Consider the following 278,132-nt stretch of genomic DNA (forward strand, 5'->3'; position numbering starts at 1 on the left):
GGACATGCCTGCCTCTGGGCCTTTGCACTGGCCATTCCCTCTGCCTGGAATACTCTTCCCCATGTGGATCACTCGTAATTGACGTCAGATCTCACGCACAACCTGGGAGAGGCCTTTCCTGACCATCCTCTCTAAAATGGGACCCACCCCTTACCATCCCCTCCCCTGCTTTCTTTTCCTTCACTGGCCATCTTGCATCTTGATAAACGTCTATGTGATTGTTGTTTCTCTTTCCCTTACAGTGGGAGCTCCACGAGGACACGGACACGTTTTGCTCACCCCGAAGCCCCTAGCCCTTTATGCAGGGAACATTTGATCCACCTGTGGCAAGCACATAGCAGGTGCTTAGCAAACAGTGCTTTTTTCTTTTTTTTTTTTTTGAGACAGGGTCTTGCTCTGTCACCCAGACTAGAGTGCAGCGGCGTCATCATAGTTCACTGCAACCTCCAACACCTGTGCTCAAGTGATCCTCCTGCCTTAGCCTCTTGAGTAGCTGGGACTACAGGTACGTGCTGCCATGCCGGGCTAATTTTTCTATTTTTTGTAGAGACAGGAGGTCTAGTTCTTGCTCGGGGTGGTCTCAAACTCCTGGCCTCAAGCAATCCTCCTGCCTTGGCCTCCCAAAGTGCTGGGATTACACGCATGAGCCACCATACCCATCCAGCAAATAGTTCTTTTTTTTTTTTTTTTAAATAATTTTAATATATAAAAAATTTTTTAACCTTTCTTTTTAATTATTTTAATTTCTTCCAGACTTTGATTTTAGGGTATAGCAAATAGTTCTTGAGTGACTGCATTTGCAGGTTCGAGTTGGCCGTGCGTCCAGCTGGGTCCATGGAGCCCTAGGTGGGTAGGGACCCCCAATGTACCCAAATAAGTGGCTAGAACATTCGACATTATTTGCACCCCTCAAAAATGCCACAACTATTAATTGTCCCCTTTTACAGGGTGGTGAGGGTGCAGCAGTGACCAAGATATTCCCAGTCCCTTCCCCCACAGAGCCCAGGGACCCGTGGGAGGAGACAGACATGAGACACATAATCATGCCAATAAATATATAATGACAACCCATGCGAAGCGTTGCCAAAGAAAAGGACAGGGAGTTGGGAGTGAACAACATGGGGACTAGATTAGACTAGCAGGGGACAGGAAGTGATGCCATGGAGACGGACGACAGAGACGGGCAGAGGGGTGTAGGAGTCGGGCACAAAGCACTCGGGAGGACGCTCCAGGGCCTGCGAGGAGGTTCTTTTGGGGAGAAAGCGAGAGGAGCCCGAGGAGGGACAAAGAAGAGCCACCTGAACCAGGAGGGGGTCCTTGTAGGCCTCTGTAAAGAGTTTCGGGTTTTGTCTGAAAAGTTTGGGACGAGGAGAAGGGAAGGGTTGGGGATGGGAGACATTCTGCTGGCTGCCAGCTGTTGGGGAGGCAGGTTGGAGGAGCAAGAGCAGAGGCCGCAGCCCAGGGAGGAGGCCGGAGCTGGGGCCCAGGCAGGAGGGGACAGGGCTCACCCGGGGAGGCTGTGGGGAGAGACGGCAACGGGAGGTGGGAGAGGGAATCCTCCCTGGAGCTTGGTAGCTGCCTGCAGGGTACGGGGTGTCCAAGAGGACCCCAAGGCTCAGGCTTGGGTGACAGCGTGGATGGGGCTGTCGCTGAAATGGGACAGGAATGAAACAGCCCAGGGAGGCTACTGCTGAAAGGCCCTGAGCAGCGGCGGGGGGAGCCTCAGTGAAGCAGGGAGGCACAGGGACAGGCCCGAGTTGTGATGGGGGAGACGCACTGCAGGGAGGGGGGAGGGAGGGAGGCAGGGAGGAGGACCAGCGGGGCTGGGGGCGTAGAGAAGGGGGCAGGTGGGGGAGACATCAGGAGGCCAAACAGATAGGACTCGGGGATGAGCTGCAGGGATACCAAGGCCCAGACAGAAATGGCCAAGAGCAGAGGGATGGCCGCCTGGCCGGCCGCCTCCTGCACAGACACCCAGGAACATAGAGCTCCCCCCGCCCGTGTGCCAAACACATGGGGCCCAGAAACCAATGTGCAGCAGAACCAGCACACAGGCACCCGACCTGGATCTGCACAGATCAGCCCCGCCAAGGGAGGGAGCAGCACCAGTGCACACAGGGACAGGGACAACGAGATGCAAAAACTCCCTGGCACCTTGTCACACGTGGTCACCACATGCAAGGAACTGCGCGTGCTTAGACCTAGAACAAGCTCTCATTCGCTGGCTAAACAAATTCCACTCTTATCCCCATCTGACAGATGAACAAACTGAGGCTCACCTGCCCCTGATCACACTGTGAGTGGAAGAGCGGGGATTCTAACTCGGGTCTCTGGGGGCCGCTGTGTGTGCTGGCATGCTGTGGTCCCGTTTGTGTGTCCCTCTGGGCTTCGGTGTGTTGGAAGAGCCACGTGTCCCCGAGCAAGTGTCCCCCAGGGATGCCGACCAGAGGTGTCCAGTGTCCCCCCACCCGGCGGTGGAGCTCCTGACTCGGCTTGTCTGAGTGTGGCTGTGGGCCGCAGCGTCTCTGCCTGTCCCAGCCTGTGTGTGTGTGTGTGTCCCGACCCGCGGGACCTTTTGTTACTCGCGGGGGGCGAGGGGGACCGTGCCTGAAAGAGATGGGCGAGAGAAAGGAGCGAGACCAAGCAAATGGTTGTCAAGGTCTACTTTACTTGGATTTTTAGTAGGTTTTATATACAGAAAACAAGGAAGTAGAAACAGAAAAATAGAGTGGGGGGATGATGAGGCTTGTGTGTGGGCCAATCAGCCCCAATCAGCATCCCAATGGCACCGAAAGCTGTTTGTGATTGATCACTCAACCCCAACCTGGCAGGGGGTCGGGAACAATTGCAGGTAGCATGCCCTCAACCCCAACCTGGCAGGGGGTCGGGAACAATTGCAGGTAGCATGCCCTCAACCCCAACCTGGCAGGGGGTCGGGAACAATTGCAGGTAGCATGCCCTCAACCCCAACCTGGCAGGGGGTCGGGAACAATTGCAGGTAGCATGCCCTGGAGCAAGCACGTCATGGAATGCATTCTTCTCGGAACTATAGCTGGGTGCTATTTTCGTCATAGGCTATTTTCTGGGGCAAGGCATGAGGCCCATGCGTAGGACAAGTCGTTGGAATGTGGAGGGTCTTAGTCTCCAACATCTCCCCCTATCTTTATTAATATGAGGGAGATTTACACAGGTTGGTGGAGAGCCTGTCTTAGGCTACTCGATGGGCTTCTGCAACCAGCACCCCAAATATAAGATCGGGCGATCGAAATGACGGTGAGGCCTCTGTCTTAGGCTATGTAGGTGGCATCCAGCTCCGGCACTTCTGATTATGAAGTGTGCCCCCGGGCATGGACCCACAATATTCCCGTCATGGAGTCACCTCACTGCTGGCGGGGTGTGCACCTGGTACGCGGCATCGCGATAATCCCGTCATGGGCGTCTCCACAGCTTTTGGAACCAACTGCGTTCCATGTCTGTGGCAAGGTCTGAGAAATTCAGACCTTCAGTGGGTGTGTTGGGAGACTCTTCATGGAGGTCTTCTCTGGAGCCTCTTAGTTCTAGCCGTGGGTAAAACACAGAGACCGATTTTTGTGTGGCTGCGTCTACCTGCGACTTGACAAAGTTGGTTAGTTTTTTGACTGCCCAAGGCCCAAAAGTGAGAAGCAACAAGAAACCTACAAACGGCCCCAAGACACTGGGAAGCAATGTGGATAGCCAGGGGGATGTGGAAAACCAATTTTGATACCATGCCTCACTTTGTTCCCTCTGTTTCTTTCTATTTTCAAGGCTTTGTCTAACTCTCTCAATGCTATCTTCTACCAGGCCTGTTTTGTCTGCGTAAAAGCAACATTCTTCTTTGAGTGTTGTGCACAAGCCTCCCTCTTGGAGGAACACTAAGTCTAGGCCTCTTCTATTTTGCAACGCTATCTCAGAAAGTGAAGTGAGTGATTCTTTGAGATATTTTAGGCCCTGCTGTAGCTCTCGGAGATTATTATCGATGGCAGCAGAGAGCTGCAGGTACTGCTGGTTGGAGGTGACTAGAGAGGCTATGCCTGTTCCAGCCCCTGTGGCACCAAGGCCTAGAACAACTGCGAGTGTTATGGCCGTGATGGGCTCTCTCTTTTCTCGGGGCATTGTGGTGCCGCGCTCCCAAAATTTAAGCAATTCGTCAGCAGGATGTACAGTGAGTCTGGGGAAAAGCATGACTAACACACAATATTCTCTATGCTCCAGAAACGTTGCAGTGACTACATACGGGGTAAGGCCAGAAGAACAAGCAAAATAGGAGGTGTTAGATGCCTGAATATACTGAAAGGTGGAGTTAACAGTAATTGACTGATTACATATTTTCTCTAAGGGTGCGGGAGGGAGCATTCTTGGGCTAAGAAGGCAAAGGCCTAGGCCTGTGACCTGGCTGAGTGTCAGGCCACCATGGGTCTCAGGACCCCATCTGAGTCTGCTGGTGTCATTAGTAAATAATGGCTCACCAAATGTAGTGACGCCCTCATAGAAGGGAGGCCGGGGGGAGTAGCATACCCAACACTCTTGATATTCTGAATTATTGGCCTCTCGGATGGTCCTGACAGAGGCGTTGACTAAAATTTAGTTCTGCCGAGGAAGGGGGCCCCTCGGGTAGGGTAGGTCGGTATAGGGAGGTGCTGAATAGAGAAGGGGACACAGTTGGGGAGGAGGGTAGGCCCCTGGAGGGATCCCGAGGCCGTGGTAGGTGTAGGTTGTTATTAGGGCCTAATGCGACTGTAGGACCTCTGGGGAGGCTTTTAATTAACTTGATTTTAAATGTGAGACCAATATCTCTTCCTGATATGTAAAGTCTGAGCCCCCATTAGAATCCCCTGGACTGGTCCCAAGGGACCTTTTTTCCAGCTTCGGTGAAGGAAATCAACAGGGGGTTGCACCACTGGTTGCTACACTCCTTCTTAAAGGGGACCGGACCGCTGTTGAGGTGGTATGGGGAAGGGGATTTTCTTTTAACTCTTATATAGTCCCAGGAGGAGGAGGGGCTCCAGTAGGTATCGCCCGTAGTCTCACAGCCCCAGGAGGCACAAAAGAAGTCAGGGGCATAGCCACACGCTTCAGCAAGAGAGCGGTCTCGATGAGCCCCAGGGCAAACATATATAGGGGCCATGGTTAGATAAGTCCTTCGAACCCCAGGGCTGCAGCCTGGCCGAGAACTGGTGTCTCGTCCTCCTGTGTTAATGGGTTTTAGCTGTGGTGCAAAATGTGAGGGCGTGCCCCAATAGTCATGGGCTCCAAGGGCCAACACGCATAGGTCGACTTCTAGTAGACCCCATGGTGTGGTGGCGGAGAGGTGTGAGGAGGAATTGGCAACGTCTCCTGCCTCATTAATTATTTGCCATGTATAGTTGTAGACCTGGTGGATGTTGGCTGCGGCGGTGTTCTTGACCGTGGCCAGAACTAGGCACAGGAGGGTCAGCGTCTTCTCTCGGGGAGTCATTTTTCTGGAAGAGAACAGAATTAAGAATTCTTCTCAGGGGGTTCCCTGGGTGGATTATATAACTTAATCATTCTCTCAGGTAGCCATCTGGCGTTTTCTGCCTGGGTATCATAGATACAGGCATGTCCTTTTCCCCATATGAGGACGGGGTCAGGCCCCAACCATTTGCCAGTAAGCGGATCTTTCCATAAGGCCTGTGCATAAGTATCCGTGGTGGATGGGTGCCAAAGGCGGTCAGCGGCCGTTTTACCGGCAGTGTCAAAGGTGAGAAAATTTAGAATGAACAGGGCATGATTAAGCAGGGTTTTGGAATTACCTGTCAAGGGATATAAAATTCCTCCTCCCGATTGCAGTTTGGAGAGCGTATTTTTTAACGTCTGATGAGCTCTCTATACAATACCTTGGCCCTGAGGGTTGTAAGGAATGCCTGTGACATGTTTAATGCCTAACTGAGCACAAAAACTTTTGAAATTGGAGCTGATATATCTCGGGCCATTGTCAGTCTTAATAACTTTAGGCTGAGGGAGGGAGGTGAGAAAAAGCAGTCTTTCAGGTCAATGACTATCTTATAGTAGCCTCTGGGGATAGCTACCAGCGAAGGCAAACCATGCTGGAGTGCCCCCATGGGAACCATTGTTTGATTAACAGCCGCCACTTGCCAGTCCTTTTTTGAATGACAAAAATGGGGGTGTTCTATGGTGAAGTAGAGGGCTCTATGTGTCCGGCAGCTAATTGTTCCTGCACCAACGCTGTAGCTGCAGCTAGCTTGTTAGATGGGAGGGGCCACTGATCGATCCAGACAGATGAGTCACTTTTCCAAGTGATTTTATCTGCCTGAAGTGCAGGGGGATCAATGGCCCTTACAAAAAATGTTCTTTGAACCCTAGTCCTGATCTGTCTGACTTAGGGAGGGTGGTCAGGGGTGCTCTTAGTCCCTGACCCTCCTTGCCTAAGCCCTGCCCTGGGAGGAATCCCTGCTTAAGCATTTGGCTGGCTACAACTTCATTGGGGCTGCACATAATGACATTCATTTGTGCAAGGATATCACGCCCCCATAAGTTAACAGGCAGGTTTGGGACTACAAAGGGTTGAGTGGTGCCTTTGTTTCCCTCAGGGTCTTCCCATGTTAAAATTTTTGAGCTCTGGAGAGTATTATTAGACTGCCCTATACCTTGGAAGTGCGTAAGGGAAGGCTGCAGTGGCCATGATTGGGGCCAGGCGTCCTGGGCAATAACTGTGGAATCGGCGCCAGAATCAAGAAGGCCTTCAAAAAGTTTACCATCTAACTTTAACCGCAGGGTGGGTCGTTTTTTGGTGATAGCTTGGACCCAATAAAGATCAGAAGAGCCAGGGCAGGAAGCACCTCGGTTAGAGGCGATGGCTGGGAAGGATGTATTAAGGGGCAAGGGCAACGCCTGAGCTAAGCGCTGTCCCTTAGAGACACACACAGGGCTGGTAAGCGCGCTGGCTGGCTAAGATGTTAATCTCCCCGGTAAAGTCACTATCTACTATGGAGGGGTGGACTATGAGCCCCGCAAGAGTGGAGGAGGCTCGGCCCAGAATAAAAAAGAACATATTAGCGGGGGGGGGGGGGGGGAGGGGGGGGAGTTCCAAAGGAGCCAGTGGGCAAAATTTGAACACCATCCTCAGGTCTCAATATTGTGTCGGAGGAGGCACACAAGTCCACTCTTGTGCTCCCTGTGGTTGCTCGGAGGAGTCTAGGGGCTGGGGATCCTCTTGTCGGCTGTTCCCCGAGGCCGACTGAAATTGAATAGGGCGGGGGGCCGGGCTGGCCCCTCAGGCCGTTTCCCGAAAGGGGGGGCAAGGGATTTCCAAGGGCATCGGTCTTAGAACGGCACTCATTAGCCCAATGGTATCCCCTCTTGCAGCGAGGACAGAGGGAGGGGGGGCCGAGTTGGCCTGCCTGGTGGTCCACTGAGGTTAGGGGCAGCAGAGGAGGTGGCTAAGGGGCATTGCCTCGCAAAGTGCCCTGGCCGACCGCACTTAAAACAGCCTCTCTGTGCCGCAGTGCCTTGAATGGCAGCCCCGACCGCAAGCTGCACAGCCTGCGACACCTTATGGGCGAAGGGGTCAGCATCATTACACATCCTAATCATGTCATTAAGGTCTTTGTTTTTAAGTTTGCCCCTGAGGATGGCCCTGCAAGCGCTGTTGGCATTTTCATAGGCCAATTGTTTAATGAGTTTATTATCCACATCCTCCTGTCCGAGGGTCCTCTCAGCAGATTCTAAAAGCCTACCTACAAATTCACTAAAGCCCTCTTGAGCTCCCTGGGTGATTTTTGTCAGGGGAGTGAGAACAGATCCCGTAGAGGGAAGTGTTCGCCAGGCGCCGAAGGCGGCTGAGGCGGTCTGAGACAAAAGCCGGAGTCCCCTTTGGCGCTGTTCAGTGGCAAACTTCCCTTGTCCGCTAAGTTTTTCAAGGGTCCAAGAGGCAGAATTGGGGTTTTTTTTTTTTTTTTTTGAGACAGAGTTTCGCTTTGTTGCCCAGGCTAGATAGAGTGAGTGCCGTGGCGTCAGCCTAGCTCACAGCAACCTCAAACTCCTGGGCTCAAGCAATCCTCCTGGCTCAGCCTCCCGAGTAGCTGGGACTACAGGCATGCGCCACCATGCTCGGCTAATTTTTTCTATATATATTAGTTGGCCAATTAATTTCTTTCTATTTTATAGTAGAGACGGGGTCTCGCTCTTGCTCAGGCTGGTTTCGAACTCCTGACCTCAAGCAATCCGCCCACCTCGGCCTCCCAGAGAGCTAGGATTACAGGCGTGAGCCACCGCGCCCGGCAGAATTGGGGTTTTTTAAATTATTATCACTTTCAAAGAGTGACCAAGGTTCTAAAAAAAAAAAAAAAAAAATTATTAGCACTCTTTTTGAAGTTGTAAAACATCTCTTAATTGTGTAACCCTTTGACTTAAGTCTTTTTTGGTACGCAAAAGCAAGGGCATTGCAAGGGGAGGCATTAACAAAGGTGCGTAAATCTGGGGCGCGTAAGGAGGCGGCCATTCGGGATCGTGATATTGGGCCGCTTTCTCTCTGAGGGTTGCCTCTTCTGCGGGGTCGAGGGACTCTCGGAGGGGTTGTTTCTTGAACACCGGGTAATTAAATGCATGAGGGGCTGTACCCTCGGGTAAGGGAGGATAGAGGGTCTTGGTGTCTGGCCTACTAATCGGGGGCTCGTCCCTAGATGTCTGGAGCTCAGCCGAGGGGTCCTGAGGGGGCATATTAATACAAACTGAGGGGCAAGGGGAAGGACATGTTGGTCTCTTGAAATTATTAGAAGCTGGCCCTTCGGCCATCTTTAAAGACGTTCTCGAAGCGGACTGCGACACAGGTCGGAGGCAGAATTCTGCTACTGAGAGCAGCTGCTTTTTATTGGGGTCTGAATCTGCCCCTTCAACAATATCTCTGATTAGTCCCCAGTACGAAAAAACAGATACAGGGACGGCATCTGGGCCCTGATTCAGAAGTAAATCATTTAAATCTCTACCTACTTTTTGCCATTTGTGTGGGTGAATCTCAGGTCCACCAATAATAAACCAAGGACTCTCTGAGTGAGGCCTTAAGATCTTTGATAAAAAGGGCCTCTTTACTGTGGCTCACGCCTGTAATCCTAGCTCTTGGGAGGCCGAGGCGGGCGGATTGCTCAAGGTCAGGAGTTCAAAACCAGCCTGAGCAAGAGCGAGACCCCGTCTCTACTATAAATAGAAATCAATTGGCCAACTGATATATATATAAAAAATTAGCCGGGCATGGTGGCACATGCCTGTAGTCCCAGCTACCAGGGAGGCTGAGGCAGAAGGATCGCTCGAGCCCAGGAGTTTGAGGTTGCTGTGAGCTAGGCTGACGCCACGGCACTCACTCTAGCCTGGGCAACAAAGCGAGACTCTGTTTCAAAAAAAAAAAAAAAAAAAAGGGCCTCTTTAGACAATGAATGGCCCATCTCAATGGGATGACAATGTAAAAAATCTACTCACCAGACCGTCGATTCTGTGAGCAGCAGAACGGAGGTCTCTCTAGGGGTTTCTCGGCCGAGGAGCTTGCTGCGGCATCATCATCCGACAAAGGTCCGTACCTCGAGCCCCACATTGGGCACCACTTGTCCCGACCTGACCTGCGGGACCTTTTGTTACTCGCGGGGGGCGAGGGGGACCGTGCCTGAAAGAGATGGGCGAGAGAAAGGAACGAGACCAAGCAAATGGTTGTCAAGGTCTACTTTACTTGGATTTTTAGGTTTTATATACAGAAAACAAGGAAGTAGAAACAGAAAAATAGAGTGGGGGGATGAGGAGGCTTGTGTGTGGGCCAATCAGCCCCAATCAGCATCCCAATGGCACCGGAAGCTGTTTGTGATTGATCACTCAACCCCAACCTGGCAGGGGGTCGGGAACAATTGCAGGTAGCATGCCCTCAACCCCAACCTGGCAGGGGGTCGGGAACAATTGCAGGTAGCATGCCCTGGAGCAAGCACATCATGGAATGCATTCTTCTCGGAACTATAGCTGGAGGACTGGGTGGTATTTTCGTCATAGGCTATTTTCTGGGGTGAGGCCCATGCCGTAGGACAAGTCGTTGGAATGTGGAGGGTCTTAGTCTCCAACGTGTGTGTGTGTGTGTGTGTGTGTGTGTGTGTGTCCTTCTCCAAGGAGCCCTGAGTGAGGGGGAGTGAAGGGCCGAGGAGGCCTGGCTGGGGCTGGGCTAGGGGTGGAGGCAGGGAGAGGGGCGTCGCGGCTGAGTGGGAGTGGAGTTCTGGAGGAATATTTACGAGACACAGACAGCCCAGAGGGACAGCGCCCGCCCGAGTCCAGATAGAGAGACGCACAGCCTCCCGCCTCGCCGGCCCAGGATTGGGGGCGCAGCCAACAGGGTCCCCCTTCCTGGTGTCCTCAGCCTCCCTCCTGGGCCCCTTTAAGACAGGGCTGGTCTTGTCCTCTCGGGGTTAACCCCTCACGGTCCAAGTGGCCCCTGGGTTTCGGCCTGGTGGGCGGAGTCAGGGGGGGAGCCAGGGGCGGGGAAAGGGTTGCCCAAAGTCTGGGAGGGACAGGAGGAGGCCGGGGAGCTTGGGGAAGGCGGCTGCCGCTGCCGCGGAGCAGAGCCGGCCCAGGGGCCCCCGCTGTGCCAGGCAGGCAGTGCCAAATCTGGGGAGCCCGGAGCTGGGGGGAGGGCCGGGGACAGCCCGGCCCTGCCCCCTTCCCCGCGGGGTGCCCAGCAACTTCTGAGGAAAGTTTGGCATGATGGCGTGGTGCTGCCCCGGGATGGGCAGGACCTGGCTGGCCTGGTGCTGGGCGCTGTGCTGCTGGGGCTGCGTGGCCCCCAGGGGTGAGCGATGGGGCTCGTGGGGCAGGAAGGGGAGGAGGTCGGGTGGGTGGCAGGTGTTGGGGGCCTGGGCGGCTGAGGGAGTTTCCCTGGGACAACAGAACGGGACTTGGCGAGAGGGAGACCGGGAGCCACAGAGACTGCGAGATGCACCGAGGCAGGCGGAGGGACAGAGGGAGACGGGGAGAGGAACAGAAGGGCCAGAAACAGAAACCGGGAGGGCCAGAGACGGAAGATGGACACGGAGAGGGGCTGGGGAAGGGGCGGCCACGGGGAGAGGGAGGAATCTCCCCAAGGAGCACTTCGTCAGGCACCGGGATGAGCCTTGGAGAAAAACCCTTGTCCCTGTCAAAACCCCCAACTTGTCCTGCCCCACCGCAGTCTGCTCCCCCTCTTAGGAGGGTCTCTGTCTTCGTCTCTGTCTCTGCCTCTGCCTCCAGCTCTGCCATCCCTGTGGGTCCACTTCTCCGTCCCCCCTCTCTCCCTCTCTCTCTGTCTTCCCCCTCCCTTCTCCCTCCTCAGCCCCTTCCTTTCCCCTCCAAGGTCCCTGTTAAGTCTCCAGGGACCCCAAGGGCGGCCAGAACGGGCAGGGGCTGGCCCTGTCGCAGCCCGGGGCATGGGAGGCTGCCAGATCCTGGGCCTCCTTCCCAGCGGGATGGATGCTGGATCCCAGTCCCCTGGGAAGTCTCCGCCCTCCACCCCCCCTGAGGTCACACTACAACTATGTGGGCCTAAGGGCCTGGCGGGGTCCTGGCAGCCGGTGGGCAGGCAGGGACAGGGTGGAACAGGGAGTTCCCAAGCTAACTCCTCCCCGTCTCCTCCGCAGGTGCACGGGCTGAAGCCGACCCCTGGGCTGAAGCCGACCCTTTCGAGCGGAGCCCAGGGAACATCACAGGGGCCCGAGGACTCGTGGGCACCCTTCGGTGTGAGCTCCAGGTTCAGGAGGAGCCCCCCGAGGTGACCTGGCTTCGAGATGGTGAGGTCCTAGAGCTGGCGGACATCACCCAGACCCAGGTGCCCCTGGGCGAAGATGGGGAGGAAGACTGGAAAGTGATCAGCCAACTCAGGTGTCCAGCCCCAGCCCCACGTCCTGCCCCCCTCCATCGCAGGAGCCCCACCTGGGTTGGAAGCCCAGCTTGACCACTTGCTCGCCGAGTGGCCTTGAACATGTGATGCAGCCTCTGAGTTTCGCTTTCCTCTTCTGTAAAATGAGTTAATAATAGTTCTTATAAGAACTCCATCGTTCTTAGGAGTTTCTAGTCCAGACTCCCTCTTTCAGTTCTGACCATCCCCTCCCAGTGCCCAGCTCTGACCCCGAATCTCTCTGTCCCTCTCTTTCCCCTTGTCAGAATCTCGTCCCTGCAGCTTTCGGATACGGGACGGTACCAGTGTCTGGTGGTCCTGGGAGGACAGACCTTCGTGTCCCAGCCTGGCTATGTAGGGCTGGAGGGTGAGCTCTGGGGTCAGAGGTCCCGAGGAGTCAGAGGACACGGGGAGCTCTTTGTGGGAGGTCAGGAATCTCGTGCTGGAGGATTCAGGGTGACGGGGGGTGGGGGTGGGGGTGGGGGTGGGGGGGCGAGGACCTATAGTCTAGAAATGTCAGCGATCTTGGGGGAGCAGGAAGCTGGGAGTCCTTAAGTTATGGGGAGGTGAGCCCTGGGTGATTATATGTCCTGGGGGAAAAGAGATCTTAAGGGTTGTCAGATGTCCTAGGATACCCTAGGCCTCAGCCATCAGCCGGTTGGGGTAGGACATTCTGGGGCTCAGATAAGGGATAAGGTGTATGAGATTGTCCCCTCTCCCCCAGCCGCCAGGGGCCTCATTTTCCAGTAAAATGAGATGAGGAGTTGGACAGTCTAGAAAAGAGACATAAGGGCGCAGATGTCTTGGGGGTCTGGCATGAGGGGAATCGGGCACTGGGATCACGTGTTTTGGGGACAGAGGCCTGCAGAGCAGACAGCTGAAGGAAGCTCAGGCGTCCTGGGGGAGCAAAGACCCCGTGCTGCGGGTCTGGTATCCAAAGCCTCCAGCATCCTAGGGGTGGGTCAGACACCCTGGGGGCCCAGGGGACCCCCAGCTTCTACCACTGCCCCCCTGCAGGCCTGCCTTACTTCCTGGAGGAGCCTGAGGACAGGACTGTGGCGGCCAACACCCCCTTCAACCTGAGCTGCCGAGCCCAGGGCCCCCCGGAACCCGTGGACCTGCTCTGGCTCCAGGACGATGTCCCCCTGGCCCCAGCACCGGGTCGTGGCCCCCAGCACAGCCTGCAAGTTCCAGGTGAGCCTGGGAATGTGGGGCAGCTCAGGGTAGAGGGTCACAGAGGGCTGGGCAGGGTGGAAGTGGGAAGTAAGGGAGCCCTCGCTGCCCTGTCCCGTCCTGTCCTTCTCTGACTGTCTCTGTGTTGTCTCTGAGTCTCTGTCTCTGCCTCACTCTCCCTCCGTTCACCCCAGCCTCTCTCTGAATAGCATGCTTTGTCCCGGATTTCCTCTGAGCTGTGCCACGGCCCCAGTGTGTGTGGGCCTGGTGCCCCTTTGTCAGCCCTTGACCCAAGCAGGGCACCGGAATCAGCCACGCCCCCTCTCCCCCACCTCCCTGCATAAGCTGCCCCCCTCCGCTGTGAAGGGCCCTGCTGGCCTTGGTCAAAGGGACGATGTCCGGCCTGGCCCCCTTGAGGGGACAGATCCCAAAGAAGAGAGGGGGAGAGAGTAGGAGAGAGAGACAGTTATCGAGAGAGAGAACGAGAGACATCAGAAGGGATGGGCCACAGAGGTGACCCAGGACGGAGAGAGACAGCACAGGGAAGTCTGAGGGACAGAAACCCTCTCCTTCCCGGGACCATTCCTTTCCCCACCGCACAGACGGGCCAGGACCTGGCGTGAGGTCACACAGTGGCCAAAGGCAGAGCTGGGAAGACCCTGGACTCAGGGGGTTCCCCCTTATTGAGGGAGGAGAGACAGAGAAGGCTCAGTCAGGGCAGGAGGCTGGACCCGCACCCCCCCCACCTGCTGCCTCCTGCTGTGGGGACAGGGACAGGGACAGGGAGGGGCCTCCTGGCTGGGGGCTCTCCTGGCTGGAGGGAGGTGCCCACATTCCCAGCATTCCGGGGACCCTGAGTTGCAAGGAAGTGGTGATGTGCATGCTGGCCCCCAGAGGGGTGACTCAGGCCCATGGCTCAAGTGGCCTTGTAGGGACTAGGGCCTGGGACGGGGCCTGAGTCAGCCAGGCAGGACCCAGGAGGAGCAGGGGGAGGGGGAGGGGGAAAAATGTGTATGTGTGTGTGTGTGTGTGTGTGTATGAGAGAGAGAGAGGGTCTCTGTGGGTCTCGGTGTGGGCGGGGTGTCTGGGTACACGTGTCCGTGTCCCGCAGGATCTGCGTGTCATAGATCCGCCAGCATCAGCCTCTTGGCACGAAGGCCTGGCCCGGCGACCGCTGGCTTCTGTGGGCGTCTCAGTGCGTGTGTGAGACCGAGTGCGCCAGAGGCAGCCTGGGCGGCTGTCCCTCTCCGTGTTGGTGTGAGAGTGGTGCATGTCCATGGGGGCAGGCAGTGTGTTTTACGGCCACTTTGCACACTTCTCTGTCTGGAAGTGTCAGCGTCAGCTCACAGCTGCGCGTGTAAGGGTGACGTGTCCTGGTGTGTCCTGGCGTGGGCTTCTGCTTCCTTAGAGAACCGGGGTGTGCGCAGTGGCTGACCCCGGTGTCTCTCTTACTGGCTGTCTGTGTGCACACGTCACAGGGTCAGCATGTTGGCACGCGTGACTCTGTCACCGTGGGCCCCGATGTCCGTGTGTGTGCACGTGCGTGTCTGTGTGGCCCTGACCGCAGGGCGGTACCACACCTTCTGCCTCCGTCTGGTCTCCCCGAGTGTGCATCGGGCCCCTGCGATGGACCTGGGGTGCTGAGCAGCCGGCGTGCGTGTGTGCGTCTGTGCCAGCCGCGTGTGCACGGCGGCGTCTCCATCCGTGCGTGTCTGCCGCAGGCCTGAGTGTCCATGCAGCTGCGCTTTTGTGTGAGTCCGCTTCCCCGGGAACGTGAAGCCACCTGCGCACACCCAGCTGTGTTTTGGCGCAGGTGAGGCCTGGCTGTGTCTGCTTGTGTCGATGTGTTTGTGAGTGAGCAACGCGACGTGAACCTTCCCTGTGTCTTGGTGTGTCCCTGTCCCCTTGGGTGTCTCTAACCCACAGCCTCAGTGTACGTTTTGCTTGGTGTGTGCATCTCAGTACACAGGGAGGCTTGGGTTCATGTGTGTGTCAGAAGCAGCCTAGATGGACGTATATTGCGTTGCTGCGTGTTTGTAATCAACGTGTACACGTGTGATTGTGTGTTTACGTGGTGGTCTCAACATGGCTTATGTGCATATGTGTGTGTCTCTATGTCTGTGCATCAGTGTCAGCCCCTGTGTTTATACGTGTAAGTCACTGTGCATTTGTGTCACTGTGCTTGTGACGGCACCAGCCCTTGTGACAGCAAGTGCTGCATTATCTGTGCATGTGTACCAATAACGGTCTTTGTGTGTCTAAGCGTGATTCATTGTGTGTGGGGGGTGTGTGTGAAGGAATTTTGTCCGTTTGTGTGTGTCTGTCTTTCTGACTCAGGCCATACCCTCCTCCTTCCATCCCTCCCATTCCCTCGGAAAAGCAAGGGGGGAGCGGAGGGGGTGGGGGTGGGGCAGTACATCTGGAAAGCACATCTGGAGTCGGCCTGCTCCTGTCTTGTAGCAAAAGCCTGCTCCTGTCTTGTAGCAAAAGCCGGCTGGAGGGAAGGGGTCCCAGGCCATCTCTCCCGTCCCCCTCCCTCAAGGTGCAGCCGCTAGGGCCTGGGAAGGGGGATCCCCGCTCCGCACCCCCAGGCCAGCCGGAAGTGCTGGGGTGGGCAGGCGCCCGGTGACTCACGCCGGGGCAGGAATGCTGCGGTCGGAACAGGACCCGGCTCCAGCATCCCGCTCCCGCCGCCCGCCCGGGGCTGCTCGCTGGTGGCGCCAGCTCCCGCGCGGTGACCCTGGCGGGGCCCCACGTGCCAGGTGGCTGGACGGACTCAGGCTCCCCGCCCCCTCTCCGGCCAGGCCAGCCGCCAGGGGCTGTCCCGTCCCTCCCCGTCCTGTCCCTCCCCCGGGCCGGGCCGCGGGGGCTGCGGGAGCGCGCGGGCACCTGACCTTGGCTGGGAACGGCCCCCACGCCAGGCGCAGCTGAGGAGCTCCCTGCCCACCCCCTTCCGGCCTGCGCTTCCACTCCCTCCGCTGGCTGGCGGAGAGAAGGAAACTTTGTGTCTGCGGATGGCGCGCCTGCCATCCCGATCGTGGTGGTGGGGGGGGGGGGACACAGGCGACACACACACAACATGCACACATCCGCGCCTTAACGCAGGCACACGTGCACGAGCGCCGCGTAAACAACACACTTAAGTGCAGTTGCACCGGCAGACTTCAGACTTGGTCCTTCCTACGTCCTGTCACTGTGTGTGTGTGTGTGTACAGCAGTCCCCCTTATCCCTGGGAGGTAAGTTCCAACACCCCCAGTGGATGCCTGGAACTGCAGACAGTGCCGAATTCTACATAAAATACGCACAGGTTTTTTTCTCTTCGCAATTTCGTAGACAGCAGATTTGTTCTTACTGTAGATCTTAGCGACCACAGGATGAGATTTTTCCTCTTCCCTTAATAAGCTGAGAACTTTCCCCTTTTCGCTTAAAGAAAGCACTTTACGGCTTCCCTTTAGCTATCTGAATGGCCGGCATTACTAGGCTTGCGGTTTGGGGCCATTACTAAGTAAACTACGGGTTCCTTGAATACAAGCCCCTTGATAACAAATCCATCTGATAACCCAGAGGGCAACTAAGTGACTAATGGGCCAGTAGCAGATAGGCATGGAGATGCTGGACAAGGGGATGATTCATGTCCCCCTCGACTGAGCAGGACAGCGTGAGATCTCATCACACTACTCGCAACGGGGAGCGATTTAAAACTTATGAATTGTTTATTTCCAGAATTTTCCATTGCATATTTTCAGACCGTGGTGGAATGAGGGTAGCAAGCCCATGGATAAGGGGGACTGCCCCATGTTGCATGGCTGTGTGTGTCCGTGTGTTTGTGTGTCCGTGTCTCTTCTGTTGGCTGATGCTGGGCGACAAGAAGAGTCACAGAGAAGAAGGAAAGCAGGGAAAGGCCAGATACGGGACGAGGCTCCGATTTCAAACCGGGGTGGTCACTCTAGTGGCAAACATGAAGGAGGGAGGGCGCGCCCTGGGACATCTGTGGGAAGGCTGTTCCAAGCAGAGGGAACAGAAGGTCCCAGGGTGGGAACATGCTCAATGACATGTACTTTCCAGAAACACCAGGAGCCTGGGGAGTGGGGGGGGGGGAGAAGGAGAGGCGTTGGTGGGAGGTAAGCGAATAAGCGAACCAACACTTCTCCATTTACACACGCCACGAGGGCCTGTTTCCTGAAGTTCACGTCTTCAGGTGCATTAGGTGCATGCGCCTCTGTGTGTCTGCATGGGTTAATATGAGCGTTTGCGCATGTATGTGAGTGTGTGCAATTCTGTGTGTGTGCATGTATGTGTGTGTGTGGTTGTGCCTGTGTGTGTCTGTGTGTGTGTGGCTATGTGGCGGGGGGTTAGGGCCGAGGCTATGTGACTGTCCTTGTGTCGGCATGGCGGCTGCATTCCTCACGCATGGCCCTCCCCTCCCCACTGACCCGGGTCAGGCTGGGTGTGGAGGGGTGGCCCGGCATGGCCCGGGAGCCCCTTCTTCCCCTCTCTGACACTGGGCCCCTCCCTCGTATGACTCCCCAGGCCTGAATCAGACGTCTTCTTTCTCCTGCGAAGCCCACAACGCCAAGGGGGTCACCACATCCCGCACAGCCACCATCAAAGGTGATAGAAAAGGGAACTGGGTGTCAGAGGGTGGGGCTTGGGTCTGGGTCAGAGGGGAGGCAGAGTGCAGGGTGGGGACCTTTGGGCAAAGCCCCCCAGCGTCACTCTCTCTCTCATCTGTCCACAGTGCTTCCCCAGCGGCCCCGCGACCTCCACCTGGTTTCCCGCCAGCCCACGGAGCTGGAGGTGGCTTGGACCCCAGGCCTGAGCGGCATCTACCCCCTCACCCACTGCACCCTGCAGGTGAGCCCCCAGGCCTGGCTGTCCTCAGCCTCAGTGGCCCTCCCACACACACTCTCCCTGGGAGGCCAGGCTTTCCCAGCCACTGGTGTGCTGAGAGACAGTGGAGCCTGGCGTCAAGCCAGATGTCCTTGGTTCGAATCTTGGCTCCACCACCTGTTGGCTGCATGAGCTTGGGCAGGTGGCTTACCCTCTCTGGGCCTCAGTTCTCTCATCTACAAGATGGGCATAATGGCCATGCCTACCTGATAGGCTTGTTGTGAGAATTCAATGCGTGAATGCAAGTAACCAACTTAGATACCAATAGTATCTGAAATAGCAATTAGTCAAAAACTATGAGCTGTTTTAATTATTTTTAGTATTAATGATGTTTACTCGAGCCAGAGTGGGGGTCCTGAGATAGCAGGGCCTGGAGCCGCCTTTGTCACCACGGGGTACCCACAACCCTGTGCTGCTCCCATCCCATCCCTGGCCACCCTGGTGGGCACTGTCTGAAGGTAGGTCTGTCAGCCACTGGACTGTGAGCTCTGTGAGGGCTGGAGCTGTCCCAGTCACCACCGGCTCCTCATTACTGTTCAGCACAGGGTCAGACATAGAGTAGGAAATATTTGCTAGAATATATCACAGGCTGGGCGCGGTGGCTCACGCCTGTAATCCCAGCACTCTGGGAGCCCAAGGCAGGAGGATCGCTTGAGCTCAGGAGTTCCAGATCAGCCTGAGCAAGAGCGAGACCCCGTCTCTACTAAAAATAGAAAAATTAGCCGGGCATGGTGGCATGTGCCTGGAATCCCAGCTGCTCAGGAGGCTGAGGCAGGAGGATCACTTGAGCCCAGGAGTTTGAGGTTGCTGTGAGCTATGATGATGCCACTGCATTCTAGCTTGGACGACAGAGAGAGACTCTGTCTCCAAAAAAAAAAAAAAACAAAAAAACATTACAACTGAGATGAGCTAGATCCAGCCTCTACCCTGAAGTTGCTCCTACTCTAGAGCAAGGAAAACAAAAACAAAACATATAGATCTTTAAGCAAAAGGCCCAATTCTTCTCTGAAGTCCTCTGAGATTTGAAAGCTGGAGATGAGGGTGGGACAGTGCCCGTGATAGGAGATGACAGTAATGACTAGTGACCAACTTCTATGGAGTGTCAACTGTGTGCCGAGCCTTGTGTTAAAGCTTTGCGAAGGAGGGTCTATGGATCCACCCATTTTCCGGATGAAGAAACCAAGGCTCAGAGTGGTTAAGCAACTTGCCCAAGGTCATAGCCAGGAAGTGGCAGAGTGAGGCTTCAAAACCTCATCTCACCAAAGCCACACCATGCTCCTAACCTCCTCGGAGACCACTTAGAGCCAGCGCTCTGTTAAACAGGAGATTTCTTATACTTACGTACCCTGGGCACAACAGCCTCTGCTTGTCATATTTTAACAGTGGCTGTTCATCTTCCCATTTTCAAGGTAAGGAACTTAGGCGCAGGGGCGGGAAGTGCCCCCCCACCCCCACCCCCACCATGGCTAGAGGGGTGAAGCTGAGATTCGAGCTCAGAGGCTGGCCAGATTGGGGAGACCTCAAATGCCAGGTCAGGCATCAGCTGCACCCCCACCGACTTCCATCAAGTGTCCCCAGGAAAGCAGAAGTGTGTCCTCTTCCCTCTCCAGGTCTCACTTCCTGCTGCTCATGGGCTGGGGGCCAAAGGGTTCCAGTGGGAGGGTCACAGCTGTCCCAGGGAAAAGAGAAGTGGGAGTGGGAACAGGGAGGCCGGCTGTCTGCACCCATCTCCCCTCTGTCCAGGCAGAGGTTCCTCTTCCCGTCTGTCGCTGCGGGTCAGAGAGCAGGCACGGGGACAGCCTCACCCGCTCCTGCCACCCACCATCTGCCACCCTCCTCCCCAGGTCTCATGGTGGTGTCATCTTCCCCTGTGGGGGCTGTGTGATTTTGGGCAAGCCGTTGAACCTCTCTGGGCCTCCACTTCCTCATCTGTAAAATGGGGATGAGAAAAGAAATTGTCCAGTAAGAAGTCGATGAGTTCCTCCAGGAATGTGCTTACCAGGGAGCTTGACACATACTTGGCACTCAGGAAATGTTAGCTACTGATATTGTAATGTGTAAGCCGGTTTATATATGCATCGTGTTCTTAAACCTCACATCCTGAAAAGTAGGGATTGTGATGCCCATTTCCGACCGACAAAAACTGAGACTCAGAGAAGTTAAGACACTCGCCCTAGGTCACACAGCAAATAACGTCCAAACTAGGACTTAGGCTACGGAATCTGGCTTCAGAACCCACACTCTTAAGTAGTAAACTCCTTCCTGACATGCCGTGTGGCCGTGCGGTCGGGGGCTTTAGGGCAAAGGCCAGGTGCTGTGTGCTCTAGCTGTGGCCCCCTCCATCCTGATCATGCCCTTCCTGGGGACCAGGGAGGTGTGCCCGTGAGCTTGTGCCACTGTGCAGGGGTGTACAGGGTTGGGCACTGGTTGCCAGGCAACCTCACACAGACGTAAAATAATAACGACAAACTCTCAATGTGCACAGGCAGCCTTCTAAACGCGTACACACCCCAACCCAGTCAAGCCTGCAGAGTAGGGAGCCACCATTGTTATCTCATTTTGCAGATGAGGAAACTGAGAAATAGAGGTAGGGAATGGTACAGGCTGGATTTGAACCTGGTGTCCAGCCTCCATGCTGGTCAGCACGGGGCTACCCTGCCTCTCTGGGCAGACAAGAGGTATTGCTATTGTCAATGATGCTACTGTAAGTAGAGCAAAGGCTTTTGGAGACAGGGTGGGATTCAGGTCCCAGCCTCATCAGTGACAAACCGGTGACCTTGGACAAGTGATTCCATCTCCTCTGGGCCTCGGTGTTCTCATCTGTATAATGGGGATAGACAGAGTACCTACCACAGTACAACAGGGTTGATGTGAAGGTCAAACGAATTCAATTTGTAAAGGGCTTAGAATGGTATTCAGTAAATACATGTTTTTCTCTTTTTGTTATGACAATACATAACATGCATAATCTTCAGTGTCCCCCTAGATTTTTTTTTTTTTTTTGAGACAGAGTCTCACTTTGTTGCCCAGGCTAGAGTGAGTGCCGTGGCGTCAGCCTAGCTCACAGCAACCTCAATCTCCTGGGCTCAAGCAATCCTGCTGCCTCAGCCTTCCAAGTAGCTGGGACTACAGGCATGCGCCACCATGCCCGGCTAATTTTTTGTATATATATTTTTAGTTGGTCAGTTAATTTCTTTCTATTTTTGGTAGAGACGGGGTCTCGCTCAGGCTGGTTTCGAACTCCTGACCTCGAGCAATCCGCCCGCCTCGGCCTCCCAGAGTGCTAGGATTACAGGCGTGAGCCACCGTGCCCAGCCTCCCTAGATTTTTTTACATGCATCTTCAGCAATGTCACCACCCTCCAAAACAAGACACAGGGTGGGCGCAGTAGCTCACACCTGTAATCCTAGCACCCTGGGAGGCCGAGGCGGGAAGATCGTTTGAGCTCAGGAGTTTGAAACCAGCCTGAGCAAGAGCGAGAATCTGTCTCGACTAAAAAAAAAAAAAAAAAAAAAAAATAGAAAGCAATTAGCCGGATAACTAAAAAAAAAAAAAAAAGAACAAAACAAGACACAGACCCTTCCAGCCACCAAGAAGGCCCCCTCAGCCCCCAGAGACGACCGCTTTTCTGGCTTCTATTGTAGGACGTTGCCTTTGCCTGTGGTAGAATATCATATAAACGGGATCTCCCAGTATCGTACTTTCATTTATGAGTGTCATTACTGTCCTCACACTAGCTGTCACCATTGTTATCGATGCTGACCACGTGCCGTGCGCTGTGGCATCCTTTAGGCATAACGACATTTGATCTTTAAATAATCCCGTAAGGCATTTGATCCTCTAAGCCCCCGTTTTCCTGAAGAGGAAACTGAGTCTCAGAGAGGGAAGAGTCTTGCCAGAGGTGGCTTTTGTAAGCCGTGACAGAGCTGCACCATGCAGCTTCTAGGGCCTCTTTGCTTTGCAAATCTGGGTGCCCGCGTTGTCCTATAGCATGGAGCCGAGACACATGCAGCACGCATCCTTGCCAAGCTGTGTAGTCACTCCAGGGCCACTGCAGTGGGGAGTTGTGTGGCCACTCCCGTGAGGGTGCCGCCGTCCTGTCCTCACGCCCTTCGCTGTCCGCAGGCGGTGCTGTCAGACGACGGGGTGGGCAGCTGGCCGGGAGAGCCAGACCCCCCGGAAGAGCCCCTCACCTTGCAAGCATCCGTGCCCCCTCACCGACTCCGGCTGGGCAGCCTCCATGCCCACACCGCTTATCACCTGCGCGTGGCGTGTGCCAGCAGCCAGGGCCCCTCCGCCTGGACCCACTGGCTTCCCGTGGAGACGCCCGAGGGCGGTAAGAAGGGCCGAAGAGGGGGACGTCGCCACTGCCCCGCTGGACCCCGCCTACATCAGCACGGTCCCCAGCGTCTCCTCTCACCCCCATTCCCCACGTGGCCTCAGTGTCCTTCCCCTCCAGTCCCTGACCCCTCCATGCTGCCCCCTGGCATCTCTCCCAGCCCTCCTCTCCCCTGGGCTTCCGCTCACGGGAGGCCTGCACGAGCTGCCCACGCGCATGCCCTTTGCACCCCACCCCCACTTCCTGGGAACAGGGGAGGGGGGTCAGGAAGAGGCGGGGGTACCAGCTTCCCCTCTTCCCTGTCCTCCAGTGCCCCTGGGCCCCCCTGAGAACGTTAGTGCCATGCGGAATGGGAGCCAGGCCTTCGTGCATTGGCAGGAGCCAAGGGCGCCCCTGCAGGGCACCCTGTTAGGGTACCGGCTGGCGTATCGAGGCCAGGACACCCCTGAGGTGGGTGCTGTTGGCTGGGTTGGGGCAGAGTCGCTGGGGGAGGAGGGGCTGGGGAGGGAAGGTGGCAGGGCAGACATGGACAGTTGCGCAGGTTGGGTAGTGCACAATTGCACTACTCCTAGGGGACCATATTCTGGGGGGTTAAGGTGGGGTCCAGAGGAGGGGAGAGGAAATGGCTATTTATGAACCACAGCAAAAGCATTCAAGCAGATGTATGTATTTGCTCTAACAGTTTCACAGCAGATGGTTGGTTGTGTAGCACCTTGAGGAAAGAGTACCTTTCCTTAATTTGCACGGGGCCACTGTCTGGGCTAGCGACACTGGAGGTGGAGAGCTTGGATGGGAAGGGAAGTTAGAAGGGGATATAGGGATGAAGATGAAAAGGCGGGGATGCGAGATGAAGGGGAGGTAGAGGAGGGGCATGGGGGACTAGAGGAGGAGGAGAGGGCTTTGAGAAAGAGATGGGCTGTGGGTGAAGGCTGAAGAGTTGGGGGCCTGGGGCTCTACCCTGATGCCACTTCTGGACCTCCTAGGTGCTACTGGACATAGGGCTAAAGCGAGAGGTGACCCTGGAGCTGCGGGGGGACGAGCCTGTGCCCAATCTGACGGTGTGCGTGGCAGCCTACACTGCTGCCGGGGACGGGCCCTGGAGCCTCCCTGTGCCCCTGGAGCCCTGGCGCCCAGGTAAGTCCAAAGCTGTGCTCAACCTGCCTCTCCCTGTCTTTCCCTGACACCAACTTGCTCCCTGTACCTTTCAGTTTTCCCCCAATCCAGGCTCTATTCCTGCCCCGAGCCTTACGGTGGCCTCACTCCCTCACCCATGTCACGCCAGTCTTGCCCTCTCTGAGCTTGTCTCCCTTCTGTCCTTTCTCCTCACAGGACAAGGACAGCCAGTCCACCAGCTGGGTAAGGTCTTTTGCACCTTCTCTCCTCCCTCCCTCCCTCCCTCCCCTCATCACCCAGTGAGCGCCTCATCGCCACATGCACTCTTTCAACGTCCCTTACGTGTTTCTCAAACTCATCACTCTAATCTACTTCTTGGGTTTGTGTGGTCCTTGATGGGGGGGCCTAGAATGGCCCAGCACTTTGTGGTACTCAGTGAATGGTAGATGGGTGGATGGATGAATGGATGGATAGATGGATGGGTATATGGAAGGTGGATGGATGGATGGATGGATGGATGGGTGAGTGGATGGATGGAAGGGTATATGGAAAATGGATGGGTGGATGGAGGGATAGATAGATTATTGGATGGGTAAGTGGATGGATGGGTGAATACATTGGTGGATGGATGGACAGATGGATGAGTGGATGGGTGTGTGGATGGATGGATGAAGGGATGGAGGGATGAGTGGATGGGTGAGTGGATGGATGGATGGATGGATGGATGAATGCATGATGGATGGACAGATGAGTAGATGGGTGGATGGATGGATGGATGAGTGGATGGGTGGGTGAATGGATGGATGGATGGATGGAGGGAGGGATGAGTGGATGGGTGAGTGGATGGATGGATGGATGAATGCATGATGGATGGATGGATGAGTAGATGGGTGGGTGGATGGATGGATGAGTGGATGGGTGGGTGAATGGATGGGTGGATGGAGGGATGGATGGATGGAGGGATGAGTAGATGGGCGAGTGGATGGATGGATGGATGGATGGATGAATGCATGATGGATGGATGGATGAGTAGATGGGTGGGTGGATGGATGGATGAGTGGATGGGTGAGTGGATAGATGGGTGGGTGAATGGATGGGTGGATGGATGGATGAGTGGATGGGTGAGTGGATAGATGGGTGGGTGAATGGATGGGTGGATGGAGGGATGAGTGGATGGGTGAGTGGATGGATGGATGGATGAATGCATGATGGATGGATGGATGAGTAGATGGGTGGGTGGATGGATGGATGAGTGGATAGATGGGTGGATGAATGGATGGGTGGGTAAATATCCATCCCACTCTTAGCTCACCCATCCTACACATTTCACACTCCTTCTGTTGATACGTCAATGCACACGCACAGCACATCCACTGCACGCCCTGTCCGGCCCGGCCCAGGCTGCTGGGGTACGGGAATGCACTCAGCACACACCTCATCAAGTATGTCCACATCTCTTTCCATGCCTCCTGCCTCACTCCCTTGGGTCCCAGGGAGCTGGATCCAGGGCCTTAGCCATGACCTGTCCCCCACGCCCCCCGACAGTGAGTAAGCCCCCAGCTCCTGCCTTCTCGTGGCCCTGGTGGTACGTACTGCTGGGAGCAGTTGTGGCCGCTGCCTGCATCCTCATCTTGGCCCTGTTCCTTGTCTACCGGCGGAAGAAGGAGACCCGCTATGGGTGAGTTGAAAGAACATGGGGAGGCTTCTGTGGAATGGGATGGAGAGGCTGGAGGCAGGGAGACCAGTGAGAAGGCTGGTGCTAGAGGAAAGATGACCGAGAATCGCACTGAGGGCAAGGGGCTGGGGAATGAATGGAAGACAGAAGGGAGCCGTCCGAGACATGCTCAGCAAATGCTAGAGGACAGGACAGTCAGGGGTTGGGGCTGGGATGGCAACGGCTTAGCTGCTAGTGGAAGGAAGGGGTTCCATGTGGTTTTTCGCTGCCCTCACCTTCTTTCCATCCCCCCCCCCCAGAGAAGTGTTTGAGCCAATAGTGGAAAGAGGTGAACTAGTGGTCAGGTACCGCGTCCGCAAGTCCTACAGTCGCCGGACCACTGAAGCCACCTGTAAGTGAATACTGTACCTCACCACCCTGGTCTGGGGCTACAGAGCATAGAGAATCCGGCCTGCGAGGCTCTGTAGATGCATGAGCCATGAGGAAGCCTTGCAATGCTAGAGTGTTAGAACCACAGACCCTAGAAACAACAGAATTGTGCAACCAGACAGGACCTTAGAATAACAGGCTCTTAGACACAGTGAATCTTAGAAACACCAAACCTCAAATCATGGGACCTTAGAACATGTAATAGTGATGGTAATGTTGAAGATGATGATGATGATGAAGAAAATGATGATGAGGGGCCGGGCGTGGGGGCTCATGCCTGTGATCCTAGCACTCTGGGAGGCCGAGGTGGGAGGATTGCTTGAGTTCAGGAGTTCAAGACCAGCCTGAGCAAGAGCGAGACCCCATCTCCACTAAACATAGAAAAAATTATCCAGGCAACTAAAAAAAGAGAAAATGATGATGATGATGAGACAATGTTGAGGTTAGATGCCGGTGATGATGATGACAATGATGACAGCACTGCCTACATGACAGGTGCTATTCTAAGTAGTCTACACATATTGCCTCATTTCATCCTTACAACAACCCAAGGAGGTGGTGCTTGTTATCCCCACTTCACAGACGAAGAAGCTGTGGCACAGAGTGGTTAAGTAACTTGCTGAAAGCCACACAGCTTTTAAGTTGGAAGACTGGGATTTGAACCCAGGCAGTTTTGCTCTGAAGTCCGTACTCTTTTTTTTATTATTATTTCAGCATATTATGGGAGTACAAATGTTAAGGTTACATATATTGCCCATGCCCCCCTTGATTCAGAGCTTCAAGCATGACTATTCCCCAAACATTGCACATCTCACTCATCATATTTGTATATACCCATCCCCTCCTCCCCCCTCCCCCCTGCCTGACACCCGATAAATGTTACTCCTATATGTCCACTTAGAGTTGATCCATTAATACCAATTTGCTGGTGAGTACATGTGGTGCTTGTTTTTCCATTCTTGAGATATGAAGTCCCTCCTCTTAACTGCCACACTCTACTGCCTCTTGGAATTATAGTAATAGAATGATAGAGAGAGAGCATCAATCTTGGTTAAAAGGAAAAAATAAAAAAGAATAGAAAAAAAAAGAACCAATCTTGGCCTGAAATATGATAGTCTCAGTACGGTAAACGTATAATTTTGAAAAATCATAAATTTAAGAACTGTATCGCCGGGCGCGGTGGCTCACACCTGTAATCCTAGCACTCTGGGAGGCTGAGGTGGGCGGATTGCTCAAGGTCAGGAGTTCGAAACCAGCCTGAGCAAGAGCAAGACCCCGTTCCTACCATAAATAGAAAGAAATGAAGTGGCCAACTAAAAACATAGAAAAAATTAGCCAGGCATGGTGGAGCATGCCTGTAGTCCCAGCTACTTGGGAGGCTGAGGCAGGAGGATCGCTTGAGCCTAGGAATTGGAGGTTGCTGTGAGCTAGGCTGACACCACGGCACTCTAGCCCGGGCAATGGAGTGAGACTCTGTCTCGACAACAACAAAAAAACAACTGTAGACTATAGGATCGTAGAGTGGGGTGGAAGGTCCCAGCTAAGGAGGGACTTTGGAGGCCCAGTCAAATCTCCTCATCTTGCCAGTTGGGGAAACTGAACTGCAGGAAAAAACGGGACGGAGCTGGGTCTCTTCCTAGCGTACAGAGAGACGACTGCCAGGGCCCCAGGGGGGTGTTTGGAAAGGGCTGGGAAAGACATTGACTTCAGAGGAGAAGGAAGCAGCGCAAGGTCACAGAGATTTCACAGAATAACAGACAGCAGCAGTTCTCCAAGTGTCAGCCGGGTCCCCTGAGGTCCCGGAGACCTTTGCAGGGTGTCCATGAGGTCAAAGCTAATACCACGACGTTACTTGCCCTTTTGCACTCACGTTCTCGCTCCCGTGTTCAGTCAGTGGGGTTTTCCAGAGCCCGACGTGAGATGATGTCATCTGTCACTCCGACAGTTGGTGGAACACGTGCTTGTGTGTTTTAAAATTTTTTCTGTTTTCAGAGAAGACTATTTATACAAAAAGAAGAACAGCTGCAGCAGATTCTAAGAAGGAAGAATAAGCAGGCTTTTTTAGATGAACTGGAGAGTTCTGATCTCCCTGTTGCACTGCTTTTGGCTCAGCATAAAGATAGATCTACTCAGTTAGAAATGCAAATTGAGAAACCCAAACCTATAAAACCAGTGACGTTTTCCACAGGCATCAAAATGGGCCAACATATATCGTTAGCACCTATTCACAAACTTGAAGAAGCTCTCTATGAATACCAACCACTGCAGATAGAGACATGTGGACCCAAAGTTCCTGAGTTTGAGATGCTAGGAAGACTTGGATATTTAAACCATGTCAGAGCTGCCTCTCCACAGGACCTTGCTGGAGGGCTACACTTCCTCACTTGCTTGTCACAGAGCACTACAGGATGCATTCAGTGGGCTTTTCTGGCAGCCCAGTTAACCTTTACTTCTGTTTATAAGATTTGGACCTTGGAGCTGAACCAGGGAGCTAGCAAAAGTAAAGCAGACTTGTAAAATTATAGCCATATGCAGCTGCACAGAACAGAACTACCAATAGTAGCTGTGTTAAAGTATTTATATAAAGCCACATGTCGGTGGCTCACGCCTGTAATCCTAGCACTCTGGGAGGCCAAGGCGGGCGGATTGCTCGAGGTCAGGAGTTCAAAACCAGCCTGAGCGAGACCCCGTCTCTACCAAAATATAGAAATAAATTAATTGACCAACTAAAAATATATATACAAAAAAAAAATTAGCCGGGCATGGTGGCGCATGCCTGTAGTCCCAGCTACTCGGGAGGCTGAGGCAGGAGGATCGCTTGAGCCCAGGAGATTGAGGTTGCTGTGAGCCAGGCTGACGCCACGGCACTCACTCTAGCCTGCGCAAGAAAGTGAGACTCTGTCTCAAAAAAAAAAAAAAAAAAAAAAAAAAAAAAAAAAGCCACATGTCCAGCAAAAAATAAAAAATTAAAAAAAAATTAAAAAAAAATTAAAAAAAAATTAAAAAAAAATAAAGTATTTATAAAGAGAAATTTCAGAACTAAACTGAGTAATATGGGGGATACATGTTTGTGAAAAATATTTTTTACTTATATTTTTCTGAGAGAGATTGATGCAATAAGCCTCATCTGATGGAAGAGAGGAATAAATAATTCACCTATTTATGTTTAAGGTTGACAGACTTGTAAAATCTTTTTAAAAATATTCCATGTCAATGTCTTCCTCAAAAAAATAAAAAAAATAAAAAAAAATAAAGCTAGACTTTATATTAAAAAAATTTTTTTTCTGTTTTAATTTTGAATACAGCAAATATCGACACATATATAACCCACATAAACAAGTGCTCTTTGTAGTCCTCAATAATTTTAACAATGTAAAGGGCTCCTGAGATCAATTCGTTTAAGAGCAATGAAAATGAATACATCGAAAATATAAGTGAACAAATGAAATGAAAATGAATAGGTTATCACTACACCCAACAACTAAATTACAACTGTCTCATACACGTAATGTTGAATGAAAAGAAGCCAGACACAAAAGAGAACATACTACGTGATTCCATTTTTATAACATTTCAAAACAGAGAAAAATAATCTATTGTAAGAGAAGTCCACAAAGTGGCTACCTCTAGGAGAGCAAGTCATGACCTGGGTGCTAGTTACACAGTTGTGTTTGGTTTGTGAAAATCCACTGAGCTGCTTACTTAGGATTTGTGCAGATTATACTTCACCAAAAAGAAATTTCTTTTTTGGAGACAGAGTCACTCACTTTGTTGCCCGGCATGAGGGCAGTGGTCATAGCTCACAGCAACCTCAAACTCCTGGACTCAAGTGATCCTCCTGCCTCAGCCTCCCGAGTAGCTGGGGCTACAGGCATGAGCCACCAAGCCTGGCCAATTTTTCTATTTTTTTTTTTTTTTTTTTTGTAGAGATGGGGTCTCACTATGTTGCTCAGGCTGGTCTTGAACTCTTGGCCTCAAGCAATCCTCCCATCTCAGCCTCCCAAAGTGCTAGGATTACAGGTGTGAGCCACCTCACCCAGCCAAAAAGAAGAAATATTTTTAACAACTGACACAGCAGGGCGCTCACACATCAGGGTGCCTATTGGCTCAAGATTGTGGCCAAGCCTTAACCCTTTAGTTGCTGTTTTGAGGGAAGGTTTTGGGGGACCAAAGGAGTAGCTGGGGTGGAGGTGGTAGGTGCTCAGGGCAGTAGCTAATTGTGAACCAATGCAGAAGTGTGTCAGTATTTCAACAATGGGTCTATCCCTACTGGTGACTGTCGCCTGAATGCCGGCCCTGCTCTATGGCTCTGACCATGCCCCCTGCATGCAGTGAACAGCCTGGGCATCAGTGAGGAGCTGAAGGAGAAACTGAGGGATGTCATGGTGGACAGGCACAAAGTGGCCCTGGGGAAGACCCTGGGAGAAGGTGAGTCCCCCCACCATGCACTCACCCTTCTGAACCCTGACATCCTTCACTTCCCCACCCTCACCCAACTACAGGAAATACAGTCCCCACAGGTCCCACCCAAGGTCAATGTCTCCCTTGCCCTCCACAGGAGAGTTCGGTGCCGTGATGGAGGGCCAGCTCAACCAGGAGGACTCCGTCCTCAAGGTGGCTGTGAAGACGATGAAGAGTGAGTCTGTGCACGCATGTGCACACGGGTGGGACCCCCAGCCCCTTCCCTGTGCCCCTGAGGAGGCAGTAAAGCACAAAGGTAATGGCAAATTAGCCACAGCATAGAAGCCCGGTGCTTCCAGATGGGAAACGGAGACCACACCAGGTATTTCAACAGAAGGAATTGAAAGTAGGGAGATTACTACAAAGGTGGTGGAAAGATTCAAGGGCCGATTCAAGGGAAGAAGTGGTGTTACCAGAGCCCGTGGTCAGGGACGCCTGGCGGGAGTTGGGCCCAGGGAGTTAGGGGCTGCTTTGTGGGGGCTAAAAATACAAGGGAGACACAGCTACTACCGGAGGCAGAAAGAGGAAGGGTGAAAGGGTGACTTCTCCCCTCTTCCTTATCACCTGACAGTCTCCCATCAGTGCCTACCATTGGCAAATCCCAACAGGAAGCAAGTAGGAAAGGGAGGCTGGGAAATGTAGTTTTCAGGGGTGAGCGCCTGAGACACACAGCAGAGCAGCAGAAGGTGCGGAGTGAGGCACACCTGGCTGCGTGATCTCAGGCTAGCGCCTCTCGCTCTCTTGAGTCTCCTGGCCTTTATCTGGAAAAAAGGATCAGAGCTGTTGTAAAGCACTGAACGCCGGGGCTAGCATGGAGTGCGTGCTGTTGACGTGGACGCCAGCTACATCATTCACATCATCAGAGAGGGCAGGAGCCAGTTCCAGGGTCACAAAGCACAGGGAGTCCTGGGGCAAGTGAGTCCCTTCCTCACAGGGAAGGAGGAGCATGGCAGGTTCAGGCTGGAGCTGGAGGTGAAGGAGGCATGATCCTTGCAGAATGACAGCAGTCAAAAGCTCAAGTTACAGAGTCGCCACTCATTCTTCCATTCCTGAGCACCTGCTGTGTACCAGGCTATGTTCTCAGCCTGAGTCTGAATCCCAGCTGTGCAACCTTGGGCAAGTCGGTTTGCCCCTATGAGCCACAGTGTCCTGAACTGTAAAATGGGATAATAATGATAAGGGGTCCCCAGAGCTGGCAGGAAAGTGCTGGGAAGCAGCCTAGTGTGGCAGTGAGCACGGGGACCCCGGAGCCAGACTGCCCGGGTTTCAGTTCTGCCCACTCCACTTCCAAGCTGTGTGTGCTCTTAGGCGGGTTCCTAAACCTTTTTATGCCTTGGTTTCATCATCTTTAAAATGGGGATAAGAATAGTAGCATCTCAGAGGATTAAATGAGATAATATATGTAAAGCACTGAGTGCAGCGTCAAAGTAATCAGGTTTGATGAAGATGAGATACTGATGATGATGACAGACAGGAGGAGGAGGGAAAGGGTCCTCCCTCCCCTCCTCCTCATCTGTCGTCCTCTCTTCCCCAAGTTGCCATCTGCACGAGGTCGGAGCTGGAGGATTTCCTGAGTGAAGCCGTCTGCATGAAGGAATTTGACCACCCCAATGTCATGAGGCTCATCGGTGAGGGAGGGACAGAGTCGAGGGGTCTACAGGACCCATAGGGGCCACCCCGGAGGGAACACCCTTCCCTCTGGACTGGGAAGATCAAACCTCCAGGCTCTCTGTAACCCCCTCCTTCGGGGGTCAGCGGGCTCCTCCCTCCTACTCTCCCTGAGCTCGGAATGTGACCTCTGACCATTCCCAGAAATAGCTGAGTTCCCCAGGAGGGCTCCGGAAACATCCCTGGGAACTGTGCTGGACATGGCTTCTCTGAAGCTCAGTCCCTGCCATCCCCCACCCCCCAAAACAATGCGGAGGCCTGATTTGAGCGGGAGGGAGGAGGGGCTGGAGTCTGGCTGGGAGGGCAGCTTGGCTTCCCCCAGCAGGAGTGACGGGGCCACCTGGGGGGGGGGGCTCAGGTGTCTGTTTCCAGGGTTCCGAACGAGAGGGCTTCCCTGCACCTGTGGTCATCTTACCTTTCATGAAACACGGAGACCTACACAGTTTCCTCCTCTATTCCCGGCTTGGGGACCAGTCAGTGGTGAGAGGCCTTTAATCACCCAGTCCACAAGTATTAACTGGGCACCTACCAGGTCCCCAGCGCCACTCGGACACCGGGAGGCCAGGGTAACCGAGAGCTTGCTCTCAGGGAGCTTGTCATACAGTGAGGGCAGCAGGCAATAGACAAGCTCACAGAGACACAAGCAAGATCATGTAAGGGATAGGAAGGATGTCTACAGTGGGATAAATGGTAAGGAGGCCAAGCGGTTAGTTCGGGTGGACAGGGAAGGCCTCACCAAGGAGGTGACCTTGAAGGAGGATGGGCTGGGAGGATGTCTGGAGTCCTGGGCAGGAAGCAGCCCCAGCACAGGCAAAGCCTTGGAAGTGGGAACACGCATGGCTTGTCTGAAGACCAGATAGGAGGCCCCTGGCGGGAGCGTCTGTCAAAAGCAAGAACGTAGGAGATCAAATCAGAAATCAAGGCAGGGGGAGATTATACAGGGCCTTGCAGGCCACTCAGAGAGGTTGGATTGAATTCTCAGAGCCATGGGAAACCACTGCAGGCAGAGCTAGGCAAGAAGGGAAGGAGGAAGTGAGGAGAGATGGACCTCGGGACCTCTGTTGACCTCTGTTCCCCCCAACCCTGGCCCCCCAGTTCCTGCCCACTCAGATGCTGGTGAAGTTCATGGCAGACATCGCCAGTGGCATGGAGTATCTGAGCACCAAGAGATTCATACACCGGGACCTGGCTGCCAGGAACTGCATGTGAGTGTCCCGCCTTTCGGGGACACCCCCCCTTCCCCCACCTCCCAGGGGGCTCCCTCCCTTCTTCCCCGGATGGAAAGAGGACTAGACTTTCAGAGCAGATCAAAACTAGGAACTGGGATAGAAAAGTCAGCAAACGGGTCTGGGAAGGCTTCCTGGAGGAGGCAGGCTATGAACTGAGTTCTTGAAGGAGTATTTGGATGTGGAGAGAGGAGAGAGGACAGGCTCAGCGCACATAGCATGAGGCGAGCAAAGGGGCAGAGGTGACTGATGCAGATGGTGACATGTGAGCCTCATCTGTGTCCCTCTCCGTGCTGAGTGCCTTGCCTGGCGCTGCCCTTGGGGAGGGCCACATTGGACAAGGAGACCAGACTCCCCACCACTAGCCAAGCAGGATACAAGCCGTGCACAGCCAGGCCATATCCAAATTCTCCCAGTTGGCCACCAAAATGTCTTTTATATTAGATCCTGACCCAGGATCTAATCAAGATTCTTTTTTTTTTTTTTTTTTTGAGACAGTGTCTCGCTTTGTTGCCTAGGCTAGAGTGAGTGCCGTGGCGTCAGGCTAGCTCACAGCAACCTCAAACTCCTGGGATCAAACAATCCTTCTGCCTCAGCCTCCCAAGTAGCTGGGACTACAGGCATGTGCCACCATGCCCGGCTAATTTTTTCTATATATATTAGTTGGCCAATTAATTTCTTTCTATTTATAGTAGAGACGGGGTCTCGCTCTTGCTCAGGCTGGTTTCGAACTCCTGACCTCGAGCAATCCGCCGGCCTCGGCCTCCCAGAGAGCTAGGATTACAGGCGTGAGCCACCGCGCCCGGCTAATTAAGATTCTTGATGCATAGAATTCCAGGTCAGATGCAAGAATCAGGGAATCTCCTATTTATATAAAGCACAAAATCAAGCAAAAGCAATCTGTGCTGTTAGAAATGAAGACAGTGGTTACCCTTGGAGGGTATTTGCTGGAAGGGCGCACTGGAGATTGGTAATGTGGGTTTTTTCCCTTTCTTTTTTTTCTTTAATGCTTAAAAAAAATGATGTATATTTTACACACACTAAAATACACACATTGGATATATGCAGCTTGATGAACTTTTCTATGTGTATAGATTCACAGAGCCACCACTAGATCAAGGTAAGGGACACTTCTTAGGCTCCCTCGTGCCCCGTCTCAGTCGCCACCCACAAACGGTGATCACTATTCTAACGTCTGTCACCAGCATAAATTTCATCTGTTCTTTAGTGTCATGCAAGTGGGCTCGTGGAGTTTGTACTCCTTGGCGTCTGGCTTCTTTGGCACAGTGTGGCATTTTTAATATTAATCCATGTTGTTGTGCTTATCAGTGGTTTGTCTTTTTCTTAGCTGTGTGGTGTTGTATGGGTATCTTGTGGATATTCTGTTCCTTAATCTGTGTTCTGATTACACAGGTGTGTTTGTAAAAAATTCAGTGAGCTAAATTACTTATCACTTATCACCGGATTACTTATTGCTTAGGATTTGTGTATCTTTCTGTGTGTGCAGTATACTTCAAGAAATATTTTTTTTTTCTTTATTTTTAAATCAGAGAATCAAACCCAAGGAGCCTTAGGAAGGACTTTTAAAAAGCCAAAGCCAGGGAGGCTTTAGAAGTTCTTTGTTCCATGGTAATTTTACAGAGGAAACAAGGAGTCAAGCAGTTCCTTCCCGGACCGGGGCGAGGGTGTGGGCGACAGAGCCCCATCCCCAGGCAGGACAGTGAGGGCAGGAGGTCGACTGTGTCTGACAGCCAGGGCAGACGTCCTGGTGGAGGTGGCCAGCGTCCTGACCGTTTTCTCTCCCCAATGCGGGCAGGCTGAATGAGAACATGTCCGTGTGTGTGGCGGACTTTGGGCTCTCCAAGAAAATCTACAATGGGGACTACTACCGCCAGGGACGCATCGCCAAGATGCCAGTCAAGTGGATTGCCATCGAGAGCCTGGCGGACCGTGTCTACACCAGCAAGAGCGATGTGGTACTCGTGCCCCTGCCAGGAGTGGGGAACCGTGGGAGGGCATGGCCCGACCGTCTCATGCTGAGCCTCGGCAGCTATGGGTGCCGGGCTCAATGGAACTCGCGGGCTTCCCTGCACGAGGGCCTGTCCACGTGGGCCGGGCATGTCTGGGGCGTGGTGGGTGTCCATGAACAGCGGTGTGCAAATGCCCGGGGTATATATAGACTCCTGTGTGCATGGTGGCAGCGTGGAAAGTTTAGATTAGGAAAAGCAGTGGTGACTGGGCATGCATGTGCCCAAACTCACACAATATGTACAGCCAGGGTGTGCAGGGTGACACGTGAGATCACGTGTCCATGTGTGTTAATGTGTGCGAGGGTGAGCATGTCTATGCATCCACAGAAGTCACTTATATGTGTGTTCATACCTGTGCCAACATTAGCAAATTTCTGTGACTACTTGGGATGCACCCATAGGGATAGCTGTGAACAGGTGCACATAAGTGTGGGCGAAACCATGGACCTGTGTGTTGGGGGTGACTTTGTGCAGGAGAGACCTTCTAATTCTCTCCCCTCTTCCCCTCACAGTGGTCCTTTGGGGTAACAATGTGGGAGATTGCCACACGGGGCCAGACCCCATACCCAGGAGTGGAGAACAGTGAGATTTACGACTACCTGCGCCAGGGAAATCGCCTGAAGCAGCCTGTGGACTGTCTGGATGGACTGTGAGGACCCTTAGGACCCTCTCCTTCAATCTCAGAATTCACTCCAAGCCCCAGAGCACCCCCATGTGGCCCTAACATATCCAGTGCTAACGTTACCAATGCTCTGAGGAGGGCTACTACTAGCCAACTGGGTGCAAATTAGCTAAAGGTGCCCTTTCTGCCTTTGCTTTGTGCATGGGGTGCAGGCTAGATCAGCCCCCACCCCAGCCAGGTATCCCTGCATAGTGAGGTATAACTGCACAACCTTACCTGGTAGCCCTGCCTCTGGGACCCCTACTCCCAGACTCCTGAGCACCCCACACTTCCCTCAGATGCTCAATATCCAGGCCTCTCTACAGAACCCTCCAGTTTGCAGACTCATAGGTCTCCTCTGAGAGGGTCACAGCATCATTCAGGACATGCTTATCAACCTTTGCAGCATCAGGGTGTGTGAAGAAAGGCATGACATTTAGCCAGCACTTGGAGGGAAAAGAGAGGATGCTGCTTGGGTCAGTAAGAGACAGCCGGGGCCTCAGAGTCCCCCAGTCATCCTTGGGTACTCCAAGAGTCGAGGGCAGTAACAATAACAGCTAAGATTTTTATAGAACTTACTAGAAGGGTCTATGGCCATACCACTTTGAATGCACCTGATCTCGGAAGCTAAGCAGGGTCAGGCCTGGTTAGTACTTGGGTGGGAGAACTTACTAGAAGGCACTGTTTTCGGAGCGCTGCATGTGTCAACTCATTTGATCTTCACCACAGCCCCACGAGGAAGATAGATATCGTTAAGGGTGAGTCATTTGGCAGAGGTTGCACAGCTGGTGTATTAGTAATCTATACACCAAAATCTAGTGGCTTAAAACAACAAACATGTATTACATCACACAGTTTCTGAAAGTCAGGAGTCTGGGAACAGCTTAGCAGGGTGATTCTGGCTCAGGGTCTCTAAGGAGGTTACAGTTGCAGTACCAGCTGGGGCCACAGTCATCTGAAGGTTGGGACTGGACAATCACATTCATGGTGGCTCACTCACGTGGCTGAGGCAGGAGGCCTCTGTTCCTTGCCATGTGGACCCTTCGATAGCACTGCTTGAGCTTCCTCACGACATGGTGATCCAAAAGAAAGTGCAGAGTGGAAGCTGCAATGCCTTTTATGACCTAGTCTCAGAACTCACACACACTGTTACTTCTGCCAAGTCAGAAGCAAATCACTAAGTCCTGCCCACACTCAAGGGGAGGGGATTTAATCTCCATCTTTTGCAGGGAGGAAGGTCAAAGAATTTATGGACATATTTTAAACCAGGACAACTTTTAAGGCTTTGATGCTGGAGTCTGTTCTGGGGAGCCACACGGGGACACTCTGCTCTAGTAAACCCTCACTAAAACACCACCCCATACCCAGACAGGTTTCCCAAGACCCTGCCCTGTTCTTGAGTCTCCCAGGAACCCCCTGAGAAACTCCTAAGAATTCCCAAATCCCCATAGATGGCCCCAAACTGCTCAGGTTCCCTCCAGACCCCTGAAATGCCCCCAGTCCCGAGTGTCCTAAAATATCCCCAAACTTCCAGAATGCTTCCTCTCTGAGCCTCTGCTCAATCTCTCACTCTTCACTTTGCTGCCCTAGGTATGCCCTGATGTCTCGGTGCTGGGAGCTAAATCCCCAGGACCGGCCAAGTTTTACAGAGCTGCGAGAAGACCTGGAGAACACGCTGAAAGCCCTGCCCCCTGCCCAGGAGCCTGACGAAATCCTCTATGTCAACATGGATGAGGGTGGAGGTCATCCTGAACCGCCTGGAGCTGCTGGTGGAGCTGACCCCCCAACCCAGCCTGACCCTAAGGATTCCTGTAGTTGTCTCACTGCAGCTGAGGTCCATCCTGCCGGACGTTATGTCCTCTGCCCTTCCACAGCCCCTGGTCCCCCTCTGCCTGCTGACAGGAGCTCCCCAGCACCCCCAGGGCAGGAGGATGGCGCCTGAGACAACCCTCCACCTGGGATTCCCTCTCAGGACCCAAGCTAGGCACTGCCACTGGGGGAAACCCCACCCCCCTTTCCCATCCCAGGCCTCATCCCCATCTGCAGCCCTACCCTCCTCCCCATACCACCTCCATCCCAGACAAATCCTCCCCCTTCTATGTGCCACAGCGTCACCACCTGTAAAAGAAAGGGGTTGGACTACAATCTCTAAGGGTCCTCCCAGGTCTAACATTCCAAGATTCTAGATTCTAAGGTTTAAAGAGTCTAGATTCAAAGGTTCTATGTTTCAAACATGCCACGAGTCTTTGGTTCTAAGGACCTGAAATTCCAAAGTCTCTAATTCTAAATCGCTAAGGTTCTAGACATGAAAATTCTAAGACCTACTATTCGAAGGCTCTGAGATTCTGTGGCTCTAGATTTTCTGGTTCTAAGATTCTTGATAAGACCCTAAGATGTATGTTCTAAAGCTCTAAGATCCTAGTTCTAGGATCTAAGGCTCTATAATTCTAGATTTTGGTTTTTTTAGAGTTCTGAGTCCTTACAGTGTAAGATGCTAGATTCTACAATTCTAAAGATTCTATAATTCTAGACATGGAAGTTCTAAGGTGTACTGTTCTAAAATTTGATGTTCTAAGGCTCTGAGAGCCTAGATCCTCTGGCTATAATAAGACCCTAGATCATAAAGCTTCAAAATTTTATCTTCTCAAGTTCTAAGATTCTAATGATTGTCAGTTATAGTTTCTGAGGCTTTAAGATCATATCTCTTGAATGAGATCCTGGATCCCAAGGATCTAAGATTCTAAAATTTGAAAGTTCTAAGAGTCTAAAGATGGACGTTCTAAGGTCTGATGTTCCAAGATGTGATATTCTAAGATTTAGTCTAAGAACCTAGCTTTTCTGTGTCTAAGATTCTAGATCAGATGCTCCAAGATTCTAAATTATTAAATTCTAAGATTCTAATGCTGGTCTGTTCTATGTTTCAAGGCACTGTAGATTCTGTTGGTCCAAGATTCTGGATCCCAAGCAGCTAAGTCATAAGACTCTCACGCTCAGTTGTGACTAACTAGACGCCAAAGTTCTAATCATTTCTATTGTTGGACACCTTTAGGCTCTGCGCTGCATTCTACCTTTCTAGGATCATAGTTAAGGGCCCACAAATCCACATTTCTAAAATTTTAAAGTTCTAGGCACGTAGTTCTAAGACTCAAATGTTCTAAGTTTCTAAGATGCTAAAGGTCCACAGGTGTAGAATATTTGGTACGATTCCAAGGTTCTAACCTTACACTGTAGTATTCTTTTGTGTGCCCCTCTCCTTCTTAGCCACCTTTGCTTCCTCCTCCCCTCAACTAGGGGTGTGCCCCCCTCAAGCCTGTGCAATGCAATTAGGGATGCCTCCTTTCCCCCAGGGGATGGACCATCTCCCTCCTTTTGGGCCATGCTGCCCCCCTGAGCCAGTCCCTCACCCCCTGAGTACAGAGAGTGGACTCTGGTGCCTCTGGAGGGGCTCAGGTCTCATAAAACGTTGTAATCACAATTCTGTCTCCTCTTGTCTCCATTCAGCTGTGATGTGGCCCCTCTCCCTGGCAATTCAGTTTCCTTATCAGCAAAAACGGGGGGGGGGGGGGGGGGCTTGGTGGGGTCTCAGAATTCTCCCCTCATTGGCGAGGGCAGAAATAGACATACACATAGACAAAAATTAAAAAAATAAAAGCACACAAGCAAAGAAATGCAGGCTATCAGAAACTCCTGGTGGGCAACAGGCATACAGATATGCACAGGGTCTCTCACACACACACGTGCGCAAAGAAATAGACACATGAATTAGTGGACATACTCAGGCATACCTGTCACAAATACAAAGACACTGAAATTCAGACACATAGAGTAACAGAGACACACAAAACTACACAGATACAAAGATATTTACAAACATGCACAGGCAGATACCCAGCAAGCACGGGAAGGAACTTGAATAACACACATAAACCCAGAGTAAAATGACACAAACACTCAAGAGATATATAGAGTCCAACAGGTACTCACACACCCAAACGTCACACTCACATAGCAACACAGGCACAGAACGCCTGCTATAATCCCGGACGCACAAAGGGACTCCTGCCGGACGAGCCCACAGCGTCTTGCCCGCACTCGCGGGCTCGCGTTCCTGGGTGTGGCCGGCAGCAGAGGGAGGAACCCTTGGCAGCGCCCGGACGCCCCCCGGTGGCAGCTCCTGAGAACTGGGGGACAGTTCAATCCGGGCCACAAACTTTTTGAGAACAAATCATTGTGGGAAGCTGGGAGGAGAGAGGAAGTCGGACGTGGGCGAGGGGCGGGGTGTCTGGATTGGAACCTCCGGGCCCACGTGAGTGTCTGTCCCGCTTCTGAGTGGGTGCTGTGTGTCTCGGTTGCTGTAGTGTGGACTTGTAGCCTAACTGTCCTGTGTGTCTTTAGCATTCGATGTCGCCTACTTATGCGGACCTTAGTGGGCACATCTACACCGCAGTTTGGTGTATTATTACCCCGGTCTGATGCATCTGCTCTGACTCACGAGTATTTGTTTATCTGTGCGGCGTGTCCCTTTGTCTAAGTAGAGACTGCGTGTGGCTTTTGTGGGCTTAAGCTAGGACTTAGTAGGCAGCGGGCGTCTGCATTGTGCATCTCGACTGTGTCTCTTGCGGAAGTTTTGTCTTTAGAGGCGACACAGGTGGTGCAGCCTTAGACATCGTGAAACTGTGGCGTTTGTGTTTGTTAGCGTGAGGCTTAATGACGGATCCGTGTTCGAGCTTGTCCGTATAGACGCCAAACAGCCAGATTTCCTGGACAGCCGATTAAGAGATTCAGGATAGCGGTCCGCGAATTTCCGGAGGTCTTTCTGGAGGGGGAGGCTCTGTGGTCGCGTGCAGGGCGCGTTCCACGTCGGGTAGCAACCCCGGGGAGAGGCGCCTGTGTACAGCCACCGGGGACGAGGGGGGCAATTTCCTTTACAGCTTTTCTCTCGTTGTTAGCCTAGCCTGTATTTTCAAACCGTTAGCACTCTCTGAAGTAAAAAAAAAAAAAAAAAAAGTAGTATGTCTACTTAATCTCTACTCCGCATATCTCCTTGTACAGCGAATTTTGTGAGGCAAGCCTCTGAAGAATGGCCAATCTGGTTAACTTTTCCTAAAAACGATCCGTCTATACTAGTTTTAGTGAGATAAGACAATAACTACGATTGGTGGACAGATTGTTTTGAAACCGCCCTAACGGCAAGGGGTGGGCCCTTCGTGAATTCATCTCTTTCCGGTTTCCTAAAGGCAACAGGAAGGAGGGGTTTCTGCCGACCCTCCATTTGATTGGTTCTTGTGATTTTGCCCGCTCGGACTCTTCAAGGGGCGGGAGATCTAGACCAATCAGAGTGTGTTTAACAGAGACACTTAGTTTGATGAAAGAACTGCGCAGGTAAGGTGGTGGGGGGGGAGCGCTCATTCTGAGATCTCATCGCTGATTGGCCCAAGTCGTTACTCCCTTTTCCTCATTTGACCTTACGGCAGCTGGCGCGCGGGCGCTACCCAACCAGCGCGTGCTCCGCCTCCTGCCTTTTCCCGCCCTCCGCTCCGGCCGCCGCTTAGACGTAGACCAACGCTTCCTCCCTGGCAGCTCTTGGGCCCTCTCATTGCTGTTCTTTTGCAAACCACGCTCTGATTGGCTGAGGCTCCGGGCCCGCGCCCGTTGCCCCCGCGCGCTAGCCAATTGGAGCACGTGTTGCATCGCATGGGGCACGGGTGAGGGGGAGGCGGCGGCGGCGGCCATTTTGAGCCGCCGCCGCCATTGGAGTGGGGGGGCCCCCCCTTTCCCCCTTCGCCTCCTGACAGGAAAGGTTTAAGGGGAACAGAGCCCTGGGAGGCCGGGCCGGGCTCGGGGGCCACCCCGGGGGCCCGGGCCATGGATGTGCGCCGTCTGAAGGTGAACGAACTTCGCGAGGAGCTGCAGCGCCGCGGCCTGGACACTCGCGGCCTCAAGGCCGAGCTTGCTGAGCGGCTGCAGACGGCGCTGGAGGCCGAGGAGCCTGACGACGAGCGGGAGCTCGAGGCCGACGACGAACCGGGGCCACCTGGGCACAATAACGAGGAGGTCGAGACCGAGGGGGGCTCCGAGCTGGAGGGGACCGCACAGCCACCGCCGCCCGGGCTGCAGCCGCACGCGGAGCCCGGCGGCTACTCGGGGCCGGACGGACATTGTGAGAGTGCGCGGGGCGGGGGCCGGGGAGCCCGGAGTCTGGGCCAAGGAAGGGCTGTGGGACACGGGAGTCCGGCTCCTGAGGTCGGGGAGACGGTCTGAGGATCGGGGGATCCCACTGCCCGCTGCTGAAAAGGATCTGGGGACTAGGGCCTCCGGAAGACCGGAGGGTGGATCCTGACATTCGGTGCAGGGGAGATACCGGGGGTCTTGGGGTGTCGGTTTCGGAGATGAGGGTCGGGGTGGGTTGGGCAGGATTCCCGACCTTAAGGCTCGGAGACCGGAAACTGGCTTCTGAAGCCGAACAGAGTCGGAAGAACAAGAGATTTTTTTGTACTTGGGGTTTGGGGAGGGTCTTGGTAATGGTATCGTAGGATTTGGAGCCAGGTGGGCTTGGTGGCCGTGCTAGCCCAGAGTTAGGAGCCGTGTGGGCTGGGAGTTAGGAGCCGTGTTTCCAGGGCTGGGGAAGGTACGGCCAGGTGTTTGGGGCTGGGAGAGTTTTGAGGAAGGAGGATCCTGGAGTTTGGCTGGATGGGATAATGGGAGTTTTCGTATTTGTTTGGGGTGGATTGGTGAGGTGGAGGCGCAGGTGTCTGCTTTGGGGAGAGTCTGACGGACTGAGTGCTCTGATGTTTGGCTGGTGACCATATAGGGGATGTGGTCGGCCAACGTGTAATTGGACTATGGGGGACCCACCACCTCCCCCAAGACTGGGAGTCCACCCTTGAGCCAAGTGCAACTTGGACGTTTGGTGCTGGAAGATCGGAGGACTTCCTGGTTGGCTTCTAGAAGCAGCATAAGGAACCCTGGTGTCCAGAGGCTGGTGGGGGAGTGCTTCACTGGACAAAGGACCTGAGGGTTTAGAGCTGGGAAGACTCTTGTGTGTCCAGGGAGTGGGAGCCTTAGCAGGGAACCTCTGCATCAGCCAGAACGTATGACTCTGGGAATAAAGGGGTTAGGGTCTATTTGCAGTTGTCTGGGAAGAGGAGATCCTGGTATGGGAAGAAGTGAATCTAGAGTAGAAAAGGGTAGTTTTCTAGCAGGACTGGAAAATGGGGGGACAGGAGAGTTTAAAGAGTAAGTAGAAAGGACTCTTACATCTAAAGTTTATGGTGTTTCTCTGAAAAAAGGGCTTGGGGCTAAGGGAATGAAAAGAGATGAGATTTGAGATTGGCATCTGATACTCATTCTTGAGAGATAGGGTCCTGGGGAGGGCAGCAGTCTGAGTGCAGACTTGCGGTAGACAGCAGCCTAGGGATTATCCAGGATCCGGTTGCTGGGAAGAGGACTTCCTAATGCAGAGACCTGTGAAGAAAGGAGTGGCCCTGTGTGCATGTCTAGAGCAGGAGGGAATGTGACGAATGCCTAGGAAGAAGCAATGGGATAATCCTGACCTGGTGTCTCCAAGAGGAAGCGAGTTCCCTGTTTCAGAGCATAGATTGTAGACTCAGACTTTGTTTCAAATCTGGCTTAGTGACATTAGCAAGTCACTTCATCTGTGGTGAGCCTGGTTTCTTTACATGTAAAATGGGGTTAATAACAGTGTCTCCCTGCCCCCCTTGGGGGGGGTAAGAATGAGATCACACAGGTCCAGAGTTTAGCAGTTTAGCACTGGGCCTGCCTGTTATTAGGAGGAGGGTGTTTTAGAGAGTGGCGCTAGAATCATGGCTTCTTCAGGCAAGGCTGCCTCTGGGCACAGGAAAGATGCTTGAGAAGAGACACACTGGGGTTTGTGGGGAGAAGAGCACTGTGCCTGGAGCCTGGAAAAAGAGTAGTCTGAAAGGTCCTCTTGTTCCAGTTAAGGAGATAATTCTACTTCTTCCTTTCTCCTCTACCTACTACAACAAAATCCTTTGATTCCCCCTTTATTCCCCACTGCAATCCTTCATTCAGCCTTGGTAAACAGACCTGTAGCAGATCATGTGACCTGTGACTTTCCTCCCTTTGGGCTGCACCTGGTTTGTGCCCAGATGTATTTGTCCTCTGAGAAAGAATCTGATCAGTTAGCAAGTGGCAGAACCCTTTGGTTCTGCCTCTTGGCTCCTGGCACAGCTACTGGCAGGGCCCTGGGGGTCCAGAGAGCTTGCCCCTGGGGTGGAGAGCATGTGTGTTGCCCATCCTACCTTTCTATAAAGTTCTCTTCCTTGATGGAGTTTCTGGTTTGGTACTCAGGTTTTAGTCCTTTAAGCTTAAGTTTCTGGTTTGGTACTCAGGTTTTAGTGCCTTTAAGCTTTCACAAGTGTTATCCTAACCCCAGGAATGTTCTTAATTCTCATCACTGAGTCATCACCTATGTATCCTTTCAGTCAAGGCTTATCTGTTATTTTCCAAGTCCCTTTCTTAGCTCCTGGTGGTACTTTGTAGCCCCTAAGACAATCATACTTAAATTTTTGTGTATTTGTTTAATAAGTGTCTGTGTCACTAAACTGAAGGCTTCAGTGGGGCAAGCTTATCTTCAGCTATATCCCAGTGTCTGGAGTATAGTATACACTCCGTGAATAGTTACTATTATTATTCTTACCACTCTTCAGTTGAGCTCCTGGACCCACAGGACACCTTCCAGAAACCCTTCCAACTTAACTCCAGATATTTCAGAACCTATCCTTAATGAGCCTGAAGGTCACTATTATGATTCTTGTTTTCTTAACAGCTCCTTTCTTTCCTTTCCCATTTTCCCTTCAGCCAATATCATTACCCTTTACCTTTGCAGCTATCGTGGGGTAGAAGAGATTCTTAAAAAGGGTTGGCTGTGCAGGTGGGAATAGTGACTGGGCAGAGGGCTGGTTTTTGCTCTGAACCATTTTTGGGGGTGGGGGGCTTAGAAACAAGGTCTCACTCTGTTGCCCTGGCTAGAGGGCAGTGGCATTGTAGCTCACTGCAACCTCAAACTTCTAGGCTCAAGCGATCATCCTGCTTCAGCCTCCCGAGTAGCTGTGACTACAGGCACATGCTACCATGCCTGGCTAATTTTTCTATTTTTTGTAGAGACGGGGTCTCGCTCTTGCTCAGGCTGGTCTCGAACTCCTGACCTCAAGCAATCCTCCCACCTCGGCCTCCCAAAGTGCTAGGATTACAGGCGTGAGTCACCGCGCCCGGCCTGAACCGTTTTTAAGGTTGTGCCCTGAAAGTGACTGCCTAAGTATTATACCATCTTAGAAAACAGCTAGGCTGGTGTTTTTTTAACTGTGCTACACAAAGTCCCAGTTGTCTGTGGAGATGCCCCACTCCCTGGACTAGGGACTTAGTTGGGGAGGTCAAGCTGGACACCTTCTCTGACCTTCCCTTCTTGCTTCAACCAGAGCAGTTCTGCTTCAATTGGTTTTCTTTATTGGGTTTCTGTAGAACCTTGTCACAGGTAGATACGCAACTTTCTCACGGACAAGAGGGCGTGTCCTCAGGCATCTGGGGCCAATGACTGCCCAGATAGATTTCCATCTGAAGGTGTTGTCACACTTTAGCCTTTGTCAGACTAACTGACCCCAGTGGGGATGGTGTCATGTGGCAAGAAAGAAGCGACCTGTGGGTCAAGGTCCTCCACGAAGCACCTTTTTAACTGTCTGGGATTTTTTGTTTTAAGATGCCATGGACAATATTACCAGGCAGAACCAATTCTATGAGACCCAAGTCATCAAGCAAGAAGAGTCAGGCTATGAGAGGAGACCACTGGAAATGGAGCAGCAACAACAGGCCTATCGCCCAGGTAGGAAGACACGTATGGTTTATCTCTTGATGGAAACAGAATCTCCCTGGGCCCTTACCCTCTGCTGAGAGCTTGTCTTCCCATAGAAGTTTTGCATCTTTTTTTCTTGGGTAATTTATCTGTACTTTGTCACTTTGGCAGAGTTTTTTGAAGAAAAAAATTCAGTCCCACTCCCAAGTGTTGATGTTTTTAGATGTTAGTGTCAACACCCTGGAGAGTTTATACCTGGAGTTTAATACTTAAGTCTATTTAGAATCTTAGAATGTAGAAGCCAGAAAGAGCCTTCTAAGTCTAGTTTGGTATTTCCATGTTCTAAAGAGTATTCTTCCAGGAGCTGTTATTAGGAGCTCCTCAGAAAAAGCTTCCTTAGCTAGATGCGACTAGAAAGTGTAGCATAGGCATCTCTTGAAGATACACTATGCTCATCAAAGCATTAAAGGTTCTAAAAAGTCCTGGATATTGAAACAAAAAATCCCTGTATCTTGTTATTTAAACTCAGGATTTCCAAACATGTGAATCTATTTTTGCTTAACAAAGTTCCCCATAATGCTGTTTTGGGAAACAGATACGTAATCCAACTCTCTCCACTCCATTTTACAGATTGGGGAGTTGGCTTATCTAATGGCAGAGCTGGGGCTAGAACCTGGGAAACTGGCTCCCAGGCTAGTTCTCTTGCTTAATAAGCAGCATTCCTCACCATTTATGTCTTACTATTTGGAAAGCAGGGTCCCACTGCCGGGAAATGGTGGAGCCAGGACTGATTCCCACTCTTTTGCTCCTTTCACTGTATTGTGTTCCCAGTGCCTTTTCTTAGCATCTAGTTGATTTTAGAGTCTAGTTGATTTTATCTAATTCCATTCTGGTTCATCCACAAAGTGAAATCCCCAGACATTTCTTGTGGGTGGCTGAGGACTTGAATTAATGTAGGTTAAACTGCAGATTTATGTCAGGCTCTGTGAGACTTGTAGGATCATTTGGCCCAAGGAGAATATTTTCTGTGCCATTATCCACAGACATTCACCTGGGGCCTTGTGTGAACCCAGCCCTGTGCTGGGAACCGTGGAGACTCTCTTCAAGATGACTAAGCATCATCCTTACCCTAGAGAACCAACAGCCTTCTTTGTGAGATTTGGTTCATATGTCAAAGCTAGGAGTGATCCAAGGTAGTCTTAGATTGAATGCTGAAATGAGTAGATGTGAGTGAGCCACAACATCAAGGATAAATACTATGGGAGAAATGAGGCTAGGCTGAATGCACGGTTTGCTTTAGGTTGGGCGCTAATTCTTGGAGTCTACCTGACAACTGGGACTTTCCTATGATCCACAGCATATTATCCCATCTTGACTACTGTTTGTGGTACGACTTAATGAGGTTTTCACACTTATAGGATGGCTTAACTGCAGATCCTCCCTTCTTGGAGTGATTCTGGGCTTTATGGTGTGGTGACTGGAGCCAGTAGAGTTAGCTATAGGATCACAGTACTCTGTTGAATTTGCCCTCTCCTCCGCTCCTTTGCCAGACTGAAGAATCTTTGTAAGAACTGAGGTGGAGAGGTTCTTTGGGAGGAGAAATTGGAGAAGGTAGGGTCACGACATTTTAGCTCTGTTGTCTATCTAGTACAGCCTTCTTGGCTGGCTCAGCAGACTTCTGTTGAACCCAGCAAGCTGCCTGTGCCCAGCCTTTCACCACTGTAGTCAGAATCCTGCTGGCATCTCCTGAGGTAAAAGGGACTGGAAAAGTGATAGCTTGGGAGCTTCCGACTGTCTTGACCATCTGGATTTGTCCTGACACTAGAAGTGAAAACAGAGATGAAGCAAGAAGCACCCACCAGCTTCCTCCCACCTGAAGCTTCTCAATTCAAGCAAGACAGACAGCAATTTCAGAGTCGCAAGAGGCCTTATGAAGAAAACCGGGGACGGGGATACTTTGAGCACCGAGAGGATAGGAGGTGGGTGTATGAGGCAACAGTCACCCTTACTCCATTAAGTCTCTATGTCTGTAGCCCCATTCCTGCTGGGGACCTTTGTACTAATCTAGAAGAGCTGAATAGAGTTCCCCCTGCCCTCACACTCTCTCCCTATTCCTTCCTGCACTCACTGTCAGACTCAGTTTCCCTAAAGCTTTGGTCCTTTCCTAGTTCCTTCTTATTACCTGTGGGGTAAATTCTAAATACCTTAGGCTTTCATGTGTGAGATGGCAGCCTGCCTGTTTAGTCCTTTGTCTTATTGCCCCTACAGTCCTCCATGGTGTCCTGTTCTTATCAGCTGCTGGGGTGAAAGAAATATCTATTTCCCAACCCTACTCATAAACACACATCCTCCTTCCAGCGATTCACTCATTCAGTTAGCACTCACAGTGCTTTCATGAGGTGCCTACCCTTGGGCTGGACACTGGGGACACACATGTTTTGAACAGTGGGTTCTACCCTTCATTGTCCCAATGTGAGGACTGAGACAGACACAATGAGAAGTAAGCCACAACCTTGGCGGTGAGTAGTTAGGATGTAGGTGACTTTCAGGAGCTCATAAGAGAGAGTGGCCTCTGCTCTGGTCGGTTCCCTTTTCCCTCTTCTGACAAGCCCTCTCCCTCTCCAGGCCTAGTCCTAGCCTCCTCCTTCCCTCCTTCATGTCCTCTCTGAAGCCTTTTCTAATCATGGAAACTAGGCATGACCACTCTTATACTCATCTGGACTGGTCTTCTGCCACATTTTATTTCTTACCTGGTGGAGTTCACCTTATAAACCAACTTGTTAAAGGCTGGGTCTCACAGGCTGTGACTAAAATTATTAGGACATAGAACCCATCCTATATGGGTTTCTTCCACTGCCTCCCAAAAGAACAGAGGCCTAGAAGCTGGTTGCTAGTAGAGAACAGAGGAGGAATACTTGCTCTGGTCCCAGGCTGGCAGGTAAAGCTTCCTAGGATAGGCTTAACATGTGATGAGCTGCTGCTTTGTACCAGGCTCTGTGCTAGCCCTGGATGGGCAAGGCCAGAAGGGCACTCCACCAGAGGGAAGCCTGCTGCTGGGGGAGTGCCAGCAGCCAGGTGGGCATGGGCTTACCTGATCAGTGCATGTGGTAGACCAGGGCCATCCTACTGTCCAAGCAGGACCCTTGGCATTAGACCCCACTTTTCTACCCTATACTCTCCCTTATTCCTATACAGCAGAAGCCAGTAGCATTTTAACAAAATCCCTTTTTTAGTGTTTTGGTAGGAAGATGAATCTTGTTCATAATTTAGGGCACTTTTGAAGGAGAGAAAGAAACTGAAAAAAATGGGTCATTTCAAACCCTTTCAGATACAGGATTTTAAGAAGGCTGATACATGGACAGACTGTAATTACTGGAGTTTATCTAGGCTCTGGCACATTCCCCTTTCTGGCCAGCACCCTTGGGATACCACAGCTTCTAATCAGTAACAGAGTTCAGTGTGGAGGCAGTTCTCAGCATGCAGAGGGCATGGATCAGCATCTTGGGGTGTGAGAAAAGAATGTTTGGGAAAGCTCCCTAAATAATTCTGATGCCCCCTGTAGGACATCTTGCCCTCTCCAGTCCCTGTCTCCATCCTAGGAGTTAACAGTCATTGCTCTCACTACGAGTATATAGGGTTGCAGAGCTCTTTTGCTAACCTCTGTGGGAAGAAATTGAGATCCAGGAAGCAGTCTGGAGGACACTTGTAAATTCCAGCAGAACCTTCATTTCCCTTCGTTTGTGTTCGTCCAGCTGTTCTCTTGTGACTGAACCCCTCTTTCCTATACAGGGGCCGTTCTCCTCAGCCTCCTGCTGAAGAAGATGAAGATGATTTTGATGACACCCTTGTTGCCATTGACACATGTGAGTCCTTGGATTGCCCATCTGATTCTACCTTCCAGTCAGTATCGGGAAATTGTTCCTTGACCTTCACCAAAATCCCAGCCTGGCACCATCCAGAGCCATTGTTAGTCCAGATGTGAGACAGAGCATAGCTCTGGAGCAAGAGCGCTGGTTTGGAGACAGAGATCTCCCAACTCTAGCTATGGGACCCTGGGCAAGTCATTCTACTTCTCTGAGCTTCTCTCTGGGAGAAATAATCCTGCTCTAATGCCTCAGAGGATTTTCAGTGAGACTCCTCAGAAAGTGGATACAAGAGTAATTTGGGAAACCCTGAACCACCCTGTACAGGCTGGGGGTTGTCATCTAATCAGGAAGGGAATCTGAGTGCTGCTGGGGAAACTTAACTCTTTGACAACCAGTTCCCCAGTTTCCATCAGCTGCTCACGTTCCTAGTGAAACCAATGCCACTTTGTCCTCTGAGGCACTAACCTGGCCTGCTCTGCTGTCTGTCCTCCAGTTTAGTTTTCTTTCTACTGGATATGTGGCTTTTACCTTGGCTGTGCATCTAAACACTTGGAGGATTGATTATAGAGGTCCTGTTCTTCCTCAGACCTCCTAAGTCAGAATCTAAGTAATAACTAGCCTGTGAATCTAAATTTTGACATGCACCCAGAAGTTCAGTCGGGTCTGGGAACACTGCATTTCTCAACAGAGCAGAGCAGAATGTTAGCAGCAATTCATTCATGGTTTTTTTGTTTTTAGAGATAGTCTTTCTCTGTCACCCTGGCTGTTAGGAGTGCAGTGGCATTATCATAGCCTACTGCACCCTAGAACTCCTGGGCTCAAGTGATCCTCCTGCCTCAGCCTCCCAAGTAGCTAGGACTTAAGGCATGGACCACCACACCTGTAATTTTCTCTGTTTTTGGTAGAGACAAGGTCTCTTTCTTAGGCTGATCTTGAACTCCTGGCCTCAAGCAGTCCTTCCGCCTCAGCCTCCCAGAGTGCTTGGATTCCAGGCATGAGTCACTGCCCGGCCCTCATTCATGTATTTCTTTATGTAGCTTACGTTTATAGAGCACTGGCTATGTATTTTACAAGACATAAAGACATTTTATACATGGTTTTTTCCTTCACAAGCTCTCAAAGACAAATTTACCTGGAGTAAAACTGAACAATTTTTTAAAGTATTTAATGCCATTGGTCCATGAGGCAGCACCTGATCAAATGCCAAATGTATGGACCTTGGTGCTCAGCCTTTAAAGACAGGAGAGCGCCTTGTGGGTGGAATGGTCAGGAAAGGCTTTCTTTGACTGGGTCTTGGGAGAGTGGGAAGAGCCAAGAGTAACAACAGGAGAGTCCTAGACCCCCAAGAGGAGTCAGGAGTTTGTGGTGTGCACCTAGGCATTGGTGCCTGGGTGGCAGGTGTGGGTCAGGTTCAGGTGCTCATATAGTTGTTGGCAACAGAAGTCTGGGTCCCAAGCTGATAGAGTTAGCATGGGGAAGTGATTAGAGTGTAAGGTGGTGGGGATTAGCTTTTTCTATTCTAAAATCTAAATTTGAAACTAGTAAGGATGTGGACCCTCTCCCTAGCAAGTATACAATCTTATCAAAAACATTTGTGTACAATTTCCTTTACAGATAACTGCGACCTCCACTTTAAGGTAGCCCGAGATCGGAGTAGTGGCTATCCACTCACAATCGAGGGCTTTGCATACCTGTGGTCAGGAGCCCGTGCCAGCTATGGGGTTAGAAGGGGCCGTGTGTGCTTTGAAATGAAGGTAAGTAGGAGCAACAGAATGGATAGGGACAGAAAGCAGGTCTGTCCATTGGAATAGCCTGTCGCCAGTTGCCTTGGTCAGAGGTACAACTGCAGAAGAGATTGGATTGAGCATGGACTGCGTCCAAGCAAACAGAACTATGATGAACTCAAGAGAACTACCGTGTTTCCCTGAAAATAAGAAGTACCCATAATATATGCCCTTAGCAGGATTTCTAAGCATTTGAACAATACAAACCCCACTCCGAAAATAAGACCTAGTGATAGGTGTGGTTATGCAGCATATCTGCACAACCCGTGCATTATGTCATGAAGCGGTAAAGACAGCAGTCCCTCACATCTGCTCCATTTTGACATCTACTATCCCAGGGGTGACTGGAAAGGTGCGGGCAGCCCCACCAACAAGGTCGGCTCCCCCTGTCAGGTCCCAGTTATCCTGTGCATGCTGTAGGCTGAGGCTTTGAGAGGAAAATAATACATCCCCTGAAAATAAGCCCTAGGGTGACTTCTTGAAAAATAAATATAAGATCCTGTCTTATCTTCGAGGAAACACAGTATATAATATACCATTGCTAAATAGCATATCAGAAAAGCAGGCCAGCCATACATTGCTTCATCGAACAGATTTGTCATTGGTGGAATTTGACTTGGGTATTACATAGCATAACAAAAGGAGTAGAAGAATATAGGATGAAAAAGAAGTTACTCTCATGTCCTCTGAGTCCCTATCCTACCCCCCCCCCCCCAGGTAACTTCTGTGTTAACAATTTCTTGTGTATTTTTGCATATCCAAGTATCCTTTGTATGTTTATGATAGTTAACATCTGTAGAGCATTTTGCATGCACAAGGTAAGTGCCAAGCTCTTTATGTGGATTATCTCCATTAATCCTCACAGTACTATCATGAAATGGGTACTATTATCCCCAGTTTTTAGAAGTGGAAGTTGAGGCAGAGGGTCATATTTTATTGACTAAGACACCATCAGTGTAAGTTGCACATTATTTTATGCGCTACTGACAGGGAAACACTGCCAAATAAACTACACAATGCTTTCTTATCCCGTCCATTATAAGATGGATTGTAATTTCAGAGATGTTAAAATGTGGAAAGTGTATATATGAAAAGCCGAAATACGGTAACTTTCCAAAGGCCACAGATAGATATGGGTATTAGACAATCTAGTCTCTAACTTAATTAGAGGTTAAGTCAATAGGTGCTTTTTTCTCCTGCTGCTTTTTACTTAATATTGTATCTTGGACATATTTTGATACCTATACATTATCCCTGCCTCATTCTTTTTAACTGCTGCACTGCATTTTATGGCATGGATATACCATAATATAACCAGTGCTTTATTGGTATTTTTTCTGATTTTTAAAAAATATATATATTAAAACAGTGCTGCACTGAATATTGCATGCACAAACACATTCACACATATCTTACTCGTACACATATTAGTGTATTTGTAGGATAAACTAGAAGGGGAATTGCTGAGTTATAAATCATGTGCATTTGCAGTTTTGATAGAGACTGTTAGATTGCCCTCCAAAGACATTGTACTAATTTATCCTTCTACCATATATTATGAGACTCCCTCAAACTAAAAAATACTGTATTTTGTAATGCCTGTCTCTGTAGCTCTGCACTCTCCTGATCTTTTGGAGGCCCTGGTTTCACTACAACAGCTTCTTCAGAGCTGCTTAAATGCCTGTTCCCCAGCAGTAAAAACCATTGCTACTTTTTAATGCCTGATATGCTTCCTTCTTGTATTGCCTCATAACCCACCAGCCTCCAGAGAATTAGTCTTGAGCATTTTGTCCTCTCCTCAGATCAATGAGGAAATCTCTGTGAAGCATCTTCCATCTACAGAGCCTGACCCCCATGTTGTCCGTGTCGGCTGGTCCCTGGATTCCTGCAGCACGCAGCTAGGTAAGAGGAGGTCAGCTAAGCAGTCCAGAGAATAAGTAATTTGCCCTACTCCTGGATTCTCAAGGCTTCTAAGTTTCCCTTCCCAATATCAGACTTAGAACTAGCCTGGGGTGGAATAGGCACAAGGATTAGGCATATGCCACTGCTTGTCTTCAGGCATACTAAATTCAATTGGGAGGACCCCAGCCATGTAATAACTTTTCTATGAAGAGTTCAATTCTTTTTTTTTTTTTTTAAGACAGAGTCTCGCTTTGTTGCCCAGGCTAGAGTGAGTGCTGTGGCGTCAGCCTAGTTCACAGGAACCTCAAACTCCTGGGCTCAAGAAATCCTCCTGCCTCAGCCTCCCGAGTAGCTGGGACTACAGGCATGTACCACCATGCCCGGCTAATTTTTTCTATATATATTAGTTGGCCAATTAATTTCTTTCTATTTATAGTAGAAATAGGGTCTCATTCTTGCTCAGGCTGGTTTCAAACTCCTCACCTTGAGCAACCCCCCCACCTCAGCCTCCTAGAGTGCTAGGATTACAGGTGTGAGCCACCACGCCTAGCCGAAGAGTCAATTCTTATCCTTAATCTTTTAGGAGAGGGCTCGAAGTTCTCTTTAGGACACCGTTCATTTTGTTTAAAAAAGATTAGCGTCTTCTGTCCTCAAACCACACTGAAAATAAGTTCCCAGGTCCCATTAAGTTCTGTCTGGATTTTCTGTTCAGAGCCTAAGCTAGAGTAAAAGAGGAAGCAGAGACCAGGGCTCGGCTGGTTGGCACAGAGAGGGAGGGCTGCCTGCCCAAGGAAAGGTTTTGAATTTTTGCAAGTCCTCAGGCCTCAGTGACCTTCTGGCCCCAAGTGAGTGATTATGATGACCAGTGCTGAGATTTTCTGTTTTGGTCATATAAAAATTCTGATTAGGAAAGTAATATGTGTTCCTTGTAAATATTAAGGCCATACAGAAAGAGAAAAATGAAAATCCTCCCTAAACTTGAAAGATAACAACTAATGTTAATATTTTAATCTATAGTCTTCTGGACTTTTTTGTTTGTTTTTTGTACAATTTCAAACTGAGTCATGCTATGAATACTTTATATAGCTTGATCTCTTGTAATGTATGATGGGAATAATTTTATAGATAAATGCAGCTTTTTGACCACTGCATACTTTTCCAATTTTTAGTTGTATTAATTATTTAACAAGATTCCTTTTGTAGCTCATTTAATTTTATTGCAAATTTTTGCTGATAAGCACTTGAGCTAATTGTCCTTGTGTGTAATTGCCTGACCACTTAAGACTAATTTTTAGGTCAAAAGGAGTATATGGTTTTCATCTCCATATGTGTAAACATATCTTATTTAAGACTCATAGGTCATCTCATTTTACATTTTCTCAGTTTTGAGATGTAGGTGGTGGGCAGTTGATAGAGATGAGGAAACAGAGCCCAGGTCAAACACCATGTCCAGGGTCACACAGCTGGTTCATAACGGAACCAACCAGCCCTAGAATTCATGCTTGTCAGTCCCTGCTTTTCCAGAGAGATACTCTTTGGGTTCTGCCGGAGGATCTCTGTGTCATCCAGGTACCAGTCAGGGCCCTTACGATCTCAGTCAGGTCACTTCACAACCCAGTTCTGTAGCCTGAGAAAAACCAGTATCTTTCCCATGGGTCTGTCCTCATCATCTCCAGAAGCAAAACCCAGCCCCTTCACTAGTTTCTGTCAAAAACACATTGGTACCATACATTGATGACATTAGTAGGCTTGACTGAATGTTGAGTGTCACGGGAAAGGGTTACATCTCAGCATAATAGCCATCCTTCTCCATCACAGCTCCTCTCTTCCTTTCTTCCCAAATTCTCCCTTCTGTGCAGAGCAATCCAGTTCATATCCTACTCCCAGACTTAACAACCAGACTCATCGAGCCCTCTAGAATTCTATGTAATAAAGGGCTTCCATTCATCCTTGACCACCCCTCCAAAAAAAAAGGCATCTAAAACTAGCAAAGAAAATTATTACTTTTTTCTTCAAAAGTAAAAGTATGTGGCAGCCATGGAAGCTGTTTTGACCATTGGAGGTTTAACCTGCCTTTGCCTATTTCTTCCGTAAGGTGAAGAGCCTTTCTCCTACGGCTATGGAGGCACTGGGAAGAAATCCACCAATAGCCGGTTTGAAAACTACGGAGACAAGTTTGCAGAGAACGATGTGATTGGCTGCTTTGCGGTGAGTGCTAGCAGCCTGTAAGAGTTGGCAGAATCAGATGATGGGTTACAGAGTTCTTTCTCAGGATACATCTATCCATTGTCTGCCACTCTTGCCATACTTCTTTGTCTCTGCTTAACAGATTGGAATGTTTACTGTCATTTGTGCAAAATTCTGCCATCCCACCCCCTCTGGTCTTGTTACAAAGCTGTCAGATGACGCCCTGAAGAGGTTTGAGAACTTCAGATATGCACAACCTTCCTCCATTCCTAGATACCAGAGTGATGTTTTCTAAATAAACCCAGGAGTTTCTTATAATTCATTGCTAGGAAATAGCTTAACTGCTCTTAAAGGCAGTGGCATTGGCTCTCACCCCACATTGGCGTTGTCTTATCCCAAAACTCGTCCTTCTTCACCTCATAATGGTTGAGCCAGGCTTTCTACAGGAAGAGCAGAGGCAGGTGCAAAACAGAACAGGATAGAGGGTGTCTGAGTTGCTGCCATTCTTTGGTCCTGTAAAGCAGTGACTGATAGTAACTGTGCTATGGGATGTGGCTGTAGGCTTCCGGGCTAGACTCCCTGGACCCAATCCCTGCTCTTCCACTCACAGCCCCGGGCAACTTAACCTTGCTGTCTTTCAGTGTCCTTCTAAAGGAGAATCTTTGCACCTAATGAGAATTTTGTGTAGAGTCGTTAAGTTAATCTCTTAAAAGCACTTACAACAATGCTTGGCACATAGTAAGTATTCAGTAATTACCACTTAATACTATTATTAGGGGTTATAAGAGATATTGGTAAAATGTACCGGAGGCCCCAGAGGCAGTAACCACCCTGATGGAGCCTTACTCTGGGGCTTGTTCTGTTACGGAGGCCTTGAATCTTCCAATTTTCTTTCTTTCTTTCTTTTTTAATTTATTGAAATATGGAATGCTTCATGAATTTGTATGTCATCCTTGTGCGGGGCTGTGCTAATCTCTATATTGCTTTGATTTTAGCATATGTGTAGCAGATGCGAGCCCCTCCTAATTTTCTGATAACAGCTCAAGATCATTCTTGAGCTCTCCCTACTCTTTGCTGCTAGTTTTTCTCCCAAGCTAGCAGGCAACCTGCTAGGACTCTGTTTTCACGAATACAGAGTCTTGGCTTTCCAAAAAGCCAAAAGAAAGGAAATGTAAATTTTTCTCTTTATGTTCACTGGCACCTACTAGCCTTTGCATCCTAATAGTTCTCTTTCCTTCCTTTATATTTGTACACATATACTCTTCTTTTCCTTCTCTTTGAAGAAGTAAAATTATTTCAATTACTTTGAAATAATTTCAAACTTAGAGAAAAGTTTAAGAATAAATAATTCTCACAGGGCCTTATCCAGATTCTAACATTTGCTACATTTGCTTTGCCATTTTCATGTGTATGTATATGTGCACACACACAGAGTTGTCCCTTGAATGACACAGGTCTGAACTGCTTGGATTCACTTATATGTGGAATTTTTTTCCAATATATTGGAACAGTTTTTGGAGATTTGCAACAATTTGAAAAACTACATACAAACCATGTAGTCTAGAAATGTTGAACAAATTAAGAAAAGGTTAGGTATGTCCTGAATGCATAAAATATATGTAGATACTAGTCTCATTTATTACCGTAAAATATACACAAATATTTTAAAAAGTTAAAATTTATCAAAACTTATACAGACACTTGTATGGACCTGTGAGTCATCTGCAGTCAAGAGAATGTAAACAAACATAAAGATGCAGTATTAAATCATAACTGCATAAAATTAACTACAGTACATATTGTAATAATTTCATAACCACCTCTTGTTGCTATTGTGGTAAGCTCAAGTTTTGAGAGTATTAAAAAATGATGATATTACAAGAAAAAGTTGAATTGTTTGATATGCACTGTAGGTTGAGGGCTATAGCTATGGTTGCCTACCATTTCCAGATAAATGAATCCAGTCTAAGGGCCATTAAGAAAGAAGAGGAAATTCCTGAAGCCATTGCTGTAGCTATGCCAGCGGGCGTGAAAACCTTATATTTTTTTGTTAAATATCTTTATCTCATATTGAAAAGGTAGCTTTTATGTGGATACAGGATCACTATGAGAAAGGCATACCTGTATACTCTAATAAGATTTAAGAAAAAGTGAAGTCATTATATGACAGTTTAAGAAAAGCATCATAGCTCACTGCAACTTCAAACTCCTGGGCTCAAGTGAGCTGGGCTCACTTGCTGGGACTACAGGTGTACGCCACAACACCTGGCTGATTTTTCTGTTTTTAGTAGAGATAGGGTCTTGCTCTTGATCAAGCTGATCTCAAACTTCTGAGCTCAAGCGCTCCTCCTGCCAGAATGCTAGGATTACAGGCGTGAGCCACCATGCCCGGCCTAAAACATGTTTTTTAAAACAAAATTTAAGCATGGTTATACTCTGCAAACTGTTTTTTTCTCATTTAATGGTAAATCTTGGCCATCTTCCCTGTCCACACAGATAATATAGATCTAGCTCAATAAAACATACTTTTTGAATAGTTAATCAATTTACATGTTTTCCAAAATAAATCTAGGAATATAAAAAGGTATATAGTGTGAAGTCTTCAGACCTCCCTCTACACATTTTTCATATATACGTTCCCCACTTGTGAACCCACTTGTACTCAGGGTTTCTTTATCAAGAAAGATGACTGTTACTTTTCTTCCTTCATACAGAAGGTAGCATATTATAAACATGTTATTCCTCTTTTTTTGCTTACTTGTATATCTTAGAGATCTTTTTATAGCACTACCAAGAGGACTTCTTTGTTCTTTTATATTACCTGTAGCTATTGTGTGGCTCCACCATAATTGATGTAACTTAGCCTCCCCCCCCCCCTTAGTGGACATTCGGTTAGTTTTGCACTTTTATATTTAGTGACCATCTAGTATTCTGATGCAGGAGTCTGGGTATCCTAGTTTAATTTAGCCAGTCTTCCTGTGTGTGGCTCTGAAAGTTGTTTGCTGGAACAGAGGATGCTGCAGTGACATTGTCTTTTTACCACTACCAGAGTAACTTGGAGATCTTTTTTTGTCCCCACACAGGATATCCTTTGTGATTTAGCCACTCCTACTTCCCATTGGGGCACTTTTCACTATGCTGGCATGAGCATTTTGCACATTTATCTTTGCATTCTTAAGGGTATATAGTTGTATTTCTCTTGAAAGTTAGCTTCTGAGTCAAAGGTGTATTTTTAAATTTTGATAACCACCAAGACTACACTCTAAAGAGATTGCAGCAATTTAAGTTGTCAGTATGTGGCAGTGTTTCCTAAAGTCTATTCTGTCAGAACATGAGGTCCTGTGGGTTTGCGGCAGTATGGAACTCCAGGCTTTGACGCTTGCTTCAACCATATCATCTCTACTTCTAGTTTTAAGTTTCCAGATGCAGTTTCCTTTGTTCAGAAGATGCCTCGACTTTAAAAAGGCAGGGTTGGAGGTTGAAGGAAGTGTGAAAATCAGTGGCCTCGAGATGAGAGGGGAGGACAGAACAGCCCTCCAAGTGAAGAAGACAGGAAAAATCATCTCAGCAAACCATAGAGAGTACAATACTTAGAGCCTAGGGGACAACACAAAGAGGTGCAAGAGATAAGGCTACAAACATGGCACACTCTGAATAATGCCAGATTTCGGGGGTAGGTCTATAGGTTCTAGACAGGCACAGGAGTGTTTTATAGAAACAACAACTCCTAACAGTTGCCTCTTGTACAGATGGCTCTGGTGGTGGTGGATTTGTTGGTTGAGGGTGCCTTTTTCTTTTTCTTTCTCTTTTCTTTTTACTTTTCTTCTCCTTTCCCTTTCTCTTTTTCCTTTCCTTTTCCTTTTCCTTTTCCTTTCCCTTTTCCTTTTTCTTTTCCTTTCCTTTTCCATTTCTTTTTCTTTTTCCTTTTCCTTTTCCTTTCCTTCCCCTTCCCTTTCCAACATAGGGTCTCACTCTGTCACCCAGGCTACAGTGCAGTGGCACATTCAGCTCACTGCAATCTTGCATTCCCGGACTCAAGCCATCCTCCAGCCTTAGCCTGCAAAGTAGCTGGGACTATATAGGCACACCACCACACCTGGCTAATTTATTATTATTTTTTTGTAGAGATGAATTCTCACTAGATCAATTTCCCAGGCTAGTCTTGAACTTCTGGCCTCAAGTGACGCTCACACCTTGGCCTCCCAAAATGGGAGGGATTACAGGCATAAGCCACCATGTCCGGCCAAGGGTACCAGTTTCTGTGCATTATGGGATGTTCCTGTAGTGAACCCGGCAGCCACAAGGAAGGCTAACACCACAGTGTTCTTTTCCAGTCAGAGCAGAAATGACCAGGACCACTTTTGCTGAAGTGGGAAGACACAGCAGGGACCACATTGCAGGAACTGGAGCAGGATTCAGTCCAGCAAATGTTTGTATTTTAGCCCTCCATAGTCTTAACCTATGCATGTACTTAGAGATGAACAGACATGATACAGGGCTGTGCCCTGTGAGCACTGAGGGTGGTAAGGAAGCTCCTCGGGAGGATGCTTCCGCCTCTTCTTGAAGGGTGAGTTAAGGTGGTCTTCTGATTTGAGAGAGAAAGAATACCACATCTTGTACTTTTTTTTTGAGACAGAGTTTCACTTTGTTGCCCAGGCTAGACTGAGTGCCGTGGCATCAGCCTAGTTCACAGCAGTCTCAAACTCCTGGGCTCAAGCTATCCTGCTGCCTCAGCCTCCCGAGTAGCTGGGATTACAGGCATGTGCCACCATGCCCGGCTAATTTTTTCTATATATATTTTTAGTTGGTCAATTTCTTTCTATTTTTAGTAAAGACGGGGTCTCGCTCAGGCTGGTTTCGAACTCCTGACCTCGAGCGATCCGCCCGCCTCGGCTTCCCAGAGTGCTAGGATTACAGGCGTGAGCCACCATGCCAAGCCCACATCTTGTACTTTTATGTCCGAAACTGAACCTTGTACTTTGCTTCAATCTGCTGTCTGATGTCAAGTTTTAAACCCCGGCCATGCATGGTGGCTCACGCCTGTAATCCTAGCACTCTGGGATGCCGAGGCGGGCGGATTGCTTGAGCTCCGGAGTTTGAGACCAGCCTGAGCAAGAGCGAGATCCCATCTCTACTATAAATAGAAAGAAATTAGCCAAACAACTAAAAATCGAAAAATTAGCAAATTAGGCAGGCGAGGTGGCACATGCCTGTAGTCCCAGCTACTTGGGAGGCTGAGGCAGGAGGATTGCTTGAGCCCAGGAGTTTGAGGTTGCTATGAGGTAGGCTGACAGTAAGGCACTCACTCTAGCAACAAAGTGAAACTCTGTCTCCAAAAAAAAAAAGTTTTGAACTCCCTTAACTGTATCATTCCCCCCCGCAGCCAAAGTGATCTTTCTGAAACAGTTTTGAGCAGGCCATTCCCCTATTCAAAACAAGTCAGAGTGTCTGCTCTGCCTTAACCATCAAGTCCACACTCCCAAGGTGACTTAGATGCTCACACAGCCCCTAACACCTAGCACGTTGCCTGGCATCTTGTAGTGATAGCTCATGTGTGTCATGTGCTCCCTGTGAATTAAATGTGCTAACCCACTTAATCCTTAGAACAAGTCTATATAGTATAAAATATTATTAACCCCCTTTTTGATAAGGATATAAGATGAAATAATTTACCCATGGCTACAAGTTAGTAAATGATAGAGCTGAAGCTGTCCACCTTCACAACAGCATCTTAATCACTAAACTTAAGCAACTCAATAAATACTTGTTACTGAATGAATGAATGAATGTGGTCATTGCATGGCTCTCCAGCTGCACCTGAAATTACTTCCTCCTTATCCTTCATGCTTCAGCCAGTCTGATTCTATGTTGTCTCACCATCATGCTTATGTACAGGTAACACTTCTCTTTATATGAAATACTCTCCTCCCAACCCCAAACTTGGCTCATTTCTGGACTTAGCTCATGGGTCCCCTTCTCAGAGATACTTGCTCTGGGTATGTCCCCTTACTGATTTATGATTGTGTCTGATTCCCTACTGGTCCCTGAGCTCTGTCAAGCCCAGATTACCACAGACATGTATGAGAAAGAGTGGGAACTCAGGGCATGTGTTGAACGTACAAAGCATGACGGTGAGACAGCATAGAGTCAGACTTGCTGAAGCATAAAGGATAAGGAAGCATAAGGATAAGGAAGAAGTAATTTCAGGTGCAGCTGGAGAGCCATGCGATGACCACATTCATTCATTCATTCAGTAACAAGTATTTATTGAGTTGCTTAAGTTTAGTGATTAAGATGCTGTTGGGAAGGTGGACAGCTTCAGCTCTATCATTTACTAACTTGTAGCCATGGGTAAATTATTTCATCTTATATTTGTGGAGTTAGACTCAGCTTAAGAAATCCTTGCTGTGGCTTTCCTTCATCTGTTGCCTTCGTAGATTGCCCTTGTCAGTTTTGAGAACAGGGCAGGATTGCCTTTTCCTTTGTCTTCATCTCAGGCCAGGCACAAGACTCAAATACTTCAAATACTTAATAATTTCTTAAAATTATTTGTTTCACATTCATCAGCTTCCAGATCTTGGTCAAGGAGGGCTTTGGGCTGGACGTTCTCTGAGATGTTCCTTGATGCTGCCCAGTTTACCTATATGTTGGGGAGGAATGCACTGAAGTCTGGAAAGCCGGCTATATTTCCACTCCCCGCATCTACTCTCTCCCACTTGTGGTTCCTAGTGCTGTAAGCTGAGAGTTGGCAGTTATATTCCTTTGTTTTTTTTTTTTTTTTTCTCCTAGGACTTTGAATGTGGAAATGATGTGGAACTTTCTTTTACCAAGAATGGGAAGTGGATGGGCATTGCCTTCCGAATCCAGAAGGAAGCCTTGGCGGGTCAGGCTCTCTACCCTCATGTCCTGGTGAAGAACTGCGCAGTGGAGTTCAACTTCGGGCAGAGGGCAGAGCCCTACTGTTCTGTCCTCCCAGGGTTTACCTTCATCCAGCACCTTCCACTTAATGAGCGGATCCGGGGCACTGTCGGACCAAAGAGCAAAGCAGAATGTGAGGTGAGTAGGATCAGAAGACTGAACTGGTGGCCAGCTCTTCAGACCCACCTTGTTACCAAGGCAAAGGGGAGACTCTTCAGTCTCTCTCCTTTGGGTGTGGTGCAACAAGCACAAACTCACTATGTGAGTACCTTGGGGCGTAGCTACTTCCTTTCAGCTCCTCACATTGGATTCAGAGTTGAAAAGCTGCTCTGAGTGTGAGGGGAGAGGTGTCAGTGTGAGTTAGGCCAGAGAGGGAGGGGCTAAGGTAGTCTACCCAAATCTTAGGTTCCAAAAAGAAGTAGCCACACTGCTTCTTAGATGAGGCCAGAACATGGGAAAAGAAGGCACTTCTTACAGCAGGAAAGGACAAGAAATGACAGGTTGCCTTTGGGATGATTTGGTTTCAGGAGCTATATTGGTGATCCTTGTTCTTAAAACAGTGTTTTTCTTGTATGTATAAGTTATTTATGTTTGTTCTAGAAAATTAAAAAATACGAAGAAAAATTTTCCGTCATTCCACCATCTGCAAATAAGTTTACATCCAGTGGTTTGGAGTTTATCTTATTCTTTTTGATGTGCTAGGTAAATGTTTTATGCACACATGTGTTTATAATTGAGATCTTATAAGCATTTTGATATCCTGCCCTTTTCACTTAACATTATTTTATGAGCTTTATCTCATCACATGAAAACCTCTGAACATTATTTTTAATGGCTTCACAAACTAACCCTTTCCTTCTTTGGGGCATTTCGGTTGCGTCTAGTATTTACCAGATTCTCAATGTACTGATTAGATATGATTTTTATCCTTGTGTGTATAGCTGTGTTCCATTTCAGACTCCAAGAAAATTGTACCACTTTTTGTGTCCACTCCATGGGCCAATTTCAGTACATGGCCTTCTCTGGGCTTTTCAGAGGCCCCTTCCTTAATCCCATCTGAACAGAAATATAAATGCTAATGATGACAGCGCTTGATTTAGTATTCACCCCATGCCAGGACCTCTGCAGAGAGTCTGACAAGCCTCATGCTGTTATTGCTTCCATTTTCCAGAGGCAGCCATGTTGTTCAGAGTCTCCCTCACGGTCACCAGCAAGCCAGGGTGGTGCCACACCACCATGCCACAACACTCCTTCCCCATCTTACTCTTGTAGATTCTGATGATGGTGGGCCTGCCTGCTGCTGGCAAGACCACATGGGCCATCAAACATGCAGCCTCCAACCCTTCCAAGAAGTACAACATCCTGGGTACCAATGCCATCATGGATAAGATGCGGGTAAGGACAGCCCCTGGACTCTCCTTATCCACCTCCCACCCTCTGAGTGCTGCCCTGCAACGAGGACCACTCATTCCTCACCACCTCCTGTCCACAGGTGATGGGCCTACGCCGGCAGCGGAACTATGCTGGCCGTTGGGATGTCCTGATCCAGCAGGCCACCCAGTGCCTCAACCGCCTCATCCAGATCGCTGCCCGCAAGAAACGCAACTACATCCTAGATCAGGTACTTGCTGATGACCATCATGTTCTCAGAAGAGAGGAGGAGACCAGTTTGGGGGCTTGGGAATTTCCCTCTGGTCCTATTCTTTCTGCATAAATGGTGTTTGATTGCAGTACTGGTCAGGGGGTCAGCCATATAAGATGACACAGTCCCAGTCCCTGTCCCTTAGCATAGATCTTTGAGCCCAGTCTGTGGTTGGGGTCTGGAGCTGTGATCCAAGTCTACTAGCTTAGGCTCATCAGCAGTCCCAAATAGCACATCAGATAAGAGCTGTTTGGCAAAATGGAAAGAAGTATGGATTTCTGAGCCTGACAGAATGGGGCCTGAATTCCAGCTCTGCCACTTCCTAGCTGTGTACTAGCTAATTTTATCCTCTGAATCGCCATCTTTTGGTGTGTAAAACACAATCACAATGGCACCCCATACCTAACACAGATTTGGCACTTAGCAGCTGGTGGTTATTGTTCATTACTTTACAGAATAGATACATCCCAGCTTCTCTTGGCAAGTTTTTATGACTGGCAGGTATATATCTAAGTCATGTATTTTCTACCTGCATTTCCATTAAGGGCAGTGTTCTTAACATCAGGGGATCTGGGAACCTTTGAAATTAAACATAATATTGTGTGCAGGTGTGTCTTTTAATAAAAAACACAAAAAGACAGTTTTGAGTTTAGGATAGGAAAATTATCCATGGCTTTCAACATTCTCAAAAGAATGAGTGACCTAAAAATGATTAAGGATCCTTGTCTCAGAGAAATGAGTTCCACTTGCTTATTGCCTGTGTGATATCATACTTAACATTTGTCTTGAAGACTTTCTCAAGTAGCAAAGACTATTTCCTTATTTTCTATGTTTGGGGATCTGTGAATAAGCCTCTGTTTCTCTCAACCTCAAATTTGTGCTTGCTTAAGATCCTGTGAGCAGATATGTAAACCAAGTGATGCCTGTTTGTAGCCTTGTTGAAGTGCCTTCTATGCATGTAGCCCCAGGTACTTTGTTACTGTGAGCTCAGAGGCGTTCTGATGAGAGTGGAGCTGGAGATAGTTGTCTTTTTTTTTTTTTTTTTTTTTTTTTTTGAGACAGAGTCTCACTTTGTTGTCCAGGCTAGAGTGAGTGCCGTGGCGTCAGCCTAGCTCACAGCAACCTCAAACTCCTGGGCTCGAGCGATCCTTCTGCCTCAGCCTCCCGAGTAGCTGGGACTACAGGCATGCGCCACCATGCCCGGCTAATTTTTTTTTTTTATATATATATCAGTTGGCCAATTAATTTCTTTCTATTTATAGTAGAGACGGGGTCTCGCTCTTGCTCAGGCTGGTTTTGAACTCCTGACCTTGAGCAATCCGCCCGCCTCGGCCTCCCAGAGAGCTAGGATTACAGGCGTGAGCCACCGCGCCCGGCCAAGATAGTTGTCTTGTTAGAAAGGAATGCCCAGGGACCAAATTGCTTTTACCTAGGGGTGAGGATCTTACACAACATAGTGTGCAGGATAATCTGAAAGTCACTTACGCTATGCCTCCAGCCCAGCCCATCAATAATGCGTACAACCAACCTTCTCCCCACTTTGAAGACTTATTTTATGTTTTTTGAGACAGAGTCTCACTCTTGTTGCCCCCGCTAGAGTGCCGTGGCGTCAGCCTAGCTCACAGCAACCTCCAACTCCTGGGCTCAAGTGATCCTCCTGCCTCAGCCTCCCAAGTAGCTGGGACTACAGGCATGCACCACCATGCCCGGCTAATTTTTCCTATATATTTTTAATTGGCCAATTAATTTCTATTTTTAGTAGAGATGGAGTGTCGTTCTTGCTCAGGCTGGTCTCGAACTTTTGAGCTCAAACAATCTGCCCACCTCGGCCTCCCAGAGCACTAGGGTTACAGGCATGAGCCACCGCGCCCAGCTTGAAGACTTATTTTAAAAACCTTTTGGCCTCACTTTCTGCCATTCTCTTTGTGAGGGCATTTTGGGAATTTTAGTCTAAAGTCTAACTTGGCCCCAGTTGGACTCATTGTTCTGAAAGGCAGAGCAGTAATATCATTTTAACACCCTGAAGGTACCTCTTGGATATTCCAGCAAGTGTTCCCTGCCTGGTTTTTTTTCTTGGTTTGCTGGTTAAATCAGCTGTGAAACCCATTTCATATATGTGGCCTGGCAGACACGAATTACAGTCAGGGGTGGGTCATCCAATAGCTCTGTCCAGGAGTCCTAAGTGGGTTTTCTCTGGAGGACAGGCCCTGGCAGCTCAGACAGGCACATAACAGCTGAGCACGGTAAAGGCTCACTGTCTGCCTTTATAGCTGGTGCTGGCTTGTTCAGGGACAGGGTCCAGGGCTGCACCAAGGTTACCTCTGGTCTTCCAGGCTGCCAGCCTCCTGGCGGAGTGACATGCAGGTCTGGCCAAGTGATCCAGGCCAACATTGAGGCAAAGAACCTAAACTCTGAAGGTTAGTGGGGAGGAGGATTCTCTGGTTAACCACAGATTAAAGGATTGACTTGGGGCTTGAAGCCATAGGTTACTCAGGTCTGGGAAGGGAGTCTAATTCCAGTGATTTGACTTCTTAGCTAAAACCTAGAAAGTGGATTCCAGAAAACTGGAAGAAGGGTGGGCAGAGATTATGTGTATATAGGAGATTCTGATCAGGTCACTGGCCAGATCCTGGCCCTTCTCACCCCACCAGCTTTGGCAGTGACGAATAAGTTGATGATGCGTAGCTATTTTCTGGGCTAGGTGAAACTTCCAAAGGGGACACCAGTACTACAGGCAAAGTCCCTGCATTCCTGGATCTTAGCCTAGGTCCATCTTTTCCCTTCTCTGGTTTTTCCTGAGTGGTCAGACCTCCCTGCATTTGGCTCCTCCAGACCTGTTATAGGTTGGCCTAAGAAATGCCCATCCTTGAAAGGGAAGGAGAACTTATCTGCAGAAGCCAGGCAGGCCTTTGTAAGCCAGGATTACAAAAGCCAGGATTCTTTTTCTGGCCAGGACCCCAGCTCCTACCCTAGGATGCATCCTATTGTACACAAGCTCTCAAGTATGTTGGTCTTGAGACATACATTATAGGGCAGGGCTTTGAACTACATTCTATGATGACCTCAGCATCTTAAGATCATGTGAGTATTACAACTATGGAACATCAAAGGAGAAAAAGGTAGAAAGGAGGTAGACCAGAAGGGGAAACTGAGCGGTCTCACAGAGGAAAGGACCCTATCCAAAGTCATACATCAAAGTTAATGTACTGGTAGAACACGGCTCTCTTGACTTCGCAGATAGCCAGAGTCTAGAATGCATAGGGCCGTGGTGGGAATTTCAGGAGGTAGGATGTCTGGTTCAGGGCATGGAGGATGATAAAAAGAGTTGAGGCTTTGTCCAAAGGGCAGTGAGGAGCCATGGTCATGTTTTCATTAGGGAAGAATATGGCTAAGTTTGCCTAGGTTGTAAAAGGCTACAGGGCAGGGAAAAAGGGGGAGGTGAAGGCCACATTGTTTCAGGTGGCTCTTGGAGCTCCACCTCTGGAATGAGATGCTTTCTGAACTACCAGAGGGCCTCGAAATGGGGCATAGAGCAAGAACTAACTGGCTTTCTGTAAGGCAACAAAGTTACTCACTTGGAGGTTTCCAAGAGGGCCCTGGCAAGGCCATGTTGCTCTGCACATGTTTACCCACAAGGCATTGTGGGTAGAGTTCCCTTAGAAGATTCAAACATCCCAGCAGCAGGTCAGAGGGCTAGATGTGATGACATCACCAGCCTGGTCTCCCCATCAGAACATGTGGTTTTTATTCCTGATTTGCATCCTGCTTCGTGGGTGCCACACTTTTATCTGAAACAGAAACCCAGGGCTAAAATAGAGGCCCAAAGGAAACCACCTCTTTTTGGCAGACATTGGAGAACAGGATGCTTGTCTCCTCCACCTTCCACCATTTCCAGCACCTAAAGCCCACTCCATTCTTTTTTTTTTTTTTTTGAGACAGTTTCACTTCGTTGCCCAAGCTAGAGTGAGTGTCGTGGCATCAGCCTAGCTCACAGCAACCTCAAACTCCTGGGCTCAAGCGATCCTCCTGCCTCAGCCTCCCGAATAGCTGGGATTACAGGCATGCGCCACTATGCCCGGCTAATTTTTTGTATATATATTTTAGTTGGTCAATTAATTTCTTTCTACTTTTAGTAGAGACGGGGTCTCGCTCAGGCTGGTTTTGAACTCCTGACCTCGAGCAATCTGCTTGCCTCTGCCTCCCAGAGTGCTAGGATTATAGGCGTGAGCCACCATGCCCAGCCCCACTCCATTCTTGAACCTTTGGCCAATTCTCTTTTTATACATGTGGTTCCTTCCACTGGAGTTCACCTCACTCTGAGCACAAAGCAAACTCTTTCCTCATCAGCCTTAAGTTTGCCCCTCTGGGATTTAGCCAGGTTTCTCATGCTGCCAACCTGACCCTTTTGACCTGTGACAAGTGAGAGTGAGGGGACAGTGGGACTTCTGCTATCAGCAGAAGTCATTACCTGTGCCTACTATGTTCATTCCTCACTCCCTCAGGCGGTCACACACCAAAAGTACTCATTTCTCTGAGAAACCCTATTCCTGTCCCTCTGCCCATGTCCCTGGGAGTTGGGGATGGTCAGGCCAGGGAACACAGCCCAGACTTTCTCTTAGAGTCAACATCTTCACGCAGGGTGGGGCTGGGAGAAGCAGGAGCTAGGCAGAAGAAACCCACGCAGCTGGAAAAGCTGACCTGGCTGTTGTGCCAGTCTCCTAGCAACAGCCACCAGCAGCCCCCAGTGACCACAGAAGTGCTGGGCTGGCCCAGGGGCTCTGACCTCATCGTGTTTGCTGTGGCAACAGCACCAACAGCTAATTCCCTTTCCCCCAGGAAAGCCAAGCATTTGTATTTCTGCTGGGCTGGTTTAGATGCTCTTCTTCGCTTTCCCAAGGCAAGGAGCAAGTGGAAGGAGGCACAGTCTTAGAAATCATCCCTGAGGCTGGGCGCAGTGGCTCACGCCTATATCCCTGCACTTTGAGAGGCAAGGAGGGAGGATCACTTGAGTCTAAGAGTTCAAGACCAGCCTGGCAACATAGTGAGACACTGTCCCTACAAAAAAAAAAAAAAAAAGGTTTTTTAATTAGCCAGGTGTGGTGGTGTGCACCTGTAGTCCTGGCTAGTTGGGAGGCTAAGGCAGGAGAATTACTTGAGCCCAGGAGTTCAAGGTTGCAATGAGCTATGCTTGGCCCACTGTACTCCAGCCTTTTTAAATTAAATTTTAAAGGGAAAAAGAATAGCCAGGTGTGGTGGGCTCACGCCTGTAATCACTCTGGGAGGCTGAGGCAGGTCAATCGTTTGAGCTCAGGAGTTTGAGACCAGCCTGAGCAAGAGCAAGACACTGTCTCTACTAAAAAATAGAAAAATTAGCTGGACAACTAAAAAACTATATATATATGTATGTATGTATGTATATAAAATTAGCTAAGCATAGTGGCGCATACCTATAGTCCCAGCTACTCAGGAGGCTGAGGCAGGAAGATTGCTTGAACTCAGGAGTTTGAGGTTGCTGTGAGCTAGGCTGACACCGCAGCACTCTAGCCCAGGCAATAGAGTGAGACTCTGTCTCAAAAAAACAAGAAAAAACAATAAAACAACTAACAATTTTTTTAAAAATTGCCAGGTGTAGTGGCAATGCCTATAGGGAGGCTGAGGCAGGAGAATCACTTAAGCTCAGGAGTCTGAGGTTGCAGTGAACTATAAAGATGCCACTGTACTCTAGCCCATTCAACGAGTCAGACAAAAAAAACCAAACCAAACAAAAAAACACAAAAACCATCACTGAGAGAGTTCTCGGCACCTCAGTTCCAAAGCATCTAAGGAGCCATCCCTCAAAGTAGCTACTTCCCAGGACAAAGGCCATCTATTTATGAGTCCAGTCTGCTCTGTCCCCATTCTTCTCATGAAGCTGCAGGGACTAGCCTTTTTGGCAGCGTTGCTTCTCTGTTCCCTCATCAAGACATTGACAGTGCAGGTCTATCACATAGAAAACCTCCAGAAAGTATTTCTCCATGCCCTCAGGGTTCAGGGGAATCAAACTGGATCACTTGGCAGGCAAACAGAATGGAATGGGTTACCAGCAGAATGGTCTAGGCGGGCCGCACTGACTCTGTCACCCATGTACCCTGGCTTTTGTATTAGAAGAAAACTTGATTATTTAGCTGGAAGAAGCCAAATAGTATCTTCCTATAATATCAGAAGCCACCATCTGCTTGCTTTTAGGAATGGAGTTAAGGAAAAGTAGTGGGAGAGGGGACTTAACTTTTCCTAGTAGCATTATGTGCCTTTTTAAATCATTTGTGGCCTAAGCCTTCTACTTGGGCTCGTGTTCAAGGTCCCAGTAACAGTATGTGTGTGCCTACCACCCACGTAACTGCCTGTGGCCTCCTTCATGAAGGTTGGGGTACTTTCCCTGGGTAACAGGGAAGAACATTCTTGCCTGGTATGTGTGTCAGGGCCAATCTGGTTGTTTTAGAAAACAGCTGTACCCACAGCCAAGGTCTTCCAACAGATCTATACTGGGTTCCCTGGCCCCTGCCTGATGCACACCCAGCTTCCTATCTTAGAAGAGGATCTCTTGTACCTCTTCTTTTTCTCAGACTTAATTTTCCTTGGTACTTCCATTGGGAACTCTCTCCCAGGACATTCAGTCCTATTGACCATATTTTCAGATCCACCCATGTGTTGACGTCTTTCCCTGCCTCCCTCCCTGCCACTTGCCAAAGATTTTCACATCTGCAAGTCCCCACTGGAGCCAGGAGGAGGGTGATATTATCCTTGTCTTTCAGATGAAGAAATTTGAGACTCAGGCTAATTAGGTGACTTGTCTGCAGCTTCACAAATAGTAAAGGGTTTTTATTCCCAATCTTCTTCCCCAAAGCTTGTGTTCTTTTCACCTTATCTCCCTGTTCCTGCCTTTCTATTTAGGAGATCACTACAGGTTCATTTTTTCTTTGGTCTGGGTTGCCTCAAGTTAACATTACAGTATAAATATCCACAAAACCCCATCCAGTGATGACCATGTCCGTGGTCGCTCGCATTTGTTGAGTGTTGGCTGTGAGCCAGGGCCTGGGCAGAGACAAGGGCTTTTACTCACAGGAACTCAGTCTTCATAGTGACCATGAGGCATTCATACTATTTTCCCCTTTCAGAGATTGAGACTCAATAAGTACACAGTAGGTTGATCTTGGAGAAGAGCAGGCTTAGCCTCTGAGTGGAAGTCACACCCCCAGGGCCACACAGGTGTGGCAGCGCCTAGTTAGAGCCGAGGTCTGCTGGGCCATCCCAGTGTACTGCCTGTCTCCCACCCTAGGGCCACTCCGTATCTCCCACGTGAGTAGTTCCTCATGCTTTCTCAGTTGCATTGTGGTCATCTTTCTGCTCACTCCTTATTAGCCCTGGGAGGGAGGCTTGTCAGCCTCATTTTATAAATAAAGCAACTGTAAAGTCTGGCTGTAGTGAGTCAGTAGCGCACCAGGACTTGCCCCTAGCCTTCTTCCACCCTGTCAGGCTGTATCTTCAAAATGCAACATTTTTTTTTTTGTAAGTGCCCCTTCCCAAACTGTTTTTCCTCTGTTTTTCCTTAGATCCCTGTCAGAGCCACTAAAAAGTTGCATAAATGTATCAAAAACTCATTACTCCAGTTCTGTTGAGTTCTGAGTTTGAAAGGATGCCTGTATAGGTGCCTGGGTCCCACTTCCAGCGATTCAGACTCAGGAAGTCTCAAGTCAGGTTTGGGTTGCTTGCTTTTTCAATAGCGTCCAGGTAATTCAATTGTATAGGCTGAGTCCATAGAGCCCTGGTGTCCAACAGATGTGGGACCCAGTTCCATAGGGCCTGGCATGTAGGAGGTATTCAGTAAGTGGAATCTGCTACTGCTCTCAGTCACATATGTTCTAGATTACCACTCTGTGTGAGCACCATCCCAGAATGCCACTGCCATCATGTGGAGGAAGGAAGGAAACATGAATGGCAAAACTGTACTTGTGAAAAGCTATGGCCTTGTCAAACGATAAGGTGAGAAGAAGCTCTTGGGTGAGGCTGAAGTTTCAGAGAAGGACTGAGGGAATAAACGAACCACAGTGTTGTTGGGCACAGTGGCATGTGTCTGTAGACCCAGTTGCAGGGTCTACAGGCTCACGATCAGGAGACTGAGGAAGGTGGATCACTTGGGCTTGGGAGTTTAAGGCTGCAATGTGCCATGGTTGCACCTGTGGGAGGCTGTGTTCTCCAGCCTGGGAACAGCGAGACCCTGTCCCTAAAAATATAAGTAAATAAAAATAAAAGAATCACAGTGTTGATGAAAACAATCTCAATAGAAGATATTGATTGTGGCATATCCATTCTGTAGATATTATACAACCATTAAAAAATACTACACAAAAAAATTTTTAGTGGAACATTACATGAAAAAGCTTCAGGAGAGTGTGTATAATGTAATTCTATTTGTGTTAAAAATCACATAGCTGTTTCTAGAAGTGTTCATAAGAAATTCAATACCAGTTATCTTTGGGAAGTTGGCCTGGCACTAGGGGGATGGAGGGATTCTTAATGTACACTTTACACATTATACTGTGAATTTTTTACCATGAGTATATATTACTTTTAGAATAAGGGGAAAAAAGTTGTAAAGCACAAGTACCAATAGCAAATAGGATTAAAAAGCAAGGCCCCAACCATTAGCCCTGTGCCTCTCAGCAGCCACTGTCTCAAGTCAGTTCATTTGCTGAGGGAGATTCAAGAATCTTCAAAGTGAAGAAGAGCAGTTTCCTGAGTTTCTTTGCTTAACAGGAGCACTGGTATCCTTTTCTCAGTCCCCAGCCTACATATAACACCCCTAAGAGGAAAAAACTGATGCCTAATGTACCATCTCTTGCCTCTTCTGTTACCTTCCCCTAGACAAATGTTTATGGGTCAGCCCAGAGACGAAAAATGAGACCATTTGAAGGCTTTCAGCGCAAAGCTATTGTAATTTGTCCCACTGACGAGGACCTGAAAGACCGAACGATAAAGCGAACCGACGAAGAAGGGAAGGATGTCCCAGATCATGCGGTCTTAGAAATGAAAGGTAGGAAATGAGTAGTTCCCAGAGGAGCAGCACAACAGGGTGCTTCAGAGAAAAGGCTCTTTTCTCTGAGTTTGTCCCTCCACAGCTCCCTTATTATTCCTTTCTTGCTCTTGCTCTTTCTTCCTCTGCTTCACCCCTTCCCTGTGTACCACAGCTATGAATGAAAAAGCTACCTGTCTCTCTTGTTTTGGGGTTTTCAGCCTGGAAGGGGCTAGGGTAGCACAAGGGAGAGGATGTGTGGGAGCAGAAGCTGAAAGGACTGTACAGTCACCCAGCCTCTGGCCCGCTGGGTGGGCTGACTGGGCAAGCCTCCATTTGCTCTTGTGTCAAAATTGAGTTGGGATTCCACCTGCATGACCTACCCTTTGGGGCAAGGCTGGAGGGAGCCAAACACTGGCTCGGTGGGGCTTATCCACCGCTTCATTTAAGGGAGGAGAAGCTCTTTGTTAGCCTTTCTTTCGTTCACTACTCTAGTTTCTCTACCTTCTCCCTTCCTGGAGGCCAGTGTTCTGGGGATGGATGGTACCAGACTTCAGCAGGTACTGACCTCCTCTCCTCCTGGACACTCCTTCTAGCCAACTTCACGTTGCCAGATGTTGGAGACTTCCTGGATGAGGTTCTGTTCATTGAGCTACAGCGGGAGGAAGCAGACAAGCTGGTGAGGCAATACAACGAGGAAGGCCGCAAGGCTGGGCCACCCCCTGAGAAGCGCTTTGATAACCGAGGTGGTGGCTTCCGTGGCCGTGGGGGTGGCGGTGGCTTCCAGCGCTATGACAACCGAGGCCCCCCTGGGGGCAACCGAGGAGGCTTCCAGAACCGAGGCGGAGGTAGCGGTGGAGGAGGCAACTACCGAGGAGGTGAGCCGTCACACACACAGGTCTCCCCACATTCTGTTCCCAGGTCAGGGTTGAGCTTTAACTCCTTATTCATTCAGCAGCTGAAGTACACTGTGCACCAGCTGTGAATTGAACTCTGGTAGAGAACTGAGACAAGTCCGACTGTGGGACCTCGGGGAAACTCCTACTGTCCCACTCCCCTGGTTATTGTTTATGAAGCCCTTTGCCCATTTGCATGTCATAGTGCTCTGTTACATTGCTGTCATTTTTGTGAATCTTTCCCCATTTGACCATGAGCTCCTTGGGAATAGGGGCCAGATCAAGTTTACTGCCAGTCCTGGGTCCCATCTAAGGACCTGGCACAAGGCAAAAAGTTAGGATTGAATCTTGGGTTTTGGTTTTAAGACAAATGGAGAAACAGGGTTGGAGAGGTGGTTTTGCCCAAGATCACCCAGCTAAATCCAGGGCTGGTATTCAGATGACCCAGGTCCCAAGTTCTTAGTCACTAAGTGTTGCTATCTCTGAAGTAAAGTGTCTGTTCATAATTTAACAAATATATCCTTAGCCCTACTCTGTTTTAGTTTTGTGCTGGATAGTTCTGGGGACACAGCCATGACCCAAATAGCTTAATGAGAAAGCCCAGGGCTGCTGTGACGCCAGTGCAGCCTGCAGGGAGACGGCAGGGCTCAGGAATGGTCTCTTGAGGTGCATTTGTCTAAGCCAAACTCCACAGCTGCGATACGCATTGCTCAGGGAAGGGGCAAGTGTTCTAGGCCTAAGAAACAGCCTCACAAAGGCAGAGGAGATGCTGGCCCATTTGAGTCAGCCTGAAGAGGACTAGATGTGACTCATTCATGGCTGTCCCCAGTGCTTAGCACCCATTTCCTGAACATTTCTTTCTGTTTGTTCAACAACTGTTGAGTTGCTGGAACACAGTAGAAATCAAGAGTGTCCTGAATCTGGCCTCACTGGGCTCATAGTCCAGTGGAGGAGACAAAGCTGTCAGCAGGCAGCAATGACCTGGCGTTGGTAGGGTGGGGACAGGATGTGAGGCTTCCCAGAGGGCAGGCTTTATTCATTCACTTAAACTGGGTTCCTGCTCTGTACCTGGCCATGCTTGAGCCATAGCAGCCAAGGCAGTCCAGCTTCTAAGGGTTACAAGTTGAGAATGATGGGGAACGCTCATCTGGATTTCTCCCATGCAGGTTTCAACCGCAGTGGAGGTGGTGGCTACAGCCAGAACCGCTGGGGTAACAACAACCGGGATAACAACAACTCCAACAACCGAGGCAGCTACAACCGGGCTCCCCAGCAACAGCCTCCACCCCAGCAACCGCTGCCACCACAGCCACCACCCCAGCAACCTCCACCGCCGCCCAGCTACAGCCCTGCTCGGAACCCCCCAGGGGCCAGCAGCTACAATAAGAACAGCAACATCCCTGGCTCTAGCGCCAATACCAGCACCCCCACCGTCAGCAGTTACAGCCCTCCACAGGTGAGAGAACGAGTGTGTGTATGTAGGTGTGCACACATAGGCCCTTGAACCTGAGCAAGTAAAACAAGACAGGTTTAGGGAAGTCAACACATGCTTCAGCCACTGGTCTCTACTCTTAGCTCCAACCTGCCCTTCTTTCTCCTTGGCATTGCTCTTGACTGGGATGGACCCTAGACATTCCCAGATCCCCTCCAAAGCTGGGAGTAAATCTCAGAACCTCCCTCTTCTCTCATTATCCTCAGGGGGATGGGCTGTAAGCATCAATCCCTCCAAGTACATTTCTCTTGGCTCTGTCACTGACCTCACTGACTCCCCGAGAAAGCACTTGATTGGCGTTACCTCTTGCCCAGGCTGGAAAGGACTGGCCACTTTGTCTTCATGATGTGGAGACCAGGGCCCCGAAGTCAGTGAGGACTTGCCCTTTGCGTGAAGCATTTCCTTCCCAAGCAGCTCTGGGCTCAGTTCCGGTTCTTGGAAAGTCAGTGCTCTGCTCTGTTATGCATAGGCTCCCGTTAGCCAGAACAGTCTTCACTTACCTCACAGCCATTTCCTCAGCACCTTCCTCCTGCCAAACTTGGAAGCAGCTGCCAGGAGATAGATGAATAGTTCCAGTTCCTAGAACAGGAGTTGGGCAGGCACAGATTCAAACCCCCACCCCCAGAACATCCTGATTTTGTGACCTTGGACAAACCACTTAGCTCTCTTGGCCTCATTGTCCCCATAAAGGACTAGACCTATTAGTAGAACTCACTTCCAAGGTTTTTCTTATCATAAGGGATGGCTGGCACTGTAGCTTTGTGATTAAGATTCTGGGACTAGACAGACCTTAGGTCAAGTCCTTTTTAGCTGTGTGACCTTGGTGCACTGATTTCACCTTCTTGAACCTCAGCTTCCTTCTCTGTAAAATGGGGCTAATTAGGAACCTACCCCCAGAGTTGATATGTGAATGAATTAATGAAACAGCCTCTACATAGGGAGCACAAAGTAAATTGCCACTGGTATCCTCAGAGATCTTCCAGTAGCAACTACCAGCATCTACTGAGTGCCCCGTGGTTTGTACACACAAGCTTATTGAAAGTACAAGGAAGTCTGTAGGGATGGTTCTGTTATGATTCTCGTTTTACAGAAAAGATAACCTGTGTTTCAAGAGATGCCATGTATCCTGCTTTCCCAGGTCTCGGGGCTGGGATTAGAGTCCAGAACACAACCCTAGCATTTGCGCTTCATCCTTGCTGTTCTACCCTGTCTCTGGTCTGGCCCACCTCCTTCACCCTCAAACAAGTGCCTCTGGGGGCCAGCTGCCTGGAAAGGCCCTTCCGCTATCCCAACCCTGAGCTGGCTATTTCACAGAGCTTTGCGTTTTTTTCCTTCACTTTCCAGCCGAGTTACAGCCAGCCACCCTACAACCAGGGAGGTTACACCCAGGGCTACACAGCTCCACCACCTCCACCTCCACCACCACCTGCCTACAACTATGGGAGCTACGGCGGCTACAACCCAGCCCCATACACCCCACCACCGCCTCCTACCGCGCAGACCTACCCTCAGCCCACCTATAACCAGTATCAGCAGGTAGGTGCCAGACTGGGGGCCAGTGGGGTGGAGGGACTTCTAGGGGCCCCTCTTAGGTGTGTATTCCCAGACTGGAGTCCCTGCTTATCCCTAAAAAGATGAGCAGCCTGCTGGCCCCAGGCTGGCATTCATTTTGCCATCAGCCATTTTATTTGGTAAATGCTTCTGTACTGGTTGCTGAGTAACTGGTATCCTAGCTCCTTTCCACAATGCAGCAAGCAAAGGGGAAGGGGTGGCGTGGCAGGGGCCTCCATATCCTGCTTCAGGTTGGTGCTCGGGCTGTCATAACTGTTACGAAATATTTTGAGTGTAATTATCTAGCTATACCTGGAAGGGCACTAAATTGACAAGCCAGGAGACCTGGCTTCCTAACTGCCTGCCTTTGTGGCATGAGGTCAGTCACTTGTCCTCCTAAGGACCCGTCTCTGCCCTAGGTGAGGCTGCAGCCAGGGAAGGAGCCAACTGTGGGGTGGATGGAGGACAACTTGGTGCTCTTGGTTTCTCTCTCCCCAGTATGCCCAGCAGTGGAACCAGTACTATCAGAACCAGAGCCAGTGGCCACCATACTACGGGAACTACGACTACGGGAGCTACTCCGGGAACACACAGGGTGGCACAAGCACACAGTAGCCAGTGTGTCCCAGAGGCTTCCGGAGGCCCCTGCCGGCTTCCTCCACCAGCGCCTGCCTCGGCCCCCTCCTTGACTCCCACCAGGTCCTGCGGTGCTGGGGATGGGGTCATCCCAGGGCTGTCTCCCTCCAGCCCACTGCCTCCCCTCCGAGGGGCTTCTTCCCCCCACCCCACCACAGGGCCAGGCATTTTTCTCTGGATTCAAACAGGCAACAATGACCTTTTATTTTCTGTTTGTCCCTCCCCCAACCTCCCACCTCCTGTTCTTCCTACCTTCTTCCTTTTTGACTAAATCCTCTCTTCCCTTGGCCATACAGTCAGGCTGCAGTGACTGAGGGGAGACCCTGTTCTTATTCACTTACCCCAACCTTGCTCCAGCCCCTCAGCTTCCCTCATGCAGTTGGTTGTAAATTCTTCCAGGAGCTGTTTTACTGTCTACTTTTCAGGATTAAAAAAAAATCAAAAACTTAAAAAAAAAAAAAGTTTAAAAAGCAAAATGCGGAGGGAGGAAGCAGTGACATATTTTTTTGGTAATTATGCTTTTTTTTTAATTTTTAGAATTTGTCTGTTTTTACTGTGGGTCAGCTGTTGATATTTCATCAAGATAACCATTTCTTTGCTGAGTTCAGGTGACCGAGGAAGAGCCACACCCTCGAAACAAAACAAAACACACACAAAACAAAACCACAAAATCATCTTTAACCTAACTTTTTATACGATGTCTCAGTTCCCCGTAACTTTGCACACAAGCTTCTGTGTTCAGTTGAATTGTAACTGCTTTTTGTATTTGGAGAGAGTGTGACTATTGAACTTGAAACCTTTTATTCTGGGCGTCTTGGTAGTTTCTGGTGGGATTAAATGGGAGAGAGGGAAGAAGGGGAGGGGGGCGGTGCTTCTTCCCTTCAGAACATGAAGTTGCTTCCGCTGCCACCTCTTCAGTGGTCTCCCAGGTGCCAGGCCTAAAAGTTTTTCCACAGCGATCCTCTGATTATTTTTACTTCCCCTTGACCCATATGTTTTAACAGGATTTTAACAAACTGCACTTATTAAGAAATGTGTTTGCCCTGTTTTGTTTTGTTTTCTTTTCTTTCAATAAATGATATGGCACCTCCTAGCAGGAAGGAAGCAGGGTCAAAACCCTAAAGTGTTACTGCAGTTGGCCTTTAATTGAGGTGGGGGGTCTTTTCAAGGGAAGTTATTTACTCATTCATTAAACAAACACTGAGGGATTTGTGTGCCTAGCCCCAGTTTAGGTGCTAAAAATGCACCCTTGAACCAAGGCCCTTGGTTTTAAGTCCACTATTTCATTTTTAAGGTAGTTCTCTGGTTCTCTCACAGTACAAGATCCCTCCTGGAATTTTTTAGTAGAACACATGGAGCAGGTCCCTAGGCAGAGGGACAGGTGGGAATGATGGGGTGGAGACCAGGCTGGTTTGTTGGGAATCATTGCTGGGTATTGACTGACCCCTCAGGTGCTGTACTCAGGACAGTCCTGTCTGTCCTCTGTTCCCAGCACCAGGAGCTTTGTGTTTTAGCCAGTATGTATTGGGGACCTGCTATGTTCCTCAACTGTTCTCGACAGTGCTGGGGACACTGCATGGCCAAGGCAGTCCTAGAGCCTGTTCACACAGCTCCCACTGCAGGGATAACTGAAACCTGCCCTCAAATAGTGTCAGCCCCAGGTGGTCAACTGTGAGAGCCTGGGGTAGGGTGAAGGCAGGGCTTCCTAGACAAGGGAGAAACTAAACAACGGGATAAAGGACTTGAGTTTCAGCTTGCACCCCCACCTCCCACTGTCGTCCTCCCTTGCAACTTCATTAATTTCTTCATTCCCTCTGTACATGCTGTGTTCCTGGCACCTTGTCAGGGACAGTGCTGGGCCACAGGAGAGGCCAGTGCAGCCCAATCCCTTCCCTTATGGGAACTCAAAAGCAGCCAGTTAGTCTCAAGGTATGGGCTGGGGCATCCCTCACAAGAGGCCAAAGTCGGTAGCACTAAAGGACCCTAGAGTGCTACCCTCCCTGTTCCCAGAGGGGCAGGGAGGGTAGCTCTGGAAGTCCCATGCCCTGCAGGTCTATGTGCTGGGCAGCAGCACCCTCTGCTGGCGTCTCAGGGTAATAACGTCTAGGGATAGCCCATCCCCGCTCATCTGGTGCGGGAAATAGGAACCTCATTGGCTTTCTTCCACAACTCCAGAAAGCAAGTTAAGTTCTTCCTCCGCTCTCAGCCACAGTCTGGATTATTACACTAGCTTCCTCATAGATGTCATATCTCCATTCCCTTACCTTGATCCCCTTGCACTCTCCTTGTATGGTAAGGGAGTTAAGCTCCTTAAGGTGGCTTACCAGGCCCTTCATGGCCTGGCCTAGCACCTGGTAACCTCACTGGCTCCGCCTCTTTCTGCTCCCCTTTTGAACATAAGATGAATGTTCTTTTGTTCTGGAGGTGAGTGAGGTCACAAATCCTTTTTCTAACCTGCAAACACCATGAACCTCTGCCTTGGAGAACACAGGTGTACGTGGAATTTTGTGTAAAGATTAATGATATTAAATCTTCCACAACCTGGCACGGTGGCTCACGCCTGTAATCCTAGCACTCTGGGAGGCCAAGAGGGACAGATTGAGCTCAGTTCGAGACCAGCCTGAGCAAGAGCGAGACCCTGTCTCTACAAAAAATAGAAAAAGTTAGCCAGGCATGGTGACGCATGCCTGTAGTCCCAGCTACTTGGGAGGCTGAGGCAGAAGGATGGCTTGAGCCCAGGAGTTTGAGGTTCTGTGAGCTAGGCTGACGGCACTCTAGCCGGGGCAACAGAGTGAGACTCTGTCTCAAAAATAAATGAAATCTTCCACAACCCAATCATGGCCTTCAAGTCAGAACTCCTTTCTTAATCCCTGACTGTATGGAAGTGCTTGCAGCAACTGGAACTATCCATGCCTGCCAGCCTCCTGCCTGAGACCCTTCCCTACCTTCCTTTTACCCTAGTTCCTGCTAATCCTTCAGGTCTCAGCTTGGCGGGTGCCCTCCTCCCAGAAAGAAGCCTTTCCTGACCTTTCTGGCTGGGGTGGGCGGCTCGCTCAGCCCACTGGGTCCATCAGAGCCCTGGCCACTCAGGGTGGTCATTGGTGACATGCCTGTCCACTCTCGGTAACAGACAACTAAATGTGAGTCCCTACCCAACTCATATGGCAAGTCAAAACCACGGCTGTCTCCCTTCTTATCTGCAGATTTCCTCCACGTCCTGACGACACAAAATGGGAAGTTTTATCTCTAGTTTCACCAGCCAGAAACTGAGTATGATGACAAGGCTTAGTAAATATCCCTGAGGTAGTGAAATGAAAGGGGTAGGCTGGGGTCTAAACCAGAGCACAAACCCTCAGAGTGTGACAGGGCCAGGCCCTGGAAGGGCGGTCGTTCAACCATCCCAAAATTAAGCACGCCGGGAGCTAGAGTCACAACTGTGGTTCGAGTCCCTTCTGATTGTCCAACTTCAGACAGGAGAGGCTGAACGGGCTCTGTCTCACCCGGGCGCCCTTTTCCTTCCTGGCTGCTGGGGGCGGGACCCGAGGGAGGCACGCATGCGCATAGGAAGGTCGGCATTCGGACCGGAACTTTGGTGCTTGGGCATAGAGGAGCACCCGGCTCCGTGAACCTTCTCGGCCGGAAGTGGTTCCTCAGTTTGTGGGGCGGAGGTTGGCGTGCGGATTCCTCCACGGCGGTTGACAAGTCGGAGAAAATCAGGATGGACGCCGTAGCGACCGCAGCGGCAACGAAAGAACCCGAGGAGGGTGAGGTCCTGGCCACGCGGAGGCGGCGGGAGGGTGCAGCTGCGGTGCCACTAGGAAATGATTCCCCGGGAACGCGAAGGAGGACTCTTTATAGGGGGACACCTGAGGTCAGCCTTACCTGTTCCCTCTACCACTTTGTGTAGATTGTCTCATTTCTTGTCTCAGGCTGACCTCTTTTCCCTCCATTCCCTCCTCCGAAATTAACCTCTTCCTAGTTCGTGGCCCACTATTTCCTTATCAAGCCCTCAGGTTAACGAAAACCTCGCCCCTTCACGGGGCTAATTCTCCCACTGTCTCAGACCAGCCCTTCTCAAGTTTCCTCCTTTGTGCCTGAGCCTTCTCGTGCCCCTAGCTAACCTGTCCCCTGCAAACCAAGACTGACGGTTCCCCCATTTCATTGTAACTTCCCTTCCTCCAGAGTCTGCAATCTAGTCTGCCTTTTCAGTCTTCACTCCACTTATGTGCTCCCCCATCTTTCTCCGTTGCATTTTCAATCTCTTATTTCTCCTGATGCCTTCCCGTCAGTATCTAAAATTCTTTTGTTTTCCTCATTTTAAAATTCCATCCCACTGCTTCAAATGGTGTGGTTGAAGTTCGCTGAAACACTACTGGCCAAGAGTTGATCTTTGTTGAAGCCAGATGATGGGTATATGTAGGTAGGGGGAAGGGTGTCATACTTTCTACTTTTGTGTATGTTTGACATTTTACCTAAGAAAAAAAAATTTTTTAGCCTAAAAAGAAAATCTTTCCCTTGTCCCCATGCTGCCTTCCAGTCACCATCTGTTTTCTCCAGAGATTCTTTTTTTGTTTTGTTTTGTTTTTTGAGACAGAGTCTCACTTTGTCTCCCAGGCTAGAGTGAGTGCCATGGCGCCAGCCTAGCTCACAGCAACCTCAAACTCCTAGGCTCAAGTGATCCTGCTGCCTCAGCCTCCCAAGTAGCTGGGACTACAGGCATGCGCCACCATGCCCGGCTAATTTTTTCTTTATATATATTAGTTGGCCAATTAATTTCTTTCCATTTATAGTAGAGACAGGGTCTCGCTCTTGCTCAGGCTGGTTTCGAACTCCTGACCTTGAGCAATCCACCCGCCTCAGCCTCCCAGAGTGTTCTCCAGAGATTCTTGTATACATGTCTCTATTTTCTCACCTCCCATCCACTGAAGTCTGGCCTTTGCCCTCAGAAACTGCTCTGATTAGGATCCCCAATAACTTCCTACCCATGCAGAAAAAGAACACCCATTTGGGTTTCTTCTTACTAGCCTTGACTGGAATTCAGTTCTAGCCATTGACTCCTTCATTCTTCTTATAAGTTTTCCCTTGGTTTCTGTAATGCCATGCTTCCTGATTTCCTTCTTATCTCTCAGTGTGTTCCTTCTCAGCCTCCAGATTCATTTCTCAGAGCAACTCTAACAAAGTACCACAAACTGGGTGGCTTAAAACAACAAAAATTTATTTTCTCACTGTTCTCGAGGCCAGAAGCCTGAAATCAGTATGACTGGGGTGAAATCCAGGTGTCAGCAGGGTCATGCTCCCCCACAGACTCTAGGGGAGAACCTGTTCCTTGCCTCTTCTAGCCAGCAGTGGCTTCTGGAATTCCTTGGTTTGTGGCCACATCATCCAATCTCTGCTTCCAATCTCTTGCTTTCTGTGTGTATATCCTATAGAACACTTGTGATTGCATTTAGGGCCCACCTGGATAATCCAGGATACTCTCCAAGGTGAGATCCTTGATTTAATCATACCTGTGAAAATCCTGTCCCTGCCCCCCCCACCCCATCTAAGGCAGGATTCACAGATTCCGGGCTATCTTTTAAGACGTGGCTATTCTTTTGGTGGCCAGTCTTTAGCTTCACAGGCATGTCCTCTCCCCATCTATTCAGTGCTTCTTCTTGTCTCCTCTTCTCTTCTGATCCCTTCCCCACCCCTCATTTCCCATAGCTTTAGTTCTTGTCTTGACTCTGGTAACACCCACAACTCTGTCTCCAGCCCAGCACTTCTCTCCTGAGAAGTCCAAAGGCCCATGTGTCGGCAGTGGAACCTCATCCTGAGTGCTTCTCTCTCCTCCCAGCCTTCAGCCCCATGGCTTGTCCACTTGGCCTCCTGAGCATCTTTCTGATCACCCCCCTGCCCACTCTTCCATCCCCTCTTCCCCTGCCCTTGTCCAGATCAGTCTTCTCCTAGCTCAATGATGGAAATCCTCTCAGAAACCCACTAAACTTGTAACTGTCACTGTAACTCCTCCCCATCCCAGCTAAGCTACCTAAAGGAGTTGTCTCTACTTTCTGTCTTCACTTATGTTCTGCTTGCTCCAGTTCCCACCACTCTTGGGAAACAGCTCTTACCAAGGTTTGCCGGGCACTCAGCTTTCCTGTTATCTTTTCCCATATTATCTTTGTCCCACATCTACCTGTGCACTCCCTGAGGGCAGGAGCTAGACTGGATTTCGTCTGTGGATCCTCAGCATTGCCTGGCTTAGAGTTGCTGAAGAGTAGTTGGCTGAATATGTGAATGCTTAAGAGAGAGGGACTGAATGAGTGAACAAGTTAGTGAATGTATTCATGATTTTGTGAACAAGTGAAAAGTCAAAGAATTAAGTGCATCAAAAAGTTAGGCCTGGTCAGGTGTGGTGGCTCACACCTGTAATCCTAGCACTCTGGGAGGCCAAGGCGAGCTGATTGCTCTAGGTAAGGAGTTCAAAACCAGCCTGAGCAAGAGCGAGACCCTGTCTCTACTATAAAAATAGAAAGAAATTAATTGTCTAACTAATATATAGAGAGAGAAAAAAATTAGCCGAGCATGGTGGCATATGCCTGTAGTCCCAGCTACTCGGGAGGCTGAGGCAGGAGGATCGCTTGAGCCCAGGAGTTTGAGGTTGCTGTGAGCTAGGCCGACGCCACGGCACTCACTCTAGCCTGGGCAACAAAGCGGAACTCTGTCTCAAAAAAAAAAAAACAATCAGGCCTCACGGCCTTTGCATTAGTTGTTTCCTCTTTATTTTTCTTCATAGCTCTAGGAAATACCTAACACAGTATAAATTTTCAGTAATTAGGTGGATAATCATCTGTGTCCTCCACTAAAATGTCAACTTTTTTTTTTTTTTTTTTGAGACAGAGTCTCACTTTGTTGCTCAGGCTAGAGTGAGTGCCGTGGCGTCAGCCTAGCTCACAGCAACCTCAAACTCCTGGGCTCAATGATCCTTCTGCTTCAGCCTCCCGAGTAGCTGGGACTACAGGCATGCGCCACCATGCCCAACTAATTTTTTCTATATATATTAGTTGGCCAATTAGTTTCTTTCTATTTATAGTAGAGACGGGGTCTCGCTCTTGCTCAGGCTCGTTTCGAACTCCTGACCTCGAGCAATCCTCCCGCCTCGGTCTCCCAGAGTGCTAGGATTACAGGTGTGAGCCACCGCGCCTGGCCAGAAATGTCAACTTTTTGCCTACTGTGGTATCTCTAGGGCCTAGTAACAGTGCCCACAATGTATAGCTGCTCAGTAAATGTGAATTGACTGGGTGATTGAGCACCCAGTCCCTTTCTACCCAATCCCTTCTCCCTCCCTCCCTCCCATCCCTGAACTAATAAAGCCCCCACCCCTTACAGGCTACACAGAGCCCAGACCTGGGCACTGGGGGGAGCTGAGCTGGACACCAGTCCCATCCCGACCCCAGGACAAGGTGGAAGCAGCTAAGGTGGTGCCAGAGGCCCTGGACAACAGTGCCCCCAGGGCTGAAAACGCAGCGGTGAGCGCCATGCTGCATGCTGTGGCTGCCAGCCGCCTACCTGTGTGCAGCCAGCAGCAGGGAGAGCCTGATCTGACAGAGCGGGAGAAGGTGGCCATCCTGGGCCAGCTGTACCACGAGAAGCCACTGGTATTCCTGGAGCGCTTCCGCACAGGCCTCCGAGAGGAGCACCTGGCCTGCTTCGGCCATCTGCGAGGTGACCACCGTGCAGACTTCTACTGTGCTGAGGTGGCCCGGCAGAACACTGCCCGGCCCCGAACCCTGCGCACCCGCCTGCGTAACCGGCGCTACGCTGCCCTGCGAGAGCTGATCCAAGGTGTGGGGGGCAGATGGGCGAGGGCAGGCACAGATGGGGACGAGGGGAGACTGAAGCAGAGGGAGTGAGAAACAAGGATGCGAGAACAGAGACACAGCTCCTGGGAGATGCGTTTTGAGACAAGAAGCCAGGGGCACAGAGAGTGACTGAGACAGAAACGTGAAGTAAGAGAGATGGATAGAGACAGACAAGGGCTCAGGGGAAGAGAACGGGACTGACAGTGAGAAGGGATCAGAATTCAGTAGATGACAGAAGAAGTGGCCTTGCAGATCAGTGGGGCTAGAACATAGAACGCAGCTCTATGTTCTAGGTTTTCCCTAAGGACTGTGAGATCCCTACCTCACACCATATGCAAAGGCATCAGAGGAAACCAAGGGAAGTAAGTTTATGACCTTGGGGACCCAGGAGCCTTGAACAAAACACACGTGAAAACCATGAAGGAAAACATTGATACCTTTTTGACCACAACATAATTAAAAACATCTTTGTGACCAAAGGTAACAGAACCAAAGTTAAAAAATGACAACAAATGAAACGGAGTAAGTTGAGGTCTAATTAGAGAGAAGGCACAAGCTATAGAGAGGCTGATAATAGAAAGAGTGAGATATGGGTACAGATGGGGGATGAGGATGAAGAAAGGAAGAAAGGAAGGGGAAGAAGGAATGAATGAATGAGGTGTGGTTAGGTGACAGAAACTGAGAAGGCAGGAAAGATAGGGAGATGGGGACAGAGCAAGAAAGGAAGAGAAGGCCGGGCATGGTGGCTCACACCTGTAATCCTAGCACTCTGGGAGGCCGAGGCAGGCGGATTGCTCGAGGTCAGGAGTTCGAAACCAGCCTGAGTAAGAGCGAGACCCCGTTTCTACTCTAAATAGAAAGAAAGTAATTGGCCAACTAATATATATAGAAAAAAAAAATTAGCCGGGCATAGTGGCACATGCCTGTCGTCCCAGCTACTCGGGAGGCTGAGGCAGCAGGATTGCTTGAGCCCAGGAGTTTGAGGTTGCTGTGAGCTAGGCTGATGCCATGGCACTCACTCTAGCCTGGCCAACAAAGCGAGACTCTGTCTCAAAAAAAAAGAAAGGAAGAGAACAGAGTCCCAGAGAGAGAGAAGGTGACAGTCTGAGCTAGGGAGAAGGAGGGATAGAAATGGAATCTGGTAGAGGAACCCATAAACGGCTGGGCGTAAGAAAGCTAGCAGGATGGGTGAGCAGGACAGGGACTACAGAGGCCAGGAATCTGAGTGGCTGCTTGGCTCTGGGCTCTGAAGGCAGGGCTGGGGCCAGTGGAGGGGAGGGGCCAAGGCAGGTCTGACTGTTACCTGAGGGATAGAGCCAAGGAACAGGCAGCCAAGGTCAATGTGAAGAACCTAGGTTTCAGGGCGGAGGGAAAGCCAGGCCCATGGGGGTGGGGTGGCTGCAGAGAGGACCACTCTGGGGAGAGATCAGACCTGGGAGGACCCGGCTCTCACCAGGGACACCAGTGTGGGCACATGCTCTGCCTGACCTGGACCCCATGCACACACACCAGACCCACATGGACGTGTGCACAAACACAGCCAATGGTGCAGGCGTGCCCAGCCGTTTCCACTGCCAGCCAGACCAGCAAACAGGTACACACAGCCTGCGGACGACACAGCCTGCCTGTGTTGTCCTGCGTGCTGACTCCAGACACGTGGGTACCTATGGGCAGTGTGCTGACACTTGTGGGGAGATGTGTGTGTACCTGTGACTGTGCACATACCAAGGGCAGGGCCTTGTGAACCCTGCCCAGACGCAGTGGTGCGTAGGTTCCAGACCACCAGTGCCTCAGAGGCTGATGTACCCGGGCCTGCCTTGCACACATGTTTGGACACGTGAATACATGCGTAGATACAGATCTGGTCATTCGCACACACTCAGTCACATGCGTGAATATTCAGGCACACACCTCAGGCATCTGTGCATATTTTCCTGCGTATTTGAATGTGTGCACACATACACATGGACACACATCTGTTCAGACATGCTCACCTCATGCCCACCCTGCCTCTCCTCTGCACAGGGGGCGAGTACTTCAGTGACGAGCAGATGCGGTTCCGGGCCCCGCTGCTGTACGAGCAGTACATTGGGCAGTACCTAACCCAGGAGGAGCTCAGTGCCAGGGACCCACCCCAGCAGCCCCCCAAGCCCGGCTGCCCCGGCACACCCGCCTGCCCGCTCTCTGACCTGCTGCTGCAGTCCTACCAGGAGAGAGAGCTGCAGCAGCGGCTGCTCCAGCAGCAGGAGGAGGAGGAGGCCTGCTTGGAGGAGGAGGAAGAAGAGGAAGACAGTGATGAGGAAGGTGAGGGCCAGTAAGAGGGAGACCCCACTGTCCAGACACCCCAGCCCCAGGCCTGTCTGTCTCTCATGGCACCAGGCAGAGCCCCCAACCTGCAAAAGCAAACGTCCCATCCTCTCCTGCCTGGCCTACCCTCCCCCCTGCAGTCCCTTCCAATCTCTCCAGCATTCCTGTCCCCACTCCTTAAAGACGCCAGGTGATTTCTCACCTCCAGACCTTTGCCAGGAATGCCTTGCTTCCCACCCTTCAGGTCTCACGTCCTGGCCCTGGTATACGGTCTCCAGAGCACTGTACTGTCATATGTGTTTGATGTGTGCCCTCAGAGGGCAGGGACTAGGGCTGTCCAGGTCTTTGCTGTGTTCCCAGTGCCACCCAGACAGGGCCAGGCACAGAGGCAGCAGCTCGCTGTACACTGTATGTTCCGTGCCTGCCAAGCGTACCCTCATTCACATCCCCATGGTATGTCGCTACAGACCAGAGGTCAGGCAAAGATTCAGAGGCCTGGGTCCCCGACTCGGAGGAGAGGCTCATCCTGCGGGAGGAGTTCACCAGCCGGATGCACCAGCGCTTCCTGGACGGCAAGGACGGGGACTTCGACTACAGGTGCTCCTGTGCCCCACCTCCCCATGCCCGAGCCCAGCACCCCACAGCCACATGCCAGATCCCGTGCGCATCCAGGGGGGGCCTCCCTCTGTGGTGCTAGAAGGCCCTGGAACAGCTCCAGGTCATGGGCCCTGGGTCAGACAGCTAAACGAAGGGGCTGAGTGACCTTGGACCAGTCTTGTCTGTCTCAGAGCCTCAGTCACCTCATCCGTAAGGAGGGGAGTGAGCGGGGATGACATGTAGCTCAATGCTGATGAAACACTGAAACATTACGTTCTGGCAGGTGGCAGAGGCCTGGTCGGCTGCCACGACCCCAGGCGTCCCCAGGAAGCCAATCTCTTCATGCTGCAGGAAGTAACCCCCGGCAGGGTCAATGCCTGGCATGGGGGGGGGTGTGGTGGGTACCCCGTGGTGCCAGTTGTTCATGTCTCCGGTATAACCTAAGGGGTGAGACGTGTAGACCACCTGGCTTTGGAAAGGGATTTGACCATCAGGGAGAAGGACCCAGAAGAGTAACATATCAGAGTGAAAGATAAATGGTTTTGTCATCTGAGGCAGTCTTCCCTTGTGGTCCCAAACACCAGGGCTGGTAGCAGAGGGACCCTCCTTTGTTTTAGATCCAGCCCTGATAACACGTGGAACTCTGTGACCACAAATAGGTGGCCCCTTGCTGGGTTATCAGTAACATGGGGATTATGGTGGCACTGCCACAGGGCTAAGCCTCCAGTCAGCACCTAGTGACTGGAGCAGTGTGGCCCATTCTGGCATCCCCTGGCTCTTGCACCAAATCTGGATGATTTGCATCCAGCCAGGACAGGCCACTCCGAGCCTCAGTCCCCACGCACGCTGGTGAGACGAGTGCCTGGGCCGTGGGGAGCCCGCGGTGAGTGGGCACCACTGCCACTGCTAACCCAGGGGCCCAGGGGGAAGTCTGGGGTGGTGGGGACCAAAGCCTGTCCCCTCAGGAGGGTAGCTGTTGGGCAGCAGTGGCCCAAGTGTGTCCCTGATGTGTCCCTCACCAGTGCATTCAGTCAGCACATGCTGAGTGTCTGCTGCTTCCTGGCTCTGGGGAATGAGGCAGGAAACAGAACCAAGGACAGGAGCCCACACTAGTGAGGACGATAAGGAGTTTTTAGCTATCTTGTTGGGGGGGACATGAAGAAAAAGAAAGAGTAAAGGGAGGGGGTGACAGGGTAGCCTTTGAAGTCCTCTCTGAGACGGTGACGTGAGAAAAGACCCACAGGAAGTGGAGGGAAGAGCCTTCCGGCTGGGGCGGCAGGAGGTGTGCGAACCCTGAGGTGGCAGTGAGCAACAGCAAGGTGACCGGGATGGCGGGAGCAGTCAGGTCAAGCAGGGCTTGGTGACCAAGTGAGTGCAGTGAGGATGACTTACTGCCTCCAAGCAGGGTGAGTCTTCGGCCTGGAACTGGTGACCCTACTGTTGACTTTTTGGGCCAGGTGGTTCTTTGTCGTAGGCGCCGTCCTGTGTGGGAGGGCCCTTAGCAGCACCCCGGCCTCTGCCCACTAGATCCAGGTAGCAGGCCTCCAGCTGTGACAATCAGAATGTCAAAACGCCTTGGGGGGCAAAATCACCCACTTAAGAACCGCTGCCTGTCTCAGGAATGTGAGTCCGTGTGTCGCCACATTTTCCAGCTCTTTAACGGAAACCAGAGTTTATATGTAAAATCTCTGCCTTGGAAAATGTTGCCTTTTGTTTTAAGCTCTGAGGGGCCAGTTATCCCCCTCTGAGGGTCAGCTGACCACAGCAGCCAGCACATGGCCTTTGACCTCAGGGGCTCAGGTCCCCTTTTTTTTTTTGAGACAGAGTCTCACTCTGTTGCCCGGGCTACAGTGCCGTGGTGTCATCCTAGCTCACAGCAACCTCAAACTCCTGGGCTCAAGCAATCCTCCTGCGTCAGCCTCCCCAGTAGCTGGGACTACAGGCATGTGCCACCATGCCCGGCTGATTTTTTCTATATAGATTTTTAGTTGGCCAATTAATTTCTATTTTTAGTAGAGACAGGTCTCGCTCTTGCTCAGGCTGGTCTGTTACTCCTGACCTTGAGCAATCCACCCGCCTCAGCCTCCCAGAGTGCTGGGATTACAGGTGTGACCCACTGCACCCAGCCAGGGCTCAGGCCCTTGACCTCGGCCTCCCAGGGTGCCAGAAAGACTCACCCCTGACAGCCCTCTCCCCTTGCAGCGCCGTGGACGACAACCCCGACTTCGACAACCTGGACATTGTGGCTCGGGATGAGGAGGAGAGGTACTTCGATGAGGAGGAGCCCGAGGATGCGCCCAGCCCAGAGCTGGATGGGGACTGACAGCCGCCACCCTCTTGCCGGCCACCTGCCCTGTCCCTTGTCCCAACAAGGCAGCTGATTACAGGCCGGCTCAGTGACTCTTTCTCTAGGGGGACATCCGGGCAGCACCTGTCCACACCAGCCTCACTGGCTCTAGTCTCATCTCACATAATCCCCTCACTTCTGTCTCTGGGGTTCCCTACCTTTCTCCCTCTTTCCCCACTGTCTCCTGCCTGTCACTCTTGCTGTCTCTCTGGGTTACTTCTGTGTCTCTCTGTCCACATCTCACTGCCCAGCGCCCTTCTCCCTCTGCTTTGGGCTTTGTGCCTGTGGCTAGAGCTGGCCAGGCCAAGCGACACCTGACCCCAGGTGCAGCTGCCTCTCGCCCGTTGCTCTGTGTCTTTCTCCACCTCTGTGTCTGGGCCGCTGTCCTGCTCGTGACCTCCTTGCTCTGTATGTTCCCATCTCTGTCGGCCTCACTCTGGGCCTGCTGTTTTCCTGCCTGTACACTTCCGCTTCCCTCTCGGCCTCTGTACTGTCACCGTCCCTCTCTGTGTCTCAGCCTTTATCTCCCTGGGTTTTGGGCCCCCCACCCCGGCCCCACTCCACACCCTGGGCCCCTTCTTCCGCCTCCCCCCAAGCCTGACTGCTGCGTAAGGCAGCGTCGTGGGCAGAGAGGAGACGGGGGTGACCACCTCCACCTCACGACCCAGGCTGGGGTGAGCAGGAGCAGAACTGGGGATCACAGGGCCTGCCAACCTGGGCATGGAGAGAGGGGGTGCAGGAAGGGGGGAGCTCCCCTCCCAGCTCTCCCAACCCCCCCTCTGCCCAGCCACAATTTTCCCTTCCTTCACTTCCTCCACCTCCCTCTCCCTCTCCTGTTTACACTCCCCAAATACGCACAGTCTGTTATCATGGGTCCTGAGTCATCACACACACACATACACAGCCTGCCCCAGCGTCCCTGCCCCCAGCCAGCCACAGGGCCCGCCCCACAGAGCCCCCTGCCGCCCTAGGCTAATGGGAGCCAGATGGCCGCCTGGTGACTCAGCCACTGGCCTGTGGGAACCCAGGCGTCCCGCCTTCCCATGCCCCCACACCCAGCTCCTGCAGGAGACACACACAGACTGGCCACTGGGGGCAGGGCACAGGCCAGAAGCCAGCAAGGTGGGGCCTGGGGAACCCTCACTCTGGTGAGATGGAGTGGTGGCATCCTGCCCTGGCCGAGCCTGAGGGAGCCTCAAAACTGCCTCCTGGGGCCCTGGTTCCTGACCTCCGGCCTCAGCTCTCCCCTCGGGTCAGCCAGGATTGGAGCCAGACATGAAAGTGAGAGCCGGACAGAGCAGAGGGATGTTCAGACGCAGCAGCTATTAAATAATGAAAGTGCTGGCTGCTGAGCAGTCCTGTCCTCTGCCGGGCCCCAGCAAAGTGCCTGACACCAAGCTGAATCCTCCAAACTGCCCCGGGAACTAGGGTCCCTTAGCTCTGCTTCACAGATGGGTCAGAGAGGCCCAGAAAGGAGATGTTGCTCACGCAAGGCCACTCGGCCATCAGAGGCAGAGCTGAGATGGGAACCCAGGTCCCAGAAACCACTCTGCCATCCAGCCTGTTAGATACCGGGCCACGCAGAGCTGGAGGGACACAGGACTTCCTCGGATGGGGAAACTTCAGAAGAGTTAGATGTTGGGGCTGACATCTCTTTGGGGACTGCCCCCCACACACAGTAGTGACGGGATCATCTCAATGTGTACATTGGTACTTGAATCACCGACCGGCACAGCAGTCCTGTGCAGTGGGTACTGCCGTGTGACTGTCCCACCTCCCAGGGACACAGCAACGAGGCCCACGATAGTCCAGCCAGCTGGATTCTGGGACTGTCCGGGTATGCCATTTGGAAAGACGAGAGCAAGAGATGAGAGATGTTCGTCTCTCAGGCACTTAAGTTGGTGCCCTGAGCTCTTCCGTGGTAGAGGTATCAGCCCTTAGTGATGCACATTTTAGACCAGTCTATCATTTGGTCATTAAATTCGTTTATAATACACTTTGCCATATATAAGTTTGTTATATATTTTTGAAAAGATGAGAAACACAACCGTTGAGTCAGAGTTAGGGTTAGTCAGATGGTCAAGACGGGAGTGTCTGCAGCTGAGACAGAGGTGGAGCCAGTCCCAGGCCCTGGGATTAGAGGGGAGACAGGAAGAGAGGTGGAGACGGATCTGCAGGGATGGCGAGACACACCCCCGTCGCTGCCTCTGGTGCCTGGTCGCCGCTGAGACTCAGATGCCGGCCCTCCGTGGCAGGCGCCTCTCCCCCGTTCCCTTTCTGGGGCTGGGGTGGGCGGAGAGGCTGAGTCAGGGAGGGAGGGCCCCGCCGGGAGAGCCCCTTTGTGGGCATCCGGCCCCCACCCCCACCCCCGTGTCTCCGTCTGTCCTGGCCCCAGCCCTGCTCTGCTGGCCACCACCCCGCCCCCCATGTCTGACACCTCTGCGCCTCCTGCCAAAGCTAAAGCTGCCTCCCTGCACCTCTCGTCCAGAGGCTTCTCCACCTCCCTTCTCTGTCCCTGTCTGCCTGCTGTCCTCCCCTGCTCCTCCCCATTTCCTTGTTCGTTCTGGGCCTTTCTCTGGCGCCTGTCTTCTCATTCTGTCTCCTGCCACTGTGTACCTCCCTCCCTTTGAGCCCCACTTCTCCCTCACTTTTCCTGTGCCCCTCCTGTCTCACTTTCTCTCCCCCCACCTTATCCATTCGGTGTCCTGGACTATCCTCTCTGTCTCGTCTCTGAGCTCCTGTCACTGTCGGCAACCCGGCTTCCCTGTCCCTTTTGCTGTTGGAGCCCTGTCCTGCTCCGTGTTGGCTCTCATTTTTCCTGTCCCTCTCCCTGCTCTGTCTCTTGGTCCACTCCCCTGACCCTGTCCCCACCTCTGTCTCCAGACCCTGGGAAGCCTAGCTGGGACATCCAGCTCAGAGCCTTACTGGTGGCCCCCGGGAGGGGGCCGAGAATGAGGAGTTTCCACCTCACCCCTATCTAGAAAGGGGGCTGGCGGGGTCAGCGAGGCTGCCTGGCCTGTCTGGCCTGAAGGAAACGTCTGTGCTGTGGCCTGGTCACCCCCGCCCCCAGGACCTGCTGGGCTGCTGCCGCCCCCGGGCCAGGCCGAGTAAACACAGCAAACAGCCGCCGGGATATTTATACCGAGGCCGGGCGCGAGTCCAGTGCCCACCACAGCCCCTGCCCAGCCCTGCCCGCTGCCCGCTCCGCAGCCAGCCCGAGCCAGCGTGGCACCAGCCGGCAAGGGGACGCGCCGCAGACACAGCTCCCACGCGGCACGGAGGCCAGTGGGCACTGGTTGCTCGGGATGCCAGCGGTTTCACAGGACACAGCTGTCCCCCTCTCCTGAAAACAATCATGCAAGGCAGACCCGCACTCAGAGCTGCTCCCGAAGGCACCCCCACCCTGCTGAGAACTCACAGTGCCCTCCGGGGTGATGCAGACAGGAGACCCGAGCAGTTGCTCGCACACTGAAGTCTCCAGCCCACATGTGGGGACAAAAATGCGGATGGATGCCACCTGCTCAGACACCCACACGGGCTGAGAACACACAGACATACCATGCAGAAGTACAGCCCTCTCACACACACAAACAGCGTGGGAACCACAGCAAGCACGCTGAAGACACACCACGTGGACGCACACCATCTGTGAGGGACACACACACTGATCACAAAATACAACCCAGAAACTCACCCAGCTTGCCTGAAAGAAACGCATACACAGCCCCCTCCTAGAAAAATACATCGCTCTCCCAGATCCATAAGCATAGGCAATAAACCCCACATTTCAAGTCAAGCTTACGTTGTTGAGAATGCAAAAGTTTACACCCAGAAAAACTGTGAAGATGTTGAGAAAAAAACTCAGACACACAATATGTCGCACATAGACAACACTGACTTCCCGAGTCAAACAGTGCCAGAACACAGAACTCACAGAAAATACACCAGCCTGGGCGGCAGAAATACAAAACGCAGAGGCACACCCCAGAAATGCAGCAAGCCACAAACACGAGGACTTGAGCACGTGCTGGGGACGCGCGCACACGTCGACACCACCATCCCTTCCAAGGCCCCCGGAACTCTCATGCTACACAGAACTCGCAGCACAAAGCTTGCAAACTCACACGCACAAGAAAAGGTCCCGAACACATAAATTCAGGTTGGAAACACACAACACTTTGGCCCAGAGATTTAGGGGGGAAGGGGCTTTCTCCGCTCCCCTCTGTCTCCCTTCCCCTCTCCTCCATCCATCCCTCTTTTCCATGGTAACCACCCTCCCCCCATCTGGGGGAGGGGGCAGGAAGGCCTGAGCTGGCCTCCCCCAGCCCGCTTCCTGCCCTGGGGGGGTCATACAGGAAGCGGGGGCTCCAGCCGGAACCCGGGCTCCCCCCACGACTTCCCGCCGAGGCCCGGCTGCCCGCAGAGGCGGGGGCGGGGCAGGGCGCCCCAACCCCTGCCCTGGCCCTGGGTGGGCTGCGGGCGGGGGCGGACTTGTCCCGACTGGGCCGAACCGCCCCTCGGGCCGGGGTGCCAGGGTGGCAGGGCAGGGGCAGCGCGCACGCGGCCCGGGAAGGTGCTGAGCCCACAGATTCCCCGCCCCGCCCTCGGGGCCGCGCCAGCTCCCGGGCAGCCCGGCAGGTGGGCGGGGTGTGTCACGAGGGCGTGGTGGCGCGGGCAGACCGCACCGCGAGTGTGTGGCCGCTACTTGTCCTCAGGCCCGGGCGAGGCACGAGCTGGGGCCTGGCGTGTGCGGGCCTCGTCTGTCGCCCTGGGGGTGTGCCTGCTCGTCTGGGACCCTGGGTGTGACAGTGTGTCTGGGTGTGACGAGGTCGCTGCAGTTTGTGGGGCCCTGTGGGACTCCCCAGGCTGGAGTGTGGGAGGCGGGTTGAGATGTCAAACGGAGTGGTTACCGCCTGGCAGTCTGTGTGACTGTGACGTGTGGAACCTGTGTGTGTGGGCAGGACTGTGACAGGTCTGTCCATGTGCACCCACACCGTCTATTTGTGACCGTGACCCCATGGAGGACATCTGTGTAACTGCTGGTGATTCTGTTTCCTGATGGGGTTCCGATGCTGTGATGTGTGTTTGTGCGTGACAGCGACTGTCTGAATCAGTGTCTGGTGTGCGGTGGCTGTGACCATGACCCTATGGAATACATTTGTATGACTGTGTTTTGACGTGTCACCGTGGAAGTCCCTGCTCCTGTTATGTCCCAGTGAAGTTCCAAGAATGGGCTGTGTTTATGTGATGGGGTGACAATTTCTCTATTTGTATCTGTATATGTGGGCTGTGGCTCCTGCCAAATGACACAGTCCATGTGTCATGGGTCCTGCAGGAGTCCCTGTGTGTCCACTGGGGGTGTGAGAGGTGAATGTGTTTGTGTAGTTGTGGGACACTGTCCACACTTCAACCTCTGGATGAGTGTGTGTGTGTGTGTGTATGTGCACGTGTTCGAGTGCCATATCCTCATGGGGCTGCATCGATTACATGTCCATGTCACTGTGTCCTTGCTTGTGTCTCTGCCTGTTGGAGCCAGTGAACTCGTCCTGCTCCTCACCCATCCCACCCATCCTCACTCTCCCAGACCTGGGACAAGGGGAGGCACCACATTTCTACCCTTGGGCTAAGCTGCGAGGGGTCCAAGACCCGATCACCCAGACCCAGTGCCCCAACAGCTCTCATGCCCACAGGGAAAGGACCTCAGCTCGGACACGGTCCTCCCTCCCAGGACAATCCCTGGGCGGGGGGAGCAAATCAAGGGGCCCAGGCCTGAGAATGGCAGGAAAGAGAGGCAGGGAGAACTGAAACCTGGAAGAGGGGAAACAGGCAGGCAGGAGCAAGAGGAAGAAGGAGAAAATTCACAAGCAAGACCACAGCAGATGGGAAGAAGTGAAGACAGCGGAAGGAAACCCACTGTGGCTCAGGCTACTGTCACTTCTTGCCTGGATAACTGGTGGCCTTGTAGTCACCTTCACTCTGACATGTCTGTCTACTCTCAGCCATTTGCCAAAGGGTGAAGCCTCTGAGCTCCTAGGGCACCATGGCCCTTCTCTGTTCAGAACCCAGCCATGGCCGCTATCTCGCTCAGAGTGCAAGTTCTCGCAGGGTCTCACACACCTAATGTGATCTGGGTAAAAGTACCAGCGTAGGAGTCACTTAAATGGACCCTCAATTAAAGCTGCCTGCATTTGAATCCCAGCTCTGCCACTTACTAGCTGTGTGAACTTAACAAGTAACCTCTCTGTGCCTCAGTATCCCCACCTATATCTATCAGATAGTCTCTATAGCAGGGGTCAGCCAACCTTTTTCTATAAAGGACCAGATAGTAAATATTTTTGACTTTGTATACGCTCTCTACTCAACTCTGCCACTATAGCACTACAACAGCCATAGACAATATGTAAACAAATGAGCGTGGCTGTGTTCCAATAAAACTTTATTTACAAAAATGGGCAGCGGGCCGGAACTGGCGCAAGAGTGATGATAAGTTTGCCAACCCCTGCTCTGTTGGGTTGTGGGGAGTATGTCGTGCACTAGTAGAGACAACATACTACCTGGCATGTGGAACTGTGATAAATCTCTGGCCTGCAAGGGTTATGATCTGACTGAGCTCCCAATACCCTTCCTTGCTCATTCTCTTCCAACCACGCTGGCCTCTTTCTTCACTGTAGAGCGCACCCCAAGGCCATCAATATTCCAGGTCTTTGCTTTGGTCCTCATTTTACTAAGAACACTTTTCCCTAATCCCTCCCAGGCTGCCTCTTGGCTTCCTTAAGTCTCAAATGCTACCTTTGAGAATCCCTTCCTCCCCAAAGCCATCTCTCTTTCTCATGCCATCCTGCTTGATGACAGCTGTCTACATGCCACTTGCCACTGAACTACTATTTCTTATGGTTTCCCCCCTATACACAAAGTAGGTTTCTGGTGGGCAGGAACTATTCTCTTCGGTTTCCTCTCCTTTAAAATGGGTGTTACCAGAGTCCCTGTATCTCAGACTGTGATTAAATGAGTTATGGTGATTAAATGAGGTCATTAATACAAGGCACTTAGAACAGTGGGCAGGTGCTCAATAAGTAGCTCTAACTACAGCAGTGGTCACCACTGGTCCCCTGCGCCTACAGGAGTCCTCAGAGCATAACATGAGCTCAGGGTTTCTGGGATGTGGAGACAGGAGGCAGCGGAGGGGAGAGATGGGGCAGGAGTCGGCAGGATACCAGGGAGGGAGACCCCCAGTCAGGCGCCCAATGACACAGAGACTCCCAGTCCTCTCTCCACCTTTAATGAGCCCCTCAGGTGGGCTTGGGGCGCGGGTGTCCTTAAATACAGCCCCCGTGGGGGCGGGGCCGGGGGCGGGGCCGGGCCTGCCGGGCCGGGGCGGGGGCGGGGCCTCAGCTGCACTTGCAGGAGCGCACGATCATGTTGGACAGCTGCTCCACCTTGGGCTTGCGGCCCACGTAGTACACGATGGGCAGCGGCTCCAGCGCCTGCGGCACGCAGCACGGCGCCGCCGACGCGCCCGGGTTGTGCTGGTTGTACAGGGCCAGGACCTGCGGGTGGCCGGGCGGGCGGGGTCAGGGTCGCCAGGGCTCTCGCAGAGCTGGGGGTCGGGCAGGAAGGCTCCACCCTACCCCCACCCGCGTGCCCCTACCCCACCAGCCTCTCCCAGACTGTGTTTCTCCCCATCTCCATCTATCTTAACTTATTCTTTCTCAATCTGTCTCTCCCCATTTTCAACTCTTGACCTGTGAATCTCAGTCTTTATCTCTCTCCTTCCATCTTCCTGTTGCTGCCTGTGAGTCGTGTCCTGCCTCCTCTCTCTGTCTCTCCATGCCTTGCTTCTTCCATGTCCCTCTTTCTCTTCTCTCCCCTTCACCACGTCCCTGTTACTTTGGCTGTGTCTTCCAAATCTCATCTCCCCCTGCTCAGACCCTGTCTCCAGCTTCCTGCCTCTCTCCCACGTTTATTCGTTCCCGTTCCCACCCCATCTCCATCCTGCCAGCTCCTTTCTGATTTTTACTCTCTCTCTCCTCTTCCCCGGTCCTTGCTCCCCTGGCCCGTAGGCCAGACGCACCTTACTGTACTGAGTGTCTAGACTCCAGATGTAGGGGCAGGGCCCCAGGCAGAAGTTGGCGTGGTAGCCCTTGGGCTCGTGGATCCACTTCCAGCCCAGGTCCTTGCGGAAGTCGATGTACAGCTGCCGCACGCAGCAGTTCTTCTCTGTGGAGCTGTGGGCAGGAGGACAGGGGTCAGGAGCAGCCAGGGGCTGCCACCGCAGGGGCAGGCTGTGCCCCTTCTCCCTGGGTAGGTGTGTCCCCCTAGGTTTCCCCCCAGCCCCGTGTCCACCTGGGTCTTCCTTGCACCCCCTGTGATAATAACAACAGTAATGGTAATGATAATCACTAACACGGATCAAGCGCTTCCTCTAGATGAGCACTGTGCTAAGAGCCTTGTAATAAACTTTATCTAATGCAATGCTTAAGCCGGTAAGAAGCCAACATCTACAGCCAAATAAACAAATCACGGAACACCCACACACTGGAACATAAAAATAATGCAGCTCCATGTATACTGACATGTTCTATCTGTGCAACCAATGTTTACTGAACTACTGTGTGCCGACCTCGGATCTACTGGGGACAGAGCACAAACAAAACAGACAAAAACCCCTGCCCTCCAGGGCCACACGTTATAGACTGTCACGGCACTCCTCTGCTCAGAACACGGCTCCATCTCACTCACAGCAAATGCCCAAATCCTCACCAGGAGCTACAGGGTGCTACCGGATCTGAGTGATCTCAACTCCCTCTCGCACCCACCCCCACTCCACTCCTGCCACACTGGCGTCCTGTCTGCTCCTCAAACACAGTCCTACCTCAGGGCCTTTGCACTTGCTGTTCCCTCCGCCTGGCTTGCTATTCCCACAGAGATCCACTCTGGCTTGTTCCTTCGCTTCATTTATACCGTGGCTCAAATATCCTTAACTCCTAAAACAGTGCCCGGCATGCAGTAGCTGCTCAGCAACTATCAGTTGCACAAAGGAATGTCACCCCCTCAGAGACACCTTTCTGGGCCATCCTGTCCAAAATATCAATCCAAATGTCTATGAATTCCATTCAGGACAACACAGCATTGCAGTTATGCAGGGAAACGTAAAAGTGTCTGCATTTGAAATAGGGCAGGACCTTGGTAACTGCTGACCCTGCATGAGAGTGCATGGGCATTCACTGTGTTATCCTCGCTGCTTTTGTATGCACTGGAAATTTCCCATAATAAAACAATTTAAATGAGCATAGGAAAAATAATTGTTCCCAATATATATTTCTTTCTGACCCCTTCTTCTGATTTATTTTCCTTCTTAGAACTGTTATTTTATTAGATGATCTGTCTTCTTCTGAGGACGGGCATTTTTGTCTCTTTTGTCCCCTAGTGTATCACCAGTGCCTGGCATACAGCAGGCACTCAGCAAATGCTGGATGTATAAATTAATTGATTAATATATTATGTTTTTAAAATTCAAGCTGGAGAATACTGGTGTGTAAGACTCTACCATTGGCTGGACATGGTGGCTCACGCCTGTAATCCTAGCACTCTGGGAGGCCGAGGCAAGAGGATCTCTTGAGCTCAAGAGTTCGAGACCAGCCTGAGCAAGAGCGAGACCCAGTCTCCACTAAAAATAGAAAAACAGCTGGGCATGGTGGTGAGCGCCTGTAGTCCCAGCTACTCAAGAGGTTGAGGCAAGAAGATCACCTGAGCCCAAGAATTGGAGGTTGCAGTGAGCTACAATGACACCACTGAACTCTAGCCAGACTCTGTCAAGAAAAGAAAGAAAGAAAGAAAGAAAGAAAGAAAGAAAGAAAGAAAGAAAGAAAGAAAGAAAGAAGAAAGAAAGAAAAAGGAAGGAAGGAAGGAAGGAAGGAAGGAAGGAAGGAAGGAAGGAAGGAAGAAGAAAGAAAGAAAGAAAGAAAGAAAGAAAGAAAGAAAGAAAGAAAGAAAGAAAGAAAGAAAGAAAGAAAGAAAGAAAGAAAGAAAGAAAGAAAGAAAGAAAGAAAAGAAAAGAGACTCTACCATTCTGGACTCAAGTTCTCTGTCCCATGCTTGGATCCAAAGGCCAGTCCTCCTTAGCCCAGAGCCAGGCTTCTGCTTATCCGAAAGGAAGTGGGGCATTTTACGTGCTAGACCGGGGGACCATGCCTGAGACCTTAGCTAAAAAGAGCACTTTATATTCCATGTTCCTGACATGCGAAAGAAACACTATACAAAGGTGCAGGTCCAGTATAGTCCAAATTTTGTTACATGTACAAGGATTGGAAGATAATATAATAAGACACAAATATGACAAAAGTGGCCGCATCTTCAGAGAGGGGCTAGGGGTCAGGGCTAGAGGGTCTCTGAGTTTCCTCTCTGGGGTTGGTCCATGTGTATCTATTTACCTGCTCAAAAAGTAATCCAAAGAGAATGAATCGATTCATTTCAAAAGATGGCAAGGCAAGCCTTATTATTCTTCCCCTTTGAAGAATGAAGAAACCGAGTCTCAGAGAAGGGAGCAATGTTGCCCACTCGCTCATAGCTCAGCGGGGCCAGGCTCACAGCCTGTGACAGCCTGCAGCCCATGACCCCATCTGCCCAGGGTGACCGTGTCACTTCAAACAGAGGAGGAAGAGGCAATGACACAGGATCTCCTGGGGCTAAGATAAAGCATTCCCAAGAGCCACAGAACTCCTAGGAGGGAGTCAGAAAACTAAGATCCCTGTGAACTCAGCCTGGTCCCCTCCCCATTTCGCTGGGCCTCAGTTTCCCTATCTATTCAAAGAGGCAGAAACTACTGGATCAAATACGGTGTTGTTTACCGAGGTCCAAGAATAATTTTTTTTCTTTTTTTTGAGACAGAGTCTCACTCTGTTGCCCGGGCTAGAGTACCGTGGCGTCAGCCTAGCTCATAGCAACCTCAAACTCCTGGGCTCAGGCGATCCTCCTGCCTCAGCCTCCCGAGTACCAGGGACTACAGGCATGCGCCACCATGCCCGGCTAATTTTTTCTATATATTAGTTGGCCAATTAATTTCTTTGTATTTATGGTAGAGACAGGGTCTCGCTCTTGCTCAGGATTACAGGCATGAGCCACCGCACCTGGCCAACACTGGACCCTTTAGAAGCACATGCCACCTGCCACATCGTCTCATCCATACGTGCTTCGGTATGCATCTCTAAGAAAATGAAGACTATTTATTTTATTTATTTATTTATTTTTTTGAGACAGAGTCTCACTTTGTTGCCCAGGCTAGAGTGAGTGCCGTGGCGTCAGCCTAGCTCACAGCAACCTCCAACTCCTGGGCTCAAGTGATCCTCCTGCCTCAGCCTCCCGAGAAGGTGGGACTACAGGCATATGCCACCATGCCCAGCTAATTTTTTCTCTATATATCAGTTGGCCAATTAATTTCTTTCTTTTTATAGTAGAGACGGGGTCTCGCTCTTGCTCAGGCTGGTTTCGAACTCCTGACCTTGAACAATCCACCCGCCTCAGCCTCCCAGAGTGCTAGGATTACAGGCATGAGCGACTGTGCCTGGCCGACTATTTATTTTTATTATGTTTTCTTTTTTCCTCTAGAAAAACCAGGAAAGACTATTTTAAAACGTAAACAAAATGCCACGTAAAAGAAAAATTTACAATAATTCCTTGCTATTGTCAAATATCTAGTAAGAATTCACATTTCCCCAAGTGTCACATAAACGGCTTTTTTTAAAAAGAAAGGTCCATATAAATAAAGATCCAGGCCGGGCGCGGTGGCTCATGCCTGTAATCCTAGCTCTCTAGGAGGCCGAGGCGGGCAGATCGTTTGAGTTCAGGAGTTCGAAACCAGCCTGAGCAAGAGCAAGACCCCGTCTCTGCTATAAATAGAAAGAAATTAATTGGCCAACTAATATATATAGAAAAAATTAGCCGGACATGGTGGCACATGCCTGTAGTCCCAGCTACTTGGGAGGCTGAGGCAGAAGGATCGCTTGAGCCCAGGAGTTTGAGGTTGCTGTGAGCTAGGCTGACACCATGGCACTCACTCTAGGCTAGGCAGCAAAAAGTGAGACTCTGTCTCAAATAATAATAATAATAAATAAGTAATAAATAATAAAAATAAATAATAAATAAATAAATAAAGATCCAAGTAAAAGTTCCAATAAAGACGACATCATAATTGGTTGTCTCTCAGGTTTCTTTTTAAAAATCTCTCTCTCTCCCCTTCTGTGTAGATAGACATAGACAGTTGGCCCTTGAACATCATAGAAACTCAGGTCTACATGGACCTGCGTCTGCCACCGCTGACACAGCAACCGCCCTCCTTCCTCCTCAGCCTGCTCAACGTGAAGATGATGAGGATAAAGACCTTTACGATGACCCTCTTCCACTTAATGAATACATTTTCTGTCCTTATGATTTTCTTAGCAACATCGCCTGGGTAGAGTGCAGTGGTGTCATCATACCTCGCTGCAACCTCAAGCGGTCCTCTTGCCTCGGCCTCCCGAGTAGCTGGGACTACAGGCGTGCACCACCACACCCGGCTAATTTTTTCTATTTTGAGTAGAGACGGGGTCTCGCTCTTACTCAGGCTGGTCTCGAACTCCTGACCTCAAGCGATCTTCCCGCCTCGGCCTCCCAGAGTGTTAGGATTACAGGCCTGAGCCACCACGCCCAGCCTTAATAACATTTTCTTTTCTCTAGCATACTTTATTGTAAGAATACAGTATATAATACAGAAAACATACAAAATATGTGCTAATTGATGTTTGTGTTATTGGCAAGGCTTCCGGTCAACAGCCTTAATGAGTAGTTAAGTTTTCAAGGAGTCAAAAGTTATATGTGGATTTCTGTGCAAGGGGTCAGCACCCCTAACCCCCCATGTTGTTCAAAGGTCAACTATATGTTGACCCTTCTTTGCATTGTATTTGTTGAAGAAACTGGGTCAGATTTCCCACAATCTGGATTTTGCTAACTGCAGCCTTGTGTTATTGCTTAACGTGTTTCTCTGTCCCTGTATTTCTAGAAAATTGGTTGGATGTACAGCCCTATTCAGATTCAGGTTTTGATTTTTTGGCAAGTCGACCTTGGGTCCCTCCCTACGGAGGCTCACAAGGCTGCTGTCTGTCTTTCTTTTCAATGTGAGCAGCTATTGGTGCTCAAGACTTCAATTCATTCATTCACAGGGTTGCTGCACTGAGGTTGTAAGATCTGGCGGTGAAGCAGCTGGAGACCAAGGCTGACTTCCCAGCAGGGGACAGGCACGGTAACAAAGCCCAGGAGCACCCCCGAAATATTTTAAGCAGGGGAGGAATGAGGTTGGATTATCATTCTCAATGAACAACCTTCAAACTCTGAATTTCAACTTTCTAGGAATACAACATTCAACTCTTTTAGATTACAATATTCTAGCATCTTAAGATTCTAACGTTCTGACAGCATTTGCAACTTTCTAGGATTCCCACTTTCTAACTCTTGAGGATCTTGGCATTCCTGAATTCCAGTATTCCAATGCTGCATTCCAACATTCCACAATTCTGAGCACATCACTCAAGACGTCCAAGCTGTCACTTTCTAAACTCGCAGCATTCTAAGGTTCTAACATTCCAACACTGGGTCCCAACATTCTAGGATAACAATATCCTGGCTTTCTCCAGCTCCAATGTTTGTGGACGCCGATATTTCAATACTTCATTCCACCCTTCGGAGCCCAATATTCTAGGAGACCAACCTGCCAACGCTGGAGTCTACAATCTGCCAATGCTATAGAAATCCAACACAGGCAATCTTCCAATTCTCCATTCCCAAATTCTAGGATCTGAACATTGCTGCTTTCAATAATTAACACTGAATTCCAGCATTCTGGAATTCCAACATTCTAGAACCGCAAACCGCCAGCAATTTAGGAATCCAATGTGCTGACCTTTCAACTTTGAATTCCAACATTCTTGGTGGTCAACATTCTAATATTCTCTGATTCCAACGCTCCAGCAAAAAAGCAACGTAATCCCAACATTATAGGACTCCCAGTTCCCACATTCCAGCATCCTCAGTCTTGGACCTTTTCCCCTGAGCCCTCCAGGCTAAAGGGGTCGCTCAGCCCAAGCACAGGGCCAGCCGTGTGTCCAACCCTTAGCACCTACTCGGCAAACAGCAGTCGAGCCCCAAGCCTGGAAGGCCTCGGTCAAAGGCTACCAAGTTCACCTGAAGCAGTAGTTGGTGTCCAGGGCTCGGCGGTGCCGGGAGCTGTGCAGGTGCTGGGCCCTCTCCAGGGGGGTGGCCATGAGGAGCAGGAAGGGCCGGTTCATGCCGTGAATGGTGGCCAGGTCACCTCGGCGGCTGGAACTGAACCCTGCTTTGGTTTGGGAGTCGGGGGGTGAGGGACAGACACACACTCTCAGAGGGATAGCTCAGCGGGACAGGGAGGCGGATGGGAACACACACACACAAGCACGCACGCACGCACACGATCACTGCGGGGCATGGCCAGGGAAGTGGCCTCACCATTGATGTCCACTTGAAGTGTGTTATCTTTGCTGTCACAGGAGCAGTGGGCGCTAAGGCGAAAGCCCTCCATTTTCCCTGCGGGAGTGGGGACAGGGAAGCGGGTCTGAAGTCACAGTTCACCCAGCTTCTGGGGGGGGGAAGAGGAAGGAAAGGGGCTCCTTCCTCCCAACCCCCAACTCTGCCCACTCTTGCTCCAATTCTTTGTTCTGCTGGCTTCTTCTCCTCCTTCGGGTCCCAGATCAAGCGTCACCTCCTCAGAGAGGCCCTCCAGGATATACCGCCTTCCCTGGCTACAACCTCCTTTTGTTTTCTCCATGGAGCGTGGAGCAGACCCTCCCTGACATTCGTGTGTGGCTATTTACTTCTCTCCTTGTTCTCAACAGAAAGCAGGATGCACAGCGGCTGGGATCCTTGTTTTATTTTTGCTCCCCACCAGGGGTCTGGCTCGGAGTCTCAAAAACAAGCAACCAAACACAGAGTACGGTGGACTAGGGCGGACTGGGTGCGAGGAGGAGGCCCTGTTCTAAACACTCTATGCGCATTATCTCCGCGAATCCTCACCCAGACTCCCCACACTGGAGCACACAGAGAGGAAGTGACTTGCCCAGGGTCACACAGGTGGCACAGCGTAGGCTGGGACCCATGTCTAAGCCTGGGCACTTTCCCACGCGGCAGGTGCAGAGTAAGTGGTTCTTGAATGAATGAGCGATTGGTATTTTCTAAGCTCCTGCCGGATATAACACTCCAGAGGCTACAAAATACAGCGGGATTCGCTAGACTCCAAGAAGGTCCCGTGCTGTGTGCTCGGGACTCGGCACTGACCGAGGCGGATGAGATCCTTCCAGACCTTTGTTCCGATGGCCCAGGCCCCTCCTCTTAGTGCCCACCTGCTTCCTACTCCCCGTCTTTTGACCTGGCCAGACTGCTACTTATTCTGGGAGTCTCAACACAGTCACCCTCCCTCCAGCAAGCTCTCCGGGACTGCCCGAAGGAGTCTGATGCCTTCTCTGGGCTCCCAACAGCACTTAGGGCCTGCCCCCTCCTGCGTGCCTGCCCCCTCCTGGCTCTGGCCCCTCTGCCTGTACCTCCCCCACCCCAGCCTTGATCATCCTAGGTTGTCACTGCCGGACAGGCCTTTGGCAGGATCTCCCAGGTGTCCAGAAGTGACTGTGAGGGCAGGACTGAGGGTTACCACGATGTCCCCAACATCACCTAGTGCAGGGCCAAGCACAGAGCAGGAACCAGCTGGCATTTACTGAATGAATGCACGAATGAGAGGGCGGTAAGGCAGAGATGGGCACCACCATGGACTCAGGCAGGGACAGGACAGACATAGTCATCTCCTGGATGGGTCAAATGTGTCAGGCTCTCCCTTAGGGTGGCTTAGGGTGTTTGGTGTTCCCTTTGCCCAGAGTACTCTTACCCCTTCTTTTCCAGACTGGTCCACTCATCCCTCAGATATCAGCTCAGATGTCCCCTCTTCCAGGAAGCCCTTCCTGATTCCAGGCTGGGTCAGGCACCTCCTTTGGGCTCCCCATCCCAGTGGCTCCTTTCCCCACTTTCCCCACCCAGTGGACCATGATGAGCTCCATGTGGGCAGGGATGGGGCTGTTGTCCTTGCTGTGTCCCCAGCATCACTCAGCTCAGAGCAAGGCAGAGAGTAGATGCTCAGGAAATGGATTACCCATTAACAGACTCAGCAATTAACCACTCGGGTTTGAGTGTCAGGGAGGAGAGCCAGGCCTCAGCACTTTGGCACCGATATGGGACAGGGAGGCTAGGCAAGGTGACCCCAGGACAAACCATGGGGCCGACCCCACTGAGAAACAGGTGTGGGGCAGAAGAGCAATCCTCACCTTCGTGGCTCAACCACTGCCGCACAACTCCAGTGACATCAAAAGACAGCCACTCCGGCGTGTCGCTGGGGGCCAGCAACCGGTTGCTGAGGTAGCGCCAGGAATTGTTGCTGTATTTCTGGAGGATGATGAATGGGGCAGAGAGACAGCGGGCGGATGCGGCCATGACCTCCACATACACTAACTGGACCCCTCACCCCATCCGCTCCCCAAAACAGGCTTCTAGCCATCCACACCATGGGCCCTGCAGGACCCATTCTCCCCCCCAGGACCCCTGACAGGAGAGGCGTAGACAGAGCCTAGCCTGGGACCAAGTCACCTGGAGATGGCTCAGCCTCAGCCCTGACTCCAGGAGGGGCTAAGGGCACTTTCCTTCCTTGTCCAGCCGGCTTCCTGCTTGGTGGAATGCCGAGCCCCTTTCAGCTTGGATGACCCACAGTGCTAAGATTCCACTGCTAACTTTCTGGGGTTTTCTGAGCATATCATTCAGCAAGTGTGACAACCCAAATTCTCAGCATCAGTAACTTTTTAAGGGCTTGGGTCAGAGATCACTTTATAACTCTAATGTTTGATAATATTCCCGAAATTCCACATTTAATAAGCCCGAAAAGTTCTAGAAGACTAAGGTTCTACAAACCCAGAAGTCTGACATGCAACAACACGCCTAGATGTTACAGACACCCAATATCCATGTCCCATGAACCCCTGGGGCCAGATATAACACTCCAGAGGCTACAAAATACAGCTGGATTCGCTAGACTCCAAGAAGCTAAGCTAATATTAGACAAAGCTCTCTCTCTGCGAGAGTCTAAAATCTACCATCCATATGACATGGATTCTAGGTCACATAATCTTCTAGACTCCAGCCCTTCCGGAGGCCCCAGTCCTCCCAAAGACTCCGTATCTTCTGGAGCAGTGGTGTCCAAAAGAACTTTCTGGAAATGTTCTTTATCTGCCATGTCCAAAATAGCAGCTGGTAACCACATGCGACTACCGACCGGGCACTTCAAATATGGCCAGTGAGACCGAGGAATTGAACTTTTAAATTTAATTTTAATCAATTTAAATTGTAATCAAGTTCAGTGTGACTCGTGGTTACCATATTGGACAGACTGGCTCTAGGGCTTCCAACCTTTTCAGAGATTCCAGCTCTCAAGGGTCCTGTGTTCTTAACAAGTCTGACTCCTAAAAGTCCAGCCTTCGAGGGCTTCACCTCCAAGGCTGCAAAGAGTCTGAACGTTTAAAAGAGCCCTAGGATTCTTTTATGGGCTGTGCCAGGGGTCCTCAATCTTTTTAACCAGGGGCCAGTTCAGTGTCCCTCAGACAGTTGGAGAGTACGCACTGTGGGCCCGGGACGAGTCGCCTGCTAAGCAGGACAGGCAGGGGCAGCAAAAACATCAGGTGGGTTGGATAAATGACCTAGACGGGCGGCATGTGGCCCACGGGACGTAGCTTGAGGACGCCTGGGCTCTGCTCTCCGCCCCCAGCCACAGCTCAGCCCTCTGTGGCCCAGGGACCCACCTGATAGAGTTCAACGTGCTGCTCCACTTTTAACTTGAGCCTCAGGAGGCGAAGCTCTGCTCTGGAAAGCAGCACGGGATCGGGCACCGCTTCTCGGAGCTCTGATGTGTTGAAGAACATGTATATGCTGTGCGGGCTATCCTTGTATTGGTCATAGATTTCTGAGTGGGAGGAGCGGAAAGAAAGGGTGTCAGGGGGTTGGCAAGGGTGGGGTGAGCTGGCCCACGCCAAGTCTAACAGCACGAGTTCTGGGGCTGACAGCTCTGGGTTGGAGGCCGACTCTGACATTTTTTGGCTGTGGGACCCTCCCTCTGGGTCCGTTTCCTCCACTGTAAAGCGAATCCTAACCGCCCTTCTCTCTCTTGGGAAGCGTCATTTGTCAAGTGTCCACCCAGCCTCATGGCACCGAGGGAGGCCACCCTGTTTGCTCAGGCCTCCCCGGGGCTTGGAGCCTCAAATGCAAGTTAAATTGCAGAGCAAGGGTCAAGGGCATGGGCTTTGGGATCAGACAGTACCTCTGCTGCCTCTGAGACTCACGACCTTGGGCAGTTCATACCCTCTCTTTGAACCTCAGTTTCCTGTTTTTCTTTGAGAAACAGCAATAACATTAAGCTCCCTACAAGCTCACCCAATCGCTCCTAACTGAAGCGCTGGGTAACCTTGCGCAAGTGAACTCCTCTCTCTGAGCCAGATCCTCATCTGGAAGCCAAGAAGCAATTCCGGGATTATAGTAAAATGGGCGAGACGATGCAGGGAAAGGGCATGTCGCCGTCTGCACCCACTGGCCGCTCAGCAGCGTGTACGGTAAAGAGCGCTGCTTCCCAGATGTTCCTCAAAGTACTTTACAAACACAAGGACATTTAAACCTCCCAACAATCTCGTGCTATTATTACATCCATTTAATAGGTAGAGAAACTGAGGCACAAAGGGATTAAGTCATTTACGCCAAGGTCACATAGCTAGGAAGCTGCAGACTGCAATTCAGACTCAGGCAGTCTGGTCCCAGAGAGGGTGTTCCTGACCCTAGGCGACCCTGCCTCCCTACTAATGTCTCATTATTAGTATTATTCTTTCCTCCAGCTGTTTAAAGGTGAAGGTCATTCCAGGTAGGCATGGGGGGGAAAAAAATTAAGTGTTTTCTAGCTTAGGGGAAGTTGGGAGCTGGGGATGCCAGGGGAGGCCATGAACTCCTGGATCTACTGGCAAATGTTGGGGCCTCCTACAGTGGGGGTGTGACAATGTGGAGACTGGGATGAGAGGAAACCCTTCCTGTGGCCCCCCTTCCCCCTCGCCCAGCCAGGCCAGGCTCCCTGCCTCCCCCCTGTAAGCGCTATGCTTGGGGGGAGGGTGTGCGGTTTACCCAGCAAACCCCTAGGGAGGGCAGAGCCTTGGCTGGGGAGACAGATAGGGAGAGAGGAAGGAGGAAGGGGCAGGTCGGAGGGTGCTGCCCTGAGGGACAGGCGGAGAGATGGCCGAGGGAGACACCGGGAGGAGATGTGGAGGAGAAAAAGAGAAAGGGAGAGACAGAAACAGGGAGACCCCGACGCGGACAGAGAGACTAAAGGGGACAGACGATGAGAATGGAGAGACACGTGCAAGAGAGACATGAACGTTTGGGGGGCAGATGAGGACCGGAGGTGTCGGTGTTGAAGAGACCTTTACGACGAAGGTGAAAGGACGGAAAAGAAGGCGAGTCTGAGATGTGGGTGGGGAGGAGGCGGCATTTGGCTGGAGCCGCAAGCTGGCACAGGAAGGGGCCAGGGACGCGCGAGTCCGCCGCCCAGGGGAACGTGAAACCTGGGGGTCTGCCCCAAGGCTCAGGGGCCACGCGGGATGCCTGGGTCCCCGCGTGGGCGCCGAGGGGGCGGCCCAGGGGCAGCCCCGCCCATAGCTGGGGTGAGGAGAGCGGGAGGCGACGCGGCCGGGAGGGCGGGGACCCGACCTGCCCCGTCTCGCCCCAGGCCGCGCGATCCCCGCCCCCCGGGGCACGGGAAGGAAAGGGAGGGGAGTAGGGCGAGGCGGCCGGACGCTGGGGCTTCCCCAGCCTCCTCGAGAGGAACTGTGACTTTGGGGTCCAGCCTGCCAGCGTTGAGATCAGCGGGGGCCTCCTTCCCCCTTCTAGAATTGCAGGCTCCTCCTCCCGCGCGTGGCATCCACGTGGGGCTTTCTCACCTCGGTCTGGTGGGGCGCTCCCTGCGGCCCGACTCCCCACAGCCCACTCCCTTGCTTACTGCGGCGAGTGGGGGTTCGCCGCTCACGGCGGGGGTGACATTGTGTATCTGTCCTCCGACCCCTTCCCGGGTCCCCCCTTCCCACGCTTGTCTCCACTCTTGGTAGACCCCTTCGTGACCCAACGTGCGAGACACCCACGACACCTCCTTATCCCCTGCGCACTCCTGGGTCCGCCAGCCTCCTCCTCCCAACCACCCCGCGTCCCTTTCCCCCCGCATTGACACACTCCACCCAGTTTCCACGACTCAACCCCGCGCGTTCCACGCGCCCCTGGAAGTGGGTCCACCCTCCACCTTCCTGGCACCTCCGGGGCTGGCTTCAGCTGGCCTTTCTGTCTTCAGTCTTTCTGCCTCGCCCCTGGAGCTCAGCTGTCCCCGCTGCCTCTCCTTTCCCGATGCTGGGGGCTTCGCGGCTCTCACACCAGGCTCCCCTGTCTGCAGCCCCCACCCCACGACCCCCGCACTTAACGGCCCCGGAGGAGAACCTCCCCCCCATTGCCCCGCGCGGCCCCGCAGGTTCCTGTCGCCCACTTCGTTCGCTATCTCCACCTCTCCAAGACCAGACCCTGGGGAGCAGAGAGCTCAACGCCACCGTCTTTAGGACACCCCCGCCCCACGTTCCCGGAGCCCCCGGGGGGTCCTCTTCCTTGGGTCAGTTTCCCCAGCCAGTAATTTCCTCCCCGGGACCCCTGCGCTCCGGCGCCCCCTGGGGGCGCCCCTCCTGGCTCCCCTGCCCCTCCGAGCTCACTGTTTTTGGTTTCCACCATTAGCACGCGGGTGACCTCCTTGGCGTAGTAGTCCGTCTCGGGCTCGGGCTCGGGCTCCGCGCTCTCCCCGGCCACCCGGTCGCGGGTGCTGTTGTACAGCGCGAGCACGGCCTCGGGCAGCGGGCCGGGCGGCACCTCCCCCTGGCTCGGGGGGCTGGCGAGCCGCAGCTTGGACAGGATCTGCCCGCGGATGGCCTCGATGCGCTTCCGCTTCACCAGCTCCATGTCGACGGTCTTGCAGGTGGACAGTCCCGCGGCCGGCCGGCCTGGCGCCAGCACTAGCAGCCACAGCAGCGGTAGCAGCAGCGGCAGTAGCCGCAGCCCGGAGGGCGGCATGGGGGAGGCGGCGCCCCCTGGCACTGCCGAGAAGGCGAACTGGGCCGGTGCGAGGGGGAGGCCCCGCCCCTGCAGGGGCTGGGAGGTCTCCCGGGGAAAGGTAGGAGGCCCTCGGGGGAAAGTTGAGGCCCTCGGGGAAAAGGAGCACGGGTGGAGGGGAGGCTCTGGCCCGGGTGTCTCACTACCCCACGGCAGGAAGGCAGATGAGCGAGACCTGGTGCCAGAAGGTGGGTGGTCTTGAACAGGGGCGCTGTGGCAGGTCTGAGGGAGCTCCGTCTCCCGGAGGAGAAAGGGTCCTGGGATGCGCAGGGGCTCGGGAGACAGGCTAGGGGGAGGCGGCGCGCAGGGGGTGCGCCCGAGGTCTGGGGGAAAGTCTTCGCTGGAGGCCGGGTTTGCGGCTCCTGAGGGCTGGTCCGGAATGGGGGCGCCTGGGGGCCGCCGGGCAGGGGGCAGGAAGGGAGCACGCGTCCGAGGTGGTGAAGGGGGGACAGTCTGGGGTCCTCAAGTCCTGCCTCCTCGCGGGGCAGCGCCGCGCCAAGCGGTCCCCGCGCCTCCGGCTCCCAGCGGCAGCGGAAAAGTCTCAGAAGTTTTTTCCTCTTCTCCCAACCAACTCGTCCCTCCTCCCGCTCCTCCTCCCCCTCCTCCCCGCAGTGGCGGCGGCGGCGGGGGCGGCGGCGGCTCGTTTCAGACTCTGGGGCCTCGGGCTGCTCCTCGGCGGCTCCTTCCTCCGCTCCGGGCCGGGCCGGCCCCGCGGGCGGCTCAGAGCGGGAGGGGGGTGCCCCGGAGGGGGCGTCCCCCCTACCCCCGGCCGGGGCCCTCGCTGGCTGGCAGATCTGCGGAGGGAGGTGGGAGGGGACGGCCCGGGGCGCGAAGGGCGGCGGCGGCGGCGGTGGCGGGACCGGCTGGGTCGGCGGGGGGTTTTGAAGGCGCCCCGGGCCCCACCCAGGAAGCGCGCGGGGCGGGGGCGGCCCCCAGGGGGAGGGCATGGGGGAGCGGGGCCACCTTCCTCTTCTCCCGTGGGCGGGCTCCGAGGGGGGTCCCTTCAGCCCTGGGGGAAAGGGGGCGGGCACCCCGGCTCCGCCCCACACACGGGGTGCTGCCTCCTGGCGGCGGAGCACTACCAAAACGGGTGAAGGAGATGCACGGTGGCACGGGGCGGTGTGGGGTCACCCACCGAGAGCATGAGGACCTGTCGGGCAGGGCTGTCAGAGGATGAGGACACAGGGGACGGGATCAGAGGAGGGGTCTCAGCGCAAGAAGAGAGTGCGAGGCTGGGAAGAGGGTCTGTCGAGATAGGGGCCTGAGGAGAGAGGGTGTCAGTGGGAGGACGGGCCAACAGGACATGTGACAGATGAAAGGGGTCTGAAAGGCGGGCACCTGTAAGAATTGCTCTTTTATTGAGAACCTCTCATGTACTAGGCAGCCTCTTCTTCCCCAACCCCCTGCGACCCCACCTATTTACTGCCTCCATTTTACAGATAGGGAAACTGGGCCCAGCGCAACAGTTACTGGACTCCAGGTTCTAGCAAGGACAGGGGCAGTGCCATGCCTTGGCTAAGGCCAGGTCTGACAGTCTCTTGAGCACTGTGCCTTCCTGCCCCTCACTGGGTGTCCAGGGGTGTGAGTAGGGGCCAGCCATCGGAGGCGGGCCCTTAGCACTCAACGCCATAGCGGTCGAAGTGGCGCAGCAGCAGGCCGATCTCAAGGTGCACGGTGCCACCAGCGGCCGTGTGCAGGCGGTAACGGTCAGCCCCGCTGTAGATGGTGTCCCCATGCAGCAGCTGTGGCCCTCCACCCACAAAGGCCCGTGCCAGCTGCTCCCGCCAACTGCCCAGGGGCCGCCATGTGTGGCAGGCCAGCTGGTGGGTGCCTGGGCTGCTGGGCACGTGGCAAAATCCATAGCCTGCCAGCTGGCAGCGGCCGAAGCTGTCCTGGGACCACACCTGGAGATGGAGCCGGGGCCAGCCTGCAGGACAGCAGGGAGAGAGGAAAGGAGGGATGGGTGGGGCCCAGCCTCCTGCTGGATCACCCCCTCCTCAATACTCACTGGAGCCCCCAGACCCAGTCCTTTCCTTGCTGGGTGTCTGCCCCAGAGTTTCCACCCTAGCCTCCTCTCTGGGCTCCCACCCCCTGATCTACCCCACACGACAGCCAAAAGCATCTTTCTAAATCCATGTTACTTCCCTGCTCAAAAGCCTCCCATGGCTCCCCAGTGCCCTCAGTGTCAAGTCCAACTTCCTCAACATTCAAGGCCCTTCACATCTGGCCTCTGCTGACTTCCTTCTCAGTGGCCTCCTCCTCTGAGACCCTATGTCAGGCAGCCTACTGCTCCTCCAGTCCCCAGGTCAGTGCCTCAGACCTTGTCAGGGACACCTCCTTCCTCCCCCACCACAACCCCACCCAGTCCTCTCTGGGCTTAGGGCCTTTTTTCTTGCCCCCTCCAATCAACCTTCCATCTGGTAGCTGGAAGCATCTTTCTCTCTTTCCATAGGTTTCCTGAGAATACAGTTCAGCTCCAAAGCCCTTGGAAATCCAGCCCCATCTCATTTCATTCTGAGCTCCCCCCCACGCGAGGCCCTGTCCTATCTAGCTAGGGACACAGTGGTGAACCTGGACGGCAGACAAAAATTCCTGCCCTTGTGAAGCTGCCATCCCAGACAACGAACACAGTAAATAAGCAAATTATAGGGTATATCAGATGGTGATAACTGCTCTGGATAAAAATAAAGGTGGGTAGGGTGGGAGTGGGCATACACTTTTAGAAAGGAGGTGACCAAGAAAGCTTCATTAAGAAGGTGACATTTGGCCGGATGCAGTGGCTCACGTCTGTAATCCTAGCACTCTGGGAGGCCGAGGCAGGCGGACCATTTGAGCTCAGGAGTTCGCGACCAGCCTGATCAAGACCAAGACCCTGTCTCTACTAAAAATAGAAAAATTAGCTGGGCATGGTGGCACATGCCTGTAGTTCCAGCTACTCGGGAGGCTGAGACAGGAGGATCCCTTGAGCCCAGGAGTTAGAGGTTGCTGTGAGCTAGGCTGATGCCATGGCACTCTAGCCTGGGCAACAGAGAGAGACTATGTCTCAAAAAACCCCCCCAAAAATGGTAGAACCAACAGGATTTCCTGATGGACAGAATGGGGGCCTGAGAAAAAAGAAAGCAAGGACGATGCCACCATTGGGCGTTCTGGGGCCTGAAGAGCTTAGAGGATAGAGCTGCCCACCTCCCCTGCAATCCATCATTCGCATGGCAGCTAGACAGATCTTTTGTAAGTGAAATCTGACTTGTTCATGACCTGCTCTGGCTCCCCAGTGCCTTCAGGAGATGGCCTCAGCTCCTTAGCCTGGCATTCAAGGCCCTGCATGGCCTGTCCTCTGCCACCTCACTTCTGTCATCCTTCTGCTCTCCCTTCTTCCTCCAGATGCCTCTGGCTCGCTCTCCCTGTTGAGCCTTCCACATGCATCATTTTCTATCTAGAACCCTCGTCCATCCCTCTGCTTTATTAGCTCCTTCATAGCAAAGCTCAAATGCCCCCTCCTCCAGGAAGCCCTCTCTGACCTCTGCACCTCTTCTGAGCTCCCACAGTCCCCCATCCCAGCCCTGCCCACTTGGGGCTGCCACTTTATGGAGATGGGTGTGTCTCCCCCACGGGGTACGAGCCCCCTGAGAGCAGCTGGGGGGCTGTCTTGATCTCCAGTGGCTCCCTGGGATCACCCAACGCAGGCTTGGCACGGCAGGCGGTCAGTAAATATTATTTAAGTTGTTGAAATACATGGCACATTCACCTAGGCCATTTCCTAGAATCTGTTCCTCTCCAGTAGCCCCCATTTTCTACCAGAAAAGCTTTCCTGATACCCCTCCTCCCCAATATTCATTTCCCCTTTGGGCAGCGCCGCTGCCTTCAGGCTGAGGAGCTCTTCCTGAAGAACAGCCACGGCTCCTGCGCCTCCACCCCACCTTCCTCTCGTAAACCCCCTCCCAGCTTCCTCCCTGTTGGAGACTTTCCTGGTTTGTCTCTTCACTTGAAGGCCGCCTCCCCTCCCCCACCCTGACCCCCACCTTCCCCTGTCCCCTCACCCTTGGCCTCGGCCCCAGTCCCACACACGTGGGATGTCCTGTAGCGCAGGACTGGGCAGGGCTTGGCTCTGCCTCTCCAGGGCCAGGCTTGGCTGGGAAAGGAACCCAGGAGGTATGGGACAGGGACAGGACTGGGTGTTCCCAGCTCCAGCAGCTGCAGGTGCTAATGGCTCCCTTCCCCTCAGCCTGGCCCGGGCACCCAGACCCAGTACCCACCTTGAAGACCTTTGGTGGCGAAGTGCAGGTCGATGGGGTGGGACCAGTAGGCCATGTCCCCTACCTGTGGGGTGTCCACCTGTGTTTGGCCCTCTCGAATGCCCGACAGAAGCTTCCATGCTGCCCCTGCAGGGAGAGCAGGGACATAGATGGGGTAGGGAGGGGTGGGTGGCAGCCATTAGGAAGGGGATGCTGCTGTGGCTATAGCACTATGTTTCTCCCTGGCATTTGGGGTTGGAGTTACAAAGTGTGGACTCTGGAGCCAAATATCCGGGTTTGAATCCTGGCACTACCTCTTCCTGCCTGTGCAACTTTGGGCACGTTATCTTTTTCTGCCTTGGTTTCCCCATCTGAAAAACGGGTGAACAATAATGCATTCATCCTTGTTTTAGTTTGTTTTCTGTTGTTTATAACAGAGCATCTAAAACTGGATAATTTATAAAGAAAAGGAATTGCCTAGGTATGGTGACTCATGCCTGTAATCTTAGCACTTAAATCCTGGGCCAAAACAGGAGGATCGTTGAGGCTAGGAGTTCGAGACCAGCCTGAGCAACATAGCCAGACAAGTAAAAGAATTAATAAAAAGTTAGCCAGGCATGGTGATTTGTGCCTGTAGTCCCAGCTACTCGGGAAGCTAAGGTAACAGGATCACCTGAGCCCAGGAGTGTGAGGTTGCAGTCAGCTATGATGATGCCACTGCACAAGACCCTGTTTCAGAAACAAGGAAAAGAAGAAAGAAAAGGAATTTATTTCTTAGGGAGGCTAAGCAGTTCAAGGTCACACCTGGTGAGGGCCTTCTTACTGGTGGGGACTCTCTGAAGAGTTAGGGGGCTGAGCGTGCTAACACTCTCTCGCTGGTGTCTCACTTCCTCTTCTTTAAAAGCTACCAGTTCCCTGCCCTTGGTAACCCATTAATACATTAACCCATTAACCCATGAATAGATTAACCCATTCATGAGGGCACAGCTCTTAAAGGCTCCGCCTCCCAATACTGCCCCATGGGGGATTAAGTTTCAACATGAGTTTTGGAGGGGACAGATAGTCATTCAAACCATAGCACTCATAGCTTTGTGGGAAGATTAAATGAGTTAATACAAAGCATTTGGAACAATGCCTGGGGCATGGTGAGTGCTGGGTAAGTGTTCAAAATCATTTCATTACTATTCTCACCCCACATTTAGAAGCATAGTCCAAGGTCTAAGGTGGGGCCTAGGAGCACATCATGAAAAACATGTAATAATAGCTCTCCTAATGAGGGGTGATAATAATAGTGAAAATGCACTGAGTGATCACTAAATGCCAGATGCTATGCTAAGCATTTTAGGCAATGCATTCATTTAATCCGCCCTCTAGGACTCTAATCCCCGCCCAACCCCCAGTTTACAGACTCTTCACTATGGCCCATGAGGCCCTGCATGGCCTGGCTCATGCCCCTCTCCCTGAGTTCATCCTCACTCTCCTCATTTCTGTTCCCCTGCCTCAGGGCCTTTGCACTGGCTGTCCCCTCTGCTTAGAAAGCTCTGCTCCTGGATGTCCCCATTCCTAGCTTTTCTTTTTTTTTTTTTTCATCTTTCAGAGCTCAGCTCAAGTGCCACTTCTGTGGAGGGTTTCTCCTTGATCCTCTTTTCCAAAACCTAGTCCCTGTCGCATTATCCTATTTTTTGCACTTACTGATCTCTGTAGTCATTGTGCTCGTTTCTTTTTGTGCTCATTGTCTCCCCTACTAAAAGCCTCAGGGAAGCCGGGACCTTTTACACTACTGGATCCCTGAGACCTCAAACTCAGATCTTGGTATGCAGAAGGTGCTCGACAACTGTTTGTGGGACAAATAAGTGATCACAGGAGATAGGTGCTGATATAATATAATCCTCATTTTATAGGTTAAAAAAATTAAAAAATAGGATAATAAAAATAATAAAAAATAATAATAATAAAAAAAATAAAAATAAAATAATAAAAAAATAGGATCTGGGTGGGAAGGGAGGCAAGAGAAGAAAAACTACCTCTTTGGTACAATGTATGCTAATGTACAATGTACGCTTGGTCACGGGCACAACTAAAAACCCAGACATCACCACTATACGATTCATCCACGTAACCAAAAACTACTTGTACCCCTAAATCTATGAAAATAGATAGATTGGTTATTAGCTAACCCAGACATCACCACTATATAATACATCTATATAACCAAAACCCACCTGTACTCCTAAATCTATCAAATCAGAGAGACTAGAGAAATTGGGGAGTTGCATTTTCAGAGTTCCCTATGGCTTTTTTTTTTTTTTAAGCCAGTCAAATTTAGCAGTGGGGGGTTGAATACCAACTTTAGTGACACTAATGTTAATAAGTTCTGATAACCCACTACCATTGGACCAGCCCCCCTAAGGCTTTTCAAGTTCAACTTGCTTAGAGTCACTGTCAAGTTCTTCACTGTTAGTGCTTGATTCTGAGAATAAATCTTTTAAAATGATTTTAATAATCACTTTTACAGATAAGCTACAGAATATATCATAGACGATGTATGCATTTTTATATTAAATGTTATTTTTATTTTCTTAGGAAAAAAACAAAACAAAAACAGGCCCTGGGCTGGGCATGGTGGCTCACGCCTGTAATCCTAGCACTCTGGGAGGCCAGGCAAGAGAATCGCTTGAGCTCAGGAGTTTAAGACCAGCCTGACCAAGAGTGAGACCCTGTCTCTACTAAAACCAGAAAGATTAGCCAGGCGTGGTGTCATGTACCTGTAGTCCCAGGTACTCAGGAGACTGAGGCAGGAGGATCACTTGAGCCCAGGAGTTTGAGGTTGCTGTGAGCTGGGCTGACGCCATGGCACACTAGCCCAGGCAACAGAGTGAGACTCTGTCTCAAAAAAAAAAAAAAAAAAATAGGCTCTGAGAAAGAAAGTCTCTTGATGATTCCATGAACATTTATTGTGCACCTACTGTCTGCCAAACACTGTTCTCCATGCTGGGGATACAGCGGTGACCACGGCAGACCTAGGTCCCATAACAGAACTGGATTCAAACTCAACTCTATCTAACTGCAGAGCCCAAGCCTTTAATCCACTGCCTCAGAGCTCTCTGCTAAATTAACACTCCAACTATTCCTTGAAATAATGCTAATGAAAAAGAAAGCATGTAGTCATTACTCCCTTCTGGGCTGGGTGAGGGAAAGTACAAGGCCCTGAGTCAGGTTCTTTGCATACAAGATTTCCCAACAGCCACATGAAGGACAAATGAGGAAACGGAAGCTCCAAGAGGGGACAGCATCTGCCTAGGGCCACAGAGCTGGTGAGTGGTGGAGTCCAGACTGGAAACCAAGTCTGACTTCAGGCCTGCCTCTTATCTACTCAACTGGAGGATCTCAATTTCCCAGAGAATCTCAACTACCACCTTACCTACCAGTAAAATTATTTTTTTTTTTTCTTTTTCTTTTTTCAGTGGGCCTCTGTGGATGGACTTGGATGACTACCAGGATGGTGTTCTTACCTTCTTGCAGAGAATTATGAATACCAGAGGGTGGCTTTTTTCTGTAAAATTGGGATGGAAACTTGCACTTTATTGTAAGAACTCAATAATGGAGACTGTTAACCAAAGGGTTAGTAAGATATGGGGGAGAGACCCAGGACATCCCTAAGATAGTGTGTGTAATCCAAACAGGACAGTTAGGGCTGTCCAGAGGTTTGAGGACTGAAAAGTGTGTCAATGGGTCTATCTTATAGTTCCATATCCTGTTCAGAGAGTGGGAGCCAGACTCCTTAGAGGGGGACAGGATGGGATAAGAAGGGAGCATGAGACTCATCCGTGGACAGGGAGTGTGGTCTGGGCCAGGAGTCCTGGGAGCAGATGGAAGATGAGGATGAGGGGCAGGGGGAGGGGGTCAAGGAAGGAGCATGGAGCCTCTAGACTGGGGGTCTTGGTGGGGAAATGAACCAGGCCTGGTGGAATACCTGTGTGGACGCCCCACTTGCAGAAGAGGCTACTTTCCGAGAACCCGGTGGCCCCCATGATCTGCCCGATCACGTGTACCTCAGCCATGGCCCTGGGAGGAAAAATAAAATCACAGCCCAGTGAGATAAGTGTATTATCTCCATCTGACAGGTGGGAAAACAGGCCCACCAAAGAAGGGGTAGTGCTAGGATTCCAAGCTAGTTTCTTTAAATCCCTGAGGCTGCAGTCTTAACCATAGATTCTAAATCCCCCCCCTCCCCTGCCCCAGGAGAGTCTGGGGAAAAATGGGGGGCGCCAGCATCTAACTCTGCCAGGTCTGTAACAACCTCCTCTTTCGGCTCAGTTTCGCAGAAAGCCCCGCCCAACGGGCTTATGGTTCCGCCCACGGGCGCAAGAGTCCCGCCCCCTTGCGTCAGCTCCACCCCCAAGCTCCAAGAGGCGCATGCGTTTCGAGGTCAGAAAGGCGTGAGCCCCAGCCCTAAGCAGAGCGCATGCGTTATTCCTACCTCCGAATACCTAACGGTTAGAAGAGGCGAAGGCGGCAGCCGGGATTGTAGTTCATGGGCCTGGCCTGTCGTGTCCTTCTGTCCGCGGGCGCCGATCAGACCTAGCTCGCGCCTCTCTCAGGACCTACCTCGCAGCGAGAGATCTGAGGCGCTGTACCTCTGCGGCCGCGCTCGCCTTGGGGTCCCTGGTTGTTGCTGGGGTAACAGTAGGCTCCGCCCCTGACCTTGTACCCGCCTTGCACGTCTCTGATTGGCGTTAGATGCCATCGGAGGCGGGGCGAATCTGTGATGGACGTTTTCTCTCTCTATTTTGGGAAAATAGTGTCTCTCCAACTGCTGAGGGTTCCGCCTTTTGGGGCGTGGCTTGGCAGCTGCCATCTTGAGTGTGGCTAAGAATGTTTGAGCGCCTACTGTTTCCTCCTGATACCCTATATACAAAACAAGCAAATCCCTCGATTCCCCGTGACCTGCCCACCGCCCGACAAACTCTTTCTAGTTCAGGATCACAAATCAGAGACGAGCCAGGACAAAGGGGTAATAACCCCCCAGTCACTGCATCTCTCCTCCTGCTTTATAACCGGAAAACGGGAGTCACTGTTTATTCAAAGAGACGCGAGAAATTGGGGAGTGGGTTACCCTTCCGTTTTCAGACTTCCCCCAGGCTTTTCTAGGACCAGTAAGTCCAACTTCTCAGAGCTATTGCCAAATTCTTCACTGTTAGTTCCTGATTCTGAGCAAGGGGATGGGGATGAGAAATGAGGAACTGAGGTCCCTTTATCTGCAGAAAATCTTGTTTTCAAAGACTGGACACAGCCAGTACTTTTTCTTGTGACCCTGCCCTGCTCTAAGTCTCAGTTGTCTCACCCATGTAGTGGGCGCAGGGAGAGTGAACTCAGAAGGTACCTACCCTGTCTGAATTCCTGAGCAGTGCCTTTCCCACCGTCTAAGTCCAGTTGAACCTAAATCTTTTATTCTTGCAGCCTAGATTCTCAAAAATGAGGATTATAAAAGATACAGTTTACCAATTCAAAATTATAGGGAGTGGACAATATTTCAGTGGGTTAACATTTATATAAATAAAATAATTCAATAGAATATTTCACTAAGATACGTATTTTAAAACTACCACTTATTGAGGGATTCCTATTTGCCAGCCCCTGTAAACTAGTCATTTTACACATATTGCCTCCTTGAATTCTCACATATATCCCACCGGGGAGGTGATATTATCAGCTTTTTACTTGAAATGAAATTAGGACAAAATCTGGCTAGGCAGGTGGCTCACGCCTGTAATCCCAACACTCTGAGAGGCCGAGGCAGGAGGATCCCTTGAGCTCAGGAGTTTGAGATAGCCTGAGCAAGAGTGAGAGACCCTGTCTCTACTAAAAATAGAAAAAAAAATTAGCCAGGCAACTAAAAATAGAAAAAAAAAAATAAAGCCCGGCATGGTGGTGGACGCCTGTAGTCCCAGCTACTGGGGAGGCTGAGGCAGGAGGATAGCTTGAACCTAGAAGCTTGAGGTTGCTGTGAGGTACACTGATGCCATGGTACTCTATAGCATGGGTGACAGAGCAAGACTCTGTCTCAAAAAAAAAAAAAAAAAAACCCAAAAGCTTAAGATGGTAAATGTTATCTGTATTTTACAATTAAAAGGTTTTTTTTTTTTGTTTTGTTTTTTTGTGTTTTTTTTGAGACAGGAGTCTGGCTCTGTCACCAGAGGGCTCTAACTAGAAGTGAGTTAATCTCTAGGGTGGCTTGGGGGACAATGGGACCCAAAGAGCTCAGTGATTCGATAAAAAAGTGAGGCTGGTGGGAATTCATGCCCTCATCTCACAAATATGTAAGGAAGGCCCTTTTTGTGCCAGGCACTGTTTTAGGCCCTGAGGCAAAGCAGTGAACAAAAGAGATCAAATCCTAGCCCCCGTTGAGTGGATACTGATGTGGAAAGATGCAAACTAGGAACAAAAGAAATATATATGTTACATGGAAATGTGAGAAAACAACTAGAGCAAGGTTAAAGAGATAGTAACAGGGTAATCCTCCCGGAGAAAACAGTCCTGCCCCCTTTCCCTCTCCTCCGTGGGTCTCCCTGTCTCTGTCGTCTGCCAGAAACTCTGGCTGAGCCAAGTGCACTTGCAGACGCCATCTGTTCTCCCCAGGAGTGGGGCCGATGCCAGCTCCAGCGTCTGGACTCTTGGCATGGAGCCCTGGAGCCCTGGAGCTAGAGAACTCCGGTGGCCCCACATCAGGACGGGAAATCCTCCAGTCTGGAGATGGAGGGCTTCTGGGAAGGGGAAGCCCAATGCACGACTCGCTGAAGGAGGCAGAGGCTTGCAGGGCGAGGAGAGTTCTCTAAACATGAGGACGGATTTAAATAATAATATTAATAAACACTGTCAAACGTGTTCAGAGCACTTACTCTGGCAGGGTTTGGGTAGATGTTGGACATTTGTTATGGTGCCAAATCCAAGTCTTTTATGTATGTTATCACATCTAAGAGGCAAGGAGTATTATCCCTATTTTATGGATGAAGAAATTGGGGTTCAGAGAGGCAAAGCCATTGTTCAGAGGCCACACAGCCAGTGCCTTAAAGAGTCTGGATAGGAAACCAAGTCTCTGTGGATCCAAACACTAACTCATGAACACTACCAAACCACCTGCTAATCAGCGCATCACCCCATCCTGGGCCGCACTCCTCGGCCCTAGAAGCCCCTTCTGCCTCCTGCCTCCTCCCCTCCCACTGGGTCAGCAAAGAACACAGCTCTGGGTGACAATCTGCTGCTCCTAATACCAGTTGTTTACTGTGGCCAAGTAAGCATACACCTCTGAGACTCAGTTTCTTTTTTTTTTTCAAAATAGGAACATAAACAGAGCTACTGGGAGGAATGAATGCGAAGATGAATGTAAAGGGTTTAACACAGGGCGTGGTCTGCACTCAGTGAACCCAGGGTGTACTTTTAGGCAAACTACCTGACCTCTGTTTGCCTGTTTCCTCCCGAGTAAAACAGGACAATAAATGATAGTGCCTCTTAGTGTTGATCTGAGGAATAAATGTGTAAGTATACATGTAAAGCACTTAAAACAAGGCATGCAGTTGACTGTCGTTGCTGTTATTATTATTATTGGCTATTATTGGACGATGGCGGACGGGGGAGGGAGGCGGGGCCAAGCCAGGACTAGGCCCTGGAGAATTCGGGGCGCTCCCTCCTGCAGTCGGCAGCACTTGGGCCTGGGCTCGGGGGTGAGGGCCTGCTGTGCTCTGGATCTCCCGCCTGCTTGCCCACACAAGCGGGTGGCAGAGACCCGGGCCGGCCGCTGACGTCGGCCTTCAAGGCCCCATCCCAGGCCGTCGCCAGGGGGCGGAGCCCGGGAGGCCGTCGCCCCGCCCCAGCCCCGCCCCTGCGCGCAGCGGGCCCGGGGCGCCGAGACCCGAGAGGAGCTCAGCACTCGGCTCCGCGCCCCCGGCCCCGCGGTGGAACGCGGGGCTCGCCGAGTTTGCGCACGCCGCTGGTGGCGGGGTCTGGGCGGGTATCCGTGCAGGGGCCCCGGCGGTCCGGGCCTGAGACCGTGGGCGGTGAGTGGGGGGCGGGGGTGGGGCAGCGCCCCTCCCCCTGGCCTGGCGCAGGGGAGGAGGAGGGTAGCCTTTGCTGGGAAATTGGCTAAGTCAGGGTTTGCAGTGAGCGGGCCGGAGGCTTGAGGGCCTCTGGGGGGATTGTAGGGCGAGAAGAATATTTTTTCTGGCTGTGCTGAGTGTGTGTGTGCGTGCTAGGGTTGAGGGTGTTAGGGGGCAAGGTGTGCAAAGGAGGATTCGGGTAAACCAGGACGTGTTTGGAGAACTGATGGGTGTGGGTGGAGAGGTGCGTGGACCCGGATGAGTGTTTGGGGCAGGTGTATGTGGGAAGTGATGGGGACAGGGGACAGTGTTGGGTGTGTGTGTGTGTGGGGGTCTCATGCTCTGGGGATTAGGAATGTGCAAGGAGTTACTTGGGATAAATGTGTGAGAAGGTTGCAGGCCTGAGAGGTGTGTTTGGGGCAAGTATACAAGGAGGCCTTTGGGAGATGTATGTGTGCGGTGGGGGTTGGGATTGCCTGGATGAGGCAGTGTGGCAGGGGACTTGGGGTGTAGGTCTGGGGGACAAGGGAGGGGGAGTGTGGACTTGGGTGAAGTTCCAGGCAGCACTGGGGGTAGGGCGATGGATGAGTACCTGGGAGGGGTGTGTGGCCTGGATGGGTAGTTAAGAGATGTGCACCTGGGATGGGGTGGGGTGGGGGATTGGGGCAGTGTGTAAGGCATGGTTTGGAATAAGTGTGGAACAGGTATGTAGCTTTAGCCTGAGAGAGAAGCCCAGAATTGAATGTCCCCACCCATGAGTTCCTTTGGTAACTTGGGCCAGCCTCTTTTACTGTCTGGGCCTCAGTTTCCCTATCTGTAAAATGGATCTGAGGGTCATTGAACTAACTGGTCACTGCATTACTTTCTCCAAAGTCAGGGGTCAGGGGATAGATGAAGTGAGACTTTTATAACTTATCTTTTTCTTCCTGCTATCCCCAGGAAAAACCCTCCTGGAGTCCCCCCCCTCCCTCAGCCATGGACAGCCCTGGTCTTCGTGAGCTCCAGCAGCCTCTGTTGGCAGGCACAGGCTGTGAGCCCCCTGCCCAGAAGGCTGGCCAGCCTGAGCTGGGGCCTCTCTTAAGAGAGACAGCCTTTGTGGAGTCCCTGAGGGGTTGGCAGTTCATACTTCCACCTCTTCCCTCCGTGAGCGCTGGCCTAGGGGAGCCAGGGCCCCCTGACGATGAGGTAGGAACTGGAGGTCTTAGTGGAAGCCATGGGTGGGAGTTGGGGGTGAACTCAGCTATGGCCAACATCTGGCAGGCTGACAGCTGGAGGTATCTGCTTTATGCCTGGAGTCTCACTTCCCCACCATGTGTGGGCTTCTGGCATTTCCAGTGACGGTTTTCCCTGATTTCTTTACCTTTTCTCTCCAGATTTCTCTCTCATCTTTGTTCTCTGCCTTTGGCTCTTTTGTCTTCCCTCTGGTCTCTGACCCCTCTGTGCTCCATCTGCCAGTCTCCAGAGCCAGTGCACCTCTGGCCTCTGTCTGCCCCGCTCTCTTTTTTTCAACTTAATATCACTTTTGATCATTCATTCATTCATTTATTTATTTATTTATTTATTTATTTGAGACAGAGTCTCGCTTTGTTGCCCTGGCTAGAGTGAGTGCCATGGCGTCAGCCTAGCTCACAGCAACCTCAAACTCCTGGGCTCAAGCGATCCTCCTGCGTCAGTCTCCCGAGTAGCTGGGACTACAGGCATTCGCCACCATGCCTGGCTAATTTTTTCTATATATATTAGTTGGCCAATTAATTTCTTTGTATTTATAGTAGAGATGGGGTCTCGCAGTTGCTCAGGCTGGTTTCGAACTCCTGACCTTGAGCAATCCGCCCAGCCTCTATATAATTTTAGTTGGCCAATTAATTTCTTTCTATATTTAGTAGAGACGGGGTCTCCCTCTTGCTCAGGCTGGCCTCTAACTCCCGAGCTCAAACAATCCACCTGCCTCGGCCTCCCAGAGTGCTAGGATGACAGGCGTGAGCCACTGCACCCGGCCTTGATTGATTGATTGATTGATTTTTTTGAGACAGAGTCTTGCTTGTTGACCAGGCTAGAGTGAGTGCCATGGCATCAGCCTAGCTCACAGCAACCTCAAACTCCTGGGCTCAAGCAATCCTTCTGCCTCAGCCTCCCGAGTAGTTGGGACTACAGGCATGTGCCACCATGCCCGGCTAATTTTATATATATATATTAGTTGGCCAATTAATTTCTTTCTATTTATAGTAGAGACGGGGTCTTGCTCTTGCTCAGGCTGGTTTCGAACTCCTGACCTCGAGCAATCCGCCCACCTCAGCCTCCCAGAGTGCTAGGATTACAGGCGTGAGCCACCGCGCCCGGCTGATTTATTTATTTTTTAAAGCCAGTCAAACTTGTTATAATTGACTATTCCTTGTACACATTGTCAAACTTGTCTTTCATTTTACTGTTGTATAAGACATCACCCCAAGACTTAGTAGTTTCAAAAAGCAACAATCATTAACTCTCACAATTTCTGGTGGTCTGGAATTTGGGAAAGACCTATTTCAGTGGTTCTGCCTCAGGGTCCTTCATAAGGTTGCAGTCAGCCAGTGGCTGGAGCTGGAACGGTCAGGGGCTGGCTGGGTACCTCTCTGTCTTCATGTACTCTCTCGTGGTCTCTTCCCATGAGTTGTTTGTGGTTTCTCAGAGCAGCATGATGGCTTCCGGGCAGTAGCACTACATACGTGTGCCTCCACCATAGATGTTTCAGCAAAGCAGAAGCTGCCTCAACTTTTCTGTCTTAGCTTTGGAAGTCGTGTACTGTTACTTCCACCACATTCTATTAATTGCAAGTGAGTCACCAGTCCAGCTCAGATTCAAGGAGAGGGGACGCAGACCTCATCCCTTGATGGGAGGCATATCAAACTCACGCTGTAAGAAAAGCATGTGGGATGAAAGAGATTATATTGTGGCCATTTCTGGAAAACACAATGTGTCACACATAGCGCCCATCACTTTGACATTGTCTCTGGTAATTACAGCATCTGAAGACTTTGAGGGCCTTACCATTTGTGCCAGTTCACAGTCACGGTTCTCTGTATGCCTGGTTATCTTCAGCCAGTATGCTGTGGTCATTGAATTTGAAAAATCATTTTTAGGAAAAATTGTTTTGAAGCCTAGAATGAAGGTGCGTACTCCTGCAGAGAGGGTTTGGTTTGCTTCTGTCAGTTGCCTGGGGGCACTACTAGTTTGCAATCTCATTCAAGGTTTGCTTGGAAATGTTCTGGGAATCTGTAATCCCTGCACAGTGGGAAGCCTGGGAAGCCAGAGGGGAGGATTGCTTGAGGCCAGGAGTTCAAGGTTACAGTGAGCTATGATTTAGACAGATTTGTCCTAATCATTTAGGCCTTTGGAACATTTTATAATCTGCCATCTTTTTGCAGGTTCCTGTTCCTGATGGTGTCTGGTCTCTACTTCAGGGGCTTTTAACTTAGAGATTATAAGCAGTTGCAATGTCTACGATTGGGCCTTGCAAACAAACTCAAAACTTTGGGTGTGGGTGGGGCTCTTCTCTGGTGACAGGGTCCACAGCTTCTCAAAGAGCTCCTGGATGCAGAGACGTCGAAAGCCCATCTCTGAACATTTTTCTCTTTGCATCTCTGGGGAAATGTTGGTCTTTGGGGGCTATGGGGAGGGGAGCGGTGGGGTAGGGTGGTGGGTGGAAATGCTCACCCAAGCCCTCTCCTGCCTGTAGGACACGTCATCCAGTGACAGTGACTCGGACTGGGATGGGGGTGACCACCTCTCCCCACTCCTCCCCCACGACCACCTTGGACTGGCTGTCTTCTCCATGCTGTGCTGTTTCTGGCCCGTGGGCATCGCTGCCTTCTGCCTGGCCCAGAAGGTCAGTGTGTGGGACTGGGAGGGGACCGGGTATAAAAGAGCAAAGTGCACCATGGAAACAAGAAGAACAATACCTGAGGGAGGATTCAGGGTGAGGGGGAGATGGAAGGCAGCCTGGAGTGGTAGTTAAGAACCTGAACAAGTCTGCCACTATCTGGAAGATTCTGGACAAGTCACTTCTCTCTGCCTTTTTCCTCATTTGTAAAATGAGGATAATTCCTACCTCAGGGGGGTCATTGTGAGAATCAAATGAGTTAGAACAGTGGCACATAATAATAATCTAGGTGTGTTTTTATTAGTCACCCGGCATCCCCAGCACCCAGCTGTGCCTGGCCCATAGTAGGTGCTCTGTTTTTGGAATATATGAATGAATGAGTACGTGGGGTAGGGGAGGGGCCAGGGGCTGCAGGAAGCAGGGTGGGGATGAGGGGATGCCTGGGTCACTGCCGCCCACTGCCTCTACAGACCAACAAGGCTTGGGCCAAGGGGGATGTCCAGGGGGCAGGGGCCGCCTCCCGCCGCGCTTTCCTGCTGGGGGTCCTCGCCGTCGGGCTGGGCGTGTGCACGTACGCGGCTGCTCTGGTGACCCTGGCTGCCTACCTTGCCTCCCGAGACCCGCCCTAGCTGTGGCCCTGCGACCCCCCCTGTGAACCCAGAGCCGGGCAGCCAAGCGCATCTGTGGGCAGAGAGTGGAGAATCCAGGCGGATGAGGCGGCAGCAGCATCCGGAAACCGGAGCGAGCCTGACGACCCCCTTCCCTTCCTGACCGCTCACCAGGCGGCAGCAACGTGAGATTAAACACCAGACACCCTTGCAGCCCAACCAGAGTCCGTCTGTGTGTGGGGGAGGGGTTGGGGGTGCCCGAGACCAGGACGGGACTGGCCCAGGTGACAGACAGTGGTGGCCATTCCCAGTGTGCTCCGAGACCTGAGCTCGAGAACGGGGCCGAGGGTTTCCAAATTTCTCTTTGAGCCTCACTTTTTCTCATCTGCGAAACGGAGCCGATTTTCTCCACACCTGGGGCTGTGGGGAGGGTTCAGCACATCACACGTGTAGTCGGCTGTTTGCTGTCTCCGAGCTCATCTGACAGCAAGTTGGAGAAACTCGACCGATTGCCGAAAGCAAACAAAAGAGAAGAAAACAGAGGTAGATCTGGACTCGGGCTCAAATGAGATTAACAGTTTGCTCTCTCTGTCTCTTGGCCCTCTTTTCCTTTGCTGGCTTCATTCGATGCCAGTTCTCCTCTCTTGGGGAGAAATATGGCCCCAGGAGCTCAAGCAGCTTAAGTACTTCCAGAAAGTGTAAATCCTCTTCCAGGTAGACTCTCATCAGCCCTGCCTGGGGTGAGGGTAACCCAAATGGCCTGAGATCAGGAGGAATAGATCCTTAAGGAACCACTGAAGTACTGGCACCGGGCCAGAGGCACACAGGAAGTGCTTGCTAGCATGCAGCAGGACAGGGGACCTGGCAGACAGGAAGACCCCCAGACATCGCTGGCCTGCTGGATCCACAGCCCTATGGCTAGGCTGTAGGACAGGTATTCTCTGCAGGAAGCTCACAGGTCCTTGGCTCCAGCCCAGTGAGTATCCTGGAGGTTGGGCGAGGGGAGCAGTCAAATGGCAACTAAACATACCCTCCCTATTTCCAAGTGCCCCTAGGGGGCGCTACCACCTGACTCATCACCAACAAGGAGCCTCAACTGCATTTCCAGGTGGACATGCAAGGTCCAGAGCGTGCCGGATGCTGGTGCTTCCCTGGGTGTGGTCTCAGTGGTCAGGGCTCTGGGGCAGGACCCCTCAGGTGGGACCCTTGCTCCAGTGCAGACAAGCTGGTGACCTCAGGCAGTGAACTGGCTTCTGAGCTCATTGCCTCATTATAAAATGGGGACTATAGTAACAGCCCCACCTCCCAAGGCTGCTGGGTGGGAAAGGAATGCTCAGAGCCAGATTCCTCCCAGGGCCTACAAGGCCCTACCTGTGTGCTCTGACATCCGCTCCCTTGCCCTAACCCCCTCCTGCCCTTGCTCACCCTGCCCCAGCCACACTGGATGCCTGGGTGGCCCTGCCCCACCTCATCCAAGAGCTGGCTCCCTTTCCTCCTCCAGCACCCACCCCCCACATGCCCCTTCCTGGGAAGGTGTCCCTGGCTAAGGTACTGGGTTTGCCCTCTCCAAATGAACTCTCCAGAACTCCTGGGCCCTGCTTTTTAATTTTTTCACAGTATGTGCCCACTGCTCCTGAAACATGGATCTGGGTGTTTCTTAGCACCTAGCAGGGCCTCATGCAATGCGTGCTCCACACACATTTGTTAGAATGAATGAATTTACTGACTAATCCATCCAGTAAATGTGAGTTCCTTTTAATGTTGTCCCTGTGGGGGAGGTCTGTGCCCCCAGGCCCCGGAGCTGTCAGGGGCGAAGCTCTATGGTCCCCTACCGGAGCCCGGGCAGCTGCAGAACCACACGCTGACACGAGCACACAGGGAGAGGTGAGGCTGGGCCGTGGGTTTGCTTTAGGCTGGAGGTAGTGGCTAATGGCGGCAGCAGGGGCTCCCTGCCCCGGCTTGCCTCAGCTCTTGGAGTAACGCCTCTGTAGCGATTCCCGGTAGAAGCGGAAGACGTGTTGTGAGGCAGTCTGGGCCGCAGCCAGGCACTGCTGGAGCTGGGGGAGGGGACAGGGAGGAGATTGGTCAGAGCTGGGGGCCGCGCCCTGCACCCACACCCAGCCTGGCTGACCCAGGAGGTTCCACCAATCCCTCCTGACTCCCTTCACCCCCAAACCTACCACCTCCCATCATCGCCCCACCCCCATGGTGAGGCAGGTGGCAAGGGGATTATTTCCAGTGCATTCCTTCTTCCCCACTTCATGATCTCTTACAGGAACAAGAGAAAAAACAGGGTGAGGACTTCAGGGATCAGGCATCTTGACTCCCTGGAAGAGACCCCAGCCTTGTAAAAGCTATGGAATTGGAGGAGTCTTGGGGTTTTAGAGCCATGGGCCCTTTGACCCCAAATCTTTACTGCCACATAGTCCTAGATTCATAGGGGTCCATGACGGAAATGCTCTTGGAGACTATTTGGCCCAACAGTTTCTAAATTCTGTTCCTTAGAGACCCAGAATTCTAGATGGCTCCAAGTCTGAGCTGAGCACTGGGGGCTTTCACATGCACCCACCCCCTGATGACGCACCCCATAGCTTGGTCTTCCATTTAAAAAACTTCCACAAAGGCTTCTGTGGTTGCAAAGTTTGAAAACTCTATTTTTTACAGATAGGGATGCAAGGAAGAGGCTCTCCTTAAACCTCTGAGTCCAGGACAGAGTTGGAACAAGCCCTTGCTGGGTGCTATAATCCTAGCACTCTGGGAGGCCAAGGCAGGAGGATTGCTTGAACCCAGGAGTTTTAAAAACAAACAAACAAAAATCCAAAACAAAAACAAGACCTCATAGGAGGCTGGGAGGGAAGGTTCTGGCTTTTACCCTCATCCCCACACTGGTACCTCAGCATCAGAGTAGAGCCCCTTGGTGGTGGACATCAGCAGCTTCCGTTCCACGCTGTCGAGTGCAAAGGTCAGGACTGCCCGGGCCTCCTAGGGACAAGAGGTAAAAGGTGCTGGGGGACCTAAAACACTCCCCTCAGATAAAATCTCAGCCGGTCCCAAAGAGGGGACTCCAAGCCCTCGGCCTTAACGCCTTGCCTGTGTCACAGCCAGGAGCTCCCCTGTCAAGTGTGGTCTTTTTCTGTCTATATATCACCATTTCCCTGGGAAACAGCTCTCTACCTTCCCGTTGTAGACTTGCTCCCCATCCTCATTTTAACCACGTGGTTCCGACAGGGGCTTCTCCAAGTGCAGCACTCCTGTCCCACAGGGCTAGCAACCTTCCTGGTGCCTCTTAGCTTCCCACCAACCCTTGTGGTCTGCCTCACAGGGGCTGGAAGCCAGCAAGCTCTGTTTCCCAGACTCCTTCGCCAGGTAGGTGCTACCGGTAATCCTGGAAGGAGGAGAGAGAAAGCATCCTGGCCCTCATTGTGACAGTGGCAGGTGCTAAAGGTTGTGACAGTTGCAGTAACAGCCATGGAGGTGAGTGGGGTCTGGGTTTCAGCAGCCAGGGCAGAGGCAGGATATGTTTCATGCATCCAGAACCGACTGTGACGCCATTGCCAACAGCACAATACAGGAGCTGGCCCACACGTTCAGCCCAGGGCTGGCAGAGACCTCCCATCTCTTGGTGTTAGCCACTCTGCCTTTCTTTTTGCTCTAGTTTTTCTAACATAGTTGTTACCAACTCTCTGCATTCAACTCCCTCCGTCTGAAATACCCCAAGTGGCTTCCATTTACCTGACTGGAAGTGACCATTACAGTACTGGGCAGATAACTCATAATGATAACCACAGCCCTAGGACACTAGGAACCTCAGGCAGGGAGGAAACTCTCTTCTCCAGAGCTTGCCACGTGGGACTGAAGTGGCACGAGGCGGCTGTTTGCAGAAAAGCAAGGTCTGGAGGAAGAGAGGGAGAGCTGTCTGGCCACCACCCTCCAGCCACCCTGGTCTTCACACCTACCTTTTCTTGCTTGGCTGTGGGGTCCAGCACGAGGGTCCCATCAGCGTCCAGGGCGCAGGTGACTCCACAGAAGAGAGCCCGCATGGGCACCCCTGCGTCCACCAATGCCATGCAGGCAGCATTCAGGCAACAGGCCAGGAGCTGAGCACCACGGGGAGTGGTTAAGAAGTTTCTATTGTAGGGCTGGGCAGAACACATCCATGCCTCCCTTCACCCCGCTGATGCCTGTGGCAGACATCACTAATCAGTCACAGAAAGGCAGTGTGGCAGAGTGGTTAAAAGTGGTTCTGGAATCAAGTAATCCTGGCTCCCAGACCTGGCTTTGCCATTGCTCCACTGTGTGATCTGGAACAAATGACTTACTCGATTCTCAATCTCATCAGTTACATGGGAGTATGTTCTAAGTGTCTGCAGGGAAACAGAGGGGAAGAAACCTTTCAAGGCCTCATTGGGGAAGGTACTGGCAAACCCGGCCCAGAACCTGGGAATGTGGCAGGCAGCCACTGCCAGGTGACAGAGCTGGCAGGGGGATGGAGGGAAGAGCCATCCTTGCTGCTATCCTCAGGGAGCTTGCAGTCAAGGGTGGCATGTGGCCTGGCCCAGTGGAGACAGAGTACAGGTCTAGAGTCAGCTGGCTGTGCCTCAGTTTCCTCATGTCTTTCTTCCCTAGGCCCAGCAGAGCAGATGAGGGCCTAGCTGTAGGATCGATCGGTTCCAGCCCTGCTGCTGACCCTCTGTCGCTTCCCCTGAGTTTTAGTTCCCTCTCTAGAAGGCCCGATTCTGGTCCTTATCCTCAGCCTCACTCACTGAAACCACAGGGGTTTTTCAAGGTTGAACCTCTCAACTGCTATTCCTGCTCAGGGCTGCCCCAGCACTAAGAGCCTGAAATCCACACTAAGGTGCAGAGTAGAGGTCACTGGAGTCAGAGAGGCCTGGCTTGAGTCCTGCCTCTGCTGCCTTTTAGCCATGTGACACCAGGCAAGGCACTTCCCCCTTCTGGGCCTCAGTTTCCTTACCCAAAACATGTGGACAGAAGAGATCTCATTTGCTAGAGTCCCTGGGCTCTAAAACTAGATGATTTGGCCCAAGTCTTAGACCTGCCACTTACATGGGACTTATAATGGCACCTGTTTTGTGTGCTATATTAAATGAGTTAAGATGCACAAGGAACTAAGAACACTGCCTGGCAAATAGTAAGCACTCAAGCTACATTTGCTGTTCTTCTTCGAGTTGGTGCCTGTCAAGCGCTTGGAGGTTTCTGCCTAGCAGAGGGGGTGTACATGGCCATAAGAAAAGAGGTGATCGGTGAAGTTCTGGAAGACTTCCTGGAGGTGGCAGCCTGGGGAGAAGGATACGGAGCCAGCATCACTGATGACCTGCAGCACCACGGTGATGGAGGTGCGAGGGTGCAATGCTCCCAGCACCACGGCCTCGCATGTGTTCCTGATCAGCTGCTCCCGGCTCTTCTCTGCTACGCCTGGGGAAATTGGAGGGAGGTTGTCAGGCTCTTCCCTTCTATCTACCTCACCTTCCTCAATACACCCCACCCAAGCCCTCTGGACTTTGTAAAGGGTCTGTAGTCTCAGCCTGGGATAGCGCAGGAACCTGCACAGATACCCGCCAGTGGGAAAGGGGCAGGGCCTGACTGCCACTCACCTGACCCCTGTTACCTGCAGAGGTGGGAGAACCCGGGAGTTCCCACGTCTGAGCTGCTGCCCCTCCCATTCCCACTCCAGTGGGCCCAGCCAATGGGCAGTGAGGGAGACAGAGGGTAAAATGGCAGGAAAACAGCTTAATAGAAAGAAAGGGAGATGTAGGCAAGGAGGAGAGAAAGGGGGAGGGAGCAGACTGGGGACAGTGGGCAGGGAGGAGCTGGGGAGAGGTCCCTGCAGACTGGGCACTCAGAATTTCAGCTGGGTCATTACCAGGCAGCCCGATCTTCGGCCTCAGGATCACTTCGAGCGTGGCCTTGTTGAAAATCTCCTTGCTGACCTTGACCTCAGCAGGTCCATACACACCCACCAGGACGGAGGTATCACCTGGGGAGATAGCAGGGGGAGCCTCACTCACACCTTCCCTGCTTCTAGGGCTGTGTGGCACTAGCCTGATGGCCAGGGCTCTCCGTGGCAGCCCTGCCATGGTAAGGCAGGGATTCTTCGAGCACTCACTCAACTTCTTTGCCTGTGCTTCCTCATCTGTATAATGGGGATAACAACAGTACCTCCCTTGTGGCCTTTTGTGGGGATTAAAGGACACAATTCACGTGAAACAGAGCACTACCTAGCACATGCTGAGTGTGCAAGAGATCTTAGCTGATACTAGTAAGTTCTTCCTGAGAGCTAACCTTCCTCCCTCCTACTGCAGATGGCCTCAACTTCTCTTTCCAAAGCTTTCCCCAGCCCAGTTCTCTTCTCTCAGGCACTCATTTCCCAATTCTGCAGCAATCTGGACACCCACTGCTTAGTTCCCCAGAGTGGGTATGATCGGGGCACAGGGCATACAAAGGAGACTGCACTAGAACAGTGGCTTGCAAACTTTTTTGACTATAGCTCCCAGTAAGAAATAAATTTTAATATCTGATAAAGTTCATATGGACAAGACAAATATGTTGATTAAAAACTGTTTTGGGCCAGGCGCTGTGGCTCACGCCTGTAATCCTAGCTCTTGGGAGGCCGAGGCGGGTGGATTGCTCAAGGTCAGGAGTTCAAAACCAGCCTGAGCAAGAGCGAGACCCCGTCTCTACTATAAATAGAAAGAAATTAATTGGCCAACTGATATATATATATAAAAAATTAGCCGGGCATAGTGGCGCATGCCTGTAGTCCCAGCTACTCGGGAGGCTGAGGCAGAAGGATCACTCTAGCCCAGGAGTTTGAGGTTGCTGTGAGCTAGGCTGACGCCACGGCACTCACTCTAGCCTGGACAACAAAGCGAGACTCTGTCTCAAAAAAAAAAAAAAAAAAAAAAAAACTGTTTTGAAGCAAGCAGCAAATGCACTACAATTGAATTGTGATATTCATTGCCCATTGCTAGGTGATGGCATAATTTCTCTCATCTTGTTGTGTTCTACAAAAGTAAAGGCAAATGGCTCACTGGTAGGCTGAATTTTCTGTTCAGTGCTGAATCTTTTTGTTAACTTATTCTCTTTTTTTTTTTATTTCGGCATATTATGGGGGTACAGATTTCAAGGTTTCAATAAATGCCCATTCCCCCCTCCCCCTACATGTTAACTTATTCTTGATATCATACAAATGGTTCTTATTATTTTTTTTCCATTTTTAAAAAAATTTCAGCATATTATAGGGGCACAAATGTTAAGGTTACGTATATTGCCCATGCCCCCCTCCCCACACAAACATGTGTTTATAAATGGAACAAAGGCAGCACAAAACAATTCATCCTATTTAAGACTGCAACCCTCTCCAGCACACCCTATTCCCCTTCTCAAAAACTATATTTTCCTCCATAGCATTTTATTACACGTTTTAGTTGTCTTGCTTATTGTGTTTTCCCTACTAGAATGTAAACTCCATTAAAGCAGGGTGTTTTTTTTTTTTTTTTTTTTTTTTTTTTTTTTTTTTTTGAGACAGAGTCTCACTTTGTTGCCCAGGCTAGAGTGAGTGCCGTGGCGTCAGCCTGGCTCACAGCAACCTCAATCTCCGGGGCTCAGCGATCCTACTGCCTCAGCCTCCCGAGTAACTGGGACTACAGGCATGCACCACCATGCCCGGCTAATTTTTTGTATATATATTTTTAGTTGGTCAATTAATTTATTTCTATTTTTGGTAGAGACGGGGTCTCGCTCAGGCTGGTTTCGAACTCCTGACCTTGAGCAATCCGCCCGCCTCGGCCTCCCAAAGTGCTAGGATTACAGGCGTGAGCCACCGCGCCCGGCCTAGCAGGGTGTTTTTAATCAGTTATGTTTAGTGCCTTATCCTCAGTGCATAGAACAGTACTTAGCACAAGTATTTATGTGTTCAATGAATGAAAAAAAAAATCAATGAAAAGAGGTTTTTTTTTTGTTTGTTTGTTTTTTAAGAGATCAGGTCTTGCTCTGTCACCCAGGCTGGAGTGCAGTGGCATGATCACAGCTCACTATAACCTGGAATTCCTGGGCTCAAGCTATCCTCCCACCCTGGCCTTCTGAGTAGCTGGGACTACAGGTGCAAAAGCAGGTTCTGAACCTGAGTAGAAGGTAATGCCTGAGTGATAGGACTAATACTTATGAGGGTGATCTCCATGCCTATCTCCAGAGGCATATTTAGCTGGGTCAGGGAGTTGAATCCAGTTTGAGAGGTATTTAGCTAGGGGAAAGGGATATTTGCCCAGTAGGAAAGATCTGCTCCAATTTTAGAGAGCGATCATACCATGTGGAGAAGTGTATACCCCAATCAAAGGGATATTTACTCAGTTGGTAAGGTGGGAGTGGGGGAAATATTCCTCAACCCAGGGTGGGGACATCACCTTCAATCTGAATATTTAATAGGGTAAATATTTGTCACAGTCCAAGGAATAATGAAGCCCGTGGTGGTGTCAGTCTAAGAAGCATTTATGCAAGTGACAGGTTTGCATCAGTTCGGGATGTATGGACCCAGAGTGTGCATATGGGAAGGGGAGAAAGAATCTAGTCAAGGGCGATATTTATACTGGTGAGGAAATTTTCCCTATTCTGGAATATCATCTTGTAGTAGAGGTCTGCCCCTCTCTCATTCTGAGAGATTATTTACCTGGGTGGAGACATCCTCTGCCTTCTAGTCCGGAGGAAGAGATGTGTGTATCGTAGCGTAAGTAGTACTATTCACCTGGACTGGAAGTTCTGTATCAGTGCAGGAGAGACTTTTACCAGCTAGTATCGCGGAGAGGTGGACACTCCATTGCACCGTACGGTAGCCGCTCTTCAAAACAAACACGACCTGGGTGAACGTGACCCGCGCAGTCCTTACTAAGTTCTTACCTTGCATGAAAGAAGCAGAGCCATCTGGCCGAGACAGCAGGTTTTGTTCGCAGGCAAAGTGCCGGAGGCTGCAGCCGGGGCCCCGAGGGCCAGACTCTGCTCCAGTCTCAGCGCGGCTCTTGGAGTCCGTGTGCATGCCCACCTCCATAGCGCCAGAGCCCGCGTGCGGCTGCAACTGCGCTTCCGCCCAGCAGCAGGCGCCTGCGCATAGGCCGCGTACCCAGTGCGCACGCGCAAGCCCAGGGGCCTTCTGAATTGGTTCCTACACGTGGCTTAGCGTTTACCAACAATCTGGCTCCGCCCACTCCCACCCCCTAACCTCGGCAAAGCCATTGGACAGTAGTGAAGAGGAGGCAGTCCTTGGCATGGCCTCGTCCCACCCGAGGCCCCCGGACCCTGAAGCCTCGAGGCTCTGGTCAGATTGGCCTTTTCTTTGCCTGTTACAGGAGCAGCTACGAATGAGGCGGTCGGAATAAATTTTGGGAAGATAGATTGTTTTCTCCACCTCTCTATGCATCCTAGCTACCACGTAACTGGAAGAGGTGGTCTTCTCATCAGAGTGGTGCGGGCATTTGAGTCAGGCACATAAAGGGGCAGCCCCAGACTGGGGCAAGAGGGGGCGGATCGCTGAGAGGTTGTTGGCCAAGATGGCGGTAGTGGTCGCTGCGGCCAGGTTCTGGGGGCCAAGCCGAGGCCTGGGCCAGGCTGCCCTCCTGGCGCTGCGGCGGCCCGGAGCTCGGGGGCTGGCTAGATCTGTGAGTACGTGGGGCCCCAGCGGATTTTCCTCAAGGGGAAATAGGAATGCAAAGGCTATCTTCAGAGCGTGGAGCCCCTGCATGGTGTGAAGGAAGGGGTGTCATAGAAGGAAAAAGGACTGGGAAAGACTACTTGGAGAGGACACGCAAGGAAAGAACTTCCACTTCTTCAGGAGAGGAACAGCGAGGCAGCTCCTGTGTGGGTCCTGAGGGAAGGAGACTTGGAGGAGAGGGATGGGGGTTCCTCATTTGTTTTCATCTACAGGGAAGGTCCCTTGGAGAGACAGGGGAGGGTGCCGAGACTTTGTCCCTCTTGAGTTGGAGAATGAAAATGACTTTGTAAAGGGGAGGCTTTCTTCTGAGTAAAGAATCCTCTTGAAAGAGGAGAAAGGAGAGATCAGGTTCCTGTCACGGGCTTTTATAGGGCCCTGCATTTCTTTGCCACAATTCTAATTTTAAAATGGATTGCGTAAAAAACTTGTTTGATTCTTGTGTCCGCTGACCGAATGCCAAGACAGGAAATTCATATATTCTGGACACTATGCAGAGGATTACTAAGTAAGTGTTTGCTGAATTAATGAGAGGAGGAAAGGAGGGAGAGAAGTCCAGACAGGGCACTTTGTACACATTTCTTGGAAACACTTGGGAAAGCTTTGTCAAAAGGGTCAGAATCCCTTTGAGTAGATGGTGCTAAGATTGAGATCACGCTGTGGAAAATCTAGGTGGAAGCCCCTGCTTATAGGGGGAGAGGCAGTGGGCTGTAGAAGAGCCTTGAACTAAAACTTCACAGATGAGAGTAGTAGGCTGGGTGCTCACGCCTGTAATCCTAGCACTCTGGGAAGCTGAGGCGGGAGGATTGCTTGAGGTCTGGGGTTCAGGATCAGTCTGAGCAAGAGCAAGACCCCATCTCTACAGAAAATAGAAAACTTAGCTGAGTGTAGTGGCCAGCACCTGTAGTCGCAGCTTACTTGGAAGGCTGAGGCAGGAGGATGGCTTGAGCCCAGGAGTTTGAAGTTGCAGTGAGCTATGATGACACCACTGCACTTCATGTAGGGTGACAGAGAGACACTCTACTCTCAAAAAAAGGCGCGGGGGGGGGGAGTAGTAGTTAAGTGAGTGGGTTCTGGAGCTAGACCACGTGGATTCATATCTCTGTACTGCTACTTCCCAGTTGTGTAGCTTTGGGTAAGGGTCTGGACCTAATTTCCCTCTCTGTAAAGTGCTAACAGTGGCTACCTCATAGAGTTATTGTGAAAATTTAATGTGTAAAATGCTAAGAACTGGTCCTGGCACATCGTAAGGGCAAGAGGAATGTCGGTCACTGTTGATAGTGAGGGTGGAGGGAAGGGACAAAAACTGACCTTGGAGATGAGAAGAAAGGAGGTGACCTTGCGAGGCCTTGGATTGATAAGGCTGTGGGGAAGAATTTATCAAATTCTTGTGAGGTTGGTTCTGATCCCTAATCACAAGGAAGGGAAGATGAAATCTGCAGGAAGAAGTTCTGGGTAGGGGAAGAAACAGGGGAGGAAGGTGAAGAGGATGGGGCAGGAGTGGAGTGTGAGTACCTAGGAAGGGAGTGACTTCAAGCAGGTAAGTACAGAAGGATTGCAGGAGCCGGGCAGTAAGTGGGTAGGGCAGCCTCCTGCCTTTGGGCTGTTCCCTTTTGCTTTTTTTCCCCAGCAATCTTGTGCTCCACAGCTGATCTCAGTCCCAGGAGCCCATTGGCTGGGCAAGTGGGGTGGGAGTTGGGCAGGACTGGAGCTGGCTAGGGAAAGGTCATGTGTTGCTGATTAAATCTGTTTCCCTCAGGGCTTAGTCTCCCTGTTGCCTTCCCCCATGCTCCTTCTACTTCCTTTTTCTTAGGGTTGTGGTGGTGGTGGAGAAGTCCCTACATTTTATTTATTTAAAATTTTGTATTTTCTTAGAGTCACTGTTTTCTTTTCCTCTCACTTGTGTTTCTAAGATTATAAAAGAGACTGCTTTTTTGAGTGGGAGGAAGAGGTAGTAGCATTTAGTCAAAGAAGACATTAAACCACAGCTATCCAAAAGAACTTTTTTTTTGGAGACAGAGTCTTGCTTTGTTGCCCAGGCTAGCGTGAGTGCCGTGGCGTCATCCTAGCTCACAGCAACCTCAAACTCCTGGGCTCAAGCAATCCTGCTGCCTCAGCCTCCCTAGTAGCTGGGACTACAGGCATGCACCACCATGCCCACCTAATTTTTTCTAGGGGTCTTGCTCTTGCTCAGGGTGGTTTCAAACTCCTTACCTTGAGCAATCCGCCCGCCTCGGCCTCCCAGAGTGCTAGGATTACAGGTGTGAGCCACCACGCCCGGCCCAAAAGAACTTTTTGCAGTAATGGCTATATTTTATATTTATCCTGTCTAGTACTGTAGCCACTAGCAAAATGTGGCTACTGAGCACTTTATTTATTTTGAGACAGAGTCTCACTTTGTTGCCCAGGCTAGAGTGAGTGCCGTGGCATTAGCCTAGCTCACAGCAACCTCAATCTCCTGGGTTCAAGCGATCCTACTGCCTTAGCCTCCCGAGTAGCTGGGACCACAAGCATGCGCCACCATGCCCAGCTAATCTTTTGTATATATATTTTTAGTTGGTCAATTAATTTCTTTCCATTTTTAGTAGAGACAGGGTCTTGCTCAGGCTGGTTTCGAACTCCTGACCTCCAGCAGTAGAGATTTATTCTGAGCCAAATTTGAGGACCATGACCCGGAGCCACTCAATGTGACTGGTTTACAGTTTGGTTTTTATACATTTCAGGGAGACAGGGGTTACAGGTAAAGTTATAAATATATATGTGGGAGGCATACATTGGTTTGGCCCAAAAAGGTGGGACATCTCTAAGGTGGGGGCACTTACAGGTTATAGGTGGGTTTAAAGATTCTTTGGATTGTAATTGGTTAAAGACATGAAGCTTTGTCTAAAGGCTTGGAATGTTTTAACATAAGGAGCGGTTATCTGAGATAAGCCACCTACATAGATTTGTTGTGTAAATTGAGGACGTGCAGAATTGTCTTGCATACCCTTAGGCCTGTTAATGGGTTACAAAGGATGTCTCTAAGAAGGGAGACCTCTCTCCTCCTGGCAGACAATTTAGTTTTAGGATATTCCTTTGGCCAGAGGTGGTCCATTCAGTCAGCTGGTGGGGGGAGTGAGCCTTAAAATTTTATTTTAGTTCATGTTAGTTAATTCCCCTCACCATCTTAGTCAATTTTAATGAGTTTTAAGTTTAAATAGCCACAAGTGGCTGGTGACCGCCATCGTTTTATGAAAGGTTGGGAGGTTGTAAAGTAATGGACAGATTGGTTTGAATTACCGGGGTTACCAGGGCAAGTGGTGTTAGGAGGAGGGATGGGCTGCTTTACTTTGTCCCTCCCTTCTTGCCTCTCCTGTCACCACCCCCTTTATTGGAGGCGTTTGCCCAATTTCTATCTCCCTTGATGTCATAACACATATTTTAGTGCTCAGAGGGAAGAGGAAGAAGGAAACTCAGCTTGTCAGGGACACGTGAGTTAGTTTCTCAGCCAGCACCCCAGGCCTGGGATTTTGCCAAGCCATTTCACTTCTTGACTCTAGCTGTCCCTAGCAAGTGGGGTGAGTAAAGTCCCTACCCTGTTGGGAGTCAGGGAACACCTAGAGCTCAATCTGTGCTAATAATCAGTCACTTTATTTCCCTGACCCAGCTGCTCAGGGGCAGCTGTCTGGGGGTGCCAGTGCTGTATGCATTATCTCTAAGTGGTAGGTGTGTATTGTGGAATGAATGGAGATGGTCATTACTGATCTCCTAATCATATGGGTGCATCTCCTTGGCTAACATTTTAAGAAACCTTGCCTCATTTTTCACATCTTGGAGCACTTTATAATTTACAGTGGCAACTCACATCCATTATATTTAATGCAGCCACACTGCAAGGTCTGTACTGGTAGTACTCTCTTATTACAGATAGAGAAACTGAGGCTTGGAGAGGTGAGGTCTGAACTTAGAGCTCTAGGTTCCAGAGCCCACTTTCTTTTCATGGTACCGGGCTGCCAGGAGGAAAAGGGTTGGGGCTTAGATTTAGTCTTAGGTAACATCTTTCTTAGTTCAGTATTGGCGTATATCACCAGCTTGTGCCCGGGCTGGTTGGAACTTAGGTTGGGAAGAGCTGGCCTCAGCCCCCAGTGTCCCCTTTCCTCTCTGCACATCAGCCTCAGTCACCATCTTTTCCTTCCTTGAATGTGCCCGCTCTCACCTGGAGACCTTTGTAGGCACGAAGTCCTTCAGATGATGGCTGATATGCCACTTCTACAGAGAAGCTTCTGGGCTGCAAACACCAGGTCTTAATCTTTACAACAGGGAAAGTAGTAGTACCTCATTCACAAAGCTGTAGTGAAAATTAAAGAAAGTGGTTCCTCCCCCCCCCCCCAGGCTGTTGTAGGATCATAGCTCACTTTAGCCTCAAATTCCTGGGCTCCAGCCATCTTCTCACCTCAGCCTCCCAAGTAGGTAGGGCTACAGGTGTGTACCACCACACCCAGCTATTTTTTTTTTTTTTTTTTTTTTTTATAGAGACAAGAGTCTCACTATGTTGCAAAGTGCTGGTATTGAACTCCTGACCTCAAGCAATCCTTCTGCCTCCCAAAGTACTGGGATTACAGGCGTGAGCCACTGTGTCTGGCCAAGAAAGTGGTTCTTATGAAGCACTTAACTACATATACTGAGCACTCAGTAAGGGCTCAAGAAATGAGAGTTTCAGTAAACTAGGGTCAGTAAATCTGGTCAGGGAAATGCCCTCCCTTGGGGCTTTACACCTTCAGTGCCTCGGGGAGCCTCGTGCTACTAAAGCCCCTGAGTTCCTGAGCCTGACTAACCTTCATACCACCCCCTCCTAGCCAGCTATCTGGGAAGGGGAGGCTCAGCTCTTTGCTTTGTTTGACGGCAGAGTGCCTCAGAGGTTAGGAGAGAGCAGGATTGGGTGGCCTTTGCCGTCCCAAATTTTGAGGACTCGGAGTTAACTGGCACCGTGCACAAAGCCTGTCATTCTCTGGACCTGACTGTTCTTACTGCCTCTCCCAGCAATAGTGATCAGGCCGCCAGGCTGTACATGCTGGCGTGGCCACTCAGGGTCTCTGTGGCTCTAGACAAGTCGCTCAACCCCTCTGAGCCTCAGATACCACCTCTCTCTGATGGAGGTGTGGTAGTAACGCCTGCCTCACCTGGGTGCTGGGTGGGTTAAGTGAGCACATAGGTGCAAATAAAGCGCTTTGAGCAGCACCGAGGCACGTGTTTATTCTTGGTAACCTGCTCAGCTCTGCTGGTCTGGTCTTCAGTATCCCTCCTCTCCTGCCTCAGAGCCTTTGTTGTTCCCTGGACTGATGTTCTAACCCCTGGCCTTTTGCCGGCTCACCCCTGCCTGTCCAGCAGGCCTTGGCTCAACTCCTTCTCTCCACGACACTTTTCCTGGTGCCCCGTCTCATGCTAGCTAGGAACTGTTCCTCCCAGAGCTACCAGAGCTGCTTTACCCACCTCTCCACAAGCCTGTGAGTAGATGTTACCCCACGAGGGAACGCAGTTAAGGGAGACTGGTTCCTGTCCGACACTGCGTGGCTGGAAAGGGACAGAACCAGGACTGGAACACCAGCAGTATAGCTCTAGAGCCCATCGTCCCACCTGCCCTGTGTTTAACCATTGTGCTATCTGGCCTGCACTGAGATCATCTCTCTCGGCTATAATGTGTGTGTCCAGTGTGTCATCTGTCCCTCCCTCTCTCCAGCCCTCTCAGTTCAGGGCCTGACTTGGAGCAAATTTGTCAGGAGAAGTTGTCAAATATACTTATTAGCCTCTCGCATTTATGAAGCATTCATTATGTGCCAGGCACTGGGCTAAGCAGTCTATACACAGGTGACAACCCTCAGTGTGCACAGCAGGAAGCTGAAGCGCAGGGAGTTGGAGTTATACAACCATGAGGTGGTGTCTGCTTGCAGTCCTTGCCCTTAACCATGGTGCCTTAGGGATCGACTTCTCCAGGGCCACCCCAGTACTGCTGGGCAGACCAGACCATCCAGAACAGGCAGGTGGGACAGGGTGTCTTGAAAGCTTTGTGTAAATCTGTGCAGCCTCTGCCATTGTAAATCACTGGCCACCGGGACAACCCCCCCTCCCGAAACAGAAGACAAATGGGTGGAGTCACATCCTTCCTATGCAGGCATTTGACCACCCAGTCCCATTGGTGGGGCATTTCCTCAGGACCAGGCTGAGCCCTTTGCTTATTCAGTCAGTGTGGTGACCCTGGGGGTGGGGGCTACTGTCATCTGCACAGACCCAGGGAAATAGGGGAGGAAGGCCCAGCCCAGGCCCAGCTCAGTATATGGAGCACACCGGGGTCCTGATGGGAGCTGTCCAGCCTTCAGAGGCAGACAGCCCTCTCCTGACCCCTGCCGGCCCCCTCTCAGTGCCACTCTGCCGACTTCAGCCTTCCGTCCTGTTCTGTTGGCATATTGGCACGTTGTCTCCCCATGCCTCAGTTTCCCCCTCTGGAGTGTCTGTTGGGGCCAAGGTTTAGTTTTAGAATCCGTTTTAAGGTGCAGTTTTTCTCTCCAACCCTTTACCCTGCCTTCTTCCCAAAGTGCCAGTCATGTTTCTTTTTCCTAATTCCTAACCTTCCCAGATTTTTTTCTCACTTCTACCTATTTTTTTTTTTTTTTTTTTGGAGACAGGGTCTCACTCTGTCGCCCAGGCTATAGTGCAGGGGCATCATGATAGCTCACTGTAGCCTTAAACTCCTGGGGTCAATTGATCCTCCTGCCTCAGCTTCCCAAGAGGCTGGCATTACACAGGGAGCTAAGGAATTGGAACCCAGGTCAGTTTGACTCCAAAGCCAGTGAAATGAACTGCTCATTCACGTGTTTGTTCATTCATTATCTATTGAGTGCCTGCTGTGTGAGCCGACCTGGCCACCGTCCCTACTCTCCTAGAACTCGTGGTGCATGTGAGAGACCGCACAAGACAAAGGAATCTTCTAGATGGAGGTGAAGGTCCAGCTGTGCTGAGTGCTCAGAGGGGGAAGCGCAGTGTGCAAGGGGCCAGTGGCTTCCTTCTGGCAGGGGAGGGGTGCCTGCTGTGATGTCGTCAGGCCTGAGCCTGCCCTGCCGTTGGGAGTGTGATTTCCTCACAGCCACAAACACAGATAAATGCACACACATAACACGCCACCCTGCAGGAACCTCGGACAGCTTGTTTGCTGCAATGAAAGTGGGCGGTGGAGGTGGGAGGGACACACTTGAGCACCCACGTGTGAGATTTGGCTGGTAGCAAACCTTGCCCTTCTTGAACGCCTGTTGAAAGTGAAACTACAATTACTGACCTAAGAAGACTCTGAAATGTGTTGGGAAGAAAAGACGCAGATGTGTGGAAATGGAGCCAGCAGTGGCAGTTGGGGTTAGCAGCATGGGATTTGGGGTCTGAATCTCAGCTCTGCCCACGTTTGAAGCCCAGTCCTGACATGATTTGTGTGTGTGGCCTGGTACAGGTTATTTTCCACCTCCCCAAGCCTTGGCTTCCTCATCTACTCAAGGGCAATAGCAAATAATCCCACCTCGTAGGTCCTCTGAGGACGCGGTGAGGTCGTGTATGTAAAACTCAGCCTGGTGCGCAGCAGGTGCTTGGCAAAGGGGAGCTGTTAGGATACTTAGGCTGGTTCAAGACTGCCTTGCTCAAGAGCTAAGAATTCTAAATGGGCCAGGCGAGGTGGCTCATGCCTGTAATCTTAGCACTCTGGGAGGCCGAGGCAGGAGGATTGCTCAAGGTCAGGTGTTCAAAACCAGCCTGAGCAAGAGCAAGACCCCGTCTCTACTATAAATAGAAAGAAATTAATTGGCCAACTAAAATATATATAGAAAAAATTAGCTGAGCATGGTAGCGCATGCCTGTAGTCCCAGCTACTCGGGAGGCTGAGGCAGGAGGATCGCTTGAGCCCAGGAGTTAGAGGTTGCTGTGAGCTAGGCTGAGGCCACGGCACTCTAGCCTGGGCAAGAGAGTGAGACTCTGTCTCAAAAAAAAAAAAAAAGAGAGAGAATTCTAAACGGCCCACATCCTTTTGAGCGTTTAGGGTTTCGCTTCTGTCTGGTCTCCTGAGCTTTCCAGCCATTGAGGTGGTGAGATGGCCTCACAGCCACTCTGGGCTCCTCCCACCATTCCTCACTCTTGTCTTTTGCACGTTCTGTTCCCCTTCCCAGAATGCTGTGTCCCTAACTCCTCTATCCTTTAGGTCTCAGCTCTAATATCACTTCTCCAGGGAAGCCTCACCCCCTTTCCCCTCTGTCTCAGGATGATGTAAATCACCCTCATCGTTGCTTGTTCGGCATCTGTCTTCCCTGCTAGGCAGCAAGGACAAATGTCCTGCCTGTCTTAGGTCCCCAGAACCCAGCACAGGGCTTGGAACAAAGGCAGGTGCTCAAATATTTGTTGAATGAGTCAGTCTAGGCTTGCAGGGGGAGCTGGGATGGGGGTGGAGAAGGCACTGGAGTGTGTGCAGCCATTTGCCAGGTGGTGGGGAAAGAGCCCTTCTACTCAGGGGCAGCAGCGAATAATCCTGATGCACAGATTCTTTGGAGACTCGGTGAGATTGTGCCTGGCACACAGTCATGACTCTTAGGTCAGTTCAAGGCTACCTAGCTTTACGGGGTGAGAGCAGGGACAGGTGGTAGGAATAATGGCCAACATTTTTTTGAGTATTTGCTATATGGCTTACAGATCCTCTACCGAACATGTTATATGCTTGATCTATGTAATCGAAGCCTCGAGGCTTATTTTCACAAGGTGTCCTCCATTTTACAGATAAGGAAGGGGACGCATGAAGAGGGGAAGTCACTTTGCCACGTCACCCAGTAAGGGATTTGAACCCAGGCAGTCTGACTCTTGAGAGCTCCAAGAAGCTCTATTCTGGGTGGCCTCCCTGGTGTGTGGTATAGGGGTCCATAAGGGCCCGCCTGGCTGCCTCAGGACACTGTGCAGGGTGTATGTGCCTGGGGTGTCAATGAGAGACAGGAGGGGCATCTGTGGCCAGATGGGGGAGGCCTTGAAGCCGGGGTGCAGAGTTTGGGCACGTGTAATGAAAGTGACAACAGCTACCAGTTCTTGAGCTACCTGCCACTTTATTGAGTCATTTAATCTTACAATAACTCTGTGGGATAGATGTTACTATTTTCATCCCAAGTTTTCAGATGAGGAAACTGAGACACAGAAATTTAATAACTATCCCAGGGTGTCACAATGGGAGTCAGGTGCCAAAGCTTTACCCACCCGTCCCTCCTGTTGCCGGGATCGAGCCAGCAGGAACCTCCACACTGCTCCTGACGTGGGTGTCTCCTCCACCCTCTCTCCCCAGCACCCCCACAGGCAGCAGCAGCAGCAGTTCTCATCTCTGGAGGACAAGCCTCAGTTCCCAGGGGCCTCGGCAGAGTTCATAGACAAACTGGAATTCATCCAGCCCAATGTCATCTCCGGAATCCCCATCTACCGCGTCATGGACCGGCAGGGCCAGATCATCAACCCCAGCGAGGACCCCCAAGTGAGAGGCTGCCTCCCCCCTTCCCGTGCCCCTCCTGTCCGGGCCTCTTGCCCGTCTCCTCTCTTGTCCCAACCACCCCACGTCTGTCTGTGCCTCCACCTGTAGCTGCCCCAGGAGCAAGTCCTGAAGTTCTACAAGAGCATGACGCTGCTCAACACCATGGACCGCATCCTCTATGAGTCTCAGCGGCAGGTGCGTGGGGACAGGCCGGGGGAAGAAGGGGGCATTTGGGATTATCTAAGGTCCTTTCTACCTGTGTTTGGGCTAAAGGGCATCTCCTAAGGAGGAGAAATCCTTCTTTGGGGAGCCTGAGAGTTCTTAGGGCTGTGGAGGAAGAGTGTGGGTGGGGTCCTGCCCAAGGGGAGAAAGATGGACCTCATCACTAAAGACACGTGCTGTGCACCTGACCGGGGCTACCTGTGCTGGGAGAAGGTAGGGAGGACAAGGCTGGATGGCCCTTCTTCCCAGGAGCTCACAGTCCTGAGAAATTGAGCAGGCCCATAGTGCTTCCTGGAGTGCCCGAGGGACCACCCTCCGCCATGTCAAATGTGTTGTGATCCTCAGAAGTCTTACTATCAGGGGACAAAGATCCAGTCAAACCGATGTCAACAAATAAGGAATTTATTGACTCGGTTGCAGTCTTGGGGCCTGTTTTCAGGCACAGCTGGATCCAGGGGGCTGTGGTTATCGGACGTTATCAGACCTTTTTGTTTTCCTTTGTGTCTTTTCTATTATTCTTTGCCTTGGCTTTCTTCATTGTCAATCGGCAGTGGTCTCTGGCAGCTCTTGGCTCATGGGGAGGTGGCAGAGAGAAAGGGTTCAGGGTGCAGGCACTGGAGCAAGTCTGGAAGGTCAGAGTCCTGGCTGTGCCCGTTTCTAGCTCTGTGGCCCTGGGAAGTCGCTTCACACCTCAATGCTTCAGTTTCCTTGTCTGCGCTTAGCTCTTGAGGTGTCATGAGGCTTGATAGTGGCATGTGTGATGACCTTAGGAGCAGTGAACTGGCATTTAGCCAGCACTCAGTAAATATTAGTGTTTGTGATGACCCTACCAACCTTGTGGTTATTATCTTTCCCACTTAGCATTGGAAAGAGAATGGTCCCTAATGTTGCTGTAGAAGGCCCAGGGCTGGTGCTCATTGGCTAAGCTTTGGTCATAGATTGGTGACTGTTTGGCCAGGCCCGGGCCATGTGCCTACTGCCAGGGACCGAGAGAGTAGAGGTGTAGACCCCTTCCCTCTCAGGACGCAGAAGTGGAGAGCAGGGGCTCCTATCAGATGAGGGGGAAGCACATTGGCAGAAAGCCCTCAGATGTCTGTCACGCCTGCTGGGTCAGAAGAGGCTGGCCGTGGGAGTCGCATTTGTGTCAAGCCCGCAGGTGATCCTGGTGTGGACACTTAGCGGATTCTGGTGGGCAGCCCACTCTTGGGCTTTCCCACTCACAGGAACCCTGTGTATGGGTTCCCCAAGTTAGGGTGGCACCTCTCCCTGCCCACAAACGTCCCTGGGCTCCCACTCTACACAGAATCAGGTCTGGCCCCTCCCGACCACCCTGCTCCCGTTCCTCTGTGGCTTGGTGCTCTCTGCCCCCTTCTCCGCAGCCCCAGTGCCAGGCCACCCACTCCTGCATGCACAGGCTCCCTCCTGTACCTGTGTGGGCTGCACAGACGGGGCTTTGGGATCCGATGGACTTCGGTCCAGTTGCAGCTGTGACTTTGGGCAGGCAGTTTTTCTTGTCTTTGCCTCAGTTTCCTCACTGTATTAAAAAACGGGGCCAATGACAGAACCCACCCTGTAGGATAGGGATAGGGATTCTGTGAGACCCAGCATGTATGGTCACTTGCTTATTGGGTAACATCAGGAAGCTCCCAGTAAGATCACCTCATCCATCATGGTTCAGCCCGTATTTGTTGGGATTATGTCTGGCTGTAAGTCACAGGTCTCCTTCCCACTCAACAAATAAAAACTGTTACAAATAAAAACAAAAGCAGGCCAGGCGCGGTGGCTCACGCCTGTAATCCTAGCACTCTGGGAGGCCGAGGCGGGCAGATTGCTCAAGGTCAGGAGTTCGAAACCAGCCTGAGCAAGACCCTGTCTCTACCAAAAATAGAAAGAAATTAATTGACTAACTAAAAATATATATACAAAAAATCAGCCGGGCATGGTGGCGGATGCCTGTAGTCCCAGCTACTTGGGAGGCTGAGGCAGGAGGATCGCTTGAGCCCAGGAGATTGAGGTTGCTGTGAGCTAGGCTGATGCCACAGCACTCACTCTAGCCTGGGCAACAAAGTGAGACTGTCTCAAAAAAAAAAAAAAACCAAAAAACAACAAAGCACTGGCTTCTGTCTTCTCCATTCCCCTCATGGTTCAAATGGCTGCTGGGCCTCCCTCCATCACATCTCATTCCAGGCAAGAAGTAGAAGGAAAGTGGAAGGTCAGCCGTGGTATATCCCAGCTATCTCCCATCCCCACTTTTGTAGAACTTTCCAGGTAGTCCCACCCAAGATCTGCTTACATTTCATGGGTCACTCCTAGCTGCAAGGGAGACTGAGAAATGGAGTCTTTTAGTCCAGGCATGTGCCACCTGTGGAGGACGAGATCTCTGTTAACTGAGAGGAAGGGGGATAGGATACTGGGTGGGCAACCAGTAGCCTCTGCCGCCAGCCCAAGTCCTGTTCCTCTGGGGACGGTCTCAGGCTCCTCCCCACACTAACCTTGACAGCCCCACCAGGCCCCTCGCCCAGCAGCCACCCACACACTTGGCACTGGAAGGTCAATTAGCTTTTAATTGGCTCCCCACTTGGAAGAAAGCACGTATTCATTGGTTTCCCCACAGCAGCTGCAGAAGCAGGCCTGTGGAACTCGTGGAGGAGGGCACTGCTGAGCCCCGAGGAGGCCTGGCCATGAGTGTCCCTCAGAGCGCTGTCCAGGCTCGCTTTGTTTCACTTTGCATATGGCTCTGAGTGACCTCACTTCTGTCTGTGTCCCAGGGCTTCCCCAGCTCTCCCGCCAGACGGGCTTGTCAGAGTCCTGCATCCATCTGGCTCCTCGCCCTGGATGTTCCTAGCAAACAGCCTGTCCGAACTTGACCTTGGCGTCTTCCTCCCAGACTTGCTGCTCTTCCTCCCTAGTCCCTTTCTCAGTGAAGGGCACCACCATCCCCCATCCACCCACGCTGGACTCCTGGGTCTCATCCTTTTCTCCTCTCCCCCTCTGCCATCACTGTCTCCCCTCATTCCCTCTGTTCCCGTTCCCTCTGTCCCGAGGGATTTCTGTAGAGACTTTCAGCTGCTCAGCGGCGCCATCCAGGGCCGAACCCCCTCTTCTCTTTCTGCTTCTCTTGGTTGGCTAGTTGGCGTCCATCCTGTGCTTGTTGCCTCATGTTCACAGGAAGGCCACTGCAGGTCCAGGCTTTATGGCTTCGTGCAAGGCAGGAAGGAGGGGGTGGGGGTGGGGCTGGTACCAGCCAGAGTGGTCCCTTTTATCCAGAAAGCAAAAGCGGACTTCCACTGGAGTCTCTAGCTAAAACTATGTCCCGTAGCCACCTATGGCTGCAAGAGAGGCTGGGGACCTGAGCGTGTGTCTTTTCCAGGCTTGCGTTGGGGATTTGGGTAAAGGAAGCTGGCCTGGCCCGGTGTGGCCAGCTGGCAGGGTCTGCGCCCTGGTACTGCTGACTCTGCTGCTTAAGCTCATCCATCTGCTCCTCTCTGGCTCCCACTGCTGTCACGCCCGGCCACCGCCCCTGCTCTCCTGCTTTGCTGCAGTTAGCTCTGTCTCCATCCATTTCCTGCACGGCAGCCTCAGAGAGGTTTCTAAAACACATGTCTGACCACATTGCTCCCTGGAGGAGGACGGTCAGTGGATTACCGCTGTTCTCAGAGTAAAGTGGGTGTATTGTTCTGCATTTTCTGGGTGCTGCCTCCCTCTCCCGTCTCATCCTCCCCACCCCTCCCACTTTGTGTCTCAGTCCTTCTGGCTTCGTGGTGTTTATTGTTCCCTCCGCCTGGAATCCTCCACCCGGCCCGCCTTTGCTGAGCCCAGGCAGTTTTCCCTGATGCTTTCCCATGGTGGGATAGGCCTCTCCTCTGGGCTCACGTCACAGAGACCCGATCACTCCGGCTCTAACCAACCTGACAGTTCCTCCATGAAGGCAGAAACCCTAGCGCGGCCGGGCCCAGGGCTGGCCTTCAGGAAGACTGTGTTGATGAAAGGACTCATCAGGAGTTGGGCAGGATTGGGATGGTTCTCTGTCGTTGCCCAGCGTAACTGAGCTTGGGCCTCTGGGCCCCCTTCCACCCCCAGGGCCGGATCTCCTTCTACATGACCAACTACGGCGAGGAGGGGACGCACGTGGGGAGTGCAGCGGCCCTGGACAACACGGACCTGGTTTTTGGCCAGTACCGGGAGGCAGGTGCGTCTGTGCTGGATTGGCCCTGTATTCCCTCTTGGTGGACATTTTAGTCACCCCGAATGGTCTTCCAGGAACAGCACAGTGCCAGAAAGGTCTAAGGAGCTGGAAGAACTTTCTGGGCAAGGAAGAGGCAAGCCAGGGACAGGACTTTGGAGGGGTCAGACTTCTCTCTGAAGGCAGGAACTGTAGTGGTTAAGAGCCTATGATATGCTCCTTGTTCTCACTGATATGTGGGAGCTAAATATTAGAAACAATTGATCTCATGGAGACAGTAGAATGACAGTTACCAGAGGCTGGGAGGGTGGCATGGAGGGGGGATAAAGTGGGGATGGTTAATGGATACAAAATATAGCTAGATAGAATGAACAATATTTGATAGCACAACAAAGTGACTATAATCAATATAAGTTAGAGTATACTTTAAAATAACTAAAAGAGTGGAATTGGAATGTTCCTAACAAAGAAATGACAAATGCCTGCGGTGATAGACACCCCAGGTACCCGATTTGATGAATTCACATTGCATGCCTGCCTCAAAACATCGCATGGACCCCGTAAAGATGTACAACTATTATGTACCCATAATAATAATATTTAAAAAATAAAAAGAGCCTATGCCCTCAACCATTTATTACCAGTTGTTGGGTTTTGGGCAGATCAGTTCCCTGAGCCCCAGTTTTCTCATCTCCAGAAGTGGGATCACGCTGGTACCTGCACTGAGGGGCTTCTGGGAGGATGCAGCGAGGCCAGGCCCGGCTGAGGTGCGCACGTGCCGTGGACCCTGTCCACACAGTGCGGCCTCTGCTGGGTCCTCAGTTGCTGTGTCCTTTAGGGAGCAGGAGCAGGTAGGAGGGCCTCTATAGACCTTAACAGGGTACGAGATCGGAGAGCCTGGCAGGCCCTGGCTGGGGAGCTGATTGAATGAATGAAAGGAGGGAAGGATCAAGGAATAGGAATGAAGGAAACTGAGGAACACTAACGCATGCCTGGGAGTGAAGGAGTTACCCAGGGGGCAGCGGGTGTGTGTTTCAGGGATGGTCAGCAGGCCAACCGTACCTGCAGTTTCCCGGTGCAAGTCAGCGCCCCTTGGGTGTAGGGACCACAACTCTGAACTTTTAACACTTCTCCTGCCCCCATCCAGTACCCAGGGCCACTTTTTGAGAAAGCCCAGTTCCTAGTTGTGTCAATATCTTGGACCTTCTCTGACCGTCCACGCAGCCCCCTTTCTCTCTCCATCCAGAACACCCCCTGTTGTGTATACGGTGTGACCACGTTTTATGTGAATTTGTATTGTACCGATGCAAAAGCATGTGACAAAAAATACTAATAACCCTGTATTAAAGGTGAATGTTGAAGCAACACTAAACACCCTCAACCCTCACTAAGATTTCAGGAAGAGTATCATTCCAAAGCTGATTGTCCACACAGTACTGCACTGTTTTTATTTTGATGTCTCATGGTGGTGCCCCATTAGCTGAGAAACACTCCCTGCTTCCCTTTCTCGGGCTCATCAGGAACTGTGTGCATTTTACCTTAGGCCAGCTCCGACTCTGCCACTTCATAGCTGTGTGATGCGGAGCCCGATACGGGAGCCCAAGCGGGGAGGAAAATCCCCCCTGCTCCATAGGGTGATGGTGAGCATTAACCGAGTTAGTCTATGAAAAGTGCTCGGAATGGTCCTTGGCATGTAGGGTTATCTTCGTATTTGTGCTTGTTGTTCGGGGGAGATGGGCAGCCCTTGCAGAAAATGTGACCGCTGTGTAATGTGATCCCCATTAAATCTGATTCCAAAGAAAGGGTTCTGCAGTGAAGAAAGGGTTTGGGAACCACTGGAAGCCACAGACAGCTGCGTCTGTGTCACGCTCCTGTTCTCAGAGTGCTTGCAGGGGACGTCATTGATCCACAGCGCAGGGCATAAGGCTTGGGTGCGAGGATTGCCCCCCTCTTCAGGTGGGGCACGGGGGGTTGTAGCTTGTCCTAGGACAATCACAAACTCCTTGCTGTCTTCCCACTTAGCAGAGCGGTCCCCAGAGCGGTTCCCTTTGCTGGTGAGGTGGGCGTCCACCCGAGGTTTTGTTTGCAGAAAGGGTTTGACTGCTGTGACAAATGAGAATATTTCCTCTCTAGCCCAGCAGCTGTGAATGAGCTAGTGGTCTATGCTTTTATTTGGTTAATGGTGATGATTTTTAAAAAGTAATTGAATTAATTGAAAACACTTGACTACCAGGCAGTTTCTCATTAGAAGAATGAAAGAAAGAAGGCTATTTTTGCTTTCTTTTCAAAAACTGGATTATCCGGCCTCCCCGAGCAGCGGTCAGTGGTCTCAACATCAGCCTTGCTCCTAAGCCAGGCCGGTGCTTCCCAGTCTGCCCGCCAGGTCGTGGGTCTCCGGCGCCTGCCCGGTCTCCGTGAGCAGCATCCACGATTGCCTTCTCTGCTCGAGTCCAGCTCCCTTGTACAGACAGGGAACCGGAAGCCCTGGTGGCAGGGGGCTCCCCCTGGGTCACCCACGGGTTTGGTCTGGCCCCTGCACTGCCCACCCGGCTCACTGCTCCCTCCTCCCCTCCTAGGTGTGCTGATGTACCGCGACTACCCCCTGGAACTGTTCATGGCTCAGTGCTACGGCAACGTGAGTGACCCTGGCAAGGGGCGCCAGATGCCCGTCCACTACGGTTGCAAGGAGCGCCACTTCGTCACCATCTCCTCTCCACTGGCCACGCAGATCCCTCAGGGTGAGGACGCGTGTCCTGGGCCTCGTACATGCAGGCCAGTGTCACACCCTGTCCAGGCCTCAGCGTCTCTCCCTCCCTTTTGATGGGCTGCTGGGTTGTCGCCAATCAGAGTCCTGTTCTTTGCTCCGGACTCTGAATATACCTCGTCTGGGACCCTTCAGAGGGAGACTCTGCTTGTGTCCCCAGCCCCTTCCGTGGCTTTGAACCCGCACGACCACAGTCTGCGTTTCCCAGCTGTGCCCGGCCCGTTTCTGTGCTCATGAACACATCCAGCGTGTTCCTGGGCGCGTACCAGGTCCCAGGCACTGTGCTGCTGCTTCGCCTCCATTGTCTCAGGACACTTGCTGTGGCCAAGGGGGGTAAAGGTTAATATTTACTCTTGTTCCTATTTTAAAGAGCCAGAAATTGAAGTGTAAGAGGGAAGCCACTTGGTAAAGGTCACGTGGCAGGGAGAGTGAGGAGCAGGAACTCAAACCATGGCCATGTCATTGCAGAGCCCAGGCTCTGGGCCCTCACCCTTGTCTTCCTCCATCCTCAGAGTCAAGCAAACTCCTCCGAAGCTTACCCTGGGTGCCCTGAAGCCCCTTCTATGAAAAGGGGCTTGTTTGGGAACCAGACCCACCGCATGCCAGGCCTGCGCCCACACAGTGTCAGACCAAGGAATCGCCCCCCGCCCCAGCCCCGCACCCTCTGGGGCCTGCAGTCCGGCTGGGGTCAGTGCAGGCTCTTCGCAGCCCTTGGCGCTGTGCCCGGCACAGCGGGAGGTGCCACCTTGGCTGTGGTGTTCTGTTTGGGAACAGGAGCAGTTCAGGCCACTTAGGTGGGCGGTGGGCAGAGACGCTTCTCAGAGGAGGGGCGTTTGAGCTAAAGGGTTTCCAGGAGGGCTGGGCCTTGCTCCAGCCTTCCGTGCGGGTGCCCGCTAAGTCACTCACTGGCAAACGTGCAGAGTCCCTGCAGTCTGCTGGGCACCGCTCTAGGTGCAGCGAACAAAAAAGGCACAACCTCCATCCCCCTGGTGCTGCCACTGTGGGGAGACAGACAGTGACTACAGAGAAGTGACGCCTGGAGTGTGTCTGGGCCGGCGAGTCCTGTGGGAACTGCCGAGCCAGAGAGGATGTGGCGCGTGCTGGGCGGGTGGGGGCCACCGCTGGAAGGTGACACTGAAGCACAGACCAGGCCAGACCAGAGGAGGTGAGGGAGGGAGCCACGTGGCTGTCTGGAGGCAGGTGCTGGATGTGTTTGAGAAGCAGGGAGGTGCCTGCGGGGTAGGTGTGGAGTGAGCAGGTGTGGAGGGTGGTTGGAAGTAAAGTCCAACAGGTGGTGGGGTTGGGAGGGGTGCAGATTTGCAGATTGGGTGGGGCAGGGACTTTGACTACTACCCAGAGTGGAACGGGAACCAGGGGCTGTGGGGTGGGGAGGAGTCTGCTGTGGGAAGACTTGGCCTGGCCACATGTCAACAGAGTCCTCTGGCTGCCCCCTGCAGAGTGGCTGTGGTAAGGGGGGGCCAGGGAGGAGGCTGTTCAATAACTTGGTCGAGAAGTGACGGTGGCTTGACCAGGGTGGTGTGGAGTAGACGTGGGGAATGACAGAAAATTTGGAGTTGCAGGGCCGGGTGTGGTGGCTCATGCCTGTAATCCTAGCACTCTGGGAGACCAAGGTGGGAGGATCTCTTGAGCTCAGGAGTTCAGGACCAGCGTGAGCAAGAGCGAGACCCTGTCTCTACTGAAAATAGAAAAACTTAGCCAGGCATGGTGGTGCATGCCTGTAGTCCCAGCTACTCGGGAGGCTGAGGCAGAAGGATCCCTTGAGCCCAGGTGTTGGAGGTTGCTGTGAGCTAGGCTAATGCCACGGCACTCTAGCCTGGGCGTCAGAGCGAGACTGTCTCACAAAAAGAAAAAAAAAGAAAAGAAAAAAATTTGCAGTTGGAGATGCTGCTGAAGTTTCTGGCCTGAGCATTGGGGAGGATGGAGCTGTGGTCAGCTGAGGGGGAGAAGACAGGGCTGGGCAGGTGCTGTGGGAACATCAGGAGGTTCCGGGGTTTTCTTTCCTCCCTGAGCCTGGCGACAGCAGCCTGAGGCCCAGAGCCCGGGCTGGGGTGCGTGGATGTGCGTTTCTCCTGCTCACTGCCCTCTCCTCGCCCTGCAGCGGTGGGGGCGGCCTACGCAGCCAAGCGGGCCAACGCCAACAGGGTGGTCATCTGTTACTTCGGCGAGGGGGCAGCCAGCGAGGGGGACGCCCACGCCGGCTTCAACTTCGCCGCCACACTTGAGTGTCCCATCATCTTCTTCTGCCGGAACAATGGCTACGCCATCTCCACGCCCACCTCCGAGCAGTACCGCGGGGATGGCATTGGTACGGGCCCTGCTGGCCGCTCTCTATGCCCCCTATCACCTCCCTACCCCCCCAGCCCCCTGGTGTCCGGCACCCGTTGGTCGCAGGAGCCAGTGAAGCCAGCGCTCTGGTTTGTCATGGTCCCCTGTTCTCACTTTACCTTCTTTCCTTCCTGCTCCCCCTGCTTCTTCCCTCCAGCCCTGTGCCTTTTCCTCACCTGCACTTGGCCTAACCACCTCCCGTTTGTCCCCACAGCGGCACGAGGCCCTGGGTACGGCCTCATTTCCATCCGCGTGGATGGCAACGATGTGTTCGCCGTGTACAACGCCACAAAGGAGGCCCGGCGGCGGGCTGTTGCGGAGAACCAGCCCTTCCTCATCGAGGCCATGACCTACAGGTGTCTGTCTGTCCCCACAGCTCTGCCAGCGCCTTTGGCATCTTCCTCATACTGATTGCTGTCTGCAGAACATGCCTCATCACCCACCCCATAACGGATCCCCTCCCGTACCCTCATTCCACTCCCAGCCCTTCTTCCCTGCTCCGTCCCTGCCTCCATCCCCCTCTCCAGGGGGCTCCTCGCTGACCTTGGGCCCCTCCCCCCGGGCAGGATCGGGCACCACAGCACCAGTGATGACAGCTCTGCCTACCGCTCTGTGGACGAGGTCAATTACTGGGACAAGCAGGACCACCCCATCTCCCGGCTGAGGCGCTACCTGCTGGGCCGAGGCTGGTGGGACGACGAGCAGGAGAAGGCCTGGAGGAAGCAGTCCCGCAAGAGGGTGAGGGCTGGCCCTGCCTGGGGGTGTGTGGTGGGGTGCTGCTGCTACCTGGGGAACTCTGGGCCAGGCCATGTGTGTCCTAGCAAGTGTCCTTGGCAACTTGCCTGCAGTTTCCTCGACTCTGAGGGCGGTACTGGTAGCGCCCATTTCAGAAGGGGGTTTGAGGGTTAGGTGGCTTAATCCATGGGCAGCGTACGTGCCCCACCCCGAATCAGTGCACTGCCCTCCTCGGCTTGGCCATTAGGGTCCTGGGGGTGGTGCAGTCTGGCAGGAAGGGCAGATCCTGGCATCAGGCAGCACCGTGTGTCCCGGCTCTGCCCCATCATTGTGGGCAAGTCCCTTCTCTTCTTTGTGCCTCAGTTTCCTCATTTCTCAGCTGCCTACTTCTTGGGGCTACTGAGAGCCTTAAATGAACCCACATGCTTAGTACAGTGCCTGGTCCCTGCCGAGGATGCAGATCTTGGGGGCTGAGTATGTTGGTTACACCCCTGTGATGACGATCGTCTGCCTTGTCCAGATGGGAACACGAAGGCCCAGAGCCCCTTGCCAAGATCCCACAGGAGAAGAGAGGGCCTAGGTGGGAGGAGCTGTCTGACCACCGTCCTGTGTCCCCACAGGTGATGGAGGCCTTTGAGCAGGCCGAGCGGAAGCTGAAGCCCAACCCCAACCTGCTCTTCTCAGATGTGTATCAAGAGATGCCTGTCCAGCTCCGCAAGCAGCAGGAGTCCCTGTCTCGTCACCTGCAGACCTACGGGGAGCACTACCCCCTGGACCACTTTGAGAAGTGAGGCCCAGTCACTGTACCCCACCCACCTTCAGCCACCCAGCAAGGCAGCCCCACTCAGGGGAGCGGGGAGAGCTGGCAGGACACTGCCCCTTCCCCATCCAGCTCCGTCTGAATACCCAGGGGCCAGGTGGCGCCTGAGACCATAACAGGTGGCTCCCACTCCCTAGTCCTGCCCCTCCAGACTGTTACGTGGGGGGTGGCGGCGTTTGTAGGGGTTGCTGAGGCTCTGTCAGCCCCAGTTCAACTGTTGCTACTGTGCCTTCCCCCAGGGCTGGGTGGGTAAGGGTGCCTGCAGGCCTAGCGGCCCCTGGGTTTGAGGTGGGCGTGGCAGCCGGAACCTGCTGAGCGTGTGCGTGCATGGTGGTCAGCAGAGAAGCTGAATAAACTGTCTCTGCATCTGGCTCCGTTCCACCTCTGGTGTGTTTCCTGGAGTTTGCGGGTGTGGGGAGTAAGGCGGTTGAGATAGCTGCTTCCCTTGGAAACTTTCGCAACCTGCAGAGTCAGCTTCAGCAGACGGAGTGGGGCAGTTGGTCCCCTGCTGTCCCTCAGAACAGGGCAAGCCTGGTGCCCAGCAAAGGGACCATGAGGCCCATCAGAGCCAGCCCTGCCCAGTGTGGGGGGCATTAGTGTGCAGGTCAGGGCATGGCTGAGGCCTGCGCAGCACCACTTGGGGCCCCACAGACACAAACACAACTCCAGGCCTCAGAATGGGGAGTGCATGTTTTGCAAAAGACAAAAAGTAGACAAAAACTGTCTGTGGCCCCATGCTGCGTGGTCAGGAGGCCCAGGAGTCACTCAAACAGTCCGGATGTAGGCCCCCTCCCTCACATCAAGGCCTGGGAGAAGGGGCTGAGCAAGGGGCCCAGGTGTATCAGAGGCCCAGGCCAGGTCAGCCCTCCCTGTCCCGTCCTCCCCACGGAGGCTCAGCACTGGTGCTGCGGGTCCCGCAGTTCTTTCCAGAGCCGAATGCTGTCCTGGGGGCATAGGGGCCGGACCAGCAGCAGGTCTCGGACAGCGCAGCGGTTCGTGGTGCGGTCTGCCGGCCAGGCCGTGAGGAAACCTGGGTGGGCCCGGGGCACCAGCCCCAGGGCACGGAAGCAGAGGCCTGTGTAGACATCATCGAAGGGGAAGGGCGCCACTCGGGTTGCCGCCTGCAGCAGCCAGGGTGCCAGGCGCCCCGAGATGACATAGCCACCTCCGCTTGCGTAGGCCGGGTAGCCACCTTCGAAGAAGGACCCAGGCACATAGAAGGGTCCTCCAGGCTTCCGGAGGGGTGTGGCCTGGCTGAAGACCTCACCCAGGTAGAGGTTCCGGGCCGAGGTGGGAGGCAGGGCCTGCAGGTGATCCAGCAGGGCCGGGGTATGCACGAAGGCGTCATCTTGAACTTGCAGGACGAAAGTCACATCAGGGCAGTGGTGGCCCACCCAGGCCAGCAGCAGCAGGTCTTTGAGTGTCCGGTTGAAGGGGACGTCAAGGAAGTCCCAGAGCAGCAGGTCACTATAGCGATGGCTCTCCCAGGCCACCAGTGAGCTTAGGTCAGGCCCGGCCTCACCCACGGGGGACCCCAGCAGGAAGAGCAGCCGGATCCCAGGAGCTGGACTGCCCCACGTCTCCCTCACGGCCTGTCGTTCCGCAAAGCGCCCGGGTTCTGACTTGACAGCCAACAGCAGGTAGGGGACGTCAGTATCCGAGCAGCTGGCCACTTGGCCACCACCAGCTCTGGGTAGCCACTGTGGGAAGCTCCGGCAGGCTGCTGACAGCAAGAAGCGGCGGAGGTCCTCAGGGTAGGTGGTAAAGTCAGGGATCTCAGCAGCGGCAGCGGCCCCCCAAGCCTGGCAGCCCCCTGCCTTAGCGCTGTCCCCACTGGGCAGGGTCCCCAGCCGCCACTGCTGCTGGTTCCAGTAAGCCAACGGCAGCGGGCCAGTCTGGCCTAGGCGGGCTGAGAGATTGGTGGGCAGAGTGGGCTCAGGGTTGGCCGACGTGGGGCCTGGCAAGGTGCCCCGGGGTCCAGGGTAGGCCTTGCTGAGCCGGGACTCGGACGTCCACTCGATGTACACCTTGAGGCCCAGGAGCGTGAGCAGTGCTGACAGGCAGAGAAGGCACTTGGGGCAGCGCATGACCTGGCCCGGGGACTGGGCAGCCACGGGAGCTACAAGGGAGCCACAAGGGAGCCACGGAGGCCTTTGAGGCGTGGGGATGGCCTCCAGAGAGGGCCCCAGGCAAACAGCCTCACATCTCCCACAGTCCCTGCCAACCCTTGTGATGGCTTCTCTCAGTCCCAGACCCTAAAAAGCTCGTCTTACCCAAGGACCCAACTTTCCCTATCCCTAGACCTCCGAATCCCCCATTCCAGTCCCATTCCAGAGCCCATTCTTTCAACTCTCATTCCATCCCACCTTTGGAGAAGCCCAGGAGGGATCCACCCCAAGGACTAGGGGACCAGGACCCCTGCACCTTCCTATTTCCTCCCTCTGTCCCTTCATTCATCCTTCTCACTAGGAAACTAGAATCCCTTTATTCCTAGCTAGCTGGGCTTAGTTCCTTCCACCTTGTTAGAAACCCAGTCTGCCTCCCGCCAACATGCCCACTCCAGGGGTTGGGGAGCCCTGATCTGGCTCCGCTTTACCTTTGGGTCCGACTCCCACCAGCTCCAGCGCCGCCGGGCCTCTGGTCAGGGCCTCCCTCAGCTCCCTCCGTCCTGCTCCTGCCCGTGCGGCGGCAGCGAGTTCTACCCGCCCGGCCCAGCCCAGCCTGTCCAGAGGGGCGGGGAGGGGAGCGTAGCGGGAGCAGGGAGGGCCCCAGGGGCCGGGAGGGGCCGGGGCGGGGCCGAGGCAGGAGGGAAGGAGGGAGGAGGGCAGGAGGCCGACCTGGGAGATGGGGCTCTGGCTCTGGCATGTTAGGGCTGGTTTTCTGGTGAGACAGCAGGAAAGGTGCAGGCGGAGGCCACAGAGATAGAAGGGGAACCTGCGAGGCCTGGGAGGGAAGAGCCAGGGCCTGGGGAGCGAGTCCAGGGGAGGGTGAGGCCAGGGCCGGGCATAGGCTGGGAGTGTCAGAGTGACCAGGGGAGGCCGAGCCCCACAGGCCGAAGGGCTGGCGCTGGGCCTGGCAGGGAGGCGTTGGTGGGGGGCGGCACTGAATGTGCTGAGTGGGGACGGACGGCTGCCTGAGATAGGGATGTCTGTTGTCGCTGCCCAGAGTCGGGTGCGGGGTGAAGAGGAGGAGAGACAGAGACATCCTGGAGAGGGAAGGCAGCCAGGCGACCTCAGGCAGGCAGCACAGAGAGGAGGGGCAGAGCGGGTGAGACAGGAGATGGAGGGAGCTAGGGAAGAGAGAGGAAGATGGAGACTGTGAAAAAGATAGAGGCCCCGTGGGGTGCTGGGGAGAAGGTGAGGTTTAGAGAGGCAGGTGGAGGGCAGGGAGAGGGACTCAGAACACAGGGTCAGCCCCTGGAAAAGGTGGAGAAGGGCACTGGGGAGCAGGAACATGCCGGAAAAAGTTGAAGGGGGAGCCGAGCCACAGGGCAATGGAGCTGAGGGGGAGCGAGGGAACGTGAGGGGTGGGGCGACAGGGAGCCCCGGGGGCTAAGCTGAGCCAGCACATCCTCCATCCCCTCTGGAGCCTGGGCTGCCTGCCCAGCAGGGTGGGAATCTGCTCCCACCCTCCCCTTCCCTGCAGCCCCAGAGCCAGCCTCGCCCTGGGGCTCAGCCTCTCCCCAGGCTGCGCTGTGACTCCAGGAACACTCACAGGGAACACTCACATCCGGCCCTCCTGGGACAGGAGAGGGTGTCTGACTGTTTACGTCCCTATCCCCCAGAGGCCTCTGCTGTTGGGGCTACATCAGCTGTCTGGGGACCTCCCAGGACCTGGAGTGGGACTGATGGCCCCCCACTGAGCCTGGGCTGTCACTCCACCCTGGTGTGGGGAGGGACTCTCCAGATCATTTTAGGAACCCAGTCTGCCAGCGGCAGTTTTTATTTGTCCAGCCAGACTTCCTCCCCCAGGTTGGAATAATGGAGCCCGTGGGAACAGCTGGAGGAAGAGAGTGGGGGGGAGGTGCGGAGGTAGTGAACACTAATGGAATAACAGCCTGAGTGGGAAACGACAGCCAGGGCTGGGGGCAGGGGCCTGGACACTGAGGGAGTTTGCAAGCCCACCTCACCCCAGGGCTGGGAGTCCTCCCGCGCCCCCACAGCTCTCCTGGCTCACCTAGCTTCACCCAAGGGGCACAGAGGTTCTTGAGCAGGGGCAGCATCGACCTTGCTGGGGTGGGGGTTGGGAAGTCTGAGTATACAGTTCTGTTTGCTTTGCCCATCAGTCCGTGTCCAATCAGGAGAGAGAAATCACACAGCAATTGGAACAGGGGAAAGTTCAACATACAGAATGATGAACTGTAACATGGGATTGGCGTGATGAGGGACTGGCTGGCAAGAGCTGCCTTCCCAGGGGATATAGCTGGGGCGTGAACGCGCCAGCCAAATGCAACATTTCTATCTCCCTATGCCTTTGGATTCCTCCCCTCATCCATATTATGTCAGGTCAGTTCTGGTCTCGGCCTCAGTAACTAAGCCATCACTGGGTCCAAGTTTGGGTCTGCCAACTGAGTAAGCTATTAGAGCCACTTCTAGTGGCACAAGGTCACCCATTAAATCTAGAACCTCTAGTTAAGTGCACTCATGCCGGTAAATTTGGCCTGAGCTAGTGTTATGTCCACCCTTACTGGTCTAAGAACCTAAGATCGGCTTCTGCACACATTTCCCAGGTTTCTGACCATACATGTATTTGCAAAGTCTTGTCATTCTTTTAGTGTACAAGCTGCTCCCTCCTGAGTCCTAGTGGGCACCTGTCCCCCTGGAGCAAGCTGAGATTGACCCTAGGTGTTTCTGGGTCTAGGGGCAGCAGGGGACACTTGTGGTGAGTCTTAAGAAGAATGGACACCCGCCTCCAAGGCGTCTGACCCCAGTGTGGTCATCACAAAGCTTCCAAGCACAGGAAGCTGGGAGTTTCCTCAAACATTGGTAAGGGAGGCTCAGAGTGACTTAGAGGTTCAAGAATCCCTGTTTACTCTTCATCCAACTAGACAGCCTCCTTCCAGAGATGTAAAAGCTTTTGGGGCTCTCATGAAAGCTCTCTGGTTCTCAGACTGTGACTTGAGGTCAGTTAACAGACCCGAGCTTAACACTGTCTATTTGTAAGCACCCAAGGGGACCCCAAACGATCCACCCAACACTCTGGTCCTTAGAACTGTCGCTAATGCCTCAGCTGTCAAGCACGGAAGCCACAGGTGCTTCCAGGGCTCATGCTTCAGATGGCCCCTCACCACAGTCAACCACAGATGGCAGCGGGACTGAGATACCACTGCATGCCGTGGGTTTCTAGAACCCCCTTTCCCATGAGCAAGAGCTCAGCACTGTGCACAAGCCCAAAGGCACAACCAAACCTACCCGTGAATCCCATCTTTTGAGTCTATCTCCTGGGATACTCCAGGTAGTAATTCTGTGTCCATCTGGGTCCAATGAGGAGAAAAACCAGAGTAACTTGAACAGGGAAAGTTTAATATAAATTATTGACTTTAATTGGAATAATGAGGGATTTACTGGCAAAAATGCCTCTTAATTGACTGGAACTCCAACTGGGGTGCTGGGGACAGTTGCTCACAGAAAGGCGCCTCAGTGGAGGCACTGTACCCCCTGTGGACCCAGTGGGGGTGGAGGATGCCAGGGGCAGCTGCTGACCATCTGGCACTGCAGGAGCGGGGTGCTGGGGAGGCCACAGGCACGGAGCAGCACCCAGACAGAGCACAGGCAACAGGAACCAGGAAGGAGATTCCTTTCCTCCTGCAGCGTCTCCAGAGTGCCCTCTACTGACAAAGGCTGGCGTGCTCGTTAGCAAAGGAAAAGTGTATTTCAAAGGCCCGGACAGATCCAATTGCACAGAGCAGACAAAAAAGTTGAATTTGGAGCCGAAAGTCAATGAACCAATAACTGGAAACACAATGGGATTCAGTTAGTGTGGGCCAAGGACGCTGTAGCTCCTACAGTGAGCAGGAAAGTCCCACACGGGGAAGAACCATCCCTGTAAAGTGCCAGTAGCACCTCCCTGCATCAGCCAGGGTCCCTGCAAGCAACGGCGGCACACGCAAATGGGACGATTTGAGAAGAGTCTCTTGACAAGGTGTGGGCCGAGTGTGGGGAAACCGTGAAGATGAGCACAGCTTCCTGGGGCTACTTACAGCCCAAGCCTCCACCTCCCCAGGCCTGAGGAGGCAGCGGAAGGAGAGGTGTGTGGAAAGGGCTGCCTGACAGCATGACAGGAACTGTGACCTGCAGCCAGGGACAGCCAGCAATCAGTACCCCTACCTCACGCTCTCCTTCCCTCTCATCTGCCAGTGCCACACCCCCACTCCCACGCTGGACCCAGCTGGAAGCCAGAAGTGTGGCGGGCGATCAGACATTCCACACACCCTGACACCCCATGGAGTTGGGAGGGGCTGAAGGCTACACGTGGACAGGGCTAGCTTTGTCCTGAGGCTGTTCCTCCGGCTCCACGTTCAGGCCCTGGGCCCAGCTGGCCCCCAGAATCTCGCAGTTGGGCAGCATCTCCTCCATCAAGATCTGGGTGAGGCCTGGGTTGGACACGGCGGGGAGATCTGAGATGTCCAGCTTGCGGAGGTTCCTGAAGGGGGCAAGAAGGGCAGGAAGCCAGTGTAAGGACATCTGTGTGTGTGTGTGTGTGGGGGGGGAGGGGATTGGCCCCAATTCCAGCCCTAGTTTCCTAAAATAAAAACAAATCTTTATAGCCATCCAAGCACATGAAATCCACCATGTTAACTGCAGACCGGCACCCCTGCTCCGACTGCTCTGCAACAGTGTAAATATCATGGGATTTCATCAAAATAAAGAGAAAAAAGCAGCCCCAGAGTCATTTCATTCTCCCAGAGACTCACTGCAATTGCTCCCTGTGCTTACCCACCACGAACACTCTAGGTTTTGATGGAGGCGGGAAGGCTACGGGAAACTGCCCTACAGCGCCCGTCCTCCCACCCCCAATTTCTCTCCTGCATCTGATGTGTGTGGTGTAGGAGGTGCCCTGGCTCAAGCCCGGCCTGGGCTGAGGTCTTACGGGAGGTGGTGGAGGCAGGCGAGGCCCCGTTCGGAGATGTGGGGGCAGCCGGCCAGTGAGAGCTCCTGCAACGAGCTGGCCAGTGGGTAGAGGCGAGAGAGACACCAGTCGTCCACGTGGGGGCAGTGCTGCAGCGACAAGGACTGGAGATTCCTCAGGAGCACTGCAGCGGGGAGAGGGCAGGATGGCACCAAGAGCCCTCTGGAGGCCACCACCGAAGGGAGCATGCACAGGCCTGTCCCATCTCCATCCTACCTGACCACACCCCACTCACAGAGATTGTCCAGGCCCTCGTAGTTGATGGCGCAGCCGCTGGCATCCACGGCCTCTACAGATACCTCCTGGAACTTTGAGAACTCAAGAGCGAAACGGCCTCGCTCTTTTGGCCCGATCCAGTCATTGTTCTGAAACCTGGAAAAGGAAAAGAGGGAGTGTCAGCAGAGTACCCCATTCTTCCCAGGAATTCTCCCCAGCCTCATCTAATAAAGTTACTGTGCTGTGTCTGGTATGCTTCCTACACAGCAGGCCCTGGACTAAGTGTTCTCATGTCTGGTCTTATTGGATCCTGTGGCAGTCTCAATAAAGATGGAATGTTTTGCCAATGTTACATACCCGGAGAATGAAGGAGGGACAGATCACTAATAACGTAAGAACGTAGACGCAAGAACACAAGAATCCCTGTAGATGGACAAAATTAAGGGACATTTTCACACCTGTACACTGTATCGAAGGAAGCTGCTGGAGGAAGTGCTCAAACCTGATGGAAGTTTCAATTAAAACAAAGATGAGGGGTAGATGAAGTCTATGTGAATTGTGTTTTTCAAAAAAGAAGAAAAAAATAAAAAAAGGGAGGAGGAGAAAGGGAAGATCCTTCCCCCCTCCTTGGGGAAAGAAAGAAAAATCAACATTGAGCACCTATACTGTGCCAGGCCTCGTTGCAAATGTTTAGATTGCAAAATCCCATTCCGTCTTTATAGCAAACCTTGCAGGTTAGATATGATCACCATCCCATTTCACAGATGATAAAACTGAAGCTCAAGAAGAAGTCCCAAGCCACACAGCCAGCAGGTAGCAGAGACTAGGGGACTCACAGTGAAGCCTGTCTGACTGCAGAGGCTGGGCGTGAGAGATGCCCCGCCACCTCCCCCCTCCCCCGTTGTAACCCCTTAGCTGTCATACTTGACCATGCCTCCTTGATCCAGGATGAAACAGGCACCTACGATGTACGGGCCGTATTGCTCCACCATGTGGGTGAACGATCTGAGGAGAAAATGGCAGCTGAGGGTGAGGCCTGGGGAGCGCCACCTCCCTCCCCAACACTGCTTGAAGGGTCAGAGTCCATAGCACCAGGCAGACAGACAGACTGAGTCAGGCTGCAAATATTTATTGCGCCTATTAAGTGCTGGGCACTGGGGGTACAATGGTGACCAAGGCAGAGAACATCCCTGCCTTTGTCAAGCTATTTTACAGAGGGAGACAGACAACAAACCAGGAAGCCATGGCAAACTGCAGAGAGTATCAATTCCCTGACAAAATAAAGCAAAGGGGCTGACTGGGAGTGGCTTGGCTCAGGGGTGGGGATGGCACAGAGGCTGATTCAGTTTGGGTGTTAAGAAATGCTTCTTGGAGGAGGTGACATGAACTGGTCAGGAACTCTTGGGCTCAAGGGATCCTCCTGCATCAGCCTGGGGACTACAGGCGCACACATACACGCTTGTAGCTGGGGACTACAGGCACATGCCACCATGCCTGGCTAATTACATTTTTTTTTTTTTTTTTTTTTAGAGACGAGCTAGCTATGTTGCCCAAGCTGGTCTCAAACTCCTAGCTTCAAGGGATCTTCCCCCTTCAGCCTCCTGAGTAGCTGGGATTACAGCTTACATCTGGCAATGAGGTGGCATTCGATCAGAGATTTGAGTGGTGAGAAGGAACAGAGTGCAAAGGCTTGCGGGCCGGAATTATGGCTGAGCAAACAGCAATAAGGATGCTATGCTGACGAGGGTGAGAGGAGTTCCTGGTAGGGGTCTCAAAGCTCAGTAGGGGACAGGTTTTAGGCCTTAGAGACTGGCTTATATTGTAGTTGCAATTGGAAACCACTCAAGGGTTTTAAGGAGGGTGGCAATGTTATATTTTACTTTCTTAGGAGTCCTTTAACTGCTTTGTAGACAATAATGGAGTATATGGGGTGAAAGGTAAGCAGTTAGGAGATTACTACAATAATCCAACCATAAAACAAAGGGGCTTGGACCAGGCTACTAACAGTAAAGGCAGTAAGAACTGGTCAAATTTGGGATATTCTAGTATTTTATTGATGGACCGGATATGGAGGGCAGAGAGAGGAATCAGGGATGGCTCCAGAAAATCTGGCTCGAACAACTGGGTGGGCAGAGGTACTGGTTACTGGGATAGGGAAGGCTTAACGGTGAGCAGATTGTTTTTTAGGGAGAAATCAGGGTTTGAGATGCTCACTATACCCCAAGTGGAGTTGGTGGGTAGCAAGTCGTTTATATGAACTGGAGTTCTTGAGAAGGTGTGGGCTGGATGGAGAGGAAGGTGCAAGAGTTGCAAGGCTGGCATTAGAAGCCAAGGTGGTAAGGGCAGTATGTGGGCTTCGGTGAAGCCCGGGCAGTAGGTCTCCTCATCGTCTTGCAGGCTAGGGGTTCTCACCGATTTTTCTGGTGCACTTTCAACATCTGCCTTTGGAGGAAGTACTCCCTCAGAAACTCCACGTCATAGAAGCGGTCAGACAGGAACTGGAGCAGTGTCTTTCCCTTCTTCTGACTGCCCTCTGGAGTCGCTGCCCCGCCCCGGCCGTGGATGCCCCTGGTACTCCATATGGCTGCCACCAGGCGCAGGGACTGGGGTGGGGGAGAGGAAAGGAGGAGCTGAGCTTGGATCCCCCGATTCCTGCTCCATAAACCTCAACCCCCCTGCTTACTGACTTTCTCTAAGTTCTCCTTTCAGAACTTCTAAATTCTTAGGGATACCAGCAATTTCTCCATGTTTTTCTTAAGTTCTTCCCCTTAATCTAAATTCTCCCTTGATTTAGCCAAATTTTTTTTCTTTTCTATATATAAACAAATATTCTTGATTTTCTTAAATTTTCCCCCAAATCTAAGGAGGTTTCTTAAAACCTCCATTATCTCACTTTTAATTTCCCACAAATTCACCCCTTAATTTTACCGAATTATTCTCCCAGGGTCTTTTTTTCTTTTTTGAGACAGAGTCTCACTCTCTTGCCCAGGCTAGAGTGAGTGCCATGGCGTTAGCCTAACTCACAGCAACCTCAAACTCCTGGGCTCAAGCGATCCTCCTGCCTCAGCCTCCCGAGTAGTGGACTACAGGCATGCGCCACCATGCCCGGCTAATTTTTTCTGTATATTTTTAGCTGTCCAATTCTTTCTATTTTTGGTAGAGACGGGGTCTTGCTCTTGCTCAGGCTGGTTTCGAACTCCTGACCTTGAGCAATCTGCCTGCCTCAGCCTCCCAGAGTGCTAGGATTACAGGCGTGAGCCACCTCGCCTGGCCCTCTCCCAGGGTCTTTCTGAATGACCTAGTTCTTTCCCCCAAATATAATCTTAATTTCTGTCCAAACCATGCAGAGAATTTACCATGAAGACCACATTCAGAGCAATCCCTACACTGAGAAGAATAAAAAAAAATGCAAGCCCCTCTAAGAGGAGGTTAGAAAAATGGTAAGGCATGATCACAGGGAGGAAATCTTTAATTTCACTTTGTGTATGTGTGTGTGTGGGAAAGAGCACTATTTATTACATTGTGAGTTTCTCTGTTTTGCTTTTACAGATGCACAAAAGATCATTGAAAGTATAACTGAGTAAGTCAGATGCCCAGGCCTAAACACAAGACTTTCTAGCTGCAGGGCCAGTTCAATTTCAATGTCAAGGTCGCCTCTTAATCTGCCCCAGTTTCTCTTTGCTCTAACAAAATTCTCCTGTTTTTCTCAAATCTCTCGATAATTTTGCCCAAAGTCTTTATTTTTGTGTGTGTGTGTTGTTATTTTTTAAATAGAAACCAGATTACATCATTTGTTACTGTGAATAATGAATGAGAGGCAATAATTCAAGAGGGCCCCAGAAAGCTTTTTCATCCACAAAATAACAGAAAGGATAAGAACCTTCACTGCCCAAGCATTTGGTTATTTTTTTTCTTTTGATCTCTGTTCGCTCACCCACACCAGCATGCTGCTTCCAGAATGGAACTCTGTCTTCAAATTTTTTACTACTTAGGAGGCTAGTCTATCGGTTTGCCTTAAAAATGTGATGGAGGTTCCTAACTCAGCTGAGGAATCTGGACAAGTCTTCTTTGATTTCAGCTTTATCCCAAGGTCTATGAATGTTTTCTTTAAAAAGCTGCCAGGCGAATGAGGTAGTAAGGACAGAGACTTGAGATGGAAACCAGCAGAAGGGAAAACAGTATGGCTCCCACAACACTAATGGACAGCAGGCCTCCCAGGGCTGAAAATGCAAAAAGCAGAGTGACCTCCACATAGCAGCGGGGAGTACATGCCTTCAGTTTCTTCTGTAACATGGGCCACAGGGAAAATATCTGGATGGCAAAGGTCACCATGATGAAGGCATGCAGCGACCGGGGAAGGCGTGAGGCCAGGCAGACAGAAGCAAATATGGCCACGTTCAAGGACAGTGTGCTGGACACAATGGCAGCATTGGCACCATAGTTAAAGAAGATGAGGTGGCCTAAAAGCATGAGGACTGACATGGCATAGATGGTGTCAGTGCTGACAGATTCTGTCAAGGTCTTCAGCACTGGCGAAAAGCCGTAAGTGAAAGTAATGAACACTAGAGCACCCTTCAGATCAACCCACCGGGTCCGCCCATTCTTCTTCCATCTTTCACCTCAATCAACAAGATCAAACAAAACATACCCAATCAGTGAAGAAGCCAGGCCAGTCCCAAAAAGCCAGTGGGAGGCCAGAAGACCTTCATCCATATACCACCAGATAACCACAAAAACACAGACACTGCACAACTGCTGTACTACCACACTAGACTCAAATACTACAGCCCAATACTGGTATTTCCGGGCATGGATGTTTTTTTCCTGAGTTCTTCCAGGAACCACTGGTCCACATAGTTATCAGGGAAAGGCTGTCGCTCATACAAGACCTTCTGCCACTTGACTTCCTTGGTGTTAGTTATAGGTTGGGCACACATTATCCCTTCTCTCAAACTCAGGCCAGTTCAATCTCTTTCGCAGAGATTCATGTGGTTCTCGTTCTTTATGAAGTTTTGAAATAAGACCTCTCTGGAAATACCATGCTGTGGTTGATATTCTACCGACCTTTCCTTGTTTTCAAAGGCAGCAACCCAGGGTAGGCCCAGGTGAGTTTGTTCTCTGATACAGGACAATACAGCCAAGTTCCTGTCCCTGAGGTACTAGGCGTGCGCGGCCAGCGGCCAGCAGCCACCGCCTCTTTCCCCATCTGGGGCGCCGGGGGTTGCCCAAAGTCTTACTTTCTTTCAAAATTCTTAAGCTCCAAACCTCTTTCTTTAATTTTCACTAAATTTATATTCCTTGATTTTACCCAATTCTTCTTAAATCCTCTTATAGAAATATTGCAAATTCTCTCCTTAATCTCTCCCAGATCCTTCCCTTAGAACTACCAAATTCACCTACTGACCACCTTCCAACCTCCATCATACGTTTGGTTTTCTAGAAAAATTCCTTAAACTAGCCGGGCGCGGTGGCTAACGCCTGTAATCCTAACACTCTGGGAGGCTGAGGCGGGCGGATCACTGGATGTCAGGAGTTCGAAACCAGCCTGAGCAAGAGCAAGACCCCGTCTCTACTAAAAATAGAAAGAAATTAATTGGACAACTAAAAACACATAGGAAAAAAAATTAGCCGGGCTTGGTGGCGCATGCCTGTAGTCCCAGCTACTCGGGAGGCTGAGGCAGGAGGACTGCTTGAGCCCGGGAATTTGAGGTTGCTGTGAGCTAGGCTGACGCCACGGCACTCTAACCCGGGCAACAGAGTGAGACTCTGTCTCAAAAAAAAAAAAATTCCTTAAACTCCCTTACATTTTACCCTCTCCCCTAGGATTCAATCTCAGATTTTCAGCCAATCTCTTCCGAATCCTCTTTTTCTCTAGGTCCCAACCCCACCTGCTCATTGGCTCCCCGTGCGCGCAGTCGTATCCCTTCCTCTGATTGGCTAAACGCACCGCTCTTCAAAACGTACTCTCATCCCCATAGGATTCTCTACGCCAAATCCCCGCCCCTTACCGCCCGCTGTAGCTCTTCCAACGCCCTCGACCCCCTCGGATCCTTTCCAGCCCTCAGCAATCACAGGTCTACGTTGCCAGTGCGGGGCTCAGCAGAAGAAACTCCTGCTGCCTCAAGGCCCTTTGCTCTCTATGCAGCCCGCAGAGCCCCTAAGGGCAACGGCTGCAGACAGAACTTCAATTTGGGGGACTCTAGGAGCTCCGGTCACCTACCGTCCTGGGCGCCGCCATATTGCTAGCGTTGCGTCATCGGCAGGGGCCGGTCGCGAACGCCTTCTTCTGTAGCCACGCCCCTCTGCCTTCTAATTCTCCTCTTAAAGGAGCACGCACTTTTTAACTCTTCTCGGGTTTGGGAGTTACTCAGAGCGCCATGGGCTTTAAAACAGGACTCTGAAGTCTTTCCCTGGGAGTATGGGTTATCCTTCGTTCTAGAGTTTCTTTGTTTCCTCAGAGTGCAATTGCATTCTCCCTGAGCTTCCTTGCTCCTCCAGCTCTCACTACTACCTCCTTAAAATAAGGAATAAGGTGGCTGAAAAACTGTGTCATTTAATTAATAAAACCAGGGTCAGGCAAGGGAAGGTCGAGTGGGTGGAGTCAAAATCTGATTGACATTTTGTAAAGACCATTTCTGCCAGGTGGAGGATGTACCTTAGAGGGCAAGGGTAGATGCAGGGGACCAGTAGAGGGGCTACTGCAATAGTCCGGGCAAGAGATGACCGGGACAGGATTAGCGATGGAGCGGTGGAAATGGTGAGAAGTGCTCGGATTCTGGATCTTTGTTGAAGGTTAAGTCAACAGCTTGAAAAACTAAAAGGATAGTGGAGATGGGGAAACTGGGAGAGCAGCAGGTCAGGGAGAATAACTGTGTTGATTTAAGCCAGCAGGAGTGTGGTTATTTGTTGTAGCAGCATTAGGAAATGATTCCAATGGGGTAGGTCCAAACTGAGAGTTCCATTTTGATCATATTGACCTTGGCTGCGACATCCAGATGGGGCTGCTGAGTCCAGGTCTGGAGCTCAGGAGGGAGGTCAGGATTGTAGTCAGAGACTTGGGAGCCAGTGACATATTCGTGAAATTTTAACAGCTTGGGCCTGAGAGAGGGGTTCAAGGCCGAGGAAGGCCTGCAGTGCTGCCCAACCTTTTCTACAGCGGGGCTCTCCCTGACAGTGAAATAACCACAGGCAAGTCCAGGGTCGGCAGCATCGGTGGGTCAGCCATAGGCCGGCAGCCTGGACACTGAGGCCCCTGGAAGCCACTCCCGCCCCCTCAGGCAACACTGGTGGGGAAGGTCTGGGATGGCCTGAGCTGAGAGGACAGGCAAGGACCAAGCTTTGGGCAAGCCACAGGTCAGAGGAGGCTGAGGAGAGGCTGAGAGGTGGGAGGGGCAGGACAGATGGGGCCAGGCATCAACAGACACTGAGCAACGTGGAGTGCTCATCGAGGGGTGGAGTTTGACCTCTGCAAGGGAGGCGGTGTTTAGATCCTTGTGAGCAGAGTTAAGGTTAGACTTCAGAAGGAAAGACACAAAACAAAAACACGAGGCCAGTTGATTCTCTGCGAAGAATGGACTTTGGGATGCCTCTGCAGCAGCCTCAGCCCTCCCAGTTGCCCTTTATTCCCTTCCTCCAGCCAGATCCCCAGGGGACTGGGCCACCCCGGACCTTGCTACTTCCTGCTCCTGACAGCCACTGCTCTGAGCCCATGGAGCTGTGGAGGCAGCTGAGGGAGGCTGGACTGGTGCCTCCCTGGCTGGGCCCACCCCCACGGGCCCTGAGGGGGGTCTCCCCAGTGCAGAGCCCTGGCCAAACCCGCATGTCTCCAGGGACAGACACTGGAGGTGCCAGGGAGAGTCTGCTGCAGATCTGGGAGGAGTTGGTGAGTGAGGGGTTTGAAGACCCAAGAGATGGGGATCGGGGGGAAGAGAATGAATGAGAATGAATAAAAATAGAAAGGGCTAGAGATGGAAAGACAAAATCTGAGTGACAGCAAGAGATAAATAGAGGCAAAGACAGAGTGAGAGACAGGAATAGAGACAGAGACCCCAAAAGGAAGAGACAGAGGTGGAAAGACTGAGACAGAAACTGAGAGCAGGAACAGAGACAGATTTCAGCTGAATCTAAGAAAGAGAGTGACCGCAACAGCCAAAGCCCGGAACAGAGAAATGGGGAAACAGAAACACAGAACACAGAGACAGGGACATGGAAAGACATAGATACACACAAGGACGGAGACCAACAGAGACAGAGGTAGAGATGCTCTGAGAAGCAGGATGGCAGTTAAGGGTCCCGGGGCAGAGTGAAGACCCTGCCCAAGTGTCGCGAGCTGGGATTTGAGCTGGGATCTGCTCTCACCCGGGCCCTGGAGGCACCCCTTGCCCTCTGGGGTAGCGTGCGTGTGACACACCCTTTCCACTGGCAGGGCAAGCTGCGCCAAGCAGATGTCCAGCTGCTGGGCCAGCTGTGCAGCTTGGGGCTGCAGATGAAGGCGCTTCACGAGGATCTGGTTGCCATCCTGGAAGAGGAGGAGGACAGCTGTGAGGAAGAGGAGGAGGAGGAGGATGAAGAACCCCAGAGGAAGCAGGAGGAAGAACACTTGGGGGCCTTCTGCCCAGCCCCAGGCCCCCCTGACTTTGAGATGACCATCTGAGGCTCTCCCAAGTGTGATTTTAGAGTGATACACAAATAAGATGCACATGTAGGCAAAAGAGCGGGGATATTTGCAGGACAAATCAGATTCGGAATCAAGCATGCTGTTTGAGCAAGTGCTTTCTCTGAAGATGTCTGCAGCGAGACGTAGGCATTGGGCTGTGAGCTGGAGGTGTGATTGCAGATGACGTGGGAGGTTGCAGAGAAGCTGCAGGTGCATTTGCACATGAACTTTGTGCACATTGCTGAGGAGATGTGGGTCTTTGCAAATGTGACAGAGATGCTTGCGGACAAGATTATAGATCGATGCTGTCCAGTGTGGTTGCCACTAGCTGCACGTGGCTATTGAAACGTGAAGAGTCTGAATTGAGATGTGCTGTGATCGTTAAACACACACCAGATTTTAGAGGCTTACTATGCTAAAAAGAATATAAAAACATCTCAGTAGCTTTTGAGACTAATTCTTTGTTGAAATAACATTTCGAGTGGTATAAATAAAATATTACTAAAATTAATTTCACCTGGTTATTTGGTAATTTTTTATTGTAGTCAAATATACGTAACATAAAATTGACCATTTTAAGGCCGGGCGCTGTGGCTCACGCCTGTAATCCTAGCTCTTGGGAGGCCGAGGCGGGAGGATTGCTCAAGGTCAGGAGTTCAAAACCAGCCTGAGCAAGAGCGAGACCCCGTCTCTACTATAAATAGAAAGAAATTAATTGGCCAACTGATATATATATAAAAAATTAGCCGGGCATGGTGGTGCATGCCTGTAGTCCCAGCTACCCGGGAGGCTGAGGCAGAAGGATCACTCGAGCCCAGGAGTTTGAGGTTGCTGTGAGCTAGGCTGACGCCACGGCACTCACTCTAGCCTGGGCAACAAAGCGAGACTCTGTCTCAAAAAAAAAAAATTGACCATTTTAACCATTTTTAGGTGTATGGTTCATTGACATTAAGTACATTCACACTGGTGTGTAACCATCACCACCCAACTAAGAACTCTTTGCATGAGTTCTGAAACTCTATACCTGCTAAACAATAACACTCCATTCCCCTCTCCCCAAGCCCTGGGCAACCACCATTCGAATTTCTGTTTTTATATAACTGCCTACTCTAGGGACCGCATATAGGTGGAATTCTGTAATATTTGTCCTTTTGTGTCTGCGGCATTTCACTTAGCGTAATGTCTACACGGTTCATCTATGGGGAGAGCTCACATTCTATTTTGTAGAATGGAGGCTACCCCCATTCATAAAAAAAGAAAAATTACAAAAGAAGGTTCATCTGTGTTGTAGTATGTGTCAGTATTGCATCCCTTTTTATGGCTGAATAGTATTCCAGTGTATCGTGGCTATTCCACATTGTATGTGTCCATTTCATCTGTCGAGGGACACTTGGGTTCCTTCTGTCTTTTCTTGTCCATTGGGAACAACGCTGCTATGAACGTGTGCAAATATGTGTGCAAATATCTGTTAAAGGCCCGGCTTTCAATTCTTTAGTATATATACCTGGAAGTGGAATTGCTGAATCCATGTGATAATTTTGTGTTTAATATTTTGAAGAGCTATTGTACTGTTTTCTACGATGGCTGCATCGTTTTACATTCCTTCCAGCGACACGCAAGGGTTCCAGTGTCTCCATTTCCTCATCAACACTTACAACAGCCGGATGGTAAGGGACGTCGGAGGCTGGGGGCCAGGGCCTGGGACTCTGCCATGGGGCTATGCTTTGCGTTCCATTCCACGATATTTACTGAGCGCTTGCTATGTGCTAGGCGCTGTCCAAATACAGGGTATACTAAGGAAAGAAAATAAAGGAAGCAATAAGAGACAGAAATCAGAGGACCTGGCAGCGGGGCCAGACTGAGGTCAGGTGCGCACAGCCAGGCCATCCCTGGTCACCAGCCACACCCTCCTCGAGGCCCCCTCCCCCAGGCTCCTTCTCAGAGCCCCCACCTCCGTTCCCCACCTTCCCCCCAGACTTCTAGAGTCGTGCTGTCCTCTACAGTAGCCACTCACCGTTGACTGGGTCTTGAGCGCTTGACATGTGCCTGGTCTGCATTAGGAGCTGCTGCAAGAGTGAATCCACGCAGGATTTCAAAGCCTTGGTATGAAAAAAAGGAATGCAAAAGAACTCATTACTTTTTTTTTGTTAATTACATGTTTAATTGATAACGTATTCAACATATTTTTGTAAATAATATATATCACTGAAATTATTTTCGCCTGTTTCTTAAAGTTTTCAATATGGCTATTAGAAAATGTAAAAATTACATATGGGTCTTGGCTGGGGTGTACGTCTGTCGGGCGCTCACCTGCTGTGATGCGCTGTGTCCACCAGGTGGCGCCAACGCACCCCCTGCAGCGCCACCAGGGAAGGACGAGCCCGGACGTGGGACCCGAGTGTGAGGCCCTTTGAGGAAGGAGGGCCTTACAGAGGGCGTCGAGACACGTTGTTCCCACACTGGGCCCTCCTATGGGGGGAGAAGCTGCAAGTTCTGCTGAGCAGGAGGGAGGCGGTGCGCTGGTTGGACAGTGACCCCCAAAGATACACGTGTCTTATCCCTGGAACCTGCGACCCTTCCCTGAAGCCTCCAGGACAGACACAGCCCTGCAACACCTGGACTTTAGACCCCTGACTCCAAAGCCATAAGAAAATCAATTTGTGTTGTTTTCAGCCACAACGTTGTGGTCACTCGCTGCAACAGCTATAAGAATGTGATACAGGCAGGAAAAGACAAAGAGGCAACAGTCATTTGTATACAACCTCCCATCTCTCCTCTGCCTGAGCCCCACCCTCCCTTGTCCTCACTGCAAACGTCTAGACTCAAACCTGCTGGGCTTCAGGAGCCAGAGGGTGAGTGCAGGGGGTCCCAGTAAAGGGGCAGCATGGGTCGTGACACAAGGGATGAAGTTACCAGAAAGGTGAGAATCCCACGGAAGGAAGAAGTCACAGGTACGAGGAGAGAGAAGTCAGCCATAGGGTGGGGGGCAGGTGGGGCCGAGGCTGCAAGTCTTTCAGGAGAGGGAGGGGGTTTGAGCAGGGGGGCGTCTGGGCAGAGGAGGGGTCTGGCCACCCGCCTGGGGGAAGGGTGGGGAGTAGAGACGGGGCATGGAGGTTTGCAGAGGGACGGCCGGTGTTCTCCAGTGTCCAGCTCTGCCCAGGGAGAGATCTCTGTTTGAGCAGCATGGTCTCAAAGAGGCCTTTGGGTGGGGTGGTTATAGCATCGCAATAATGGGTGGGGGCACTGAGAAAAAGCAAAACCCCCCTCTCTGTCCTGTAGGAGGACTCCCAGGAGATTTGTTAGTGAATGAAAATTAGTTAGACCCCAGCGGAGGCCACATAGGAGCATGGGAGGGGGACAGGGAGGAGCCCCAGGGCCCAGAAGCCCTCGGAGAGCGCCTAGCCCAGAAGAGTGGAGACAGCGAGTGTGGGTGGGGGGATACCCAGAGCCTGGAGTCCAGGGAGCGAGGGGCCCAGAGTGTGGACAACACGTGGACAACACTGGACAGTGCAGAGCCCCCGGAGTCTGATAGAGAGGAGGGCGGGCGGCACCTGGGACCCGGAAGATGTCGAAGTATTCAGGGCCCGTCCAAGGTCGCTTTTACACTGCCAGGGAATTCTTTGTGGTTTCAGAGCTTCGCCTTTTTTGTGACACCAGCAAAATTTGTCCCTTGAAGGCTTCCCACCCCAAGTAGACTGATGGGGGGAGTCCTTTGTATTGTCTGACCCCTGTCTTCAAAGGGCCATTTCCACTCTGATCTGCATAGGGTTCCTCCCCTCACTTAGGAGGAGCCCCCAGAGCACCAGGCCTGTCCTCGTTCCCCCCTGGAGCTTCCCCTTCTCAGCTGCAGGTTCTCAAACATCCACAGGACAAGACTCTGGGATTTTACCCTCGGAATCTTCCCCTTTCCCTACACCCAGCAGGCTCCCAGCCCTCAGCTCCCCAGACCAGTATTGATCTTCTCCCCCCGTCTCACGCCTGTCTCCACATTGAAACCCCCCCTCTCCCCAAATACAGGCCAGAGACTCAGCCCAGCACGAGCAGGTGGTGGGCACAGAAACACACATGAGACCTCAGTCCAGCTAAATCTCACTTTATTTCTTTAATTTCAAAATTTCGTAAGTGTGGGTGTGTGCAAATCGAGATCTTAGAGTCCAGGAGTGCTTGATACCAGGATCGTGCTGATGTAGGGACGGGTGGGCAACGAGAGAGTGCAGATCCGCAAGAATCCCTTCCAGGGAGGAGGAGGAGGTGCTGACGCAATGCAGGCGACCTGATGGAGCTTTCCTGGCGATTGTGGATGATGTCACAGGACCGTGGGCAGTTCAGGAAAGAAAACAGGAATCTCTTTTTCCTTCTGCAGACGTTACCATAATACGTGCAGCATTTACAATTAGCAACACATTCACAATCATTGCCCTAAATTTTCCAGGGAGGCATCATTTTTTCAATAGTAATATGTGACGTTGCCTCTTAAGATTTCCAGATGATCGTGCTGAGACCGTGCTGGATGTGTATGTAGAAATGACACCACAATCACTTGTGTTGCTTTTGGATTCATCATCTTCTTCTTCTTCTTCTTTTTTTTTTGTTTTACTGGAAGCACAGAAATGAGATTTATTGAGGAGAGAGAAAGACAGGAATATAGAGCAAGATATAAGTTTACAGAGCTTGATACATACAGCACAGGTGACAACTGGACCCACTGTCGCAGCAAAAGAAACGGACCAAAAAAAAAAAAAAGGAGAATGCATCTTATTGAGAAAATATGTGACCTTGCGTGGGAAACGTTTCACGTCCCACCTATGGTATGCAACTGAAACTGTCGTGTTTGGTGCATACTGGAGTATCGTTTTGATTAGAAATGTAGAAATCGGGTTAAGGTTATCATTGCGTGTTCCACTGCATGTGCCATGAATTGATCTGTTAGGAATTTCTTCACCTTATCCACAAGATAATCAGCCACGTTTTCCATGACAGTTTTCCTGGCCTGGATCTTTGTGAATGAAATAAGGGAGTCCATGGAAAACATAACAGGGTTCTGTTAGTTTCAGTCCGAGTTACGTTAGGACTCTATTCCTGGAGTGTGGTTCCTTTTCTAGAAGGAACGAGTGAAAGTGACTCAACGCATGTCACTCCAAGAGGAAGTGCTCCTGTCCAAGGAGGATGTGATGTTCCTAACGTCACGCCACCTGGTGGTGGCCAATGAGCATGTGACGCAGCAACCCCCGCCATTGTCAGCGCCTCCTCGCCACCTTCCAACGTGACAGGCGGCCCTGCTGGTCAACGGTGCAATTGTCAGAGGTGGGGAGGGGCAGCGGGGGCCTCGAGTCGGGCTCAGGGAGCTCAAGGAGGTCTGACCAAGGGGACAAGACTTTACCAGGATCAAATACACAGGCCTGAAAAGGAGAGTTTTGTCACAGATTTTGTATAGGAAGATGCCACACATTGACACTTCTGTACCTGCGTAGTTGACAGACTAAGCCCCACTGCCCAATATCTGGGGAGTAGTACTTGCTGCGAGCTGTGACATTTCCTTTCTGTGGCAAAAAGGCTTTACTTTCGATGGCAACGATGTACCCTGAAAAGCTTATGGGCCTAGTGGCCCCGAGCACCAACCTTGCACTAATTACTTGTAAGTAAAACCTGAGAGTCCCTAAAAAGGCAGCGGTGTGGACGGGCGCCACCTAGTGGACACACAGATCTTGGCTGCTGTCAGCCCTGAATGGCCTCGCCTGGCAGCGGTGTGGACGGGCGCCACCTAGTGGACACACAGATCTTGGCTGCTGTCAGCTCTGAATGGCCTCGCCTGGCAGAGGTGTGGACGGGCGCCACCTAGTGGACACACAGATCTTGGCCGGTCTCATCCCTGAATGGCCACACCAGGCACGAGACCCAGCAGCTAGCCCTGGCTTCCTCCTCAAGGCAGGCATTTGTGTCCTCACCTCCTTGCTTTTGATGTTTTCTTCCCAAAGACAGCACGTGTTTCCTACAGAGAGTCCACATACACGATATGAGAACGGCGACACAGAATTTCGCATCTGAGTTGTGTTGCTTTTGTGGCTACTCACGTCGGGTCTGGTCTGGGTCCTCTCAAGACCTGCCCACGAGGTGGGGTGCTGACGCAGAGGTGGCCAGTGAGGTGTGGCCCGGGAGGATCGGACTGACTGGGGCGGAGGAATTTTAGAGCTTGTGTGGGAATTAGGGGTGTTACATGTGATTGGGTTTCTAGAGGACGGAGTGTCACCATGGAACAGGCTTTTATCGGGCAGTGGCTCTGGGGTGGGGCTGAGGACTCTGGGTGGGGCCGCCCCACCTGTTAAGGGAAGAGCAACGGAGCCGGTGCAGTGAAGCTGAGGGTGCCCTTCGTCCACGTTCACTGGTGTGAAGGGTGAGATGGGGACATGGGGGACGGATAAGATTCCTAAAGACACAGATAATGTCCTGACATGGGTTCCAGAGGAAACACCAGATGTCCAGGCCCACGCGGGCCATGGGAAGGATCACACAGCGACAGAGATCAGAGAATGTGGTGAGGTCGGGAGGCTGGAGAGGCAGGAGGGATGGAGGATGGATAGGGAACCATGGATGCAGGGGCTTCAGCTGGGCGCATTTGGTGATCAAGGCAGGTGGAAGGATAAGCTTAGGAGAGTCTTGCTGGAAAAGGTTCTGGGATCGTGTCCTTGGGGAAGGTGTGAAATGCAGGGTGGGTGTGGGGGCAGGGAACAGGGGCTAATGGGAGCAGTTTCCACGGTGAGCACTGAGTTTAGTAATGTCCATCTTGAGCAGATGCATGCATCTTGCTTTTATTTTATTTTATTTTTTTTGAGACAGAGTCTTGCTCTGTTGCCTGTGCTAGAGTGCTGTGGTGTCAGGATAGCTCACAGCAACCTCAGACTCCTGGCCTCAAGCGATCCTCCTGCCTCAGCCTCCCGAGTAGCTGGGACTACAGGCATTCATCACCATGTCCAGCTAATATATATATATATATATATATATATATATATATATACACATATTTAGTTGTCCCGCTAATTTCTTTCTATTTTTAGTAGATCTGGGTATATATATATATATATATATATATATATATATATATATTTAGTTGTCCCACTAATTTCTTTCTATGTTTAGTAGATCCAGGTCTGGCTCTTGCTCAGGCTGGTCTTGAACTCCTGAGCTCAAATGATCCTCCAGCCTCGGCCTCCCAGAGTGCTAGGATTACAGCACTGGATGTAGTGGCTCATATCTCTTATCCCAGCACTTTGAGAGGAGGAGACAGGAGATCGGCCTCAGACCAGGAGTTTGGAACCAGGCTGAGCTACACAGTGAGATCCTGTCTCTACAAAAAAATAAAAAAAATTAGCTGAGCATATTGGTGCACACCTGTAGTTCCAGATACTGCAGCAAGATGAGGTGGCAGGACCAGTTGAACGCAAGGGCTGGATGCCACAGTGAGCTGTGTTACATCACTGCACTCCATCCTGGATGACTGAGTGAGATCCTGTGTCAAAAGATAAAATAAAAGCAATATATTGAATTAGAGAGAAAAATGTTGATGGTATACTGTTCTTGCTCCCACGCATGTGCAGTCTGTTGCTGCTCCGCCTACATGATAAGCTTTATTTATTTATTTATTTTTTGAGGCAGAGTCCCCGTCTGTTGCCCTGGCTAGAGTGCCGTGGCGTCAGCCTAGCTCACAGCAACCTCAAACTCCTGGGCTCAAGCAATCCTCCTGCCTCAGCCTCCTGAGTAGCTGGGACTACAGCCATGCGCCATCATGCCCGGCTAATTTTTTTTAATTTATTTTATTTTTTTCTCCTTTTTAAAAATTTATTTCTAGCAGCTAATTTTTTTTCTATGTATTTTTAGTTGTCCAGCTAATTTCTTTCTATTTTTAGTAGTGATGGGGTCTCACTCTTGCTCAGGCTGGTTTCGAACTCCTGACCTTGAGCGATCCACCCACCTTGGCCTCCCAGAGTGCTAGGATCACAGGCGTGAGCCACCGCGTCCGGCCTACATAAGTTTTAAAGGAAATGCATTTCTCAAATAGACGTTGCACACCACACACTTGCTGATTTACTGTTACCTGCTTTGCTAAGGAGAAAACATCAGGCATGCACCCTTGCAGCTCACTCATATACAACGCACCATTTCAATCCTTCAAGAATATTCACAAGGTTGTGCCAATCACTACTAACTAATTGTTAAATATTTTCACAATCCCAGAAAGTTCTCTACCACAGCTTGCATTCACCGCCCCATCAATTCTCCCACCCCTCCAACTTATGGACGTTCAGTCTCTGTGGACAGAATGGTTTCTATTTTGCCTATTTTGGCCATTTCATATGTGGAATTATAAACTGTGAGCCCTTTGTATCTGGCAACCTCTTCTTCGCATAAGGTTTTCAAGGTTCATTTATGTTGTGTCATGCACAGTTTTCCATTCATTGCCATGACTGTGTAACATTGCATTGCATAGATATGCCACGTTTTGTTTTCATTCGCCAGTTGACGGATCTTTGTGTTGCTCCCACTCTTTGGCCATTGCGAATAACGTTGCTAGGTACAAGTTTTTTTGAGAGATAGGTTTTCATTTCCCTGGGGCATATATCCAGGATTAGAATTGAGGTAGCATATGGTTAACTCTATCTTGAACGGTTTAAGGTGCTACCAGACTGTTTTACAAAGCAGCTGAGGCTGGAAAAGCTCGTGGGAAACAAGCTGTTCGGAGGGAGAACCCGGGGTGTGTGATTGTCACCACTCCCAACCCTCTGTCCATCCAGAGAACCGGGCACTGCAGCCCGACCAGGGCCGGGTGTGCGCAGCCAGGCCCCGCGCCCATCACTACCTGCCCCTGGTCCGGGCCCTCCCCTCGGCTCATTCTCAAGAGTCCCCACATCAGTCTCCCCCTCTCTCTCCCACCCAAACTTCCATTACAGTCGACACTCACCTGCGTGGCCTTCCAGCATTTGAAATGTGGCTGGTCTGAATTCACAGGTGCTACAGGTGTAAAATACACATAAAATTTCAAAGGCCTAATATGAAAATAAGAATGTAAAATAACTGACTTTTTTCATTGGTCACATGATGAATGTCTTATGAATATACTGTTTTTGTTTTGTTTTGTTTTGTTTTGAGACAGAATCTCGCTTTGTTGCCCAGGCTAGAGTGAGTGCCGTGGCGTCAGCCTAGCTCACAGCAACCTCAAACTCCTGAGCTCAAGCAATCCTCCTGCCTCAGCCTCCCGAGTAGCTGGGACTACGGGCATGCGCCACCATGCCCGGCTAATTTTTTCTATATGTATTAGTTGCCCAATTAATTTCTTTCTATTTATAGTAGAGACGGGGTCTCGCTCTTGCTCAGGCTGGTTTCGAACTCCTGACCTCGAGCAATCCACCCGCCTCAGCTTCCCAGAGCGGTAGGATTACAGGCGTGAGCCACTGTGCCCGGCCTTGAATATACTGTTTTCCATAAAATAGACTATTTAAATTATTTTTTCTCTGTTTACATTTTCAACATGGCGGTTAGAAATTTTGAAGATTACGCGCATCTAGGTTGTCACTCTATCCGGTGCTCGCCTGCCCTGATGGGTGCGTCCGCCAGGGGGCGCCAACGCACGCCGCCGGAGCCCCGCGGGGCGTGGAGCGCCTGCCCGGAGGAGGCCGGCGCCCGTGTGTGAGGGCCTTTGAGGCGGGACGGCCTTAGAGAGGACGTTGGGACACGCTGTCCCCACACTGGGCCCTCCTGTGCGGGCAGAAACTGCAGCTTCTGGCCAGCAGGAGCGAGGCCGTGTGGCAGGCCGAGTAGAGACCCCCAAATATGCCCGTTCGGTGACTGTAACCCCAGGTACCTGTGGCTCTTCCCGTCTATGAGAACAGAGAGGTTGCCGATGTGAAGCAATTAAGGCTATGGAGAAGGGGGTGTCATCCTGGAAGGTCTGGGTGGGCCCTCGGTGGACGCCCAGGTGTGCCTAGAAGAGAGAGACAGGGGTGGCCTAGAACAGCCTGCACCTGTGCTCAGATAGAGGGCGCCGTGTGGCGAGCACATGCCACCGCACCTGGCTTGTGTAGAGGGAGCATTGGGAACCAACAGAGAAGCGACGAGGGACGCCCAAGCCGAAAGAGACAGGAGTAGTGTGGCCTGCTTGGTGGGACTGGAATTACTCGGGGGAAGTGCCCACATGTGGGAGATGGTCAGCAAGAGAAGACTGGGACTCCACACTGCCCCCCCGTGGACGTGGCGACCTGAGTGGCAGGAGGGCCCGTCAGCCTCCCCACGTCTGCACTGATACCGGGAGCTGCAATGACACTTTGCTTTGGAGAGAAGGAGCAATGGCAGGGTCCTGTTGGCTTTTGAACCACCCTGGGTACCGCAGCCAGCACCATTCCGAGGGCCCAGGCCCAGAGCACTGTGGCTGCCACCGGGGACCTAGTTGGAGCAACTATCCACCACTGCAGCACCCCTTTGCCCGCCGCCTAAGCAGCCCTGCCAAGCCACTGCTGCCTCCCCCAGGGAGGAGTGAACTCCTATGGCTGACCTCCTCCCCAGACAGGGACCTGCCCTTCTTACCCTTCTTATCCTTCAGCAGTGCTCTGGGGACCAGCCTCCCCCCACCCCACCACTACACACAAACATCCCCAGCACCTGCTTGCAATGGGGAAGCCCCTGGTGGTCAGAGGGCTGTAGGAGAACAGCAGAGTTGCAAGCTCACACTGGGTCTGGACACTTCTGCATGATGAGTCTTCCCGAGTGTGACTCAATCGTGCCATCCATCGGCCTGGGAGCTGGGGGATACATATCCTATTCCACCACCACTGGCCTTTGAACACCTGCCAGGGGTGTGAGTTCCAACTGACCACATGGTCAGCAACACCATGGTAGGTACCTCCTGGCATGAACTGAAAGGCAATGTACCTCTCCCCATCTTGACTGAGCTATAGAGTTCCCAGCAGATAAGAATAAGCATCCCACAAAGCTATCTGTTTTGCAGAGAATGAAGAAATTCCAGATAAGAGGGAATGGGCATAAGAACTCTGGGAACAGGGGGAAAAAAAGCCTATTTTGATACTACGATTGTATGACAGCAGCTCTCCAGAAATGGACTCCATCCAAAGGGAAACTTATGAAATGTCAATATATGGAATCTAAAATATGGGTCACAAGTAAGCTCAATAGGCTTGATGAGAAACTCAAAAACCAAGACCAAGAAACAACAACAAAAATTTGTAAGGGCCGGGCGGAGTGGCTCACGCCTGTAATCCTAGCACTCTGGGAGGCCGAGGTGGGTGGATCGCTCTAGGTCAGGAGTTCAAAACCAGCTGAGCAAGAGCGAGACCCGTCTCTACTATAAATAGAAACAAATTAATTGGCCAACTAATATATATAGAAAAAATTAGCTGGGCATGGTGGTGCATGCCTGTAGTCCCAGCTACTTGGGAGGCTGAGGGAGTAGGATTGCTTGAGCCCAGGAGTTTGAGGTTGCTGTGAGCTAGGCTGATGCCACAGCACTCACTCTAGCCTGGGCAACAAAGCGAGACTGTCAAAAAAAATATGTAGGACATGAGTGAATAATTCACTAAAGAGATAGTTAAAGAAAAACATGACAGAACTTGTGGAAATGAAAGAATCATTAGGTAAGTACAAAATAAAGTAGAAATAATAGATTGGACCATGCAGATGAAAAATATTTCAGAGTTTGGAGAGAAGGCTTTTGGAATAATCTCGTCAGTCAAAAATGAAGAAGACAGGGCCAGGTGCGGTGGCTCACACCTGTAATTCTAGTACTCTGGGAGGCTGAGGCTGGAAGATTGTTTGAGCTCAGGGATTCGAGACCAGGTTGAGCAAGAGCAAGACCCGTCTCTACTAAAAATAGAAAGAAATTAGCTGGGCAACTAAAAATATATAGGAAAAATTAGCCGGGTATGGTGGCACATGCCTGTAGTCCCAGCTACTTGAGAGGCTGAGGCAGAATTCTTATTCTGACTTCAAAGAATTAATGTATATTCCAACAATAAAATCAACATTTATGATTTTAATTGAGAAAAATCTAAATTTTGGCAGTGTGTCTAAAGCTGTTTTTTTGAATATCATTATTTTCAACAGAATCTATATTTTGAAATTTTCCCTCCATGCTGTTAAATATATTATTTTTTCATATCTCTTTTGTTTTGATAATTTGAAGTATTTATTTTTCCTTTTGGCCATCTGTGCTCCATTGTGTTTAGATGAATTATGAAAACTATTGCAATTAAGAATTACTTGTTTTCACAGACATACATTCTTTGATTTATAGAGAGTGTTGTCTAATTAATATGAATATCCCAATTTCAGAAAAGTAGTAAACTGGATGTAAAAAGTTCTACTGAGAACAGTTATTTACATTATAAAAGATTTATTTCCTTTACAAAAAAAAATGAAGAAGACAGAATCAAGAACAATGAACAAAGACATTGAGAATTATGGGACTAAATGTAAGATGACAGAACGTAAGAATCATAGGTATCCATGAGTGAGAAGAAGAAAAACCGAAAATCATGGAAAACTGGTTTGAGGGAATAGTGAAGAAAAGATTCACTAATCTTGCTAGAGATTTGGACATCCACACACAAGGAGGCCACTGAACTCCTGGAGGATCCATTGTGAACAGGATATCTCCAAGCCGTAAGCACCAGACTGGCCAATGTCAAGATGAAGAAGAAAATCCTATAAGCTGAGAGACAAAACCATCAAGAAACTTGCAAAGGAAATACCTCAGATTGACAGCTGACTTTTTCCAGAAAATCTTATAAGACAGAAGGCAATGGGGTACTATCTGTGTCTTAAACAGAATAAGTGTCGGTCAAGAGTTTTGTATCTTGCAAACATGCGTTTCATAAATAAGTGAGAAAGAAAGTCTTTTCCAGACAAGCAAACACCGAGGGGTGTTTTCACCACCAGACCCACCTTACAAGAAATCCTGCAAAGTGCTGTATACATTGAAGAGAACATTTGGTAATCACCAGTGTAAAAGCAACCCAAAGTAAAAGTACACAACTCTTACAAAACAGTAGCACAAGGGAGAAAACACGGCAACTAGGTAGCAAGTCAATATGATGACTGGTGTAGCATCTCATGTGTCAATATTAACATTGAATCAACATGGTCCAAATGCCTCACTTAAAAGATATACATTGGCAGGATGATTAGAAAACCACATCCCAGAGAGAACACGGTGAGCTGTGGAGAGTGGCCAGCTCCTGTGGGACTCTCTGAGCCTCCAAGCTCTGGGCTCTCTGCCTCTGGGCCTGCAGGAGAACTGGGGGCCCCAGGATGGACCACAGCCTCTCAACTGCAGAAGCTTCGAGCCTGCACTGTGGCCGTCTAATGGCTGGGCCCAGGCATCGAAGCAGCGGTAAATCTCTCCCAAGTCCACTTCAGTAACCTGAAGACAGTGGTAGCCTCTGTACTCCACTGGCCACTGTGTTTCCTGGGCCACTTCTGCCTGGCCTAAGTAAAGTCCCCACCAGGCCTCAGGACAGGGTGCCTACGTGTGGCGGCAGGTGTTGCAAGAAAAGATGAATGGTGGTCACCTGAATGCCATGAGGGGCCATTAGGGTTTTTTTTTTTTTTTGAGATAGAGTCTTGCTTTGTTGCCCAGGCTAGAGTGAGTGCCGTGGCGGCAGCCTAGCTCACAGCAACCTCAAACTCCTGGGCTCAAGCAATCATGCTGCCTCAGCCTCCCAAGTAGCTGGGACTACAGGCATGCGCCACCATGCCTGGCTAATTTTTTCTATATATATTAGTTGGCCAATTAATTTCTTTCTATTTATAGTAGAGACGGGGTCTCGCTCTTGCTCAGGCTGGTTTCGAACTCCTGACCTTGAGCAATCTGCCTGCCTCGGCCTCTCCGAGTGCTAGGATTACAGGTGTGAGCCACCGCGCCTGGCCTGGGCCATTAGGGTTTGAAGGTCCCAAGTAGGTGTGTCTAAGTATGCAAGCTTGGTCACCTCTTTGGGCCGTGGAGCTGTGCAGGTGTGAGCGCTGGTGTGACTGTTCTGTCCCAATTGGGTGAAACTTTCTCTTAATCTGCATAATGGCAGAGAAAGGGCTTAACAGGCTGGGAAGGTGGGCAGAGCCCCTGACAACAATGGGTGGAATCCTAGCGGCCATTGGGCGGTTGGTCTTTGTTCTCCCAGACTTGCTATCAGAAGAGAGAAATAACATAGCACATTTGGCCATTTGGAAATGCCCATAATCCTTTGGGAAGATTTAGTGGCTGGTTCTAGAATGCCTGTGTATATAACATAAAAAAGCTGCTCTTGACATTTCCCCCCACCTTTCAAAAGCAAATGGTTGCTACATCTAGCCCTTCTAGATGTAAAGAGGTTACCAAGGTATGATAGAATTAGAAAATCACACATCTTGTAAATGCCCATTTGTTTGAGAAAATCATAGAAAAAAATGGCCTCTGGAAACAAGTTTGTAAAGTGGAGTTGTTAGATCAGCTCTGGGAGTGACACCCACCCACATCTGTTCCATGGGTCAGAGGACATGAAGTGGGAGACCTTGGGAAGGAAGAGAAGATTTTCTACCAGACTGGTCCTCGTTAGAAGACATTTTCATATTATAACCATTGTTTTGTGTGTGCATTTTCATCCACACTACTGTATATATATCATGTTGCCCTGAAAATAAGACCTACCCATAAAACAAGCCCTAGCAGGATTTCTAAGCATTTGCACAGTATAAGCCCTGCCCCGAAAATAAGACCTAGTGATGGGCGTGGCTACGCGGCGCACCTGCACAACCCATGCATTTCACTGCGGAGCAGTAAACAAGACAAACGGCCCCTCTCATCAGCCCCATCGTGACAGCTACTATCCCAGAGGTGACCGGAAAGGTGTGGGCAGCCCCACCAACAAGGTCGGCTAACCCCTGTCAGGTCCCGGCCATCCTGTGCGTGCTGCAAGCTGAGGCTTTGAGGGTAAAGTCTCCTCAGTGAAGTGAGGAGCAGGACGCTTAGGTATTGTGTGTCCCCAGGGGGAAGAAGGAAAGCTGTGGCTGCCATTTTACTCAGCACTGTGGGCCTCTCTCACCCCCCACGAACACCAGGGGATAGGGGAAAAGCTCCAGGCAGTCCCCTACTGAGCCCAGAGCGATCATTTCTGCTCCACCGTGCAGATTGGACCCGGTGCTCACTGCATCTCTGATAAATAAGCCAGCCCTGCTCATTTGATGAGAGCTCTATGGCTCGACATGAGAGATTGGGGCCAATGGTTCTAAAGGAAATAGAGTCGCAAGAAATTCAGGATGGAATTCGGGGTTTGGAGAGTTATGATGATGTTCCAGAAGAAGACGACGTAACTAAATTTGAATAAATGTAGATTGTTGTACAGTACTTAAGAAAAATAACACACCCCCTGAAAATAAGCCCTAGGGTGTCTTCTTAAGGAAAAATAAATATAAGACCCTGTCTTATTTTCGGGGAAACATAGTAGTTGACAAAACTAAGTAGGTTTTTGAAATATCTCGTCTTTCTAGATGTTCGAAGTGCCTGATAAGTGTTGAAAGTAGAGGAGGTAACACATTTTGTAAATACCTTTTTGTTAAAATGCACATGAAACGTTTTTGGGGGGCAATGGGCAGTCCCCTCTGGAGTAGTGCACGGGTGCAGGGGAGGAGGGGGGAGAAGGAAGAGTTCTATGCCAGTGTGCTTACAACGAAGAAAGATTAACCATTGCTCCTTCGTCCCTGTATTTTGTTGTATTTATTTGTGTGTGTGAAGGACAAAGAAGCCCTCATTTATGTCTAGTCTTTCTAGATGTTGGAGAGTACCAGTGTTTGACAAAAGTAGAGTTATGAGAGTAAGACATTTTGGGGTTTTTTTGTTTCAGAATATTATGGGGTACAAGCATTTTGTTACCTGAATTGTTTTTTGTACAGTTTGAGTCAAAGCTAATAGTGTCCATCCCTGGGATCGTGTGCATTGTACCCCTTAGGTGTGAATTTACACATCCACTTCTCCTCCTCCCGCCCTCTGGCTTGATTTCAGTTGAATTTTACTACCATATGTGCACACGAATATTGATCTATTAGTTTCAATTTGGTAGTGAGTCCATGTGGTTTTTATTTTTCCATTCTTGTGATACTTCATTTTTAAAAGGATGGTCTCGGCTGGGCGCGGTGGCTTATGTCTGTAATCCTAGCACTCTGGGAGGCTGAGGCAGGAGGATTGCTTGAGCTCAGGAGTTCAAGACCAGCCTGAGCAAGAGTGAGACCCTGTCTCTACTAAAAATAGAAAGAAATTAGCCAAAAACAACTAAAAATAGAAAAAAATTAGCAAGGCATAGTGGCGCATGCCTGTAGTCCCAGCTACTCGGGAGGCTGAGGCAGGAGGATCGCTTGAGCCCAGGAGTTTGAGGTTGCTGTGAGCTAGGCTGACGCCACGGCACTCTAACTTGGGCAACAGAGAGAGACTCTGTCTCAAAAACAAAAAAACAAAAAACCCCACAAAGGTGTGGGGCTTAGTCCAATTCCAGTGTGACTTGGAGTAGGGGCAGCCATCGGGCCGTGTGTGTGTGTGTGTGTGTGTGAGTAGGGAGTTAGACTGATGCATGTCTAAACACAAGGCTGCTGGGCCTCAGCAGCCAAAGGGCTAGTGCAGGGGTTCCAGATAAAGGGGCCAAGTGGGATGAGGTTACCAGAAAGGTGAGAATCCACAGAGGGAAGAAGTTACTGGCATGAGGAGGGAGAAGTCAGCAATATGGTGGGACAATTGGAGCGGAGGCTGCAAGTCTTTCAGGAGAGGGAGGGAGTTTGAGCAGGGGGGCGTCTGGGCAGAGGAGGGGCCTGGCCACCCGCCTGGGGGAAGGGTGGGGAGTAGAGACGGGCATGGAGGTTTCCAGAGGGAGGGCCGGTGTTCTCCAGTGTCCAGCTCTGCCCAGGGAGCAGCTTGATCTCAAGGGGGGCTATGGGTGGGGTAGTTACAGCGAGGAAAGCACGGGGGGGGGCACTATGGAAAAGCAAAATCTGCCCCTTTGTCATGTAGAAGGATGCCAAGGAGATGTGTGAGTTAATGAAAATTAGTTAGGCCCCCGGAGAGGTCAAATAGAATCCTGGGTAGGGGACAGGGAGGAGCCCCAGGGCCAGGAAGACTTTGGGATGAGCACAGTTCCAACGGGAAGTATGGAAACACTGAGTACAGCTGCCTGGGAATCCAGGCCCTGGGCTCCAGAGAGTGCATGGTCCCAGAAGCGTGGAGACACGGGGATGTCCCTGGACTGTGCAGAGCCCAAGAAGTCCTCACAGAGAGCAGGGCAGTGAGATCTAGGACTCACAAGATGTCAGGGTGTACAGGGGCCCTTGAAGGTGGCTTCTACACTGCCAGGGCTGTCTTGGTGGCTTCAGAGCCTCACTTTTCCTCTGACACCTGCAAAACTTGCCCCTTGAAACCTTCCCACCCCCAAATAGACTGTTTGGGGCCCTCTTTATTGTCACACCTGAGTCTTCAAGGAGGCCATTTCCATTCTGATCTGCATTTGTTTCCTCCCCTCACTTAGGAGGAGCCCCCAGGGCACCAGGTCTGTCCTTGTTCCCCCCTGGAGCTTCCCTTTCTCAGCAGCAGGTTCTCAAACACCCACAGGACTCGACCATGGAATCTCACCCTCAGAATCTTCCCCTTTCCCTACACCCAGAAGGCTCCCAGCCCTCATCTCCCAGACCATATTGACCTTTTCCCCCATCTCACACCTCTCTCCACATTGAGACCCCCTCCTCTCCCCAAATACAGCCCAGAGACTCACCCCAGCATGAGCAGGTGGTGGGCACAGAAACACCATTGAGACCTCATTCGAGCTAAATCTCACTTTATTTTTTAGTGTCAAGATTCACGTGCATGCGTGTGTGGACGAATCCAGATCCTGGAGTCCAGCGAGGTCGTGATCCTAGAATGACGGAGACGTCTGCACGTGTGGACGACATCGGAGGGCAAAGATCCTCAAGCATTTCTTCCCGGGAGGAGGACCTAGTGAAACAAAGCAAGTGTCCAGATTGACATTTTCTGAGTATTTTTGGTGATACCCCAGGAACGAGGCCAGTTCAGGAAAGAAAACCGGAATCTCTTTTTCCTCCCCCAGATGTTCTCACAATTTGTAGGATTTTACAATTAGCAATGCATCCACACCGCTGGTGCAAATTTGCCAGGAGACATTATTTTTTCAAAAGTAATATGTTAGGCCGGGCGCTGTGGCTCACGCCTGTAATCCTAGCTCTTGGGAGGCCGAGGCGGGCGGATTGCTCAAGGTCAGGAGTTCAAAACCAGCCTGAGCAAGAGCGAGACCCCGTCTCTACTATAAATAGAAAGAAACTAATTGGCCAACTGATATATATATAAAAAATTAGCCGGGCATGGTGGCGCATGCCTGTAGTCCCAGCTACCCGGGAGGCTGAGGCAGAAGGATCACTCGAGCCCAGGAGTTTGAGGTTGCTGTGAGCTAGGCTGACGCCACGGCACTCACTCTAGCCTGGGCAACAAAGCGAGACTCTGTCTCAAAAAAAAAAAAAAAAAAAAAAAAAAGTAATATGTTATCTTACCTGCTTAATGTACTGGATGGTCATGCTGAGAGCTTGCTGGATGGATAAGTAGATGAGCACAGTCGCTTGTACTGGGATTAGATGCTTCACCTTGTTGAAGAAATATGTGAGCTTGTTTCGGACACCTTGGGCATCCAACTTGTATGCAAACACAGCTGTGGCCGTCAGTAGATACTTGAGCATTTGTTGGATCTGAATTGATGCAATCGCCTTTAAGACGCCGATTGTGTGTTCCGTTGCAGGCGCCGTTAATTGCTCGTGTAGGAATTCCTCCATCTTGCACATGATACAGTCAGCCAGTACATACACGGCGAAGTTCATGACTCCGGTTTTTATAAAGGAAATAAGCGATCCCTTAGAAAACATGATGAGTGTCCTGTTGGTGTCAGTCCAAGGCTAGGACTCTATTCCTGGAGAGTCTTTCTGTTTCCTGAGGTCTCGCACGAGTGAGAGTGCCTCACGTCAGTCCAAGATGAAATGGACACGTCCATGGAGGATGTGACGTTCCTAGTGATGGCACTTAGTTCTGGCCAATGAGAGTGTCACATGACAAGCCCGGCCATTTTAAATATATTGTCACCACCTTCGACGTTATGGGCTGATGGTGCAATTGTCGGAGGTGGTGAGGGACAGCGGGAGCCTCACAAGGGGCAGGGGGAGCACAAGGAGCTCTGATTAAAGGGACGTGACTTGACTGGGATCAAGTACACAGGCTTGAAAAGGAGAGTTTTGTCATACATCTTTGTATGTGAAAATGGGGCATATTGACATTTCTGTACAACTGTGAGTGGCAGAATAAGCCCCATGACCCAATATCCAGGCAGTACTTCCTGTGAGCTATCAAATTTCTTTTCTGTGGCAAAACAACTTTGCTTTCTATGGCAGCGACATTGCCTGACAAACTCATGAGCCCAGTGGCCCTGATCACCAAGCTTGTTCTAATTACACTTAAGTAAAATGTTAGAAGGCCTTAAAAGAGGGGGGTTAGGATGTGCGCCCCATAGTGGACCCATAGATCTTGACTGCTCTCAGCCCTGATTGGCCGCGCCAGGCACCCGACCCAGCACCTGCCCTGGGTCCTCTCAAGACCTGCCCACGAGGTGGGGTGCTGAACGCAGAGGTGGCCAGGGAGGTGTGGCCTGGGAGGATCGGACTCACGGGGCTGAGGAATTTTAGAGCTTGAGTGGGAATTAGGGGTGTTACATATGATTGGGTTTCTAGAGTGTCTAGATGGAGTGTCACCACGGAACAGGGTTTTATCGGGCAGTGGCTCTGGGGTGGGGCTGAGGACTCTGAGTGGGGCGGCCCCACCTGTTAAGGGAAGAGCAACTGAGCCAGTGCAGTGAAGCTGAGGGTGCCCTTCGCCCACGTTCAATGGTGTGAAGGGTGAGATGGGGACATGAGAGAAGAATAAGATTCTTAAAGACACAAATAATGTCCTGACATGGGTCCCAGAGGAAACAGCAGATGTCCAGGCCCACACGGGCCACGGGAAGCATCACACAGGGACAGAGATCAGAGAATCTGTGAGGTCAGGAGGCTGGAGAGGCAGGAGGGATGGAGGATGGATAGGGAACCACGGATGCAGAGGCTTCAGCTGGGGGTACTTGGTGACCAAAGCAGGCTGGAAGTCTAAGATGAGTAGAGAAAAACTGGAAATGTTTCTAGGATGGTGTCCTTGTGTCCATGCTCTGGTGCCTGATATTTTCAGCATCCCTTGGCAGCCCTACTGTAAAGCACAAACTATTTTACCCCAAAACCATGTCAGGTGAGTGAACAAGTTAGCCAGATCTCCGGGCGATTTGTGTGAACTGGAGGTGACAGAGCTTGTGACTCCAGGCTGAAGAATAGCCTCAGGGAAGATCGTGGGGGGCTATAAGGTGAGGTGGGCATTGAGGGGAGTGCTGGATGTGCTGTTTGTCTAACCTTCTCCTTCTTTGTTGGCTGGTCACAGTAACCGCCCCATGAGTCTCCAGGTGAGACCTGCTAACAGGAATCAGAGCAGAGTGCCGGATGCAGTGACAGTCTGGGCTGCCTGTCCTTGTCTCATCAATGATACACCACCACTCTTTTAGGATGGTCGCTTCTCTCCTCACTTGACTTTATGAGTTGGTGGGTCCGATAAAACCCAGATCATGATGAGAAGCTCTGGCTACCTGTGCACGTTATGTCCCATGTTGAGATTGTCTGTCTCTGGGAAGGCTTAGAAGCCTCTCAGGAACTCTTTATTGTTGCTCCAGAAAGTGTGTCCTTGCTCTGGAATCCTGAGGGTCTGTGTCCTCCTGCTTTCTTGGGTCATGCCAGAGGCTGCACACAGCATCTGTCCTTCTTCTAATATTGAAGACCAAAATATTGCATTGATGGAGCACATGTGTGATTGGCCACACATGAATGTGGCCCCGTGGACCATGGATATATCACACTTGGCTTTAAATTGTGAAAATGAAGCTCATCCTGTCATTGATATCATCTTCATCATTGGATGTCTCTGTTGTCACTTATGCTATTGTCATCCATGATCAGTGTTTACAGGCATTGAATTCCAGACTTCAGAGCCCTATTTCCTGGTAAGGCACTTAGAATACTTGCTGTTTCTTATTCTTCAGGTCTGGTTATCATGCTGTTTTCAATGCAGTGTAGCAACATGATGTTCTGCAGTACGTTTAGATGGGCCAGGCCCTTTAAGAAATCATTGGGCTGGACATGGTGGCTCATACCTCTAATCCCAGCACTTTTTATTTTTACTTTTTTGAGACAGAGTCTCACTTTGTTGCCCAGGCTAGAGTGCTGTGGTGTCAGCTTAGCCTATAGCAACCTTAAACTCCTCGGCTGAAGCAATCCCACTGCCTCAGCCTCCCGAGTTGCTGGGACTACAGGCATGTGCCACCATGCCTGTCTAATTTATATATATATACTTTTAGTTGTCCACCTAATTTCTTTCTATTTTTTTTTTTTTTTGTAGAGACAGGGTCCGCTCTTGCTCAGGCTGCTTTCGAACTCCTGAGCTCAAAGGATCCATACGCCTCGGCCTCCCAGAGTGCTACAATTACAGCTCAAGGACTTAGTAAAGGAAGGACAATCAAATCCAAACCTAGCAGAAGAAAATAAATTAAAAAATTCATAGCTGTACTAAATGAAACAGAAACAAACAGAAGAACCACCACAATGCAGAGGTTGCAGAGGTTTGATGAAACAAAGGTCAATTGACTACTTGCTAGATTGACTGGGAATAGAAAAGAAAGAATTCAATAAGCTCAATGAGAAATGAAAAAAGAGACATTAGAATTGATATTATAGAAGTACAAAATATCCTCTGGGACTAGTATGTAATGTTCTACACACATAAACGAGAAAATCTAGAGGAAATGGATAAATTTTGGGAAACAAACAACCTCGCAAGCTTGAAACACGAAGAAATGGGAATCCACAGAAGACCAGTAATGAGTAACTAGCTAGAAACAAATACAAAATCTCCCCTCCCCTCCAATAAAATAGCAGGACCCAAAGGCTTCCCAGGTGAATTCTACCAGACCTACAAAGAAGAACTGGTACCTATCCTACTGAAACTGTTCCATAATATTGAGAAGGAGGGAATCCTCCTTACCTCATACAACAAAGCCAGTACTACCCTGATTCCAGCCAGGAAAGGACACACACAAAAAAGAAAAGTACAGGCCAATATCCCTAATGAACCTAGATACAAAAACCCTTAAGAAAATACTAGGAAACCAAATCAAACAGCATAACGCAAGGATGATTCACCAGAATAACTAGGTTTCATCCCAAGCATGCAAGGATGGTTCAACATACACAAATCAATAAACGCAATTTGGCACATAAAAAGAATTAAAAACAAACATTATACGCTCATTGCAATAGATGCAGAAAAAGCATTCAATAACATCCAGCACATCTTCATGATGAAAACTCTGAACGGCTGGGCTCAGTGGCTCACCCCTGTAATCCTAGCACTCTGGGAGGCCGAGCGGGCGGATTGCTTGAGGTCAGGAGTTCAAAACCAGCCTGAGCAACAGTGAGACCCCGTCTCTACTAAAAATAGAAAGAAATTAATTGGCCAACTAAAAATATATAGAAAAAATTATCCAGGCATGGTGGCGCATGCCTGTAGTTCCAGCTACTTGGGAGGCTAAGGCAGAAGGATTGCTTGAGCCCAGGAGTTTGAAGTTGCTGTGAGCTAGGCTGATGCCACAGCACTCTAGCCTGGGAAACAGAGTGAGACTCTGTCTCAAAAAAAAAAAAAAAAAAGAAAGAAAGAAAGAAAGAAAGAAAACTCTAAACAAACTGAGCATAGAAGGAACATATCTCAAAATCATGAAAGCCATTTAAGCCCCAACTCAAGCTATCTATCCAAAACATCTGTGCTCAGTTAATATTTTGAAATAGAATACGTTAACAGAATTGTAAAATGCCATGGCTTGGAAAAAAGTAAATGAGATGCAATTAGATGATCAAAAAAGTTTTAATTAACAGGATATAGAGTAAGCAACCATATAATTTTCTTGCTTTCTGAAAAGTCAAATAACATCATGTTTCATAATCTGTTTTAAATTCAACATTATTGCAATAAAAGTAGTTTAATTGAATCAATAAAAAAGCCACATATGACAAACCCACAACCAACATCATATTGAATGAGGCCAAGTTGATAGTGTGCCATTTAAGAACTGGGAAAAGGCAAGGATGCCCACTGTCACCTCTTCTACTCAGCACGGTACTGAATGTCCTGGCCAGTGCATTCAGGCAAGAGAAAAATAAAGGGCATTGAAATAAGGAAAGAGGAGGTCAAACTATTCCTGTTTGCTGATGGTATGATCTTGTATCTAGAAAACCCTGAAGACTCCTTCAAAGGAATCCCGGAATGGATAAATTCAGTAAGCTCTCAGGGTACAACAGGAATGTACACAAATCAGTAGCATTGCTATGCACTGGATACAGCGTGTTGACTTCACTCTCCTGGTGATCTGGAGCCAGACGACTGGATGCCCCTCCAACCACCTGTGAGCCAGGCCCCTGCTTCCGCGGAGTGTGCGCCATGGCCCTAGATGCCTCCAGCAGCCCCAGCCCAGAAGGTTCCTTTCCCAGCACGGCCCCTTAATGGTCTAAAGCTGGGTTCCTGGAACTTGGGGCGACTGTGACGTCGACCATCAACTACCTGCCAGTCCCTGCAGGCTGTGGAGCTGGTGCATCCTGGAGACACATGGACACAGTTTGCAAACCTTTGCCCCTTGGTGCATGGCCTACGAACTAGGACTCTACTCATCGCTGGGTCCAGAGAGCCACAGAAGCCCCCAGGAGCGGGCAGTACCACGCCACGGCTGCCACCTGGGAGGAGCCCCAAGAATGTCCAACCCCGCGGCCTCACGGGCGCTGGCATCACCTCGCCTCGCGCACGGACCCCTGGAGCCCTAGAAGTCTGAGGGTATGGTCTTGACTCTGAGCCTGCCACTCGGCACCTCCATCCCAAATGGATCTGAGGCTTTGTGGCCACGAACTGCACGGCCTGTGTGCGCCAGCCTCCCTTGGCTCCCAGGAAGGCTTGGGGTTTCCGCCCAGCCCCTTCATTTCGTGACCCTCGGCCCCATGTTGTTGCTCACCTGAAGCTTCTGCTTTTTGTTCAGTTGTGACCCAAGAGGTTGTGGCTGCAGAGAGCGACGTGGGCATTTTCTTCTTTGGTCGGCCTTCCCAGTAACGTGGTGTTTGCCTGGTGGGAAAAAATGACAGCCATGTTGAGATGTTGAGAATCAAAGCAGGAACTCAATACAACTCCTTATAGGCTAAAAAATAAAATACCTGGGAATATAATTAACCAAGGAGGTAAAAACATCTGTACATGGAGAACTGTATATATGATGAAAGAAATCATAGGTGACACAAACTCATGGAAAATTAATCCCACGCTCATGTGTCAAAAGATTCAATATTGTTAACATGTCCATAAGGGCCAAAGTGATTATTTACAGATTCAGTGCAATTCCCAGCAAAATTCTGATGTCATTTTTCTGAGAATTACTAAAAACCATCCAGAATTTCATATGGAATCACAGTAGAGCCTGAAAACACAAGGCAATCCTAAGGGGAAAAACGTCTCCAAAAGAATCACATTACATGACTTGAAATTATAGTACAAGGCTGTAGTAACTGAAACAACAAGGCACTGGCATGAAAGTAGACTCATAGGTCAATGGAGCAAAGATAGAGCCCAGGCATAAAACTATGCACCTACCACTCTCTGATTTGTGAAAATTCAGAGAGGGAAAGGGTGCCCCATCTATAGATGGTACTGGGAAAATTGGAGAGATTTATGGAGAAGAAGGAAACTGGATCCTTCTCTCTCACCATCTACAAAAATTAACTCCAGATGGATTAAAGACTTAAATGTCAGACCTGAAGCCATAGAAATTACAGAAGGAAACGTGGGATAAATGCTTCTAGATAGTGGCATTAGTGGAATAGAGGAATATGGATAGTGGCATAGTGGAATTTATGACTAATATCTCAGAAGCAAATAGAGCAGGAAGAAAAAAATAAGACTTACTAAAACTAAATGATTTTGCACAGCCAAGGAAATAATCAACAGAATAGACAAACTACAAAATGGGGGGAAATGTTTGCAAACTACACATCCAACAAGGGACTAATACCCAGAATCCACAACGAATTCAAACAAAGCAACAAGAAAAAAATAAAACAAGCTCATTTCAAAGGGGGAAAAGATATGAAGGGATTTTTGTGAAAAGAAGATATACAAATGGCTAACAAACATGAAATCATGTTTGATCTTACTAATCATTGGGGTAATGCAAATTAAAACCACCATGAGATACCCATTATGCCCAATCAGGATGGCTGTTATCCAAGAATCAAGAAAGAATAGATGGTGAATAGATGAGGTGACAAAGGAACGCTTGTACATTGGTGGTGGGAATGTTAACTAGTACAACCTCTAACAGTATGGAAAATTGTATGGTGATTCCTCAAAGAACTAAAAGTAGACCTACTATGCATGCAATCCAGCAATCGCACTACCATATAGCTGCCCAATGGAGAAGAACTCATTATATCAAAATAACACCTGCACTGGAATGTTTAATGCAGAAAAATTCACAATTACAAAGAAAGGGAATAAATCTATATGCGCATCAACTGAGGTGTGTATAAAGAAACTATTCATCTGACATTTTTAATCTAAAAAAAAAAAAAAAAAGAAACTGTATTGGCCGGGCGTGGTGGCTCACGTCTATAATCCTAGCTCTCTGGGAGGCCAAGGCGGGCAGATTGCTCGAGGTCAGGAGTTCTAAACCAGCCTGAGCAGGAGCCAGACCCCGTCTCTACTATAAATAGAAAGAAATTAATTGGCAAACTAATATATATATAGAAAAAACTAGCCGGGCATGGTGGGGAATGCCTGTAGTCCCAGCTACTTGGGAGGCTGAGGCAGCAAGATTGCTTGAGCCCAGGAGTTTGAGGTTGCTGTGAGCTAGGCTGACGCCACGGCACTCACTCTAGCCTGGACAACAAAGTGAGACTCTGTCTCAAAAAAAAAAAAAAAAGAAAAAAGAAAAAAGAAACTGTATCTATATGCACACACACACACACACACATATGCTGTTTTTTGACACCATTGGGCATATATGTTTATATTTACATACATACAGCATGGAGTATTATTCAGCCAGGAAAAGGAATAAAATAATGTCTTTTGCAGCAACTTGGGTGGAACTGGAGGCCAACATTCTAAGAAAAGTATCTCAGGAACTTTAGAACACATATACCCCCTAGGTGTATATTCAAGAGAAAGGCAGACATGTATTCATGACAGCCTAGAGCTGGAACATTCACAGAGATCCAACTCAATAAGCCCAAATGGAAATTCACCCAAATCCCCACCAGCCATAGAATGTGTTGTGTTTTTAAAATGTGGCAGAAAAGTTTTTGCCACTCTCACCATTGATATGTGGGGCCTATGTGCTATCCCTGTGAGTATGGGTGGGCTGGTGACTTCTAAAACTAACAGGTGTAGGGAAGTGACTCAATGTGACATCAAAGTACGGGTCATAAACAGCATGAGGTCTGGTATAAGAAACCTGATTTTTGCGACAGCACCCTGCTGGAGGGGTCATGTGTAGAGGCTCAGGAGAAAGTCCCCACAGAGCCCAGCCTTCTGGCCATGCCCACCAAATTAGATTGGCACATGTGATGTACTACAGAGTGTCGAGATGGGCAGGTCCCTTAGGACTCTACAGAACCATAATGAGAGAGAAAGCGAGAGGTGGGAGGAGAGATCATGAAGTATACTGCTGTTGCTTCCATGTAAGTGGGAATAATTATGATCCATCCTCCTGTGTGTTTTGAAAAAATATATCTCCCTGCCCTTCTGTGCATAGCACATGTCTGAAGGTGAGTCATGTGCTGCTCTAGTGACAGTAAAGCATCCCTCACAGCAGCTACGGTGGGGCTACAGTCGAGGACATTTGCAGTAGTCCCTTGTCACCTGCTAATGGCTGTGGGTTCTGTCCAGGATGAACTGGTGCATCACAATGGCGTACACTTGCCGTGGTCTTTCAGGGAACTCAACTTTTTTATCAATCCAAACTTTCTGACTCAAAATCTGTCTCAGATCTTTACATAGCAATGATCATGATGTTATGTGGGGCAGCTGACATCAGCCTTCTGCTTTCAATTACGCCTATGGAGTGCCCAGTAAGTGACACACTCATTGGCTGTCCACATCTCTTGTCCGTAAACACAGTGTGCTGTATGAGATGTCTCCTAAAATCTTTGCAGATCAACCTCTCCTTATGGGCATATAATACTGCTGCCTAGTTCTCATGCCCGCCCTGGTTGGATGGCTTGGTGCTGGTTTCTGTCATTGCCAGACCCCATCATCCCACTGGCACTATGGAGTACAGCTCTGTAACAGTTTTTCTACATTCACATCTGATCTCAGAGAAATGACCGTGATTCAAATCTCAGTGACGCTGGCATCTCTTCACCAGTGCACTGCTAACTGGCCCTCCTGAGGATCCCAGTGGGCTCATGCATTGTGTAATTGTTTTCTTGTTTTTGACCTGGAGTCTCATCTCAGGGACTCCTTTAACCCACATCTGAACCTTTTGATTGTAGACCCTACTGCTATACTGCAGTGCAATTCAGTTCTGGTGCTAACCAGTCAGGGTCAGCCCAGCATCCACCGGTCATGAGCAGCCTCACATCAAATACCAGCCCAAATTTAGGGCTGTTCAACTTGTTACAGACTCAGGGGTTGCTAAACATCTCAGGGTTGATATTCTGGTAGCATTTCTCCCTGAACTCAAGAAAGCCGTGTAACAACAGAGTTAATATAGACAAAGGAGAACAGTGTGGGCCAGGGGAAGAGAGAGACACACATAGGGCCAGGTGAGAGATTGTCTGAAATGCAAAGCTTCATTGCCTGCTCAGGTTGGGGTGAGGGTGTGTTGAGGAAAGACAATTATTGAGGACTTAATGAGATGTGGCTGATAAGATTATTATTTTATCACCCAATATTGCTATATTAAAGACTGAATTTAACTCCTGATTTCAGGAGTTTTGCAGGTCTTTGTCCTGAAGGAACATGTGAACTCATTTGTTTGCATATCAAAGGATGTGTTGCCTCGGGAGGGCTCAAAACTCCAGTCAGATGCATTCCAAGATGGCTTCTGTTATCTCAAACCTGTGGCGCCCCCATTCTTGAAAGACAAGGCAGCTATACATGGCACCACAGAATGGGAGCCAGAATAATGAGTGCCCAGCCCGAGAGAGGAGATGGACATTTGTGACTAAGAGCAATTAACAAACAGCCAAGTTCCTGCTTCCTTCTGACTCTCTGTCTCAATCCACAATAACTAGATAAAAGAAATATGGAGCCACAATATCTCTGGGTTACCCCTCTGTTAAATGATAGCTGTCTCTTAGAACTTAGAAGTTAGTCCCTGAAAGATTTTGTAAACGTTTGTTCACATAGATAGAATAGATTAGGAAATTTTAGAAGTCTCTTGAAAGGACTTTTTAAGTCCAAACCGAAATACCTGATATTATGTAGATCTGTTACTCCTGGCAACCAATACCTGATATCTGTGATAATAAAACCTACCTGAAACTAACCTCATGGCCTCACTACCAATGGGTATGTAGTGGGGACCCCTCAGTACCCTTGCTTTATGCTAATTTCTTTATATAAATCTATGAAACTATACCTTCCTGTGCGTATTCTTTCATTTCCATTATTCCCTCTATTTCGTATTAATTTCTTATCCTCTGTCACGACTTTTACCTAAGGGACCCGATTTCTCACAGGGAGAAGTAGCTGATCTCCCTGCAGAGCGCACCCCTCTCCTCGGTCCTCTGATGTTTTCCTCTTTGGAGTTAAGTCTTGCGGCTGGTCCTCAAGTGTACCTGTTCTTAGGCTGCAGGAGGTCAGGATCACTTCCACCGCTGAAACTGTACTTTAAACCACTGAGTGATGGGTCTGAGTCTGTCCTTTTTTCTCTCAGCACCTCAATGCCACTTGTGAGCAGCCATCCCATCCCACACACCTGTTGTTATCATCTCCCCTGGAGTTATCAAACCCAGAGACAATGTACCAGCAGTGCATACCTTGTAGTGCATCCAAGATCCCTTGTAATGAAGTATCAGTGATCCCACAGGGGACACATGCCCTGGTGACTGTCCTCCCTCCACCTAGCAGCTGTCATGAGGCGCCTACTGGCTTTCCTGGGGAGTCATCCAACCCTCAAAACTACTCTTATGGTTGGCTTCCTAGGAATACTGTTGGGTGTCTTTTTCTAGAAGCAGACTGTGAGATGTTGTTTTAAGGGATTTATTGAGGAAGTGCTCCAGGGAATCCAAACAGACCCTGGTTCGATGGGAGACTTAAGCCTGATCCCAGGAGGCTGTGGTGCACACACCGCAGCACAGAGGTGACATCACTATGGAGACCCAGAAGTGAGTGTGACAGTGAGACACTGGCTGCCAGCTGTTATCAGAAGGAAGGTGAATGGCAGTCACACTTCCATGTGGCTCGCACGCAGCTGAGGGCAAGTCCCTGCTGATGTGGGCACCTCGGAGGTGTGAAGGAGCAGCTTGGGGACGGGGATCTGGGCAGGCACCAACAGTGTGTAAATCCTTACGCCGCAGTGTGGAAACACTTCTGAAGGGAGACATGAGAATCTGTGGCATGCAGGACATTAGAGATGCAAAGTGAGTGCGTGTGGGGGGGTCCTGGGCAGAGGGGAGATGGGAGGTTGTAGGCTGCAAAGCACAGACAGCGTTAGAGGAGTTCATTAAGGCAAGGGAGCAGCCCCAGACCCACCTCAGAAGGAAGTGGGTTCAGGGAGGCCCCTGTGGGCAGACCCAGAGCCAGGAGTCAAAGGTGTGGGGTTAGTGCTATTGCAGGGTGACATGGAGTAGGGGCAGCCACTGGGCCACCTGCATGTGTGACAGTGTGTGTGTCTGTCTGTCTGGCTATTGAGTTAGACAGATACATGTCTAGACAGAAGGCTGCTGGGCCTCAGGAGCTAAAGGGTTAGTGCAGGGGTCCCAGGAAAGGGGCCAACACGGGCCATGACACAGGGACAATGGAGAGCAAATGGGGAGAATCCCACTGAGGGAGGAAGTGACAAGTACAAGGACACAAAAGTGAGCTATAGGGTGCGGGAAAGTGGAGCTGAGGCTGCAAGTTTCTCATGAGAGGGAGGGGGTCTGAGCAGAGAAGGGGCCTGGCACCCAGCCTCGGGGAAGAGTGGAGAATGAAGGGCCAGGCTGGGGTGAGGAATGGAGACAGGGGATCGAGGTTTCCAGACATAGGGCCAATGTTTTCCAGTAACCTTCTCTGACCAGGGAGAGGTTTGGGCAGCATGGTCTCACAGAGGGCTTAGGGTAATAGCTTTGCAAGTATGGGTGGGCACAGTGTGGAAAACCACAATCTCCACCTCTGTCCTGTAGGGTACTCCAAGATGCATCAAGTAATGAAAATTAGACCCCAGAAGAGGCCTAATAGGAGTCTGGGCATGGGAGGAGGAGGAGCTCCAGGGCCCAGACAACCTTGGCAAATGCACAGGCCAGAAGTGGGGACACAGGCAGCACGGGTGTGTGGGAACCCAGGCCCTGGGCTCCAGGGAATGCATGGTCCCAGATGTGTGGAGACACGTGGATGTCCCTGGAGAGTCCAGAGCCCCAGATGTCGTCACGGAGAACAGGGCAGGGGGATGTAGGACTCACAAGATGTCAGGGTGTCCAGGGGCCCTTGAAGGTGGCTTCTGCACTGCCAGGGATGTCTTGGTGGCTTCAGAGCCTCACTTTTCCTCTGACACCAGCAAATTTTGCCCCTTGAAAACTTCCCACCCCCAAATAGACTGTTGGGGCCCTCTTTGTTGTCACACCTGAGTCCTCACGGAGGCCATTTCCACTCTGACCTGCATTTGTTTCCTCCCCTCACTTAGAATGAGCACCCCCTGGGCACCAAGTCTGTCCTTGTTCCCCCCTGGAGCTTCCCTTTCTGAGTAGCAAGTTCTCAAACACCCACAGGAGTCAACTATGGGATTTCACCCTTGGAATCTTCCCCTTCCCTACACCCAGCAGGCTCCCAGCCCTCAGCTCCCCAGACCCGTATTGATCTACTCCCCCATCTCACGCCTGTCTCTACACTGAGACCCCCCCCCTTCCCCAAATACAGGCCAGAGACTCACCCCAGCATGAGCAGGTGGTGGGCACAGAAACACGCGTGAGACCTCAGTAAAGCTAAATCTCACTTTATTTTTCAGAGTAAATATTCACGTGCATGTGTTTGTGGATGAATCCAGATCCTGGAGTTCCGCTAGTGCTTAATCACAGAAGTAGGAAGACGCCCGGCACGTGTGGACAATATCGGAGGGTACAGATCCTCAAGAATTTCTTCCCGTTGGAGGACTAGGTGAAAGGAAGCTGGTGTTGTGATTGAAATTTTCTGTGTATTGTCGGTGAGACTCCAGGAACAAGGCCAGCTCAGGAAAGAAAACCGGAATCTCTTTTTCCTCCTACAAATGTTATCACAATTTGTAAGATTTATAATTAGCAATGAATGCACACCGCTGGTGCAAATTTGCCAGGAGACATTATTTTTTCAAAAATAATATGTTATCTTACCTTCTTAGAGTTCAGGACGGTCATGCCGAGACGTTGCTGGATGGATGAGTAGATTGCACCATCACTTGTGCTGGGATGAGACGCTTCATCTTGTTGAAGAAATCTGTGAGCTTGTTTGGGAAGCCGTGCATATCCAACATGCTGCATGCAAATGAAACTGTGGCCCTCAGTAGACACTTGAGCATTTTTTCGATCAGAAATGATGCAATCAGCTTTAAGTCGACAATTGTGTATTCCGTTGCAAGCACCGTTGATAGCTCTGGTAGGAATTCCTCCGTCTTGTACAAGATCAAGTCAGCCAGTTTACATATGGCGATGTTTGTGACCACGGCTGTTATAAAGCAAATAAGCGAGCGCATAGAAAACATGATGAGTGTTTTGTCGGTTTCAGTCCAAGGTTAGGACTCTATTCTTGAAGAGTCTTTCTGCTTCCAGAGGTCAAGAATGAGAGTGACTCGAGCTAGTCCGGAGGAACTAGTCATGTCCAAGGAGGATGGGGCGTTCCCAGTGACGACACCTCTCTCTTCCTGGCCAATGAGCATGTGGCACGGCAACCCCAGCCATTTTGAATGCATCGTCCCCACCTTCCGACATGGTGGGCGCCCTGCCAGCTGACAGTGCAGTTGTCGGAGGTGGTGAGGGGGGGCACTGGAAGCCTCACAGGGGGCTGGGGGAGCACAAGGAGCTCTCATTAAAGGGACAAGATTTTACCCTTTTCAAGTACACAGCCCTGAAATGGAGAGTTTTGTCATGAGCCTTTGTGTGTGAAGATGGGACATGCTGACATTTTTGTACCACTGTGGGTAACAGCATAAGCCCAGGGCCCTACATCTTGGGGGTACTCCCTGAGCTGTGACATTTCCTTTCTGTGGCAAAAAGGCCTTGCCTTCTATGGCAGCGACGTAGCCTGATCAGATCGTGAGCCCATCAGCCCTGATCACCAAGCTGGTTCTAAATACACATTAGTAATGTGTTAGACGGCCATAAAAGACAGCGGTGGGGGACGCGTGCCCCCTAGGGGACACTCAGATCTTGGCCGCTCTCAGCCCTGAATGGCCGCGCCAGGCTCCCGACCCAGCAGCTACCCTGACTTCCTCCTCAGCCAGACATTTGAGTCCTCAACTTCTTGCTTTTGGTGTTTTCTTCCCAAAGACAGCGTGTGTTTCCTACAGAGAGTCCACACACACGATATGAGAACTGAATCATGGAATCTCTCATCTGAGTTGTCTTGCTGTTATGGCTACTCTCGTGGGGTCTGGTCTGGGTCCTCTCAAGACCTGCCCACCAGGTGGGGTGCTGAACGCAGAGGTGGCCAGTGAGGTTGTCCCGGGAGAATCGGACGGACTGACTGGGGCTGAGGAAGTTTAGATCTTGAGTGGGGACTGAGGCTGGCAGATGTGATTGCTTTTGAGTGTCACCATGGAACAGGGTTTTATAGGGGCAGTGGCTTTGGGGTGGGGCTGAGGACTCTGAGTGGAGCAGCCCCACCTGCTTCGGGAAGAGCGACTGAGCCGGTGCAGTGAAGCTGAGGGTGCCCTTCATCCATGTTCAGTGGTGTGAAGGGTGAGATGGGGACCCGAGGGAAGGATAAGATTCTTAAAGACACAGATAGTGTCCTGACATGGCCACAGAGGAAACAGCAGATGTCCAGGCCCACATGGGCTGTGGGAAGGATCACACAGGGACAGAGATCAGAGAATCTGATCGGGATTGAGGTCGGGAGACTGGAGAGCCAGGAGGGATGGAGGGTAGATAGGGTACCACGGATGCAGAGGGTTCAGCTGGGAGTACTTGGGGACCAAAGCAAGGTGGAAGTCTAAGATTAGGAGAGTCAAACTGGAAATGTTTCTAGGATGGTGTCCTTGTGTCCATGCTCTGGTGTCTGATGTTTTTAGCATCCCTCCGGTTCCCTACTATAAAGCACAAACTCTTTTACCCCAAAACCCATGCCAGGTGAGTGAACAAGATAGCCAGATCTCCACGCGATTTGTGTGAACTGGAAGGGACAGAGCTGGTGACTCCAGGTGAAGAATAGCCTCAGGGTAGACTGTGGAGGAGTGGCTGCTGACCTGGGCATGAGGGCTCTTCTCCATATGCTGTTTATAGATCCTTTTCTTTTGTTCACTGGTCACAGTAATCTTCCCCACCTGCTCCAGGTGAGAGATGCATAAGAGGAAGCAGAGCAGAGTGGATGTGGCACTGTGGACCATGGAAATCTTACACTTGGCTTTAAATTGTGATAATGAAGCTCATCTTGCCATTGATGTCATCTTCATCATTGGATGTCTCTGTTGTCACCTATGCCATTGTCATCCATCGTCAATGTTTGCAGGTATGGAATTCCAGTCCTCAGAGTGCCATTCCTGGTAAGGCCCTTAGAATACTTGCTGTTTCTTGTTCTTCACGTCTGATTAGCATGCTGTTTTGAATGCAGCGTAGCAACATGATGTTCTGAAAAATTTTTAGATGTGCCAGGTCCTTTAAAAAATCTTTGGGCTAGACATGGTGGCTCATACCTCTAATCCCAGCACTTTTTTTTTTTTTTGAGACAGAGTCTCACTCTGTTGCCTGGATTATAGTTCCATGGCATTAATGCAGTTCACAACAACCCGAAACTCTTGGGCTCAAGCATCCTCCTGCCTCAGCCTCCCTAGTTGCTGGGACTACAGGCATGTGCCAGCATGCCTGGCTAATGTTTTATATGTATACTTTTAGTTATCCATATAACTTCTTTCTATTTTTCTTTGGTAGAGATGGGGTCTCGCTCTTGGTAACGGTGTTCTCAAACTCCTAAGCTCAATCTGCCCACATTGTCAGCCTCTAACAGTGCTAGGACTACACCTAAAGGTCCTAGTAGAAGAAGAACAAGCCAAACCCAAACCTAACAGAAGAAAAGAAATTAAAATAAATGAGAGCTGTACTAAATGAAATAGAAACTAACAGAAGAACCCCCACAATGCAGAGGTTGCAGAGGTTTGATGAAACAAAGGTCAATTGACTACTTACTAAATTAACTGGGAATAGAACAGAAAGAACTCAGTAAGCTCAATCACAAATGAAAAAAGAGACACTAGAATTGATACCTTAGAAGTACAAAATATCCTCTGAGCCTACTGTGTAAAGTTCTACACACATAAACTAGAAAATCTAGAGGAAATGGACAAATTTTTGGAAACACACAACCTCCCAAGCTTGAATCGGGAAGAAATGGGAATCCAGAGGGGACTAGTAATGAGTTGCAAGGCTGAAACAAATACAAAATTTCCGCCTTCCAAAAAAAAAAAAAAAATGCCAGGACCTGAAGTGTTCCCAGGTGAATTCTCCAAAACCTACAAAGAGGAACTGATACCTATCCTACTGAAACTGCTCCATAATATTGAGAAGAAGGGAATCTTCCTTACCTCATACTACAAAGCCAGTATCACCCTAATTTTATCCAGGAAAGGACACACACAAAAAAGAAAAGTACAGGCCAATATCCCTAATGAACCTAGATACAAAAACCCTTAAGGAAATGCTGACAAACCAAATCGAACAGCACAACGAAAGGAAAATTCACCACGATAGGTGGGTTTTATCACAAGCATGCAAGGATGGTTCAACATAGACAAATGAAGGAACTTGATTCGGCACATAAACAGAATTAAAACAAAAATTATATGATCATTTCAATAGATGCAGAGAAAGCATTCAATAACATCCAGCACATCTTCATGATGAAAACTCTGAACAGACTAAGCATAGAAGGAATTTATCTCAAAATCGTTAAAGCCATTTAAGCCCAGACTCAAGCTAGGTATCCAAAACACCTGCGCTCTCTTAATATTTTGAAATAAAATACATTAACAGAATTGTAAAATATCAGAGCTTGGAAAAAAGAAATTGAGAAGCAGTTAAATGATCAAAAAAGTTTCAATTAATAGGATATAGAGTAAGCAACCATATAATTTTCTTGCTTTCTAAGAAGTCAAATAACATCATGTTTCATAATCTGTTTTAAATTAAACATTATTGCAATAAATGTATTTTAAACTAATTGAACCAATAAAAAAGCCATATATGAGAAACCCACAGCCAACATCATACTGAATGGGGCCCAGTTGATAGCGTTCCCTTTAAGGACTGGGAAAAGACAAGGATGCCCAGTGTCACCACTTCTATTCAACACGGCGCTAACTGTCCTGGCCAGTGCCTTCAGGGAACAGAGAAATAAAGGGCATTGAAATGATGAAAGAGTAAGTCAAACTATTCCTGTTTGCTGATGGTATGGTTTTCTGTCTAGAAAACCCTAAAGACTCCTTCTAAGGAATCCTGGAATGGATAAATTCAGTAACCTCTCAGATTACAAAAGGAATGTACAGAAACCAGTAGCATTGCTATGCACTGGTAACAGCGTGCTGACTTCACTCTCCTGGTGATCCACTGGATGCCCCGCCAACCGCCTGTGACCCAGGCCCTTGCTTCCGTGGAGTGTGCCCCAGGGCCCTAGATGCCTCCAGCCGCCCCAGCCCAGGCGGTTCCTTTCCCAGCACGGCCCCTTAACTGTCCAACGCTGGGTCCCCCGAGATTGGAGCCACTGTGACATGGATCAACAACTACCTTCGGGTCCCTGCAGGCTGTGGAGGTGGCGCGTCCCCCTAGTCACATGTACACAGTTGGCAAACCTTCTTGCTCCGGGCTAACAGCCTGCGGGCCCGGAACCGACGCATCGCCCGGTCGTGAGAGCCACAGAAGCCCCCAGGGGCGTGCAGTAGGACACCACGGCCACTGCCTCGTGGGAGGACTCCACGAATGTCCAGTCCCGCCCCCTCAGGTTGCCTAGCGCAAGGGCCCCTGGAGCCCAACACGTCTGAGACTATGGTCCTCACTCTGAGCCCACCACTCGCCCACCCTCCATCCCAAATGGATCCGAGACTTTGTGGCCACGAACTGCACAGCCTGTGTGTGCCAGCCTTGGCTCCCGGGAAGGCTTGAGGCTTCCGCCCAGCCCTTTCATTCGGTGACCCTCAGTCCCAGGTTATTGCTACCTTGATGCCTCTGTCTTTGTTCAGTTGTGACCCAAGTGGTTGTGGCTGCAGAGAGCTTCTTGGGCTTTTTTCTCTTTGGTCGACATTCCCAGGAACATGGTGTTTGCGAGGTGAAAAAATAAAATAAAATAACAGCCATGTTGAGAATCCAATCAGGAACTCAATACAATTCAGATAGGCTAAATAATAAAATACCTAGGAACATCCTTAACCGAAGAGGTGAAAGATCTGCCCAAGGACAGCTATATATATGCTGAAACAAATCATAGGTGACACAAACTCATGGAAAAGGAATCCCATGATCATGTGCCCAGAAGATTCAATATTGTTAAGATGTCCATAAGGTCCAAAGTGATTATTTACAGATTCAATGCAATTCCTAGCAAAATCCTGATGTGATTTTTCTGTGAATTACTAAAAACCATACAAAATTTCATACGAAATCACAAGAGGGTCCCAAAACACAAGGCAATCCTAAGGAAAAAGAAATCTCAAAAGGAATCACATTACATGACTTGAAATTATAATACAAGGCTGTAGTAACTGAAGCAACTTGGCACTGGCATAAAAGTAGACTCATAGGTCGATGGAGCAGGAGATAGAACCCAGGCATAAAACTATACACCTATAACTACCTGATTTGTGAAAATTCAGAGAGGGAAAGGGTACCCTATTTAATAAATGGTGCTGGGAAAATTGGAGAGATTTATGGAGAAGAAGGAAACTGGATCCTTATCTCTCACCATCTACAAAAATTAACTCAAGATGGATTAACGACTTCAATGTCAGACTTGAAACCATAAAAGTTATAAATGCTTCTAGATAGCAGCATTTATGGAATAATGGACTATGGACACCAGCATAGTGGAATTTATGACTCAGATCCCAGAAGCAGCTAGAATAGCAAGAAAAATAAATGGGACTTACTCAAACTAAATGTTTGTGTACAGCAAAAGGAAATAATCAACATAATAGACAAACTACAAAATGGGAGGAAATATTTGCAAACTACACATCCAACAAGGGACTAATACCCAGAATTCACAAGGAATTCAAACAAAGCAACAAGAAAAAAATAAAACAAGCCCATATCAAAGGGGGAAAAGATATGAAGGGATTTTTGTGAAAAGAAGATATACAAATGGCTAACAAACATATGAAAACATGCTAGACCTGACTAATCATTGGGTCATTGCAGATCAAAACCACCATGAGATACCCATTATGCACAACCAGGGTGGCTATTATTCAAGAGTCAAGAAAGAATAGATGGTGCACAGATGAGGTGACAAAGGAAGACTTATGCACTGGTGGTTGGAATGTCAACTAGTACATGCTCTAACAGTATGGAAAACGGTATGGAGATTACACAAAGAACTAAAAGTAGATCTACCATGAATGTGATCCCGCAATCCCACTACCATGTATCTGCCCAATGGAAAAGAAGTCATTATATCACAGAACACCTGCACTTGAATGTTTAATGCAGCACAATTCACAATTACAAAGAATGGTATCAGTTTAAATGACCATCAATTGAGGCGTGTATAAAGAAATTGTATCTATATGCACACACACGCACATTTATGTTTGTATGTACATATATACAGCATGGAGTATTATTCAGCCATGAAAAGGAGTGAAATAATGTCTTTTGCAGCAACTCAGATGAAAATGGAAGCCAATATTCTAAGAAAACTATCTCAAGACCTTTTTTTTAATTTTTATTATTTTTAAGACTAGTCAAGTGTAGTAGTGAGGAGGGGGGAAAGTAGTAGAACAAGGAATTCAATCTGTAACTGACTGTGAACAATCAAATGAGATAACTCACTACCTTCAAACCAGCCTCTCGGGAACTTTAGAACATAAATAACCCCTGAGTATATATTCAAGAGAGAGACAGACATGTGTTCATGACAGACTTAAACTGGAACATTCACAGAGATCCTACTTAATAAGCCCAAACAGGAATTCACCCAAATGCCCACCAGCAGTAGAATGTTTCGTGTTTTTAAAATGTGGCATAAAAGTTTTTGCTGGCCAGGCATGGTGGCTCACGCCTGTAATCCTAGCACTCTGGGAGGCTGAGGTGGGCGATTGCTTGAGGTCAGGAGTTCAAAACCAGCCTGAGCAAGAGTGAGACCCCATCTCTACTATAAATAGAAAGAAATTAATTGGCCAACTAATATATATAGAAAAAATTAGCCAGGCATGGTGGCGCATGCATGTAATCCCAGCTACTCGGGAGGCTGAGGCAGGAGGATCCCTTGAGCCCAGGAGTTTGAGGTTGCTGTGAGCTAGGCTAACGCCATGGCACTCACTCTAGCCTGGGTAACAGAGTGAGACTCTGTCTCAACAAACATAGTAAAAAAAGTTTTTGCTACTTTTGCCACTGATATGTGGGGCCTATGTGCCATCCCTGTGAGTATGGGTGGGCTGGTGACTTCTAAAACTAACACGTGTAGGGAAAGGGACTCAATGTGACATCAAATTACAGGTCATAAACAACATGAGGTCTGGCATAAGAAACCTGATTTTTGTGAGACCACCCTGCTGGAGGGGTCATGTGTAGAGGCTCAGGAGAAAGTCCCCACAGAGCCCAGCCTTCTGGCCATGCCCACCAAATTAGATTGGCGCATGTGATATACTACAGAGTGTCGAGATGGGCAGGTCCCTTAGGACTCTACAGAACCATAATGAGAGAGAAAGCGAGAGGTGGGAGGACAGATCATGAAGTATACTGCTGTTGCTTCCATGTAAGTGGGAATAATTATGATCCATCCTCCTGTGTGTTTTGAATATATATATTTCCCAGCTCTTCTGTGCATAGCACATGTCTGAAGGTGAGTCATGTGCTGCTCTAGTGAAGGTAAAGCATCCCTCACAGCAGCTACGGTGGGGCTACAGTCTAGAACATTTACAGTAGTCCCTTGTCACCTGCTAATTGCTGTGGGTTCTGTCCAGGATGAACTGGCGCATCACAATAGTGTACACTTGCCTTGGTCTTGAAGGAAACTCTGCCTTTTTATGAATCCAAAATTTCTGAATCTAAATCTGTCTCTGATCTTTACATAGTAATGATAATGATGTTATGTGGGGCAGCTGACATCAGCCTTCTGCTCTTTTTTTTTTTTTTTTTTTTTTTTTGAGACAGAGTCTCGCTTTGTTGTCCAGGCTAGAGTGAGTGCCGTGGCGTCAGCCTAGCTCACAGCAACCTCAAACTCCTGGGCTTGAGTGATCCTTCTGCCTCAGCCTCCCGAGTAGCTGGGACTACAGGCATGCGCCACCATGCCCGGCTAATTTTTTATATATATATATCAGTTGGCCAATTAATTTCTTTCTATTTATAGTAGTGACGGGGTCTCGCTCTTGCTCAGGCTGGTTTTGAACTCCTGACCTTGAGCAATCCACCCGCCTCGGCCTCCCAAGAGCTAGGATTACAGGCGTGAGCCACAGCGCCCGGCCAGCCTTCCGCTCTTGATTATGCCTATGGATTGCCCATTAAGTGACACACACATTTGATGTCCACCCTGGTTTTGATGGCATAGTGCTGTTTTCTGTCATTGCCAGACCCTAACATCCCCCTGGCACTATCGAGCACAGCTCTGCAACAGTTTTCCTACATTCAGATCTGATCTCAGAGAAATGACAGTGATTTGCATCTCAGTGACACTCGTGTCCCTTTCACCAGTGCACTGCTAACTGGCCCTCCTGAGGACCCCAGTGGGCTCATGCATTGTTTATTTGTTTTCTTGTTTTTGACCTGGAGTCTCCTCTCAGGGACTCCCTTAACCCACATCTGAACCTTTTGATTGTTGACCCTACTGCTATACTGCAGTGCAATTCAGTTCTGGTGCTAACCAGTCAGGGTCAGCCCAGAATCCACCGGTCATGAGCAACCTCACATCAAATACCAGCCCAAATTTAGGGCTGTTCAACTTGTTACAGACTCAGGGGTTACTAAACATCTCAGGGTTGATATTCTGGTAGCATTTCTCCCTGAACTCAAGAAAGCCGTGTAACAACAGAGTTAATATAGCAAAAGGAGAACAGTGTGGGCCAGGGGAAGAGAGAGACACACATAGGGCCAGGCGAGAGATTGTCTGAAATGCGAAGCTTCATTGCCTGCTCAGGTTGGGGTGAGGGTGTGTTGAGGAAAGACAATTGAGGACTTAATGAGATGTGGCTGATAAGATTATTATTTTATCACCCAATATTGCTATATTAAAGACAGAAATGATTTCAGGAGTTTTGCAGGTCTTTGTCCTGAAGGAACATGTGAACTCATTTGTTTGCATATCAAAGGATGTGTTGCCTCGGGAGGGCTCAAAGTTCCAGTCAGATGCATTCCAAGATGGCTTCTGTTATCTCAAACCTGTGGCGCCCCATTCTTGAAAGACAAGGCAGCTATACATGGCACCACAGAATGGGAGCCAGAACAATGAGTGCCCAGCCCGAGAGAGGAGATGGACATTTGTGGCTAAGAGCAATTAACAAACAGCCAAGTTCCTGCTTCCTTCTTACTCTCTGTCTCAATTCACAACAATTAGATAAAAGAAATATGGAGCCACGGTATCTCTGTGTTACCCCTCTGTTAAATGATAGCTGTCTCTTAGAACTTAGAAGTTAGTCCCTGAAAGATTTTGTAAACGTTTGTTCACATGGATAGAATAGATTAGGACATTTTAGAAGTCTCTTGAAAATACTTTTTAAATCCAAACCGAAATACCTGATATTATGTAGATCTGTTACTCCTGGCAACCAATACCTGATATCTGTGATAATAAAACCTATGTGAAACTAACCTCGTTGCCTCACTACCAATGGGTATGTAGTGGGGACCCCTGAGTACCCTTGCTTTATGCTAATTTCTTTATATAAATCTATGAAACTATACCTTCCTGTGCGTATTCTTTCATTTCCATTATTCTCTCTATTTCCTATTAATTTCTTATCCTCTGTGACAACTTCTACCTAAGGGACCCGATTTCTCACAGGGAGATGTAGCTGATCTCCCTGCAGGGCGCACCCCTGTCCTTGGTCCTCTGATGTTTTCCTCTTTGGAGTTAAGTCTTGTGGCTGGTCCTCCAGTGTACCCTTAGGCTGCAGGAGGGGAGGATCACTTCCACCGCTGACACTGTACTTTAAACCACTGAGTGATGGGTCTGAGTCTGTCCTTTTTTCTCTTCAGCACCTCAATGCCACTTGTGAGCAGCCATCCCATCCCACACACCTGTTGTTATCATCTCCCCTGGAGTTATCAAACCCAGAGACAATATACCAGCAGTGCATACCTTGTAGTTCATCCAAGATCACCTGTAATGAAGTATCAGCGATCTCACTGTGGACACATGCCCTGGTGACTGTCCTCCCTCCACCTAGCAGCTGTCATGAGGTGCCTCCTGGCTTTCCTGGGGAGTCATCCAACCCTCAAAACTACTCTTATGGTTGGCTTCCTAGCAATGCTGTTGGGTGTCTTTTTCTAGAAGCAGACTGTGAGATGTTGTTTTAAGGGATTTATTGAGGAAGTGCTCCAGGGAATCCAAGCAGACCTGGGCAATGACCCTGGTTCCATGGGAGAATTAAGCCTGATCTCAGGAGGCTGTGGTGCACACACTGCAGCACAGAGGTGACATCACTATGGAGACCCAGTGATAAGTGTAACAGTGAGACACTGGCTGCCAGCTGTTGTCAGAAGGAAAGTGAATGGCAGTCACCCTTCCATGTGGCCCCCGTGTAGCTGAGGGCAAGTCTCTGCAAATGTGGGCACCTCGGAGGTGTGAAGGAGCAGCTTGGGGACAGGCATCTGGGCAGGCATCAACAGTGTGTAAATACTTACACCAGAGTGTGGAAATACTTCTGAAGAGAGACATGAGAATCTGTGGCATGCAGGACATTAGAGATGCAAAGTGAGTGTGTGTGTGTGAGTCCTGGGCAGAGGGGAGATGGGAGGTTGTAGGCTGCAAAGCACAGACAGCGTTAGAGGAGTTCATTAAGGCAAGGGAGCAGCCCCAGACCCACCTGAGAAGGAAGTGGGTTCAGGGAGGCCCCTGTGGGCAGACCCAGAGCTAGGAGTCAAAGGTGTGGGGCTTAGTGCTATTGCAGGGTGACATGGAGTAGGGGCAGCCACTGGGCCACCTGTGTGTGTGACCGTGTGTGTGTCTGTCTGTCTGGCTAGGGAGTTAGGCTGATGCATGTCTAGACAGAAGGCTGCTGGGCCTCAGGAGCTAAAGGGTTAGTGCAGGGGTCCCCGGAAAGGGGCCAACACGGGCCATGACGCCAGGACAATGGAGAGCAAATGGGGAGAATCCCACTGAGGGAGGAAGTGACAAGTACAAGGACAGAAAAATGAGTGATAGGGTGGGTGCAAGTGGAGCCGAGGGTGCAAGTTTCTCATGAGAGGGAGGGGGTCTGAGCAGAGAAGGGGCCTGGTGCCCAGCCTCGGATAAGAGTGGAGAATGAAGGGCCAGGCTGGGGTGAGGAATGGAGACAGGGGATCGAGTTTTCCAGACGTAGGGCCAATGTTTTCCAGTAACCTTCTCTGACCAGGGAGAGGTTTGGGCAGCATGGTCTCACAGAGGGCTTTGGGTAATAGCTTTGCAAGTATGGGTGGGCCAGTGTGGAAAAGCACAATCTCCACCTCTGTCCTGTAGGGCACTCCAAGATGCATCAGGTAATGAAAATTAGACCCCATAAGAGGCCTAATAGGAGTCTGGGCATGGGAGGAGGAGGAGCTCCAGGGCCCAGACAACCTTGGCAAGTGCATTGGCCAGAAGTGCAGACACAGGCAGCACCGGTGTGTGGGAACCCAGGCCCTGGGCTCCAGGGAGTGCATGGTCCCAGAAGTGTGGAGACACAGGGATGTCCCTGGAGAGTGCAGAGCCCCAGATGTCCTCATGGAGAACAGGGCAGGGGCATTTAGGACTCACAAGATGGCTCAGAGTGTCCAGGAGTCCTTGAAGGTGGCTTCTACACTGCCAGGGATGTCTTGGTGGCTTCAGAGCCTCACTTTTCCTCTGACACCAGCAATATTTGTCCCCTGAAGGCTTCCCACCCCCAAATAGACTGTTGGGGCCCTCTTTATTGTCACACCTGAGTCTTCAAGGAGGCCATTTCCTCTCTGATCTTTATATGGTTCCTCCCCTCACTTAGGAGGAGCCCCCAGGGCACCAGGTCTGTCCTTGTTCCCCCCTGGAGCTTCCCTTTCTCAGCAGCAGGTTCTCAAATACCCACAGGACTCGACCATGGAATCTCACTCCTGAATCTTCCCCTTTCCCTACACCCAGCAGGCTCCCAGCCCTCAGCTCCCCAGACCCGTATTGATCTTCTCCCCCATCTCACGCCTGTCACCACATTCAGACTCTCCCTCCCAAAATACAGCTGAGAGACTCACCCCAGCATGAGCAGGCGGTGGGCACAGAAACACGCATGAGACGTCAGTCCAGGTAAATCTAACTTTATTTTTTAGTGTCAAGATTCACATCGGTGTGTGTGTGAATCCAGATCCTAGAGTTAGGGAGTGTTTGATCCCAGAATTACAGAGACGTCTGCGCGTGTGGACAACATCGGAGGGTGCAGACCCTCAAGAATTTCTTCCCGAGAGGAGGACCTGTTGAAACAAAGCAAGTGTCCAGATTGAAATTTTCTGGGTATTGTTGGTGATATCCCAGGAACAAGGCCAGTTCCGGAAAGGAAACTGGAATCTCTTTTTCTCCCACAGATGTTATCACAATTTGTAGGATTTATAATTAGCAATGCATCCACACTGCTGCTACAAATTTGCCAGGAAACATTTTTTCAAAAGTGATATGCCAGCCAGGCACTATGGCTCACGCCTGTAATCTTAGCACTCTGGGAGACTGAGGCAGGAGGATTGCTCAAGGTTAGGAGTTTGAAAATGACCTGAGCAAGAGCGAGACCCTGTCTCTACTAAAATAGAAAGAAATTAATTGGCCAACTAAAAATATATAGATAAAATTAGCCAGGCATGGTGGCACATGCCTGTAGTCCCAGCTACTAGGGAGGCTGAGGCAGGAGGATCGCTTCAGCCTAGGAGTTTGAGGTTGCTGTGAGCTAGGCTGACGCCACGGCACTCACTCTAGCCTGGGCAACAAAATGAGACTCTGTCTTCAAAATAATAATAATAATAATAATATGCCATGTTACCTTCTTCTTGTTCTCCATGTTCCTTCTGAGACCATGCTAAATGGATAAGTAGATTGCACAATCAATTGTGCTGGGATTAGACGCTTCATCTTGTTGAAGAAATATGTGAGCTTGTTTCGGAAACCTTGCACAGCCAACTTATTGTATGGAACCAAAACTGTGGCCTTCAGTAGATACCTGAGCATTCGTTTGATCACTAATGATGCAACCCTCTTTAAGATGACGACTGCGTGTCCCATTGCAGGCACCGTTAATCGCTCATGTAGGAATTCCTCCATCTTCAACACGATATAGTCAGCCAGTATACACACGGCGAGGTTCATGACCTCGGTTGTTATAAAGGAAATAAGCGATTCCTTAGAAAACATGATGAGTGTCCGGTTGGTTTCAGTCCAAGGCTAGGACTCTATTCCTAGAGAGTCTTTCTGTTTCGCGAGGTCCCGGGCGAGAGTGACTCAAGTTAGTCCAAGAGGAAACGGTCATGTCCATCGAGGATGTGACGTTCCTAGTGACGACCCCTATTCCTGGCCAATGAGCATGTGACACGGCAACCCCGGCCATTTTCAATGCATCGTCACCACCTTCCGACAGGGTGGGCGGCCCTGCCGGCTGACGGGGCAATTGTCGGAGGTGGTGAGGGACAGCGGGAGCCTCACAGGGGGCTGGGGGAGCACAAGGAGCTCTCATTAAAGGGACAAGACTTTACTGGGGTCAATTACACAGGCCTGAAAAGGAGAGTTTTGTCATTAACTTTTGTATGTGAAGATGGGACACACTGACGTTTTTGTACCACTGTGGGTGTCAGAATAAGCCTCAGCGTCCAACATCAGGTAATACTCCCTGTGAACTGTGAAATTTCCTTTCTGTGGCAAAAAGGTTTTACTTTCTTTGGCAGTGATGTAGCTTGACGGGCTCATGAGCCCAGTGGTCCTGATCAGCAACCTTGTTCTAATGACACATAAGTAACGTGTTAAAGACCAGCGGTGTGGACGGGCGCCACCTAGTGGACTCTCAGATCTTGGCCGCTCTCAGCCCTGAATGGCCGCACCAGGCACCTGACCCAGCAGCTAGCCTGGCTTCCTCCTCAAGGCAGACATCTGTGTCCTCACCTCCTTGCTTTTGATGTTTTCTTCCCAAAGACAGCACGTGTTTCCTACAGAGAGTCCACACACACGATATGAGAATGGAGACATAGAATTTGGCATCTGAGTTGTGTTGCTTTTGTGGCTACTCACGTCGGGTCTGGCCTGGGTCCTCTCAAGACCTGCCCACGAGGTGGGGTGCTGAACGCAGAGGTGGCCAGTGAGGTGTGGCCCGGGAGGATCGGACTGACTAGGGCGGAGGAATTTTAGAGCTTGAGTGGGAATTAGGGGTGTTACATGTGATTTGGTTTCTAGAGGATAGAGTGTCACCATGAAATAGGCTTTTTTTTTAAATTTCGGCATATTATGGGGGTACAGATTTTAAGGTTTCAATAAATACCCATTTCCCCCCTCCCCCCACAAGTCTGAGTCTCCAGCATGACCATCCCCCAGATGGTGCACATCTCACTCATTATATATGTATATACCCGCCCCCCTCCCCCCTGCCCAATACCCTATTACTGTAGTACCTATGTGACCACTTAGGTGCTGTTCAGTTAATACCAATTTGCTGGTGAGTATATGTGGTGCTTGTTTTTCCATTCTTGGGAAACTTCACTTAATAGTATGGATTCCAGCTCTAACCAGGAAAATATAAGATGTGCTATGTCACCATTGTTTCTTAGAGCTGAATAGTACTCCATGGCATACATATAGCACATTTTATTAATCCATTCTTGGATTGATGGGCACTTGGGCTGTTTCCACAGCCTTGCAATTATGAATTGTGCTGCTATAAACATTTGAGTGCAGGTGTCTTTTTTGTAGAGTGTCATTGGATCTTTTGGGTAGATGCCCAGCAAATGGAATAGGCTTTTATCGGGCAGTGGCTCTGGGGTGGGGCTGAGGACTCTGAGTGGGGCAGCCCCACCTGTTAAGGGAAGAGCAACTGAGCCAGTGCAGTGAAGCTGAGGGTGCCTTTTGTCCACGTTCAGTGGTGTGAAGGGTGAGATGGGGACGTGAGGGAAGGATAAGATTCTTAAAGACACAGATAATGTGCTGACATGGGTTCCAGAGGAAACACCGGATGTCCAGGCCCATATGGGCCATTGGGAGGATCATACGGGGACAGAGATCAGAGAATCTGTGAGGTCAGGAGGCTGGAGAGACAGGAGGGATGGAGGATGGATAGGGAACCACGGATACAGAGGCTTCAGCTGGGGGTACTTGGTGATCAAAGCAGGCTGAAAGTCTAAGATTATGAATGTCAAAGTGGAAATGTTTCTAGGATGGTGTCCTTGTGTCCATGCTCCAGTGTCTGATGTTTCCAGCATCCCTTGGGAGCCCTACTGTAAAGCACAAACTCTTTTACCCCCAAACCTCTGCCAGGTGAGTGAACAAGATAGCCGGGTCTTCAGGGGATTTGTCTGAAGGGACAGAGCTCATGACTCCAGGCTGAAGAATAGCCTCAGGGAAGATCGTGGGGGAGTCTAAGATGAGGTGGGCATTGAGGGCTGTGCTGTATTTGCTGTTTGTCTAGCCTTCTCCTTCTTTGTTGACTGGTCCTCCTCAAGGACCCCTCCCACAGGCTCTTTCTGAGAGTCCCCACAGCAGTCTCCCCCTCTCTCTTCCACCCAGATTTCTAGAGCTGTGAGTTCCGTTACAGTAGCCATGCACCTATGTGGCCTTGGAGAATCTGCAGTGTGGCTGGTCTGAAATCAGAGGTGCTGCAGGTTTAAAATGCATACAAAATTTCAAAGGCCTAGTAATAAAATAAGAATGTAAGGTAACTGACATTTTCCTTGATAACATGATGAATTGGTAATGAATATACCGGTTCCATAAAATATATCATTGAAATGACTTCACTTTTCTCTGTTTACATTTTCAATATGGCTGTTAGAAACTTTAAAAGTTACAGATGCGTCGCAGTTGTGCTTCCATTGGGTGTTCACTGGCTGTGATGGTGTGCTTCCACAAGGTGGCGCCAACACACACCTCTGGAGGCACACCAGGGAAGGAAGAGCCTGGGCGGAGGTGGGTGGGACCAGTGTGTGGGGCCCTTTGATGCAGGAGGAGCTTATAGAGGATGGTGCGACATGCCGTTCCCACACTGGGCCCACCTAAGAGGGGAGAAACTGCAAGTTCTGGTGAGCAGGAGAGAGGCAGTGTGGTGGGCTGAGTGGAGATTCCCAAATATGTCCATGCTGTACTTGTAATCCCGGGAACCTGTGAATGTTCCCTTTTATGATAAAAGAGACTTTACAGATGTGATGAAATTAAAGATCTTGAGATTGGGAGATTATCCTGGACTATCTGGGTGGGCCCTCTGGAATCCCAAGTGTGCCTAGAAGAGAGAGGCAAGGGAGAGAGGCCATGATGGTGGACCAGAGGCAGCTTCCACATGCCGCTCAATCAGAGAGGGTCCAATGTTCATCTTAAGATGGCTCATCTAGAGAGCACTGGTAATCAACAGAGAAGCAATGAGAGGCACCGAAAGTGAAGGAGAGGGAAGTAGTGTGAACTACCTGGTAGGATTGGAATTACCCTGGACAGGTGCCCACATGTGGGAAGAGGCAGGCCAGGGAACCCTGGGGCTGCCCCCATGGCCATAATCTGAGCTACAAGAGGGCCCATCCACTTCCACAAGTCTGGACTGATACAAGGAGGTGCAATGACATTGCTTCATAGAGAAGGCACAGTAGGACCCTGCTGCCTTCTGAACCCTGGGTTCTATAGCCAGCACCATTCTGAGTGCCTAGCCCTAGAGAAGTGCATCGTCCTGGGGTACAGCCCCATTGTTGCCCCATCCTCATCACTGTTGGCAGTCTAGGGAGGGAGCTGGGGGGCTGGGCACTCTCACCGCCTTGAGGACAGAGTGCTACATGTCAGTGCTGCTACCAGGGATATGTTGGAGAAAATGTAGCAAACATTTGTTTTTAAAACACCTCTTGAGTAGTACCTATTGTGTTTGTACACTGGTTTTGTTGAAGAAGGAGGTAAAGGAATCCCAAAGTGAGAAGGAGTAGCTGTTCCTATATCAGAAAAAATAGACTTTAAATAGTCTATTTTTTAAATAGTCTAGTCAGAACTATTAACAAAGACAAAATTGGTCATTATATAATGATAAAGGGATTGATTCGACAGGAAGATATAACAATGCTAAATATATATGCACCAAACACAAGAGCTCCTTCTTTATAAGACTAATAATATTAGACTTAAGGAAAGAAATAAACAGTAATATGAATAGGCAGAGACTTCAACATTCCACTGATAAAACTAGACTTATCACTGTAGTAGACTTTCAACAGAGAAAAAATGGATTTAAATGGGACTCTAGAATAAATGAGCCTAACAAGACATTTACAGAACATTCTTCCCCAATACTGCAAAATATACCCAGCAGTGTAAATTCAGCTACAGAACTCACAATTCTTATAAAACAATAAAACAGGAGGTAAAACAAAGCAATAAGGGACCACCCAGCAGGATGACTAGGCCAAAATCCTACATATCAATGCTATCAATTAACGTTAACATTATCAATGCTAACATTAATGGACTGAATGCTTGTCTCAAAAGACGCAGGCTGGCTGAATGGAAGAGAAAACACAACCCAAACATCTGCTGTCTCCAAGAAACACATCCAAACCACAAGGATACACAGACTCATCATGAAAGGATAAAAAAAATATTCCATGCAAATGGAAATCAAAAGAGAGCAGGTGTAGCCATTCTCATATCAGATAAAATTGAAGTTCAGCCAACAAGGGTACAGAAAGACAAAGATGGCCATTACATAGTGGTACAGGCAGCAATTCAACAAGAAGACATAACAATCCTAAATATATATGCACATAACACAGAAGCTCCCAGATACATCAAACAAATTTTACTTGAGCTAAGCAAAGAAGTTAATATCACCATCATAATTGGTGAGGACCTCAAGACCCCACTGTCAGAGCTGCACAAATCATCAAAGCAGAAAATAAATAATCAATTGTCTTAAACCAAAATGTAGATCAAATAGACTTAATAGACATTTACAGAACATCTTCCACCACAAAATTACAGAGTACATATTCTTTTCAGTAGCACATGGTGTATTCTCCTGGATTAATCATATCTTAGGCCCCAAAACAGGTCTCAAAAAATTCAAATCAGGGCTGGGCGTGGTGGCTCATGCCTGTAATCCTAGCACTCTGGTAGGCCTAGGCGGGCGGATCGCTCAAGGTCAGGAGTTCGAAACCAGCCTGAGTAAGAGCGAGACCCCATCTCTACTAAAAATAGAGAGAAATTAATTGACCAACTAAAAATATGTAGAAAAAATTAGCCGGCCATGGTGGCACATGCCTGTAGTCCCAGCTACTCGGGAGGCTGAGGCTGGAGGATCACTTGAGCCCAGGAGTTTGAGGTTGCTGTGAGCTGACACCACGGCACTTTAGCCAGGGCAACAGAGTAAGACTCTGTCTCAACATAAATAAATAAATAAAAATAAAAACAAATTCAAAACAATTGAAATCATACCATGTACCTTGTCATACCACAACAGAATAAAACCAGAAACACCCCAAAAGGCACTGTCAAAACTACGCAAATACTTGTAAAATAAGCAGCCTGCTGCTGAATGATCCTTGGATCAATGATAAAATCAAGATGAAATTTCAATATTTTTTTGTACTGAATGACAAAAATGACATAAATTATCAAACTCTGGGATGCAGAAAAAAGCAGAACTAAGAGGGAATCTCATAGCTCCCAATGCCTACATAAAAAATACAGAAAGACCACAAATTACCAACTTCATATTATGCCTCAAGGACATAGAAAAATAAGAACAAACCAGACCCAAATCTAGCAGAAGAATAGAAATGGCAAATATCAGGCCAGAAATAAATGAAATGGAAACAAACAAAAAATGCCCACAGTACAGAGAATCAATGAAGCAAAAGTCAGTTGACTGCTTGCTAGATTAACCAGGAATAGAAAAGCAAGAATTCACTGGGAGGCTGAGAGGGGAGGATTGCTTGAGGTCAGGAGTTCGAGACCAGCCTGAGCAAGAGCGAGACCCCATCTCTACTGAAAAATAGAAAGAAATTACCCAGACAACTAAAAAATATATATATAGAAAAAAAATTAGCCAGGCATGGTGGCACATGCCTATAGTCCCAGCTACTTGGGAGGCTGAGGCAGAAAGATTGCTTGAGCCCAGGAGTTTGAGGTTGCTGTGAGCAAGGCTGATGCCACAGCACTCTAGCCTGGGCAACAGAGCCAGACTCTGTCTAAAAAAAAAAAAAAAAAAAAGAATTCAAATAAGCTCAATCACAAATGAAAAAGGAGACATCAGAACCATTGCTGCAGAAGTATAAAACATCATCTGAGGCTACTATGAAAACTTCTATGCACACAAACTAGAACATCTAGAGGAAATGGAGAACTTTTGGAAACACGCACTTCCCAAGCTTGAATTACAAAGAAATGAAAATCCATAGCAGAGCAGTAATGAGGAGCCAGATTGAAACAGTAATAAAACATCCTCCAACAAGAATGACAACAAGGAATCCCAGGACCAGATGGGTTCACAGCTGAATTCTACCAGACCTACAAAGGAGAATTGGTACCTATTCTACTGAAACTGTTCCATAATATTGAGAAGGAGAAAATCCTCTTTAACTCATACTTCAAAGTCAGTATTACTCCATTACGAAACCCAGGAAAAGACACACACACACACACAAAACAAACAAACAAAACACACAAAAAAACCAAAAAAAACTACATGCCAATGTCCCTAACAAACATGGATATAAAAACCTTCAAGAAAATACTAGCAAGCCAAATTCAACAGCACGTCAGAAAAATAATCCACTAAAATGAAGTGGGTTTCATCCCCGGGATGCAAGGATGGTTACCATACACAAATGAATAAATGTGATTCAGCTCATAAACAGAATTAAAAACAAAAGTTATATGATCATTTTGCTAGATGCAGAAAAAGCATTGAATAACATCCAGCACATCTTCATGATGAAAACCCTGAACAAGCATACAGGGAACATACTTCAAAATAATTAAAGCCATTTATAGCCCTAAATCAAGCTGGGTATCCAAAACATCTGTACTTCCTCAACATTTTGAAATAAAAAAGGTAAAGTAGTTGTAAAATACCATATCTGGGAAAAAATTAATCCAGAAGCAATTAAATGATCAAAGAGTTTGAATTAGAAGGATAAAAATTTCAAAATATTATAATTCAGTGATTTCTAAGAGTTCAAATAACATCATGTTTCAAAATCTATTAATTTTTTTTTTGAGACACAGTCTCACTCTGCTGCCCAGGCTAGAGTACCATGGCATCAGCCTAGCTCACAGCAACCTCTCAAACTCCTGGGCTCAAGCGACCTTTCTGCCTCAGCCTCCCGAGTAGCTGGGACTACAGGCATGCGCCGACACGCCCGGCTAATGTTTTCTATATATTTTTAGTTGGCCAATTAATTCTTTTCTATTTTTAGTAGAGACGGGGTCTCGCTCTTGCTCAGGCTGGTTTCGAACTCCTGACCTTGAGCGATCCACCCATCTGGGCCTCCCAGTGTGCTAGGATTACAGGCGTGAACCACCTCACCCAGCCTGGGAATATTCTTAATCAAAGAGATGAAACATCTCTACAGGGAGAAATATAAAACACTGATGAAAGAAATTATAGATGACACAACAAATGGAAAAAAAATCCCATGCTCATATAGTCAGAAGAATCAATATTGTTAAGATGTCCATTTTGCCCAACATGATTTACAGATTCAATGCAATTCCCAGCAAAATATCAACATCATTTCCCTCACAATTAGTAACAACCATCCTATATTTCACATGAAATCGAAAAGGAGCCTGAACAAGAAAACATTCTAAGTCAAAAATACAAATCTCCAAAGGCATCACATGATACTTTAAACTGTTGAGAGATTAATATGAGTCTGTCATTATTTCTTTTCAATGCATCAATGCCCCATGTTAGCAGCCATCCAATTTTTCACATCTGTTTTTGTCATTTCCCCTAGAATTATCAAACCCAGAGATGACGTAGCGGCAGTGCATCCCCTGTAGTTCATTCAAGATCAACCAAAGTGAAATATCAGTAATCCCACAGTGACTCATGACCTGGGCAATGTCAGCCCCCCACCTACCAGCTGCGATGAGCTACTCACTGGCTTCCGTGGGGAGTATCCAATTCCCAAAATTATCATTAGAATTAGCATTGCCAGTACCAACTGTTGCGTCTCTTTTTGTAGAAGCAAACCATGAGATGGTGTTTAAAGAGAATCACAGAGGAGCGGTCCAGGGAATCCAAGCAGAGCAGGGCGAGGAACCTGGCAATGATCAGGTTCAATGGGAGCATTAAGCCTGATCCCAGGGAGGCTTGGGAGTACACACTGCAGCACAGAGGTGACCTCGGTTTGGGGGCCCTGCGATCTATGTGCCAGTGAGACACTGATGCAGGACATCAGAGGTGGACAGTGAGGACAGGGAGAATGGCGTCCTGGGCAGAGGGGAGATGAGAGGTCGGAAGGCTCCAAAGCGTAGTCAGTGCGAAAGGAGTTCATTAAGGCAAGAGAGAAATCCCAGGGCCACCTCAGAAGGAAGTGGCTTCAGGGAGCCCCCTTGTGGACACACTCCAGCACCAGCAGCCAAAGGCAGTGGGCTTTGTCCAATGCCAGTGTGATTTGCGGTAGAGGCAGCCATTGGGCCACCTGTGTGTGTGAGTGTGAGTGTGTGTGTGTGTCTGTCCAGGGAGTTAGAATGATGTATATCTAGACAAAAATCTGCTCAGCCTCAGGACCTAGAAGGTTAGTGCAGGGGCTTCCAGTAAATGGGCCAATAGTGTCTTGGCACAAAGGATAAAAATGAGAGACAAGTGAGAATCCCAGTGAGGAAAGAATTCACAAGTTGGAGGAGGGAGATGTTAGCAATACAGTGGAGGCATTTGAAGCTGGGGCAGCAAGTCTTTCAGGACAGGGTGGCGGGGTGAGCAGCCGGCTGTCTGAGCAGAGGAGGGGCCTGGCCACCAGCCTGGGGAAGGGTGGGGAATAAACCCTTGCCTCATATGAGTAATAGAGAAAAGCGATAGAGATTTTCAGAGGGAGGGCCAGTGTTTCCCAGTGTCCAGCTCTGACCAGGGAGAGATTTGGGCAGCTTGATCTCAAGGAGGGCTTGGGGAGGGGTAGTTATAGCATCACAATTATGGGCATGAGCACAGTGGAAAAGCACAGGCTCCACCTTCTTCACGTAGGAGCACAGCAAGAAGATTTGTTAGTTAATAAAAATTAGTTAGGCCAGGCGCGGTGGCTCACGACTGTAATCCTAGCTCTCTGGGAGGCTGAGGCGGGCAGATTGCTCGAGGTCAGGAGTTTGAAACCAGCCTGAGCAAGAGCGAGACCCCCGTCTCTACTATAAATAGAAAGAAATTAATAGGCCAACTAATATATATAGAAAAAATTAGTTGGGCATGGTGGCGCATGCCTGTAGTCCCAGCTACTCGGGAGGCTGAAGCAGAAGGATCATTGAGCCCAGGAGTTTGAGGTTGCTGTGAGCTAGGCTGACGCCACGGCACTCACTCTAGCCTGGGCAACAAAGTGAGACTCGGTCTCCAAAAAAAAAAAAAAAAAGTTAGACCCCAGCAGAGGCCAAATAGGAGCCTGGGCAGGGGAGGAGGCCCAGAGCCCAGAAGACCTCGGAAAGTGCACAGACCGGAATCGTGCAAACAGTGAGGATGTGCAGGAGTCCAGACCCTGGAGTCCAGGGAGTGCCTGAGCCTAGAAGTGTACACATGTGTGGACAGCACTGGCGAGTGACAAGCCCCAAGAGTACAGAGAGAGAGGAGCGACAGGGAAGTCTAGGACTCAGAATATGTCACAGTGTGCAGTGTCTTTCCAGGGTTGCTTTTTTATCTTTGAGACAGAGTCTCACTCTGGTGCCCAGGCTAGAGTGAGTGCCGTGGCGTCAGCCTAGCTCACAGCAACCTCAAACTCCTGGGCTCAGGCGATCCTCCTGCCTCAGCCTCCCAAGTAGCTGGGACTACAGGCATGCGCCACCATACCCGGCTAATTTTTTCTATATATTTTTAGTTGGCCAATTAATTTCTTTCTATTTTTTGTAGACACAGGATCTCGCTCTTGCTCAGGCTGATTTCGAACTCCTGACCTTGAGCGGTCCTTCCACCTTGACTCCTAGCCCAACAGGCTCCTAGCCCTCATCACTCCACATACCATGCAGATCTCTTACCCATCTCATGGTTCTCTCCACATTGAGACCCCCGCCCTCCTCAAGTACAGCCCAGAGACTCACCCCAGCAGGATCAGGCAGTCAGCAGAGAAACAGTCATGAGACCTCAGTCCAGCTAAGTGACACGTTATTTCCTCAGTTTCAGGACGTTTGTATTTGTGGAGAAGGTGGGGCTGCTGAAAAATGCAGGCTCCTGATTGAAATTTCCTTCCCGTTAGCTGGTAACATGGGAAATGTGGCCAGTTCACAGACAAAAACAGAAATCTCTTTGTGTTCCCAAAGACATTACAATAACATGCAGCATAATTAGCAGTACCTCAACAATCATTGCTGTAAGTGTGCCAGGAGACATCGTATTTTAAAAAATGAGGCTGGGTGTGGTGATCCAGCAATCCAGGAGCCCAAGGCGGGCAGATGGTTTGAGCTCAGGAGTTCGAGACCAGCCTGAGCAAGAGTGAGACCCCGTCTCTACTAAAAAAATAAAAAGAAATTAGCTGGAAAAATAATAAATATGTATTAAAGACATTAGCAGGGCATGGTGGTGCATGCCTGTAGTCCCAGCTACTCGGGAGGCTGAGGCAGGAGGATCGCTTGAGCCCAGGAGTTTGAGGTTGCTGTGAGCTGGGCTGATGCCACGGCACTCTAGTCTGGCCAAGAGTGAGACTCTGTCTCAAAAAGTAATAATAATAATAAAAAAATAATGATATGCAATGGTACCTTTTAGTTTTCTGGACGATCATGCAGAGACTGTGCTGGACATATCAGTAGAAATTACACCACAATCCTTTTTGCTGGTTTAATTATTTTTTTTTTTTTTTGAGACAGAATTTCACTCTGTTTCCTAGGCTAGAGAGCCGTGGCATCAGCCTAGCTCACAGCAACCTCAAACTCCTGGACTCAAGCAATCCTCCTGCCTCAGCCTCCCAAGTAGCTGGGACTACAGGTGTGCACCACCATGCCCGGCTAATTTTTTGTATATATATTTTGGTCGGCCAATTCATTTGTTTCCATTTCTAGTAGAGATGGGGTCTCGCTCTCGCTCAGGCTGGTTTAAGGTATGACAAAGGAGACAACACTTTACCAGGATAAAGTACACAGGCCTGAAAGGATAGTTTTGTCACAGCTTTTGTATGTGAACATGGGACACATTGCCATTTCTGTACCGGGTGGTTGACAGAATAAGCCCCACGGCCCAGTATCTCGGGAGTACTCCCTGTGAGCTGTGAAATTTCCTCTCTGTGGCACAATAGTTTTACTTTCTATGGCAGCAATGTAAGCTGAAGGGCTCCTGAGCCAGGTGGCCCTGATCACCCACCCTGTTCTAATTACACTTAGGTAAAATGTTAGAAGGCCTTAAAACAGCAGCGGTGTGGACGGGCGCCACCTAGTGGACACTCAGATCTTGACCACTCTCAGCCCTGAATGGCCTCGCCAGGCACCCGACCCAGCAGCTACCCTGGCTTCCTCCTCAAGGCAGACATTGGTGTCCTCATCTCCTTCCTTTCAATGTTTTCTTCCAAAGTCAGTGTGTGTTTCCTACAGAGAGTCCACACACACGACATGAGAACTGAGACATGGAATCTCCCATCTGAGTTGTCTTGCTTTTATGGCTACTCACGTTGGGTCTGGTCTGGGTCCTCTCAAGACCTGCCCACGAGGTGGGGTGTTGAACGAAGAGGTGGCCAGTGAGGTGTGGCCTGGCAGGATGGGGGTCAATGGGGATGAGGAATTTTAGGGCTTGAGTGGGGGTTGGGGGTGTTCGATGTCATTTGATATTAAGAAGATGAAGTGGGACTGTGGAGCAGGGCTTTATAGTGGGAGTGGCTTTAGGGTTGTGGACTCTGAGTGGTGGACTTTGGTGGTGGCCCCACCTGTTACAGGAAGAGCAACTGAGCCGGTGCAGTGAAGCTGAGGGTGCCCTTTGTCCACGTTAACTGGTGTGAAGGGTGAGATGGGGACACGAGGGAAGGATAAGATTCTTAAAGACACAGATAATGTGCTGACATGGGTTCCAGAAGAAACACCAGATGTCCAGGCCCACACGGGCCATAGAAAGGATCACACAGGGACAGAGATCAGAGAATCTGGTCAGGTCAGGGGGCTGGAGAGGCAGGAGAGATGGAGGATGGATAGTGTCGTGGCCCGATTACAGGACCGGGGGGGGGGGCGGGGGGGGGAGGACACAGAACATAAAATAACGACACAGACACACATGGACATGACAATGACTCAAGTGACCAATGCACTGGTTGCTTTATTTTTATACCACCCAGACCCAAGGTTAGTTCCTTGTTCCTTGTACGTGAGCATCTGAGCATAGCAGCGTTATCAGCCAATTCTGGAGTTGTATCAAAAGGAACAATTTCCCATGGTCTCAGACCTCTAACGGTTACTAAAGTTAAGGTGCCAGACAGAGCTCAAAAGCCAAGGCTGAGATAGGCAACATAAAACAATGCAGCCATTTGAAGTGCCTCTTGGTCTCAATCCCAGGCGGCGGCTCCTTTGTGGCCCCCATGGTTGTGCCTGTCTTAGGTCGCCCCCCTCCATGGGGAGTCTTACCTGTCATTGACTACCAACCATCAATCAGGGGCCAGTTCTTGGGAGAGTTCTTCTTATTCTTGTTCTCATGGCCTCCAGACTCCCACCACGGGGGCCCTCCGTGTAGGAGTTGGGAGCATTTGCTTATGTGCAACAACTCAGGCCTCTTATCAAGTCACAAGGCAGCAACCATGTGAGAAGAAAATGCTGACTACCGCTGCGTCAGGCAGCACACGTACATTACAGCCTATAGTGAATGATTAGTATAAGCCAGAATCAGCCCCCAACAGGATAGGGTACCACGGATGCAGACGCTTGAGCTGGGGGTACTTGCTGATCAAAGCAGGGCAGAAGTCTAAGATTAGGAGAGTCACATAAAAAAGGTTCTGGGACTGTGTCCTTGGGGACATGCTCTGGAGTCTGACATTTTCAGCATCGCTTGGGAGCACTGCAGAAAAGCACAAATGCTTACCTACCTGGTAGGAACGTGGAAAGCACCAGAAAATAAACTAAAGCTTACCACCACCACACACACACACACACACACACACACACACACACACACACACAAAACCAAACTCTGCAGAATTTACTATCTTTCCCAGGCCACAGTTCGAGAATATTTTCCAGTCTGACCCCCTTATGCACAAACATCCTTCCTGGCTTGAAACCCTAAATGCCCTCACCTGAAATCTGCATCCAAGGTACCCTGTCATCCTCCAGTCCCTCCTTGTTCTCTAGCCTCCAAGACTCCCCTGAATTCTGCTCTCCCCCTTGCCTGTGTGCTCTGGCCAATGGCAGAGTCAGCCTGTGCATCTGGTGGCCCTTCCTAACCCCAATGTCATGGAGTTAACCTGTGACTTCAAGAAAATTATCCTTCCCTCATGTCCACATCTCACTCGTCAGGTCTATCCAAGTTGGAAGAACAAAATCCTCCACTTTGCTTCAAAAGCTCAGTTACTCTTCCCTTAACAGGTGGCCTGACACCCACTCAAGGTCCACAGGCCCATGCAGAGCTACCCCAACCAAATCCCTCCTCAGTGGACCCACTAGAGCCTCAAAACCCCAAATCACACCCAACACCCCAAATCCCTACTCAAGCTTCACAAGGCCTCACGCCCAGTCGGCCTTCTCAGAGCCCATCCTTCCACCCCCACCTCACTGCCCACTCCTGCTTTCCACACCAAGCCCCACACAGGTCTCCCAAGCATCCACACCAGACTCCGCACGCGTAGGAGTAAAAGCAAGACGACTCAGATGGGGGATTCTACTTCTCCATCCCCGTGACCTGTGTGGATTCTCTGGGGGACCCACACCGACTGTGAGAAAACAACAGAGCAAGCCAAGTGGTGAGAGCCCAAACGTCTGCTCTGAGGGCTACAGCAGGGCAGGGGCCCAGTCAGCTGCCTGGTGAGGCCACAGTCAGGGCCGAGAGCCGCTGGGACCTGTCTGTCCACAGGAGGGCAGCTCTCTCCGCCAGGGGCTTGTTAGGGACGCCTTATGCTTTCCTTCAGTGTCATGAAACCAAGGTTGGCGGTTAGGGCTGCTGAGGGGAGGAGCCTTTGCCTTTTCCCGCTTAGGGCTGCTGAGGGGAGGAGCCTTTGCCTTTTCCCGCTTAGGGCTGCTGAGGGGAGGAGCCTTTGCCTTTTCCCGCTTCTGGAGGCCACGTCCATCTTTGCCTCACAGCCCCCCCTGACATGGCCGCTTCTCCCTGACCCAGGCTCACGTCGCCTTCTTCCTCTTCTGGACTCCAGTCACTCTCTGCCTCTGCATTATGAAGACACGTGTGACTCCATCAGGCTCCAGTCAGAGAATCCAGCAGAATCTCCCAATATTGAGACATTTCACTTTCTCCCAGTTGCAAAAGCCCTTCTGCCCCAGCAGGTAACTTCCCCAGGGCACAGGCGACAGGTCCCAGCTGCATGGGAGCCCCTTACTCAGCCCGGCGCAGAATCAGAGGAACTCCAGAATGTTCTGTGTTCATACACACCACGTTTAGTAAACAACATCGTTTTTCTGTACACTTGTCGTGTGTCCTTGATCATGGGGAGGTCTTGCCCCATAGTCAGACCTCCTTATGCTCCCCCCAACCCACTGTGAGGTCCCACTGCCTCTCACCACCTCTGACCTTTCCGCCATTACACAACCTGGGCACGGATCTCTTTGGGGGCGGTGACTTTAAACACAAAATGGCGCCGGTCGCGCGCTTATTGGTCAGGACCACTTCCTGCTGGCTTGAGGTCATGATGAGTGACTTTTTACAGCCGCAGCTCTTCCGGGTCAAGTCGGAGAGTTAGTAAGTGGAAATCATGAGCAGACTAGCTGCATATTCTTTTTTTTTCTGGTCGTGGTTTTTAATTATTTTTATTCTACTGTTTTTTTGCCTAATGAAGTACCTCCGATTTAATCGTTTTCATTTCTCAGTTCTTTTACGTTTCTTTAACTTTTTAAAATCGTTTTTCATGTATTCACTTTTTCCGTTAATAAAGTTAATGATTATTGAAATTTTACTGGAACAAATGCCTGAGATGAGAGAATTCCTAACGGATCAGTGCACTGGAGAAAGAGCATGGCAAATGGAAAAGGAAATGATGTTAAAGCTGGTGACTTCGTTTCTAATTGGTGAGTTGCTGATGATTTTACTAAACATAACAGCTTCATTTTTATACCAGATTTATATTGAATATGTCCATAACAAAATCATGTATTTCTTGGAAAGGATGATGCATCGTTACCGACCACAAGTAAATGTGGTTTAATTATTTCTTATAAATCCTTTGCCATGTCTGCACTTTGTCGTACGATGGAAAAAAAAACCGTTACTTATGATTTGGAATATGACTAATACATAAAACGTGAACAAAAGGAATCTATGAAACAATTACATATGAATTGGAAATGACATTTAAAAAATTAACCAGAGCGATTTTGGATGAATGACGAATTATAAATCCTGTATGTTACGTTCACCAGTTCAAGAGAGCAGATACACTCTTGTATCCTTTGCTGAGCTGATAACGCATGTGTGGTATCATCCACGACTCAGAAATATCAATCGTGAGCGGTTTCTTTGATCTCACCCACTCTGCCCCCCTGACAAAGGCAACACAAAAATAAAGTGTTCTTTACCCGGGGTGTGGTGTCATGGCTGTTTGTGTGGCGATTTCCCGCTCAGGTTGGGGGGAGTCTCTGGGCTGTACTGGAGGAGGGGAGGGGTCTGGGTGTGAAGGGAACCCCGGGATGAGGGAGGAGGTCTCCCTGGGGTCTGGGCCGCTGAGGCCTCCCAGCCTGCCTGGGTTTAGGGAATGGGGAGGTTTCAGGGGGTGAAACTCTGGAGTTGAGTCGTGAGGGCGATTGAGAGCCTTGGGCCTCCGTGGGGGAGGTTCCATGGGGGAATAGGTGCAAACTGTGGGTGCCTTCTGGGGACCTGTCCTGCGTTCATAGGAGGAATCAAACTGGCAACCGCGTAGAAATGGCCTCCTTAAGAACTGAGGATGGGGAATGTTAGGTTTGTTCCAGGTGGGAACCCAAAAAGTATGCACAGGACAGAATGTGGTGAATGCAACACTTAGGTTTGTAAAACAACAGCCTGGGGAGTCCCCAGTCTTTGTAAATCTCACAGCCAGCTGCAGCCAGCGTTCCTCCCCCCTCCCTTCCCTCCCTGATAGACACCAAGTTCATCCCTGCCTAGCTCTCCTGATAGGAGCCACCCCAGAGCTGAAGGATGGGTGGGACTGGGGCTGGGATCTCAGAAGTTGGTTGTTTGCAAAAGAATGAATCACAAATGGCTGTTCTGGCTCACTTACTCCCTGCAAAATCCCTCTATAAAACCAAGGCTCTCCCTTTTTCTCTCATGGACACTTTTTCCCTTGCACCCAGCGGCACCCAGATGCTCAAAATAAACAGCATTTTGCTACACATGAGGCTTCCTGTGTCTGTCTGTTGGCTGGGGACCTAACATTTGGTGCTGAAACCCAGGATGGGGAAGCAGGGGCAGTGGCAGCTCGTCCGGGGCTCATTCCTGAATCCTGCCTTCTTCTGAGTCCCTGGGTCATCCATAAGATTCCACGGATCTTTCCTGAGCCACACAGGGGTCCCTCTCTAACCTGTCTCTGATCCCGGAGTGTACGCAGAGCACTTTAGCTGGGCCAAGGCGAGCTAATTGTCCACCCGGCCCCTCCTGAACCCAGCTGACAAGACAGACACGGGACTGGGACTCAGGTCTTCCCTTCACTGACCTTCACAATTCACAGTTCGTCCTTGGGGGGTAAAAGCTGGCAAACTTGCTCCGGGATTCCTCCTATCTCTCACACTCTGGTCCTGGGTCAGGTCTTCCTTAGCTGACCTTCAAATCCACATCCTGGTGAGCAGGAGCTCACAAGTCCATTCTCATTTCCCCAGTCCCTCCCATTCTCCTCTGCTCCTCTCAACTAAAATGTCCTGCTGCTGAGCCCGAGACTCTCAGCCCCTGGGGCCTTTTTTGGGGCACAGGGACCCCTGCTCTGACTCACTGCTGGTGCTCATGCGGTCTCCTCCATCCTGTGCTGTTCCCTTGTTCTAGGGAACCCTAGAATAGAGTGGAATCCGCCTCGTGCGCCCCCCACTCTTTCCAGGAACATGGGAAACTCTCAGTCTACTACTCCTCTCAAAACACTAGGTCTCACTACAATGTTTGTCACCGCAATAGAAAATGGTCCGATATTCCCTATGTCCAAGCCTTTTTCACCCTCTACTCGCACTCTGCACAAACTGTAATCTGGCTCAAATCTTCCTACTACACTCTGGGCCGTCCCCCTTTACCTCCCCCTCTGCTCTGGACCAACTTGAAACCTCAGATCCTGGCTCTGGCCATCTCAGCCCTTCTCCATACAGGTCTCCCCAACCAGAACTCCCTTAGCCTAACCCTCAACCCGCTCCCTCCTGCCCTAGTCCCAGCCCCCCTCCTACTCACCCTCCTGCTCAGGTCCCCCTGGCTGGGGTGGAAGGCATCAATCACAGGCGGACATGTCCCTTTTATTTAACACAATCTATAAGCTTACCTGGCATGACCTCTACACTATTCTTTCCTCTACCCCGTGAAGAGAAAGAGACAGTTCAGCCTAATGCCCAGACACTTGGCAATAAAATCCATAGATGTACCCCTGGCTAGCCAGTGGGGACAGTCACCATGCCTAAAACGGGCCCATTATTGAATTATCAAGTCGCAACTGCTGAGGAACTTTACTCCTCAATATGCATTGTCTCCCAGTCCAAGTCTGACGTCAGGCACAAGCTCCAAAAATTAGAAGAAGGCCCTCAAACCCCAAAAAGCTTTCCTAAACCTGGCCTTCAAGGTCTTTAATAACATGGGGAGAGGCCAAGGAAAAAGGGAGTGGGACTGACCACAGCACCCCTAAAAGAGACAACAAGAACTTTACAAATCCTAGCTGTAAAGGAGTTTTTGCAGACAGTCACTCAAAAGGCCCCAGGCAAGTAGACCCCAAGGCCACACCCTTCTACCTGAACTGAGCCCTGCCTCCACTACCACTCTAGGTCCCTAAGGTCAAATGTCCCAGAAAATGGGCTCTGCCAGGACCCTGTCCCCTCTGACAAAATAAGGGCACTGGAAAAGCGGGTGCGCTCCGGAACTAGCTGCCCCTTCCTGGACGGGCGTCCTCCCTCCCCAGCGGCCCTCAAAAACTGCTTCGGCCCCACAGGCTGCTCAGGCTTTGGAACAGACTGACCTTTGACACAGCGGATGCCTGGCCTTGGGCAACTCTCTGGCACAGGAAAAAACACTGGAGCCTCGTCCTCTGCGCTTCCTGAATTCTCAGGGCCTCTCTTGGCCTCTCCTACCCCCATTGTCAGAGTAAAAGGTAAAAAAAATACAAACCCCCTGTGTATCCCACTGCTTTATTTGCCCACCCCTTTCATCCTTCCCAACTACCCCACCCTCGGAAAACAGCTCATGGCTTCCTCCCTCTCAATTATGAAAAAGCTTAACTGCAACTTGACTTGCAACTTTTCCTCGGTGTACTCTGAGCTTTCCAACCAGAGAATCTCTGCCTTGTTTCACCTACAATTGTCTACTTCTATGTTTGTATATGTGTGTGCACACGTGTCATGTGCATGCCATGTTTCACTACAAAAATAAGTAAAAGAGCTCTAATTAATTGGCTTAAAGAAAAATAAGCGCTTACATCAAATTTTATTATGAACATTGAAAGAATTCAAATGCCATTTACTTCACGTGACCTTGGGAACCTTTGATAAGCTAGTTTTGAAACTGTTATTAAAGTTTAAGTGTTTATAAAATTGTAAAAAACTGATTTGAAGACAGAAAAATGAGCAAGTTTGATTGAATCTCTATGAGCTCTTCTCACCACACCTGATCTTAAACTTTTTTTTTGAGACAGAGTCTCACTTTGTTGCTCAGGCTAGAGTGAGTGCTGTGGCATCAACTTAGCTCACAGCAACCTCAAACTCCTGGGCTCAAGCAATCCTCCTGCCTCAGCCTCCCGTGTAGCTGGGACTACAGGCATGCACCATCATGCCCGGCTAATTTTTTCTATATATATTAGTTGGCCAATTAATTTCTTTGTATTTATAGTAGAGACGGGGTCTTGCTCTTGCTCAGGCTGGTTTTGAACTCCTGACCTCCAGCAATCCACCCGCCTCAGCCTCCTAGAGTGCTAGGATTACAGGCATGAGCCACCGTGCCTGGCCAAATCTTAAACTCTTAACTAGAGCCCCTGGTGACTCTACTTTCAACTCTCATTTTCAAACCCTACATTCTCCACTATCTAGTAAAATTCAAGTCCTAACCATTTCTCTCTAGTAAAACCCCATCCTGCCTCTATTCTAACTTCAAGACTGTCTGTTTTCAAGCCGCTGCCTTTTAATAAATGAACTCCATAAAAAGATCTCACACCCCTCCTCAGCTCCAAGAAGCTACAGAAGAAAGATCTCCAGCCATTTTCCCAACTTCTGACTTCATTTTACACAAAAATTTAATGTTAACAACAAAAACTGGGTAATGTTAGGATGGCCTTTGTGGACGGAAACAATCCAAACCCTGAAATATTTGAAAGAAATTTATTCTGAGCCAAATTTGAGGAACATGGCCCTGAGCCACTCCCATGAAACCTTGAGCAAGTGGGCTCCCTGTGGCTGGGTTACAATTTGGTTTTATACATTTCAGGGAGACAGGGGTTACAGGTAAAGTCAGAAATCAATACACAAGAGGCATACATTGGTTTGGCCCAAAAAGGTGGGTCATCTCAAAGCGGAGGGCTTACAGGTTATAGGTTGATTTAAAGATTATTTGGCTGGCAATTAGCTGAGAGAGTTAGGCTTTATCTAAAAGACAGAAAGGATATGCTTAATTTAATATAAAAGTGTGAGCACTCTGGGAGGTCCAGACAAGAGAATGTTTCAAGTTTAAGATAGGCATCTGCTAGGATCCTTGAGTTAAGAAGGGGGCTTTCTATCTTTTAGGTAATGTCAATGCCATACTGGAATCAGGTTGGGAAGTAAACCCCTGCTTTTTTTGGTTAACAAAAGCTACTTAGTGGGAATTTACCATTTGTCAGCCTGACTCAGCTGGCCTCCTTAGGAAGGAGTTTTTAGCAAAAGAAAAAGATCAGAGTTCAGTCCTTACCTTAAATCTCCCAATTTCTAATGACAGCTAAAAATCAATTCTGAGCTCTCCCCACTCTTTGCTCTCTCTCTTCCAAGCTAGCAGGCAACCTGCTGGACTCTGTTTTCACAAACACCTGAAAGAGCCCAGAAAAGAAATATAAATCTTTCTCTTTACGTTGCCCAGCTCACAGCTTTTAGAATCTGTTTTACAGCATCAAGATGTTACAGAAAGCTCCCTGGCCAACTGAAAGGGGTAAACTCCTGGCCTTTGTTTCCTGCTCAAAACCAAATCTCAGGGACAAACATCACATGGGCCTGACTGCGTTTTCAAAGATGACCAAATCTCCAGGAACAGAAAAAAACAAAAAACAGTCAGAAAGACAACTACACGCACGTCCCAATCTTTATAATTTTTAATTTATACCCCTTTCCCATACCTTACCCTTCCTTTTCTTATATGCATATAACAAAAAGCATGGAATGTTAGGTTTGTTCCAGGTGGGAACCTGAAAAGTACATATAGGACAGAATGTGGTGAATGCAAAACTTAGGTTTGTAAAATAATAGCCTGGGGAGTCCCCAGACTTTGTAAATCTCACAGACAGCAGCAGCCAGCAATCCTCCCCTGCCCTCCCTGATAGAGACCAAGTTCATCCCTGCCTAGCTCTCCTGACATGAGCAACCCTAGAGCTGAAGGATGGGCGGGACTGGGACAGGGGTCCCAGGAGTTGGTTGTTTGCAAAGAATTAATTACAAATAGCTGTTCGAGCCCACTTACTCCTGGAAGAAACCTTCTCTAAAATCAAGGCTCTCCCCTTTTCTCTCATGGATGCTTTTTTGCTTCCACCAATCTGCACCTGTGCTGCCTGGAACCCAGCTAGCAGTGGAAGCAAAATGGCTTCAGGAGCAGTTACAATTAGGAGATAGATTTTTTTTAAGTAAGGTATATTTCTGATCAAGAAATTTATAAAAAACACAAGAATGTGGTTTGTGCCAAAGAAAAGGTCATTTTGTCTAGTTTAGAGGCCATGCAAAGGTTATGAACTAAAAATAAACTCCAATCAACCGCCACCTGATTGGACCCCCTAAAGGGGTATAGGGCATGGCTACACAGGCCCATGTTCCACTTCTTATAAATATTCATGATCCTCCTAAGAAGCATGTGTAGCTGGCTATCCAAGTCAGTGTAATTCCTGTTCCCATTTTCCTGCCTGGACGCATGCAATCCTGGCTTATGGCCACGGGCCCTGTGTTCCAGCCAACCAGAATAGCCACCCGCAGGGAGCGCCCCTTCAGAAGAAATAAAGCTGTCCTCTCCAAATTATGAACCTCCTTATACTTTTGGGGGGGTTAACAAAATGGCGACCTGAGATGAGACCCAGGGAGAACCCTGGTTTCCCCCAGCATGGTCAGAAGTCAGGGCACCAATGTCAGCAGGAGCCACTCATGGCTCAGTTGTCCCCCAGGCTTGCTGGGAGAAATTCAGGTAAGCTGTCCTGGATCTAAGCTCTCCCACTTTTAAGATCAAATTCTCAGAGAGACTGTTTCTCTCCATCCTTCCTGTTCTCTTCTCCCCAGTTGTGGTTCGCTCCATCTGGACCCTGGAGGCAATGAATGTCTTAGTGAGTCCTGCACTGGGCGGAGGGGACAGAGTCACACCCAGCTGGTCTACAAAATTTTATGAGGACACTTGCTGAGTCCAGCTCAGCACAGGGAACCCCAAAAGAAGGGGCTCTGCAGAAATGAAGACAAAGTAGCCAATTATCAGGACAAGTGGGCTCAGGGGACTCCAGGCTTCTAAGAGCCAAGAGCTCCGTCTTTGGTGCGCTCACTGCTTTCATTTGCACAACTCAAGAGGAAGGAGGGAGCTCAGGGGCAGGAAACAGATGGCCCTTCACTCCCCAATCTCTGTATTTTGAGAATGCTCTGTTCAGAGATCATTCCCAGACCTCCTCGGTGACTGCAGTCACTGGAGACAAGGCCGTTGACTTCAGCCCCTCGGGGGCTGAGCAGATGGCTTTGTGCCAGGTCGGACTGGGCTTTGCTTCCTCCCCAGCGTTCAGTCAAGGAAACAGCCAGCTCCCGGCTCCTGCTCCTGCAGACGCTCACAGGAAGGGGAGGGAGGGAGGCCTTGGCCAGGTCAGTGCAGGTGTGGAAGGACCTTAGTTCTAAGGGGATGGTATAGAAATCTAAGGCACGGGATAAACCGCTTGGTCTGAAGAAGACGGTCTCTGATCGGCTTTCAGGGATTACAGTAGCTAACATGTTTAGAAAATATGAAAAACTTCTTGTGAATATTGGAGATCCTGAATAAAGCTAACCTGAGATGATGTAAAACTTTGCTGGCCACGATGGAAATTTTTAGAAGATCTCTAGTTTATCTGTGCACTCAGTTAAAAATAAGAAGCTATCCAACCTCCCCAAATAATGAAAATCATTCTATAATGAGTATTTCACATCTTCCAAATAAAATCAAAAGTCTTTCATAGCCTCTCTTAAACCAAATAATTGGAAGTTAAACCAAGAGATTCCATAAACTAGAAAAAAAAAGAAATTTAAGGTAAAATGGCCAATGTGAAATATTTAAGGTCAACTTCTTCCTACTTCAGACCCTACCTCCCCTCCTCTCTCTCCCTCTCTTGCCCCTCCTTTCATCTCTGCCCCTAGAACCATAGTTTTTTTCTTCCCCTCACTATAAGACCAAAATTATGACCACATCCTCCAAATTCTAAGAAAACTAGTTTAAAAATGGTGCCAAATATTAACCCTCTGTTTTTCCTCTGTTTGAGAGCTCCCTGCACTGCCAGTTCCTGCCATGGGACAGAACTATTTAAACTGATCTATTCACAGAACTGAGAGACAGACTAAAGAAGATAGGGAACGATATGTTTAAATTTGCTTTTCGTTTTCCGTTTATCCCATTTTGTTTCCTTCATCCATGTTAGAGGATTTCTAACATCCCCCAACTCAGCTACCTCCAAAACTATCAGCTTGGTTTTCAACACATACCATTTTAAAGTATCAACATATAAAATTTGTTAAGTGTTTTTTTAAGTGGGGACTGGGGAAATGAAAAAGATTTTACTCCCGAATACATTTTCTTGACATATTTGGGGAGGGTTGCTATGAGTTTACAGATAGAAATGACACTGCATTTGCACATAAAAATAAGTGTAAAAAAGAAAAAAAAAAATAAAAAAATAAAAAAAAAAAAAAAAAGAAAGAAATGACACTGCAAAGCTGCTTTTTTTGGGGTGGGGGGGGGGAGGTGGATTGACATCTGGGGCAAATGCAGCCAGGTCTATCATTTCCTGATCTAGAAAAGAGTAACTAACCAGCTGACACCTGCAGAGGCAGAAAAGGAGACATTGAAGATCTCTGGAGCTGCCACCTCTGAGGCTTCATTTACACAGCAAGGCCACCTTCTTCTAACAAGTCAAGCCTCTTCCTCTGTCCCTCCCAAAACCTGGTTTTCTGCTTTCAAGCTCCATTACTTAAAAACCTGTGTATCTCACTGGAGAGATGAACCTTCATTTTCTAAGAGTTCCTGTCTCTACATGTCATAACGCATTGGATAACTTTTCTGATATTCATCTGCTTTATTGAGAGCTGTGTTTCCAGTGAACCTTCCTAGGTTTGGCACCGTCACCAGGGACATCAGGGCCACGCTGCTCTCCTGGAGGCCACGGCAAAGGGGACCCAGGCCCTGATCCAGCCAGCAAAATGGGTAAGAGCCACTCACCAGCCACACTCCTCATTTGTCTCTGTCTCATCTGCATTTCAGAAGAATGTAAAAATCATGGATTCCTTTTTTTTCCCCTGAATATAACATTTATGAGAGAAAAGCATTTAGCATGACTAGTGTTGGTAAACCAACTCTGGTGCATTGGTTTTTGGTACTTTGTGGTGGGAACATTCACAGTTTGGGGCTCTTTCCTCTCAGAAATAGCCTTTCTTGTTGTTGCCCTTTGCAATATTCTCTCTGTGCTGTTCAGTCATAAGGAGTGATACTAGATAAAATTTCCCTCTCAGCTTTTATGTCCTTAAGAGCTTCCCTTGTGACCATGTGGGGGCCCTTCCTCTTGGTCTCCACAATAGGGGGACACAAACTGTTGGCTTTGCATTCAGTGGCCAGCATACAAATGGCTGCAAACTGGAGATTTTGTTTTGAACTTGGCAAGCTCTCAGCGGTGTTTGGCATAAGAAGTCCCATTCATAAGGAGGTTTTGTCATCTCTACCTAAGCCTATTGCTGGGAAGATGAGGGGATCTTTGAGATTGTTTTGTCAACAGAAAAGAAGACAAACTCTGTAAAATAATTTAAGGAGGTTTACTCTGAGCCAAATTTTAGGATGATAGTCCAGAGTCTTAGCCAAGAAGCCTTGAGCAAGGCTTGAACTGGCTGTGGCTAGGTTACAGTTTGGTTTTATACATTTTGGGGGACAGAAATTAGAGGAAAAGTGATAAGTCAATACATGGAAGGCAAACATCAGGTTGGCCCAACAAGGTGGGACATCTCAACGTGGGGGCTTACAAGTCATAGGTGGGTTTAGGGATTCTTTAGTTGACAATGGGCCGAAAGGGTTATAGGCCATGTCATAAAGAATAGGAATCAGCAGAAAGGAATCTTTGAGTTAAGATAAGGTGTTAGAGGGGGGATGGGGGGAAATGGGCATTTATTGAAACCTTAAAATCTGTACCCCCATAATATGCCGGAAAAAAAAAATTTGAAAAAAAAAAGATAAGGTGTTGGAAAAGTTCAGGCACTTGTCCCTGAGGCCGAATCAGAAAGACAAGTGGTTTGAGGAGGAAGTAAAGAGAGTTTTATTTGTTGATAAAGGAGGAAATATGACAGACCTTCTTATCTTAAAATCCCCAATTTTCCTGAACACAGGCAGAAATACAGAGTTTTTAAAGGGAGGGTTCTGGGCTTCACATGATTGCTGTGGGTAACTATTCTAATCCTCCCATCTCTGCCCAAAACAAAGCCTATGAATTCCACCAGCAGACTACATGGAGGGCTGGTCCCGTGTGAGAGTTTTAACAAAAGATTTAACCTGCTTCAGGGATGAGGTCCAGGCTGCCATTCCCAAAAGAGTAGGGGAAGTTGAAAGAAGACAGAACATTTTTTGCCCTCCTTTTTTCCCAGGACATTCCCTCTGTTACGCATTCCCACTCTCAACATTTCCCTTCCATATCTATGAGAGGAGGGAAGACGTAGTCCTCCATCTGCTTCTTCCTGGAACGAGGCGACGCTCCAGATGGAGGGTTTATGCTTGTGTATGTCATCGCAAAGCTTTGGCAGTTTAAACAACAGAAGAAAAGGAATAAATACAACAGTGAAGATTGGCAAGGCAAAATGGACTGTCGCCTTGTGGGCAATGTGAACAGGGACAGGACCAAAGGAAGATTACCGGAGCAAAAGTAAAACTTTTAGCTGCGGAATCTTGAGCTGGTGTGGAGCCCTCTAAATTTTCCTGACGAACATGTGCGGCTCAGTAAGTCAATGGGGTTACTATGGGCAATACAGACAGTGTGGGTAAGTACCCCCGTATGCCTGTTTATTAAGACAATTATTAAAAGCTGGGGTAGCTAAGACGAGTGACTGTAGACTGTTGCAAATACTCTTTTTTTTTTTTTTTTTTTTAAGACAGAGTCTCACTTTGTTGCCCAGGCTAGAGTGAGTGCTGTGGTGTCAGCCTGGCTCACAGCAACCTCAATCTCCTGGGCTCAGCGATCCTACTGCCTCAGACTCCCAAGTAGCTGGGACTATAGGCATGTGCCACCATGCCTGGCTAATTTTTTTTGTATATATATTTTTAGTTGGTTAATTAATTTCTTTCTATTTTTAGTAGAGACGGTGGTCTCACTCAGGCTGGTTTCGAACTCCTGACCTTGAGCAATCTGCCCGCCTCCACCTCCCAAGGTGCTAGGATTACAGGCGTGAGCCACCGCGCCCGGCTTGCAAGTACTCCTGATAGTGGAGAAATATCGCTCATGGTTCCCCACGCTCGGCAGTTTAGAGATGGGGGAATGGGAAAGGGTAGGAAAGGAAGTAAGAATTTCCACCTACAAGGGGTTCCCTTACCAGTCACTATCTGGCCCACATGGACCTTGATTAAGTCCATGTTGGAGCCACTGCAAACTCAAGAAGAAGAAGAGGACCGGGCAGGGTGACTCACGTCTTTAATCCTAGCACTCTGGGAGGCCGAGGCGGGCGGATCGCTCGAGGTCAGGAGTTCGAAACCAGCCTGAGCAAGAGCGAGACCCCATCTCTACTATAAATAGAAAGAAATTAATTGGCCAACTAATATATATATATAGAAAAAATGAGCCGGGCATGGTGGCACATGCCTGTAGTCCCAACTATTCGGGAGGCTGAGGCAGGAGGATTGCTTGAGCCCAGGAGTTTGAGGTTGCTGTGAGCTAGGCTGACGCCACGGCACTCACTCTAGCCTGGGCAACAAAGCGAGACTCTGTCTCAAAAAAAAAAAGAAGAAGAAGAAGATGAGATAGAGGTGCCCTCCCCAGAAAAGTTGGAATCCCCTAATTTTCCGCTGGACCCTATGCCTCGGCACCTCCCTTTCCTGAGCATATTGAGGATGAAGTGGAGTTACCCCTTCCTCCGCCTAAACCGGTAAGGCTGCATGGGGTCCACTCGCTCCCCTGTTCCTTCACAACAGGGAATATTGCAAGCTAAAAGACAGGGTGATATGGACGCGATGCAAATGGCTTTCCCGATCACAATTTGACGATTGATTGTACCTGGCATGGGCCCTTAAAACCTTGATGGTGTTTATGAAGCTAATTATGAACCTTTCCTTTTTAAACTATTAAAAGAGCTTAAGTTGGCTGTTCAGCAATATGGGACTAACTCCCCTTTCACGTACAGAATACTTCAAGGGACAGCTGAAGGAAATAGGTTGATTCCTGCAGATTGATCGGCTCTTTCTAAAGCCGTATTCTCTCCAGGTGGGTTTATTCCACTTAAAACGTGGTGGATGGATCGTGGTGAGACCCAGGCAACTTACAATCATAATAACAATATTAACGTTTCCTTAGATCAATCGACAGGGACAGGAAATTGGGCTACTGGGCTCAGCAGCTGCCTATGACTGATGAGACTCATTAGTTTAACCGGTTACAGCTTGGTGCTTATGACACCAAGGTCACGGGTTCGATTCCGTAGGGGACACCAATACACCAGTCACTGCCACCAATCTTGTGATCCGTCTTTTACCTATAGTGATGGCAGCTGCTGTAGGTATACACTCTACCCAGGCCAATGGACACTTTACTGATTGGGTTTATGTACCTAATCCTCCTTTACTGCAACCTGTGTATTCAGCAGAACCCTCTGTCCCTGTCTGTGTTAATGACTCCACTGCGCCTGGTCCGGTAGATTCTTGTCTGCCTTTACATCCTAATGAGAAAGGCACCTGACTCCCTGAGAATTTCTCTTGAACTATTTCCTCCGTTTGTATTGTCGGGGCCCCCAGAAAACTGTGTTAACACTCCCTGGCAAGCATGGTTATCTATATGTGTCGATAACCCCTCCATACAATGGTTCCCTCGCCTTTGTCCTGTTCTGGACTCCAGTCACTCTCTGCCTCTCTCCTGTTAAGACACGTGTGACTCCATCAGGCTGCGGTCAGATAATCCAGCGGAATCTCCCAATATTGAGACATTTCACTTTCTCCCAGTTGCAAAAGCCCTTCTGTCCTAGCAGGTAACTTTCCCAGGGCACAGGTGACAGTTCCCAGGTACATGGGGGACCCCTTATTCAGCCCGGCACAGAATCAGAGGAACTCCAGAATGTTCCGTGTTCATACACACCACGTTTAGTAAACACCATCCTTTTCCTGTGCGCTTGTCCTGTGTCCTTGATCATGGGGAGCTCCTGTCCCCATGGTCGGACCTCCTTATGCTCCCACAACCCACTGTGAGGTCCCCCTGCCTCTCACCACCTCTGACATTGCCACCATTAGACAACATGGGCACAGATCTTTTTGGGGACGGTGACTTTAAACACAAAATGGCACCAGTCACCGTGTTACTCGCTTATTGGTCAGGACCACTTCCTGTTGGCTTGAGGTCATGATGGGTGACTTCTAAAGCCGCAGCTCTTCCGGGTGAAGCCAGAGCATTAGTTGGTCAAAACCATGACCAGACTAACTATGCATTCCTTTTTTTTCTGGTCTTGGTTTTTAATTATTTTTATTCTACTTATTTTTTGCTTAATGAAGTACCTTCGATTTCATGATCGTTTTCCTTTCTCTCTTCCTGTAATTTGCTTTAACTTTTTAAAATCGTTTTTCATGGATTCACTTTCACCATTTATAAAGGAAAGGATTATTGCAATTTTACTAGAAAAAGTGCCTGTGATGAGAAAATTCCTAACGAATCAGTGGATTGGAGTAATGGCATGGCCAATGGAAAAGGTAATGATCTTAAAGCTGGTGACTACGTTTCTAATCGGTGAGTTTCTGATGCTTATACTAAACAAAACAGCTTCATTTTTATATCACAGGATTTATATGAAATGTGTCCAAAACAAAATCATGTATTTCTTCGAAAAGATGATGCATCGTCGCCGACCACAAGTAAGTGTGGTTTAATTATTACTTATGGGCCGGGCGCGGTGGCTCACGCCTGTAATCCTAGCTCTCTGGGAGGCCGAGGCGGGCGGATTGCTTGAGGTCAGGAGTTCGAAACCAGCCTGAGAAAGAGCGAGACCCCGTCTCTACTATATATAGAAAGAAATTAATTGGTCAACTAATATACATAGAAAAAAATTAGCCGGGCATGGTGGCGCATGCCTGTAGTCCCAGCTACTCGGGAGGCTGAGGCAGGAGGATCGCTTGAGCCCAGGAGTCTGAGTTTGCTGTCAGCTATGCTGACACCACGGCACTCACTCTAGCCTGGGCAACAAAGCGAGACTCTGTCTCAAAAAAAAAAAAAAAAAAGAAATTATTACTTATGAATCCGTTGCCGTGCCTGCACTTTGTCGTAAAATGGGAGTATGGCATTACATATGATTTGGATTATGATAATACCAAATATGTGAACAAAAGGAGCCTATACTTATGAATCCGTTGCCGTGCCTGCACTTTGTCGTAAAATGGGAGTATGGCATTACATATTATTTGGATTACGATAATACCAAATATGTGAACAAAAGGAGCCTACGAAACGATTACATGTGAATTGGAATGACATTTATAAAAGTAACCACAGAGATTGTGGATGAACGCCGATCTATAAATCCTGTTCATTACGTTTACTGGCTCTGGACAACAGATACACTCTTGAAGTGTTTGATGAACTGATAATGCAAGCGTGGTATCATCGAGGACTCAGAAATGTCCATCGTCAGCGGTTTCTTTGATCTCAGCCACCCCTGCCCCCCTGACAAAGGCAACACGGGAATAAAGTGTTATTTACCTGGGGGGTTGTGTCATGGCTGTTTCTGTGGCGATTTCCTGCTGGGGTTGGGGGGAGTCTCTGGGCTGTACTGGAGGAGGGGAGGGGTCTGGGTGTGAAGGGAACCCCGGGATGGGGGAGGAGGTCTCCCTGGGGTCTGGGCTGCTGAGGCCTCCGAGCCTGCCTGGGTTTAGGGAATGGGGAGGTTTCTAGGGGTGAAATTCTGGAGTTGAGTCCTGAGGGAATTTGAGGCCTCGGGCCTCCATGGGGGAAGCTTCAGGGGAGAATAGGTACAACATGTGGCCTTCAGGGGGCCTGTCCTACTTTCATAGGAGGAATCGAACGGGGAACCAATTAGAAATGGCCACCTTAAGAACTCTGGATGGGGAATGTTGGTTTCTGCCAGGTGGGAGCCCAAAAAGTATGCACAGGACAGAATGTGGTTGATGCAAAATTTGGGCTTGTAAAACAACAGCCTGGGGAGTCCCCAGACTTTGCAAATCTCACAGCCAGCTGCAGCCAGCGTTCCTTCCCCCTCCCTCCCCGATAGAGACCAAGTTCATCCCTGCCTAGCTCTCCTGATAGCAGCCACCCCAGAGCTGAAGGATGGGTGGGACTGGGGCAGGGGTCTCAGGAGTTGGTCGTTCGCAAAAGAATTAATTACAAATGGCTGTTCTGGCCCACTTACTTACTCCCCCCCAAAACCCTCTATAAAACCAAGGCGCTCCCCTTTTCTCTCGTGGACGCTTTTCCTTCTTCCACCCATCTGCACCCCGATGTGCAAAATAAACATCATTTTGCTCCACGTGAGGCCTCGTGTGTGTCTCTCGCCTCTGGACCTAATGGGGAAAGAACAGGATTCGGGTCCACGGGGGAGGAAGCCTTCAAGGGCCATTTGGGTTGGGACAGAGGAGTCTTGGGGCTATGCAGATGCAGAGCAAACCCTGGCAGTGTACAAGCGACCTCCTAGGGGCCCGGCACACTCAGACATCTTTGCGGCACTACATCTCACCCCACGCCACCCAGTTTCTCCATTCTTCCGGGCTCCGGCCACTCCCACGCCTTCCCCTCTCCATTTTGTCGATGCTTTCAGGATCTCCGGCCCCTAAATTCATTCAGGCCTTGGGTGCCCAGGCTCCCTGCCCGGTTTTCTCCAACCTTCCAGGCTGGGCACTGTCCTGCAGTTGCCACCTCCTCCGAGCCCTTTGTCCTGTCCCTCTCCCCAAGCTCAGGCATCTGTTGAGCCCCTGCTGGGGTCCTGGTGACTGTCCCTATGTACCAAATCCCCTTGGATTCTACCTAACCAGCAAGCTTGCTTGAGGGTCTTATTAGAGGACAGAGGTGGAGATTTGGGGTTTCCACACTCCTCCCCACCCTTGCTGTAATTGCCCCCCTGAACCCTGTTTGAGAGCAAGCTGCCCACATCTCTTCCTGCTTGGCACCGGACACTGGAAAACACTGGCTCTCCTTCTGGAAATCTCTTTCCGGTGTGTCTACACCCTGGCCCACCCTTCATTCTCCACCCTTCCCCCAGGCTGGTGGCCGGAGCCTCCTCTGCTCAGACAGCCCTACACTCAAACGCACATCCTCCCTTGAAAGGCTTCCTGCCCGAACTCTGCTTGGGCCTCTGTCTTATCAGGATGCCGTGCTATCTTCCTTGTGCTTCCCGACTTCTTGACTCTGTAGGATTCTCACCTTCCTGTCACCTTCTTCCCTCATGCCCAGACCCCTGTCTTGGCCCCTTCATCTGCAGCCCCTCCTCTAACTCTTGTGCTCCTGAGCCTCAGGAGATTTGTGTCTAGATATGCATAGTCTAACTCCCTACACACACACACACAAACACACACACGTGTGTGCACGCATGCACACACATGCACACGGCCTGATTGTCGCCCCTAACCTAAATGACCCTGGCATTGGACCAAGCCCCAGGCCTTTGGCTCCTGGCTCTGAGTGTGCCCACAGTGGACCCCCTGAAGCCACTTCCTTCTGCGATGGGACAGGGGTTCTTCCCTTCCCTTAAGGCACTGACTTTTACAATGACAATGCCTTGGAGCCTTACACCCTTCCATCTCCCCTCTGCCCAGGACCCCGCCCTTCCTGGTCCTCACTGTCCAGGTCTTGTGCCCCATGTCCCACAGATTGCCATGGGGGATAAAGCAACCCCATCTTGGATGCTACTCTGCCATGTTGCCTTCTGATTAAATCCAGTTCTGGGAATGCTTCTTAGGAAGCAAGGCTCTTGGCTCCCTAAGGTCTTTGAAAATTGACTGAGATAAGGCATATCCATTAATTGAAGAAAAAGACATTTGAAGTTAATGTGTACACATGGGAGCCTTCAGAATGAAGACCCAAAGATACGGGGGAACTTGTCCATTCTCATGCTTAATATAAGAAAGCATGGGGCTGGGCGCGGTGGCTCACGCCTGTAATCCTAGCTCTCTGGGAGGCCGAGGCGGGCGGATTGCTCGAGGTCAGGAGTTCGAAACCAGCCTGAGCAAGAGCGAGACCCTGTCTCTACTATAAATAGAAAGAAACTAATTGGCCAACTAATATATACAGAAAAATTTAGCCGGGCATGGTGGCTCATGCCTGTAGTCCCAGCTACTCGGGAGGCTGAGGCAGAAGGATTGCTTGAGCCCAGGAGTTTGAGGTTGCTGTGAGCTAGGCTGACGCCACGGCACTCACTCTAGCCTAGGCAACAAAGCGAGACTCTGTCTCAAAAAAAAAAAAAGAAAAAAAAAAAAAAAAAAAAAAGAAAGCATGGGCCGGGCGCGGTGGCTCACGCCTGTAATCCTAGCTCTCTGGGAGGCCGAGGCGGGCGGATTGCTCGATGTCAGGAGTTCGAAACCAGCCTGAGCAAGAGCGAGACCCCGTCTCTACTATAAATAGAAAGAAATTAATTGGCCAACTAATATATATAGAAAAAATTATCCGGGCATGGTGGCGCATACCTGTAATCCCAGCTACTCGGGAGGCTGAGGCAGGAGGATTGCTTGAGCCCAGGAGTTTGAGGTTGCTGTGAGCTAGGCTGATGCCACAACACTCACTCTAGCCTGGGCAACAGAGTGAGACTCTGTATGGAAAAAAAAAAAAAAGAAAAAGAAAAAGTTTCATAATTAGCTTCATAAACACCATCAGGACATTAACGGTCCACGCCAGGTGTGATCTCTCGTCTAATTGTGACCTGGAAAGGCATTTGCACCGCGTCCATGTCACCCTCTCTTTTCTTTGAAGCATTCCCCGTTGTGAAGGGACAGGGGAGCGAGTGGACCCCACGCAGCCTTACCGGCTTAGGTGGAGGAGGGGTAACTGCACTGCATCCTCCATATGATCAGGAAAGGAGGTGCCGAGGCATAGGGTCCAGCGGAAAATTAGGGGATTTCAACTTTTCTGGGGAGGGCACCTCTGTCTCATCTTCCTCTTCTTCTTTTTTTTTTTTGAGACAGAGTCTCGCTTTGTTGCCCAGGCTAGAGTGAGTGCCGTGGCATCAGCCTAGTTCACAGCAACCTCAATCTCCTGGGCTCAAGCAATCCTCCTGCCTCAGCCTCCCGAGTAGCTGGGACTACAGGCATGCGCCACCATGCCCGGCTAATTTTTTCTATATATATTAGTTGGCCAATTAATTTCTTTCTATTCATAGTAGAGATGGGGTCTGGCTCTTGCTCAGGCTGGTTTCGAACTCCTGACCTTGAGCAATCCACCCGCCTTGGCCTCCCAGAGTGCTAGGATTACAGGCGTGAGCCACCGCGCCCAGCCCATACCCGCCCTTTAAAAGCTCTGCATTTCTGCCTATGTTCAGGAAAATCTGGGATTTTGATTTTATTCTATTTTATTTATTTTTTTTTTTATTTTGAGACACAGTCTCACTCTGTTGCTGAGGCTAGAGTGCCATGGCGTCAGCCTAGCTCACAGCAACCTCAAACTCCTGGGCTCAAGTGGTCCTCCTGCCTCAGCCTCCAGAGTACCTGGGACTACAGTCATGCGCCACCATGCCCGGCTAATTTCTTTCTCTATACATTTTTAGTTGGCCAATTAATTTTTTTCTATTTTTAGTAGAGATGGGGTCTTGCTCTTTTGCTCAGGCTGGTTTCGAACTCCTGACCTTGAGTTATCCGCCCACCTCGGCCTCCCAGAGTGCTAGGATTACAGGCATGAGCCACCGCGCCCAGCCTGATTTTGAGAAGAGGAGGTCTATCATGTTTCCTCCTTTATCAACAAAGTAAAACTCTCTTTCCTTCTGCCTCAAACCACTTGTCCTCATTCTTCTTACTCAGACTCATGGACAAGTGGCTGAGCTTTCTGTAACTCCTTATCTTAACACAAGGATTCCTTTCTGCTGATTCCTAGTCTTTTCAACAAAGCCTTAGGTGAGTGTAGGAAGAACAAAAAAAGAAAAAAAAAAAAAAAAAAAAAAAAAAAAAGAAACAAAGCCTAACTCTTTCCTCCAATTGTCAACTAAAGAATCCCTAAACCCACCTATGACTTTTAAGCCCCCACGTTGAGATGTCCCACCTTGTTGGGCCAAACCGATGTTTGCCTTCCATGTATTGATTTATCACTTTACCTCTAATTCCCGTATCCCCGAAATATATAAAACCAAACTGTAACCTAGCTAAAAAAAGGCCACTTGCTCAAGGCTTTTTGGCTGTGGCTCTGGACAATGGTCCTCAAATCTGACTCAGAATAAACCTCCTTAAATTATTTTACAAGGTTTGTCTTCTTTCCTTGTGACAAAACAATCTCAAGGATCCCATTATCTTCCTAGCAACAGGCTTAGGTAGAGATGACAAAAGCCCCTCATGAATGGGACTTCCTTTTTTTTTTTTGAGACAGAGTCTCACTTTCTTGCCCAGGCTAGAGTGAGTGCCATGGCCTCAGCCTAGCTCACAGCAACCTCAATCTCCTGGGCTCAAGCGATCCTCCTGCCTCAGCCTCCCAAGTAGCTGGGACTACAGACATGCACCACCATGCCCGGTTAATATTTTCTATATATATTAGTTTGCCAATTAATTTATTTCTATTTATAGTAGAGACAGGGTCTCACTCTTGCTCAGGTTGGTTTTGAACTCCTGACCTCGAGCCATCCACCCGCCTTGGCCTCCCAGAGTGCTAGGATTACAGGCATGAGCCACCGCACCCAGCCTCTATATACTTTTAGTTGGCCAATTAATTTCTTTCTATTTTTAGAAGAGACGGTGTCTCGCTCTTGCTCAGGCTCGTTTCGAACTCCTGACGTGAGCGATTCACCCACCTCGGCCTCCCAGAGTGCTAGGGTTATAGACGTGAGCTACCACGCCTAGCCCCATGCATTGATTTACGGTTTTACCTCTAATTTTTGTCTCCCCGAAATGTATAAAACCAAACTATTACCTAGCCAAAAAAAGTCCACTTGCTCAAGGTTTCTTGGCAGTGACTCTGGACAATGGTCCTCAAATTTGGCTCAGAGTAAACCTCCTTAAATTATTTTACAGAGTTTGTCTTCTTTCTTGTTGACAAAATAATCTCGAAGATCTCCTCATCTTCCCAGCAACAGGCTTAGGTAGAGATGACAAAAGCCCTTCTTGAATGGGACTTCTTATGCCAAACACTGCTGAGAGCTTGCCATGTTCAAAGCAAAATCTCCAGTTTGCAGCCATTTGTGTGCTGGCCACTGAATGCAAAGCCAACAGTTTGTGTCCCCCTATTGTGGAGACCAAGAGGAAGGGTCCCCACATGGTCACAAGGGAAGCTCTTAAGGACATAAAAGATGAGAGGGAATTTTTATCTAGGATCACTCTTTATGACTGAACAACACAGAGAGAGGATTGCAAAGGAAAGCAACAAAAAAGGCTATTTCTGAGAGGAAAGAGCCCCAAACTGTGAATATTCCCACCACAAAGTACCAAAAAAAAAAAAAAAAATGCACCAGAGTTGGTTTAATAAGACTAGTCATGCAAAATGCTTTTCTCTCATAAATTTTATATTCAGAAAGGAAAAAAAAGGAAACGATAATTTTACATTCTGCTAGAATGGCGACGAGAGAGAGACAAATGAGGAGTGTGGCTGGTGAGCGGCTCTTACCCATTTTGCTGGCTGGATCAGGGCCTGGGTCCCCTTTGCCGTGGCCTCCAGGAGAGCAGCGTGGCCCTGATGTCCCTGGTGACGGTGCCAAACCTAGGAAGGTTCACTGGAAACACAGCTCTCAATAAAGCAGATGAGTATCAGAAAAGTTAACCAATGCGTTATGACATGTAGAGACAGGAACTCTCAGAAAATGAAGGTTCATCTCTCCAGTGAGATACACAGGTTTTTAAGTAATGGAGGTTGAAAGCAGAAAACCAGGTTTTGGGAGGGACAGAGGAAGAGGCTTGAGTTGTTAGAAGAAGGTGGCCTTGCTGTGTAAATGAAGCCTCAGAGGTGGCAGCTCCAGAGATCTTCAATGTCTCCTTTTCTGCCTCTGCAGGTGCCAGCTGGTCAGTTACTCTTTTCTAGATCAGGAAACGATAGACCTGGCTGCATTTGCCACAAATGTCAATCTGCCTCACCTCTCCCCACAAAAATCCAGCTTTGCAGTGTCATTTCTACCTGGAAACTCGTAGTAACTCTCCCCAAATATGTCAAGAAATATATATTTTGGGGTAAAATCTTTTTTATTTCCTCAGTCTCCACTTTGAAAGTTAACAATTTCATACGTTGAAAGCCAAGCTGATAGTTTTGGAGGTAGCTGAGTTGGGGGATGTTAGAGATCCTTTAACATGGATGAAGGAAACAAAGTGGGATAAACGGAAAACGAAAAGCAAATTTAAACATATCGTCCCCTATCTTCTTTAGTCTGTCTCTCAGTTCTGTGAATAGATCAGTTTAAAGAGCCCTGCCCCATGGCAGGAACTGGCGGTGCAGGGAGCTCTCAAACAGAAGAAAAACAGAGGTTAATATTTGGAGCCATTTTTAAACTAGTTTTCTTATAATTTGGAGGATGTGGTCACCGTTTTGATCTTATAGGGAGGCGAAGAAAAAACTGTTGTTCTAGGGGCAGAGATGAAAGGAGGGGCAAGAGAGGGAGAAGGAGGAGGGAAGGTAGGGTCTGAAGTAGGAAGAAGAGTTAACCTTAAATATTTTACATGTGCCATTTTACCTTTTTTTTTTTTTTTTTTTGAGACAGAGTCTCACTTTGTTGCCCAGGCTAGAGTGAGTGCCGTGGCGTCAGCCTAGCTCACAGCAACCTTAAACTCCTGGGCTCAAGTGATCCTCCTGCCTCAGCCTCCCGAGTAGCTGGGACTACAGGCATGCGCCACCATGCCCGGCTAATTTTTTCTATATATATTAGTTGACCAATTAATTTCTTTCTATTTATAGTAGAGACAGGGTCTCGCTCAGGCTGGTTTCGAACTCCTGACCTTGAGCAATCCACCTGCCTCGGCCTCCCAGAGTGCTAGCATTACACGCATGAGCCACCCCGCCCGGCCACATTTTACCTTAAGTTTCTTTTTTCTTCTAGTTTATGGAGTCTCTTGGTTTAACTTCCAATTATTTGGTTTAAGGGAGGCTATGAAAGACTTTTGATTTTATTTGGAAGATGTGAAATACTAATTATAGAATGATTTTCATTATTTGGGGAGGTTTGATAGCCTCTTTGTTTTAATTGAGTGCACAGATAAACTAGAGATCTTCTAAAAATTTCCATCGTGGCCAGCAAAGTTTTACATCATCTCAGGTTAGCTTTATTCAGGATCCCAAATATCTACAAGAAGTTTGTCATAGTTTCTAAACATGTTAGCTACTGTAATCCCTGCAAGTAGCCAATCAGAGACCGTCTTCTACGGACCAAGCGGTTTATCCCATGCCTTAGATTTCTATACCATCCCCTTAGAACTAAGGTCCTTCCACACCTGCACTGACCTGGCCAAGGCCTCCCTCCCTCCCCTTCCTGTGAGCGTCTGCAGGAGCAGGAGCCCAGAGCTGGCTGTTTCCTTGACTGAACGCTGGGGAGGAAGCAAAGCCCAGTCCGACCTGGCACAAAGCCATCTGCTCAGCCCCCGAGGGGCTGAAGTCAACGGCCTTGTCTCCAGTGACTGCAGTCAGGTCGGAGGTCTGGGAATGATCTCTGAACACAGCATTCTCAAAATACAGAGATTGGGGAGTGAAGGGCCATCTGTTTCCTGCCCCTGAGCTCCCTCCTTCCTCTTGAGTTGTGCAAATGAAAGCAGTGAGCGCACCAAAGACGGAGCTCTTGGCTCTTAGAAGCCTGGAGTCCCCTGAGCCCACTTGTCCTGATAATTGGCTACTTTGTCTTCATTTCTGGGGAGCTGCTTGGTTTGGGGTTCCCTGTGCTGAGCTGAACTGGGCAAGTGTCCTCATAAAACCTCATGGACCAGCTGGGTCTGGCTACGCCCCCTCCCCCCAGTGCAGGACTGACAAGACATTCCCTCCAGGGTCCCGATGGAGGGAACCAGAACTGGGGAGAAGGGAAGGGAAGGGATGGAGAGAAACAGAGTCTCTGAGATCTGCATCTTAAAAGTGGGAGAGCTTAGATCCAGAACAACTTATCTGAATTTCTCCTTTCAAGCCTGGGGGACAACTGAGCCATGATTGGCTTCTGCTGACATTGGTGCCCTGACTTCTGTCCATGCTGGGGTAACCAGGGTTCTCCCTGGGTCCCATCTCAGGTCGTCATTTTGTTAACCCCCTAAAAGTATAAGGAGGTTCATAATTTGGAGAGGACAGCTTTATTTCTTCTGAAGGGGCGCCCCCTGCAGGTGGCTATTCTGGTTGGCTGGAACACAGGGCCCATGGCAATAAGCCAGGAGCACGTGAGTCCAGGCAGGAAAATGGGAATAGGAGTTACACTGAGTGCGATGGCCAGCTACATATGCCAATCACGCTTTAGGAGGCTCATGAATATTTATGAGAAGTGGAACATGGACCTGTTTAGTCGTGCGTTATACCCTTTATGGGGTCCAATTAGGTGGTGGTTGATCGGAGTTTATTTTTAGTTCACAACCTTTGTATGGCTTCTAAACTACATAAAATGACCTTTTCTTTGGCACAACCACATTCTTGTGTTTTTTATAAATGTCTTAATCGGAAATATGCCTTACTTAAAAAAATCTGTCATCTCCTAATTGTAATTCCTCCTGAAGCTATTTTGCTTCCACTTCTAGCTGGGTTCCAGGAAGCACAGGTGCAGATTGGTGGAAGCAAAAAAGCATCCATGAGAGAAAAGGGGAGAGCCAGGTTTTATAGAAGATTTTTTTTTTTCGGGAGTAAGTAAGTGGGCCAGAACAGCCATTTGTAATTGGTTGCAAACCAAGGTCAGCTGGTTGCAAACAACCAACTCCTGAGACCCCTGCCCCAGTCCCACCCATCCTTCAGCTCTAGGGTTGCTCATGTCAGGACAGCTAGGCAGGGATGAACTTGGTCTCTATCAGCGAGGGAGGGGGAGGGATGGGGGCTGCAGCTGTCTGTGAGATTTACAAAGTCTGGGGACTCTCCAGGCTGTTGTTTTACACACCTAAGTTTTGCATCCACCACATTCTGTCCTATATGTACTTTTCAGGTTCCCACCTGGAACAAACCTAACATTCCACACTTTTTGTTATATACATATAAGAAAAGGAAGGGTAAGGTATGGGAAAGGGGTATAAATTAAAAATTATAAAGATTGGGACATGAGTGTAGTTGTCTTTTTGACTGCTTTTTGTTTTTTCTGTTCCTGGAGATTTGGTCATCTTTGAAAACGCAGTCAGGCCCGTGTGATGTTTGTCCCTGAGATTTGGTTTTGAGCAGGAAAAAAGGCCTGGAGTTTACCCACTGCAGTCTGTCAGGGAGCTTTTTGGGAACATCTTGAGGCTGTAAAAAAGCTATGAGTTGTGTTAGAGGCAAGGACTCTTAAAGACCCTTAACTTTTTTATGACTCTTCTTACGCACGGACTTCGCCCTAGAAAATTCCAGCTATAGCTCCGAGAAGAATGCAGTCCATGACGTGCTGACCACAGGATGCTCCAGGGAGTGCTGACTGCAATTGTTCCCGACCACCTGCCAGGTTGGAGATGAGTAACCAGTCAAAAACAGGATACTGATAAGACGCTGATTGGGACTAATTAACCCAGACCCAAGCCTCATCGTCGCCACTCTATTTTTGTTTCTACTTCCTTGTTTCTGTATGCTTATAAAACCTACTAAAAATCTAAGTAAAGCAGACCTTGACAACCATTTGCTTGGTCTCGTTTCTTTCTCTCGCCCATCTCTTTCAGGCATGGTCCCCCTCGCCCCCCACGAGTAACAAAAGGTCCCACGGGGCCGAGACAGAGTTGGCCATTGTAAAGAGAAAAATTTACATTTCTTTTCTGGGCTCTTCCAGGTGTTTGTGAAAACAGAGTCCCAGCAGGTTGTCTGCTAGCTTGGAAGAGAGACAGCAAAGAGTGGGGAGAGCTCAGAATTGATTTTTAGCTGTCATTAGAAATCGGGAGATTTAAGCCCATCCTAACATTGCCCCCTGTTTTTGGTTAACATTAACTTTTACGTAAAATGAACTCAGAAGTTGGGAAAATGGCTGGAGACCTTTCTTCTGTAGCTTCTTGGAGCTGAGGAGGGGTGTCGAGATCTTTTTTATGGAGTTCATTTATTAAAAGGCAGGGGGTTGAAAACAGACAGTCTTGAAGTTAGAATAGAGGCAGGATGGGGTTTTACTAGAGAGAAACGGTTAGGACTTGAATTTTACTAGATAGTGGAGAATGTAGGGTTTGAAAATGAGAGTTGAAAGTAGAGTCACCAGGGGCTCTAGTTAAGAGTTTAAGATCAGGCGTGGTGAGAAGAGCTCATGGTTTAGAGAAGGTAGAGAGGTTTTGGGACCTCAGGCAGATGGAGATGTCATAGAGCGCCCATAGTGGGGGATGGAAAACAAGGTTCTTAGGGTTTCCAGCCTGGGCAAAGGACTGACCAGCCTGGTGTGCAAGTTTGCCTGGGGAGGCATTCACAGAGTGACAGGAGAAGTGTAAAGAGGCGGCAAAGCATGGTTAGGAGCCCTAAATCCCACGGCCTGGGCCTGTCACCGGAGCCTGGTATCCGTGGAGGGCTGGACTTTCAGGGAGCTCAACCCGGGTGGAAGCAGGTCCTGTAGGTTGGAGTCCTGAGAGACGACTCTCGGTCGAGATTTCCAGAAGCTTATCTGTAGCGTTGGAAGCAGTGAGAGAATTAATGAAAAAGTTGACGGAGGCCCAGTTTGCTATGGGAAATCCTTGGGTAAAATCTCGTCTTGAGCCTGCAAGTGTTGTGGTCCCTTTAAGAAGCGGCCCAGTGAGCTGCATGGCAGGTGGGCGCCAGGTGGGGGCGCTGGAGGAGGAAGGGGAACCCAATCCAACTTGCTCATTTTTCTGTCTTCAAATCAGTTTTTTACAATTTTATAAACACTTAAACTTTAATAACAGTTTCAAAACTAGCTTATCAAAGGTTCCCAAGGTCACGTGAAGTAAATGGCATTTGATTTCTTTCAATGTTCATAATAAAATTTGATGTAAGCGCTTATTTTTCTTTAAGCCACTTAATTGGAGCTCTTTTACTTATTTTTGTAGTGAAACATGGCATGCACATGACACGTGTGCACACACATATACCGACATAGAAGTAGACAATTGTAGGTGAAACAAGGCAGAGAGTTCTCTCGTTGGAAAGCTCAGAGTACACCGAGGAAAAGTTGCAAGTCAAGTTGCAGTTAAGCTTTTTCATAATTGAGAGGGAGGAAGCCATGAGCTGTTTTCCGAGGGTGGGGTAGTTGGGAAGGATGAAAGGGGTGGGCAAATACTTTCTGTCCCAGCAGGCGGAAAGCTGTGGGATACACAGGGGGGTTGTATTTTTTTTTACCTTTTACTCTGACAATGGGGGTAGGAGAGGCCAAGAGAGGCCCTGAGAATTCAGGAAGCGCAGAGGAGGAGGCTCCAGTGTTTTTTCCTGTGCCAGAGAGTTGCCCAAGGCCGGGCATCCGCTGTGTCAAAGGTCAGTCTGTTCCAAAGCCTGAGCGGCCTGTGGGACCCAAGCAGTTTTTGAGGGCCGCTGGGGAGGGAGGACGCCCGTCCGGGGAGGGGCAGCGAGTTCCGGAGCACACCCGCTTTTCCAATGCCCTTATTTTGTCAGAGGGGACAGGGTCCTGGCAGAGCCCATTTTCTGGGACATTTGACCTTAGGGACCTAGAGGAGTAGTGGAGGCGGGGCTCAGTTCAGGTAGAAGGGTGTGGCCTTGGGGTCTACTTGCCTGGGGCCTTTTGAGTGACTGTCTGCAAAAACTCCTTTACAGGGCAGCCAGGATTTGTAAAGTTCTTTTTGTCTCTTTTAGGGGTGCTGTGGTCAGTCCCACTCCATTTTTCCTTGGCCACTCCCCATGTTAGTTATGAAAGACCTTGAAGGCCAGGTTCAGGAGAGCTTTTTGGGGTTTGAGGGCCTTCTTCTAACTTTTAGAGCTTGTGCCTGAAGTCAGAGTTGGACTGGGAGACAATGCATATTGAGGAGTAAAGTTCCCTCAGCAGTTGCTACTTGATAATTCAATAATGGGCCCCCTGATTTAGGGACGGTGACTGTCCCCACTGGCTAGCCAGGGGTACATCTATGGATTTTATTGCCAAGTGTCTGGGCATTAGGCTGAACTGTCTCTTTCTCTTCAGTGGGTAGAGGAAAGAATAATGTAGAGGTCATGCCAGGTAAGCTTATAGATTGTGTTAAATAAAAGGGACGTGTCCCCCCGTGATTGATGCCTTCCATCCCAGCCAGGGGGACCTGAGCAGAAGGAGGGTGAGTAGGAGGGGGGCTGGGACTAGGGCAGGGAGGGAGCGGGTTGAGGGTTAGGCTAAGGGAGTTCTGGTTGGGGATCTGAGGTTTCAAGTTGGTCCAGAGCAGAGGAGGAGATAGAGGGGGACGGCCCAGAGTGTAGTAGGAAGATTTGAGCCAGATTACAGTTTGTGCAGAGTGAGAGTAGAGGGTGAGAAAGGCTTGGACATAGGGAATCTTGTACCATTTGCCATTGCGGTGACAAAAATTGTAGTGAGACCTAGTGTTTTGAGAGAAGTAGTAGACTGAGAGTTTCCCATGTTCCCGGAAAGACTGGGGGTCACACGAGGTGGATTCCACTCAATTCTAGTGTGAAGACTCAGGCTAACTGCTTTCTTTTAGCTTATGTATATTGCTTGTTTTTAGGAAGTTGGTTTGAGCGGGCTGATCGCAATAAATTTTGGGATGAAACACACGGGCAAGCACGTGGGCACAAGGGGCCAACCAATCAATGTAAAGGTGAAGCGCGTGGACAGGTTATGCACCTAGGGTATAAAGGGCTCCATCGCTCAGTGCGCCGGGTCTCTGTCCGAATAGAGGCCGCCATATGTGTGCTCTGGGACTTGGACCCTAGCTCGAGCTAGTCAATAAAACTCCTTTTAATGATTTCAGCCTCATTGACCCTGTCTCTTCTGTGGTACTACGGTTTCTGCTCTAACACTAGGTGTCCCTAGAACAAGGAAATGGCACAGGATGGAGGAGAGCACATGAGCACCAGCAATGAGTCAGAGCAGGCGTCCCTGTGTCCAAGAAAGGCCCCAGAGGCTGAGAGTTCTCGGGATCAGCAGCAGGACGTTTGAGTTGAGAGGAGTAGAGGAGAATGGGAGGGACTGGGGAAATGAGAAGGCACTTGTGACCTCCTGCTCACCAGGATGTGGATTTGAAGGTCAGGGAAAGAAGACCCGTGGACTTCTCAGGGAGCAGAGTGTGAGAGATAGGAGGAATCCGGGGAGGAGAGAGTGAGAGATAGGAGAAAATTGGGAGTGAGTTTGCCAGCTTTCACACCCCGAGGAGGAACTGTGAATTGTAAAGGTCAGCCAAGGGAAGACCCGAATCCCAGGACCCCCGAGTCTGTCTTGTTAGCTGGGTTCAGGAGGTGCTGGGTGGACAATTAGGCCCTGTGTGGCTCAGGAAAGTACTGTGGAACCTTACTGATGACCCAGGGACTCAATGGAAGGCAGGATTCTGGAATGAGCTCAGGAGGAGCTGAGGTGGCTCCTGCTTCCCCAGTTGCAATGTCCACTGGCTAGAGACCTGTGGCCTCCTGGGTTTCAGAACTAAATGTTAGGTCCCCAGCCAACAGACAGACACAAGAAACCTCATGTGTAGCAAAATGCTGTTTATTTTGAGCATCTGGGTGCAGATGGGTGGAAGACAAAAAGTGTCCATGAGAGAAAAGGGGGAGAACCATGGTTTTATAGAGGGTTTTTAGGGGAAGTAAGAGAGTGGGCCAGAACAGCCATTTGTAATTAATTCTTTTTTTTTTTTTTTTTTTGAGACACAGTCTCACTCTCTTGCCTGGGCTAGAGTGTCCTAGCATCAGCCTAGCTGACAGCAAACTCCAACTCCTCTGCTTAACTGAACCTTCTGCCTCAGCCTCCAGAGAAGCTGGGACTACAGACTGTAAGGTTTTTCGGCGGTGGTGAAAAGAAAAGAGACACAGAAAGAGAAAGAGTGGGGGGCCAAACCACGTGGCTTTATTATACACTCGTGGACGAGGTTCTGGGGCCCCAAGAGCAGGGGCCCCAGAAGCTGCCGCAGTTGGAAGGGGCTGAGGCCTTTTATATCCTTTGGGCCTGGCTAGGGACTTTTGGCGGGAAGAGCTGGGGATTTTAGGAGGGGCTGGAGGTGTTTGTGGAATCCAGGAGCCAAAACATTCTTATCTAGGTGGACATCTGGGTGTGGATCCTCTCAGCAGGGCCTGACAGCTTTGTCCTTGGCGGGTCTGGTCTCATGAGTCTTCTCTTTTTGATCCAGGGAAGGGAGGGGGCCCGCCACCAGCCTTACACAGACATCCGCCACCATGCCTGGCTAATTTTTCTGTATCTTTTTAGTTGGCCAAGTAATTTCTTTCTGTTTTTAGTAGAGAAAGGGTCTCCCTCTTGTTCAGGCTGGTTTCAAACTCCTAACCTTGACTGATCCTCCTGACTTGGCCTTCCAGAGTGCTAGGATTATAGACAAGAGTCACCCGGTCCTGCCTTGTAATGAATTCTTTTATAAACAACCAACATTTGAGATCCCTGCCCCAGTCCCACCCATCCTTCAGCTCTAGGGTTGCTGCTATCAGGAGAGCTAGTCACAGATGAACTTGGTCTCTATCAGGGAGGGAAGGGGAAGTAACACTCCTTGCAGCTGGCTGTGAGATTTACAACCTCTAGGGACCCTTCAGGCTGTTGTTTTACAAGCCTAAGTTTTGCATTCATCACATTCTGTCCTGTGCATACTTTTTGGGTCCCCACCTGGAGCAAATCTAACATTCCCTATCCTCAGTTCTTAGGGAGGCCATTTCTACCCAGTTCCCAGTTTGATTCTTACTATGAAAACAGGACAGGTCCCTAAAGGCACCCACAGTTTGTACCTATTAGCCCGTGGAACCTCCCCCATGGAGGACTGAGGCTCTCAAACGGACTCTGGACTCAACTCCAGAATTTTATCCCCTGAAACCTCCTGACTCCCTAAACCCAGGCAGGCTGGGCGCCTCAGTGGCCCAGACCCCAGGGAGACCTCCTCCCCCATCCGGGGGTTCCCTTCACACCCAGACCCCTCCCCTCCTCCAGTACAGCCCAGAGACTCCCTGCAACCTGAGCGGGAAACCGCCACACAAACAGCCATGACACCACACCCCGGGTAAAGAACACTTTATTTTCGTGTTGCCTTTGTCAGGGGGGCAGAGTGGGTGAGCTGAAAGAAACCGCTGGCGATGGACCTTTCTGAGTCGTGGATGATACCACACATGCGTTATCAGCTCAGCAACACAAGAGTGTATCTGCTCTCCTCAACTGGTTAACGTAACATACGGGGTTTACACTTCGTCGTTTATTCAAAATCCCTGAGGTTAATTTTTTAAAGATCATTTCCAATTCACATGTAATCGTTCCGTAGATTCCGGAGGTTTACGTTTCACCTAGTAATCATATTTCCAATCCTAGGTAATGCTATTTTTCCATTTTACGCCGAAGTGCAGACACGGCAAAAGATTCGTAAGGAATAATTAAACCACACTTACTTGAGGTCGGCGACGAAGCATCACCTTCTCCAAGAAATACATGATTTGGTTTTGAACACATTTAACGTAAAGCCAGTCTAAAAAGGAAGCTGCTTTGTTTCGTACAAACATCACCAGCAACTCACGGAGGAGAAACTTAGTCGCCAGCTTTAAAATCATTTCCTTTTGCATTGGCCGTGCTGTTACCCCAGTGCACTGATCCGTTAGGAAGGTTCTCATCTCAGGCACTTTTTCGAGTAAAATTTCAACAATCATTTTCTTTATAAGTACAAAAAATGAATACATGGAAAAGGTTTTATAAAACTTACAAAAGATTTTAAAAAGTGCGAAATGAAAATAGTTAAATCGAAGGTACTTCACTAGGCAAAAAACAACAAAAGGTGGAATAAAAATAATTTACAACCACGGCCAGAAAAAAAGGAATGCATAGCAACTGTGCTTCTCTTTCCACCCCAGAACGCTCTGGCTGCACCCGGAAAAGCTCTGCCTTTAAAAGCCTCCCATCATGACGTCAAACCAACAGGAAGTGGTCCTGACCAATAGGGGTGTGACACTCCCACTGGCCCCATTTTGTGTCTAAAGTCACCGCCCCCAAAGAGATCTGGGCCCCTGTTGTCTAATGGCGGCAGGTCAGAGGTGGTGAGAGGCAGGGGGACCTCACGGTGGGTGGGGGAGCATAAGGAGGTCTGACACGGGGGGCAACACCGCCCCATGCCCAAGGACGCAGGACAAGTGCACAGGAAGAGGGTAAGGATCACTAGATGAGGTGTGTATTGAGGGCTGAACTCTGCTCTTTTCCTTTTGCTCAAAACTCCTTCCTAAGGAGGCCAGCTGGGTCAGGCTGACACAAGGGGAATTCCCAGAAAGCAGCTTTTGTTACCAAATACAGCAGTGGTTTGCTTGCCAACCTGATTCCAGTGTGGCATTAACATCACCTGAAAGGTGAGAGGCCCCCGTCTCAACTCAAGCATCCTAGCAGAGGCCTATCATAAATTTAACTCATCCTCCTGTCTGGACCTCCCAGAGTGCTCACACACCCATCTGAAACTAAGCATATCCTTTCTTCTACATAAAGTCTCAGTCTCTCAGCCACTTGCCACCCAAGAAATCTTTAAACCCAGCTATGACATGTAAGCGCCCGCTTGGACATGCCCCAGCTTTTTGGGGCAAAGGAACGTGTGCCTCTCATGTATTGATTTGTGACTTTGCCTGTAACCCCTGTGTCGCTGAAAATGTGCAAACCCGAACTGTAACCCGGCCACAGCGAATCCACTTGCCCAAGGCTTCTTGGCTGTGGTCTGGGTCATGGTCCTCAAATTTGGCTCAGAATAAGTCTCTTTAAAATTATTTAAAGAGTTTGGCATTTTTCCATTGAAAGGGTGTGGCCTACTTGCCTGGGGCCTTTTGAGTGACTCTGCAAAACTCCTTTACAGGGCAGCCAGGATTTGTAAAGCTTTTGTTTTACTCTTTTATGGTTCCTGTGGTGAGTCCCACTCTCTTTTTCCTTTGCCTCTCCCCATGTTGTTTATGAAAGACCTTGAAGGCCGGGTTTAGGAGAGCTTTTGTGGGGTTTGTGGGCCTTCCTCTAAGTTTTGGAGCTTGAGCCTGGTGTCAGAGATGGACTGGGAGACAATGCATATTGAGGAGTAAAGTTCCCTCAGCAGTTGCTACTCGATAATTCAATAGTGGCCCTTTTCAGGTACAGTGACTGTCCCCACTGGCTGGACAGGGTACATCTATGGATTGTATTGCCAGGTGTCTGGGCATTAGGCATAAGCGTCTCCTTCTTTTCAGGGGGTAGATTAAAGAGTACCGTAGAGGTCATGCCAGGTCAGAGTATAGATCGTGTTAAATAAAAGGGACGTGTCCCCCCATGATTGATGCCTTCCACCCCAGCCAGTGGCTCCTGAGCAGAAGGAGGGCGAGTAGGAGTGAGGCTGGGGCTAGGGCAAGAGGGAGCCTGTTGAGGGTTAGGCTAAGGGAATTGTGGTCGGGGAGACCTGTATGGGGAACGGATGATGTGTGGAGAGCCAGGATCTGAGGTTTGAAGTTGGTCCAGAGAAGAGGGTGAGGGAGTGGGGGAAGGCCCAGAGTGTAGTGGGAAGATTTGAGCCAGTTTACACTTTGTGCAGAGTGAGAGTAGAGGCTGATAAAGGCTTGGACATGGGGAATCTCGGACCATTTGCCCTTGCAGTGATAAAAATTGTAGTGAAACTTGGTGTTTTGAGAGGGGCAGTAGACTGAGTTTCCCATGTTCCTAGAAGGAGTGTGGGTTGCACGAGGTGGATCTACCCAATTCTACGGGTCCCTAGAAAAAGGCAACAGCACAGGATGGAGGAGAACGCATGAGCACCAGCAAAGAATCAGAGCAGGCGTCCCTGTTCTGAAAAAAAGGTCCCAGGGGCGGAGCGTCCTTGTCCTGGGTTCAGCAGCAGGACGTTTGAGTTGAGAGGAACAGAGGAGAATGGGAGGGCCTGGGGAAATGAGGACGGACTTGTGAGCTCCTGCTCACCAGGATGTGGATTTGAAGGTCAGGGAGGGAAGACATGACCCAGGATCAGAGTGTGAATGGATAGGAGGAATCCGAGAGGAAGTTTGCCAGCTTTTACCCCCCAGAGGAGGAACTGTGAATTGTGAAGGTCAGCGAAGGGAAGACCCCAGTCCCGGTCCGGTGTCTGTCTTGTCAGCTGGGTTCAGGAGGGGCCGGGTGGACAATTAGCTTACCTCAGCCCAGCTAGAGCGCTCCCCCTACACCCCGGGATCAGAGACAGGTCAGAGAGGGACCCCTGTGGGGCTCAGGAAAGATCCCTGGAACCTTACTGAAGACCAAGGGACTCAGAGGAAGGCAGGATTCAGGAATGAGCCCGGGAGGAGCTGAGGCTGCCTCCTGCTTCCCCAGTTGCAAGCCCTGCCGGCTAAAGACCTGTCTCCTCCTGGGTTTCAGCTCCAAATGTTAGGTCCCAGCCAACAGACAGACACAGGAAGCCTCATGTGTAGCAAAATGCTGTTTATTTTGAGCATCTGGGTGCCGATGGGTGAAAGAGAAAAAGTGTCCATGAGAGAAAAGGGGAGACCCTTGGTTTTACACAGAGAATTTGGGGGAGTAAGGAAGTGGGCCAGAATAGCCATTTGTAATTAATTTTTTTTTTTTTTTTTTTTTTTTTTTTTGCAGACAGAGTCTGACTCAGTTGCCCCAGCTAGAGTGTCCTAGCGTCAGCCTAGCTGGCAGCAATCTCCAACTCCTCTGCTTAACTGATCCTTCTGCCTCAGCCTCCAGAGTAGCTGGGACTACAGGCATCCTCCACCATGCCTGGCTAACTTTTCTATATATTTTTAGTTGGCCAAGTAATTTCTTTCTATTTTTAGTGGAGAAAGGGCCTCCCTCTTGCTCAGGCTGGTTTCAAACTCCTGACCTTGACTGATGCTCCTGCCTTGGCCTCCCAGAGTGCTAGGATTACAGACAAGAGTCACCTGGTCCTGCCTTGTAATTAATGGTTTTGCAAACAACCAACTTTTGAGATGCCTGCCCCAGTCCCACCCATCCTTCAGCTCTGGGGTTGCTGCTATCAGGAGAGCTAGTCAGATGAACTTGGTGTCTATCAGAGAGGAAGGGGAGGGAGGAAGGAACAATGGCTGCAGCTGGCTGTGAGATTTACAAAGTCTGGGGACTCTCCAGGCTGTTGTTTTACAAGCCTAAGTGTTGCATTCACCACATTCTGTCCTGTGCATACTTTTTGGGTTCCCACCTGGAGCTAACCTAACATTCCCCATCCTCAGTTCTTAAGGAGGCCATTTCTACCGAGTTCCCAGTTTGATTCCTCCCATGAAAGCGGGACAGGTCCCCAGAAGGCACCCACAGCTTGCACCCATTCCCCCCTGAAGCCTCCCCCTTGGAGGCCCAAGGCTCTCAATCGCCCTCACGACTCAACTCCAGAGTTTCACCCACTGTAACCTCCCCATTCCCTAAACCCAGGCAGGCTGGGAGGCCTCAGCGGCCCAGACCCCAGGGAGACCTCCTCCCCCATCCCGTGGCTCTCTTCACACTGGGACCCTCCCCTCCTCCAGTACAGCCCAGAGACTCCCCCCAACCTGAGCGGGAAATCGCCAAACAGCCATGACACCACACCCCGGGTAAATGACACTTTATTTATGTGTTGCCTTTGTCAGGGGGGCAGAGTGGGTGAGCTGAAAGAAACCGCTGGCGATGGACCTTTCTGAGTCGTGGATGATACCACACATGCGTTATCAGCTCAGCAACAACACAAGAGTGTATCTGCTCTCCTCAACTGGTCAACGTAACATATGGGGTTTACAATTTGCCGTTTATTCACAATTGCTGCACATAATTTTTTAAAGATCATTTCCAATTCACATGTAATCGTTCCGTAGATTCCGGAGGTTACCGTTTCACCTAGTAATCATATTTCCAATCCTAGGTAATACTATTTTTCCATTTTACGCCGAAGTGCAGACACGGCAAAGGATTCGTAAGGAATAATTAAACCACACTTACTTGAGGTCGGCGACGACGCTTCACCTTCTCCAAGAAATACATGATTTGGTTTTGAACACATTTAACGTAAAGCCAGTCTAAAAAGGAAGCTGCTTTGTTTCGTACAAACATCACCAGCAACTCACGGAGGAGAAACTTAGTCGCCAGCTTTAAAATCATTTCCTTTTGCATTGGCCGTGCTGTTACCCCAGTGCACTGATCCGTTAGGAAGGTTCTCATCTCAGGCACTTTTTCGAGTAAAATTTCAACAATCATTTTCTTTATAAGTACAAAAAATGAATACATGGAAAAGGTTTTATAAAATTTAGAAAACATTTTTAAAAGTGCGAAATCAAAATAGTTAAATCGAAGATACTTCACTAGGCAAAAAACAACAAAAGGTGGAATAAAAATAATTTACAACCACAGCCAGAAAAAAAGGAATGCGTAGTAAGTCTGCTCCTCTTTCCACCCCAGGAGGCTCTGGCTTCACCCGGAACAGCTGTGCCTTTAAAAGCCTCCCATCATGACGTCAAACCAAGAGGAAGTGGTCGTGACCAATAGGGGTGGGACACGCCCACCGGCGCCATTTTGTGTTTAAAGTCACCGCCCCCAAAGAGATCTGGGCCCCTGTTGTCTAATGGCGGCAGGTCAGAGGTGGTGAGAGGCAGGGGGACCTCACAGTGGGTGGGGGAGCATAAGGAGGTCACTGGGGAGGACACTGGGGGCAACACCGCCCCGTGCCCAAGGACGCGGGACAAGTGCACAGGAAGAGGGTGCGGTTCCCTAGATGAGGTGTGTATGGAGGGCTGAACTCTGCTCTTTTCCTTTTGCTCAAAACTCCTTCCTAAGGAGGCCAGCTGGGTCAGGCTGACACATGGGGAATTCCCAGAAAGCAGCTTTTGTTACCAAATACAGCAGTGGTTTGCTTGCCAACCTGATTCCAGTGTGGCATTAACATCACCTGAAAGATGAGAGGCCCCCGTCTCAACTCAAGCATCCTAGCAGAGGCCTATCATAAATTTAACTCATCCTCCTGTCTGGACCTCCCAGAGTGCTCACACACCCATCTGAAACTAAGCATATCCTTTCTTCTACATAAAGTCTCAGTCTCTCAGCCACTTGCCACCCAAGAAATCTTTAAACCCAGCTATGACATGTAAGCGCCCGCTTGGACATGCCCCAGCTTTTTGGGGCAAAGGAACGTGTGCCTCTCATGTATTGATTTGTGACTTTGCCTGTAACCCCTGTGTCGCTGAAAATGTGCAAACCGAACTGTAACCCGGCCACAGCGAATCCACTTGCCCAAGGCTTCTTGGCTGTGGTCTGGGTCATGGGCCTCAAATTTGGCTCAGAATAAGTCTCTTTAAAATTATTTAAAGAGTTTGGCATTTTTCCATTGAAACGGTGTGGCCTACTTGCCTGGGGCCTTTTGAGTGACTCTGCAAAACTCCTTTACAGGGCAGCCAGGATTTGTAAAGCTTTTGTTTTACTCTTTTATGGTTCCTGTGGTGAGTCCCACTCTCTTTTTCCTTTGCCTCTCCCCATGTTGTTTATGAAAGACCTTGAAGGCCAGGTTTAGGAGAGCTTTTGTGGGGTTTGTGGGCCTTCCTCTAAGTTTTGGAGCTTGAGCCTGGTGTCAGAGTTGGACTGGGAGACAATGCATATTGAGGAGTAAAGTTCCCTCAGCAGTTGCTACTCGATAATTCAATAGTGGGCCCTTTTCAGGTACAGTGACTGTCCCCACTGGCTGGACAGGGTACATCTATGGATTGTATTGCCAGGTGTCTGGGCATTAGGCATAAGCGTCTCCTTCTTTTCAGGGGGTAGATTAAAGACTACCGTAGAGGTCATGCCAGGTCAGAGTATAGATTGTGTTAAATAAAAGGGACGTGTCCCCCCCGTGATTGATGCCTTCCACCCCAGCCAGTGGCTCCTGAGCAGAAGGAGGGCGAGTAGGAGTGAGGCTGGGGCTAGGACAAGAGGGAGCCTGTTGAGGGCTAGGCTAAGGGAATTGTGGTCGGGGAGACCTGTATGGGGAACGGCTGATGTGTGGAGAGCCAGGATCTGAGGTTTGAAGTTGGTCCAGAGAAGAGGGTGAGGGAGTGGGGGAAGGCCCAGAGTGTAGTGGGAAGATTTGAGCCAGTTTACACTTTGTGCAGAGTGAGAGTAGAGGCTGATAAAGGCTTGGACATGGGGAATCTAGTACCATTTGCCCTTGCGGTGATAAAAATTGTAGTGAAACTTGGTGTTTTGAGAGGGGCAGTAGACTGAGTTTCCCATGTTCCTAGAAGGAGTGTGGGTTGCACGAGGTGGATCTACCCAATTCTAGGGGTCCCTAGAACAAGGCAACAGCACAGGATGGAGGAGATCGCATGAGCTCCAGCAAAGAATCAGAGCAGGCGTCCCTGTTCTGAAAAAAAGGTCCCAGGGGCGGAGCGTCCTCGTCCTGGGTTCAGCAGCAGGACGTTTGAGTTGAGAGGAACAGAGGAGAATGGGAGGGCCTGGGGAAATGAGAACGGACTTGTGAGCTCCTGCTCACCAGGATGTGGATTTGAAGGTCAGGGAGGGAAGACATGACCCAGGATCAGAGTGTGAATGGATAGGAGGAATCCGAGAGGAAGTTTGCCAGCTTTTACCCCCCAGAGGAGGAACTGTGAATTGTGAAGGTCAGCGAAGGGAAGACCCCAGTCCCGGTCCGGTGTCTGTCTTGTCAGCTGGGTTCAGGAGGGGCCGGGTGGACAATTAGCTTACCTCAGCCCAGCTAGAGCGCTCCCCCTACACCCCGGGATCAGAGACAGGTCAGAGAGGGACCCCTGTGGGGCTCAGGAAAGATCCCTGGAACCTTACTGAAGACCAAGGGACTCAGAGGAAGGCAGGATTCAGGAATGAGCCCGGGAGGAGCTGAGGCTGCCTCCTGCTTCCCCAGTTGCAAGCCCTGCCGGCTAAAGACCTGTCTCCTCCTGGGTTTCAGCTCCAAATGTTAGGTCCCAGCCAACAGACAGACACAGGAAGCCTCATGTGTAGCAAAATGCTGTTTATTTTGAGCATCTGGGTGCCGATGGGTGAAAGAGAAAAAGTGTCCACGAGAGAAAAGGGGAGACCCTTGGTTTTACACAGAGAATTTGGGGGAGTAAGGAAGTGGGCCAGAATAGCCATTTGTAATTAATTTTTTTTTTTTTTTTTTTTTTTTTTGCAGACAGAGTCTGACTCAGTTGCCCCAGCTAGAGTGTCCTAGCGTCAGCCTAGCTGGCAGCAATCTCCAACTCCTCTGCTTAACTGATCCTTCTGCCTCAGCCTCCAGAGTAGCTGGGACTACAGGCATCCTCCACCATGCCTGGCTAACTTTTCTATATATTTTTAGTTGGCCAAGTAATTTCTTTCTATTTTTAGTGGAGAAAGGGCCTCCCTCTTGCTCAGGCTGGTTTCAAACTCCTGACCTTGACTGATGCTCCTGCCTTGGCCTCCCAGAGTGCTAGGATTACAGACAAGAGTCACCTGGTCCTGCCTTGTAATTAATGGTTTTGCAAACAACCAACTTTTGAGATGCCTGCCCCAGTCCCACCCATCCTTCAGCTCTGGGGTTGCTGCTATCAGGAGAGCTAGTCAGATGAACTTGGTGTCTATCAGAGAGGAAGGGGAGGGAGGAAGGAACAATGGCTGCAGCTGGCTGTGAGATTTACAAAGTCTGGGGACTCTCCAGGCTGTTGTTTTACAAGCCTAAGTGTTGCATTCACCACATTCTGTCCTGTGCATACTTTTTGGGTTCCCACCTGGAGCTAACCTAACATTCCCCATCCTCAGTTCTTAAGGAGGCCATTTCTACCGAGTTCCCAGTTTGGTTCCTCCCATGAAAGCGGGACAGGTCCCCAGAAGGCACCCACAGCTTGCACCCATTCCCCCCTGAAGCCTCCCCCTTGGAGGCCCAAGGCTCTCAATCGCCCTCACGACTCAACTCCAGAGTTTCACCCCCTGTAACCTCCCCATTCCCTAAACCCAGGCAGGCTGGGAGGCCTCAGCGGCCCAGACCCCAGGGAGACCTCCTCCCCCATCCCGTGGCTCTCTTCACACTGGGACCCTCCCCTCCTCCAGTACAGCCCAGAGACTCCCCCCAACCTGAGCGGGAAATCGCCAAACAGCCATGACACCACACCCCGGGTAAATGACACTTTATTTATGTGTTGCCTTTGTCAGGGGGGCAGAGTGGGTGAGCTGAAAGAAACCGCTGGCGATGGACCTTTCTGAGTCGTGGATGATACCACACATGCGTTATCAGCTCAGCAACAACACAAGAGTGTATCTGCTCTCCTCAACTGGTCAACGTAACATATGGGGTTTACAATTTGCCGTTTATTCACAATTGCTGCACATAATTTTTTAAAGATCATTTCCAATTCACATGTAATCGTTCCGTAGATTCCGGAGGTTTACGTTTCACCTAGTAATCATATTTCCAATCCTAGGTAATACTATTTTTCCATTTTACGCCGAAGTGCAGACACGGCAAAGGATTCGTAAGGAATAATTAAACCACACTTACTTGAGGTCGGCGACGACGCATCACCTTCTCCAAGAAATACATGATTTGGTTTTGAACACATTTAACGTAAAGCCAGTCTAAAAAGGAAGCTGCTTTGTTTCGTACAAACATCACCAGCAACTCACGGAGGAGAAACTTAGTCGCCAGCTTTAAAATCATTTCCTTTTGCATTGGCCGTGCTGTTACCCCAGTGCACTGATCCGTTAGGCAGGTTCTCATCTCAGGCACTTTTTCGAGTAAAATTTCAACAATCATTTTCTTTATAAGTACAAAAAATGAATACATGGAAAAGGTTTTATAAAATTTAGAAAACATTTTTAAAAGTGCGAAATCAAAATAGTTAAATCGAAGATACTTCACTAGGCAAAAAACAACAAAAGGTGGAATAAAAATAATTTACAACCACAGCCAGAAAAAAAGGAATGCGTAGTAAGTCTGCTCCTCTTTCCACCCCAGGAGGCTCTGGCTTCACCCGGAACAGCTGTGCCTTTAAAAGCCTCCCATCATGACGTCAAACCAAGAGGAAGTGGTCGTGACCAATAGGGGTGGGACACGCCCACCGGCGCCATTTTGTGTTTAAAGTCACCGCCCCCAAAGAGATCTGGGCCCCTGTTGTCTAATGGCGGCAGGTCAGAGGTGGTGAGAGGCAGGGGGACCTCACAGTGGGTGGGGGAGCATAAGGAGGTCACTGGGGAGGACACTGGGGGCAACACCGCCCCGTGCCCAAGGACGCGGGACAAGTGCACAGGAAGAGGGTGCGGTTCCCTAGATGAGGTGTGTATGGAGGGCTGAACTCTGCTCTTTTCCTTTTGCTCAAAACTCCTTCCTAAGGAGGCCAGCTGGGTCAGGCTGACACATGGGGAATTCCCAGAAAGCAGCTTTTGTTACCAAATACAGCAGTGGTTTGCTTGCCAACCTGATTCCAGTGTGGCATTAACATCACCTGAAAGATGAGAGGCCCCCGTCTCAACTCAAGCATCCTAGCAGAGGCCTATCATAAATTTAACTCATCCTCCTGTCTGGACCTCCCAGAGTGCTCACACACCCATCTGAAACTAAGCATATCCTTTCTTCTACATAAAGTCTCAGTCTCTCAGCCACTTGCCACCCAAGAAATCTTTAAACCCAGCTATGACATGTAAGCGCCCGCTTGGACATGCCCCAGCTTTTTGGGGCAAAGGAACGTGTGCCTCTCATGTATTGATTTGTGACTTTGCCTGTAACCCCTGTGTCGCTGAAAATGTGCAAACCGAACTGTAACCCGGCCACAGCGAGTCCACTTGCCCAAGGCTTCTTGGCTGTGGTCTGGGTCATGGGCCTCAAATTTGGCTCAGAATAAGTCTCTTTAAAATTATTTAAAGAGTTTGGCATTTTTCCATTGAAACGGTGTGGCCTACTTGCCTGGGGCCTTTTGAGTGACTCTGCAAAACTCCTTTACAGGGCAGCCAGGATTTGTAAAGCTTTTGTTTTACTCTTTTATGGTTCCTGTGGTGAGTCCCACTCTCTTTTTCCTTTGCCTCTCCCCATGTTGTTTATGAAAGACCTTGAAGGCCAGGTTTAGGAGAGCTTTTGTGGGGTTTGTGGGCCTTCCTCTAAGTTTTGGAGCTTGAGGCTGGTGTCAGAGTTGGACTGGGAGACAATGCATATTGAGGAGTAAAGTTCCCTCAGCAGTTGCTACTCGATAATTCAATAGTGGGCCCTTTTCAGGTACAGTGACTGTCCCCACTGGCTGGACAGGGTACATCTATGGATTGTATTGCCAGGTGTCTGGGCATTAGGCATAAGCGTCTCCTTCTTTTCAGGGGGTAGATTAAAGACTACCGTAGAGGTCATGCCAGGTCAGAGTATAGATTGTGTTAAATAAAAGGGACGTGTCCCCCCCGTGATTGATGCCTTCCACCCCAGCCAGTGGCTCCTGAGCAGAAGGAGGGCGAGTAGGAGTGAGGCTGGGGCTAGGACAAGAGGGAGCCTGTTGAGGGCTAGGCTAAGGGAATTGTGGTCGGGGAGACCTGTATGGGGAACGGCTGATGTGTGGAGAGCCAGGATCTGAGGTTTGAAGTTGGTCCAGAGAAGAGGGTGAGGGAGTGGGGGAAGGCCCAGAGTGTAGTGGGAAGATTTGAGCCAGTTTACACTTTGTGCAGAGTGAGAGTAGAGGCTGATAAAGGCTTGGACATGGGGAATCTAGTACCATTTGCCCTTGCGGTGATAAAAATTGTAGTGAAACTTGGTGTTTTGAGAGGGGCAGTAGACTGAGTTTCCCATGTTCCTAGAAGGAGTGTGGGTTGCACGAGGTGGATCTACCCAATTCTAGGGGTCCCTAGAACAAGGCAACAGCACAGGATGGAGGAGATCGCATGAGCTCCAGCAAAGAATCAGAGCAGGCGTCCCTGTTCTGAAAAAAAGGTCCCAGGGGCGGAGCGTCCTCGTCCTGGGTTCAGCAGCAGGACGTTTGAGTTGAGAGGAACAGAGGAGAATGGGAGGGCCTGGGGAAATGAGAACGGACTTGTGAGCTCCTGCTCACCAGGATGTGGATTTGAAGGTCAGGGAGGGAAGACATGACCCAGGATCAGAGTGTGAATGGATAGGAGGAATCCGAGAGGAAGTTTGCCAGCTTTTACCCCCCAGAGGAGGAACTGTGAATTGTGAAGGTCAGCGAAGGGAAGACCCCAGTCCCGGTCCGGTGTCTGTCTTGTCAGCTGGGTTCAGGAGGGGCCGGGTGGACAATTAGCTTACCTCAGCCCAGCTAGAGCGCTCCCCCTACACCCCGGGATCAGAGACAGGTCAGAGAGGGACCCCTGTGGGGCTCAGGAAAGATCCCTGGAACCTTACTGAAGACCAAGGGACTCAGAGGAAGGCAGGATTCAGGAATGAGCCCGGGAGGAGCTGAGGCTGCCTCCTGCTTCCCCAGTTGCAAGCCCTGCCGGCTAAAGACCTGTCTCCTCCTGGGTTTCAGCTCCAAATGTTAGGTCCCAGCCAACAGACAGACACAGGAAGCCTCATGTGTAGCAAAATGCTGTTTATTTTGAGCATCTGGGTGCCGATGGGTGAAAGAGAAAAAGTGTCCACGAGAGAAAAGGGGAGACCCTTGGTTTTACACAGAGAATTTGGGGGAGTAAGGAAGTGGGCCAGAATAGCCATTTGTAATTAATTTTTTTTTTTTTTTTTTTTTTTTTTGCAGACAGAGTCTGACTCAGTTGCCCCAGCTAGAGTGTCCTAGCGTCAGCCTAGCTGGCAGCAATCTCCAACTCCTCTGCTTAACTGATCCTTCTGCCTCAGCCTCCAGAGTAGCTGGGACTACAGGCATCCTCCACCATGCCTGGCTAACTTTTCTATATATTTTTAGTTGGCCAAGTAATTTCTTTCTATTTTTAGTGGAGAAAGGGCCTCCCTCTTGCTCAGGCTGGTTTCAAACTCCTGACCTTGACTGATGCTCCTGCCTTGGCCTCCCAGAGTGCTAGGATTA

The 278,132-nt window shown here is 50.2% G+C and overlaps 12 protein-coding genes, 3 long non-coding RNA genes and 2 pseudogenes across 24 annotated transcripts in view; 8 read left to right on the forward strand and 9 right to left on the reverse strand.

Annotated features, from left to right (window-relative positions):
• The first annotated feature begins 10,575 nt into the window (after window positions 1-10,575).
• AXL (AXL receptor tyrosine kinase) lies at window positions 10,576-39,034 on the forward strand. The gene is made up of 20 exons (XM_012760732.3): window positions 10,576-10,813; window positions 11,637-11,877; window positions 12,160-12,260; window positions 12,911-13,087; window positions 17,598-17,678; window positions 17,806-17,921; window positions 22,083-22,293; window positions 22,607-22,746; window positions 23,280-23,430; window positions 23,626-23,652; window positions 24,955-25,087; window positions 25,384-25,475; window positions 29,846-29,941; window positions 30,072-30,149; window positions 31,510-31,602; window positions 32,001-32,122; window positions 32,738-32,847; window positions 34,685-34,844; window positions 35,411-35,547; window positions 37,150-39,034. The coding sequence occupies exons 1-20, from the start codon at window positions 10,726-10,728 to the stop codon at window positions 37,499-37,501; spliced, it is 2,706 nt and encodes a 901-aa protein (XP_012616186.2). The 5' UTR covers window positions 10,576-10,725; the 3' UTR covers window positions 37,502-39,034.
• Window positions 27,177-39,659, reverse strand: LOC142861090 (uncharacterized). The gene is made up of 4 exons (XR_012912461.1): window positions 39,565-39,659; window positions 32,379-32,522; window positions 30,679-30,735; window positions 27,177-27,547 (listed from the first exon to the last, which is right to left on the reverse strand). It is a non-coding gene; the product is annotated as an uncharacterized LOC142861090 (long non-coding RNA).
• An 86-nt stretch (window positions 39,660-39,745) lies between these two features.
• On the forward strand, window positions 39,746-78,344 carry HNRNPUL1 (heterogeneous nuclear ribonucleoprotein U like 1). Of its 3 annotated transcripts, none has more exons than XM_012760735.2 (15): window positions 39,746-39,865; window positions 45,296-45,418; window positions 47,214-47,367; window positions 49,178-49,251; window positions 50,869-51,008; window positions 52,841-52,940; window positions 55,036-55,148; window positions 61,917-62,183; window positions 63,318-63,440; window positions 63,538-63,666; window positions 72,589-72,757; window positions 73,333-73,614; window positions 74,799-75,088; window positions 76,469-76,660; window positions 77,174-78,344. In XM_012760735.2, exons 2-15 carry the CDS (start codon window positions 45,301-45,303, stop codon window positions 77,288-77,290), a joined length of 2,268 nt encoding a protein of 755 aa, XP_012616189.1. In that variant the 5' UTR covers window positions 39,746-39,865; window positions 45,296-45,300; the 3' UTR covers window positions 77,291-78,344. The 3 variants fall into 3 exon arrangements, with proteins under 3 accessions (XP_012616189.1, XP_012616187.1, XP_012616188.1); XM_012760733.2 differs by lacking the exon at window positions 39,746-39,865 and adding an exon at window positions 41,160-41,719; XM_012760734.2 differs by lacking the exon at window positions 39,746-39,865 and adding an exon at window positions 41,268-41,613.
• Window positions 56,044-56,144, reverse strand: LOC142861467 (uncharacterized; annotated as a pseudogene).
• Window positions 78,345-80,863: 2,519 nt separating the features above from the next.
• On the forward strand, window positions 80,864-90,439 carry CCDC97 (coiled-coil domain containing 97). Its single transcript, XM_012760742.3, has 5 exons — window positions 80,864-81,075; window positions 84,677-85,132; window positions 87,175-87,453; window positions 87,924-88,053; window positions 90,256-90,439. The coding sequence occupies exons 1-5, from the start codon at window positions 81,030-81,032 to the stop codon at window positions 90,374-90,376; spliced, it is 1,032 nt and encodes a 343-aa protein (XP_012616196.1). The 5' UTR covers window positions 80,864-81,029; the 3' UTR covers window positions 90,377-90,439.
• Window positions 90,440-92,368: 1,929 nt separating this feature from the next.
• On the reverse strand, window positions 92,369-112,566 carry TGFB1 (transforming growth factor beta 1). 3 transcript variants are annotated; one of them, XM_075993109.1, is made up of 7 exons: window positions 111,271-112,561; window positions 108,292-108,452; window positions 106,771-106,888; window positions 104,912-104,989; window positions 104,612-104,762; window positions 98,472-98,625; window positions 92,369-92,683 (listed from the first exon to the last, which is right to left on the reverse strand). In XM_075993109.1, exons 1-7 carry the CDS (start codon window positions 111,623-111,625, stop codon window positions 92,537-92,539), a joined length of 1,164 nt encoding a protein of 387 aa, XP_075849224.1. In that variant the 5' UTR covers window positions 111,626-112,561; the 3' UTR covers window positions 92,369-92,536. The 3 variants fall into 3 exon arrangements, with proteins under 3 accessions (XP_075849224.1, XP_012616193.1, XP_012616194.1); XM_012760739.2 differs by lacking the exon at window positions 92,369-92,683 and adding an exon at window positions 95,188-97,947 and having other exon boundaries at window positions 111,271-112,566; XM_012760740.2 differs by lacking the exon at window positions 92,369-92,683 and adding an exon at window positions 95,189-97,947 and having other exon boundaries at window positions 104,612-104,759; window positions 111,271-112,564.
• A 433-nt stretch (window positions 112,567-112,999) lies between these two features.
• On the reverse strand, window positions 113,000-120,648 carry B9D2 (B9 domain containing 2). Of its 3 annotated transcripts, none has more exons than XM_012760747.2 (4): window positions 120,377-120,588; window positions 119,870-119,961; window positions 115,918-116,043; window positions 113,000-113,591 (listed from the first exon to the last, which is right to left on the reverse strand). In XM_012760747.2, the coding sequence occupies exons 2-4, from the start codon at window positions 119,955-119,957 to the stop codon at window positions 113,278-113,280; spliced, it is 528 nt and encodes a 175-aa protein (XP_012616201.1). In that variant the 5' UTR covers window positions 119,958-119,961; window positions 120,377-120,588; the 3' UTR covers window positions 113,000-113,277. The 3 variants fall into 3 exon arrangements, with proteins under 3 accessions (XP_012616201.1, XP_012616202.1, XP_075849225.1); XM_012760748.3 differs by having other exon boundaries at window positions 120,505-120,583; XM_075993110.1 differs by lacking the exon at window positions 119,870-119,961 and having other exon boundaries at window positions 120,505-120,648.
• A 3,109-nt stretch (window positions 120,649-123,757) lies between these two features.
• TMEM91 (transmembrane protein 91) lies at window positions 123,758-128,672 on the forward strand. 3 transcript variants are annotated; one of them, XM_075993112.1, is made up of 5 exons: window positions 123,758-123,950; window positions 124,929-125,174; window positions 127,702-127,851; window positions 128,150-128,189; window positions 128,464-128,672. In XM_075993112.1, the coding sequence occupies exons 2-5, from the start codon at window positions 124,965-124,967 to the stop codon at window positions 128,472-128,474; spliced, it is 411 nt and encodes a 136-aa protein (XP_075849227.1). In that variant the 5' UTR covers window positions 123,758-123,950; window positions 124,929-124,964; the 3' UTR covers window positions 128,475-128,672. The 3 variants fall into 3 exon arrangements, with proteins under 3 accessions (XP_075849227.1, XP_012616205.1, XP_012616206.1); XM_012760751.3 differs by lacking the exon at window positions 128,150-128,189 and having other exon boundaries at window positions 128,316-128,672; XM_012760752.3 differs by lacking the exon at window positions 128,150-128,189.
• Window positions 128,673-130,187: 1,515 nt separating this feature from the next.
• EXOSC5 (exosome component 5) lies at window positions 130,188-137,568 on the reverse strand. The gene is made up of 6 exons (XM_012760745.3): window positions 137,364-137,568; window positions 134,335-134,448; window positions 133,765-133,886; window positions 132,410-132,550; window positions 131,346-131,435; window positions 130,188-130,510 (listed from the first exon to the last, which is right to left on the reverse strand). The coding sequence occupies exons 1-6, from the start codon at window positions 137,509-137,511 to the stop codon at window positions 130,418-130,420; spliced, it is 708 nt and encodes a 235-aa protein (XP_012616199.1). The 5' UTR covers window positions 137,512-137,568; the 3' UTR covers window positions 130,188-130,417.
• Window positions 137,569-137,963: 395 nt separating this feature from the next.
• Window positions 137,964-159,117, forward strand: BCKDHA (branched chain keto acid dehydrogenase E1 subunit alpha). 2 transcript variants are annotated; one of them, XM_012760743.2, is made up of 9 exons: window positions 137,964-138,118; window positions 147,497-147,679; window positions 147,785-147,871; window positions 151,979-152,087; window positions 154,658-154,819; window positions 156,965-157,171; window positions 157,406-157,547; window positions 157,758-157,929; window positions 158,547-159,117. In XM_012760743.2, the coding sequence occupies exons 1-9, from the start codon at window positions 138,011-138,013 to the stop codon at window positions 158,715-158,717; spliced, it is 1,341 nt and encodes a 446-aa protein (XP_012616197.1). In that variant the 5' UTR covers window positions 137,964-138,010; the 3' UTR covers window positions 158,718-159,117. The 2 variants fall into 2 exon arrangements, with proteins under 2 accessions (XP_012616197.1, XP_075849226.1); XM_075993111.1 differs by lacking the exon at window positions 137,964-138,118 and adding an exon at window positions 145,119-145,139.
• A 301-nt stretch (window positions 159,118-159,418) lies between these two features.
• Window positions 159,419-161,468, reverse strand: B3GNT8 (UDP-GlcNAc:betaGal beta-1,3-N-acetylglucosaminyltransferase 8). The gene is made up of 2 exons (XM_012760744.3): window positions 161,343-161,468; window positions 159,419-160,865 (listed from the first exon to the last, which is right to left on the reverse strand). The coding sequence occupies exon 2, from the start codon at window positions 160,831-160,833 to the stop codon at window positions 159,640-159,642; it is 1,194 nt and encodes a 397-aa protein (XP_012616198.2). The 5' UTR covers window positions 160,834-160,865; window positions 161,343-161,468; the 3' UTR covers window positions 159,419-159,639.
• A 3,458-nt stretch (window positions 161,469-164,926) lies between these two features.
• On the reverse strand, window positions 164,927-172,378 carry DMAC2 (distal membrane arm assembly component 2). The gene is made up of 6 exons (XM_012760753.3): window positions 172,311-172,378; window positions 168,503-168,693; window positions 167,015-167,095; window positions 166,110-166,246; window positions 165,836-165,998; window positions 164,927-165,388 (listed from the first exon to the last, which is right to left on the reverse strand). The coding sequence occupies exons 1-6, from the start codon at window positions 172,326-172,328 to the stop codon at window positions 165,211-165,213; spliced, it is 768 nt and encodes a 255-aa protein (XP_012616207.2). The 5' UTR covers window positions 172,329-172,378; the 3' UTR covers window positions 164,927-165,210.
• On the reverse strand, window positions 168,707-171,576 carry LOC105869122 (phosphatidylinositol N-acetylglucosaminyltransferase subunit C-like; annotated as a pseudogene).
• A 1,397-nt stretch (window positions 172,379-173,775) lies between the features above and the next one.
• Window positions 173,776-175,244, forward strand: ERICH4 (glutamate rich 4). Its single transcript, XM_012760755.2, has 2 exons — window positions 173,776-173,972; window positions 174,516-175,244. The coding sequence occupies exons 1-2, from the start codon at window positions 173,799-173,801 to the stop codon at window positions 174,741-174,743; spliced, it is 402 nt and encodes a 133-aa protein (XP_012616209.2). The 5' UTR covers window positions 173,776-173,798; the 3' UTR covers window positions 174,744-175,244.
• Window positions 175,245-192,575: 17,331 nt separating this feature from the next.
• On the reverse strand, window positions 192,576-230,204 carry LOC105869125 (uncharacterized). Its single transcript, XR_002222445.2, has 3 exons — window positions 230,098-230,204; window positions 198,935-199,041; window positions 192,576-192,750 (listed from the first exon to the last, which is right to left on the reverse strand). It is a non-coding gene; the product is annotated as an uncharacterized LOC105869125 (long non-coding RNA).
• A 4,643-nt stretch (window positions 230,205-234,847) lies between these two features.
• On the forward strand, window positions 234,848-236,490 carry LOC109729930 (uncharacterized). Its single transcript, XR_002222450.2, has 2 exons — window positions 234,848-235,194; window positions 235,292-236,490. It is a non-coding gene; the product is annotated as an uncharacterized LOC109729930 (long non-coding RNA).
• An 11,469-nt stretch (window positions 236,491-247,959) lies between these two features.
• RPS19 (ribosomal protein S19) overlaps window positions 247,960-278,132 on the forward strand; it is a 224,150-nt gene continuing 193,977 nt past the window's right edge. The window contains exon 1 of the mRNA XM_012758465.3: window positions 247,960-247,964. The gene's annotated coding sequence lies outside the window, so the exon portion shown is untranslated. The remainder of the gene's footprint in view (window positions 247,965-278,132) is intronic.

This window comes from Microcebus murinus, chromosome 16 (genome assembly GCF_040939455.1).
Source record: "Microcebus murinus isolate Inina chromosome 16, M.murinus_Inina_mat1.0, whole genome shotgun sequence".
Lineage (NCBI taxonomy): Eukaryota > Metazoa > Chordata > Mammalia > Primates > Cheirogaleidae > Microcebus > Microcebus murinus.

What these genes read in the sequence shown, in the direction of transcription:
- AXL (XM_012760732.3), top strand. Translation starts at nt 10,726, where the DNA reads ATGATGGCGTGGTGCTGCCCCGGGATGGGCAGGACCTGGCTGGCCTGG. An exon ending in TGGCTATGTAGGGCTGGAGG is followed by an intron (nt 12,261 to 12,910) that starts GTGAGCTCTGGG and finishes GCCCCCCTGCAG; the next exon opens with GCCTGCCTTACTTCCTGGAG. An exon ending in CGTGGAGACGCCCGAGGGCG is followed by an intron (nt 22,294 to 22,606) that starts GTAAGAAGGGCC and finishes CCTGTCCTCCAG; the next exon opens with TGCCCCTGGGCCCCCCTGAG.
- HNRNPUL1 (XM_012760733.2), top strand. Translation starts at nt 41,425, where the DNA reads ATGGATGTGCGCCGTCTGAAGGTGAACGAACTTCGCGAGGAGCTGCAG. An exon ending in ACAACAGGCCTATCGCCCAG is followed by an intron (nt 45,419 to 47,213) that starts GTAGGAAGACAC and finishes TCCTGACACTAG; the next exon opens with AAGTGAAAACAGAGATGAAG. An exon ending in AGAGCAAAGCAGAATGTGAG is followed by an intron (nt 62,184 to 63,317) that starts GTGAGTAGGATC and finishes TTACTCTTGTAG; the next exon opens with ATTCTGATGATGGTGGGCCT.
- CCDC97 (XM_012760742.3), top strand. Translation starts at nt 81,030, where the DNA reads ATGGACGCCGTAGCGACCGCAGCGGCAACGAAAGAACCCGAGGAGG. An exon ending in AACGAAAGAACCCGAGGAGG is followed by an intron (nt 81,076 to 84,676) that starts GTGAGGTCCTGG and finishes CACCCCTTACAG; the next exon opens with GCTACACAGAGCCCAGACCT. An exon ending in GGAAGACAGTGATGAGGAAG is followed by an intron (nt 87,454 to 87,923) that starts GTGAGGGCCAGT and finishes ATGTCGCTACAG; the next exon opens with ACCAGAGGTCAGGCAAAGAT.
- TGFB1 (XM_012760739.2), bottom strand. Translation starts at nt 111,625, where the DNA reads ATGCCGCCCTCCGGGCTGCGGCTACTGCCGCTGCTGCTACCGCTGCTG. An exon ending in AATGGTGGAAACCAAAAACA is followed by an intron (nt 108,453 to 111,270) that starts GTGAGCTCGGAG and finishes CCTCCCACTCAG; the next exon opens with AAATCTATGACCAATACAAG. An exon ending in TAGACACTCAGTACAGTAAG is followed by an intron (nt 97,948 to 98,471) that starts GTGCGTCTGGCC and finishes GGCCACCCGCAG; the next exon opens with GTCCTGGCCCTGTACAACCA.
- B9D2 (XM_075993110.1), bottom strand. Translation starts at nt 120,643, where the DNA reads ATGGCATCTAACGCCAATCAGAGACGTGCAAGGCGGGTACAAGGTCAG. An exon ending in CTCAGATCTCTCGCTGCGAG is followed by an intron (nt 116,044 to 120,504) that starts GTAGGTCCTGAG and finishes CTCTCCCTGCAG; the next exon opens with GGGCAGCATGGAAGCTTCTG. An exon ending in CGCCACCAAAGGTCTTCAAG is followed by an intron (nt 113,592 to 115,917) that starts GTGGGTACTGGG and finishes GCTGTCCTGCAG; the next exon opens with GCTGGCCCCGGCTCCATCTC.
- TMEM91 (XM_012760751.3), top strand. Translation starts at nt 124,965, where the DNA reads ATGGACAGCCCTGGTCTTCGTGAGCTCCAGCAGCCTCTGTTGGCAGGC. An exon ending in CAGGGCCCCCTGACGATGAG is followed by an intron (nt 125,175 to 127,701) that starts GTAGGAACTGGA and finishes TCCTGCCTGTAG; the next exon opens with GACACGTCATCCAGTGACAG. An exon ending in CCTTCTGCCTGGCCCAGAAG is followed by an intron (nt 127,852 to 128,315) that starts GTCAGTGTGTGG and finishes CTGCCTCTACAG; the next exon opens with ACCAACAAGGCTTGGGCCAA.
- EXOSC5 (XM_012760745.3), bottom strand. Translation starts at nt 137,511, where the DNA reads ATGGAGGTGGGCATGCACACGGACTCCAAGAGCCGCGCTGAGACTGGA. An exon ending in CTCTGCTTCTTTCATGCAAG is followed by an intron (nt 134,449 to 137,363) that starts GTAAGAACTTAG and finishes CTATCTCCCCAG; the next exon opens with GTGATACCTCCGTCCTGGTG. An exon ending in CCACAGCCAAGCAAGAAAAG is followed by an intron (nt 131,436 to 132,409) that starts GTAGGTGTGAAG and finishes TCTTGTCCCTAG; the next exon opens with GAGGCCCGGGCAGTCCTGAC.
- BCKDHA (XM_012760743.2), top strand. Translation starts at nt 138,011, where the DNA reads ATGGCGGTAGTGGTCGCTGCGGCCAGGTTCTGGGGGCCAAGCCGAGGC. An exon ending in GGCCACGCAGATCCCTCAGG is followed by an intron (nt 154,820 to 156,964) that starts GTGAGGACGCGT and finishes CTCGCCCTGCAG; the next exon opens with CGGTGGGGGCGGCCTACGCA. An exon ending in GTACCGCGGGGATGGCATTG is followed by an intron (nt 157,172 to 157,405) that starts GTACGGGCCCTG and finishes TTGTCCCCACAG; the next exon opens with CGGCACGAGGCCCTGGGTAC.
- B3GNT8 (XM_012760744.3), bottom strand. Translation starts at nt 160,833, where the DNA reads ATGCGCTGCCCCAAGTGCCTTCTCTGCCTGTCAGCACTGCTCACGCTC.
- DMAC2 (XM_012760753.3), bottom strand. An exon ending in AAAGTGCACCAGAAAAATCG is followed by an intron (nt 167,096 to 168,502) that starts GTGAGAACCCCT and finishes TTTTCTCCTCAG; the next exon opens with ATCGTTCACCCACATGGTGG. An exon ending in CGAGGGCCTGGACAATCTCT is followed by an intron (nt 165,999 to 166,109) that starts GTGAGTGGGGTG and finishes TCCCCGCTGCAG; the next exon opens with TGCTCCTGAGGAATCTCCAG.
- ERICH4 (XM_012760755.2), top strand. Translation starts at nt 173,799, where the DNA reads ATGGAGCTGTGGAGGCAGCTGAGGGAGGCTGGACTGGTGCCTCCCTGG. An exon ending in TGCAGATCTGGGAGGAGTTG is followed by an intron (nt 173,973 to 174,515) that starts GTGAGTGAGGGG and finishes TTCCACTGGCAG; the next exon opens with GGCAAGCTGCGCCAAGCAGA.